General features: G+C 39.7%; 1 long non-coding RNA gene across 5 annotated transcripts; it reads left to right on the forward strand.

Annotated features, from left to right (window-relative positions):
* Positions 1–95,990: 95,990 nt before the first annotated feature.
* On the forward strand, positions 95,991–221,878 carry LOC118249684 (uncharacterized). Of its 5 annotated transcripts, XR_004779180.2 has the most exons (10): positions 95,991–96,291; positions 157,980–158,082; positions 166,209–166,407; positions 169,838–170,667; positions 172,454–172,551; positions 189,104–189,288; positions 189,782–189,829; positions 211,054–211,138; positions 211,817–211,991; positions 221,791–221,878. It is a non-coding gene; the product is annotated as an uncharacterized LOC118249684 (long non-coding RNA). The 5 variants fall into 5 exon arrangements; XR_004779177.2 differs by lacking the exons at positions 189,104–189,288; positions 189,782–189,829; positions 211,054–211,138; positions 211,817–211,991; positions 221,791–221,878 and adding an exon at positions 174,654–177,324; XR_004779179.2 differs by lacking the exons at positions 166,209–166,407; positions 189,104–189,288; positions 189,782–189,829; ... (1 more) ...; positions 211,817–211,991; positions 221,791–221,878 and adding an exon at positions 174,654–177,324.
* The last annotated feature ends 66,480 nt before the right edge of the window (positions 221,879–288,358 follow it).

The raw sequence follows: 288,358 nt of genomic DNA on the forward strand, positions 1-288,358 counted from the left end.
AATTATGCATACAAACTGAAGAAATAATAAACCTTGCATTTAATTTTTATCTGTCAGAGTTTTGAATGTGTTTCAAAGTAACCATAGAGCATGTCATTCATAAGAGAAGTCTAGGACAAGCACAGTGACTGTGCTGTGGAATAACAATTATAGTAGGGTTCAACTTGTAACAACATTAAGAATCATTTATTTATTTATTTATTTATTCATTTTTTTCCCTACATGAATCACAGATTCTTAGGCTGAAAGGCTGAGAGGAGGTACTCTGAGTAATCTACCCTGACCTACTACTAGGTTTAGGACAACCATTGGTATTTTATTTGGACATGACAAAAGCATGAGGGGCTGTATTGAATTTAGACCGAGTTTTGTAAAGAACAATGAGAGATGTAAAATTACAAAAAGAAAATAATGGCGTTACACATCTTACTTTTATATTCTGAATGTTAGAAAGGTATGTTTTCAATGACTGTGGGAGAATTACTGAAGGGCATAAAGAGCTGTACTGTTCCCACAGAGGTCCAAAGAAAAGTGGTGGTTGTGGTGGTAGGAAATGCGGATCAGCTTATAATGATTGCACCTTCTGGTGCCAGGTTCAGAACAGAGCTGGATGGTAAAATTAGTAAGGAAGGTGAGGTATATAAATGTACAGGATGGTCCAGAGGTACTACCTATATTACTTCTAGTTTATGTGAGAGAAACAGATTTTTGTCCTTTTTTTTTTTTCATAATAGTGTATCTTAATGGACAAACCTTGCAGTTTCTTCAGAAATAGCGAACCTTTCATCTCAGTGAGGTTATTGTCTTAACAAAATTAAAAACTGTTTTTTTACGTGGATTGTAGCATTATACTACTAAAAAGCAGAATTTTTGGAAGCAATGTAGCCTCAGCCACAGTTCCTGTGGGATAATACTTCAGGATTTTGTCAATTTCTTTTGGTCAGGAGTGCTGGACTAAGTACATCTTCAGCCCCTGAAATAGGTTGTTATCCTTGCTAACCCTCATAGTGGCTACTGGAGACACCTGAACATCAGTTCTGAGCAGACACAGGTAGCCTGCATATGGGCTGCATGGAGTTACGTGGTATATATAGCATAGCATATGTGGCATAGCAAATGCCAACCTGTCACAAGCCTTAAGGAAAAGGGAATGAGTGAAATCACAAATGTCAATTTGTGGTTGACATTGTGATTGACTAAACAGCTCAGGAACACAAGGGACAATGGACATAAACTGAAATGGATGTAAGAAAAAGACTGGTTGTAAGGAAAATCTTTCTTACGCATGAGGGCAGCCAAACAGTGAAGCAGAGGCACAGAAGTATCATCCAGTCTATGCGCATGGAGGTTTTCAAGAGCGAGCCATCAGCAGCTTGGTCTGCTCCCATGGCTGGCCCTGCTTTAAGAAGGGTGTGGGACTTGTCGACCTTCTAGGATTCCTTCCCACCCCAGTTATACAACGATGGTGAAAGTGGATATTTATGGGGAAACAAGTTCATGGATGTTGCTCAGAAAAAAAAAAAAAATTGGGGGGGGAGGAGAAGCGGAGGAGAAAAAAAGAAAAAAACAAAAGTAAAAGAAGGCTCTCATTTAATTTTGCAGTGCTCTAGAAACTAGCAAGATTGTGGTGTGGAAAATGCAGACGAATAATAGTACAACTGTGTTTCATTGTATATGAAAGACAACCAAAAGAAGGTAAGTAGTTCCCTAAGCAAGAGATCCAAGAAAACCAAAGAGGTATGTATCAAAAATATATTTTCTGAACTTGCATTGGTTAGAATTTCACTAATTCAGTCAGAGTGAACTAATATTGTGAAAAAGTCACCTTGGTCAAGTGGAATAATTAAATGGAAACATTTCTAAAAAGAATAAAATACTTGTTAAAGGATATGACAATCCCAAAGAAAATAAGCAGCTGGTAGTAGACTGAAGTGTGAGCAGCTACTCTGAAGAAAAAATAAATTAAATGCAATACTTTAGTTCAGTTTCAGTAAAGAGATCAACCTCAGTGTCTGGGTTGAACTTATGGTCACTTTGTTCTGTAATATTCATGAAGTGCTAAATCACCCAAGAATCTGAACCCTGTTGTTATAATAACACTAAAAGAAGGAAACTTTAACTAATGTTTTTTAAAATCTGGGAACTCTTTTGAACTTATTTGTTTTGCTATAACAGACACAGTTTTCATAAAATGGAAATTTTCCCTGGTCATATGAGAAGATGGCACAAAATTTGTTCTCTAGATTAAATTTGAGGGGCGTCCTAGAAGCCAGATGGGCACAGGTTATTGTTATACCTGTTGTTGGGATGAGAGCCCAACTGCTGAGGAGAGTGAGGACCTGGAGACAAAGACTTTCCTTGAGTTTTGCAGCACTGATGGAGAACACAAATCTGTGCTGAACGTACACCCATCCTTTCCAAAAGTTCTTATGCTGTTAAGTGAAATGGGAAAAGTCTGCAAATGTCAAAATATTGTGACTCAGTTGGCGATGTCAACCTAAATTTTGACATTTCTGAGGCATTTCTATGAAACCGAAGCCTTCATGAATCATTGGAAAGTGGATTTTTCATCTTAATTCTGCATATAAACAAACATTGAAATGTTTGAATTATCCATGGGATGAAAGCTAATTTTTGTCATCTTTATTCTATAATCAGTTTAGACATTGAATTGGTTTTAATGACTTACATAACTTCCTATGAGATATTTGTAATTTAACACTTGTTTCTTGAGCATGGTGAAATGGATAAATTTCTCTAATCTTAGCTTGACCTACTATGATCTTGTCTAAGACAAGTTCCATTTGCTTTCTTTTCTCCAGGTAAGCATATTAGACCTTGCTTAGTAAGAGCTGTGAAGCACCATTGTGTATTAAGATCAGCGTTTATTTATTTTATTTATTTATTTATTTTTATAGTGGACTTTGATTTATACAACATTAGAAGAAGCACAGTATACAGCAGTGATTAGGATCCTCGAGCTCCCAGTTGACAGTTTGTTGTCCTAGATGATAATCTGCTGTGTGGAACGGGATCTTCTTCCAGTTACCAAAAGTGTGATATTTTTGTACAGAAGCATGCCATTGACTTACCAGTAATTGCTTGTGTCGTGAGACCCTCCAATAAGCCTACCAACAGGTCTGTGTCTGCTTTACCTCCTGTTAAGGCAAATGCATTTAGGTACTTATTTGGAGCCCAATAAAAAAAACAAATTTCTATTTATTGTTCTTGGTTTCAGTCCCTACCCTAAAGTCATTCTTTTCCTTGCAGACAGACCAGTCCTGCTTTCAGGACGGGGGAGGAAACATGAAATGATCTGATTTTGATGAACATGTTCCTACCTATCAGGCTTTGCTCTTTTCATTATTATCATTAAAATCTCAGGGCAGAGCATAGTTTGAAACATTTCCTTTATTAAGTGGAATACATCTCCTTAGACACCTGGCCAGCAATTTCTATGAGGTAGTGTATTCCCAGGCACAGTTCCTTAACATATATAACAGCATTTAGAGACAGTCTTTCTGAGAAATCCATGTCAAATTTTAAAGTCATCTGATACTGGAGAGTTGGTATGTAAAGTCAGTGAACTCTGGAAAGTTAATCAGAGGGTCTTGCTGTGAATAATGGCAAGCCTCAACGTGATCAATAGCTATGTTTGGGGGAAAAAAAAAAAGGAAAAAAAAAAAAAGACCACACAGCTGATGTTAAAATAAGCACTTTTAATTTCCTTGTATCCATTGAGTTTTAAGGAACAATGTGCACTTGTTAACAGATCGGATCTCAGATTTCATGCTGCATGTAGAAGTAACAGCTGATCTTCAGAGTGGATCTCAGAAAATGAATATGGAATAGGAACATTATTCAAAGGGCTTAGGATTTTCATCTCTTTTGTCTCCTGTAGTGGTAGAATATAGATTGTTCTCTATCTTCCCATAGGTGTTATAAACAAAGTATTCAGTTACTCTGCTCTGACCTTCTAAGAAACATTAAAGGTCAGCAGAAAATCCACACCTGTTTTCAGTAGGCCACTCTGGATCTTGCTTCCACTGTGAATATCAGAAGCAAGTGTTTGAAACTATTCTAATGTGGTTCAAGTGTAAAAGAAAAGCATAAAATAAGAATTAGAGCTAGAGGAAGACTTTGATAAATGTTTCTTTCTTTGTAGAAAGTTTTTTTTTTTTTTTTTTTTTTACATTTTAACCTGCTCTTGAAATGAACATATAAACTTTAATGAGAAAAACTATGTTATGGCATGAAGGAAAGAGAAAATAGATCTTGAGAGAAAAATGCGAAAACCTTCTGGGCCTTTTGCAGCATGGGAAAAAATGAAACAGTCTCATCTATTTACAGAATGGCTCTAAGATGGGGAAGAGCTATGGCCTTATCAGCAAGACTATGCCCAAAGTGATGACTAGGAATGCAGTGAGCTGTGTAGGATTTATTTATTTTTATTTATTTATTTATTTATTCTTTATAGGATAGGTACTAATGGTAGAAGTCCGAAAGACATGGGATAACTGACCAAAGTCAGGCTAATTTGCAAAGATCAATGATCTGACAGAACTCATCTATCATGTTGAACATGTGTGCATAGTAATCAATGGTCATCCATCTCTTTCCTGTAGATCGATTAATCTTTTAAATGTTGTAGGCTCACTACCCTAGTAAAGTACTTTTCATAATATCTGCACAAGCTTTTCTTTTTATATAAAACAAAAAGATAAAATGATCTAAAATGTATATGATGTGATTCTCTGAACCCTAAACTGCTTGAGGTGTGAAGTCAGCTGACAGTAATTTTCTCCTCACATTTTGAGGCTAGTATGTTTTAAACGTTTTTACCTGCAGTGATTTTAAATTTTGTTAAATAGCAAAATTTTAGAACTGGGGTTTTGGTTCATGAAGCTGAAAAACTTAATCTTGTTGGATGGCATAAAGAAACAACATTGTCAGACTGACAGAGATTGGTGCAGTATGGAACTCACAGTTAGATCTATATCTTACTAGGGAAGAAACATTATGTGCAATCTGGATATGAAATAGGAAAGAGAGCTATGTTTTTATGTGCACCTCTGAACATTTAACTTGGCAATAAAAATGCCCATCCTCCTAGTAATGTTGCATCTCCATCTTGATCAGATGGACCTAATCAATTATCTTTCAAGAAAGACCTTCAGCTAGGTGGAATAAATGGCCACCTGACACTTTATAAACTATCTTGATAAAAAAAGAACAAGAATTGTCCTTGGAATATCCCCCAGTGTGCAAACTGCTTAGAGAAAAGCAATATCTTGCTGATAACACAACCTATGCATCTTTAATTAAAAAGGCTTTTCAGCAGGAAAAAAAGTAAAAATATTTATATAAATTTTCTTACATAAGGCAAAAAATACCACTTTAGTGTATTTGTTTTATGCATTGCGTAAGAAATGCACCAAAAGCTGTTATCAGCAGGAAAATCTAAAATTGGCTCACTAATTAACTCTCATTAATAATAGTCTCATTTTGATTACTTTCTCTTTGACACACCTTGCTCCGTTCCTGTGCAGCAGATTTTTATGAGAACAACATATTCCTCCTGACCTCCAGTTTCATAAGTACTTACTGTAGAGTGAGTGAAGATGGATGGACTTAGATATACTGTGGGCATAACAGAAGAATCGAAGTCATATGACTTAGTGGGTTACATGTGTCTAGTATTCTTACAGTAATATATTACTAAATTATTATATATTCATTTTGTTAAAAAGAATTCTTCAAGAGGAAAATACAGGCACCTTAGTGAAGGCAGAAGTTAAGTCACAAAATGATGTAGCAGACTGGAAGCAAAGGACTCCATATTGAAAATATGTGAACAGATATTTCTTGTAGTGTATTCTTTTCAGAGGATCTTTTACTGATGAAGAAGGAAGCACTGGATCTTCCTTGAATGTATACTGCCATTTCTTCAGTACTTAAACACGGTTGTGTCCCAGAGTGATTAGTATGGTTGCAAAATGTAGACAATTTGCTGATGGTCTTCATCTAACAAATTCAAATCAAATCACTTTCCTGAACTAAACTCCTCACATAACTGAGAAGTTAATGCATAACACACAGAAAAATTAATATATATATATATATATATATATCTCCACTGCCAAAACTGGTATCTTGCTTAGTATCTCACTGGAAGACTGGCAAAACAAAGAACCCAAATGTTTCAAGTCTTGGTTCTGTTCCATAATAATTTTCACAGAAGATAAGTGTCACTATAAAACTGCCATTCGTGTGGAGTTTGCATTTCATTTTGACTCTGAGGTGTCGATGTGCTGATTAGTTTTCTGATACAGCTTGGTTGTCAACATTTAAAACATTTCTTGGAAGTAAAAAAGATCATTTTGAACAGAAGGCATTCTGTTATACCTATATTTATACATATTTCCCTGCACCCTCAAAACCCAATTTTAAAGTGGCTTATCGGAAGAGCTGTCACCATCACCTTGGAAACTGGTCCATTGACAGCATGTATCAATCAGTCGTCTCACAACTATATAGCTGCCTTCCTTTTTTTTTTCTTTAAAAAAAAAAAAAAAGAAAAACATTTTTGAATAGTGTCATGCTTTCCCTGGAAAGGCAAAAACAAACTAAATTTGTCAAGAACATTTTGGAGAGTGGCAGCTCTCATCAAGCATAATAACTGACTGAATTTTTATTTATTTATTTTTTAATTACAAGTGATGTAGGTCATAAACTTAAAATCAGGGTGCTTCATGGCAGGGAGAAATTCCAGTCTGTGCTCCATAGGCTGTTTGTATTTTGTATGAAACAATCTTTTATGGTTAATCTATCCACCTGGTATCTACTTGTCCTCAAAACGAGGCCATTTTACTGTAACCTTTCTTGCTGGGTGTGAGGGTGGAGAACATTTTTTCAGGAAGAGCTCATAGCTTTAACATGCTCTTGGGAGATATGTAGCTCAGAATCCCTTTAGGCTGAGGAATACAGTGAATGTAGCACTTCTGTGTTTCTGGAATCTGATCTATTTATGTAAAAAAGGTCAAGCCCTGTCCTATGGTAGCTGTGCTTTCAAAGGGGAAAAAAGCAAGCTGTTTCATTTTTGGAATGGAAGGGCTGAAGATCTGTCTTCAGAGAGAGGAGTTTATCTTCTTTTGCACTATGTAGGGCAGGTGGGGCCTGGAAAATCATGGGGTTGAAGACATGTACTTGTTCACATCACTCCTGTTGCACTGGATACCTACCTCTAAAATGCCCAAGGGGAGATTCCTAAGTACCTGTCTCAGCTTTACAATTTATGGTCCTGGACTTTGATCCTTCAAGCTGATCAATTCGCTGCCTGTCATTGCAGACTAAACCCTGTTTTGCAACTGGTCTTTAATCAGTCAATACTTATGAATACAAAAAGCCTGATCTCAGATAGGACTTGCAAGTACAGGCTACAAGTTTTTTTGCTTCTGGATAAGAAAAATGAAGATATTTTCCTATGATAGAAAGATGGCAAGAAGAAAAATGCATAAACACACCATCCTTCTTGCTAAAGTATCCGTATATTTTCTATGAAAATTGTATTGAATGAAAGTGCTTACAGGTCTATCATGAGCAAAGTGCATATTTGGCATATCTTTCAAGGGATACCATCAGCAAAATTTATTTCTGATTTTCTTATTGCTTGTTTTTATAAGCAGCACACAAATCCCTTGCAGAAAGAGGATTAAAGGGAATAAATGTGTTTATCTTTTTTAATTTGCTTTCCTGGCAGAGTTTTGTGTATAGTCAGATTCTATTTCCCTGTGAAGTCAATTACTCTCTCCTTTTTTGTGCTGGTCTTTTACAAAGCAGTGGGGGACAGAGGGGTATTTTAAAATGTGATTGTAAACCCAGAGAAATTGGCAAGGGGACTCAGCAGCAAGAAAAGTGACTTCCATAGCTACTTTTAACTTTTTGTTATAGAATAGGCTGGTTTTCAACTTCATGATGTCTGTGGGCAGGTCCTAGCCCAAGGCAGCTCTCTGTGGTGTCCCTGAAGACTCTGTCTTCATTTCCCATGCAGCTCCTTTAAAAGAAGATTGTACCTATGTAGGAATATTTTCATGACACCAAATAGAGGTGCTATAAACTGCTGGGCACAATCTATTTCCAGGGACTGACAGCCTCTCTTCTGGGCCATGTGATTCTAGTGGCTTTCTTGGCATTAGTCTGGAAAAGAGGAGTCTCAGGGGTGACCTTATCGCACTCTACAGGTACCTTAAAGGAGGCTGTAGCGAGGTGGGGGTTGGTCTATTCTCCCACGTGCCTGGTGACAGGACGAGGGGGAAGGGGCTAAAGTTGCGCCAGGGAAGGTTCAGGTTGGATATTAGGAAGAACTTCTTTACTGAAAGGGTTGTTAGGCATTGGAATGGGCTGCCCAGGGAAGTGGTTGAGTCACCATCCCTGGAGGTCTTTAAGAGGCGTTTAGATGTTGAGCTTAGTGATATGGTTTAGTGCAGGACTTGTTAGTGTTAGGTCATAGGTTGGACTAGATGATCTTGGAGGTCTCTTCCAACCTAGATGATTCTGTGATTTTTTTTTTTTTATTTATTCTGTGAAAATTCCCCTCAATCTCCTTCAGATAATGTAAGCTGCAAAGGTATCAGTGAACTAAGGCAAATTCCCCGTGCTCCAGGATACAGTTCCCACAGTCCTCCTGATAAGGGTGTCGTTCTCAAAGAAGTGGTTAAAACTCCTATGGATTCAACCAACTATGCTATGATTTGGGATGACTGGACAAATGGGATCGGAGTCAGAAGTCACTTGTGGGGCATTGTGCTAAGGGGTCAAGTTCCTTCTCCATAGTTCAAAAAGTCTGTGATATGAACTTTTCCACTCAAAATCAGGAATCCCAGACCACTGACCTTGTGATTTAGTGAGAGTGAAGCCCTGAGCCAGGGTCTTCCAGTTGCCTTAATTGAGGTGACACGGAGGAATCCTCTAAGGGTGCTAGAGGGGAAGGATCTAGTCCTCTCTGGCTGGAAGAGAGAGGCAAGACACATTTGTCCTGCTCAGAGATCCCTGAGATGGAGAAGTTCACAACCACCCTCCCTTTTCTCCCTAATCTGCAGGGCCATGTCCTTCAGAGCCTCATTGGGCCATGCAGCAGAACAAGAACTTGCAGATAGCAAGTTTTCTCTGACTCCAAATCAGACAGTCCCTCTGGATACAGTACTCCTTTAAGAGTTTTACTAAATCTGCACATGAGCTCAATCTGCCCATAGAAGAATTTCCATTTGTGCAGATGGTATCGTTTGGCAGATCATTCTGATGCTGGCAGCATCGTAGGGGTCATATTTGTGCACAGATGGACTGTTCTTCATCTGTTTCTTTATTGTAGTATACCCAAATAGGTTTTCCCACAATTGTACATATTCACATTACATCTCCATTCATTCCTTGTCAGACAACTTATTTAGTGAGAGCACCAAAAAAATTCTCCCTCTTTCTCTTTGTTCACATATCAAATCCTCTTTTATCTGTATCTTCGTTTTGGGGATACAGAGCAAGGACTAAGTAGAGCTATTGAGGATCTCAGTATTTCTGAATCATAAAAAACTGGTGGCATAGAAGTTATCACTGAGATAATATTCAGAGCACTTCTCTGACCCCTCCCCTGTTCAGGGGTGTTCTCATGTACAGTCTATCATAGAAAGATTATTATTTATTTTTAATGGGAAATATTTTTTTCAAATTGCACGTTTGTCACAGCTCTCTTATAAACCAAGAGCACTTACAACCACTATGTGAATGGACATTGGGAAGAATTGCAGAGGCTAGGGAATCAATAATTCAAAACTGGAGATTTTCGACCCAGAGCAACTACAGTAGTAATGACCGAGAGCTGTTATCATTTGACAGCTGCATAGAGAATTATGTTAAATGTACTCATTATTTAGTGGTAAGATATTCACATTGTTTGAAGCTTCTGTTGTCACACTCACTTGTAATCTTAGTGTGGAGGCGATGAACTGTAGAGATATCAGAAATTGCCCTGCACTACTGGTTTACAACATAGCAAAAGGACATTTTGGAAAACTTGAACTGCTTCTTTTTTGCATTACACAAACCCTTGCTTTGTTGATAGAAAACTTTATACTTTCATGCCTTACCTTTTTTTTTTTTTTTTTTTTTTTTTAATGACAGGTCTGTCTTGTGATGAAACTGAGATTTTCTAAATTTTTCAAGTTGATAGTAACTTTGTCATTTTCCTCCTCCTTTGCTAACCTAACCAATGTGGTCCGAACTTCTCTACTCAGGTGTCAGGTACTAACTATATCTTGCACATGTAGAGCAAATATAGGTATTGCTCTATACAGCTGTGAAAGAAGTTTACAGTATGTGTAAATGATGCCAAAACAGCTAGGGAGGTTGGGGAGTCGATTTCTTGACATTTCTCCCCCTCAAAACAGTACTTCTTGAAAGGAAACTGGTTATTTGCAATGTGAACACTACTGGAGAGGCACACAACTGTATCTAAATGAAAAACACTCCTGCCTATTTAAAGATTTCTTTTTAACCTTTTGACTGCTTAGAGAATAAAGGATTTGAACTGGGGAACAGATGAAATATTTTGAATCAAATTAGGAAGAAAGTGTGACTGAAATTCCAGCACCAACTGTTAAGTAACTTCTTGGCTGTGCTGGGTAAGAGGGAGAGTAAAATTGCTGACTCCAGCTAAATAAAGGTTACTTGGGAAATATAAAAAAAAATAATTCCGAACTTTAATTTCATATCCATCTGGTAAGTCTTCGTAATCAGTCCCTAATTATCTACTTGCTAATGCATTTCTGGTTACTCTGACACCTTACAAATTTTTCTATGCATAGATTTCTTGCCCAAGGCTATGGAAAATTATACATGCTGCTATATATGCTTGGATACAGCTGGTTTCTGTATTGGAGTGATTTTTTTTTTTCCATCACAGTTACTAAACGTATCTACACAAATAGCTACACTGAACTTGACTTTTTCAGTAGGAGTCCGGAGCTTAAAAAATAGTTTCAATATGAGTGTTTCTAACAGAATAACTGCTACAGGGAGAAAAATATTGTGGAGAAGGGGGTACACGATGCAATTTTATAATGTAATTCTGTAGTATGTTATCATACAATGACATACCGATGGAGAGATATAGACCAAAAGATAAAATATTTCTTGTGTTGGAGGTTTTGGCTTGTTTTGGGGGCATTTTAGTCTCTTCTTGTTGAACAGGGGACAAATCTTTCCTCCTGATCTTGAAAACCATACTATAGGCTGTTTCACTTGCTGGAAGGTTTGTCCTTTCCTTAGCTCTGACTGATGCAAAGGGGCATTCACTTTGGTCAGTTTACTTGCTCTTTATAGGTTAACAGTTGGACTTGATGATTTTGGAGGTCTTTTTGAACTGAAGTGATTCTATGTATATTTAGGTTTCTCCAAATTAGTCTCTAACAGATGAACTACTTTACTGAAATATTGAAAGGTTTCATCAGTTTGTGAAGCTACACAGGAGAGTTCTCTAAAGACATTCACTACACAGTTGTACAGATTCAAGTCAACAAGCCAGCTGACACCAAGGCTTCTCACAATTTCCCATTATAACAATATGTTATAGAATTAACATAATACTACAATGTAGCATACTGGCATACTAAAATAATAGCATACTAATATATTCTACTGCCAATCAGAAAGTAACAAGAACTCAAGTTATGGATATCCTTTTCTCTGAAGATAAGCAGTAGCCATGCTGAAGATGATGGATGAAGCTCATCATGGATGAGAAGAAACACAGGTTCATGATGTTCTCCATCACAAGAATTATGATGATCAGTTAAAATAAATTCTAACAAACAATTGTTTGTACACCTGGGTTTACAATGCTCAATATTGACCAAAGACAATGTGAAAATTTTTATTCCACTTTGGAAACAGGAAATTTTTATGGTAATCTAGTTTTAACTGAAAGCATAATCCACCCTAGCCAATTGTAGAGATACAGCAGAATACAGAGGAGAACATAAATAAATGGATCAATTCCTGCGCATTTATGAAGAAGCACTTCATATTGTGAGACATGCAGAAGGACTGAGACAATGTAAAGGCTGTGTCCATACCAGCTAACTGTCCTCCGGCTTTGTTATGTGTCCTGATTAGAGAGATACACACCTACTTTGTATTATTTTAATGACAATGGGAATAGTTCTATAGATATGCATATTTTATCTGGTACTCAGCCAAGGCTCTGACTTCATTTTACCAAAGTCCATAGAAAAGATATTTGGGGTAAATGAGAAAAATTAAATCAAATGGCAAGTAAAGGTAGAAGCCTGTTTCAGAGGTGAAGGAAAAAAAAAAGGGGGGGGGGCTCCCATTTGATGAGTTGACCTCTCAAAAATATTTGAATACAACAAGATTAAATGATATAAATGTGAGTCTAGATTGGACAATAATGCATTGCAGACCTAATTCTAAATCTGAGGATGACAGGGGCTGTGTGCAAGGAGCCTGTGGAGACATGGTAAAATGGTTGTCTGTCTCTGGACGTATGTACCAGCCCATTGTAAAAAAGTGAGGTAGCCTGAGTAATGGAAAAGAAATATTGCTGACAATCACTGTCAAGGAACCACTTTGTGCACCCAGGAATTTGGCGTTTCCCATAGAATCACCACCTGCTTTGTCCACAATTGTCAGCCTGGGCAGTGTGCTCAGGAGGCCTCAAGAACAATAATCTGTGTAGTCTAAAAACACCCTGAAAACAGCTTCACAAGTGGGCATTCATGATATTAATTCAGAGAACTAGATACACCATCGTGGGTGTATCTTGTCCATTGTCCAGTATCTTGTCCATACTGATAATATTGCATTTAAGGGGAGAGGTATGGGCTCTGAAACACGATGAAAGAGAAACCTCCCTTTTAACCATTGCAGTGTGAGAGAAAAGCCAGCCAAAGCAAGCAGAAGAGTTCTTTTTGATTGATGCAGTCTTTGTGGGAACAGTTTTCATCATGACAGGGACTGATGTTGCATATAGCACATGCTTCGGAGGTCCCCAAGGACTTGTGAAGCAGGCATGGGCAGGCACCTTGCTCCAGGAAATACAGAGGTGTCCACACTCATGCAAAAGTAGTCAGTCTTGTGCTTAAGTTTTGCATATATGTGCTACTTAGCAAATGGTCCCCAAAAGAATTACAAATGTAATACAAGCTGACTTTATACACACTAAGGTAAAGTCAAGTTAAAGTAAGTGAGAAGCAGACCGGTGCTTTTTTCATGCTATGGATGTCTGAGGTTTTCTAATAAACACCCAAGACAAGAATTGTAATCAGTAGTGGATACTTGTTTCCTGAAGAGGTGGGGGAGAAGAGAAAAAAAAATTCAAAGATAAGGGCAAGTAGCATTATAATGGTGAGATTTCTCAGAATTTCCATTATTATAGTCTGTTTACAGGTTGTAAATATTCCCTTGGGGCTGAGACTGAACATTCAAGGTCATACACAGGAAATGATATTTATCTTCACTAAATTAAAACATTGGTTCGAGAGATTTTTTTATTTTATTTTATTTTTTTTTAATGTAATCACAGGAAAAACCTCTGGAGCACAAGAAGTTCAGATATTTTTGACTTTTTTTTTTTTTTTCTCATCCACATTTTCTTTCTGCTTAATAAACATGGCATATACTGAATATTTCAAAGCCTTGACCTGTTACTCTGCCATTAGTAGTAAAGATATATTGAAAAGCCTTTCACCTATGAATGTACCTTTTCTTGATGCTATTTGCTGTTATTCTGCTTGTCAAGCTCTCTAGTATTTGGTGATCACTTGATTATTTAATGCATAGAGGACAGGGTCAGACTAAAAGTGTCAGGGAGACCCTCACAATGAGTCATGTGGTTCAGAACGGAGTCCCTTTTGTTGTCCAAGCTCCAAAGAGTGTAGATAGGACTGGATGCTATCTCAATCCCAGACTTAATGGTTTATGCCTAAAGGACTATAATGCATAATCAGTCCTTTATATCACTTAGCTCAGATTACAAGATTTCATCCTGCTTAGCAAATTACTTGCAAATTTTCAATAATCTAGATATTAGTCACTTACTGCATATCTGTTGCAGGTAAGAAATCTCTTGACCTCAATGAGTAACTATCAGAGATGTTCCTGCTCAAGGGAAAGATTCTGGCATGCAGTCTACTGCAGTGCAGGAGAGCTAATGGGCTCTGGGCTGATACCTATTTATGGGGTAAGATAATTGACTACTAGTCATATTTGCATACCATCCATATTTGGTTGTTGCACGCTCTGTTAGCCCTTGGATCTAGTTCTGCTAAATCCACCTTGAACCTGGTTCAGCTACCATGCCCAGACACATTCATCATGGTCGCCACTGATGGTTATCACCCAAGGAAGGTTACTGGTGAAAGGTCAGGTCAGGGGATGCCAGAGGGAGTACACTGCCCCACTATGCAAATAGAGTAATTATTTGGTTCACATTAGCATTTCTTTCCCTACACAACAATAAATATATCCTTAAAATTCTGTCTATGTTTTTGAAGATAATGTAGCAATTAAAATACACTTAAAGGCTCCTTATTTGCGTGCAAATTGTCAGGATGAAAGGGAATGTGAGGATATGCAAAATAATAAGCAATTTTCAATTACATACATGTATTTGTTATTAGTATAAATGTCTTCCAACATTTTTTGACTTCAGATAGCATGTCGTTCTTCTTGTGATTGGTATATAATTTCTGATTTAGATTGCTAAGAAGTAGAGAATTTTACAGTCTCAAGTATTTGTTCCCTCTAATTCCAAGTTAAGCGTGAAAGAATTCATCTGTACAGGGCCAGACAAATTGTCTGTGAATAATTTTCTGTTAAATAGCATTCTGGCAAAGAGTTCCTCATTTCCCGGAGTATTTTAACTGGTGTTTACTGGAGCTGATTGAATAGTGTTCATTTACTGTATTGACATACATTGCTGATATGACTGTATATATAATTCAATTAACTATCTCTGTAACATTAGACTAGATCTAGTTCTTGCTCAGAATAACAGACCTGATGTGAATTCACTTATCGAGGAGCTGTCCGTGGTTTGACAAAACACTTTTTCCTTCACTTATTCTGATCAGAATAGACATTAAGTTTTTATTCAAAACAGGTTGATATGGGATTTGTCTCTCTTTCCACCACACATTAAGAAAAAGGATCCTCTTTTTTTTTTTTTTTTTAATTGTTCTTTAAAATCTTGTTCTCGGTAAATTCTAGAGCTTTCTTCTTTGAACTAGGTACAGGAACATTAGTGCTTTACTCAACTCTTCCTCTTCATTGGAAAAATTTTCATTAGTTTCACTGAAGTTATGTCTTTTCTTACCAATTGACTGAATGGCACTTATATTGCTTCTGGAATGTCTGATTAAATTGTATATATGCATTTTTTCTCCAAACTGTATTAAAAAAAAAAAAAAAAAGATTTATGGTGATTTATGGTGTAATTTAAACATAGCCTGCCTTCTTTCTTAAGTACCTGCTTTCTCAATGCTCATTATGCTAGTGTTTTGCTTACATTATTCCAGAAAAGTCTGCATATACATGTTAATGAAGGAAAATATTGCCTACCCTGACCACTGTCCAAAGGGTGCAAAAACATATATTGCAGACCAAATGGATAAGGTGGCTGCGCCACTCAGCATTTCAGCAACATGCAATTTTGCACAAGAAGACATTTTCTTCAATAAATTGTCACCAGTAACTTATTGTGGAATCGGAAGTTTGGAAACAGAAGACAGAATATCCTGCCAGAAGCTGATAAATTAGGTCATGAATCAGAGGGCCATCAGGATCCCAGACACAGCTTAATATGGTTAATATGATTAATATGATTAAGAACAATGCATCAAGTCAATTTCAAAGGCAAAGACTAGACTTAAAGCAGGAGGCTGTGATATGACACTTGCTTTACACTGATGTCATAAGTACGTGTGGTCGAAATGCTATCTCACACAAATTTGTTTGAAGCGTGGTCATTTTTCACTGTATGCACCAAAATGGCATTAGGACAAGAATGAGACAAATGACTGAGAGTAAAAGGGAATTTGAAGAGTCTGGGAAATTATTTTAAAATATTTTATATGTTATATTCTGCTCTCACATTTGACTGTGGCTTAAGGAAGGTCTCTAAAATCCACTAAATTACAGATGTTGCACATGCTGGTAGTGGATTTGAATGAGGATTTTAGAATAGGATAGGGGAGGAGAGGATAAGACAGGATAGGATGAATAGAGTAGCATAGCGTAGCGTAGCGTAGCATAGAATGGAATGGAATGGAATGGAATGGAATGGAATAGTTTGGTTGGAAGGGACCTTCAGAGATCATCTATTCTGACTGCTAGGCTAAACTTCACTTCATGACTAACCAAAAGTTAAAACATATTATTGAAGAAATTGTCCAAATGCCTCTTGAACACTGACAGGCATAGGACATCAACCACCTTACTAGGAAGCCCATTCCAGTATTTGACCACCCTCATGATAACAAATATTTCCCTGTTGTCCAGTCTGAATCTCCACTGGTGCAGCTTTGTGCCTTTCCTGTCATTGGTTACCAGGGAAGAGTCTGACACCTTTCTCTCCATTTTCCCTCTTCAGGAAAGTGTAGAGAGCAATGAGGTTGTCTCTCAGCCTCTTTTTCTCCAGACCAGACAATCCAAGTTTTCTCAGCCTCTCCTCATAGGACATGCCTTCCAGTCCTTTTGCCAGCTTTGTTACCCTCCTCTAGATGCTTTCAAGGACCTTAACGTCCTTTTTATTTTGTAAAGCCCAGAACTGCACAAAATATTCAAGATGAGGCCACACCAACACTAAATACAGTGGGAGAATCACCTCTTTCAACTGGCTGGTTTTTCTGTGTTTAATGCATCCCAAGATGTGGTTTTCTTTCTCATCTGCCAGGGCACACTGCTGGCTCATGTCAAGTCTGTTGTCAACGGGCACCTCTGGGTGCAGGTGCAGATCCCTTTCTGTTGAGCTGCACTCCAGCCACTCATCTCTCAGGCTGTACCTGTGCCCAGCATTATTCCATCCCATATGCAGAACCTGGCATTTACCTTTGTTGAACTTCATGCCATTGATGATTGCCCAATGATCAAATGGGAATCCCTCTGGAAGGCTCTTTTCCCTCCGGGGAGTCAACAGCACCTCCCAGTTTAGTGTCATGAGTCTCCCATGAGGATGAGGGCAACCAGTCCCAAGATTTCCCCAATTACCTAGAGAATATTTCATCTCTGCCATTGTACTGGGTAGATGGTTGACAGTGAACACCCATGGCAACATCTGATTCACTATTCATCTCCTTAATCCAGAGAGCCCAGAGGCTCTCTTCTGCATCATCCCTAATGGCAATGGCTGTACAGTCTAATCTCTCCCTTATGTGCAGTGCTACACATCTGCTTACTGGTAATTATGCTTGAAAACTTACTGGAAATATCCCTGATCTGAGAACCAGGGAGACAGTAAACTCTGTGAAGAGGGTCTGGTCTGCAGATGGGAGCCTCCATTCCCTTCAGGAGGGAGCCACCTATAATTCCAACTTGCCACTGTTTCTTCGCAGTGCTGGTCTTGATGCTGCGCTTGCTACAAGCTAGGTTGATCTGACCTTGGAGGGACAACTTGCAAGGATGCCTCTGCTTCCCTCTTTTCACATCCTTTGTCTGCCACACCCAGAGCCTTTTACCTACTCAGTAATGGAAAATTAGTATCTCTTGAAGACAGTTCAAAGGTGCCATCTTCCCACTGGATCATTGTTAAGCATTGCCTACAAGATTTCTTTACGCTGCAGAGCTGTGGCTTCTCCTGCCTTCAGCAGCTCATTGATTTTTAACATGATGTTATTTCTTCTGCTGTGGCTGTAAGTGAACAGAAATTTAAATGCCCTTAAAGTTTCATTTGTTGTTGTTACAATGACATACTTTTTATTGCTGTAAATGCTTTTTACTTAGCATATGTTCACATTCACTTGAAAGTGACTGTTGACCTACTTGCATGATCATTAAAACATCTATCTTTTATATGGCTTATACAAAACAACCTGGTTTAAAATTAACTGTGATTTGAGTTGTAAGCCCTTCAGGATAGTTATATCTCTGGCATACTTGCCAGTAAGGTGACTTCAGCGGGAGGTGGAGAGGATGAGGTATTCAAACTGCCAGATACAAGCATCCAATTTATGTCTTAGTTAGGAATTTAATCATCTTTGTGCTCATGGTAGAATCACTAGTGAGTGGGAAAGGCTCCTTAAATGGTACTTTTGTTCCTTAAAATTAAGAATCTGCTGAGTTAATATCTAGAGGAGACTATTTTGCTGCAGTGGTAGCCTATGGAGACTAGCCAACTAACACAGGCATGGAAGGTAATTCTTGAATTCAGGAAATGCTATCCTCCCTTTGTGACAGCTGTAAAAATCTATCATAGTGCAAAGGCAAGGGCCCATTAAAGCAGGTACCAGACTTTGGTAACTAAGCTATAACATCATAAATACGAAATACATGGTCTAAAGACTACTCAAGTGTTACCGGAATTTTAAATGGAAAGCCAAAGCAAAGTTAGTATAACTTCTTGTTCTTTTATAATGAAGTAGTTATAGGGACTTCACCTTGAAATTTCTGCTATTATTTCTGTTAAGCTGTAATACATACCTAAAAATTGTCACTATGGAAGAGTGAAGATATATGCAAATGAGATATTAAAGAACAGGAAAAATTTGCTTCAAAATAATATGGCATAATCAGTGTAATGCAATAAATATTAATTTAAATTATGCCAGACCTTCAGGTTTTTGTTTCAAGTCAAAACAAATTTCAAACAAAATTGAATGAAATCGTTCTGAGAAAAAGGCCATACTATTATTTCATCACCCTACTTTGTTGATACACTATAAAGTATTACCTGATCTTCCATATAACTGAAAACATTCAGTTAGTATCTTGATATTTTCGTAATATTTAATATTTCAAATTTTTGACTATGTTAATGAAAATCAGCCCCTTTTGATTAAAAATAGTTCATGCTAAGTCATATTACATATTTTCAAGGAAATTATTTACAAAAGTAATTAATATATCTAAAAATCTTTTAGTGAGCTGTGAATGTAGATCTCTTCTCATTCCTTCAGCTTTTCTCCCCTCTTAAGAATGAAACAGCCATGTTTATTTTATTTTATTAATTATTTTATTTTATTTTATTTTATTTATTTTATTTTATCTTATTTCTTTATTTATTTTTCTACAACAGTTCCTTCTTTGTCTGTTTGCATGGACACTATGCACAGACCTCTCAGCTTAGATCCAGAATAGAAGGAAATGCAACAATTTAGGAGCAAACTTCCAAAGAGACACTACAGGAATTCAAGGTGAAATTAAATGCTCCAGGAAAATCTACTTCAAAGCTCTCATTGAATTTCTCTAGGGCCAAGATTTGCACTTTTGCTTGGATATTTCCTTGGTCTGGTCAACTTTGAAATGGAGCTGAGTTTGTAAAGCTCTTATCTTCTTATCATTTCTAGTAGAGGGTAATTGCTCTATTTTAAAAAGATTCATGGGTTCGGTTAATACATGCTAAAATCTAGTGTCTTGTCCAGGGGTAGTCACAAATAGTTATTCGTGTGAATGCAACTTCACATTATTTGTAGCTATATCAAACTTTGTTGCATAAATATGACCAGTCACAATTTTTGGTCTCTCTTGGAACCTGTGGAAAATTTACTATCCACAGTATTTTTTGTCAAGGAGTTCGGATGGTCTGGTACGTGCTGTGTGAACAACCACATTATATCATTTGTTTCAAACTTGGCTCTCCCTAGCTTTGTAAGAAGTCCTCTTGTTTCTATTGGAAGAGTGGATGAACAGTTAGTCCCTGTAAACACTCTGCCTGCCAGTCATGATTTCATAGATCTCTGTAAACTTAAGTAGTGTTCCGCAGTCTGAAGAGTCCTGAATTAGTTATTCTTCATATAGAAGCCATTAATTATTTTTGATTATATTCATGGTCCTTCTTTGAATGTTTACCAGTTCTTTTACCGCACTTTTGAGAAAAGCAGGGCAGAAAGGATCTTCTCTATTTCTTCTTTATCTTAATAATGCTAAATATATTTTTATTTTATATTTTTTTTTAACCAATGTTAAGCATAGGGGTGATGTTTCTGTAGAACCACCTATTATAATTCCAAAACCTCACTTCTGAGTAGTAACAATCAGCTTGGAACCCATTGTGAAATATGTAAATTTTGTACATTTTTCCATGCACAGCTCTTTCTCTATATATTATTTTTTTCCTACCATTTTACCTCCACCTTCTCCACCTTCACAACAGATCATCATATCTACTGCCTAGGAGAACTTATTACCATCAGCTTACTGCATCATGTCCTTGCTGACCCCGTTTCCTTATGGGTCTCTTATGAGTAAAATGAACTGCACTGGTTCCTCTGGGTTCTCTGTGAAACTCAGGATTGACCTCCCAGTACAATGACAAATGATGTCAGAAAGTAATAGCTTCCTGTTTTACATTTTTAACCACCCACTTCTTCATGCAAGAAGCTCCCATCTTATGACATAGCTACATAAGTAAATACAGAAAGAAAGTTTGTGCATAAGGTAATCACTTCAGGAGAGCTGCAGAACATCTGTGCCCTGCTCAGGGTTAACTGACAAGATAGAGGTTGCTACTCCTGAAATCATAGCAGCCCTTGTTCCAAAGGTCAATAATATCTTAATAATTGATATACTAGTTACTGTTTTTGTCAGTATGCTGAAAAATTTAAATGATAACACTCAGAATAATATATTATTTGTCTCTTGACAGTATTTAGCAATTATAATAACACTGAGTGAAAGATGTTGGACTGGATCTTGGAGGATAAGAAATATTCATTTTTCTTCATATTTTAACAATTTGCAGGTTCATAAGATCAACTTTATACCTGCTTTTGAATGCATTGGTTTTTGATGATTAAGCAGAGGAGAAATGCACAGAAATAACCATCCTCCCCACCTGTTCACCCCCTCCCCCCCCCCTTCCCCACCTCCCCTTAATGGAATAGTCTCCCAAATCAAGTAGCGTTGTGCATACTGTTAAGTAACTGGAGTGTTAGATTACTCTTTGATTTTCTTTAGCAATGAAAAACTGTGCTGCAATCATACAAACACAAAGAGCATCTTCTGTATACTTGTCCCTTCCACCAAATTCACGCAGTTTTAGCGAGAAATTGTTGGTGGTAAAAATCACTTCTGTGCCAAAGAACTCAATGTTGACCCTATGAGTTCAAAAATCCTCCAGATCTTTTGATGTATTTAGTAAGAAATGTATGTATGACTGAGTAACAACAACAACAAAAAAATTACAATCAAATTCTGTCCAGCAACAACATTTTTATTTTGTGTTGTTTGTTTTGTGTTTGTTTTGTTTTTCCCATTATGCATACACAGGCAACAGAACCTAGTGAGTACATCTGCAAAACCGCTAATGCTGAATATTTGAGACAGGGGTCTCCTGCTATATATGTTAACATTCAGAATACCCTATGACCAGAATGGTGATTCTGCTATACAGAAAAATAAAAATAAAAATAAACCAAACAGCTTTTGATCAGGTATTATTAGGCAATGTCAAAGCACACATTTATACTGAAACAAAAAAGTGTGTTTGCAACAGCCCATCTGGGCTACCTTGTCTTCATGGTTGTGTTGGGATTGTTTCACTCATACCTCCCTATGGAAGAGAAGGTCCCTATGGATCAGAGAGACAGTTTCTTCTCCTTCCAACATCTTAATGAAAAAACAGAGTCAGCCACTTCTGCAGATGATTCTCAGATAAACAGGCTGTCTTCAGCAATTCATAATGAAACACTTCTGGCAAAAATAGGGGTTCTATTTTAAAGATATTAACATATTTTTCCATCCTGCTGGCAGATATCGATTATTTTGAGAAAGTACTGAGGATATTCTGCAGGTATCTTAATGCAGGGGACTCATTATTTCATATGATTATATGTGTGTAGAAGCAACTCTCTCAGGGCAAGGGTTTGGATCAAGTAAACTTGAAGAAGGAAATTTTATAAGCAGTAAAATCTGAAGAGATTTGAGATGATCTTTATTGCTTTTCTGCCTGTTTTTTTTCCTCCCCCTCCCCATTACTAATAAATTCAAATCTGAGAAGAGGGATTTAAGTTTTACTACAATAAGAGCTATGTTTCTGAGTAGGTCAGAGAGGATACCTGTTTATATTGTTTATTAAAAAAAAAAAAAAGCCTCAGGAGATGAATAACTCATTTGTCAGCTGATGTATGCTGTTACAGTTCCAGAAAGGAGCTATAATGTCAGCTGTGTACTTGGCCCACTGACCCACTGACTTACAAAGGGTTTGAAAGTCTTACATGGGAAAAAAAAGCAAGCAGTCAATAGAGGAAAGAATAGTACTGTAGCATAAATAATTATTTAAACATTAAAAAAAAAAAAAAAAAGCAGGAAAGAGTTGGCAAACAAAAGTAATTGTGTACTGTTGTAAGGACAATCTCCACTGTTGCCCTTTAATCCCTATGAGCTTTTTCAGAATAGGCCTGTAACAGCATTGGTATAATATGATCTGTTATGCAGGTATCTGAATGTAAGTCCTCACTTGCCAACCTGATGCTGACCATGAAACTATGGAATAGTAAAAACACAAGCCTGGCAGAAAATATTTTGGGTTTTGGCATGTAGAATTGTGTAAGTGGCCCCTGGTGTCCCATGTGAGGAAAGTTCAACTCTTCCCAGTTGAACCAAATTAAGAGGGTAGGGAAGCATCTGGAAGCAATGAAGGAAGTGGAACCAGCAGAAGTCAGTGGGTGGTCCTGTGGAAGGCCTTAGGGAGTGCTGGAGTGCTAGAAGTGTTTTGCCTCCTGGTTGAGACTAAGGAGCAGAGCTGAGGGACTCACCGGCTGACTTTCCTGAACAAGGATGAGAATTTGGATGAAAGAAAAGGCTGAAGGTCAGGCCTCATCTCTCTGAGATCTAGTGAACAAATGGAAATGTAGGCAGTAAATATGTAGGAGTGGTGGTGGAGCGTGTGGCAGGGAAAAGTTGCTGCTGGTAGAAGGGGCTCTGTGTGCTCTTCCTTAACGGGCTGTGTGCTATATGGCCCTGGGTAAGAGCCCTGCAGCTGAGAGGGTGTCAGAGCATTTGAACTAGTTCCAGTATGTCCCATACTACTGCAGGAGAACAGGTTGATCCTGAGAGGAATTTTGTTTGTGGTGGTCTTTAGGCTTTTAATGTAACAATAGCTCTTGGGTGGCAGAGTTGTATTTGTTTGTTTGTTTGTTTGTTTGTTTTCTAGTTTGTATTATGTGAGGGCAGGTGTGAAGTGGATGCTTTGTTGGTTTTCATGAGATAAATGTCTGTTATGTGGTTGTAAAGGGTTGAGTGTTTTGACTGAGTGGTCTTTTCCAGTCCTATATCCCATTTGGGATTCTGAAGGGTTATACATAAATTATGTATATGTATGCAGTATATCTTTTGTGATACTGAAGAAAAAAAAAAAAGATAAAAATCCCAATAAACTATTAATAGACATAGGAATCCTTCCTTGGAAAGAATAGGTGGATCTAAAAATGATACTTAGCTAGCATATGGGGAAGTTATACGTGATAGTTTTAAGGAAACCTTAGCAAATCTTAGGGCCCAGATGTGGGTCTTCTCCTGAAAGAAACAGATCTGGTTACCTGGGGCAATGAGAAGTCTGAGATACTGAATGCCTTTGCCTCAGCCTTTACCAGCAAGGCTGGCCTTCAGGATCCCAAGGTCCCAAAGGCAAGGGTGAATGTCCAGGGTAAGGAAGCTGCTACAGCTGTCCACTTTTTGTGGAAGAAGGTCAGGCCAGGGAATACGTGAGCAAACTAGATATTCACAGATCCGTGGGCCCTGATGGATACACAGATGAGATTGCAAGGCTACTCTCTAGAACCTTTGCTCAATCATGGCAACTGGGAGAGGTGTCCAAAGACTGGAAGAAATGTTGCCCCTATTTTGAAAAAGGGCAAGAAGGAGGATCTGAGGAACTACAGGCCAGTCAGACTCACCTCCCCTGGGAAGGTGATGGAACAGTTAATCTTGAAAACCATTTCAAGGAACACGAAGGAGAATAAAATCATCAGTAGTAGTCAGCATGCGTTCACCAAGGGGAAGTCATGCCTGACCAACCTGATAAGCTTCTATGATGAAATGACCAGCCTGGTGGATGAGGGGGGAGCAATAGATATTGTCTTTCTAGACTTCAGTAAGGCCTTTGACACTGTCCCCCAGAAGATCCTCATAGAGAAGTTGTTGAAGTATGGTCTGAGTGAGCAGGCTATGCAGGAGATCAAGAACTGGCTGAATGGCTGGGCCCAGGTGGAAGTGGTGAGTGGTACAAAGTCTAGCTGGAAGCCAGTAACAAGTGGACTACACCCGGGGTCAATACTGGGTCCAGTCCTGTTCAACACCTTCATGAATGACCTGAATGATGGGGTAGATGCACACTCAGTAAATTCATAGATGACATGAATCTGGGGGAGTGGCTGACTCACCAGAGGGCCTTGCAGCTGTCAGAAGGGACCTTGACAGGTTGGAGAGGTGGGCTGACAAAAATCTCATAAAGTTCAACAAGAAGAAGTGCAGAGTCCTGCACCTGTGGAGGAACAACTTAAGGCAACAGTACATGTTGGAGGCCACCCAGCTAGAAAGCTGTTCTGCAGAACAGGACCTAGGAGTCCTAGTGGACACCAAGTTGAACATGAGTCAGCAATAACAGCAAGGGCAACAAAGGCTAATGACATTCTTGGCTGCATTAGGCAATGTATTACCAGCAGGTGATCCTTCCCCTCTACTCAGCATTGGTGAGGCTGCACCTGAAGTGCTGTGTCCTGTTCTGGGGCCCCCAGTAAAAGAGAGACATGGACATACTGCAAAGAGTCCAAAGTAGGGCCACCAAGATGATGAAGGGACTGGAGCACCTGTCTGCTTAGGAGAGGCTGAGAGACTTGTGACTGTTCAGCCTAGAGAACAGGAGGCTCAGGGATGATCTTATCTATGTCTACCAATACCTGAAGGGAATGTGCAATGAAGACAGAGCCATGCTGTTTCCAGTGGTTCCCAATGCCACAAATGCCAGGACAAGAGGCATAACTGGAGCATAGAAGGCTCTGTCTGAACATCAGGAAGCATTTCTTCACTGTGCCGGTTACAGCACACAGGTGCAGGTTGCCCAGAGAAGTTATGAACTCTCCCTTCTTGGAGATCTTCAAAAGCTAGCTGTACATGGTCCTGGGCAACCTCTCTTAGCTGTCCTTGTTTGAGCATGGGGGCTGGACCAGATGACCTTCAACGGTCCCTTTCAATCTTGATGATTCTGTGATTCTGCAGTTTCAGGACACTTGCCAATTTTACAGTGAAAGCAGTTCCTGTGGCTTCTGTTTTGAATGAGGTATATTGTCTCAGCAAGTTTTCCAGTGTTGTCCTCTCATTTACCTTGTTATTTATATTTACCTAATGACAAGAGGCAAAACAAACAAACAAAAAAACGTGTCCCATATTCCTCTGCTGCTAGGTACTCGATTACTTGCCCTAAACATGCACAGTGTAAACATAGATAATAATTAATATGCTTTATTTTCCATCTCTATCTGCTGAATCTGAAGAACCAAGAGCACTCAGCATCATAGGCAGCTGTCAGAAGCTGCCAAAAGTCTTCCATAGACTTTACTGCAAAGTGGGAATATGTATTGGCCTTGAAAAGTGAGATCAGCTCTTTTAGCTGGTCTCTACCTTCAACTGTTTAAAAGTAAATAAATCAACAAAAAAAAAAAGACATAAAACAAGTACTATAAGAAATAAGTAGAGGAAACAAAACTCCAAGTATGTTCTACCTACCCAAAAGAAAATAAGTTACACAGTAAGCATGTTTGTTTTATGTTGCTAATATTTTCCCAATGACCTTTGCCCACTATGGTCCACTATTACCTGCATTTATGTTAACACATGTTCAGAGCCTGTAGATAAACCTACTAATGCCAGCAGTGCTCTGCAAATATCATTGGATACAGATGTGGCATCAGTTTGGAGGGTCAGGGACTAAAATTGGCAAGAGAAAGACTCTGTATTGCAGGGAAATGAAGAGGAAAAAGGTGAAAGGTCAAAATTTCCAGCAGATTTCATAATTTCTTTTGAAACCTAGCCTAATGAAATGAGGAAATTATGTTGACCTTTCATTTTTAGCGGAGGAGAGACAGGCTGAAGGGAAAAAAATCTTATTGAACTTAGTAGAAATTCCCAGAGTACATTAGGCTGTCCTCTGGCAGAAGGGAAGAGCAATGAATGGTTTAATTTGATATTTATTGTCAAAAGCCTAAGGAGGTTGAATGTAGGTAAATCCTGTCTAGCACTTGAGCACAAATTTTAGCCCTTATTCCTACCAGGCGTGTAAGATGTGAATAACAGTCAGCTTATTAGCTGTTCACTCACTGTCAAAGGATGGTTAGCAAGATGTTGGTCACTGAGCAGCTTGCTGTGCAGGTTTGCCATCCTCTTCACACAACGCAATACTACAAAGAAGCTCTGCAACTCTTCTATCATCAATCTGTTTTATTGTATATATTGCATCAGTGCTTGGGTACTAACAGGTAGAGTTGTTGAGTTACAATAGCACTTGAGTGAGCAGCTTGAAAGGTGACAGAGTGTGTTTTTGTTGTTTTTGTTTTCATTGATCTATCATCTCCTTGGACTGCTGTCTCGCAACACTACAAGCCTGAATTGTCTCATACTTCTCAAGCATGTTAGCTGAGGAATTCAAGCTGTCCTTTACTGCAGCATTTTCTTGCTGTGGTTTTGCCTGCACTGTTTAACTATATGATTTGGAAATGCCTGCTTTTAATAGTCACAGAATGCAAATAAATAATACACATGAAAGTATGTGTGAGTAACTGTGACAAAGTGTTTAATATTCTTCAGCCTGCTGCTGAGGGACAAGCCAGTCAAAATATATCAAAACCAAATACAGCACTGGCAAGATTAAACAGCAGTGGATTTGCACATACAATAAAACTGCTACATTGAATTTAATCCATGTGTAATTGGGAATAGATAAGTCTGGAATTAAATGACTGCACAGAATCTGCCTTCCAGGGAGGGAGGGAGCATCCCAGAGGAGAGAGGTAAGGAGGCTCTGCTGCTGAAATAAGGAGTAGTTCTGTGCTGTTTCATTGTGAGAGACATTAAAAAGGTGATCTAATGTTGATGAACTGCATGTACAGTAAATGGCTTGTCTATTCAAGAACTTCAGATATAAGCTGGTTGTTTTCCTCCCTTGGCTACTGGAGGCACAGTTACAATTGGGCTGGGTGTGAAGAAGCGTTGCTGATGTTTTCAGGCTATTGTTATCTGGCTGAAATACAGTAAAACTGAACTGTAAGGATAAAATAGGAGCTACTTTATTCGTCTGCCCTTTTTCACTCGTATGTTTTTTCCCTTATAAAGCAAAGAAATATGAGTGATCCAAACTCCTCCCTTCCCACTTCAACATTGTAGCATCTCAGCCAGTCCCTATCTTTGTTGGCTTTAGCTCTGTTCCCTGCTAACAGCTCAGCAAAGAAATACAATGTTTGCCTTGCTCTCAGCTTCCTTTCCAAAGGATGGTATTTGTTGGGTTTGGATTTTGCTTCCATGAAGTGCCAGAACATATAGCATTTCATGTTTTAAACACATGAAAAGATATTTCCAGCAAATTTTAAGATTTTCTTCATTCCGTGGGATGCTATTTCTCTTGCGTAGTTTCTCCCTCATAAGAGTATATAATTCTCTTTTAACAATTCCTATTTTTGGCTGCCTCTCTTCATTGCCTCTTGTTAATATCCCCATCACTGTCAGCTTTTGACTCAATGTCTTGTCTCTTCCAAAGCTATATCTGCTGAACTTCCCTTCTCTTTCCCTGCTCTGTGACTTGTGCACTTGTCCTCTCCCTGTGTTCCTCTGTAGTCCTATATAGATGGTCCTCATTCTGTCTCCATGCTTTCTCTTCTGTGAATAACCACACAGTTACCACCAGCACACAGTAGCTCAAGAAAGACATTAAATGAATGTACAGCCAATCTTTTCCACTTTTACTTAATAGACCCAGTAGGCTTGTAAGGATATTCTTAGGTAGTAATGGAAAGATTTAACAAATTCTTTAATATGTTTAACTCAAATCCAGACAGCACACCCTAATTTTCAACCATTATAGAAGCTAGAGGATCAAAGGGCCAACATTTACCTCAATTAGCATGATCCACCTTTATTTGAGAATCAGGTTCTGCATGATTTACATGACTCCACAGCACGTGTCTGGAGTTGGGAAGACTGCACCAACTTTCAGCAGCCAACAAAAGACACAGGAAAATTTGCGATAATTAATTTATTGGAAGAGCAGGGGCCAGGCTTCCTTTCCATCCCCTGGCTGTAATAGGTTCGCCTAGCCTGGTGCAGGTAAGCATGCTGCCACCCTAAATGCAGAAGTGTATGTGCACAGTGCAGGAATTCTCAGTAGCTTAATGCACTTCCCTGTGTGATGCTAATCAATATCAAATCTGACGTAAGGACTCTAAAAACACACTTGTAGGCATTATTGAGATGACCACCCAAAACAGCAATTCTGATAGCACCTAGTCAGCTGCTGCTATGTTGTGTAGGTTCTCTAGACTTTATTTCAATTTGCTTTATGAAGGCTCCCCTGAAGCGTGATGTTGCATCTCTCCAGACCAGAACAAAGTGGTTGTCCTCATGCTGTGACCCCATAAGGATGTAGATTAAAAGTGGTTTCTCTGCCCATATCTCTGTGTGTGTCTGTCTCCCCATATCTGGTAAGATATGTCACTGCCCATGCAGTGACAGAACCAACCTTCTTGCAAATGTACTTGGGGCCACCACTTGCTTTCAAACTGTGGTCAATAGCAGTACAGACTGACCCTTGTTTTTTTCTTTAGTAGCAGAGCTGATGTGAAGATTTCAGGACAGTAATGCTCGACTGGGTGCTCTCCTGACTCCTCAGCACATTTGCCTCTCAAGCTGGACAAATTTGTTGCAAGGACCATGCAAAACAATTGAAGTTCCATTAGAAAAAATAAATAAATAAAATGCTGAAACTGTAAGGCAGAGTTTTTAAAGCTACTCTACTGTCTTGTGGTCAATGTATTTACTAACCTTCTGGGTATGAGAACTACCCAAATCATTTTGCAAACAGGTTGTGCTTTGTAACAGTTAAAATGAACTGTAAACCAAAGCTTCTGTTTCTGGCATTTTATAATTCTTGCTTTATTATTGTTATTATTTCAGATCTGTATAATTTGTACATCTTGGTTTGAGTGATGCTGGCTGTATGTTTTTACCACAGGACTCAAATGAGAAGCTTAATAAATGAATATGGGGTTTACATGGTTCAATTTGTTTCTTGTCTCAGTGTTGTTAACCCTCCCTGCCTTTCAGTCTGAACTTCTTCCTCAATTTTTTTATAACCATTAGTATTGCATGCATCCCTCACTGAGTGTCCCTGACATAGCATGATGGTAATTCAGCTGCTGGCAATTACATGGACACGGTGGGCCAAGGAAAGGTTTGAGCAAAGATCACTTTAAAAAAATAAATAAATACAAATAAAAGATAATTGCAAATGCACGAGCCCTGTGAAAAAAAAATGAGTCAGCTTTCCGCATGAGACTGTCTCCCCCTAATGCTTGTGCCAGGTAGTGTAATAGCGTGGTTTATACATTTCTCATAGTCTCCAGATTGGTGAGGGGCAACGGGGGATTATTGGTTCTGTGGTCTCTGGTTTGATTTTTGCAATGACCATGATATCTACTTATGCAGTGTGGTTCATTGCTCAACATTAAATTCTCTGTTGGCATTTGTGTTCTAGGCATTGCTATTTAATTTGCCCCTTTTTCTTTGTGCTTCTCCCAAGGATGCCAAAAACAATGTTATAGCCTGCTACTGTCCTAAGAGATAGGATAACTTTAATTCTTACCCATGCTCTGAACTGGGCAAAGGACAAATTACAAACTGATGTATGCATGTAGAAGAAATTTACTTCATGGATTATTATTATCTAGATGCTTACAATATACAAAGGCAACTATTTTAGGAAAATAAGTGTTTCTGTGACTTCTAGTCAGTGCAATTTTGGCTTTTAGTGGATTTTTCCCACTAAATATCTGATATGCCTGATATATCTAGATATATCTGATTTGGAAAGACCATGTACTTCTGGGTGGGTTTATTTTATTTGTTTGTTTGTTTGTTTTCTTTGACAGAATGCACTTCTCTCATGATGTAACCTGTGAAAGGTAGGTTACCAAACTAGATAGACTAATGGACTGATCCATCTCAATAGCTCCAGTATTTGATTGCTTAGAGGGTTTTGTTCGTTTGTTTGTTTCCATTATTGCAATTCTAATATTGTAAACAGTATTTAGTTGTCCCTGATCAATCTTTCCTTGCCTGCCAGCATAAATTAGAATTTATAGGAAGTAAATTGTTTGAACTATTGCGAAGCTTTCTCTGCTTCCCTGGGTGAAGGATTCCTAGTGAGTCCACCCAACAGTGGAGGCAGCTGTCAAGTTCTAGGTCTAAAGCTCAATTCCCTCTCCAGCTCCTTTGTGGAACGGTCCTAAAAATAGTATTCATAGGGAAAAAAAAAAAAAGTGTTGATGTGGCTGTAAGAAACTCTATATAGTCATATTTATTTATTTATTTGGTTACTAAAATCAGTCGTTCTGATTCTTTAACTTCTTTTCGAGGAAGAGGTGAATGCATTGGCAGAGATCTATAGACCTATCCAGTGGTCTTAGAATGGGTTGAGACTTTATTGGCAAAGGAGGGCTAGGAACAGTGCAAAGGTGTTTAACATGTGGTGCGTACAATTCATGCTGGGCCAGGATGAGCTAGCTTTTTTTTCTTTTTTTCCCTTTTTTTTTTTTTTAATATTTAAACGTCTAAAGGTGCATGCACAAACCTAATAAAGTATTTCAAGAGCACAAGAACTGTTGGCCTTTACCTACATCTTTAAATCCTCCAATGAGGTGAATCAATTGCTTCCTTCCTAAAAGTAATTTCAGAAAATTAACTATAGCTTTCTGCAATGAAGGATCCAGTGAATCAAGGATGAGAAGTTTGTGTGTGTGTATTGCCTCCCTCATTCCCACCCTTGCACCATTTTGAAAGGGGAGAGATCTTTTTTTTTTCACTTTCTATATTCCAAAATAGAAAATACAACAGTTTAGTGTCCACACTTCTGCAATATAATGCACTACAACTAATAAGGCATTGTATTAATAAGACAATGTAAATCAATGCAATTTTTCTGCTTCCTGTTGATGGGTGCATCGGTCTCATTGGTTTTGTCAGATAAACTCTGCCACTGACTTGTGGGTGGAAGGTATTAAATTCATGGTGCCAAAAAAGATATTTGTTTACTGTCCGTATGGATATGGCTTATACGATGCTTCTGCAAGTAAATGCAAATGTACTTTTAATTTTTCTCTGTAATGTGCATTCATAACTGAAGACTTTTTTAAAACACTTGTCTGTATGGTTTGGAATTATCACATAACAGTAATTACCATGGATGATTGGAAATGTTGAGGAAAAACCTCTTTAGCATATTCCAGACTTCACGTACGTATGCACATCTAAGATGGTGAGTTGTGTAATGCATTTTAATCATATTCTGGTGGTGTCTTTCTATAATGCAAACTATTTCCACTGAAGTCTGAAATAATTCTGGCATGACCCAGAGCCAACATGATAATATATTCTTGGTATCCTTAACATACTGATAACAGTTCAGCTGCTTTAAAGGGTTTTGTCAAGTTATGTTCATTTTCTATAGGTGTTAATATATCTGGTAATTACAGTTCAAATTGTTACTCTTAAACTAAAGCTGAATCTGGGTCAGTGAGAACTCTAAATTGAGCAATTTCACCAACTGTTGCAGAATGCTGTAGCAAACCTTTGAACTAAGCTGTGCTTCGGAGTGTTGAGAGATGCAATTTATTAAGAGTCAGGCAGGCTGTAACTATTTGTCTTCCTCCTGGGAAAAGATGGAAATATGTTTCATTGATATTACTATAACTTTAAAAGCTAGAGTAGGATGATGGCAGGCTTAAAGGATTGGTTTGTCTCCTGTTTACTTACCCTTGTCTATTGAGTCAAATGCTTACCAAGATTTTTCTTGGCCTGCTTTCATGTGGTTTAGCACAAACTCAGTTTTCCTGATTTAAAGTTTTCATAATTTAAAGACATGTAAAGCAGCAGTTCTGTGCTGGGAGAGATGTGCCTCTGACTCCACTGTAAAGAAGCACCAGTAGTCACATTGGGTGTTCTCACACAAATAAATCAGATTGTTTTAGTCTGTGTTGCTAGTTTGAAACAGCAGTGTTTGGTTAGAGAGCTGGTGCCTGGATAAGCTCTTGCAGGAACACTCTTTTGTTGTTGACATTTCAGTTTTGGATCTATAAAAAGATGCACTTGAGTCCCAGAGGCCACTTTTCAGTTTGGAGATATGAGTTGGATAATGAGGTCTCCACAGAAGGGCAGAATGAGAGCTATGCTTTTTATTATTATTATTATTTATTATTATTATTTCTTCTTCACATGGACAATATATATATTGTTTGTTTGTTTTCAGAGCTTCACAGTACCAATATGCAGAATGGCTATAATGCAAGCTTATCTAGTGCACACAGTCTTCCTTTAAACTTTTGTTTCATTAAATGTTGCTTGTAATCCATTTCTGTAATCATATTTAATATGTAGCACGTAAGAATGATAAATACACTTTCCTGTGGCAATCTGTGAAAGGGATTATGCTGAAGACTGGCCAACAGTGCTGCTTTATAGAAACTTTTTGCTATGACAGCTACTTTCATTCAGATGAAAAGATGGGCAATTGAATGCCTTCCAGTTTCATTATCAGTGGCCTGAGAGAAAGACAAATGCTACCCGAAGATCAGCCTTTTAAGGCTGAAGGCTGTTTCTTGAGGCCCTGAATACAAACCAAGTGGAAGAAAGAATGATTTCATTATCCCTTTGTATGTGGGAGGAGAAAGGAGCAGTCAGCATGTGTGAGAGGAGCAATAAGGGGAGGGTGAAGGGAGGGGAGAGAGTGTGTCTGTCAATGCCTAAGACTAAGTTGCATGGCAGCAGTTACAGCAGTTTTGATCTTAGCAAGTAGTAATTGCTGCTGGCAGGTAGAGATGTAGGCAAGGGTCTGCTGAATGCTGTTGTTGAAGCTGAAGTGCAGCTGTTATCCTTGCTAATTCAAGCATCTCTCCTCAATACCCTGGACTACAATGTATACGTACTTGGAAAAACAGTGAATGCATCTAGGAAACCAAGTACAGAAGTAAAACACAACTTTGCCACAAATAATATCACAACTTTTAGAAAAGCACACAGCAAGATTTTGGGTGGGATAGTGGCTGGAAAGATGCTTGGAAGTGGAAGCAAATGGGCTATTTCCTGCTGTCTGCTTTCCTGTTCTGCATGTATTCAGGGCTTTACGTTAACAGATGAGACAGCAGGAAAGGCATTCCTGATTGCACTGCTGATTTCTCCTAATAAAAGCAACCCACAGAACCCTGCAAAATTCTGGGGTCAAGGAGGGGCAAGAGCAATCTGTTTCACTTGCTCACATGTGTTTTGGCACAGACATTTTGGTCAGCATTAACTTTGGTGTCAATGGTATGGGAGTTCCCATGACAAACATGCTCATCTTTAACCCTGAGCAACAGGGTTAATACCAACCCTTCAGAGTTAATTAAGAGGTAATTGCATGGGCCTCAATCATTGCTTAACTCAGTTACGTTAGATGGAAGGGCACTAGAGATTAATCTGGCCTAGTGCCTCATCAAATTCATTAATTTCATTAAATGCAAAAGAACTTTAAGTGTGAGGTTCCAGCTGTGACCCTTTTGCCCTAAAGCAAGGTCTAGAAGCACAGGGTAAGTCCTTAAATACATATCATAAGGCTGTACACACCAGTATGTTGGCTGAGTTAAAGAAAATCACTACCATTCCTACTCGGTGACTACAGAAACTCTTGAAAACTGCTGAACCATACCGTGGTAAGGACCCAGTCCAACAAAGGGATCAGGACTTAAACTCCTGATGATTTCAGTGGGAATGACAAATGCTTGCTCTCCCTCTCTGAATCAGGCCCTTTACTATTCACAGAAGAGTGTATGTACATGGGGTAATATGTCATGCAACATACTCTGCTTAGCCTTAATTACAGTTATGACTGAGAGGGTGCCAAAATGTTTTGTCATTATTCTGTAGATTAATGAAATTGTACTAATGAGATTTGACTCTAACATCTGCTGTAACAGTAAATTTAGAGCTAGACAAAGATTTTATATACCTTAAATTGTTCAGGACTGAAAGTGTGGATAGAGTGACCCTGTGTCAGTCTCTGTAGAGAAGTAAATACCTGGCTGAGGATAACAGGAGAGCTCAGTCAGGATGCAGATTATGAGGTTTTCACATTACTTGCTTTGGTTAGTTCCACCCTGGCATTACCCAACACCTGCACATACCATAAAATACTCTGGTTTCTTTGACTTTCTCAGTAACTGCCTTCCAAACCACAGAATCTGGGTGCGCTTTAGCTACAGTATATACTCTGTGTGAAAGCTGACTCAACTTCTGATGCGGTATACTGTACCAGGCAGCTCTCAAGTGATGCTGCTGCAATTTATCACCATAAACTGTTTCATATTGGAACAAACAATACTCATGAGGCAATCTGGATTCAAATTAATTCAAAAGCACCATAACTGAAAAGTGAGCAGTCTCTTTGTGTTGTTTTTTTAACAAGATTTTATGATATGACTAGACTACAAATAGCTCTATTCATGATAAACTGGCAACTTTGCAAATTGTATATGCTAAAAGCTATTTGTTGTACAAGCTGTTCTGGAGAAAAATCTGAAATGAAATCTTCTCTGTCAGGGGGATGTGAGGCAACTATTGCGTGGGTGCTGCTGTGGGTGTCCTGTTTCAGGAGCCCCATGGCTATGGGGGCAGTGGACGAGGGAGGCGGGGGAAACATCTGGTCCAAAAGCCTTTAATTGCTCAAAGTCAGTCCCTGCAGGGTGCTGTAGGAGAAGAGAGCTGCTCCACTTGGAGACAGTTTACTAGTCTGGTGAGAAAACATTTAAGGCTGAAGGAAAACTAAGAAATAGAATCATGTTTTTTTGATCAAATATTTGCATCTGATTATGCAAAGTTGCCACAATATGCCTTCCCTTTGAAGGCGTAGCAATATCATCTTCCAAAATGCCCTAGAAAAAAACTCCACTTTAAAGTCCATTAAGACAGCTACTATTGTCTTTTGGAGATATGCTGTGTTATCAGCATGAACTCAGGGCATGGTTATGGCTAGGTGTCTTTTCTAAGGATGACTGAGCAACTGAAAGAGATCTAATTTTTTTGTTGTTTTTGTTCACATCAGTAAATACCTCAACAAATGTCACTCCAGTCTTCAAAAAGGGCAAGAAGGAGGACCCGGGTAACTATAGACCGGTCAGCCTCACCTCATGGAACAACTTATCCTTGGCGTTGTCTCTAGGCATATCAAGGATAAAAGGGTCATTAGGGGCAGTCAACATGGCTTCACCAAGGGGAAGTCATGCTTGACCAACCTGATAGCCTTTTATGAGGATATAATCAGGTGGATAGATGATGAAAAGGCAGTGGATGTGGTGTATCTTGATTTCAGTAAAGCCTTTGACACCATCTCCCACAGCATCCTCACAGCTAAACTGGGGAAGTGTGGTCTGGATGATTGGGTAGTGAGATGGACTGTGAACTGGCTGAAGGGAAGAACTCAGAGGATTGTGGTTAATGGGATGGAGTCAAGTTGGAGTCCTGTATCTAGTGGGGTCTCTCAAGGGTCGGTCCTGGGACCAGTGTTGTTCAGTATATTCTTTGATGACTTGGATGAGGGGATAGAGTGCACTGTCAGCAAGTTTGCTGATGACACTAAACTGGGAGGAGTGACTAACACGCCAGAAGGCTGTGCTGCCATCCAGTGGGACCTAGACAGGCTGGAGAGTTAGGCGGGGAGAAACGTAATGAAATATAACGATGGCGAGTGTAGAGTCCTGCATCTGGGCAAGAACAACCCCAGACACCAGTATAAGTTGGGGATTGGCCGGCTGGAGAGCAGTGAAGGGGAGAGGGACCTGGGGGTCCTGTTGGACAGCCAGGTGGCCATGAGCCAGCACTGTGCCCTTGTGACCAAGAAGGCCAATGTCATCCTGGGGTGTAACAGAAGGGGAATGGTTAGTAGGTCGAGAGAGGTTCTCCTCCCCTTCTATTCTGCCCTGGTGAGACCACATCTGGAATATTGCATCCAGTTCTGGGCCCCTCAGTTCAAGAAGGACAGGGAACTTCTTGAGAGAGTCCAGTGCAGAGCCACGAGGATGATTAAGGAAGTGGGGCATCTCCCTTACGAGGAAAGGCTGAAGGAGCTGGGTCTCTTTCGCTTGGAGAAGAGAAGACTGAGGGGTGACCTTATTAATATTTATAAATATGTAAAGGGTGAGTGTCAGGAGGACGGAGCCAGGCTCTTCTCAGTGACGTCTAATGATAGGACAAGGGGCAATGAGTGCAAGCTGGAACATAGGAGGTTCTCCTTAAATATGAGACAATTTTATTTTATCTTTATGGTGAGGGTGACAGAGCACAGGAACAGGCTGCCCAGGGGGGCTGTGCAGTCTCCTTCTCCAGAGACTTTCAAAACCTGCCTGGACTCCTTCCTGTGTGACACGATCTATGTGTTCCTGCTCCGGCAGGGGGATTGGACTAGATGATCTTTCAAGGTCCCTTCCAATCTCCAACATTCTGTGATTCTGTGATTCTGTGTGAAATGTAGCTGACCAATATAATTGGTGGTATGGCATGGAACGAATTGTTAATGTACCTCTCCTGTAGGCATTTCTGGAATATTATTAAATCTGTATTTGGACATGCATATTTCTTGAATATTTGCATAGAGAACTCAAACACTTTATAACATATCTATCTAACATAACATAACCATGACAAAAAATGCTTTCCCAGTGAGAGAGGGAACCTAAATTATCCTTCAAGAATAACTTCTGTAAGACATATAAGGATGTCTACAGTGACTTGTAAATAAAGCTTTAGTAGTACCTACAGGATTATCCCCAGAGCCAAGGAAAGGAATTATCTTTTATCTTTACTGGAAATGAATTATTTTTTATCTTTCTAATTCCTACCTCCAAGTAAAGTTATGCCTCGTACAAAACTGGTACCATTTACTCTGGGCCCTTCTTTTCAAGTTAGTTGTACTTTAATAATAATAGTAATTTTAAGAACATTAGAGATTAAAAGCTTTCTTCAGAGCAGTTAGGAGCTCTTGAAAGGTCTTGAAAATTCGGATCTGAATATACAGTTGTTTTTTTTGTTTGTTTGAAATTTCTATTTTCTATCTACAAAATAACAGGATGTAAGCAAAAATCAGAAAGTAGCTGGAGTCCATCAGGGGTTAAGCACCTGAAGGTGAAGCCTCAAAGTTTCTCAGCTGCCAGCAGAATCCCTAATTACCTAAATCAGGAGGCAGATTGTGTCAACAAAGGTTTGAGGAACATTAAATTCATCTTCTGAGTAACCTTTGAAGTTGGTTGCTCTTGATGGGCATAAACATTACTCAGGGCTGAGGCCTGCAGGAATACACAAAATGGGCTGTTTGGTGTGAGGAGATCAGTGTAACGGCATTTTCCATATGCTTGTTATATCAGCAGGCTCTCAGTAAGATGCCAAGATGGTGTTGGTCTTGTTTTCAAACACTGATCTGGAGAAATTGGTATTGCTGCCATCTCTATCTGGTAGATCAGTGCATGTGTCCAGGATGTAGAATCTGGAGAGTTGGTACTGACAGAACAGGGGTTCAAATCTGTCTCGCATAAGAAGTGGCCTAATTATTGAGACCAACAGTTCACTGAAATGGAGGGACTTTTTTCCCCTGCCATTATGTTCTCCTGTGCACAAAAGCTTTGAGGCTTTCTGAGTTCCTACTCAGATTACTAAAAGATCCAAGGCTTAATGAACTCTTTCACTCAAAGATTGATTCCTGTAAGGAAACCAGCTTCTGGGCAGAGGAACTGAAGTGCGTTTATCTCCCTCCAAGCAAGGCGGTTGTGCTTTCTCTGGCACTGTATCTCTCTGCACGAGAACCTTGAACTGCCCTGTGGGGCATCTTCAGCAGCACAGAAGCCACATGTGGCTGCCAGCAGTGGGAGGTGTGGTTGCTTTCCCTCTGTGGACAGGAAATGATACCTGGGTTTTCCCCTGAAAGAGGAAAGCAATCCACTTTGGTTTTCTTTTAAGGTATACTCCATCTAAGACAGCAGGACTCAGGCAATGGTACCCAAGTGCAAAGAGACACATTAAAGGAATCCCTGAAGAGGCAAAGTGGAGTGCAGAGGAGTTTGAGTTGTTCCTAGCGGTGTGAGGAGAGCTGAAGGTGTAGGATAACTGGCATGGCTAGTGGGCAATTGGACAGTGGGCAAGTGCACAGAGCTACAGTGTCCCAAGTGGTACCTTTTCAATCTGTGTTGTAAGCAGCTGAGAGGATGTGAATGGGTGGTAGTGTATCAATTTCAGAGGAACAGAAGGATGTGGCCCTGCCCAGATTTTTCATGTTCAGCATGAAGCTTGGTTGGATGCATTTGGAAATTTCAATCTAAATTTGTACTTACTGTATGGATTACAATAAAGAAAAAAAGGGTATTCATTAAAGACTGAAATTGAAACAACTTAGCTGGAACTGAGTTCAATCCCTCAACTTGTTTTATTAGTATATGTTGTGCACTTCATCTGCATATAGTATGAATGTAGTTATGATATCTTTGTTAGTCTAACTCCCGAGAACAAAAAAGCGCTTAGACATTAGCTGGCTATCTTCCTGATTTTCAAAGCCAAATGTCTAATTAGAGCACTTCTGTTTCTTACATTTATTTTCAGTTCTAGAGAGTGAAAGGCAAGAAATCTCAGCACAGCTGTGGCTCTTTTATAAACTTCAGCTTATTAGAGCTTTTGGGTCAAACTCTCGGGTGGTGTAGCTACATGGACTTACATTTCTGCTGGTATAACTTCAGATATTTATATAATTCTCTGTACATCTGTCCACATGTGTGTTCCTATATATATACCAAACCCTTAGCTGATATATCACTGTATATAAATCACTCTAGCTCTTTTGGCTTCTGTGGAGCTATACTGATTTCTTACCAGCTGGGTATCCGGTCCACAGCATCTGGTTTTCCTTTTCCCTCTCTTAATAGCACTGATGAATCAGAATTCCATAAGGAGGGTAATACTAAACATAATTAGACAGGATATGCTCAAGAAGAAAATTTAATTTGAAGAGGTTTGAACAGAATTTTTATTGGCCTCAGGTGGGATGCTGGGACTTTATCTTAATGAATCCTTTCTACAGATTCATTTCAAAAACTGCATTATGCTATTATGTGATGGAGTATGCTCTAACAGTGCACTACACATATGTTTATTCATTTGGATTTTAAAGTTCTTCTACAGATTGGTATAATTATTCTGGGCTGCAAAAATGAAATGTAAAGACATAAGCTGAAATTGTAAATATCTACATGCAGAAGTTTATTTAATCTTTGGCATGTATATATGTTTAGGGAAGCCCTGTTAGTAAATCAAATATGGGACTGTGGATTGGAGCTACTCTCAGAACTGACTTGCTGGTTAAGCCATAAGCCTTTTTGTTTGTTTGTTTTTGATTGTGTCCCTCAGTTACTTACAATTAAAATACTAATATTTTATTTAAATACAGCATTTTGTACTGCACCCAGAAGCACCCAGAAGGGGGAGCACCCAGAAGGGGGAGAAGAATTAAGGTGCTGCTGGATCTGTTTCTCTTCTACTATAATTGTATTCAAAATGATGGAGCCTTAACAAGGAAGCATTGGAGCTGTCGTACAGAAGCAAGCCACAAGCTTCCTCTGTCCTGGCACTACAAAATGAGATTTACAAAGTGATAAAGTCATATGGGAATGCCATATCTTCAGTGACCCTAGTATTTGCTTGCTGACTAATTACTTGTAGTTTAGGGGTTGTTGTCCTTGCTCTTTTTTATTATTATTATTATAGTTTCTATGTTAACAATTCTTGAATAAAATTGCGAATCCATGTTCTCTTCTTTATGTGCAGAACACATCCAATCTGGCTGATTGAGATCTTGACAAATCTAGCATTACAGTGAAAAATTACTTTGCATCCATTATGTATTCAGAATATGCAATCATACATCAAAATATAACAATACAAAAAATTGAATGAAGCTTGCAGAGCCCCACTGAACACTGCAAGCGAGCAAAGCACATACCTATACTGCTGCTCCTGGATTTACAGTTTATAAAATAAATAAGAAGTATGCTGTATTTGAGAAATTAATTTTTAGTAGGTCTTCTGAGGAAGATTCACGAAAGGATGTGAAGTTCCAACAGGTAATTGCTGCTAGCCCATCATCAGGCGTCAAGGTTCTGACATGGGAATTAGTCACTTTTCTGCGACATGTTTTATAATAGCTTGGAGCACATTTTTCCATGAATCAGGTGATGAATGAGCACATCACATACTCTGACTCTGTGTTCTCTTTAATCTAATTACCAACTTTCTTTCTAGCTTGGGTCCAACTGCAGTGCAATCTGATCATGACAATGAGAGAGATTCTGTGCTTGTATGGATGGATCTAGTGTTATTAGACAGCAAAAAATAAAATAAATAAATAAATAAATCACCGAATTGCTTCGTTTTGCAAGGTAAAAATTCGAATGCCCATTTGCATCCTTTTCTAAGTGCTTTTCACCTTTGGTGATATGGAAATGTTCACATTTTAAAATGAAGGGAGGAATGAAAATCTAAACTTGATCTCCATTTGAGTGGAAAGAGGAGGAAGGGCATTGCACCTGGAATTAGTGATTAGCTCCTTCTCTCAAGGCCTTTTCCCATCATTATGAGCACTTCCTAAAGTGAGCATATGTCTGACTTTGGTGAGGCAAAGTCAGTGCTAGCCTGAATATCCTACTTTCTTTCTGCTTTTATTATCCTCCAGGACAGTAATGGAAGGAATTTGTTTCAATTAAAACCAAAACTCTTACATGTGCTGTGGCAATAAGAATAATCCATATTCTTCCCATTAGATATCATACTTGCCACACACAGATGACAAAGATTCTGGCCCTGAAACCAGTTTCAGAGTCCTTAATATGTCAAGCAACAGAAATGTCTTTTGTCTGCATTGCATCTCTTACTGAAAAGCATCTACCTGGAAGCTGGAAAGCTTACTGAATTGTACAAAGGTATAAGTAAATTCTAGTCAGGAAATTGACTTCTCATGAGGATGAAAAACTTCTGCACATCATTCTCTCTCTCTCTCTCTTTTTTTTTTTTTCCCCCTCTCCTATTATTATACCAAATGGTTATGGTGTTTACTGTTTAGCATGGAGAGCAGGGTCTATTTTTTGGCTGTGACTCCAGGCACTATGCTGTGGATATTTGCAGCCTTGAACTGCAGGTATATAATATGAGTTTAAGTAACTGTGTCTTGGGGAAGGTGGTTTCTGGAACAAGCAATTTAGGACTGTGACTTTCCTGTGATTATAAAGGGGAAAGGAGCTAGGAACTTGGGAACAATTTATGCCCGCAAACTCAGTTGTACTCATTTTCATTTATACTTTCATCTGTCTTGTTCTTTCTGTAAGAAAATAGAAAGTTTAATGTAAATGGCACCTTCTTTTCTTTCTTTTCATACCCCAATCAATGTTCCTTTTTAATGAACGGATATTTCCCAGTAAAGGAAATCCGTCTCAGATTGCAACCATCTCCAGCAGCAGCTTTTCATGCCAAACTGAGGAAACATACTGTGTTAATCCCTAAGGCTAACTGACCCAGCATTAAAGGAGTTAAACAGCATATTTAGGAAATAGATTTGAATCAGAAGTCATGGATTAAAATAGACTCTATTCTCTGTACAGCTTCTGTCTACAGTACTCCAGACTTTCTTGGTTTCAATAAGTCATATTGGCAAGGGGACTGTAAACAAATGTTAGAAACATAAATAAGGTAGCATCTTACAGAAAGTAGAGATGTCTGTAAATTGTTCCTAATTGGAACAGAACTCTTCTACAAAGCTTTGTTCCCTCCCCACTTTCTAATTAGAGAGTTACATTTGGTTAATGGCACTCTTTTCACCTGAGTAGCATGAGTTGTGTTTAGGAAAGCAGGTACAAAGCCTGCAAAGTCTAGTTAGTCCTAACAGAGGACCAGCGTAGACTTAACCACATGGCAGGACTAAGATGATTTTGTCTTACTGTATTTGTCATGACTGTTTAAGATGCATTATTTGTATTTCCTTTTCTTTCAAATTCTTTTTTTGTTGTTGTTGACAAAGCATAAAGGATTTCTCAGTATGTTTCCATTTAGTGCCCTGAACTACTAAAAACAAACAAACAACAACAAAACACTTTTCCATGCCTCTTAGAAGACACTGGTCTGGTTAGATTATTAAAACAGAAATTGCTTAAAAAAGCCTTTACTAATGTTATTTGTTGTAATTATATTCTGAAATAGGATTCTAAATGGGACTCATGCATGTTTTTTGTTTTGTTTTACTTTGATTTGTTTGTTTGTTTGTTTGATTTCTTGCTTAGGAGGAACAGTTCATCCCTCCTAATGCTCTTATTTATAGACATCAGTATGATTTACTTTCATTGGAAAAAAAATACATATCTGATAATATACTATAAACTTAGTTTCATAGGAGATAACTTACTTTTTTGTTGTTTAAGTAATAAGAGACACAGAACCCCAAACGGAATACGTGGTTATGACATTTTCCTTAGAAAATGGCTGTCCACAGTTGAAAAATTCATTGCAATCCACTGGTTTTGGTTAAAATTTTTATTTGGAAGGCTATATTTTTTTTAGTTGCTATATCAGAGTAACTTACTACAATAGTGTCCTGTTGTAGCTTCTAGCTCAGGCTGCTAAGACTAAAAGAGATGTACTATTTCCAGGCTATGTCTGTCAGACTTGAATTCTTCACAAGGAAAAGCCTTGTTCACCAAGGTGACTAGCCATATCTCTCTGGTGTATATGATAGAAATGCTAAAAACCTTTGAATATACATTTAAACAGAAATGGCATACTTTTTTATGATCAAGTTGCAGGAGGGAGACATTTTTTACTCAGCCCAGATTTTCTCTCAAAAGACAATATTTACTGGCCGATCTGAAAAATGATGAAATCTACTCAAATATAGAAGGAACGAAAGGCATCTTTCATAAGAATAATTATTTGGAATTGATTTATTGGGGAAGCAAACCTCCATGGTTGCAATGACTCTTTAAAAATCTTGTCTTGCATGGAATCAAGATAAGAACATGAAGGAAATATCACACCAGGAAACTTCTGCACTTAATTAGATGTATTCAGTTTAAGGATGGATCCAGCTAATTCTCCCTTTCGTGTGTGCTTTTGCAGGACGTATTGGGGGGCAATTGAGTTATTTCATTTATCTTTCTAAAGTTTGAGTTAGCTACTACAGATTGTCAGCCATCAGCAAATGAGCAGATTGTTTAAAATATTGTTGAAAAGTTGGGTGCAATCCTGTTGCATCTCGTATGCAGATGGGATGCTACTTCTTGTTCAAATAGATAGAAGAAGCAATTAAGTCCCTTTTTGGAGTAAGATACCTGAAACAATAGGAAGCACCACCTAAAACACAAGCTCAGGTGGATGCTGAGTAATGTTGATAACAGAGTTTCATAAAAGGTTTAATGCAAGCAAAGAGTTTTTTCTTGGTTTTGGAATTACCTGTGTATGAACAAAGATGTGACCAGAAACAGAGATGGTGGCAGAGAGGACAGCAAAAAATGTTTTTGCCTGCTGTGGAGAGAAAGTAAGAGAACATAAGCTACATTTAAAAGAATCTTTAATAATGTTTTTAAACTGATTCATGTTTAAACCAGAAAAAGGTAGAATTTGGTACATTTTCTTTACAAAAACAGGCCCTATGCCACACCATTTAAAAACACAACAACAAGAAATGCACTAAAGAATATTCCCCTCATCTTCTTACTTATCACCTCCAAAATCAATATGGTGTTTATAGCATTTCTCCTCCTAATGGAAGCCTGTAAAAGTACAAGCACTTTGTGTGAATGATCAAATGAAACATTTCTCCCTCATATTTATGTGCTATGGGAGTTGAGCACACAAGATGAAGCGAAGGTCCTGAGGGAAGGAGCTCAGAGGGAGCTTTTGCTCAGAAAGGAGTAAAGATGTGACAGCAGGCTTTGCCTTCCTGCCTGGCAGAGTAGTAGCCCCATGGACTGTCATTACTGCAGAATGATTGCCAGTGATGCCTTCTGTCTATGAAGAACTAACTGGCACCCAAAGGTCTGATCTGTTTTCTAATTTGAGGCACCCAGTCTCCTCAGACATGCAGAACATGGTATGTTTGTGTCTCCATTAGTGAATACTACTACTTCAACACTTGCAATTAGTTTCATGGTAGTTCCATGGTTGTTTTTTGTTTGTTTGTTTGTTTGTTGTTTTATTTTTAGTTTCCTAACTGCTGCTGACTACCTTTGGAAGTAGGATATTAGTCCCAGTAGAATAGACGTGATGGCAGTGCAAGAGGATATGAAATCGTCTTGGAAAACAATTGTTTTTAAATGATAAAATGGTTCTCCTCAAGAATGTGTTACTGGCATATGAAGTAACAAACATACTCTTGGAGTTTATGTAATATGACATTTTTTATTTTAAAATAACCCTTTGCATGTGGCCCAGAACTTCTTCCTCAGTAATACAGATGGAATAGTTTTCATTTTGCCTATTCTTTCTTTTTTATCCAGAGGCTCCAGATGCCACCAACCATTCTCACCAACTGTTTTCTTCCAATGGAGAAATTCTTGCAAACATGCCCTGCCTCCTTTTTTTTTTTTTTTTTTTTTTCCTAACATGGAAGTAAAGATTTCTCCCCAAAAGCTCCACCTGCCAATCTTTGAACAATAGCTCCATTTAATGGAAGCCTAGAAGGTTTGGTGGCTGAGACATTAATACCCATCCTCCAAATCTCGAGCACTTGACAATGTCAGCGGAACTAATTAAAGGTCAAGTAGACGCAAACAGTGCACCTTGTAATAAAATATTATTATTTTGTTATTCTTAATAGTATGATTTTTTTTAAGAGTGATAAACCATCCTTTTGAAGATGGCAGTATTGCAGAATTTCACGATGTTTCTGCAAAATGTATTAAAATATTTAACACCTACAAATGTCATATACAAATGCAAAGGAATTGGATGGAAGGAGCAGCTAAATCAGCTTCAGCCTACAAATAGTTTGGGGGGACTTAAGACTGTGTGATGAAATCAGAAAGTTCTCTCAGCTCTGTTTGGTTTCTTACACTGCCACAGATGTCTCCCATACCCCAGATCATGAGATATCTTTGGACCTCAGTTTCCCGTCTGTAAAATGGAATTAGTATTGCTTCCTTAACATGTAAAAAATATTATGAGAATAACCATATGAATAATAACCCCATCCCACAAGAGCTATGGGCAGGAAATGATAAATCCCTGGGATCCTAAAGTCTCCAGACATAAAGAAAAAAAAAAAGGGGGGTAGGATTTAATAGATTTTTGATCTATTAATGCAGCTTCCCAGGGTATCAGTGCAAGGGGGATAAGTATATAGAGGGCAAAGCAAATATAAATGCAAATCATTAGAAAAAAGATACCTCAGAACTCTAGTTCTCAAACCACAAGTCATCTAGTTTTCTGAAGCCTTATCATGTATGATAATTTGTGGTAGTGATCTTATTGCAGTTGGGATTATTAAAAGATATAAAATAAAACATTAGATAAATAATAAATATTATTTATTAGACCAGACAATATAGGTGAAAAGTCCATCAGTCTAATAGGCATATAGTATGCAGTTAAAATACATAAATCTAAATCCTTACATACACAGGTGGATAAGTAATAGTTGCAGAAAAAAATGGTTTAGGTCAAACAAAAAAGGAATTTTTGAATGGCTTTGAGTGAAATGAAAAATATAACTTTAGGTCAATTTAAATGCTTCTTGGGTTGAAACAAAATGTTTCTTTCAGGTTTTAGTAACCTTTTGCTTAATCATATTTCTTAAAATGAATTATCATTTTAAAATGAAAAATCAAGGTTTCTACAAATATGTCATGTTTTTGGCACAAAATATTTTGCTTAAAATGTCAAAGAGAAATGTAACAGCTTAATAGATGTTACCTTTCTCTTGTTATCCCAGAATTGACACATTTTTAAGTAAGATTTGCTGTCTTCATCAAAACTCCATTTAACAAATTTTATATTCAACCCACCTCCTCTCAAAGCCATATTCACAGGAGAGTTGAAACTGCTTAGCACTCCAGACTGTTGAAAAATACATTTAAAAAAAAAAAAAAAGATACTGCCATGCCTTTGGGTTTCTCTATTTGCATATATTGAGTTTGCATCATACTCTTGTATATATGTTGGTGTACTTACTCCTGTTATTGTTGATCTTATGTTACACTGCTAATATTTACCTACTTTTAGATACTGTGCTGAAATTTCCTGTAGGAAAAATATTTATCATTAACAAACTTAATGAAGTCTGTGTTTTGTTCTGATATTTTCCATCTTAAAACCCTGATGTCATAGGTTTCAAGATGAATAAGAGGAAAAGAGACAAATGGACCTAAGGGGGGGAAAAAAAAAATCATGTTCAGAATCAATTCCATTGATTAATATTCCACTGCAAAAATGAAGAGGGAATAAGCTGAAGTCACAGGGAACCTTGAACTTCTTTAATCCAACAAGTTGATGTTTACTTACTGAAACATTCCTTGTTTTAAATATAAATCATAGCAAGATCCTACAGCAAGTACTCCCAGTGTCTCATATCTTGTGGTAGATTTCCTGGGGCCAGTCAAATGCAATATGCTTCCAGATGACTCCCTTTTATCCAGCAGCAAGTCTGAGATTTGTTTAAAATGCTACTGAAATTCAGAGAACAGAGCAAACTTAGGCATTAGAGTCAAGTATGAACTTGGTATACTGTACTTTCCATGAACCTGTACAGCAACAACTGCTAAATCGTTTGTAAATACCAATAAATAAACCCTGGGGCTATGAAGACTGACTTCACCCAGCCACTGGGTCCCAGGCTCTGACATGTGTTGCTTTCCAGGCTGTTTTGAGGTAAGCCATCTCCTTGGCAACCTGCTTTCACAATCTCTTTTGCTCTCTTTTTCTCACCTTGCATATAACATAGCAGCTGAGCATCACTGTCCTGTTTAACTGTGTTTGCTAGAATGCTTTTAGCATGCAAGTTTATGAGTAAGAAATTAAAAGAAAATTAATGCCAAATTAAAAGAAAAAAATGAGGTCAATAACTGTACTCAGCTCTTAACACTTACAATTACCCTATCAAAGGGCTTGATTTAAGGGAATGGAGGAATATGAAATGAGTATTTCAGAGGAAAATGAAATACTCATATCAGTCATTGATTTTCATTACTTCTAATGGTGGTTCCCTTTGCCAACACCAGCCGCATTCTCATATGCCACATTCCGTTGATTTGCATAACAGACCACTACATTACTCTTGTGTGACATTCATGTCAGAGAAGCATTACCAAAAAACAGTTTGATTATACCATGCTATGACTGCTGTAGGTCTAGCTACAATAGGTCATAAATCCTTGGGATCTCTCTTTCTCTCTCTCTCAGAGTTGCAGATTCTAGAAACAGGAAAAGATGTAAATGCTGTCCTTTGTAGGCTGGGGAAGTTTGTGTCCCATGTAGGGCTGGATTAATATCGCAAGCCTCTCTCTCTCTCTTTTTTTATTTTTATTTTTTATTTTATTTTTTATTTTTAAACCAGCTATGCAGTGTTAAAAAAAGAAAAATGGATTTAGCAGTGTCTGTAAGCTTTTATGACGTTTTTCCCCTGCAATTTATGAAAAAAAAAAAAATCTAGCAGAAATGTTTGATAAAACCACTAGCTGTGAAATAGTGTTTCAGAATACTTGTAGGATGAGAGCTACATGGCAAGAATCCTTAACTATGGTGGGTCAGTCATACCTTATGACCTTTATGACCTGTCAGAAGAGTCCAAATCTCAGCAACAATTTAAAAGGAAAGTGTAGATGAATGACTTTAAATAACAAATAAATTGTTCGTAAATGGATTGCAAATAAACGTATGTAGGAAATGGTCTATGTGATAGTTGCACTGAGTGCTTTTATTCCCCTTTATTTTCGGAGGTAGACTTTCTCCCCTTTCTTTAGCTTGTGGTTTTATTTTGTATTTGTGGCTCTTACACTATAAACTGTCACTTAAGTTGACAGACCTTAAGTAGTTTTAGAACAAAACTTCAGAATACACAGGAAATGTAATAAAGGAGGTGCAAAATAACCTGATCTGCTGGGAATATACTGTAGGACTTTAAATTTATCTATTGTCAAAGAAAACAAACAGTAAGTTGTCTTGTCTATTCATTGCACTTAAACTATCCCTTGCTATTAGAAGTGAGGGGCACATTCCTAGGAAACCAGTCATGTTAGGCAAGAAAACTCAACTAGCTGTAGAGAAGGAAAAATTCCCATCCCTCTTGATTTTCTTCATCAGATAGTATGTGACAAAGTAGCTTGACTATGTCAGCAAACTAACCATTTAACGAAATGTGTGTTGTGTTCCTTACATTAATACTTTCCATCCAGTAAATGTTTTCTTTTGTTTTAACTCTCATGGAGTCCTAAGTTGTGCTGACTTTATAATTACCTGAAGAGAATTCACGAAAAAGGTAAGCCTTTATCATTGCTTTATACTTTTTAGCTGTCATCCACTTAAGAGCATCATTTAGAACTACCAGGAAGAGGACCAGAGGTTTGGTGGTTCAATGCCTCTCATCCAAAGCAAGATTAGCTTTGCACTCTCTTTGAATGATGTACACTGGTATCAAGTGGGCACACCACAGTGCTACATGAGTGCTGGCTAGATGACTCTCTGGTTAAAGATGAGTTTCATTAAGAATTCTAGATCACACTGTTTTAGTAGCCTTTATTAGTTATGAAAAATCCTGGTGGCCACTTACATTATCCCACTTGATGTTATACACAAGAAGTACCTTTTGGGTTAAATAAATAAAAACAAATTAAGAACGTGTGCAAGGAAAAACACTAACAAACATGAAAGTAATGAAAAGAGAAAATGAGTAATTGTTCTTTAATATTGTCATAACATAATTCTAGGTTATTGGATATCCAAGCTTTTCTAGTCTGAGACATGACATTTCTTTGTCTTAAACTTCTCAGTTTTGATCTCAGCACTGTTCATCTCCTCTAACTTAAATAAAGACTGATTGTCTAAATTATATCTTATTAGAAAAAGAGGAGACATAAGTTAGAGATGTTTCGGTGGAGCGATAAGGGCCATTATGACAAAGATAATGCAGTCATCAAATACATGTCTCATGTCAAAACAGAGAAATAGCTCAACTTTGGAGAGCACTTCTTCCCACTCACGCCCACACTCACATTCATGCTGTGAAATGAAATGCTTGGAAATACTGGTCTTAATACAGAGAAGCAGCAAGAGGTATGATACTAAAAAACTAAACACCCACTGAAGCAAGAAGGGAATAGAAGATTTGTCCCACTGTGGAAGTACAATGCAGAGGCTGGTTTTCCTCTGCAATGTCTTGAAAAATGGCAGATTTCCTTCCTTCCTTCCTTCCTTCCTTCCTTCCTTCCTTCCTTCCTTCCTTCCTTCCTTCCTTCCTTCCTTCCATTCTATCATTCTTTCATTCTTTCATTCTTTTTCTTTTAATGTAAAACTAGTAGTATGACAAGCAGCCAACTTTTAGTCTTGTTTAGGCTTGTGCTCAGGATTGCATTTTAGTGAATGGGCAATTATCATTACATATAAAATAAGCTGCTCTTTACAGTAAGGGTAGATAAACATCTTTATTGAAAAGACTCGTGAATGTATCTTTGTCTTGAACTATTTGCTTAATTCCACTGATATGACCATATACATAAGGTTTCGGTGAGATTGATGCAATTTAAGTATGCCTCACGAGTAAGGACAGATTTTCAGGTGAGATTATCATTGATTTCCTTTTAAGGTGTGTACCCTCAAATACTGAATTACAAAAAGAATTCTGGTTGGCTGTTTTTTGAATATGGATTTTTTCCCCTCTTAGAAAAGTAGTAAAACATTTCCCACAATCACGTCTACGCTTCTTTGCAGTACCTTCTAGATGCCATACTTCAGAAAGCAAAGCCATCTTACAGTTCAATATTGAACACAGTGGCTTTGTTCTGTCCAGGGATAACTCTTAACCTTGACATATATGTGCTGTGTACACTTTAATAATGGGATTCTGTGTAAGAATATAAGCTTTAAAAAGGTTGTGGTTTTGTTGCTGTTGTTGTTTTTTGTTGTTGTTGTTTTTTGTGTTTTTTTTTTTATTTTGTTTTTTTTTTTTTTGTTTGTTGTTTGTTGTTGTTGTTTGTTTGTTTGTTTTGTTTTCCTTTAAATTATAGATCTGAGGTCAACTTGAAATTACCAAACTACCTTATGTGAAATTTGTGGACTTGCAGATAACTACTTGTCAACAAAAATTTGTACCTCATTTGGATTATTTTTGTCACATTGCAATGCTCCCCCTCCCCCCAACATACACTAACTGTATGACCAAAGAGCTGAAGAATCATACAAGCTGTAACTTCATTCTGCTAACTACAACAGCTGGAAGAGGATACTTCAATTTTTAAAAGCTCCTATAGATTTATATAGACAAGAATGGAAGAGCCATTGACTGTCAGTTCTGACAGCTGTCAAAACTTATCTAATAGCAGCAGCTTTACAGAAATCATATTTGCATCCAAAATGAAGCAAACATTTCATTTGTTTCAGTGTTTTCACCCAAAGTAAATCTCCTGATATGTAATATATCTATGTAAATGTAGAGATATTTAAACTGCATGTAACATAGAAGAGATGCTTTCTTTCTCAGAAGCTCAAACCAATTAGGAAGCATAAAAGAGGTTTGGGAAGGGTAGGATGGTTTCATGTTTCTAACAGCTTCTCTGGAACTTAAGCACCAACTAGAAGTGATACTCCCATGCTGCTCTTTTGACCTGCAGTATTCCTTTGCCTCACTCCAAGCGGGCAGATGTGCTAATTGTTGCTGTCTGATTTTGACCTCCTTCTAGACAAGTCTGAGAGGTGCAGGGCTTCTGGGAAGCAGCTCATTACTCTCCAGACTTGCTAAGATGTTGCATTGGGTCACAACAAAGGGGTTTGACTGGAAGGACACAGCCAATTGTTTCCAAACTCAGGGTAGCTAATTCTGGCTTGATGAGTTTTCTTCCCATTCAGAAACAAACCAAAGCATAATGATTTAAACCTCTTCTCTAAACAGTTCTTACAGTAACACAGGAAACTTCTATTGTGCTAAGGATCCAGCCCCCAAGACTGGCTGCACGGAGGCTTCCACTGTAAGACAACACTTCCACACTTCCATGAGCTCAACTCTGGGAAATTACTTGGATGTTGGACCAAAACTATGGTGTTTCAAGAGTATTGGTCAGGAGGCACAACTGAGACCAGCATACAACCACAAGTGTTTAATATCAGCTCCTAAAGCCATTATTTTGGGATCCAGTCAAAGCTGAGTAGTTGATTCAGTATAAGGAAGTTCACAGTGTGTGTGCAGATATGCATTCATGGATGGAGGACATAGTCATGTTCTCTCAATGAACACAGCTGACACCTTACAGGTCTGGTGATCTGACCACACTGCTTGGCAAATACAGACCTGTCACTGACCTCTGCACTGTTTTACCAGAAACTCTTAGGGTTTCATAGGATGTCAAGAATGTAGACAAAATTCAGGACTGTGGAAAATGGATCACTATTTTCTTTTAAACTGATGCATCTGTGCACTTCATTCCACTTTACACCACTATAAGTAAGGACGAAATGTAACTCAAATAATAATGAGTGCATGTTAGGGCACTTTGGTGCCTCTTCTACTGGCATTTCCTTGAAATAGAGTAATCCAGATAGTGTTCACTGATTGCTTTCTGTTTTTGTAAAGGACTTAGTCTCCCAAGCAATATCAGCAATTGGGATAGCTAGATTGCTGTCTAGAGCCTTTTCCTTCTTGAAGAGTGACTACAGTTTCAAACCACTGTCAAGAAACTGTAAAGCTAGCACCCAACAGCTGACAAAAGTCTTTGAGTAATTAGATCTCAAACACAAACAAAGCAGGGTGTTTTTCTTCACAGATACACCACTACTTTGACATTTTCTCCTCAGTTAAAGTGGATAAAAGTTTACATTTCAGCGATCCAAGTGAAATATAAAAATCAATCCAAACTAAACTGTTAGGATTAGTCTGAAGTTTAAAACCACAGCCATGCCTTCACTTCAGAAAGGACTCTGCAGATGCTCTGGTGCCTGAGTCAAGTGGCAGACCAGAAAGTTGACAGTGGCTAGAGCTGCCCTGGGGACTCAGTCTGCAAGCATGTAGCAGGCCAATGCAGAGAGCAGAGGAGTGAGAAATCTCTTGCAAACCACCCCTGGCTTCTTACATCTTCACATTCAAAATGCACCTTCAGAAAGAGATGCTATGATTTCAGGAAAATTAAGGGATTCAACATGGAAAAGTGGCTCAGCAAGGTGATGATGGAACCGGATGTGATGGTGGAATCAGAAAACCTTTGTTGCTTGGGGTGTAAGCAAGAGAAGATAGTAAAGCAGGGAAGCTATCTGCAGCTTCGGTGAGGAGCTTGAGATATATATGGAGGGACGCTTTGCTCTTTAACTTAAATGGTTTTAAAAGAGGAAGAGAAACTGCAGACCAGATAACATCACATGGAAATTTTTATTCTACTTGAATAAGGTTTTACAATATTTATTAGATGCTGGAATAAAGGGTTTTATAATGGAAGATGCTGAGAAATATTATTAATGATCTGGGGTCCCAGTTTGTTGTTTTGACCAAATTGGTGCCTGCTCTCAGATGTTCTCAATCTATGTGTAACATGAAGGCTTTTTTTTTTACTTCCTGTCCTATTGTCTTCTTTGCCAGACAGCTTGATGAGAATTTCAGTTAATTCCTCCCACAGCTCACATCCTAGGAGAGCTGAGTGTATGCCAGGTGTCTTCAAACAGCAGCATGAGGGCAACACACAGCTGGGCAACTGGGAGACACACTTATGATCTGCAGCCCTACAACCCCTGGGAAAACTGCTCACTGTGTTGGGCAATGGTCATGCTGTGGCCCAAGCTGCTCCCAAATCACCAGTATAACACAGCACTTGCAGCTCTTGAAGTTTTCCTCTCAACAGCATCACCCCGCTGTGCTTTGCACACTTCTAGCTTCTTCAGGACATAAACTAGTGAAAAGTTGCTAGGTATACTAAAGTCCTTTTCTGAACAACACGTCTGGTTGAAAACAGCCAAAAGAGAAGAAAATACTTTTCTTCTTCACCAAACGAATGACAGAGTGTACTCTGTGCATATATTTATTTACACATTCTGTCTCCCACTCCCAATTTCCTCAGGCCAAGTGAGATGATGACTCAGGATAACAAGTCAGCAGAATCTATTTGCTGTTCCTGCCTGGATTGATTTTGGCTAACCTAGCTGAATGCTTTGGGTGAGCGCATGCAATTCCTACATTGCATTATACTGCCTACACTGAGAATGGCTCTGACATTGCTTTTTTCTTCCTCCCTTTTCTGTGAGCATTAAGCAAGTACTTTCTCTCTCCTTCTTTTCCAGACTGGTCTTTAAAAGGGGCAAAGAGCTCCTGGAGCTGTTTCCCCTGGTCCCGAAGAGGGTCATGATTAGAGGTGGCCTTCCTGGCCTGTGAAAAGAGAAGTAGGAAGCAGATTAAGAGGAAATGGTGGGCTTAGTGAGCCTTCGGTGAAGGAGACGGGAGAACTCAGTGTCTGCGGGCTGCTTTGAAAGAAAAAAGAAAAAAAAATGTAGATAAATAATTCTTTACAATGTCAATAGTTTGAGGAAAAAAATAGTTTGCTGGAGTGCCTAGAAAGGTAAAATGAATCAATCCTAAGTTTTCTTACCCGTAAAATACAATGTTGTGGGGTAATAGTACTGTAGTTATTTTATGTTCTGAAGTTTCACGAGGTTTCCATCAAACAGAGTGCATACAGTTCCAGGATTTTTCTGTTTTGGTGTATGTGTGTGTACGTGTGTTCTTTTTATTTGTTTACAAAAAGAAACTGTGTGCCTGAGAAAAATTGTCCATTTTCTACATTGAAAGCAGTGTTGAGTGAGTAAAAAATCATGCTAATTACAGGAGTTTTTATAAATTAGTGTGTGGTGTTTTGTTGTTGCTTGTTTGTTTTTAAGGTTGGGTTTTTCTTGTGTGGCAACTACACCTATAAGGAATATCAATAAAACATGAATATCGTGTAATATAATGATTATGGAAAATGCTAAAATACTAGCAGGAATTGTTCTGATTTACTTTTCTATACACACTTCTGAAAAGTGTCTCTATTCTTCCCATCTCTCTCTCTCTCTCTCCAGTCTAATTATGATCTGGAGCTTCAATTATTCAATCAATGACCCCCCAAAAAAACAAAATAACAACAACAAAAAAGAGTCAGTATAGCCAATATTGATACTATGTCATGTCTGGCAAAAGCCAAAATTAAACAGCAAGTCATTTATCCCATGGTGGCATGAGGATATCAGGTTCAGATAGATTTAATTTATCAATAGGGTCAGGCTGCAATGAATATAAAATCAAATTATACTGAAACAGATGTTGAAGTCCAAGAGAAGAAGGTGTAGATTGATTGGAGAAAGGCAGACCATCAAAGGGGCCTTTGTCTGGGTTTGACTGGGTGAAGCAGCTGACAAGTGGCCATCAGATGCCGCAGCCAGGCAGCTGCATGACGGGACTTTGACAGCTGACTTCATTAGAGCCCCTAGGACATGCACGGGGATGAATTTGTCCTTTAATTGAGCTGGGTGAGGAAATGGCTCCAAGAGGACCGGAGAGAGTGAAAAGGGCTGAAATGAACCTAGCTGCCCCACAGGTGAATTTCACTCTCTTATGTTAATGTATATGTTCTATTTGTATTTATGATATGTGATTATTTATCACCAATCTTAGAAGCTTTCAAATGTAAACAGCCTTATGCCAAAATGCATACAAAATAGAGAAGTCATCAGGAACAAACAATGCTGCCTGAGTATGGCAGAAGGTAAAAATGTGCATCAATCTGGAAGTCCCACAGCCAATGACTCTATGAATTCCCTTCCCCACCATTTTGGGAAGAAATCTTGCTTTTCTGTTTGCATCAACATAATTTCCTGTTAACAGATAAGATAAAGTCTATAAAGCAAATTCTGAGGTTTGTGTGCAGTTTTGCTGTTTACAGCCTCACTGATATTTTCTCTTGGTGTAGCACAGCAGAAACCTTTCTCAGAGCATTCACTATAGAATCATAGAATCATAGAATGGCTCCGGTTGGAAGGGACCTTAAAGATCATCCAGTTCCAACCCACCCACTAGATCAGGTTGCCCAGGGCCCCACCCAACCAGGCCTTGAACACCTCCAGGGATGGGGCATCCACAGCCTCTCTGGGCAACCTGTGCCAGTGCCTCACCACCCTCTGCATGAAGAATTTCCTCCTAACCTCTAATCTAAATCTTCCCTCTTTTAGTTTAAAACCATTCCCCTTTTTTCTGTCATTATCCGTCTGAGCAAAAAGTTGCTTTCCATCTTTTTTTATAAGCCCCCTTTAAGTACTGAAAATCTGCAATATTCTATCTTTGTAGATTATCAAGTCAAAGTGTTAATACAAACTCTTAATCTCCCTCACCTGCCTTTACATCTCACATTGCCAAGAGCCTGTCGGGGGCAGGGGAAAATCCTTCAGTCTGTCCCCAGGCAAAATGCTGACAGAAGGCTGGGCTTCCATGGAAGGAGACAGGAGCTGGTTTGGAATACAGACTGCATATTTGAAGTGTTCATATCAAAGTAACCTTTTGCGATTCTCAAGCTAATTAATATGAAATACAAAAAGGACTACGGTGCAAACCTGTGACTAGTTATCTGAGTCTTCTAGTGTCGGTGACACATAGATACGCACATCAAATGGAGAATAGACTCCTTTATGTTCTCTCAAAGCATAAGTATGTGATCAAAGAAATAACATGCAACGGGGCTGCCCTTAAGCAACGGCCTTAACCTCATGCTTCTCTCCCCCATCACCAGTATCTCCAAAGCACTAAACAAATGTCAAATATAGTTAAAGTAGAACACATACATGCATCTCATTTGGAGATAGGGTAATTACTGGAAAAAAATGCCAGATTTTAAATGTGCTTGTTCAAAAGTTATCTTGATTTACACATATTTGAGCAATACAATAGTGAGTTTTACAAATGATTAGCACTGAACAATGGTTGCCATATGTTAGATTGTGAGACATTAGTGACCAGTTTTAGTAATACGATGCATAGAAGCACTGACTGAGATATCTCAGTCCAGGAAGTCTGTCTGTTGATGTACTGTCTAAACAGCTCTTAACTTGGTTACCAACCCTACAATCTATTGCTGTTCATATAATGTATAATAATAGCAAAATGGTTCAAAACCTGCTTTAAGATCAGGTGTTGTTAAAAAGTACATATCTGCTTTGTATAGCACATTTACAGTGTAAAAAATCAATTCATCCACTAACGCTTTTGCGATTGGTCTGGTCACTTCCTGGAGCTTTCTGTCTTCCAGTCAAGCAATTTGCTCCTGCTGCCTGGGGTAAGTAAACTAGTTCCCAAATTCATTACCTTCCCAGCATGCTTCAGCAGTCTTTTCTGCAGGGCTCTACAAGGCTTTCATTCAAAGGAATGAGCACCCCGAATTAGACCAAGCGATTTTCTTTCCCTTAAGACACAAAAAGGTAGGCAGCCAGTGCCCATGGAAACGCTGCAGGAGCTGGATGACTCCAAAGTCTCCCTTTTTATTTTATAAGCTGCTCAAAAAGAAACTGGGGAGGGGAGGAGGAGGCATGGAGAATGCCATAACTTTATGCTTACAGAGGCTGTTTTTCTCCCCATGGTGGGGTCTTGACTCCCAGAGAGCTGCTCATGGGTTAAGAGCCTATTTGACAGAGAAAGTGGATGTGATCCTGTATTACTTTTCTAGCATCATTTCTAGCTTTATGCTACAAGAGAAGGCACTGAAAAATATTCTCTATGCCGAAACTCGTTATCCGAAGAGCTCTCCCTGGTACGCTGGCCACGCATTGAACAAATTATTGACTAAATTTTAGCCAGAGACCAGGAGTAACCTTCAGAAACCACAGGCCAGGCAAATTTGTTTCAGTTCTTGTTTCTGTGATGATTAAGTAGAGTTTCCTCCATGAGACTACTGAAGTCCAAACTTTATATAAATTGTTTCATGATCTGGTTAGCCTGGTGCCAGCCATGCTTCCCCATGTGAAGCATGTTTATAGCTGGAATAAAGACCTGGAGGATGAGAAAGGAGGAGGGTATATCTACAATCTGTTTTGATGCCTGGAAAACAGGTATTATTATGTATAAAGAAAATTATATCTACTCAGATTTCTCCTATGCTTTTTACTTTCCTTTTCCTCTTATCTACAGACACATTGAGTCTCAACACAGACCCATCTGAGAAAGATTTGGGGAATATGTCTTCTCTTTGGCTTCTTACAGCAGGAGACCTCCCTGCCTTGCAGCGTGTATAAAAGAATTGTGAATAAAACTGAAAGGGAACTCCACAGGACAGCTAAAACTGACAACGCCTAGGTTTGCCAAGAGCTTTTTGAGCAGGGGTAAACATTTCTCCTTAACATACCCATGAGCATTTCTTTAATCTATATCATGGGGGAATTTCAATCAGCCAGCATAGCTGTGCCTTTCAGAGCTGCTGGTTTTTGGTATGTGAAGAGGGAGCCCTTGTGGCTGTGCCAACGCAGCCTCTCTCTTGGTGGGGTCTACCCCTTCTCTGCAGACACAGGAGGCTTCATGCACAGCCATCCTCCTCTCACGGGAAATTTGCTGCTATAGGTAGCATGCTAGTGACTTGGATATAATACAAGCGGACTCCTAGAAGAGGAGTGGCAATAATCTTTCCCTGTGTTTTCCCAGAGAGAGACATATCTGGTGCAAGCTACATCTGATGGATTATTCTGTCTCTGTAGTAATTGTTGATATTTCCTTTTTCTTCTATTTTTTCCCATCCCTTCATGAAGTCTTTTCCTCCTAATCTGCAAATCATGTACCATTATTATTATTATTATTATTATTATTATTATTTTAGCAATATTTGCACTTTTGATTGCTACAGTTTTATGCATTAGACCCAGAGACAATGAGATAAGGAACGCTTTTTTTGAAGAAAATAGTTTTATTGTGTTTCATATTTTCACTTCTGGCAAACAGATACAAGAACTGACATGAGGTGATGAGCAAAATTCCAGTACCATCTCCTTCTAGCACTAATGCATTAAATTCATAATACATTAAGAAGAAGTATTTTGCTATGATTCAGCATAGGTTCCACCAAGAAAGCAGTCAGACCTGATGACTGCTGCAACAGGTGGAAAATTATTTGTCTTTACGGACCCACTCAATAATTACTATCAAAAACCTTTTTGTCCTCCTTTTTGTACTGTTTTGCAGGCTTTTTAATGAGATCTATACATTTTTTTTGTGTACAAGCAATTTAGTAAGATTTTATTATTATTATTATTATTATACAGATGCTTTTAGATAGAAATATGATGCACCTTAAAAGAGCTTATATTTAGCTAACCTGTACCCAGGTCTGGTGTGAGTGTTGAGACAGCCGATTCATTGATTAATAGAGTCACTGTTAAAACCTAATATAATAAACATTTGCTCAATTTTGTCTGATTTAGTAATCCTTTGTAATGGCATACGGAAAATCAATATTCTCTGAGAAATGACATAACTACAACAGATTCATAACGTAGATACATGCAGTAAATTCACAGCAAAATCATTTAGTTTGTTGTATTTTGTCTGGTGGAATGTACCAAAAACTACATAAAGAAAATCAAAGTTGGTAAACTAAGATTACAGATCTCCTGGTCTGAGTTTACACTGCAATGCTAACAAGCAGGTGGTTGCCATTTAAACAACGCAGAACCCCTGAGCCTGAGTCTGCTCTCCCTTTTGCTGGTGTGGATGCCAATGACAGGAAATAGTTACTTTTTTGTTAGCCCAGTATCTTTGAGAAGAAACTCAAGCTGCCTATCTCCAAAATAAAAGATTGAGGAAATTGGATTCTAATTGCATTTTGAAAGTAGATATAGGATCCAGCAAATGATATCAGTGAGGCAAATTAATTCCTAGTGTAATTACATTGACGTCAGTGGAGTTAATCCAAGGATAAATTTGGCCCAATGTCTTCAAGCATTGTTTGCACAGGAGAATTTGAAAAAAACAGCAAAGCCCCTGCACTGAATCAAAAACCACCGTGTGTGCTGGAGTTCCTTCTATTCTAATGGAAAAAATAAAAGAGGGTGGGCAAACTATCATGATTTTTGTATTTGAGAGTGAAAGTATGGAGTTAACACATTCTTTTGTTTACTGAACTGTTACATTCAAGTGTATTTACCCTCCCTTCCTTCCTTCCTTCCTTCCTTCCTTCCTTCCTTCCTTCCTTTCTTTTTCTTTTTCTCTTTCTTTTCTTTCTTTTTCTTTCTTTCTTTCCTTTCTTTCTTTCTTTCTTTCTTTCTCTCTCTCTCCCTCCCTCCCTTCTTCCTTCCTTCCTTCCTTCCCTCCTTCATTTCTTCCTTTCTTCCTTTCTCTCTCTCTCTTTCTCTCTCTTTCTTTATCTCTTTCTTTCTCTCTTTCTTTCTCTCTCTTTCTCTTTCTCTTTCTCTTTCTCTTTCTCTTTCTCTTTCTCTTTCTCTTTCTCTTTCTCTTTCTCTTTCTCTTTCTCTTTCTCTTTCTTTCTCTTTCTCTTTCTTTCTCTTTCTCTCTCTCTCTCTTTCGCTCTCTCTTTCTCTCTCTTTCGTTCTCTTTCTCTTTCTCTCTTCCTTTCTCTCTCTTTCTCTCTCTCTCTTTCCTTCTCTCTTTCTTTCTCTTTCTCTCTCTCTCTTTCTTTCTTTCTCTCTCTTTCGCTCTCTTTCTCTCTCTCTCTCTCTTTCTTTCTCTCTCTTTCGCTCTCTTTCTTTCTCTCTCTCTCTTTCTCTCTTTCTCTCTCTCTTTCTCTTTCCATTTTTTTAATACATAGTTCTTAAAAGCCTGTGATAAAGGGCAATTTTGTTTTCTTGAGGGAAATCCTCTAAGTTTTACCCAATAAAACCAGTGACAGAGTTGGATGCAGAAGACAAAAATTGCCATGCCCTTAGTCCAGATTTCTACTTTCCTCTCGTGGAATAATTGCTGGAGGTGACTTATTGAGACTAAAGGTATGTCCACATCTTAAGAGAAGGTTCAGCGTTCAGGAAACTTCCAGGGTGAGATGTGGCAGATATGCAAGGAATCTGTTCCGTGATAGTCCCCTTGACAACATAACTTGCAACCTTAGATATTGGCAGCACCAGGGGAGCTTGGTGTGATGACTGTAAGAGAAATAGCATGGACGGTGGAGCAGAGTGAAGACACTGCAGTCAGGCTCTGTGATATCTCTGCAAGGATGGGGAACTTGATGGTACTATGGAACTGATAGAATACATGGCCAGCCTTGAGCCAAACTGGTAACAAAATCATGTCCCCTGGGTGAACTCTGCTCATTATAATCTCATTATATTGCCAAAACACACCTCTGTCCCAAAGGCTACCTGCCTCCAAGGTGTGACCATGCCTCGCTGAGCATGCACTCTGAATTTCTTTAAGGATATACCTTTAAAGCAAAAGTGAGAAAATTTTATACCAACGATAACAAAGGAACATATGACTAGAGTTACTCAAACTCCACCTAAAAATAAGAAAATAGTATAAAAATGGCTCAAGAGAGGAAGAATGTTAGGGAAGATACCATTGCAGACAAGTCAGGCTGACTTCTGGGATCAGTTGACAGGCTGAACCTCTCTTCCCCCCCATACAGACATCTATTGGGTGAGACTCAAACTCTTGGTTATACCGAGTGCTTTCCCGGGAAACCTAACATTCTCTATAGAGTTGTTTAATAAGTTAGCACATGTGTAGTTGGTTGTGTTTGTCATAATCCTGGTATTTGCACATGCTGTGCAGACAGTGTATTTATCACCAGCAATCCAAAAGAACCAGTACTTCTGTTGCTTCAATAAACTACACCAGTCATTAATCTACTAGACTGAAGGTGTATTGTGCTATTTGTATGTCCATGACCGTGGTAATTCAATATATTGAATGTGACCGGACTTACAGTGCCGAACAGGGCATCACTCAGAACCTAAGGCCAGCCGCCCCCAGCCCCTCTGACATCTGAGGACAAGCTGGAACACAAGGGGGTTTAGGTCCTGCCAAACTTCTTTACCCTTTAATGTAACACCTCTCTGCATTAACTATTTGAAGAATATACTGCCTGAAAAGACTAATCAGAGAGTTTCAAAAAGTGGCTGGCAGGTCTCAGTGGTTACACTTGCGTTATATATCAAGCATGAGCTTGGACCATATTGAACCAATATCACCAACTACACTGATATGAAGGCAATTTTTGGAGCAAGCCAGTGGTGAAAAACTGCCTCTACCCTTCACTTTAGAGACGGCCCAGGTGCCTTCATCTGTTTGTCCAGCTGCTTCCTTTTTTTCCCACTGCCTTTTCAGTAAAGCCCTGTGGCTTTTGTTGAGTGGACCATGTGTCTTGAAGGCTTTCCTTGTTCCTGTCTGCAACGGCAGTATGAGTTTGCAAGGTTGTGCAGCTTTATTAGAGGCAATTTAGAAGCTCAAGGACTGTAGCGAGCTTTAAACTTCTCAGCCTGGCCAGTTCAGGTACAACAGAGAAATGTTTTACATTTGCAAGTTTAACTTTGTCAAGACTGTGTGCTCTAGTACAGTTTACAAAGGTACTGCATCTTGGGTAGCAATTTCAGAAAAAAAGAACTTCCTAAAATGGAGCAAATCTTTAGTTACTCACTACGGTTTTATTACCCATATATAATTACTGTGATAATATAAGCCTGCTGTGTAAACAGCATGCCACCTCTACGTGTAGCCCGTGATTTATATGTCTCATCATCCACTGAAGATAAAGCAGGGAATAGTTCAGCCAAAAAGATAGCCAGCTGACCTATTAGCTAGTAAAACACATCTTTTCTTTGGTTGATGTGCTGTTTGGCTCAAAAAGAAGAATAAATATACTGATAAAAAAAGTCTATCACATAAATTTCTTCAAGTTGGTGTAAGTGAATGCAATGCCAGAGCTGGCAGTTCCTAAATTAAATTCACCTTTCAGTGATAGAGTCAGTAGATTAGTGACTAGACCTTCAACTTCTGAGTTCTAAGTTAAACGATTGTAGTCATACAAAAAGAGGTTTGGAAGGCTTTCTTTTCACTTGCTAATTTATCCTTGTGAAGTATAAGGAGTTTCGTTTGGTTTCTTTCCAGCGAGGTAAGTGTCCTAATGTGCTAAATATTTATTAGGGAGTAGAATTTTTATATCAAAGTTGGAAGGCAGGCGGTTAAAGTAAAAACCTTGCAGGCTTTCCATGCTAATATATCAACAATGGGATCTTTATGTTTTGCCTGTTCAAAATTTCTTAAAAGTTTTCTTCATCAAACTGCAGCACCTGCAGTAACCAGAGGCAGCTCTCTCGCTCACTTTCCTCATCTATAGCCAAGGTTCTTAAGGTGCTGAATGCCCTGTTTCCATCACCCTCACTTGGTTTCTAGGCTCGCTGCTCTCAGATAAATTAACAGGTATTTGACAGACACACTGACATAACAAAATATATGTCCTGTGTATAAAATCAGAAAAATGAAAAAAAGTGTGTGCTTTAGCCTTACTGAAATATAAATGTCAGCTGAGCTTTGGAGGGCAAAGGGCTTTTTGGTGCTGAACTCTTTTTGAGATCTCCCAATAGGTTTATAATTTATAAACCCATTTTGTAGTATATGGGAAGAATATATTACTATGTAATAAACTCACAGGCATAGGACAATGTAAACGGGTAAAATGTTGTGCATAGATCACAGACTGAGCATGTTAACACATAGTTAACAGTCACCCATGTCTATTTAACTTGAATGGCAAAATGATGCAAGTGAGGCAGTAAAGCATGGAGTATCTATGTAAGTACAGTCACAGGGGCTGCCTCTTTTAGCTGACTCCTGCTTGAGTATATGAAAAGCAATTAGCTTGTTAAGATGCTGCTCCTACTGCTACCATAGAGCACACAAATCCTTTCCATTCATGTAAACTTGCTAATCAGTTTTTTTGTTATGACTAGCAAAGGGAAGGGAAAGGGAAGGGAGGGGAAGGGGAAGGGGAAGGGGAAGGGGAAGGCGAGGCAGGGCAAGGCAAGGCAAGGCAAGGAAAAGAAAGGCAAGGCAAGGCAAGGCAAGGAAAGGAAAGGAAAGGAAAAAAGGCAGCTGAGTCTTGCCATGGGTATCTACAGGGGAGGAGGGGTCTCAGTAAAAGACTCATCAGTTTCAGCTTAGTTCAGTAGACATCTGTGCAGCAGAGGACCTCGTGATGATCCTGGCAGCAGCTCTTTTCATTTGGGTTTGGCTTTTTGTGATGAATGCTTTTTGTACTGAGATCCCGTACCAGCCTGTCTCAGCACTTTCTGAGCCAGAGCTTTTTCTTTTTGTAAGCTCAAGGGATTTTTTTTTATCATTTATTTTTATTTTTTTACAGGCCACTGGGTCTGACTGGAGCTGTACTCAGAATTACAGAAACCAGCAACCACCTGTCACCAGGACATTGTGCATGGAAGGGGGGGGAGGGAGGGTTGGCTGGGGGATTGGGGCATGGGGAGATGGAGGGAGCCAGCTGATTATAGGGGGATTTCTGAGAAGCAGGACTCTTGTCTTATCCATTTGTGAACATGGAAAATGTTAACAGTGGTTGCAAGCTTTGGAGGGATGGGGAAAAAGGAAATAGAGAAACTGGAAAGGGTAGAATTAGGAAAGAGAGATCCTTTACATAAATGTCTGAAAATACATCTTTTCAGATTCCTTTACCACTGGTACATGTGATCCCCTTTTAGCTCAGACAGAATCTACATGCACTGGAGTGTTTCTTGTATTAGTATAATTTGGCAACAAATTAAGAACTCTCTCTTCTCATTCAGTGAAGACTGTATTGCCTACTCCAGTACTAAGATGAGTGTTAGGGAAAAAATATATGTATATATCATGTAGCCACATACATCTCCTTATTCAGTCACATCAATTGCACCTTGGATTTTATGGTGATGCAGATTCAGATGTGTCCTCATACAGAGGACTTAGGGTTACTTTCTGACTTGTGGGGTGCCCCTCCGTTCTCACTCTGTTCCCTCAGACAGCATTTATGATGGCTTCTCGGTCTATCTAAAATACTACTTTGAATGGTGCAAGCAATCTTAACAAACCAGAGCTTAGTAAAAATGTCAAAACATTTCTGTGGAGACTAACTGTTTCCCAGTTATTGATGCCCCATCCCTGTGAGTGTTTAAGGCCAGGTTGGATGGGGCTTTGAGCAATCTGGTCTAGTGGTAGGTGTCCCTGCCCATGGCAGGAGGTTTGGAACTAGATCATCTTTAAGGTCCTTTCCAACCCAAGCCATGCTATGATTCCATGAAATGTATTTCTTCTGAGGAAAAAAAAATGTATCAAGGATAAAAATTCTATCATCCCCAAGGTCTTACTGGGTAGAATAATGTTCTTTTTATAAAGTAAAAAGAGCATTATGCTCCCATGACACAACAGAAGTGTGTAATAACAATAGTTAGACAAAGCCCTAAAGATTTTCCCCTGAAACAAATTTCCACTAATACTAAAGGAGGTTTTATGTATCTGAAATTTAGTCATCTTAACTAATGGATGGTAATCTATTTTGGCTCTGCGTATATCTAATGGAGATGGTGTTATTCCAAAGGCTAAAGCTGAGATCAGGCACCTTGGAACAACACAAATTGCCCTCTGGAGAAGATAATTGTTCCTTTCAGGTGTGCTGGGTTCTCTAAAAATGAGATCAAGATAGGTGTTTGACTTTGATTATTGAACTTAGGTAAAGTGAATACCAACCTAAAACCACTGCTTTTGTCCCAGTGATATTAAAAGAAAGGTATGTCAGAATATTAGACTGACATTTACTGTGTAACATCATTTTACCTTATCCTCTGTATCACGTAAAACTTGCTGATGTACTTTTCACACAGTGCTATAATGCTGAGGCTTTCTCAGAAGTTATTTCGAAGGGGCCACTGCCAGACTCAATGAGTAGAGCAGAAGGTAGGAGGCTTAGCCAGAGCAACTCTGTTACTTGCCAAAGGTATGTGTCCTAACAGTTCTCATCTTGGTCTCACTCCTGATAAATTCAGTGAGAAAGCTGAGACTTTTTGACCTTAAAATGGAGGCATTAGCAAGAATATAAAATGTGATGTGATTAATTTGCTTCTCTGAAACTCAATAATCTTGGGAGGGGTAAAAATGAAAGGGAATTCTCTACTTAGCAAAAAGTTCTCTTGCTCTCTGGGTCGTCCTCCTTCAGCTTTCCTTGTTTCATTCTCCATCTCAATACAAGACCTTAAGACAGGTCTTGTATTATAGGTTACAGAAATAAATTCAGACTACAAAATACGAGTGTGGTGGAGAGTGCTCCTAAATCAGGATAGTAGCAAATCTCTCAGCTACTCACAAGGATACAGACTGATACTAATGAAGAATTGGGCCAGTCCACACTTATTCACTGTGAAAATATGTATGGTATATATAATTAATGTACACCCTTATTACTCTTTCATGAAAATATAAAAGGCATAATGCATTTTTAATAGAAAGGGTTACATGTGTCTTCACTGGTGACTTTCAGATGCAAATGACTAGTTCTTGCTTTCACCAATGAGATGCAACTGCTGTAGTTGTTATAAGGCTGCAATATTATTTTAGTTTTTCTTCTAGCTGGATCTCCAGTAACATTATGCTCTGGTCTTGTCAGTGACCTGTCTCTGCTTTTAAATTACAGTTTTTAATTTACTACAGGTGTGACTGTGCCATAAACCACAGATACATACATAGGTTACCTGGTTCTGTTGAACTACATTTTTCTGATGGTTTTGGAAACTCGCTTGCCTGAGAACCCAGGAGGGATCGGGATTTTAGCTTTTTTTCCCTGCAGAAACAAGAACCTAACTTTGCAAGAGGTAACATAACAAAAGGAGCACAGTACTATTAACATTTTGGGAAAACGAACACACCACTTACAGCTTACTTAATTTAGAACAACTTTGTTTTTGAGAGGTGATCTTCTCCATACCCCAAGTCTTCTTCCAGTAGCTTTTTAATGCCACTGAAAGGCATTAATATGGGCTGTACTAGGCTACACACTTACTAGTGGTTACCCTTGGTTTCCATTAAAATACAGGGGAAGCATTATTCAAGGTGCAAGAAAGAATTTTACTAAATTCATCTGAAATGCCCCACTGATTTTACTTAATTTTAATCATTGAACTGTATCTTCCTGGGCATTAAGCTCTTAACAAATAATGAAATCCTTCAAACTATCCCTAAAACAAGGAGGTGTTCACTTACTCAGAAATCTTAGTCACTGGTGAGTTAAAACAAGGGGAAAGGGGAGATGTAAATGAACCCAGAATAGCTGATACTGGAAGCTCCTATTCATTGCTGGCGCGTGGCAGTGACTAACTTATAGAGACACTGGAGGAAAGAGACTTCATCCTTCTTAAGATATTCTTAAGGTATTCTTTAAAGTATTTGTTTCTGTTTAAAAAACAATTGGAATGATTGGAATACCTAAAGTTCCATAAATAAATTCACTGAATGATAGCAATTTCATTTGGATTATTTGCTGGTAATTAATTGTTAAAATTGTCCTCAAACTGTATGAAGAAGTGATATGACAGTCATGTAAAATTTTACCTCCTGAATGATCTTGTTAGTCTGAAGGTTTCAAACTATATTTTGAGTCTCTACTAATTTCTCAGATATTCTGAAAAACCTCTTTCATGTTCCCCCTTTCTCTTTATACATGTGTTACACCTGCCCATTTTTCAAGGATAGCTGAAATTATTTCAGCATCTTAGGGAAATATAAAATACTTCAGGTGAAGAGTAACTATTAAAATTTAAAAAGATTATCTTCCTGCCATTAAAGATGTAAAGTTAGGGTAACCTATCAAATGAAGATCTTTGAACCTGTCTGAGATTCTCTTGGTCATTCTTCACTGTTAAGACTGTTAGCATGATGTAACCTTGTGAGATATACCTCTTCTCTGACATACTGTTAGGCTCCTATGTGCCATGGTTTCCTTACAGGGCAGTATTCCAATTTTTAATCCTCGAGTTTCTGCCTGCAGTAGGAGAACGTTTAGATAGTCCTTCAAAGACAGGTTGAAAAGCAGAATACAATCAGAAGACCATAGAGACATGTCAGAAGACCATAAAGCACATGTGAATCAGGCTTCATGCCACTGCATTTTTGGTACAGAGAGTAACTGGTCTATGTGTAGTCTGGCTCAGGGGAATTTATGAGCAGGGAACAGTATTTTAGCTGCACGCTATTGCAAGACTCTTCTTGCAGCAGCATTTGTTTGCCTGTTTCTTCTTTTGTGAACAGTAACCAAGTGCACAATGCATGTGCATAACACAAAATGTGGTGCGGGAAACTGTGCTCTCTCTTTATTTTTTTTTCTCTATTGATTTGGTACATGTATGCCTAGAGAATTCCTCTGTAGCTGAAGACATGGCTCTACTCAAGTCAATGCAGGCGTTGAAGTAGCTGAGATTATGGACTGTAGAAACAGAGGTCTTGGCTGACATACTGAATTGTCAACATTTCTTCAAAGCTGTTCCCATTTCACGCATGAAGACTTCGCATCCTTAGAGCTCTTGTAAAGTAATGTTTATGGACACATAGTTAAATGCATAATCAAATGGCTCTTAAGAAACCCAGGAAAGAATTATTCTCTCTGCTTCTTTCTGCTTCCTATTCCCATCAGTTTAGATTCATCTCCCTCCCTCTCTCACCCTCCCTGGGGAAGCAAGCCATAAGGTGGCTGTGCGATGTGCTCTGCATTTCAGCTGCAGCAGCACAGCGTGCTGGTTAGCCTTCAGGCCACTGAGGCCACTTGCTCCTGCCCCCCCAGCAGCTCTAGACCTTGTTGTTCACCCAGCTAGGCATTTGCTGATCCTCTCCAGTGCCACATTGGTCCTGCTCCTGTGGCACTTGCGGAGACTCCTTCATGCTCTTGTTTCATCTTCTGCTGCTGAATGTAAATTTAAATTCTAGCTGGGGTGGGGGGGTGGGGGGGTGGGGAGCATCATCCAGGAATTCATAACAAAAACACAAGGGGAAAAAAAGAGTCTCCATTGAAGTTAATAATCAGCAGGGTCCAAATTACCTCTTATTAGCATCTATTTTACAAAAGAGGCAGGGTGTAATTTCACGATAGATTCAGATTTGGAGGGGGACTATAATCAGCCTCCTGAAGAGCTCTGCCTGAAGTACAGGGCTGCTTATTTCTTTTCCAAATTGCACCTCTCTCTTTCCCCACTCTCACACCAACCCTCCCCCCCCAGCCTCTTTCTTGATCTCTCTGAATAATGCAATCGCTTTGAATGGCCCAGACAGGCCTGCAGATTAGGGAGCCTGTTTGTGGTGCGGGGGGCCAGCTGAATAGGCACAGGAGGCCCGCTCCCCAGGAGAACAAGGCTCTGGGAACTAGGCCAACTGTGAAGAGCATGTGCTGGGAGGGACTGAATAGGCGAGCAGCCGGCCAGCCCATATGTCAGGCTGTGCCACAAAGACTCCTCTGCACATCTACCATGACAAACAGGATTACTGAAGACAATTAATCTGGCACGCTTTATCAAAATCAAGCGCTGACCCCCAACCTTTCCCCCCAGCGTGCAGCAGATGCCACGCTCCAATTCAATGGAGCTCAAGTGTTCCTTTTTTCACTGCTGAAAGGCATCCAAAGCCTGAATAAGGCCCGGCATGGACTAATTGCAAACACTGTCTGATGGTGACAGTCCTAATCAAATGAGATGAGCTCACCTTTTCTGTAACTTCTAATAGGAAGGCTGGCAGTACCCCCTGTCAGCTGCTTGGAAGAAAGAGAAGCGCATGGGTTTGGGTGGCCACCACACCTCGCTCCCCCTGCCCGATGGAGGAAAGAAGGGTCAGCCACACGCAGGCCGTGGCTGGAGTCCCTGGGGGATGGAGGAGGGACGGCATCTGCGTATAGCTGAGCTTGCAGCCCCCTCTATGAAGGTGCAGGTTGCTGCTTGGCAGCTGCAAAAGAGGCGACGAAAGCTGAGTGCTGACGCTTGTTGCCATGCTGGGGATCCATGCTGAATAAGTACCTGGGGCTGAGTCCCCAGCTGATGTCTGTGGAGGTGCAAACACCCCCTTGGCATCTGACCCAGCCTGTGGGAAGGGCCTGTCAGCTCTGCAGCGAAGGTCAGAAACTTAAACTCATTAGGACCGGTCATTTCTTCTTGTCTCCCTCCTGCTTTCTTGATTTACTTTACATTTCAACGTGTAGGAGTTTCAAAAGGCCTACCCAGCTGACATTAATAGAAAATGAAAAGTACAGTTCAATAAGAGATTGAGGAAAAGCAGGGGAAAGCTAACAGTTTTTTATCTTATTGCTTTTGTATTTACCTTGCTGCTGTTCAAACAAGTACTCAGGTACTTGCTGCTCAACCCAGTAGGCATGGGCCTTCAAGTTACAGCTTACAGCAATGTGCATGTATTTCTGTATTTGCATCCTCTTGTCATTTAGAACGGATGGAGTGAAGCATTGCAAGGCATAGATGAATGTTTCTTTTAAGTAGATGTTGTTTATTTGTTTGTTTTGAGTTTTCAAGCAAAAGTTTTATTCAGTTCAGTACCAATTTTGGAAGAATCTCCTCTATTTTATTAAATTGAGAAATATAATAAAAGTATATTAAAATTGAGAAATATAATAAAAATACATTATAAAATATAATAAAATTAATAATAAAAATAGTGAGCTTTACAGCATAGACCACATCCTGCAGGATATTATCTTATTTTGTAAAATTTGCACAAATGAAATTATTAAAAGAGTTTATTTGGGAAATACTGAAAGAGCTTCTCATAATGTTTTAATATGATTAAATTTTGCAATCAGAGAAAAAAAAAATCTCTTTTTTCCTACCACAGACACATAAAAAATGAAGTTTAAAATATTCTGTGTAATTTAATTTTCCTCAAGTTCTTTTCTGTTCAAATGGACAGCATTTTGTCCTGGGTAGCATTTGCTGTTCCTTGTCATGTTTCCTCATAGAAAATTCATGTCTATCTATTATCTCTCTACCTACTTCCATGGCTTTCGACTGTATAACAATTTGAATAAGTATATCTTTCTTCGTAACGTAAGGGAAGCAAGGGACTGATACACCCTATCTGTAGAGAAGGCACTGAAAGACAAGGTGTTAATAACTATGTTGATGTCTGAAAACAACTTGTTAGGGCTAGGAGCCACCTGGGTCACAATCTGATGCTCTGCCCACAAAATCTCTGTCCCTCTGCACGTGCAATATGCACTGGGAGCTCCAGGAAAGGTTCACGCATGCACGCTCATAGCTCAGCTCAGTGTTAAGCAGTTGCAACTACTTGTTGTGAAGCCACAGTGACTTAGATTTACATTTTCCCTGAGAATCAATTCTCATCACAGTGTGTGCTAATTAAAAAAAGACCAGACTTGAAATTATAACTTTGTGGGCTGACACCTGCAAAAGCCATCAGTGTAAGAAGGGAGCTTTCAATGAGGGAGCACTCTCCTGCCTCTAGCTGGAATGGGCAAGAGGTTCTTATTAGCAGAGCATTGCTAATGATGCCCCTCAAATCTGTTAATGTTTCTTCTTCCTGTGTATCAAGAATGGGATGTTTAAATGCTAGTTACAGATGGAGGAGCAGCTGATTTTGATATTACAACATTTACACTCCAGCAACATATTCCAGCATCTGAGAAATGCACTACTAAAAGTGGATCCAAGTGGGAAATCAGAAAACAGAGCTAATATTGCTCAAGGCACCCAGCAAAAACAGCTGCAGATCATGTAGCAGCTCATTGCTGTGATTCTTTGACATCCCATAGTCCAACACCTTCCAGAAATCAAAGGCCAGGTTGTGTTTTTATTCAGAGCACTAAGGTTGATTTCTAAGAAGTCTCTTGTAATGAAGTGATATACAGAGTTAGGAGAGCTAAACTGTAGCTAATGGCTGCTGTGTCAGCAAGAAAAACCTCATGCAAGAAAGGTGACGGAATGAGCTACAAAACCTACTTTAAGAAAAAAAAAAGAGAGAGAGAGAAAGAACACAACAAATAACACAGAAAACACATTTCACTGCAGGATAAAGCAGCGGCAGCAGAATGAAGTGACAAGATATTGATCTGAACTACCTGGAAAACAGGGAAGATGTTTGCATCTCCACGCTGCGAGGGAGGAGCTGCCCGCCAAAGGGTTTGATGCTGCCATCCAAACGTGAGCCCCTCTGCACACGCTTGTGGTGTGACAGGGGGGATACATCTCCACAGCAGCCAGGGGCTGGGATCTGCGCTCAGAGTGAATGCAAAGCCCTGGTGACACCTCTTGCTACAACTTACCATGATCACCGGTAAGGCAAAGAGTGATTTATATCATTATTAGATTAGGAAAGAGAAAGGTTGTGATCCTTTTGACTGCAGCTAATTAAAATGTTTCCCTAAAAGCCAGAGGTGCTTCTTACACGATTTTTGCACTGTTTTTCAGACCAGTGCGGTATGTCTCAATAACATACCCCATTGCTAGAAGTACCAAGACAGAAAGAGTTTAGAAAGTGGAGCTGATATAATAGCTCTGACTGGCAGACCTCATTCTTAGTGACATTGGTCTGAATTTCTTCCACTCATTAGCAGAAGAAGAAACATGCTCTTTACAGAAAGATTTGTGTCTAACTACATGTTTAAAATCTCATCTGGTTATAGGTTGAGTATCTATAGGTTCCTCTAAAACACACTATACGTGTAATTAAAGCATAATGCAAAAATGACTGAGTCTGATTTCCAGCCTGTGCTTGTAGGTATTGACAAAAGAAAGGGTCTCCTCTTCTCCACTGGCCCCCAAGTCAGTGTACCATTGGATCAGAATAACAGAAGTCCCTACCTTTTCCACTCCTCATACCAGGACCTTTTTGAAGGTTAAGTAAATATGCCTCAATTCTTTTCCTCTTTCCTTTTTTTTTTTTTTTTTTTTTTTGAGTTCTCTGGAGCTGATATCAGGTCTCCTGCCAGGTTCATACTGAATGCTTTCTTCTAGGCCTGAATATGGAGTCTAATTCAGATGTCTCATATACAGGAATATCATTCTGTGCTGTAGTGCCGTAAAACCTTGTGTTTTGCTGTGGTATGCTTCCAGTGTGGCTCACAGCAGTACCACCAATACACCAATACACCAATACCAAAACACCATGAAATCTTTTTATGTCTCACTTTTGATGTTGTTAATATCTTGCTATATAGGAAAATAAAGCCCAAGTGAATTGAAGAAAGCATAAGTTTCATCCGGTGCAAAAGTGAAAATAATTACAACATCACAGAATAATGTTTATGGTAGAGGAAAGAAAGTATACAGTTGCTGGAGGAATTAAATGTGCATGTATGAATGTGTAAAGAAACTCTGGTAGAGTTCAGAGCAATGGGCTTTGTTTCACTCACACAAAATATTTTTCTTCCACAAGAAGCACTTTTCAACATGAAATGAGGCTGGACTCTTGGCTTAAATATCAAAGCGACTGGCATCTACCTAAACAAAACAGATAACTCAGGCCAGCAATCTCCAACTTGTTTTGATTTAATGACTCATAAATATAGAGGTGTAGATCCTGTCTGAGTAATTTAAGCCAACTGACATGAGGTTTGCTTTCTTATTTGGATTTTACAAAACCCTCAGAAGCGGTTTATAGAACACTACATATCCACAGACCAGTTTCTGGTTTAGACCATTGTCCCCAGCACATGGCTTTCAGGCAGCATGCTGTTTGTGGCACCTCTTAACGTTATTCTTGGCTGTGGCATACCAACCAGAGAGAATACAGTTCAGTATTGCTAGTATCACATTACTTGCTCAAGCGTTCTTTGTGGTTTTCTTTTTTTTTTTGCCTCTAAGCTACTAATCACTAGTAGCTCCTGGTTAAGGTACTTTTCAGTGCTCAGTTGGAAATAACAGGGTGTTTTTGGTTCAGCTGGAGTTTCAGAAAATAAAAATAGCATTGGGGTTTAATGCTGAGTTCAGTTTAACATAAAAGGCGACATTTTCTTTCTGAGGTTCTAACAATATTTTATAACCGAGGTTGCAGCAAATAATTGTGGAGCTGCAAATCAAAACACTAGGTTTAGAATATGTCAAAAATACACTGATGATTTACTGGTTGTTTTAATTCCTTTTTGTGCAGCCAAAATGATTTGCTGAAATTTACAGGAGTTTGCAAAATGTCTTAGTTGACGCAAGTCCTTATCTCTTTAATGAATACATTTCAGCCAGAAAAGTTTACTTAACTGCAAACAGTTGATTACACAACTAAGAAGAAGGATCTTCCTGTCAGCAAGGCTTGAGGCTCAGATTTGAGAATGATCTCAGGAGGGTCTTGGTGTTGCACCCAGAGATGACTTCTGGTCTACAGGAGTAGAGTGGTGAAAATTGTATTGTGCACCACTGAGCATCAGGCTGCAAACAATGAGAATGCTGCTTTCTTGAAAGGGGGCCATGTGAGCTCTATTACTGCAGCAGTCACAAAGCTATTGATTTCATATCTTCTGAAGTGACTCAGTGAGCAGGACACAGGTCTTCCAGAGACGATCATGGGATTCTCAGTATGGCTTTTACTCACTGGCATGGTTTTGAAGTGCCTGCCTCGAAGAGGTTATACAAAACATTTCTGACAATAATACGGCCCATAGCTGTATTTCTGAAGCCCTAAGATCTCAATGACAATTGATGAAAACAGAATGCAATCTACACCTATGGTAATTATCTGCCTGTCAGTGTGCTCTGAAATGCCTTTGGGAGTAAATACAGAACCATTTTAAAATTCACAATAAAACTCATTCCAACTTTCTACAGTTTGAACAATAGGAGGTTTTCCTTTTTTTTTTTTTCTTTTTTCTTTTTTTTTTCCTGCCTTTTGAATCCTTAAATTGCTACAACACGAAGTGAACATTGAGATAAACTGCTGTTCAGATAATTCACTGTCAAAAATATTGAGCATACTTTTGTTGGATGGCAGTAGTAATGGTCTTTTCAAGTGCCACTGAACGAAAGCTGAGCCTATCAAGATTTTTTGGCAGGCACTGCGTTTAACTTGTCATGTTATATATTGCGGCAATGCAGTTGAGGATCAGTATAAATCAACTTACAAGTCTGAAGGAAATGGGGGCATGTGCTTCTGCAGCCCATTAGCAGCACAAGCGTCTAACAGAAGGTGGCAGCATTTTATCATCTTTCAGTCTGCCTAAAAGGGAATGAACTCAATCTGCATGTCCAGAAAGCTGCTCTCTAAGTTCAGGCTGGATGTACACATTGTAGTCTTGAATTTATAGGTTTGATGAATATATGTGGTTATGGAGAGGCAGAAAGGTGAAGTTTTGATAACTCTTCTGTTTTGAAAAAGAGAATGTGGGAAACAGGAGAAGTAGGTACTAGAGGGAAGGAAAGTAAAAAATAAATTGGAAAATTTTTCTGTCCAAAGGGTCAGAAACAGCCCTCCCCCAGCTAGACAGCAGTTCTATGGCAGCTTCATTATAAACAGTGAGGAAGAAAATATTCAATCCCTAGTGAATGATTGGGCTTTGATTTCATACCAATTTCACAGAGATAACTCTCTTGCTTCCAGGCCCATCACACCCTTTATTGCCAGCTCTCATGATCACATCACAAGCTTTTGTGAATTTATTGTTTTTTCTTGAAATCCCCAGCTTTTGAAACTGAGCAACTGCCTAAGAACCCCACTTCACCTCTGCCACCCCCAAAAATAGTAAGTTTTAAATCCTTGTGTCTACTGGGAAAAGTCAAAAAACAGGACCAATATGCTCTCACAATGTTCAAAAACCTAAAGGCAGAGTGGGAAGAATAATAGAATTTATTAAAAACAAACAAACAAACAAACAAAAACTCATAAGGTTAAATTGAAGTCATATATTGGAGTGGCCTGATTGATAATGGTATATTGCTGATAGGAAGTCTGAATGCAACATTGAGACACTGAGAACCAAGGCAAGTCATGGTGCAGTCTGACAGGGGTGTAATTAAGTACCTGGCTTAGTGCATAACCATGAGCACAAAACAGTGTTGTTCACTTCAGTGAGGTTACTTGCTGATTTACAGGTCAAGTTGTTTGCCAAACTGAGCTCCTAACTTGTTTAAGAAATAATCCAATGCCCAGTGCAGTTTGATGGTAAGATTCCCAAAATCAGGACAACTGTGTTCTTAAACAGCTTTTTTCTTTTTTTTTTCTTTTTTTTTTTTTTTTTAACATTAAACTGTTTCAACTACCACGTGATTCACCTTTTAAGGTAGATATGGACAGCACTAAGGAATACAGTACTAACAGCCACCACAGGGATTCCACATCCTGACAGTAATTAACACCATAATGCACCAAAAAAAGATACTTTTTTTTTTTTCCCCAATCTTTCCATTTCAATAGGTTTGTCTAGGAAATCATTTAAAATTTGGTATATGTCTCTCTGCGCTTTCAAAATGGAGTATATCTAATTTCCACTTTTGTGTATGGAAAAGTAATGCTAATTTTGTGAGACTTCCCACTGTATTCACCTTGGAAGCTTGACTAAAGTGCAATTAAAGAAGTGGGCAGATTACCAGATGGCAAGCAACCACGGGCAGAGTTAATCTAGAAGAGATATGAAACCTCGCAGCAACTGAGATTTTGAGGGTTTAGCACAGCTAACTCTGGGCACAGGCAGACAGTCACACAGTCAAAAATGGCATTCAGTAAGTTGATCCCCAGAAGGATTAAATGCCTATTTGGGAGTTCTGGTGAGCTGACAGAAGAAGTGAGAATATAGGATCATGACACCTTTTGTTCTTGGATACAGCAAGAATATTGTCAGACCACAATTTTAAATTTCATGCTGAACACTGAATTACTGTATTTAGTAGACAGCCAAAAACACACCAGGCAGGAATAGAGCTGATTTAATTTTGTTTGGCTTCTCAATGTGTCTTCCTGGAGTTCCTATATGATGCATTGTGGGTTAAACAGGAAATCAGCTCAGAGAACCAGCTGACCATTTCAACCTTGTGGAAGCATTTGTCCTTGCCTACTTCCCAGAACAATTCAAAGAATGCCTTGTTTCTGGCAAACAAAACAGAAGTGAAAATATGTGGAGAACAATTTGTGGATAGAATGATTTAGTAGGGTGACATCAATTGCTCGAATGAAAGACCTTTGAGCAAGAATCAATACAGATATTGGCACAACTAAAGACAGAAAGTTCTGATTAATTTGTATGTTCTCCTGTAGACAGACCTCTGACTGAGTGCCTGAATTTGTTACATGAATCTATTAGCTAATCATCTGTTAGAATGATTCTCTCAAAATTAATCTAGCCTAAGTTTGACATAAATGATCTAGAATGACAATTATAAAAATCACTTCACAAAAGAATGACCTTTAACAGAAAAAAAGGCAAATTTAAGCTAAATTGAATCAAATGACACACAGGCAATCAAGGAGGGATATCTTTCTTTCTTCATGTTAGTGTAATAAAATGTCTGCAATGCCACAGTTCTGTCAGGCTTACAAATGCCACATTTCATATTTTTGTCAAGGTTTTTTTATTATTTTTGCTGTTATTCCATGCATAAGGAATAAAACTCCACGTATGACTTCTAATATCATCATTAAGATCTTTATTAAAGTTCATTCTATCATAGCAGATGCATTTTAATTGCCACTTCTTTTAGCTCAGCTCTGCAGCACAGTTTATATTGCTTTAGATTCAACTCCCTCTTACTAATGGCAAGTTCTGTCAGTCCACTAAAACATAACATATGAAAAGTATCATTAAGGTATGTGAATTAGATGGAAACAAAAATGGAACTCAATGGAAGCAAATATATTTCATCAGGCTTTGGAAAGATGGTGGATTTTATGCCATCTGTGTGAGGCAAGGCTAATCACCTTAAGGTTAAGATATCTAGTGATCTCAGGATAGACATTTTCCCGAAAAAAGACTGCGTGAACACCTTCAGGATTTTGTCCAACATGAAAAGTAGTTACCTCAATATATGACTGACATTTCTCTCCAAATGTAGATATTGGGGACCTGGCCTGTGTTGGGATCAATTCTCACTTCAGTTGGCTGTGGGCAGCAATTGCTCTAGCTGCCGACACGTGCTAGTTCATGGAGCAGGAAGACAAGCTACAATTTGCATTGGATGTGACAACTCTGGTTTCAAGCAGAAGTAAGTTATTTCCATGGTTAGCATGGTCCTCTCTGCTTTCTGATAAGTTTGCACAATTTTTGCCAGGTATCTATGATGCCAAGGAAAATTCCTGTAGGATAAAATGCTTCAGATAATGCCCACTCAGGTGTCCAGAGTGAGTCTTTATTTTTATTTTCATTTTCCAAATACTTTGAACTTTCCTTGGGAGCTCTGAGGACTTCACTTATTTTCCTAACTTTACCACTTCTCTTGGGCAGGCTATTTGATTTTCATGGTCCAGCTCATTTTAAATGAGGTGTGACTTGGGTAGACCTTCCTGACAGAATACACAGACAACCATTTCTCAGTCACTGAAGGAAGAGCAATAAGAATTCATCCTTGTCTTTGAGCATAGGTGTTTTAGCTCCCACATACTCTGTTGACATAAAATAGGAAGATTGTTCCATGCTACTTGCATTATAATATGATTTATTTAGCTTCAATTCAAAAAACAACTATTTAAACATTTTAGGCTCATGTCAAAAAATGGAGATCCTAAGACTTGCATAGTAAGTTAGAGTGTGAAAATCTTGGTTTTGATAACCTAGAGGAGGCAAAAGCAAAGGCAACACCTTAGTGTGAACAAAGCCATCCATGTGCTAATCAAATTCATGCTCAGTGTATGAATAATGTTGCAGCAAGGACAAATATTTGGGAAAAATTTAGTATATGTCTGAAATTTTGATTCAAATGCATGCTAAATATTGTAGTTTGTTGCTAGTCAATGCTGGGAAAAATATAGTTCTGTATCAGGAGGTACAGAAGACAAAATACCCCTAGGGAGTGCTTCTCAAACCTGCATGATTTCTGTTTGCTTTTGTTTTAATGTATGCATTTAATGCCTACAGATTTATAAGAGGATGATTACTCTTGGATTTAAATACATAGTGGTTGTTAGAGGACCTGTGCAAAAGCGGCAGCACACAGCCTACTTAATGAGCACAGTAACATACCAAATAACTTGTTTATGGCCTTGAAGTTGAAACTTGTCATTCCGAAGGCAGTGGCAAAACAGTCTGGAGAATGTGGAAAGCAGCACTTGAAAGCAAACACTACACTGTTGCTTTGTCTTTTCTTTTTCAAGGTGTATTAAGGTGAAACGAATTGGTCTTGGCTTCCAATGTTCCTAGGTTTGGCCTATCACATGAGGAGAGATCTCGAGAGGTGCAAAAGGGTTCTAGAGCTGCTCCTTCTCCAGCTGTGCCACAGAATTTCAGAAGAGATTGTTTAAAGGCTCTTTTTGAATATAATTGTAGGTGGTAACTTTAACAAAGCCCATTCAAATCAATGCATTTGATAGAGACTTTCATTGCCCTTCATCTGTGGATAGAAATGTGACTGATGTCCACCAGGACAGCGTATCACCTAAACCCTTTTCTTGTTCTCCAAGTATTTATTGGTAAATCTAATTTTGAAGCTATTTTTTGCATGCCTAATCTTGTAAGTCTATTAATATTCAGCCTAATGTGTTCTGTATAAGCAAACAAATCCATTTTTCAGAAGGGCATGAGTAAATCTATAAACTGAAGATGACTTTCTAATGTGGGCAGTAAGACTATTTAAGTTTTCCCAAAAGTTTCTCTGCTACTTTGCCTGGTTTTCACACAAATGAAACTATTTTGACAGAGCTATGATAGTAATTAGTGAGGATAAGTAAAGTATAGTCAACACGTACTTATGCCATATTCTTCTGTGGAATCAACAAGAAGAGGGAAAAGGTTTAGAGAGAAAGTAGAAAGTTTAACTTCCTTAGATAGCATGGCTTAGTGTATAAAGTACAAGTACCTTCATTCTACATTCAGCTTCGTCATGTCATGTCATGTCTACATGTTGGTCCTTGCTTGGTCATGTCAAATATTTGTGCCTTAGTTCCACCTATGCAGGTAATATAAGAATAAGCCTCTTTATTTCCATGGCAAACTACAGCTAAATAATAAAGTTACCTTAAGTAAGATGAGTTTCCCATATTGTAGCCCCATCTGCATAGCAAATGTGAAATAAGACATCAGGCAGGTTTCAGGTACAAGTATGGTTTTGGTAGCTTGGGGTGTTATCTGAATGAAAATTACTAGATATGGCTGTTGGCAAATTTGCAAAGCTTTCTGACCACTGTGCCAATAGAAGTCAAGGAACATGGCCATTCTCAGCCAAACAGCAGCCCCCCTGTGAAGAGCACTGTAAGCTTGAGTACATTGTTTCGTTTGCATACATTGAGACAACTGGCAGCTGTGCTATGGTACAGGAGGCATCAGTGCAAGCTGGAAGAAAGATGATGAAATATGGGGGACTAAGAAGCCAGCAGTTTCTTTACAGAAGTTGGAGTCTGTCTGTAATAATACTGGTGTGATTTGCTCAATTTTATTTTTAGAAGCTCATGCTTAATTAGTTCAGTATTTTCCACAAGGATGATGTAGAACTGCATAAATCTGATTTATTTTTTTTCCTGTCTTTTGACAATGCATCCATACACTCATTACGATTTTGTAGGCGTAGCTTTTATTTCCCATATAGATGAGTGGGCTACTCACTGTTCTTTTCCCAAGTCTGTTTGCTATGTTTTTTCCAGGTAATATGTCATTATGTACTGGGAGATTATTAGCAATAACTGGGTGAAGCGGGCAGCACACATGTGGTTAAATACACAGATATTCCCCTTTCTTACCACAAAAAAAATAAAATAAAATAAAATAAAATAAAGTGTCTGTTACAAGTAAATTGTAAGGAAACATGATATATGCACGTAGTATGTATATACACTATATATATACACACTGTAGTACTCTATACTATCTATCTATATACGTATACATATGTCTATATTAATTCAGGCAGCTTGGCAGAGCAAGGACCCTAGAGCAGTTTCTGGCTTGAAAGCTGCCAGCTGAAATAAAAACTAAATGCAAAGCACAGTGCCTCACAAAAATACCCAGGTGGGATCGACTATACCTCATCTAAACTCTTTGTTTATATACACTTTGTGAATGATCCTGTGAAACTCTAAGCAGCTGTACAAAAGTACCTGGTGACACACTTGGTTAACTGGTTTGTTTGTCTCATCACAGGATTTGAGTGAGCTGTAAGAGACAGTGAGGCTCTTAATTCTGCCATAGCAAAGGCACATGCAGAATGGCTCAGGATCATGTTCCAAGTTTGTCTGGATGTCATTTGAGAAGGGACGTACTGTGGATGAATGCAACTGCTAGTATAGAGACTACAGCCTCCTGGAAAGGAAGAAAAAGGAGATTTAGTGTTGTTTAAGTAGCAGTGTTTGGGGGAGTGCCTGGGGACTCCTGGAGGATAGGCTTTGTGCCAAGCTTGAAAGAGCCTTACAGAGGTAAGTTGAGAATCCATAGTTCCAGAAAACAGTGACTGAAGATAGCCTTGTAAACAGAAAGCAGTGGGTAAGTTGCCATTATCAACTTATAACTGGAAAAACACCAGGGCCAATATTCAGGTTAGGCACTTGGGTCAGGAAGAGTGATATGTCAGTTATTTCCTGCTTGAAAAACGCCAAAATAGCTGGAAAAGTGGGATAAATATTGGGAAGTTGTGGTCTTTTTGAGACAGAGATGCAAGGTACAACCTGCCACCACTGCTGCCTGCTTCTGGGCTCTGGTTCTGTCTCATCTGAGTCATTTGCAGGGCTGTATATATTTCTTCTAAGTTATCTTTGTCCTTAATTTCTCAGAAGTATATTTTTATAATCTGGAAAGAGTGAAAGATTTATGGATGACAGCTCCTTCACAAAAATTATGCTTTATTTACAAACAGACTAGAAATGGTTTTAAACAGACCACCTATCCCACAACAGACACATGTTGCTCAGTACTTTTTAATAGCAGCAAATCAAAATCTTAAGAATGGACATTCAAGGGGTTCCTTGTGGAAGAAATTAGCAGCTGTCAGAAAGCAGTTTATCCTTCTGAAAGGTGTGATGCAGTTTAAAATTATGTTGCAGACATAGAAAAGAGATTTGCTGAAGGAAGACCCAAATCATCACATGAAATATCTTACTAAACAAGGGCCTGGACTTTTAAGGACTTTGCAAACTTTTCCTTTTCTTTGAGATCTTTTTCTTTTTATCAACTTTGAGAACACCTTCAGTTCCTTTCACACATGCAGATGAGTCTGAGGGAAAGGGCTGCAGGTACACTGGCCAACATCTTCCATTATGTCCTCCAGGTGAGAAAGAGAGAGAGAGCACAACTACATGTTAAGGTTTTCATTTGCATGTTCCTTCTACACATTTTGTTAATACAACATGAAGTGCTGTAACTCCAGGGTGTCTAAAGCACAGTGCACATAAATGGATTAGATGTTAAGGTGCTTCATATCAACAGCATTCATACAATGAAAACCTGCATCTACAAGGATGAAAGCTGTTAGTGTTGAGGTTTTCCTATCTGGACTTAGGAAATATGTTCTTATTAGTGTTTTGTGTCTGAATGGGCTAGATCTTAGATGCTGGAAATACTAACACAAATATTAGAAATAGCGTTTCATTTTACTGGTTTCTCCAGAACTGATGCCTTAGGGCTCCATTAGTGCCCCTCTGTCTTCCTCTACTTTCCCAGTACTTTCCTGTACTTTTCAAAGCTATGCACCACTTGTTGTTTTGCCTTTGCATACTGAGCAGTGAGGCTGATCTGATGGCATGCCTGGCTTTGTGGTTCTGCTGTGTTCATTCCTATCCATGTGGTCTTTCTGTGTCAGACTCTATTCTTCACGATAGTATCGAACCCACCAATTCAGCAGATATTGCGCAGCTCTGATTTCAGCACAACAGGCTAAATGAGATTTCTTTTTTTTTTCTTTTTGTTTTTCTTCAGTTGTCTCCTTCTTCATCAACAGCAACAGAAGGGAATTCTTCTCTGTGTTTTGTTGTTGCATACCTGACAGTTTCTTTACCCTTGATTAATTGGAGCAAAAGTCTCAAGTTACTATGGAATAAACAGTTACCATTTGTCAGCTGAGCTCTTGTAATAGGCTCTATACATACTTCACAATGACTTGAGCTAATGTATTTTACCTTGCAACATGGCAGATGAACAGCATGGGTTGGACAATTTTGTCAGGTCTGTTGACAGGCCAAAGCTTGTTAAGCTGCTATAACTGAGTTATAACTCAGTCACGTGGCAGAGCGCTAAATTCCAGTGCGAGTGTCCAGAGATATGTGGTTAGCAGTGGGTAACTGCTCAAAGAAAGGCTCTCTTTGCCTGTGTTTGGTGATGTTATAGTTCTGGCAGAGGCCTCAGAGTCTCTGATGGACACCTTGAAGCAGCAGTTCCATTTTTTTTTCAGCCCAGCCAGCGTATGTGCTGCATTAGCTTGTAAAGTAAAGCTGTGATGTTCCAATTCTTCCCATAAAGTTAGCATAATAAGGGTCTTGAATTATTTTATTGTTGTTATTTTTAACCAGGTTGGGGAGGGGATGAAGGCTGACAGTAAGGAAGGAAGGTAACAAAAGTAGAAGCAGTAATCAAAGATCTGCTCAGAATTAAATAGGTTCTAGTCATGTACATACATCTGAGCTCTATTTAATGACTTGAAATACTACATAATTATACACCTGCCAATTCTTTTCTTTCTTGTTAAAGACTCACCCACTTTTTTTTGTCTGCAAAAAGTTCATTTAAATCTGTCTCTCCTGTGCAATAGGAAAAATAACAGTTCATTCAACAGTATAATAAAAATCCTAGAATGTTTTCAAATTTCCCTCTTTTGTGTGCTTTGAGATTGACAACTATATAATTAAGGATAACAAAGAGAGAAGGGATTTAACAAGATTTAGCACAACTTGCACAACTTGGAGTAGCAGTGGGAAAGAAAGTCAAGGGCAGATGCTAAATGAATCCGTGGAATTACTCATCAGAGGTGTGGAGACTTGGTCTGAAGCAGTATTTTAATAATGGAAACAATCACACAGCTGCCTGCATGAAGTACGCTAAGGCCTGTAGACCTGTGCTGCTTGCTGAGGTCAAAAAAGTGACAGAAGAATCTATCACCCAGAGTTCTGAACCCTCATTTGTAGGACAGAAATCCCTCCTGGAATGCCAGCAGAAAGCTCCAAAGCATGTCTACTTCCAGGGGTATTTCAACAGTGTCTTCTCTGGCTTTGCCTTTCCCTATCCACAGCATGTGGATAGAACATACATGACAGAAACATACTCTACCATGTTCAAGTATAGTGTGCTGTACACAGTGCTTGACATCCTTTCAAAGGTACAGTTTCAGAAAAACCCAGTGGAAACCTTATCCTGTGAACTTTGCTTTAGAGAAGTAAGGTAAAATAAAGACAAGCTCTGCTTTTTCAAATAAGTTTTTAGTCTTCCTAAGACTATCCATTCTCCTCCAAATCTATTCTTCAATTTGTATCATTTTCTCTCTGTGTCTGTGCTTTATATAAAGTTTCTCAGATTTTTTTTCATGTACAAAAATCTATTTTTTCTTGATAACTTTATCAAAACTTTTACACTTATGCAACTCTTTCAATCACACTGTGCATATTTCATATATATGTATCTATCATTATCATTGTTAAAGAGAGCTTGAAAAGCCCTCCTGACAAAGATATTAAACCTTTCATATTGGTGAAGAAGATAGGAAGTTTTCTGTGACACAGAACAAGATTCTCACATGTTCATTACAAGCTTAGCTCAGATATTTTGAAAAGCTATACAGTATCCAAGCAGGCAATCAAACAATTCAGAGCTGTTTTCAAAAGTTCATCCAATTGTCTGAAAATAAAAAGATTAATTTTTTTTTCTGGCAAAGAATATAAATAAGTAGACAAGAGTAAAAATTTCAACTCCATATCAAAATTTCCTTCACAAGGAGGGAGGAGAAAACAAAACAAACATGTTTTCTGAACAACCTTAGTATTCACTTGCAAAGATATTCTGACTATTGTGTGCTTATTGAAATAGAAAAGTGGTGAACTCCAACAAAAATACCCTTCCTGTTTCTTTGTGGGAGCTCAGAAAGTGCTGCTTCACTATCTGAAAGTCCCATTGAGTAAATCCATTTAGTCAAGTCGTGTCTCGACATATTTCCATTGCTTTAAATACCATTTGAGCATAACTCAGTTTCTAATGAAGTTGAAATACAATAGAAAAGCACAGATGAAAACACATGATATATCTACATCACTGTTGAAATGTCTGAAGCTCTACAAGAAAGTGGAAATGCTGAGTCTTTAGTTGCATATCCATGAATATCACACAGAATAAGCAATTTTTATTTCTTATTTCATTTTCATTGTCAGACACTGGCTCTCAGAATAATTTCTTTTAAACTTAGGTGCAAAGACGACCTACAGAGCTGCATGGTATTTTCCTTATTTCTTTCCATCCCTTAGCACTGCTGCCCTGCTAACTTTATACTATTATACCTTGCAAAGTGCTTTCTATGTACATCAGAGTTGAACACCTATTTAATCCTATTTACAACTGCTGCTTTAAAAATTCCTCTGCATATAACAGATACGTGTGTGCTGCCAGGAAGAAAGGGCTATAGGCACAGAATTGTCATCCCACCTTGTCCGTGAGAGTTCCCATGTGGTATGACAGCATGGCTTCTTGCCAATGCCTAGCCAATGTTATAAAGTGTGTTGCTCTCTCTCTGTCTATAGGATATTTTACTCTTGCCACTTTTGCCATCCTTCCCAGGACTTACATAATTATGGGACAGATCTGCTCCCTGGTGGTTCCCCCAGCTCTGAAGCTGCAGCTGCTTTGGTCTCATCAAAGCAGCTGTGCCCGTGGTATAGCTTCATTCCTCACCTATCAAAGACACTGCACTGAGGTGGTTGGAGGAGTAGCTGGCTCCATTGGCTTTGCACCAGAAACGTTTAATCCAAGCGGCAGTAAATGGATTTGGGTTTTGCTTTTTCCACAATGATCCTGTTGCTGTGCTTGTTACATATGACTGATGTAGGCAGACGTCTCCCAGGAGGAGCTGGCTTTATCATTTAAACAATTTGGCTTCTTGACAATGACCTTCTAAAATTAGCAGTATTCAACCATGCTTTATTAAGTTCATTATCCTGTAGCATCCCAGATGAAAAATAAAAATAACTTTAAAAGTGAACTAATGAATTCCTTAACATAATTAATATTTCAGTTGAGCCTAGCCAAAAATATTTCTAATGCCTAAAATTTCCATGTATCAAAAAATATAAAATAAAATACAAAGGCAAAACAATCCATGTAGCCACAGCTGCAAAGCATAGAACTAATCAATTCTGTCTACAAGGACAGCTTCAGGACATTATTTGGCCTTGGTTTGTGAAGAAATAGATATGTGGAAAATATAAGGAATTGCCTGCAGGAAGGTCTCACCTGTGGTGAATAAGTATCAGCCCCATTGCTTTTTCACCAAGACTTTGGCTGCAAAGTCTCTTAGGAACATTTGATAAAGTTGTTATGACAGACTCTTCAGCACCCTGAAAATGCTTCCTTTAGGAGAAAAAGAAGTGGTACTAGAACAAGATGTCTGCTACTTCTCTAAAGCTAAGGTCTTTGTATACTTTGAAATGCCAAATTTGCTCTAAATTAAATGCATATTACTTTATTCAGTTCGGGCTATGAATTGTAGTCCAGCTGCTTGTGTAATCCAAAATATCATTATTTTATACACAGTTATATTGTTGCAAAGGAATGCATGGTTGCTGCCAGGTCTGACTGCTGGTAGTTATAACTGAGATGGTAGAATTGACCCTCAGTTGTAACTGATCATTGATCTCAATCAAACAGCATGTCTAGACAAAATTCTCATTGACTCTTCCCATCGAAAATCTGCAGGATTCACTTCAGATCTGAACAGTTATCTGTATCAGCCATTATAATTACAACTTTATTATCTTTGTGGAGAAGTGGGTAACTAGCTTTTCTTGGCAGAGCAAAGGAAACATAATCTGTAGCTTTACAGGCTATGAGTGCATGTATTCTCCAAAGAAAGCTCCAGGTACCAAGAGGGACTCATGAAGAATACCAGTACAAACCTAATTATCACAGAAAAAAAAGAGACCTCAGTCTCAGTACCTCAGGGCATGTTCCTGAATGCCAGTGAACTGTCTGGTTCCTGCTGTATTTGAGCCCCTGAACAAAAACTGTGGCCCCATAAGGAAGCAGTGGCATATTCTTAGTGATTCTGCAGGGGCCAGGACAGCGTCCCACAGGCTGAATTACAGTGAGCTTGGCAACAAGACTGAATTCTGAAGAGCTTTTAATCGTACTACTGTCATGCCAATAGTACTGTGATATGTAACAATAAGGAGCATGAGGTAAAACAAGTCGAGCAAAGTGTGAAAAAGGAATGCAAAAAAAACTCCACCATACTCACAAACACACAATAATCATTGTCCAAGCTCGTAAGCCAAACACTCCACATGGCAAAACAGTCTTTTTTTTTTTTTTTTTTGTAACTAACTTTGTCAAATTTACGCTTTGTGGGCTGAAATTCTCTATGTTCAGTGGCTCCAAAAGGCTATTATTATCACTTCTTGTTATTATTATTGTTCTAAAAACAATAAGTTCAGGCATTTCCCAGAACAAGGCTAGGGTAAAATCTATTGTGTTGCCTGCTTTGCCCATGAGACTATTAGCAACTGTTCCTTTAACAATTATTATAGTATGGAGCAGGGTTTTGAGCTCATCTGCCTTTTCACACCTCCACGTAAAGCCATTCTACATCTCCCAATGTCTTTAGAAATTATATAAATTGGAAATTGGATAAATTTTTTCAGTGGATAAAATCAAAACAGCCTTTTCTGAATACTTACTGCAAAATAAATCTTCTGAATTTTCCAACCACACTAATTATAGTCCAAGGGCAGTTGGGGGTGGCTGGGATCCTTCTTGTGACTGTAATGCTGGATACTGGAGTGGACAGAAGCTGGGAAGCAGAAGTGGGTGAAGGAAAGGTGCAGCAAGGAAGAACATCTAGGATTTGAATCTGTGGGATATACGTCTCCTGGGACAAGAGATGGGAACTGAAGCCATTGGCTAAGGGACAAGTAACTGACAGGAGATGCAGAAGATCTGAGAGAGTCTTGGACTATGAAGTAGGAAAAGTACACAGAGACAAAGTGGGGAAAGGAAAGTGCAGAAAACACCATAAAGTTTCAGAGGGAGAAGAGTAGAGCTAGGAATGAAAATTATATGGTCTGAAAGGGATTGGGAAATAGTGCTGGAAAGGAAGGGGAAAAGGAAGGAAAAGCAACCTGATGAGCAAGGACCATGGGACTGAGATGCAGACGGGGGTCCTGGCCAAGTCGCAGAGGACTGGAGCAGGGATGAGAAGGCAGGGATTGGGAAAACCATTACTAAGACAATGACAGAGCAGGAGAGAGAGTGTGTGGGAGGGACAGACTCTACCAGCTGTGTAGGAATGGGTGGGAGCCAGAAGAGGGAAGGGCTGGTTGGAAGGGTCAGTGATTCTGTAACATGCTTCCCTCCACAGCCCTTGGGGGAAGCAAATGCAGCATTTTTCATTCAAGATGTAGCCTTTTTTTTTTTTTTTTTTCAGATGATACATATATATACACATATATTTGCCTCCCAGAGAATAGAATTTCTGAAGTGTTATCATCATCTGGTGCTTCACTTGCCCACCTGGCAGAAAAGCTTATATCTGGCGTTTTCAAAATTCACTTGAACCTGTCATTTACCAAATTTTGCAACCTGATATTTTTAAATGTTGCTTTTATGCATGTATATATATGTGTGTGTGCATGTTCCTAGTTATAAACACATATACATGTCAGAGCATATATCATCAATAGTGTTGTGCATCAGCAAAAACATACTGCTTTGTATCTATATCTTATTTGTACATAGATTTAATTTAGAATGAAGTAAGCTCCACGAAATTTTCTGGTGGAGATAATTTACAGGACATGGGATTTTTCTGTAAGGAGTGGTAAGTGTATTAATTATGATACAGATAGAGAATTTAGTTGCTTATATTGTCATTTGTTAATCATTAGTCTCCAAATACACTGAGCTATCTTGACTTGGCAATCATCAGATCTGTTATTAGACTGTGAAAATGTTCTTGCAGCTTGGGAAGTTCATGTAGTTATTTTTTTTGTAAACTGGGAGATGGATTTCTATATTTATACACTTTTGAGAAATCAATATTTTAGCAGGAACTGGTGGTCTTTTAAAATATATGCTTATGCTACAAATAACACCAGAAAACAACACCAGAAAAAAGAAAAAAAAAAGGCTTTCTTTAGCTATTGTGGTAAACAGATTAAAAGTGATTGTGGGAAGGGTGAGTTTTATTACTGTTTGCAAATCCAAAATCCTGATTGAAATTATCATCTAGGTTATTGCTTTCTGGATATTCCCGTAGTTCTTTTACCAGGATCTTGGCCAACATAGTAGGTCAGACATTAGTCGTTCATTTTCCAGTACCATTGGCTTCAGCAAGATTTATTTTAACAGGAGCTTCACTACCATTTTCTTTCCAGCCATGGAAATATCCCCCTCCTAGTGACAACTTATCCACACTGAGCAGTGAAAAGCTGAGATTCCAAAAGGAAATTAGTTGGGCAAGAATCCACGAGACAGGTGGTGGGATGAAGCTGGGTAATGAATTTGGACATTGCTAAACCTAAAACTGAATAGGATGATCCCACCTCAGGAAGAGGGATGTATTTATGACATCACAGACTGGCAGTAGCCTTTATGAACAACATGCATATTTGAAGGAGGTGTATTGCCACTCTGCAAGAACACTGTTACCAATGTTCCTTTCCTTCCCAAGCTATACTAAACACTGATGATTTTTCAGCAGTGTGTTATTTTACAGTCGACTGAAATGGGGGAGTAAATATTTAAGTAAGATTTGTTGCCTCTATGTGGCTTCTGGCTATATTGCCAGGAAGTGCAGATTGTGTTTGCAGTGTTTTTTTTTGTTTTTTTTTTTTTTTTTTTAGACTATGCCTGTAGGAGCTGAGCTGAACTCTTTCCACATACACTAATAAAAAGCCATTAGGCACTGCATATTAGAATCACAGAATCACAGAATTGTAGGGGTTGGAAGGGACCTCTAGAGATCTTTGGGTCTGACACCCCTGCCAAAGCAAGTTCCCTAGAGCAGGTTGCCCAGGTAGGTGTCTAGACAGGCCTTGAATGTCTCCAGAGAAGGAAACTCCACAACCTCCCTGGGCAGCCTGTCCCAGTGCTCCGTCACTCTCACATTGAAGAAGTTCTTTTGCATGTTGGTGCAGAACTTCCTGTGATCCATTTTCTGGCCATTGCCCCTCGTCCTGTCCCACAAACCACTGAAAAGAGGTTGCCCAAATCCCTCTGTCTCCCATACCTCAGGTATTTATAAATATTGATAAGATCCCCCCCTCAATCTTCTTTTCTCCAGGCTGAACAGACCCAGGTCTCTCAGCCTTTCTCCATAGGGAAGATGCTCCAGGCCTGTATCACCTTTGTGGCCCTCCGCTGGACTCTTTCCAGGAGACCCCTGTCTTTTTTGTACTGCAGAGCCCAGAACTAGACACAGTACTCCAGGTGAGGCCTGACCAGGGCAGAGTAGAGGGGAAGGAAATAATTAGGAATGCTCTTTGAATAAAGCATATTAAAAGAAATAACTTAAAATATAATATAATGTGTAGATAGCAGTAGTGCCTCAGCTGTATTTTGCATCTTTTTCTTATTACTAATAGTTTGTGAAAATATCAGTTCTTACATTTATTTGAAATTATTTACAATCAGAACAGATATCTGTGAATTGAATCATATTCTTTTTCTGAATATCTGAGCTTAAAATTCTAATTCCCTAGCTTAGTGATGACTTGATGTACAAGCTAGTTCCTGGACAGAATAAGTGCCATTCCTAGATTCAAAGCATATGGTACAAATTCTCATGTGAACAAATACAGAACTGAATTTCTTTGACCAGTTACCAATATTTGTTTAAAAAGAATAATCTTCATGGAGTTTCTTGCCACAAAGCACATTCACTGCAACAGGGGTGTATGGCCTGGGACTGATCCATTCTCCCCCTTTATGGCATCAGATTTTCTATAATATGCAAATATGAAGCAGACCGGGAGTCACTGTACTACAATATTGGTGGAAAATAAACACAAACTAAGTGAATTCATTAGAAACATTAAACAAACATTTGCACAAAATCTTCTGCAGTATTTGCCTACCTCTTATTCAAACCACTGACATAGAAGGAAATGCTCTAAGCCAAATGGGTCTTGAAACCATTTACTCCATTGTTCTTGTACTAATAACATTGTGGATTTATTACTTTCAGAGCATTTTATTGTTGTTTGTGCACTACCTGGGGCTTTTTGAATTCATTATGGTTGCCATTCTATATTCCTATCTGAGAAATGCTCATCTTCTTTTCTGGTAATCTTGCCATGTTTCCCATAATATTTCCCTGTATCCTATATTCCATACTTGGTATTAGAAATGAATGATATAATAATAAACGGTAAACCTTATTGTCATTCATTTATGTGAATAACGACTATTCTGCATTTGGAAGTGCACAAAAAATGCTAATAACCACTTGTAAAAATCAGACATTGGGTGCAGTTAGTCTTCTTTGTCAAAGAAGACATCCTCATTTGCATTTGTATCTTCCTTCTTTGCTGCCTGCACAAAGGCAAGTGCAGATGCTTTGAATACTGCAACTTGCAGCCCTAAGGGAGGGTTGGAGTGTTTTGGCACTCCAGATTTCATTGCACAGTGGGAACATTTCTCCTGTCAGAGCCCCATGTAAGTAATGGTTTCTAAAGCAAGGAGGGCACCCTGGGCTCATAAAGAGTGGACAGTTGATGATTAGGACAGCATTCTTCAGCTTTGTCTGCTTTTCTAGACCATGGTGCCACCCCTTGGCCTTACTTGAGCCTGATGCCAGTAGCTTGCAGAGCAACATGGCTGAAGGAGAGGCATTTTTCCAGAAAATGCTGGGATGAGCTTAAGCCAACCTGAAAGTATTACAGGGCCAGGTACAGGCTCCTCTGTTGATGCAGTCTGGCTGACAGACCCCCAGTAGGATGCTTTGGGCCAGACCATCCATCTGTGGGACCAGAGAAGGAATAAAGAGACGTGTTTCCCTGATTCCTTTATCTAAGTGTCCAGGCATCCATAACTAAAATATCAGCTAAGACACCACTTTTGAGGAACAGGGATTTTACTGAGAATATTTATTCATTTCTCTGTCTCTGTCCACCCATCTTCTTTGCCAAATCACAAAAATAAAATAAAATAAAATAAAATAAAATAAAATAAAATATAAAATAAAATCAGCAACAATTTCTCTGGAGAAATAACCTGCGGCACTTTGCTGAGAGCAGAATTGAAGGCATAGGAAAGGAACAAGGAGAGAGATCATCCTTTACTTTAGCAGGGTCTTATGCAGAGTTTCAGCTGAGATGATATAGACATGGATTTTATTTATTTATTTATTTATTTCCCTCCAAAGAAAGTATTGAGGCATTTCTGAGACCTAGCATTTATTTTGTTTCTAGAAAACACCCGGTTAAGGAGCCACTTATTTTCTACAGACTTGCATAAAGCTTTCCGTAACGGGTAGAAGTGGATATGTATCTTGGGACACATTAGACACTCATTCATTTGGACTCATTTTGTGAATAAGAAAGGAATGGTATTTGCAGGAGGGAGAATTAGAAAGAGAATGTCTTTTACATCAGAAGGAAATTACTTTTCAGACAGATTTAGTCTTGGACATCCTGCCTCTGGCCTGCAACTGGAAATAGTCTGAAACTGTGTCTTTTTACTTAGTACAGGTTCAGTAACATCAATGGATATAAAATATGCATTGAAGGACAGTTTGTAATGATAGCCTAGGTATTATGTATCTCAGTAACATCCAAGTACAAGACACTTTCTTTGACTCCCACTTCAAGTGCTTATATGGAGAGGTGATAAAAGAAAAAAAAAGAAGTGCACTTATGAAGTTTTATCTGTAGTCTAAGTGTCTAGTGCACAGGCAAGTTGGCTTAGCATAGCTGTCCTTGATTCAAAGGACAACATATTACAGAACGGCTGAGAAAGGAAGAGAGCTCTGAAGATCACCTGGTCTGACCCTGCTGCACACAGGTTGCTCAGGACTGTGTCCAGCTGAGCTTTGAATCTCCAAGGACTGAGACTCCACGTGTCTAAGAGATGTCTTTCAGTGTTTGACCATCTTCACAGTAAAAAAAAAAAAAAAAAAAAAAAAAAAAAAAAGCCTTTTTCTTATATTTAATTGTAACATTTAATGTCATTATGGTTAATGGAATATTGCCTCTTGTCCTGTCACTGGAAACATAGAATCGTAGAATCATAGAATATCCCGAGTTGGAAGGGACCCATAAGGATCATCAAGTCCAACTCCTGGCACCGCATAGGTCTGCCCAAAAGTTTAGACCATGTGACTAAGTGCACAGTCCAATCTCTTCTTAAATTCAGACAGGCTTGGTGCAGTGACTACTTCACCGGGGAGCCTGTTCCAGTGTGCAACCACCCCCTCGGTGAAGAACCTCTTCCCTATGTCCAGCCTAAACTTCCCGTGCCTCAGCTTAACACTGTTCCCACGGGTCTTGTTACTGGTGATAACGGAGAATAGGTCACCTGCCTCTCCACTTCCCCTCGTGAGGAAGTTGTAGACTGCGATGAGGTCCCCCCTCAGCCTCCTCTTCTCCAGGCTGAACAGGCCAAGTGACCTCAGCCGCTCCTCATATGTCTTCCCCTCTAGGCCCTTCACCATCTTTGTCACCCTCCTCTGGACACTCTCCAACAGTTTAATGTCCTTCACACATCATCAAACATCATCTTCTTTAGTCTACCCCTTCCCTTAGGTATTTATACATTTTGATAAAATTCCCTTTTGAACCTTCTCTTCTACAGGCTGAACAGCTTCAGCTCCCTCAGCCTCTCATCTATGTCAGATGTCAGGTGCTCCAGTTCCTTCATTATCTTTGGTTTGTTGTTATTGTTGCTGGATCTACTCCAGTATGTCCATGTCTCTCTTGTACTGGTGAGCCCAGAACAAGACCTAGCACTCCAGGTGTGTCTCACCAGGGCTGAGCAGAGGTAAAGGATGACCTCCCTCAACCTGTTGGTGATGCAATACCTAATGCATGCTAGGATGCTTTTGATGGTGTGCGTCTAAAAGCTGAGGGAAGTAATATACAAACTCATCATATTAATGCTATCTGATAGCATTTGGGGCACATCTCTGGACTATGCTAAAGCGCTTCTACACAGGGCACTTCTGTTATCTAGTGCAGTTCCATGAGAATTGTTGCTACTTTGGGCCTTAACATCAGAAAAGATTAAGTTTCTGTTCCAGGGGAATATGTGTATAAGAACCTTATAGGCAGGACTGTTTGCTTTTATCAGGAAAAGCTCTGCAGAATGTGGTTTTGGGGAATGCCAGAGCACCTAGGGAGCTAAGGTGTTCATGAGGTACTCTGTGGTAGACACTCTAGAATATGTTACAGCAGCAGGTACCTGGTGGCATCATTCACAGCAAGAGAAATCCCTGCCCATGTGTCTGCACATGGGAATAGGATGGGTAAGGCACTACTCCAGAGGGGAATTCTCCAGAAAGTTATTTTTCCAGTCACCTCTAATGAGTTTTCATCAGTGTGTGTACTACAATGATGTTGTCTGGCAAAACCTAAGCTCTCATCAGCTGTCTCCATGACTTCAGGCCTGCATGCAGCCTGCGTGACCTCCTTAGCAAGGCACCCTGCTGCTTGTCAGGGCAAAACCCTCTGCCAAAATTCCTTCCACCAAGTCTCATACCCTATATCTGCCTCTTTTTTTTTTTTTTTTCTTCCTTGTGCTCCCTATCCCAAAACCTGACTTGCATTGCTGGAAGAGTTCATCTTCCAGAGTAGGATCTGTGTCTTTCCACCAGAAGTTTAATTTACTGTTCTGGCAAGCTGAGAGCACGTGCACACAAGGGCTTAGGAAGAGCAAGCAAATTCTCCCACAGTCTGCCACAAATTAATTGATAGAGCAGTACACAGAGTAATGCAGCATGATGAACCAGCAGTCAATCTGCTGAAACCCACCCTCGTGTAAGACTAATCCAGCAGTAGGACTTTGCACTAGGCCTTCTTTACATGGCCCACATAAATCCACAGTGAAAGTCTACTTACAGGTAATGCTCTCTGTTTGGTTTTGGTGACTGACATCTGGTCTGAGCACCTGGGTTGCCTGTAGCTAAATATGAGCCTTTCCTGAGCAAAATTCAACCCGTTCCTGCATGCTCCCTATTCTACTTTGCCTGTGTGCTTCAGGGAGGAGATGTCATGAGTCTGTGCTGGGTTGTTCTGCCATCATTCCAGCAGAGCAGTCCCTTCATTGATGGGGACAGTGGCGGTCAGTCATCAACTAAGTATTTCTGCCAGCCTCCTCATTACCAGATGGACAGCTTTCAGCCTGAGCTAGTGTACAAGGTTAGCCTTTAACATATGCCACTATTCCTGCAAGCAAGTAAAGAATTAAGCCTGTACTTGCAGTGTTGCAATAAAATTTTGACTAAGGGAATGGTCTGGCTTGCTCGGTGAATCTTGCTCCAAATAGTTTCTGTGTATTGATTAGCTGGGGTTGGCTCAGATGACCTGGATGGATTTTAAAAGCCTCTTGACAGCACATGGTCCATGAAGGAAGAGCATAGAAATAGTGAAAGACCAACAAACTGCCTCTTTAAACAGCTTAGAGCTAGCAAGGCTTGACAATCTTCTTAAATCCTTTTTTTTTTTTTTTTTTTTCCCTTGAAGGACAGCCCTGGAGTCTGGGTTCATTGAAAGGTAGAAGCCACTCTAACCACAAACCTCTGAGCTGCTCTAGCCTGTGCTAGGATGACCGACCCCACCTTCCCTCCCTCCTTCATCCCCTTCCTACCCATCTGGGATAGAATAAAACTCCATTCAGGGGGGATTTTCAACTGTGACTTTAAACAAACCAGCACTACCAAGGATGAGGTACTGTCCCAGCATGTTTTACCTCCTGGGTCAGCTGAGTAGAACGCAGTTTACAGGATGTGGCTTGTTTAGTGATTTAAAATTGGACATCCTGTTTTCTTTGCATGGATGTCAGCCTGTGGTAGCACTTAAAAGCAGAGATTTCTCAAGAGTCCTTGGCCAAACTGTCTTCTTTCCCCTGTGCCCATGCACTTCATTGGTTTTGGTGGAACTGTGCCAAGTTACATTGGTTGAGAATCAGGCACAGTCTTTCCAGAGAGGAAAAGAGAACTGAAAATGGCAGTCCTGCTCAAATTAAGTTAAATTCAGTCTCTCTCTCTCTCTCTCTCTCTCTCTCTCTCTCTCTCTCTCACCCACTGAAATTGCATACAAGAAGTTCCTTTCAAACCATCTGGTAGGGAATAAGAAACACCCAGACCCATTCATTGCCTCTGCTATGAGATTTCCCTGCTCAGGTAAGTACAACGTGCATGTTTACCCTTCTGCCACCTATACCAGGACTGTGCCTGGCAAACAAATATGTCTGTGGTAGTCCTCTTCTGTCACTGTTTTGTACCAGTGTCTTCACATCGTTCTTTGGTTTTGTGTGTCAGATGCTGCAGGTAGTTATCAGGTAACTTCTGTATGGCAGAAACATTGAAAAAGCCTGGGAACACTTGGTTTACATTATCTGCCAATAACAAACTTACCGCATAAGGACAAAGATCTTCAAAAAGCCAGTGAAACTGTCAAAAAAACATGCAGTTTGGGAGAGAGTGTTATATCCTGAAAATCTGCATTTGAGAGGGTGTGGAGAGACTATCTTTGCCTAGAAAACTGTTGAGCAGAATGAAAACCTCATTTGTATGCTTGAGAGGTACAGTATCATTGGATGGTATTTTGTGTGAACAAGCTGGTAGTTCATACCACCACTGACTGTTCATACTAGTTTGTCAATGTGATCTGTGGCTCATACAATAAAAGATAATTTAATAGGCTTGCTAAAAATCCATTACTAAATGAAGTATTTAACATACTAGCAGTCGCATCATGTCTGCCTTCAGTCCTGGATAAAGGTACTCAAAAACTGTAATGTAACTTTGCAGGGCTAACTCCTAGTAATATAACATATATAATACATGTCATCTATTTAATTCTTACAGAAAAGTTTTGAAAACCTATGTCACAGAACTAGTGCCTGTTTCTTTCTTTTCAGCTCACACTCACACCTTTCCCTTATTTTTCCCTTTTACCCATATTTTTTCCCTTCCCTTCCCTTCCCTTCCCTTCCCTTCCCTTCCCTTCCCTTCCCTTCCCTTCCCTTCCCTTCCCTTCCCTTCCCTTCCCTTCCCTTCCCTTCCCTTCCCTTCCCTTCCCTTCCCTTCCCTTCCCTTCCCTTCCCTTCCCTTCCCTTCCCTTCCCTTCCCTTCCCTTCCCTTCCCTTCCCTTCCCTTCCCTTCCCTTCCCTTCCCTTCCCTTCCCTTCCCTTCCCTTCCCTTCCCTTCCCTTCCCTTCCCTTCCCTTCCCTTCCCTTCCCTTCCCTCCCTCCCCTCCCCTCCCCTCCCCTCCCCTCCCCTCCCCTCCCCTCCCCTCCCCTTTCCCTTTTCTTTCCCTTCCCTTTCCGTTTTCTTTCCCTTCCCTTTCCGTTTTCTTTCCCTTTCCTTTTCTTTTTCTTTTCTTCTTTTCTTTATTTAATTTTTTTTCTTACTGCTTTTGCTTTCCCACTCTAACCACATCTTCGTTTCACTGTCTTCTGCAGAGAAGTTTCTCTTTAGCCTCTGCACAGAGCTGGCAGTGGGACAGCGTAATGCAATGAGCTGTCTGGGGTAGAAAATGTCCGACTGCAAGGATCAAAATTCTTCTTCAAAGAGACAGAAAGTCAATGTTGTGTAATGTCTGAGTTCCTCGTGACCTCCACAGCAGAGAAATGGCAAGAAAGATGAGCTCGTGACTATGAGGCTAGTCTGGGGATCTGGTGACTGGTTTCAGTCTCTGCTGCAAGCTACCTCCTTGAGTGTCAGCAAGTCCCTTAAAGCTTGCTGGATTTTTGGGCATCTATGCAGATGTGAGACTTTTCACATGGGTTTTAAGAATTCTGAAAACCTGTCAAGGAATTATCTGCCTTCTTTAGAACCAAAATACTCTTCAAGAGTTGGATGTTTTCTTCTCCTAGTGCCTCCATGCCTATTGGTAAAATAGGACTGATAGTGGTTTCTTGCCTTGTAGATGAGACAAAAACTCTGTTGGTGGTGGAGCTGTACAGACAGTGCTGCACTATATGGGTGCTATAAGGAGAGAAAATGTGCTATATTTGGATCTAGGGCATGGAGATGCTCATAAGCAGCTTATTTAAAGCCCATTCTCATGAGCCCCCTCTGAAATAAATGAATGGCACTTGTATATGAAAATTAGTGTTATGTATATTTGTTTAAAATGAGTAGGTTCATTTTTGGTGATGAGAAAAGAATATATATTAAAATACCCAGGCACAAACACATTTTAATATTTTTCTTGGCACCAGTGGGCTCTTTTTCAGTTGATTTTGTCAGCCACATTTCCTTTCTGAACAGAGGTTACATACAACAATTGGATGAACAATTGTAGAAAACTCTCACGGGGGCATTCTTGAAGCCAAGCCTGCATGAGATCATGTTATAAGTGTGGCTTGGCTGTGCTTTTATTCAGTAGGTGATCTCATTCATTTAAAGTACTAATCATTTTAACAGTGAATAACTGCAGCTATCCAAAAGTATAGCAAAAAGTGATCTTGCAAGATTTCCTGTGAGTTTTGCACAGAAACATCCATTTCTGTGCTAGCTGATTGGACACAAACTATGTACTGCTGGTGAGACAAAGGAATAAAGTAAGCTTAATACAAGCAAATAAGATTATTGACTACAGCAATGGTTTTACCAAGTTCATTGTTTTTTATTTAAATGTGCCTTTTATAGGCTGCTTATAGATTGTTTGCTTTTGGGAAAGAGACCATGTAAACATCTGCATTTCTACAGTTTCTGTCTCACTGGGGTTCTTGCTGGGGCCCCTGGATACTATCATGGTATAAATATGAAATACAATTTAACAGATTAAATATCCTGGGACAGGTTAGCCCATGATTACCCCTGAAATGCCTACAGAGCATTTCCTCCAGTGTTCTTCAATTATGAAAAAATCCCTGGCTGGACCAATTACTCGCAAGTTCAAGAGGCAGTACAGGCTCCTGGCTAGAAACTTACTTAGGCACAATCAGCTGAAAACTTTGAACTGTCTCTCAGAACAAAAAATAAAAATATTTACAGCCAGAAATAACAAGGCTGGGAAGTTAAATTAGAAGCAGGGACCAAAAAAGGCTTTGCCTAATTCTGTTTTCAATCAGTGACTGCAGCAGTCATCAGGAGCAGGCACTGCTGTGGGTTTGAGAATAATGCTTTTATTTTTAGTAGACAGAAGTAGTTGGCTTGACCCAATTGCTGACAACCAGTCTCCCCTAAACACCCCACAAAGAGCCAGATTCTGAAGTCCTCCTGTGGTTTTTATCCAAGACCATACTCTCTGCAATCAAAACTTGAGCAGACACAGCCTCACTTCTTGGCCTACACCTATTGCAAACTCTTTTGGTCTAATAAAACGACCATAGAAAAATAAATCTCTGTGCCTAGGTTTCATTTTCAAGTGTCAAACTCCTCTGCACTGTTGGCCTGATTTTTCTGCGGTGTGGTGGGAGTGGGATACAAATTAGAAGCCTCTGCACTGTTAGCTTCTTGCATCTCTTGGGCTCAAGTTTCAATGAAGTAAGAGATTGCCAGTCTTGAACTTGTACAGCAGAGACAACGTATTGTATATGAGCTTGATCCTGCCAGAGGTTGAGCAGCTTGGGAATATACAAGGTCCCCTTTAGTGAAAGAAGTGAAACTAGATGTTACTCAGGCCCTTGGAAGAAGAGACCATGTTATCTTCCTTTGGGCAGCCTTCCCAGTCTGGCTTTTCTGGTTCTCAGGACCAAGGTCTCCAGAAAACCACTGCAATGTAAATGTTTAAATATACAATTTTAAAAAACAACAGGCAAGTTAACAACTGAAAGGTGAAGCAGTCTCAGAGGAGAGAGGCTACCAACTGCACGCACACATCAATTTTAGTACAGTAGACAGAAAACCAGCAGAAGAAAAGTTGAAATTGCTGCTCTCCATCAAGAAGAGAGAATCAAGAAAAATGGTAACGGCTTTTAGGGTCATTCAGAAAACACATTATTTACATAGGGGTGAAACAGCAGGAAAAGTGGAGGGTCATTTAAATTTATTCCAACAAAAGTGACAAACCTAACATTTTTTGGGGGGGGGAAATATTCCCTATAATTTTTTTTTATTTTTTTTTTACCGGTGTTATTTTTAACATACAAAACTTGTAAATACCACATTTTCATTACATTCTTTTCCAGCAAGCTGTTTATTCCAGGAAAACCTTTTTTTTTTTTTTTTTTATCTGAAGAGGATGCGTAAGATATTACTGCTATTCTTTTCTTGCAGGACCATCACTTATGCTCAGCCCAGGGTCCTGAAGGAAGATTAGATAGTTTAATTTCTGTCCCTAGTAGGATTGAGACTTCAATAAGAGAGAAAGAGAGCAACAAGCAAGGGCTGAACTTGTCTGGAACAGAAACTAAATTACTGATAACTGAAAATACAGTCCTCTCCCCACAATGGAAGGCAGATATCTGAACAAGAAAGCACAGTTAGGGAGAAACATACTATAGTGACAAAATGATGCAGGTTGTTTCTAGTGCCTGGATCTTCCCTGAGCGGGATACTGATAAGCAACTCAGATCACAATTACCTGTTTTCCATTGTGTACTTGTCCAGCAGGTAGAGAGGGAAGAAGGGTTTGAATAAAGCTGGACGCATACAACTTGGCGAGTATTTCAGCTGCTACTCTTTTAGACTGAAGGGCTTGTCCTTATTTCAGAGCCTTCCTCCTCTGTGGCTAGCAGAGAACCAGTGTTATAGTTCAGTAATATAGGGATATGCCTAACATATATCTAACGTCATGTGCTGTCATAGGCAGAAAGGTCAGCTCAAAGAAGAGAATGGACAATTCAACTTGTGAGTCCCAGAAGTGTAGACTCTCTTCATCAGCTGTAGATTTGATGCTGTTTTTGTCTGTGAGCCTTGCCTCCCCACCTCATGGGCTGGGCAACTGTATCAAATGCTGATTCTGCTGAGGGGTCTCTGTCCAAATACAAGTGGCAGGATTCAGCCCTTGAGTAATAGCCACAGCACTGAGAACAGATGATCTTGTGATTTAGGGCACCAGACTGGAATTTGGAAAGCTTGAGTTGATCAGCTTCTGTTTCCCAACCTTTTGTTGTTTTTGGTGGTGGTGGTGGTGGTGGTGGTGGTGGTGGTTTGTTTTTTGTTTGTTTGTTTTCCTATGTTATGTCATCTTGGCATGCCTCAGGTCCCCCTTTGCTTAGATGTATCCATACAGAGGCTATTTCTTACTAGGGAGACTGGCACTCTCTGGTGTCAATGAATAATATGTGTCATGTGAATAATCTCTGTCATGTGGTGCTTAATGTCTCCAAGTAATTTAGTGGAAATTATTGCTTTTTGTTTTGTTTTGTTTTGTTTGTTTTTCTTAAATTATGACTTCTTATCAAACACGGAATGGATCATTCCAATTTTTGCTAATTGCTGTGTATTCTTTTAATAATTTGCATCTAAGCTTCATTAGGTGACTCAGTGATATCTATCCTGAACAACAGTAAGGAAAACCTGAGGTTTATAAAAAAAATAGAAGAATTTTCAGGCCAACTTTAATCTGAACCAATTTAGTTACTCTTTCTATTGGACTGAATTAGTTGATTTCAAGAATGTTATTCTCAGCTTTATCCTAGTGATATCCTTCCTTGCTGATCTGAGTGATCTTCTGCAATAACTATACATCTTTTTCTAGATACAAGGAAAAGCTTTGTGCACTCTCAGAAACAGATTTCAATATTTAAGATGCTTTTCCTGAGCACCCCACAGATTACGTTCATGGCATTTTGAATCACATCTGTATTCCTCTGACATACTTCAATGGATTTAGAAGGCTGAGTGTAATGGAACTATACTGGGCTGTAGCTAAAGGAGTTTAATAGCTGGAACAAGTATTAGGGGACCTTTTAAAGGGACGGCTATTACTGTAGGCATTATTGCAAACAATTCCAGCATGAGTTCCTATGCACGTGTCTTTTCAAAGAAATGACTAACCATCAAACGCTGGTTTTGTTTTTCTGCACTCCCCATTAATTTCTCATGCTAAATGCAAATATCAAACAGCAACTTTATCTGCTTGCCACAGCAGTAGCCAGAAGAGTTTTTATTTCACTGCCACCCTCTGCAGGAATCTGACTTGCACCTATGTCTGTGATGGAAGGAGTTTGGCCCCATTCAACAAAGCCGGCTTTTAAAATCCTAGGCAGCACATGAATATGCCATTAAATGTGGGCTCCACTGAGACAACCTCCCCCTGGATCCCAGAACTGCTGTCTGCTTTGGAGTTCAGAACAGGCACCACTGCTTCCCTGTTGAACCCCAGACCAGAAGTCCTCTGGAGGAAGAGCTGACATTTGGGGTCAGGGCTGCACTCACAGGCAAAGGGCTCCTGTTTGGCAGCTGCTTCGGGCAGACATGCTGCTGCTCCAGTAATGTGCACATTGCATGTGCTGTATGCCTCCAAAGAACATCCCAAATAGGAGTGTGCACCATTGGACCAGGAGAGATGGAAAGGGAATGGAGATCTGCCACGTTGAAGTTTTGCTTTGGAAATGTGACCCTGACTAGGTTCTGTCACTGCCAGCCCCAGAGGATAATGCACAATGTTTACATCTCTATAGTGTAAAATGAATGACATTGTTAGCATTTGGAAATTGCATTTAGAATGTGTCGGTGAATCAAGGGAAATAGGCAGATACAACAGAGGTATGCATGCTCTGAGTACTGCACAGTATGCTCACATAATTCCTCTAAATGCCTTCTAAAATATTAGCACTACAGAAAGAAGAATAATTAAGTAAGTTATTAATAACTCAGGGAGACTCCTTGTCTCAAATGTATTTTTATCTTATAAATGTAAGGTCAAAGCTTAAGAGAGAAAAGACTTATTAAAAATGAATGCTACAGAGAACCCCTGTCCCTTGCCAGTACTCCAGTTGTGTTTGAAAGGTACTACTTATTTTCTTTAATAACAGACATTAAAAAGGAACATAATTACATAAAAACCTATGGAAATACATAGAATATTAGGGCTTAACTTGAACAATTGCCATCACTTTCAGTGAGCTTTCCATCATGAAAAAGGTGATTCCCATAAAACACATTTGCATTTATTATTATTTTTTTTTAAGATAGAGAGCAAAATTCTGATTCCACTACTAGTAGCTTCAATTATCCAGCCAATACAGAAAAAAAAAGATTATTTTTTTTAATAACCATGTGTCCTTTTAAGGATGTCACACAAAGCAGGGAAGCAAGGAAACAAGAACTGAATTCCTCAGACACCCTTATTTTAAATGTTTTAGCTTAAATGAATGCTATCGATGATTTTTTCAGCCTTTTAAATTTTGAATTTTGTTTATTGCTCTCTGTGGCTTTGAACTGACCTTTAGTGTCTAGAAAGTAAAATTTGATTTGTTTCTTTTTACTTTGCGTTCACTAGTCCCTTTTTATCTCCCTGCTAAGATAAAACACACCTAACTCCAGGCACTTAGCTAAGGTACCAAGTTCAGAGTACAGTTGGTCTACTTGCCTTCTACTGCCCTATTTTACCCAGATAGGCACTTTCTGAGGATGAATTCAAACCACTTAATACTTCAGTGCCCTCTGGAAGTGTCCTGTGTCTCTATCTTGACAACACAGGCTACCTAGGGTGATATTGTGCCTAGGCTGCACGCCTCATTTATGTGCCTAAAATTAGATAGAATTAATCTAGACCTAAGAGTCTTTATAGTTTAATTTGCTATTCCACTATGTATTGGTTGTTTGCAAGGAAGTTTTTTTTTTTTTTTTGAAAAGGGAATGTATGAAATGTGCATATCTGTTTATATATAATACAACTGAAGGAGATTTCTGTGCAGAAATAGAATAGAAATAGAAAGGGCAAATGTCCCCCTGAGCCTGCCACAGCACAGCAGAATGACTAGAGGGTCTGCTGAGATCCCCCTTGATAGGCCAGCATACTGTTTACTTCCTTCAATAACATCTTTTTGCCCTATAGCATCTTCTCACCTTCATTCATTTCTTCTTTGTAAAGGGTAAAGCACTTGCCAGCTACCCAAGGTAATAAAAAACATTATTTTTTATTATATATATATATTTATTTATTTCTCTAATAACAAAATTACCAAAAATCCTGTGAAAATCCAAGATTGGAGAAACTTTTTTTTTTTTTTTTTTTTTAAAGTAGCTTAAGTTCCTGAAAGCGTTCATCTGCCAAACTTCATGCTGTGGTCTGAAATCACTTATCTAGAAAAAGTGAATTTATTTACTAATCTGTGTTCCCTTCCTTGTAAAAAAATATGGATCACCTAGACAATTCTGCCTCTACATTTTTAGTGATATTGGCAGAGTTTCTTAGGAGATGTTGCTATTAATGAATCTTAGCTCTAGGAAGATTGCATCCCCTGTGGCCCTTGCTTCAGGAGAATATGAGGGGAAAATTATATCCCATTGCCTTCCACCTCCAAAGAGGAAGGTTTCATCTAGACCAAGAGGTTAGTGCACTGTGAATGCTTGAGGTTCTGCCCCTTGGCTGTTGACACGGCATCTGGTGGGGAACCCATGAACCCTCCTCACAGGTTACCTCCTGCAGTAGCCTAGTCATGGGGTGCTGATGCAAACCCTGGATTCATGTTGATATCAGAACAAGCTATGGTTGCACTGAATGTCTAAACACAGAAGCTACTGAGTCTACTAGATGTAATCAGAGAGAAGGTGAATGATGATAATATTAGTTATGAAAGCAAAACTGCACACTTAAACTGCAATAAGAACGGTCTTGTAAACTAAGCAGCCCATTTATCCTGAAATTTGCAGAGGAGAAACAGCTAGTTCTTTCTGTATGGAAATTCTTGGAGAACAGCACAATAATTTAACAGTCAGAACTCTCTTGGCACCTGTATTACTGTTTTTGGACATCTTAGATATGTTGTACATCTGTACAGCAAATACAAAACTTCTGAATATAGGTCTACTTTTCTTGGCCACTGTAACAGAACCCTGTGAGGTGGACCCTCCAAAGAAAATCTATTGGCATATGTACATTGAAAGATAAATTCTTTAAAAGTTTACTTAACACTTTCAATGTGTTCTAATATATTATTAGAATGATGAGAACAGACTAGAAATCTAGATAGATTAAATTAGATAGCTAAGCACTTGTTCAAAATAATAATTTATTTTATTTGTTAATGAGCAGTTAATAATTCATTCATACTGAACATAATTTCAGATGTGATTATATAGCATAGATTTCTAAATCACATATTTAGAGATGACTTGGCAATTAGCAACCTAAATATAGTTTAAATATGATAGCACTTGTTTCCTTCATGTCTGTTCACTTTGCAAGCTGAATGCTCTGTATGTCTTACTCCAGCTTGGATTATTGTACTTTATTTAAATCAGAGTGGGCCCAGCATTAAAATTTCAGATGCCAAAGATCTCAAAGGCTGAAAATTTTCATGCTCTGAAATGCAATCAACTATGCAGTTGAGATTCCTTTCTAGCTGTTCTATGTGTACTCCAGGGTGGGGGTTTTGTATACTCTAAGTGTTGGCCTTGCTCTGTTCCTGCTGGAGCACTATAATTTCTCTGAGAATTTTTCAGAAATCTCAACCTCAATTTACCTTAAAGTCCATCCAATGTGTTGGGGAAGTCGTCTTCTGAAACTATATAAACATCGTTCAGATTCTGTATGGGTTGAAAAATGTGGAGGTGTTCTCAAAAACCATATATTACATTCTGTCTGGTACTTTTGTGGAGGAGAACTCTGACATAATATGTAACAGTTAATAGCAGGGTATATTCACATCTAGACAATTTTCGCAGCAATGGTTGTTAAGGTTTAAGTTGTTTGGACTATGTTCTTTTATGCTTATTATTCTCTTCTTATGAGCAGCTCACAACATATTAGCCTCATATATTTTTGGAAAAGTTAAACCACCAGCTAGACTAGAGTACATCTGATGGGCTGGATTAAGAAAATCCCCAGCGTATTTTTGCTGCTCTCTTTGGAGCAACATAAAATGGAATTTAACCCATTGAGACATTTATCCTGCATTTGCAGTAGCAATATTATCCTTTTAGTGAATCAATAATGAAAATATATGCTACTCATACATGAGTTACCTCCATAGAGGCATTTGCCACATAAATCTTTACATTAAGATGTCTTAGAAATGTAGCCTGTATCAATAATTTATTCTTCACTGTATGAACCAGACCATCAAGTCATTTTATTTCAACGCACTATCACATTATCAACATTTTCCACAAAAGTTGTCTTTGTTGACAAGTGAGACTGTTACCTGGCCTCCTTGTTGTATCATTACTTATCATCGTGGCATTGATGAGAGGTGTTGTTTGATCCTAGAGCAAAACAACCTTTAATTTCAGACAGCAGTACTCAGAAGGAACACTTAACATGACGTTTCACTACATCAGATAAATTGATTGAACATATGAGTCAGTATGGGATACATAAAGGCATATCTTGTACTTTATAGATTTAAGGAGTTCCCCAATCTGCTTATTCAGGCCTGAAACTGTAGTAATTTGTTCACTGTTTATAGAGACTTTTTTCTTTATATTAAGAATATAAACTAAAAAATTTTACTTTTGTGTGTGTGTGTGTGTGTGATTCTGTTACAATAGGAGATAATATCTCAACATCTTGATGTAAATTGCTTATTTCTGTGTTAGTGTTTTTCATCTGAAATAGTGAAGGGGTGTGAGGGTGGGGAGCATGCAACATGCCATAACCCATGTGTTCTTCAAATGTTGTGTAAACCTTTAGCATTACCATGCCCTTGTGGTTTAAGTTAATGGCTCAAAATGGTCAGCTGATTAGAAATGTGCCCATGTTTACAATGTTACTAGGTCTGCTTCTCAGAGATCTCTTGATACCTTCCTATGTTACGTGGTAGTGTCTCAAAAATGTGATATGGTCTAATTTCCACTTCTCTCGTGGTCCCTAGGTAAAAATTCTCTATTCAATTTCTAAGTATCAGGACTCAGGTTCTCTGCAGTTTTCTAAGGAGTTGCATTGCATGACCTACATGATGACGTCTATTACTAAGCCTTGAGGCGTAAGGAAGCACCACCACTATGTCTGCTTTAACACTGAAAACAGGATGTTTTACAATGCTATGAACAACTCCACTGCCATTAAAGAATGTCTTTTAGCACATATGCATGTCTTGTGGTATTGATAGATATAAAAATTGATAAAATATTGATATTGACAGGTGATGCCAATAGATATTGAAGTCAGTATTGAAACCAATGGGTATGGACACCTAAAAATGCCTATTGATATGGATAGGTAACAATACATATTGATACCATTACCAATTGATGTGAAAATCTATAGGAAGTGTTAACTATTGATGGCTATCAATATAAAAAAGTATCAATATCAGACATTGATCCTTACTGATATCAAAAATGATATCAAAACTGATAGGTATTAGACACCTACTGATGCTTATAGATATAGATAGCTATCAGTATCAATAATTATTGCTCCCTTTTGATATTGATAAATATCGGTGCATGCTGATACGTATTGATGAAAATAGGTGTCAGCGAAAGATGTAGATGCCTACTGATGCATATTGATATTCAAAGTATTGGTATCAGTATTCATACTGATATCAATGTTTCTTTGCACACTGATAACAATAGGTCTTGATATAAATATGTGTCAATATCTATATCAATAGTTGTCAATAAGTATCCATACTGATTGATAGCAATGTCTGTCAATAATGATAGATAAAAAGCCCGTTGATGCTTAATGATAATGACAAGGTATCCCAGCATATTGATATTGATATGCATTGATATTGAAAGGCTTTGATGCATAACGATAATTTTTGAAATGAATTGGTATTAATGCCTATCGATATCAAATGACATTGATTATGGTCATGGCAGTATTGATTATAAGCTAGTATAAATTCCTATTGATATTAATTGGTATCAGGATTAACAAATATTGATGCCTTCATTACCAAAAAGTATTGAAACCAGTAAGTATTGTAAGGCCTATTCATATCAATCAATATGCATACCTGTCAAGAGGTCTGTTAAACATAAATTATCATAGAATCATAGAACATCTTGGGCTGGAATGGACCTTAAAGATCATCCAGTTACAACCCCCCTGCCATGGGCAGGGATGGCACCCACTAGATCAGGTTGCTCAGGGCATCATCCAACCTGGTCTTGAACACACCCAGGGATGGGGCATCCACAGCCTCTCTGGGCAACCTGTGCCAGTGCCTCACCACCCTCTGAGTGAAGAATTTCCTCCTAACATCTAATCTAAATGTTCCCTCTTTTAGTTTAAAACCATTCCCGCTTCTCCTATCATTATCTGCCCGAGCAAAAAGTTGTTCTCCATCTTTTTTATGAGCCCTCTGTAAGTACTGAAAAGCTGCAATGAGGTCTCCCCAGAGCCTTCTCTTCTGCAGGCTGAACAGTCCCAGTTCTCTCATCCTTTCTTTATAGGAGAGGTGCTCCAGCCCTATGATCAACTCTGGGGCCCTCCTCTGGACCCACTCTCACAACTCCACTTTCTTCTTGTGCTGGGAGCTCCAGACCTGGATACAGTACTCCAATTGGAGCCTCACAAGGGCAGAGCAGAGAGGGACAATCACCTCCCTCGACCTCCTGTCTTCTCCTCTGCTGATGCAGCCCAGGATGCAGTTTGCCGTCTGGACTGCAAGCGTGCACTGCTGGCTCATGTTGAGCTTTTCATCCGCTAGAAACCCCAAGTCCTTCTCTGCAGGGCTGCTCTCAGTGAGTTCTTCTCCCAGTCTGTACTCATGTCTGGAATTGCCCCAACCCAGGTGCAGCACCTTGCACGTTGACTTACTGAACGTCGTGACTCATGGGGGCCCACTTCTCAAGCTTGTCCAGGTCCCTTTGGATGACATCCCTTCCTTATTGTCAAAAGTTTTTTAATAGATGTTGACACCAACTCTTGTCAGTAACATCAATACCTATCAATAGATACCAATATTCATAGGTAATACTAGATATCAAGTCAGTAGGTGTTGATGCCAGTTGATATTGATATGCAGATCAATAAGATCAATGCTCATCAATATCTATAAAATGAATCTGCATCTTTTCAATAAATATCTGTATCAATAAATATTGATGTCTATCAATACAGATTGATACTGATACCAATTTCAAGATAAGACTATATAGATATCAACATATATACACATCTATATTGATATGAACATATGTCTAAGTATCTATAAATGTGAAGTTACTTTGATATCACTATAGATATAAATACTGATAGATATAGTTATATATCAGTGCATATCTATGTTCATATAGAGTTCTTTATTGATATATATAAGCCAGAGCATATAGTACTTCCTTTCAATTCTTTTAGGTAGAGCTGACACAGGGGACAGAATGAAGCAATTCTTCTTTCCAATAACCAGCATATGAGTTGCATAAAAAGCAGTGTGACCTCCGAGCAAGTATAAAGGATATTACTTTGCATCAGCCTTTGTGGTATTTGAATTCCTGATGGTATGTCTTGTCCTTCATGAGTGTGGGAAAAATCATAGACATTTAGACATTTATGTTTCTGAGAGCCATCTTGGGTTGTGGGAAGGAAAGATAAAATCAATCACAAAAAGACCAAGCCTTTTTTTTTTTTTTTCTGTCCTCAAGAGTACAATACAAGGGAGACTCCATTGTCAAGTCATGCATTGCTCTATATGGATGCACATGGACTCAGCCAAGATCTTTTACGATATCTTGTTTGTTGTAAGTGCTTTATTTTCATAGTTTCATGATAGAACAGGTTGTTCAAATATTTAAAAGTGAGTGATTTCTAATTTTACAAAATAAATTAACGTCTTAAGAGTATAAAATGGCCCTAAGATCTTATGGAAATCAAATAGATCTGTGAGCGCATGACACTCTCACAAATATGAACTTAAAAGTAGACCTAAGGGACTTGCTGTTTTGATCTGAGTCTGGAAAAAAAAAAAAAAAAAGAAGGGGGGGAGAATAAGGAAAAGAGTCATCTAGATTATTGTGTACATACAAAAGGCCTAATCCTTAAAATCCTTAGGCCATAAACCAGGCACACACCCAATGACGCCAATGTGTTTGGCTTACAGAGGAAACAAAGCAACGTTTTATTACATGCTAAGTGAGATTCTTTGCTTGCCCAGAATGAAGGAAAAGTGCAAACAGGTGCCAGCTCAGCAGGAATGGAAACTCAAGAATAGTAGCAGCTTTTTCTTAGGCTCATACATAGCCTCGAAGACTAATTTTCTGTCATTACCTTAGTAAAGAATTATCTACTACTCAATCCACCTATGGCTGAATTAGAAGCTATCTTCAGAAGTTTTTGACTGTGAAGCTGCCTAACATCATCTCCCCATTTTTTGCTTTTCTGCTGTGCACAAGCAGTCAAGAAAGTAACCCCCCCTTGGTCAAGGAAGCAGGGGCCCCACTCTCCTCTGGCTCACGGGGGAAGGAAAGAGTCATTATTGACACATGCAAGTGATTTGAGAAGAGACTGTCTACCCTGATAGAATAAGACTTAGTTGTCTTGTGAACCAGGAAATGTCAGATTTTCTGAAAGGTTAATCGGAGGCTTTAGAAACACATTAAATCTAATCTTACAGTGTGAATGCTGATGACTTTATGTCAAGATCCTAGAAATAAGAAAGGGCAAGAAAAAATACTTAGGGGAAAGTAAGTTTTGACTTCGGAGACAGGAGACTGCTTCATTGTAACATATTGATGAATTTCTCCTTCCATATAAAGCTGGCAATCTGCCTGGTACCATATGCTAAAATAAGACATTTGACATTTGAACTGAAAGCAATGCTCATTTTTTTTATACTTACTGAAGTTCAGTTAAGTGAATGACCTGGTCCACTCTGGAAGTGAACAAAACTAATTTATTTCAGAGTTATCTACTCTAAATGGGCTGCATAAAACTCCAGTCACTGCAGGGACTGGCAGGGGACTGTATAATGTTGTTAATATAACCTTTCCACTTCAGTCAGAATCATCCACGCCTCTTCTGGTTAAGCTGGAGAATCATTAAAAAGGGAATTCATAAATAAACACACTTTACATGCAACCTTTCCCCCTGCTATTTTATAATCTTATAGGCATTAAGAGATGCAGAAGCATAGGACATATGGGAACAAGTAATACGAGTTTTGTTAATCAGGTTTAGGTGAATAATTTACACAGTTTTCTGCCATAGCTTTTTAAGCAATATATTTCTGATGTATATTCAGGTTTGGATTTTCCTTTTAAGTCATTAGTCTTTCATTTGTGACTTTCTTTCACTGCCTTGTTGCTTTGAGGAGATTTGCCTTTGCTAGTTAGCAGGTTTTTACAACGTGGGCACAATTGGTTAATCCTATAATAGAAACCTGCTGTGTGGAGAGTGCTATTTTTACTGTACATACTGTATCTTGTAGCATAAGCCAGTTTTAGAATGAGATACAGCTGCCATTAAATCTATACCTCTCAAGGAGGCCTGTGAATAGCTGCTCCTTATGTATGGACATGTCCTGCAGTTCTATTATCCTGGCACAGGCTCTAAGTAATGCCGATCTTCAGCAAATCAATATCCTTAGCTCTTCTTTTTCCTTCTTTTTCTACACTCACTTGATTTGCTCTTCCTGAAAAGAAACAGAGTCTGTGTCCACATTGACCTGTGGGTGTGGATTAGCATCGCAGAATCATAGAATCATAGAATATTCTAAGCTGGAAGGGACCCACAAGGATCAAGTCCAAATCCTGGCTCCATACACGACCGCCCCAAAAAATCAGACCATGTGTCTGAGAGTATTGTCCAAATGTTTCTTGAACTCCGGCAGGCTCGGCGCTGTGACCGCTGCCCTGGACAGCCTGTCCCAGCGCCCAACCACCCTCTCAGTGAAGAACCTTTCCCTAACAGCTACCCTGACCCTCCCCTGTGCCAGCTCCATGCTGTTCCCTCAGGTCCTATCACTGGTCACCAGAGAGCAGAGCTCAGCGCCCGCCCCTCTACTCCCCCTCCTGAGGGAGTTGCAGGCTGCCATGAGGCCTCCCCTCAGCCTCCTCTTCTTGAGGCTGAACAAACCAAGTGACTTCAGCTGTTCCTCATATGTCTTGCCCTCTAGATCATTCACCATCTTTGTAGCTCTCCTTTGGACACCCTCCAAGAGTTTTATGCACTTCCTATACTGTGACACCCACACCTGTATGCAGTATTTGAGGTGAGGCCACACCCCTGCTGTGTAGAGTGGGACAATCCCTTCCCTTTACCAGCTAGCAATACTATGCCTGGTGCAGCTCAGGATATGGTTGGCCATTTTGGCTGCCAGGGCATGCTGCTGGCTCATATTCAGCTTGCTGTTACCAGAACACACAGATCCCTTTCTATGGGGCTACTCCCCAGCCTCTCCAAGATGTGCCAAACCAAGATGCTGTCTGGGACACACCTTACCTGCACATCCTTCCAGGGAAACTAGAATGCAAAGGGAGAGAAAAGGTGCAGGGCAGAGTGGCCCATCCTGCTACTCTCCAGAGGAATTTGGGTTAAAATTAGACACTGTGACTGACAACAATGTATTAGGGTTTTCACCAATGTCTGTGCCACAGTCTCCCCCTACACAGCCCATAGATGTGTCCTGATTCTCACTTATTCCTTTTCAGCAGCTCCTGGCCTGAGGGATACACTAGGAACATGCTGTGTGCACGCATGGGCATGAAACACTTGGGTGGGGATGAGGGAACAAGTGCGAATCAGGGGTGCTTGTTCGGAGTAAAATGCACCAGCAGATCTTTGCCAAATGAGAAGGTTTCTACTTTGCATTTTCAGAGCCTCTCAGATCTTAGCCCCTCCTCCTAGGTGGTAAGGAAACATTCCTACTATTCTTCTCCCAAAACAATATAATTGCAATCAGATTAAACCAAACATGAGAAAATGTGTTTCTGTACTAGATTTATAAATGTCTGGTCTGTTCCCACATCAGCTTAAGGAACGTTAGGCTTTAGTCCATATGTTACTTATAAAATTAAGTAGGCAAAAAAAAAAAAAAAACAACAGTGGTCTTGAGCAAGAGCTACATTTGTTAATATATCCTGAAAAATGCACATTTTTTACAGACTGGACATTTATATCAAAGCATAATCTCTCAGCAGCAAGAATCCAAGTAGCATTCATCTAAAAACAAAAACAAACAAACAAACAAAAAACAAAAACACACACACACACACAAAAAAAAAAACAAACTGGCACATCTGTGCATTTGTCAAGTCATAAAGAGATCCTTAAGGGGGCTGTCAAAATTTCCATGAATCATCCCAACCTGCATGCACCTCAACCTGAACCCTCTGGGAGAAGGCTAAGGTGACTGCCGCTGATTTACTGAGGCAGGCAGCTCAGAGTCTCTGACAGGTTATAAGTAAATCATGGTGTCTGTGTGAGAAAAAGGATAAAGCACAGTTGTTTTCAAATGCTTGTTCATGCACCCCTTCTAAGAGATCTGCAAAAAGTAATGAATAGGGGTGTAGTCATTCCTACTGGAAACATCTTCCAGTGTTTCCAAGTACAGAAAAATTGAAAACCCATTCAGCTGTGGCAGACACAGGGGGATGTGCTCAGACCATCTATCATCAGTTCCCCAAAAAAGACCAGAAAGTTCCTATACATACACACGAAGAGGTCACATTTTATTTGAATTAAAAACTAAAAACCTGGGCAATTCAAATGGAGGAAACCCAAAGCAAGTGTCAAGGACTGAAACCTGATTACATCTTCTAAGACTTGTCCCTGATGTTCTCCTAAGGTACTGTGCTGCATCCTTTGGTAGCTGCCTCCAGGCTTATTTGGAGGTAAGGCAGCCACCTTGCTAGCTGCAGCAAAAGTTGGCCAGCCCCTGCCCCAAGGCTGATTCCCCTGATTCAATTTGCTGGATTTGATTGCCTCAATATAGGCCCACATGTGTTGCTGTAGATATGTTTTGGTGTGCATTAACATAAGGGATGTGCATTGCTGAGCCCATGGTCATCTTGCAATGCTTTGCCTGGCTGTGGGTAAAATGGGTTTTGTTGCTGCTTGCTTTTGTCAAAGTGAGCATGGCATTACACTGAAAGGAACAGAAGGGTCTGGAGGCCTGAGCTTGCTCCTCAGTTTTGCAATGTCTTCATTAACACAACAGGTATGGGGGGAGCAAGAGCTTAAACAGGGAAGCACAAGAGCTGTAAGCAAAAGCAAAAAAGCCCAGCCAAGTAGACTGTAGGAAAACAAGGATACTAATCACTCACATTTATCTTTCTTATTAGAGCTGTGCTTGAGCCATGAAGCTCACATATCCAGTCTTCCTATAATTCAAAAGCTATTTGGAACTACGTATGCATCTTGATTTGAAGAACAATGTGCATATCTATGTCTCATGGATACATAAAAACATATGCATTTAATATAAAAATAAACAAAATTATCATCCAGCAGTAGACACTGAAACCTCTAGATGCTCTGTGCTTCGTGTCTTATTTATTCAGTACTTCATAGTTGCATGGTATATCTCGATGCATTTTGTACTATAGTACATTCTCTGCATTAACAAAAATATTCCTTCTTTTTACTCGGGGTCATGGAGTCATATTCAAATCTGTCTACAGAAAAGACTATAATTAAATTCAAAGATGTCATTGAATCGAATATACCCAACAGTTAATGCTACCCCCCAATGAGTATATATGTTTATGTATATTTATGTATGCCTTGTATGTCTCTCCAGATATATGTATGCATATGTTTGTGTATGTATGGCAATCACTATGTATGTACCAAACATTCTCCAACATTTGTAAGTCAGAATACAACATAACATTTATGATCTTAAAAGTGTATTCAGTAGATAAAGTAATAAAAACCTTATAATAGTGACAGCTTTCCAAAGATATAGCAGATGTCTGAGACATTAGAAATATGGATAGATGATAGCGAACATTAAAATTCTTAGTTATACTGAGGACTCCCTAAGCCTAATTTAAAACCCATTATTTTACCATAAAATCATATTTTTGGCAAGGGGTCTTTTAAAATCTTATTCTTTAAAAACAATAATTATGCAATAAAAACTGAGGAGGCTTTCACCACTAGAATTATGTCTGCATTTTTTATTTTGATATATGTGGGGGTTTTCCCAAAAAGAAATGTGTTTGCCAACTGACATCTCTCAAATCTCTCCATGTGTAATCTGTGGCCATGGAATATTTTTTCAAGCAGTTGGAGGAAAATGAATATAATTATTTAAAAATTTAAAAGAAGTCAGTTAGCAAGCTGACCTGGATCTGTTCTTGTAATCTGAGCTAAGCCACTCTTAACTGTGCTTTTTTCTCCATTCTTTTTGTATCCTGTTTCTCAACACCTCCTATCATTCTGAGTCATTATTTCAATGTTAAAGACTGTTTTAGACAGCATCCCTACTCAGAGAATTATTAAATGCTGTAAAGGGAAATGAGGTGACACTATTTCACAGTAGCTTAAATTGGCTTTCTGATATCATTGATTTCATTGATAGATTTTGGTTCAGCCCCCTTTCCACTCCCCACCCACCCTCCCACCCCCATTTTAACAAAGGATTTTATCTTTTGTTTTGGGGGGGCGGAATGGGAAAACACTAAGGGGGAGGTGAGGGGGGGTAAACACATTCTCTCTCCCTGATTTTTTCTGTTATTACTCTCTAGTATCCCCTTTCTGTACAATATTCCTTGAAAGCAAACACTTTACTCAAAGCAGCTGTCTAAGGAAGTTACTTTTACTTTTCATTGCAGGGTGGCCTATTGAAAATGATTAACTTGACTGTGATGGAAAAAGAAAAACAATCTGGAAACATCTGGCAAATTGAAAGCATTGCCTAACATTTTCTTCCCTGTAGGATTTAGTTCAGAAACATTATACTTAATGGGTACCCATTTACTTAAAGCACTAAAAGTTTTGATGTAGGCTTTTTTTTTTTTTTTTTCCTTAAGTTGTACCTTTGTAACAGTTTAGCCTATACTCCTTTCCATCCATAGGAAAAGATGCATAAATTCAAGGTGGCCATGGTGCTGTGTTGAAAAGGTGTTTAATGTTTCCGGTTGGCTTGTTGTGTCTTGTCTGCACATATATGAGGCTTGAGATACGTGGAAATGCATTTCCTGTATTCCAAGTGGCTAGCGTGACAGCTGAAAAGTAACTTAGGGATACAAACAAATAGAAGTCATCAAAATAATTTTTAAAAGTTAAAGAAACTCTAATACAGTTTTTAGAGGATTTCATTTGGTTTGTGAGCTAAGGAATGAAAACATTTTTGTGAAATTCTGTGTATGAAAAGCCATTCTTACTTTCTACTGTGTTAAAATAAAAGGGAAAAACATGGCATTCCCTTTACAAGTGTATTTTTTATTTAGGTATTTTGGCAAGTAATCTGTGGAGACACTGCATTCTGCAAAAAAATACACATTTCATATTCATTATTTATTTCATAGCATTTCTAAAGTAAGTGACATGAAACTATCATTGTGCTGAAAGAAAACAGAGAAAAAGGAAGCAATATATTAAGAAAAATAACTGTAAACAAACTTACTTTCTCTTATAGTTAAATATCAGTTTTGTCTCCTTATAGTTAAATATCAATTTTGTCTCCTTTATGGAGACTTCTAAAATTCCATACAAGATCATATAAAAAGTTTTGTATGAACAACTGTTTCTGTACATCTATAATTCTGTGAAGAAAAAAAAAATCTGCAATGAGGTCTCCACAGAGCCTTCTCTTCTTCAGGCTGAACATCCCCAACTTACACCTATTGCCCCTTGTCCTATCATTGGATGTCACTGAGAAGAGCCTGGCTCCATCCTCCTGACACCCTCATGGCTCTGCACTGGACTCTCTCATGCAGTTCTCTGTCCTTCTGGAACTGAGGGGCCCAGAATTGGATGCAATATTCCAGATGTGGTCTCACCAGGGCAGAGTAGAGGGGGAGGAGAACCTCTCTCGACCTACTAACCACTCCCCTTCTAATATACCCCAGGATCAAGCAGGTCCCATTGACCATAACTCTCTGGCTTCTTCCCTTCAGCCAGTTCACAGTCCATCTCACTACCCGATTGTCCAGACCGCACTTCCTCAGTTTAACTGAGAGGATGCTGTGGGAGACGGTGTCAAAGGCTTGAAATCAAGATAGACCATGTCCACTGCTTTACCATCATCTATCCACTTGGTTATGTCTTCATAAAAGGCTATCACGTTGGTCAAGCACAACTTCCCCTTGGTGAAGCCACGATGACTGCCCCTAATGACCCTCTTATCCTTGATATGCCTAGAGACAATGCCAACGATAAGTTGTTCCATCACCTTACCAGGGATGGAGGTGAGGCTGACCGGTCCATAGTTACCTGGGTCCTCCTTCTTGCCCTTTTTGAAGACCATTTGATTTCCTCCTGTCTTCAGGCACCTCTCCCATTCCTCACAACTTACCAGAGATGATGGGAAGTGGCCTAGCAATAACTTCCACTAGCTCCCTCAGCACCCACAGGTGCATCCCATCAGGACCTATGGATTTATGGGTGTCCAGTTTGCTTAATCAGTCCTTAACCCAGTCCTCATCCACCGAGGCAAACTCCTCCTTTATTCCGACTTCCACTGGGGCCTCAAGGGTACGGGGCTCCTCAGGACAGCCCCTGACATTATAGACTGAGACAAAAAAGGCATTAAGTAACTCTACCTTCTCTTTATCTTCTGTCACCAAGGCACCCACCTCATTCATCAGTGGGCCTACACTGCCTGTAGTGTTAGTTTTATCTGCAACATATTTGAAGAAGCCCTTTCTGTTGTCCTTGACCCCTCCTGCAAGGTTTAATTCTAACGAGGCCTTAGCTTTCCTAGTTCTCTGACAACAGTCTTATATTCCTCCCAAGTGGCCAGCCCCTCCTTCCATGATCTGTAGACTCTCCTCTTCCACTTGAATTTGCCCAGCAGTTCCCTGTTTAACCATGCAGGTCTCTTGACTCTCTTTCTTGACTTCCTATCTGTTGGGATGTTCTGATCTTGAGCTTGGAAGAAGTCCTTGAATGCTAACCAACTATCTTGGGCCCCTTTACCTTCAAGTACCCTGTCCCATAGGATTTTCCCTGGCAATTGCTTGAAAAGGCCAAAGTTGGCCCTACTGAAGTCCAGGGTTGCAATTCTGCTTGGTATTCTGTTCCTGTCACATGAGATCCTGAACTCCACCATCTCATGGTCACAGCAGCCAAGGCTACCCTCAGCCTTCACTGCTTCAAGCAGCCCCTCCTTGTTAGTGAGGACAAGATCCAGCAGCACTACCCTCTTAGTTGGCTCATCCACCATTTGCATCAGGAAGTTATCATCAATGCACTGGAGGAATCTCCTGGACTGCGGATGTCTGGCTTTACCCAGGGAACTATAGGCCTGTCAGTTTGACCTCAGTGCCAGGAAAGCTCATGGAGCAGATTATCTCGAGGGTCATCACGCGGCACTTGCAGGGCAAGCAGGCGATCAGGCCCAGTCAGCATGGGTTTATGAAAGGCAGGTCCTGCCTGACGAACCTGATCTCCTTCTATGACAAAGTGACACGCTTGGTGGATGAGGGAAGGGCTGTGGATGTGGTTTACCTTGACCTCAGTAAGGCTTTTGACACCGTTCCCCACAACATTCTCCTCAAGAAACTGGCTGCTCGGGGCTTGGACTGGCGTACGCTTCGCTGGGTTAGAAACTGGCTGGATAGCCGGGCCCAGAGAGTTGTGGTGAATGGAGTCAAATCTGGTTGGAGGCTGGTCACAAGTGGTGTCCCCCAGGGCTCGGTACTGGGGCCGGTCCTCTTTAATATCTTTATCGATGATCTGGATGAGGGCGTCCAGTGCACCCTCAGTAAGTTTGCAGATGACACCAAGCTAAGTGCGTGTGTCGATCTGCTCGAGGGCAGGAAGGCTCTGCAGGAGGATCTGGATAGGCTGGAGCGATGGGCTGAGGTCAACTGTATGAAGTTCAACAACGCCAAGTGCCGGGTCCTGCACCTGTGGCGCAACAACCCCAAGCAGAGCTACAGGCTGGGAGATGAGTGGTTGGAAAGCTGCCTGGCCGAGAAGGACCTGGGAGTATTGGTTGATAGTCGGCTGAATATGAGCCAGCAGTGTGCTCAGGTGGCCAAGAAGGCCAACAGCATCCTGGCCTGTATAAGAAGCAGTGTGGCCAGCAGGTCTAGGGAAGTGATTGTCCCCCTGTACTCGGCTCTGGTGAGGCCGCACCTTGAGTACTGTGTTCAGTTTTGGGCCCCTCGCTACAGGAAGGACATGGACGTGCTCGAGCGAGTCCAGAGAAGGGCGACCAAGCTGGTGAGGGGTCTGGAGAACAAGTCTTACCAGGAGCAGCTGAGGGAGCTGGGCTTGTTCAGCCTGGAGAAGAGGAGGCTCAGGGGCGACCTTATCGCTCTCTACAGTTACCTTAAAGGAGGCTGTAGAGAGGTGGGGGTTGGTCTGTTCTCCCACGTGCCTGGTGACAGGACAAGGGGGAATGGGCGAAAGTTGCGACAGGGGAGTTTTAGGTTGGATGTTAGGAAGTACTTCTTTACCGAAAGGGTTATTAAGCATTGGAACGGGCTGCCCAGGGAGGTGGTGGAGTCACCATCCCTGGAGGTCTTTAAAAGACGTTTAGATGTAGAGCTTAGCGATATGGTTTAGTGGAGTACTTAGTGTTAGGTCGGAGGTTGGACTCGATGATCTTGAGGTCTCTTCCAACCTAGAAATCTGTGTCTGTGTCTGTGTGTCTGTGTCTGGCTGAGTAGACCTTCCAGCAAATATCAGGGTAGTTGAAATCCCCCATGCTAACCAGGGTTTTTTCTTGTTTTCCCTTTCTTTTCTCTTTCTTTTTCTTTCTCTCTTTTCTTTTTTTCTTTTCTCTTTATTTTTTTCTTTCTTTTTTTTCTTTTCTCTTTTCTTTTTTCTTTTCTTTTTTCTTTTCTTTTCTTTTCTTTTCTTTTCTTTTCTTTTCTTTTCTTTTCTTTTCTTTTCTTTTCTTTTCTTTTTCTTTTCTATTTTTTTTCTTTTTCTTTTTTCTTTTCTCTTTATTTTTTCTTTTCTTTTTTCTATTTCTCTTTTTCTTTTTCCTTCCTTTCTTTCTCCTTTCTTTTTCTTTTTCTTTTTCTTTTTCTTTTTCTTTTTCTTTTTCTTTTTCTTTTTCTTCGTTTTCTTTTTTATCTTTTTCTTTTGCTATTCTTTTTCTTTTTTCTTTATTTTCTTTTGATTTCTTTTTACTCTTTGTTTTGTATCTTTTTATTCTTTCTTTCTTTCTTTCTTTCTCTTTCTTTCTTTTCTTTCTTTTGCTTCTTTCTTTTTGTATTTTTTATCCTTCCTTCCTTCCTTCCTTCCTTCCTTGTGTTGACTGCCTCTTCCTACATGACCTCATAAGCGGGCCTTCCACCACATCCTCGCCTTCCTCTCCTTCAAGATCCAGTGCCTCAAACCTATTGGGGGGGGGGGGGGGGGGTGCACCTGGGGAAGCAAGAGGGGTTGCCTGCGATGCTGAAGTGGTACTCACTTCCAACCCTCCTCCTCTTTTTGGTTGCCTCCCTCTGCCCAACAGCGATAGGGCAGGGGCTCCACCACCTCTGGCGTGCATCACCCTGGTACCCTGGCACACCAGGGAGTTACTCCACCAGGAGATCTCCTGCTCACAAGCCCTGATGCTCCTTAGTCTCTCCACCTCCTCCTTGAGCTCAGCCACCACGGCGAGCAGACCTTCCCTCTGAGAACAGGCAGTCTCCCCGCTACCCTCCCCCAGCAGCGGTGTCTTTTGGCAGGCCTTGCGTCTGGGTCGCCACAGCCATTTTGAAGTGACCTCTCTGCCTAATGGACACCACGGTATCACACAGACTGCCAGTACTTGGAGCGGAACCCCTCGCCCTCCCACACCAGCTGCATGCCGCTTGGCACGCGCGGCTGGCCCCTCCCTGCCCTCCCGGAGGCTGTTCCTAGGCAGAGGGCGGGGACGTAGCCGCCATTGCCCTGGCAATGCCCACTCCCCGTCAGCCTCTCTCGGGAGAGCCGACGTGTGCGGCCTGGTCGTGCTGCTGTCCCGGGCTGTCCCTGGCAAGGCCAGGGCCCGAAATCCCCCTGTAACTCGTGGTCGGGCGCTGTGGCCGCGCCGGCTTGTTGTGTTTAGATAAACATCACCAAGTTGAAGAGATACACACTTTGCTGAACTTTGCCCTTCAGGTCTCTGTATTTTACTTGTCATTCAAACTGTAACGTGCTTTTCACCCTCTTACGGGTAATAGCATGGTCCTTCCTGTTTATCTTATTTGTGCCCAGCATCATGGTTACAGATAACTAGGCAAAAAAAAAGCATGGAATACGTGAATCACAGAATATGTGAATTAAAATAGACCCTATGAAGAATTTATGACAGGATATATTAGAGAGCAGTCCATTTCAAAGTATTCAGGTCAAGTGACTGATGAGTACTAGGGATGTAGCTGGAAGGGAAGCATTTTAAGCCATCATCTCTCCATTATTTAAATGCTGACATCTTTCTTGGTGCTGCAGAGAAGGTCCTTGCTTCAGGCAACTGATATCCTTGGATTATGCCAACAGGTTCCTCACACTTTGTATCAAATTACTAAAACTCTCTCGAAGTATAGCTCACAAAATATTTTTTATATAGATAGCTGTTTTTTATGTATATGTAATATGAGAATATGGAGACCCCATCTAGAAGCGAACAGTGGCCATTTAAATACAGATATGTTAAAGATCCATGTAAAGTAGTACTTCTGAACTGGCTAAATTTCATTCCCCATTTACGGATGGGTCCAATGCCCACGTCAGTATGGCACGAGGAGTATAGATCATGTTGTATGGCATCATTGCTACAGAATCAGACTTTAGTAGCATTTTTTAGATTTCTGGAAGCATAACCCAATCATAGGAATAGTCCTTTGCTTTTGTGTTCTTGGAGTGTAACAACATCAGATTTCAGTTTTTCTTTCATGAACTGGATATGTAGTACGAGGTATACTCAATTTTAATCTAGAAATACATAAACCAATATAAAAGATTTTTTCTTTGGGTAAACCACAGCAGTTTTAAGAAAAAAATGAAACCTTCACAGCACTGACTTGATAGTCTTTTTAAACCCTCTGCTTATTTGTAATCTATACTGGTGTGCAAAGGGTAAGCAACATTTCTTTTCCAATGTTTTCCCTGTCTCAAATGGCACTGCAATTTAGACAATAACATGCAGAGCACATGATTAATGAAGCTGTGCACTGAGGACAGGACAGCTGTGGGATCACAAAGAGCTGCTTTGTGTGCATGTTACTGCATGTTCAAGAAACTCCACAAATTGATAATTTGTTAAATTAATTGACTTTCTCTGTGTAATGTTAATGTAACCTTCAGTTAGAAGAGTGCACAGATTTTTACCAAAGCAAAAAGGCAAGTAGTCAATTCCCCAGAGGGTAACTTAGGTGTGCAGCTTACCACTTTGTCTTCTGCTAAAGATATTAATATTAAAACATAACTCATCTTAAGAAAAAAAAGAAAAAAAAAAGAAAAAAAAAGTGTCCTTTCAATTCTTAGGCCACTTACAATAGAGCAGAATACAGAAAAATGTGCAACGTAAGGGTAACAGCAATAGTGATATCTGTTTTGTAAGGACATACACATAAATCAGAAATTATCCAGACAAGACTGTTTTCTCTAATTCAGTTCACTGAGAGGCAAGCCCCATTCCTTGCACCCTCAAAAAAAATTATATATATATATATATAATCAATGTTAATTCTGTGAATTATTGTAGAAAATTTGAGTTGGGCCTTTAACTTTGGTAGTATCTCTATGCCACTGAACTAAGAATGGATAACCCATCATAGGCTTGAGCATAACTGACTAGATTTTGATCCTTAGCACTAACCACATACAAGTGGAGAACCTGTCCTTCAATAAAGGCAAAGAACTTTCCACACAAAAGATATGGGCAAGTGACGTAAGGCTGACAAAGTGCCACAGCTGCACGGACACCACCTTTTTCACGCCAGCAGGAAGGACATTAACTTTAGACTGAGAAGAGAAAGAGATGAATCTCTCTAATGGGGCAAAACAGGGAAACTATTCCAAAGTGAGCCAGGAAAGAAGGTAGTGCAACCTGTCTTAGTCTTTCCTATTCCTCTCTTCCAAAACACTCCAGGGTCAGAGCTCTTATCTTGTTGGCACAATGGGAGCTTTATGTGAGTGCATATACACTGACCTAAAGCCATATGAAATGGGCAAATATGCTCTTGTATTTGAATGAGAGAATGAAACTATGTCTTTCAGCTGTTCTATTGACTGCTCATCTTTGATAACTGAGACCCTTGTGACATATATATGTTGTTAAATTCAACCAGAAGTGCATTTTAATAAAGTCATGAAAAGAATAAAGTAACAAACAGTGGTGGTTTAATGCATACTGCACTAGCTTTCAGAATTTCTTTGCTTGAGGATTGTGGATGGAGTCAGAAATATTGCACTTGGTCTCATAAATAGAATCATTAGTCTCTGAGTACCTTAGAGCACTTCTGTTATCACAGACTGACAGTTACCTAACTCTCTTTTTTGCACATTTGCTCAGGGAGTTACACAACTGCACTTTAATGTTTTATTTATCATAGTTAATTAATGTAACAGCAGAATTTAGGAGAACAGGGATTGGTATCATTTGCTTTTGAAAGATGATACAAGCATGCTTTTAAAAGATGATACATCCCCCATGCTAGTTACTTGCTGGGGGAAGAATCAATGAAAAGTAATTTTCCTTCCAGTAGACACAGTCCTTTTCTTGCATGCAGTGAGTAACATGTTTTAGGAAGGAAAATATTCCAATGGTGAGCTGTAAAAACTACAGAGATTAGCCCCTGCTCCAATCCAGCAACGCCATGGGCACATTGTTAGATCTGCCTGTACGGGTGCCATGGTGTGAGGCTAGTCCTGCATAAAATGATGAGGTGCAAACATGCTGACATGTTGCACGCCCTGTAAATAGCACAGCTAAGAAGATACACAGTGAGTCTTAAAATTCCCAATGGGTAGAATCTGTTAATTGTATGTCGGCCTATTAGATAGAATAAGATAAAAAGTGTAGCAGCTTGGGTTGTACAGCCTTGGCCAGGCTCCATCTGAGAGGGATTTCTTTAGCAGATAACCTAATCTGAGTTTTGGTGGATGTCTTGATCTTTTCAAAGACAGTAGATGCATAAAAATATTAGGAGTCTTGGGGAATTGATAAAAAGCATTCAGCTGACCAAGACTCATTCCATTTTACTAAGGCATAACTTCACGGTGTGTAATTATTATCATGCCTGACCGTGACACCATGTCTTAGCAACCATTGAAGGCCCACAGTTCAAGATCCTACACACAACCATATGAGGTCATCATAAAATACATCTGGTTTCCATAAGGATCTCAATATTTAGTAAGCTCTTTACACTGTGTACTGAAGCATATGTATGATATAATAAAATCTGGAAACTGCTAGAGTGGAAAAATCATAAGGCAAAACTGATACACTGTACACTGAAAAAAAAAAAAAAGTACATTACCTAATAAAAACATATACTTCACATAAAAAGTAGCAGAACATACTGAATTACTTATATAGGTGCCACATATTTGGCATATTGTATTCTGCAAGCTACTGTGTACCCGATTATGAAATGTCTGTCAAATCACTCAATATACAAGTAACACAGAGGCAAATAAATATGCAACATAGCTGGCTTACTTTATTGTTTAACAAAGCTTGTATGCAGTGGAGTTTTAGCTTGAATGTAAGTGGCATTTAATGGTCAGTTGTCATTCTACCTCTACCTCCTTTTTCTCTTCCAGTGAAAGATATTGCAGGATACTTGACAACCTTTCAGACTCTTGCTGTTTTTCACCTCAGAGTATTGGTAATACTTTAAGAATTAAAAATTGCCATAAATAAGATCAAATTGGAGGTAATTATTTGTTACTGTTGCACAAAGAGCTCACCAAGACATTTCCTTCATAACTGAAACAAATTTATAGATTTCAGGGTGCCCAAGGAAAGACAAAGCCTTTTGCTTCATTCTATAAACAGAGCCAAGCAGATGAAACTAAAGAAATAATAATACCAGAAAGTCAGCAGTTTTAAAAATAACCGAGATAATTAGACAACTAAACTAAGTTACAAAGAGGACTGGTGGTTAGATTGTGTCCAAATTAGATCCTACTAAATTGCCTCCTGATGAGTAGCTAGGGTCAATAACTACTTCTGGACATCTTGGTCAAACATTTTGTGGGCAAATCAGAAAATGCCAGGACAAAACTGTAATTGTCCATGACTCAACTAACATAATGAGAAGTGACTGAGGGCAATACATTTTACTGATGTTGAAACAGTGTCCTGAATTGTTTTGGAAAGAGAGTAAAATAATTTTTCAAAGTTATTTAATAGCATCTTCTGCATCAGCACTGTAATGACAGCAATTGCAGGGAAGGAAAAAAAAAAAAAAAAGGAACTTCCTTGAAAAATAAGCACTCATTGAAAACCTATCATGGCGTCAACTCATGGAGACCTAGTTCATAACAAAGAAAAAAAATTCAAATGAAATGTGTATGTTCAGATACCATATGATAGAACTGTATGGTTCCTGCCTCATTTTTATTTATTTCTCCCATATTAAATCACCTAATTGTATAATGATTTTTAGATATGTAAGATTTATCTCTTTTCTCAATAAACAAAGACTTTATATAATGGTGCTTTCACATACAAAAGAGCTACTTCTCTTTTTATTCAATAAAATACTGACTTTTTTGCATAAATTAGAAATAGGATTATTGTCATTTAAACATAATGGGGTGGCTAAGAGGGCTAAGAGCTATTTGAACATTTTATCTTGGTTTGATATGCTTTCATTGTTGACTAATACAATGTGTTGGTTGTTTTTTTTGTTGTTTGTGGGTTTTTTTATGTATGGTGGGAAAAGTAGTTTTCAGAGGCAGAAGCAGGATGAACACTGTATTTCAGAGCTTTTTGTTAGAGATCAACACATATGTTTGGGCAACTGGTGAAGGTGCAGAATACCTGGGATGGGCTGAAATCAGAATGACAGACCATGGATGGCATGAGTAAGCTGAATGAAACACCGCATTTTGGTGAAAGCTGGTAAAGCTCAAGATGTAATGATTGTATTCAAATATGTCATATCCTGCAGAATACAATGTAGAGAGTTCAGGAAAATGTTATTAATATTTCAGTGCACATCTTTTTATATGAAATATACATTTTGTGTATGCAAAGTACATTTTCAGGAGCTGACTGAATTCTGAGGCTGAGATATAAGTATCTCAGCACTGAGCCTGAATATTTCATTACATCATAAATATCATATGTTTCAGTATATAATGGAAGACAGATAACTAAATATTTGATTTTATGCCAGCCATAATGAACCCTCATATAAAGAAGTGTTTTCATCATCATGACCCAATTACAAGTGTGCTGAAAAATTTGACAACAATTTCAGGATCCAGTAAAACATGTGGCTATATTACTGCTGGACGTTATAGCAATGTGGCAATAGTTCTATTACAATGAATGCCCAGCTATTATTATCATCAAAAATGCCCTGCTGTTTCCAAAGTAACAGACAGTGGTTCTCTGAAAGCTTTCCAGGTTGAGATTTACTTAGCATGTCTAGATCTCCTTCCACCTCAGATTACTAAACTGGATATTCTGAGCACTGCTGGCTTCCAAATTGATTCATTTCCTCTCTTTACATGAGAAAAAAATATTTTATCTTCTGCTAGCAATCAGCTTTGTAAGTCACCAAATATCTTGAGACACCATGGTGTTCACGGGCTATTGCTCATTCCTACTCAAAACATAGCTAGCCTTGTATTTATGGCACTCCAGGAAATGAAGTCTTTGTAAGTCCAAGTAGTTTTGGACCGTTAAGTTCACATGGCTACTCATATTTTGTTAATGTGTAGAGGTATTTATGTCCAGAGCATTAGTCTCGCTATAGTAGAAATAATGACAATGGTTTAGAATTGTTTGGTTTATTTACCATCTGATACAGTGATTTCATCAGTGCAGTATTAAGTGAATCAATCCTCTCCTAGTTCTTTGCTTACAGTGCAGGGTTAGACAAGTGAAACTACTATTTCATGCATTTTATCTGTGGTATAGCCTGTTTGGTGTTTGCTACAAGGCTCAGGACAATGGTACTGTAGGAGAAGTGAGAGACAAAATACTTCTACCTAAATCACTGGGGAACACCTAATGATGCTCTGATGATGCAAAAACTTAGAGTCACAACCATGTTCTGGAGTGCATTGGGCAGAACATTGCTAGCTGGTCAAGGGAAGGGATTGTCTCACTCTAATTTGTGCTGAGGTGGCCTCACCTCGAGTACTGCATATAGTTTTGGGTACGACAGTGTAGGAAGGGCATAAAACTGTTGGAGGGTGTCCAAAGGAGAGCTACAAAGATGGTGAAGTGTCTAGAGAGAAAGATGTATGTAGATGTGAAAGGTCTGGAGGAGCAGCTGAAGTCCCTTTGTTTGTTCAGCCTAGAGAAAAGGAGACTGAGGAGAGACCTCATGACAGCCTCCAGACTCCTCCCAAGTTGGGGTTGAGGGGCAGGTGTGTAACTCTTCTCTCTGGTGACAATGACAGGACCTGAAGGGACAGCATGGAGCTGCAACAGGGGAGGTTAAGGTTGGATATTAGGAAAAGGTTCTTCACTGAGAGGGTGGATGGGCACTGGAACAGGCTGCCCAGGGCAGCGCTCATGGCACCAAGCCTGCCAAAGTTCAAGAGACATTTGGACAACACTCTCAGAAATATGGTGTGATTTTTGTGTGGTCCTGTGTGGAGCCACGATTTGGACTCAGTGGTCCTTGTGGGTCCCTTTGAAATCAGTATGATTCTATGATTCTGTGATTCTATGGTCTTTCTTCAGTAACTTGGGCCAAAGAGATACTGTTCTTGTTATGTCCTTATGTCCCACTTGAAAGCCAGCTAAGCTTCAGTATTTGTAGTATCCATGCTTGTCTCTCTGGTTCCCTTTCTCCCTTTTCTCCCCCTTTTCTGCTTCTTTATTCCTTCCTTCCTCCTTGACGACACACATCTTCCCCTGATTGCTCTGATCATAGTCTTGTTAAACTCATTTCTTTTCTGTCCCCTTACAGCTCCAAAATGAGGAATAACACCCTGATTTGGCAAGGCACTAGAGCAACCTTAACACTTCAGAGGAAGAGCTCCCATTTTGCAGACTGATACATGCTTTGGCACAGGCCTTGCTATAGTATGTCCCATGGGAAAGTCCTATCCAGCAGCTGGAAAATCCTACACTGGAGTTCAATTTCTCAGTTGGTTGGGAAAAGTTGCAAGTTCTTTCTGAAATTTTATATTAGGCAAAAATGTTGAACTGTTAGATCATACGAAATGGGTACAGCTAAGAGCAAAAAGCAGCAAAACCACTAAATTCCTGAACGTGTGCTTCATGCAAGTCCAGAGGTTGCCTGGATAGGACAAATTCTCATCTCAATAGCACAAGGTTATTACAAACCCGGGCTCATAAATTAAGCTGCATTTATTGTCTTTTAAACTAGAAGTGGTGTATTAAAAGAGCTTCTGTGGGTCAGGATTTCCTCTTGTGCATTAGTTTCCACATCTGTAAGGGCCAAATATGTGCTTAAATCTGAGAGGAGTTTTCAGCATCCTTCCTGAATGAGAGAAGCTTTCCTGAATAGGCAGGCACATGCAGGGAAATTAATGTCTGCATACCTACTTGTTGTGAGTCTGATTTGATGAGTGTTTATGGAGTGCAGTTACACTTCCTTCACATAAATGCAAAGCAAAATTGTTTGTGGTATGCTTTTAGAGGCATGAAGTTCAATCCTCTCTCAGGAAAGTTAGTAAATTTCGTAGAAGTTTTTTCTGGAGAAAAGACTACAGTATGAGTCCATGTCTGCCAAAGTTACACTACAGGTGATATCATGCTCTATGCACACTTCAGCAAGGGCATATTTCATCTGTGCTGCCTCACTGTCCTCCATGAATCTTTTAAATGGGTAAACTTAGAGATAGGCTTAGGTAGGTCCAAGTATTTTTGTCTAGCTTCATTAATTGGTACTTTAGAGCTGAAAAACATGAGCCAGTAAATAGAACATGACATAAAACACAAGAAAACCATAGCAAAAGAACTTGTGCAAAGTTCTTCAATGGAACAGAGTGCACCCTCAGCAAGTCTGCTGATGACAAAGTTGTGAGGAGTGGCTGATACCCTAGAGGGCTGTGCTGCCATTCAGAGGGACCTTGGCAGGCTGGAGGGTTGGGCCAAGAGGAACCTCTTGAAGTTCAACAAGGGGAAGTGCAGGGTCCTGCACCTAGGGAGGAATAACCCCAAGCACCAGTACAGGCTGGGGGCTGTCCTGCTGGAGAGCAGCTCTGCAGAGAGGGACCTGGGAGTCCTGGTGGACAGCAAGCTGACCGCAAGTCAGCAATGTGCCCTTGTGGCCAAGAAGGCCAACAGTATCCTGGGCTGCATTCGGAAGTATTGCCAGCAGGTCAAGGGAGGTGATCCTCCCCCTCTACACAGCCCTAGTGAGGCCACACCTGGAGTACTGTGTCCAGGTCTGGGCTCCCCAGTACCAGAGGGATATGGAACTACTGGAGTGAGTCCAGACGAGGGCTACGAAGTTGATGAGAGGACTGGAGCACCTGTTGTATGAGGACAAGCTGAGAGAACTGGGCCTGTTTAGCCTGGAAAAGAGAAGACTGAGGGGAGACCTCATCAATGTGTATAAATACCTGAGGGGAGCGTATTGAGAGGGTGGAGCCAGTCTCTTTTCAGTTGTGCCCAGCGACAGGATGAGAGGCAACGGGCACAAACTGAAGCACAGGAGGTTCTGGCTGAGTATGAGGAGGCACTTCTTTAGTGTGAGGGTGACAGAACACTGGAACAGGTTGCCCAGAGAGGTTGTGGAGTCTCCTTCTCTGGAGATACTCAAAACCCACCTGGATGCCATCCTGCACAATGTGCTCTAGGTGATCCTGCTGGACAGGGGGGTTGAACTAAATGATCTTCAGAGGTCCCTTCCAACCTCGGCCATTCTGTGATTCTGTGATACGAGAAGGATAAAGAATAATTGAAACATTGGTCCAAAAAGGAAAAAGAGGCCACAGCAAATACAGTCCTGACTGAAGGGGACAGAAATATATTATGAGGAGACACAAACACTTGTCTCATCTGCTACTGTGCATGGGGATGAAAGGAAGGCAAAAGACTCTATGTCAGCTGCCAGTAATCCCACACTTAGAGAGAGGTAATATGCAGTATTGGCTGTACGTTATGTCTTATTGTTGTGGTTTAGCCCGGCTGGCAGCCAAACACCACACAGCCATTCGCTCACCCTCCCCCCTCCCTCTCCGGGATGGGGGAGAGAAACGGGAAAGTGAAGCCTGTGAGTTGAGATAAAGACAGTTTATTAAGACAGGAAAAATAATAATAATAATAATAATAATAATAATAGTATTAATAGTAATAATGTGTACGAAATAAGTGATGCACAATGCAATTGCTCACCACCCATTGACTGATGCCCAGCCTATCCCCGAGCAGCCGGCCCCCCACCCCGGCTAGCCACCCCTATATATATTATTCAGCATGACATCAGATGGTATGGAATACCACTTTGGCCAGTTTGGGTCAGCTGTCCTGGGTCTGTCCCCTCCCAGCTCCTGCTGCATCCCTAGCCTGCTCGCTAGCAGGACAGAGCGAGAAGCTGAAAAGTCCTTGGCTTGGTGTAAGCACTGCTCTACAACAATTAAAACATCAGCATGTTATCAGCGCTCTTCTCATTCTAATCCAAAACATAGCACCCTGCCAGCTACTAAGAGGAAAATTAACTCTGTCCTACCTGAAACCAGGACACTTATTTAACAACAAAAAGAAAATAAAAAAATCAAAATAAAAAATAAATGAGGGGACACTGCAGCCAAATAACTTTTAAAAATTATTTGTGTTCTGTACACAAAGGTTTGAAAGCAGAGCCATGTCCCTTGACTGGAATTAGCAGAACATAACTTTGTGTTAAATGGTCTTGCTTGAACTAGACTCGCTGTTACTTTGGTCTTTCAGTACAAAGCTATGTATGCTGATTACAAAACTCACTGTAGATCCCAACAATGTGTTTTCATTGTCGTCGACATTGTGTCGACACATTTCAAGTGTCGTCACGAGGCACTTGAAGGGCAACCAGGCGATCAGGCCCAGTCAGCATGGGTTTATGAAAGGTACGTCCTGCTTGACAAACCTGATCTCCTTCTATGACCAAGTGACGTGCCTGGTGGATGAGGGGAAGGCTGTGGATGTGATCTACCTTGACTTCAGTAAGGCTTTTGACACTGTTTCCCACAACATTCTCCTCAAGAAACTGGCTGCTCGTGGCTTGGACTGGCGTACGCTTCGTTGGGTTAAAAACTGGCTGGATGGCCGGGCCCAAAGAGTTGTGGTGAATGGAGTCAAATCCAGCTGGAGGCTGGTTACTAGTGGAGTCCCCCAGGGCTCAGTGCTGGGGCCGGTCCTCTTTAATATCTTTATTGATAAATTATCTGGATGAGGGGATCGAGTGCACCCTCAGTAAGTTTGCAGATGACACCAAGTTAGGTGCGTGTGTTGATCTGCCCGAGGGAAGGAAGGCTCTGCAGGGGGATCTGGATAGGCTGGACCGATGGGCTGAGGTCAACTGTATGAAGTTCAACAACGCCAAGTGCCGGGTCCTGCACCTGGGGCGTAACAACCCCAAGCAGCGCTACAGGCTGGGAGATGAGTGGTTGGAAAGCTGCCTGGCCGAGAAGGACCTGGGAATACTGGTTGATAGGCAGCTGAATATGAGCCAGCAGTGAGCTCAGGTGGCCAAGAAGACCAACAGCATCCTGGCTTGTATAAGAAGCAGCGTGGCCAGCAGGTCTAGGGAGGTGATTGTCCCCCTGTACTCGGCTCTGGTGAGGCCGCACCTTGAGTACTGTGTTCAGTTTTGGGCCCCTCGCTACAAGAAGGACATAGAGGTGCTCGAGAGAGTCCAGAGAAGGGCGACAAGGCTGGTGAGGGGTCTGGAGAACAAGTCTTACGAGGAGCGGCTGAGGGAGCTGGGGTTGTTTAGCCTGGAGAAGAGGAGGCTCAGGGGAGACCTCATCGCTCTCAATAGGTACCTTAAAGGACGCTGTAGAGAGGTGGGGGTTGGTTTATTCTCCCATATGCCTGGTGACAGGACGAGGGGGAATGGGCTCAGGTTGCGCCAGGGGAGGTTTAGGTTGGATATTAGGAAGAACTTCTTTACAGAAAGGGTTGTTAGGCATTGGAATGGGCTGCCCAGGGAAGTGGTTGAGTCACCATCCCTGGAGGTCTTTAAAAGACGTTTAGATGTAGTCCTTAGTGATATGGTTTAGTGGAGGTTTTGTTAGTGTTAGGACAGAGGTTGAACTGGGTGATCTTGGAGGTCTCTTCCAACCTAGACGATTCTGTGATTCTGTGATTCATGTAGACAATTAAAATACTAAGCAGAAATTTGTGGTTTTGTAATTTTCCCGTGGAAGCCACTGTTAAAGGAAATGTAACCAGACACTAGTTCAACATCATGGCTAACCAGACTATTTAACCTTTCTCTGTGAATAGATCCACAAACCCTAGCCTGGTCTGGCCCTTCACTTCTTTACAGAAAGGGAGAAAGATAGACCCTGCTACCTGGGACATAGGTTGAAATTGTCACACAGAAGGATGAGCATAAGCTTCTGTCTCATCTATATTTGGGCAGCTGACTATGGCCTTAAAAGATGAGGTCAGGTTAAAAATAAATACATAACTTTTTTTTTTTTTTTAAAAAAAAAAGGAAGACAGAGCTAGCAGGGGCTTAGCACAATTTCCCAACGTACTTTATATTTATTTGTGTCTGAGTATGAATACACAAGGCTAACTTCAGTTCCTGTTTTTTGCCCTAATCTACATAGACCATCATTTATCCCCTGACCTGCCCTGCCCTGCCCTGCCCCCTCCACTCCCTCCTCTTTTTTAACAGATGGAAATATCATTTTCCACAGCTAATTTTTTCCAGGTGGAATGTCTCCAGACTACAGAAGTGAATTTCTCACAATCATCTGTGGACAGAATTAAAACCAGAACTTTAAATGACTTGGAATTTACTGTCAGAAAATTCCATTTAGGTGAGTAGCAGGCAATAGCAAACCTGCAATGGAGTGCCTTTGGGTTTTCATTTTTCATTTCTGTTTTTGTTAGAAAGCTCAGTGAGAAACTGTAGAAACAGTGGCCCTACTCCAGCCTTACCCCTTTTGTGTATGAAGTTAGGCAGTGATTATAGCACAGGGAAGAGGCTACAGCCCCCAAAGTTCAGCTATCTATTGAAAATCATTTTCAAACTTCAATCATGTTCAGTAGCAAAGTTGCTTAGGCGCAGCCTCACAATTAGTTCTGCCAGCTACAGACACCTGCAGAGTCAACAGAAGATTACTGCTAATGCAAATAATCCATCCCATGGCATGGAGTACATCACAGAGATTTAGTTACCACCGTTGGTGGGGAAACTAGAGATCTGCGGCCAGAAATGTCACACAGATGGGCCTGTTTGAAAATCCGCTGCATCCTGGGCTTTCAAACCTTAAAAACAGATGAAGTGATTCCAGCGTGACCCCTGCTGTGATATAATGGATCCTGTCTGTGCATGCAGTGTTTGTCATGATTTACCGCTTGCAATTCCTGGCTTGTGTAACAGACGGCAATTCTGAAAATGAATTACTATTGATTAGACATCCTGCACTATTGAGTTCAAGGCAATTTTATGAATTTATTTATTTGAATAAAAGCTTTTAATGACCCCACTAATTCTAAATGGCCCTAGCAAAACAGTAATTCTTCCTTCTTTTCCTCCTGTTTGCAGATGGCAGATACATACTTCTCGGCCCTATTGACACCAGTTCAGGCTTGTCATCGCCCTTACATATGCAGTGCTTCCCGTTCAAAAATTAAAAAACGGGTGTCGGGAGGGGCCGGAGAGGCGGGGACGGGTGGCACGACAGCGTGCAGGGGGAGCTCTTGCTTTTCTTTGCATCCCAGCGGCGGCGGCAGGTGGAAGGGAGCCAGGGGCCCATGGAGCCAGCTCTCCCTCGGCGGAGCGCAGCAGCAGTGGGCTGCAAACACGGCACTGCCGGCCATACAGCCGGGCAGGAACCGCAGCCTGGCCCCTGGATTACCCCAACCTCCCTGCTGCCAAAACCAACATTCTGCAGAGAGAGGAAAACACGAGGCGCTGCTCGGCCAGAGATGGCACGGTGCGGGAATGAGCGAGACGCCTAACAGGCAGCCTGAGGTTTGGGGTGGCCTGTGTTTTAAAGTTTAAATATTGCCAGTGTCTCGCTAGGCATATCTGTTTACTGTGAAATAAACAATGAGGCAAGATGTAACCTGGCGCTGAGCCGCGCTCTGACGGAAACTCATGACAAAATGCTCGTTGGAGTCAAGCTCTCCCTGCTCTCCTTAAAAGCCTAGGAGAATTCTGCGGAGGTGTTTCCAGTGCATGTATATTAATGGTATTTCAACAGGAATTTTCACTGAATACCCTAATGCGTGAGAATAGTGTGCACATCTGAAAAATCAACAGCCCACTTCCCCCCTTCAGAGGAAATGGATTAAGCAGCATTTTCTGTAGTACAATGGACTCGAATGAAGGAATAACATGGCTTTTGATATATGATAGTTGTAGGAGAGTGACACAAAAATAGGCCAAAGAAAGTCCTCAAAGGTGCCTATATAGAACATTTTCAAGGCCTGGAAATAGCTTGTATACAGAACATCCTCTTTTCATTCAGCCAAAAAAAAAAAGTGCTTACACTGCATAAAGGACAAGGGGTAGGAATTATGAGTTGCTTCCTGCAATTATTTCCAAACATAATCAATGCAGTGCTAAGGTACCAGGGTATCGGTTCTGCAAATATCCTTTGACTATGCTAGCTATGGCATAATAAAATTTTAAAAGAGAAAGAGAGAGTGAGAAAGGAAAAAAAGAAGGGGGCAGGGGGAAGGGAAGAAGGAGCTCAAGAGGGACTGCTCTATTACAAGCAGAAAAACAGGTTCCTAAAAGATGGATCTGGGTTCAGGCAGGCACTTAAAGCCTTTGAACAAGCTCTGCAGGGAATTAAATTCTCTACCTTACTGTAAAAACATGTAGCAATAAAATGGGCTGTTTATGACACAGACTATCTATGGTTTTAATTGAAATTTGTCAGAAACATGTACCTCCATGAATGGATGCTGAATTTAAGTGCTTTGAGTGAAAAAAAGCAAGCAAGAGAGTACAACATTCAGTCTTCCAACAGTCTATGAAAATGTAGGCATTTTCACTTAATTATTAGGTGAGTATTCTATATCCTAGAGACAGATTGTTTCCACAAGAATTGGAGTAAGTTTTGACTGTAAGAATGGCCTTGCATATGGGCTTCTGCAATGGCACCCTTAATTCCTGAATAAGCATAAACAAGGCAAGAGACAAAACAGTGGCTGCTCTGGTACCATAATATGTTGTTTTTCTCTTTGTGATGGTGGGTGCTGTCACTACCACAAGGTGATAGTCCAGTCCCTCCTGCTTCCTTCCCCTAATGCCCCTTCCCATTCCCTCCCCTTTTTCCCAGCATTCAGAGTTTGGCATTCAAATTAAAGGTTTGCTTTGAAGATATAACCTAAAATGGGAAGTTGATAACTATTTTCCTCCCAGTGCTTTAGTGATGATGAATTGCTGATCATGAAAGGAAATGACTTTTTTTTTTTTTCATTTACATGCAAGCAGTAAAAGTCAAGGCTCCACACTGCAAATATGTGGAAATTCATCCACTGACTGTGTGTGCTACAGCAAATCCTATGGAGATAAGGAGCTAAAGCAGCAGGGGTGCAGCAACATAACCTCCAAAGCTAAACATGCAATTTAATCGGCAGCAAATTTAACAAAGGGCACAGGGATATTTAACAGGGATGTGAAATATTCCAGCTACTAAGAAATAGTAAATTGCTGTGATGGCCAGACGTTTAGTGCTGCATTTTGAAATATGGAATAGCTCCATATTGGAATATGGAATGTATATGTGGGAAGAAATAGGTATTTGTCCAAGAATTGGTTTAACTTTTATATATATATACATATATATATACATGAAGCAATAATACATATATTAAAGCACAGGGATGTTCTGAGGGATGGAGATTGCTGCTGTTGTTTCAAACGGAATTAAGAAAAAGAATACTGGGGTGGATGTGTGTGTGTATTTGTAATTGGTGCTGAATGTGCAAGGTAATCATCCTGTTCTTCATAAATGACGGTGTTTAACCATAAGCAAATTAGACCATGTCAATCTTTTAGAAGGCAATTAAAGCAATAGATTTTCCATGGCCTGCTTTCCCACTCATGGGGACTGATTCAACTCACATATATCTCTCTTGGGCACAAGCATATCTCTTGTTTTCAGCACAGCTAAAGATGACTTACCACTGTCAGTGGTAACTGGGTCAAGCCTGCAATACAAGGCAGAAATGTTCTTCAAAAGGAAAACAAACAAACAAAAAAAATCAGTTCTAAACAGTTACCAGTCCTTATTAAATCAATAGTTCCAGTAAAGAACTGATTCTGTAAGATTCCTAACATCTAATGATGGAGAGACAGGAAGGTATTTAGGTTTGTTGAGTGTTTGCAGTAATAGCAGTTGATTGGCCTTTTTTTCCCTGGATATTCAGTTAGACAAATTAAGAGACTGCACCTACATTGCAAACTGGCCATTTTCTTTCCTTTTCTGCAGTTCATTTGTATCCAATCAGGCTGCATCAGGATTCATTGCATTTAATGGGAAATGCACTCTTCTGGATCAGATACCTGTTTTCAATTTGGAGACCATCTGATTTCAATGGCAGAGGTGACAGGAATAAAGAGGAAAGGAGAAGCAAGTGCCTGTAGTATAGATTTCTGCAATGCTAACAGATCTGCCTGTTTCTGAATCATTAGGATCTTCCAGGACTCTCCAGGTTAGAATTTAGTTACATTTTGCAAATTATGATAGTGAAAGAAGAAATGAAAAATTAACTATGTCTTTTTTTTTAATTATCTATTTACTTTCTCTAAGAATAATGGGTTTTCCACATAAAAGTGCCCTTGCCACAGCGTCTCCCCAGAGTCACAGCCTTCTAAGGAGCCCATTACTTCACAATGACTGTCTGCAGAAGCATTCCTGACATACAGCTTATGTCAGCATCAGTCTCACTGCTGGTTAGAGTGGGATCAAGTTCAGGCTCATTATCACCTACTGAATCCTTCAAGCACCAGCTTGAGTGTTCGACTGGGGGAGGAACAATGGACAAGTTTGCCATGTGGACTTCTTTTAATTAAAAAAGTGCTGCCTCTGAAAACATTTCTTTTTTCAAAATCATGTCATCAAGACAGCACATTTTCCATACAAAGCTTTGATGGAATTCATATTAGGAAGAACACCTGCACAGATTTATTTGTGGCAGAAATGCTGGCATTCTATTTTCCTAACAAGCAGAAAGAAAGTATGATATCACAGCATTAATACTGCAGACCTTTGCTTCAGTTCAGACAAAAGCAGTCTGCCTAGATTTATTTGACCTGTTTGAATTCTGGAATAAGTTAGACCTATGCGTGTTACCATTTTTGACTTGCTTACAGGCATTTGGAAAACATCAGTTCCTATGTAAAACAGTAAGGAAAATTTAGGGTCAGCTTTGTCTCCCATGTATCTCTGCATTGCACACATCTGCCATGTTTACCTTGAAGGGCTGTCAGAATTCACATTTCAAGAAGAGAACCAGGAGGGCAGGAAGGAAAATATTATCTTGGATGTGAAAGAATAAGCCTAGACATCCAAGAGAGACTCCTTGTCAGCCTCTAATAAAATTTTGAATCCTTCCCCAGTTTGCAGTACACCCTGAGAAAATACTTTATCAGACTTGGATGACCGTGGCATGTAATCAAGCTGAATGCTAGACAAACCAAGGGGACAGTTCTACTTTGCCAAAAGAGATCATGCATATTCAAGGGGCTTTCCAAATGGTGTAAACCTTCTCCTTCCCACCGACAAGGGGGGCTACCAACAAGCAGCCCACCCAGTTGCCGAGGCGATCGGCTCCGGGGCAGACGCGTTCTGCGGCGGAGCGGAGGATCGAGACAGGCAGGGCTTTTTTTTCGGCATCGAGGCCACTCGAAGCAGCCGAGGGAGTCGCCAGGACCCGGCAGCCCTCGCGAGGGAGGCTGACGAGGCGTAGGAGGAGCCAGCAGCGCCCCCTCCCCGGTCGTTCAAAAGCAGCTCCTAGGGAGTGCAGTCGACCGGGAGCGCGGGCGACCAGGGCACGGCGCGTCAGAAAGGCGGGGCGCGGCAGTTTACGCGGCAGTGCGCGCAGGCAGGGCGAGCAGGCAGGGCCCCTCACGGCTCTTTTGCAGCGGTCTTTCCCTTCGGTACTTGTAACCTGCCTGCGAGGAACCTGGCCATGGCATCAACCAGGCAGAAAACCATGGCCTCTGCATCTCTTGCGGCCTCCCCAGCCACAGTCACTGGTGTGGCCACTCAGACGGAGGGCTCGGGGAAACACACAGCCATCCAGGTCTTGGGCTGCAGGATGTGCCCGAGTCTTCTGTTGGTATCCGACAGCAGCAGAAAGGGGTATGCCTGTGGGAGGTGTGCCCAGATTGAAGAGCTCAGCCAGGTAGCGGAGATTCGGGAGGAGGTGAGCAGGCTCAGGAGCATCAGGGAGTCAGAGAGGGAAATTGACTGGTGGAGGTGTACTCTACCCTATCTGAGACAGACTGATGAGCCTACCATAGCACAAATGTCTCCTGCTACGCAGAAGACAAAAGTTCCCTCATCCCGCAAGGCAGTAGGAGACCTAGGCCAAGGGGGAGAATGGAGGCAGGTTCCTGTTCGGGGTGGTAGGCGAGCCCTGTCCCTGCCCACCTCACCTTCCCATCTACCCTTATATAACAGATATGAGGGTCTAGAACACGACAGTCAGAACAACGAAGTAGACAAAAGCCTGTCCCAGTTGGAGAGGATGCCTAAGGCAAGGCAACCTATCCCCCACATTGCTACATCAGCTGTCAAAAAAGAAATAAAGGTTATTGTCATGGAGGACTCCATTTTGAAAGGGACAGAGGACCCAGTATGCTGACTGGACCCAACCCACAGTGAAGTCTGTAGCCTTCCTGGGGCTCGGGTGAGAGACTTCGCTAAGAAAGTCAAGCGCCTGGTACAGCCCACCAACTACTACCCGCTACTGGTCTTTCAGGCTGGTAATGACGAGGTAGCAACAAGAAGTCCGAGAGCGATCAGAATGGACTTCAGGGCTTTGGGGCAACTACTTAAAGGATCAGGGGCACAGGTTATGTTTACCTCTGTCCTTCCGATAGGGGGGATCGAAGCTGACAAACAGACTCATCACATTAACACGTGGCTTCGGGACTGGTGCAACCGGCAGAATTTCGGGTTTTTTGATCACGGGAAGGTCTACGCGACACCGGGCCTGCTGGCACCAGATGGGATGTGCCTCTCTCAGAGAGGGGTGAGGATTTTTGCTCAGGAGTTGGCAGGGCTGATAGATAGGGCTTTAAACTAGAGTCAAAGGGGAAAGGGGATAAAACCAGGCATGCCGGTGATGAGCTAAGGGATGGTGCACTAGAATCAGAGGGACTGTGTGCTAGTGAGGCCCTTCGGTCACCTACACAAGGTGCTGTGTGTAGGGAGGCGCATTTGAAGTACTTCTACACAAACGCACACAGTATGAGGAATAAAATGGATGAGCTAGAAGTCTTGGCCCAGTCCCACAGCTACGACATCATCTGCATAAGCGAAACCTGGTGGGATGAGTCCTGTGGCTGGTGTGTTGCAATAGATGGTTACAGGCTCTTCAAGAGGAACAGGCAGGGTAGGCGAGGTGGCGGGGTGGCGATGTATGTGAAGCATGGGCTGGACTGTGTGGAACTTCAAGTTGGCGATGGCAAAGTTGAGATCCTCTGGGTAAGGATTAAGGGACGAACAAATAAAGGGGATGTCGTTGTGGGAGTCTATTACAGACCACCTGGCCAGGATGACAACACCGATGAATTATTCTTTGCAGAACTAAGAGATGCCTCGAGATCAACTCCCCTTGTTCTAATGGGGGATTTCAACTTGCCAGACGTCAACTGGGATCACCACATGGCTGACACGAGCAAGTCCAGGAGGTTCATAAAGCACCTAGATGATAACTTCTTGGTGCAGGTGCTAAGAGAGCCAACTAGGAAAGGTGCCCTCCTAGATCTGTTGCTGGAGAACAGAGAGGGTCTTGTGGGAGACGTGGCAATTGGCGGCCATCTTGGTCATAGTGACCATGAAGTGGTTGAGTTTAGAATTTATGGTGACAGAAGGAAAACTGTCACCAAAACTTCAGCCCTGGATATGGGGAAAGCAGACTTCAGGCTGCTCAGGGAACTAGTCAGCAAGGTCCCCTGGGAAACTGCTTTTGAAGGCATAGGCGTCCGTCAGTGCTGGTCAATCTTTAAGCACTGCCTCCTAAAAGCACAAGATCAGGCAATTCCAAAATATTGGAAGTCAGGCAAGCGGGGCAGGAGGCTGGCCTGGCTGACCAGGGATCTTCTACTGGAGCTTAGGTGAAAAAAGAACGTGTACGGCTGCTGGAAGGAGGGTCAGGTGACAAGGAAGGAATACAGGGATGCTGTTTGTGTTTGTAGGAAGAAAATTCGTGTGGCCAAAGCCCAACTAGAGTTGAAGCTGGCCATGTTTGTGGGAGACAATAAAAAAGTTTTTTTTTAGATATGTGAACAGAAAAAGGAGAACCAAAGAAAACATAGGTCCGCTACTAGATGGGGAGGGTCTCCTCACAGACAATGACATAGGCAAAGCAGAGACGTTTAACGCCTTCTTTGCCTCTGTCTTCAACACTGATGATGGGCTTCGGGACCCAGCGTACCCTGAGCTGGAGGACCATGATGGTTGGAATGACAAACTCCCAACCGACCCTGAATGTGTGCGGGAATTGCTGCTCCACCTGGATCCATACAAGTCCATGGGTCCGGATGGGATCCATCCCAGGGTGCTTAAAGAGCTGGCTGACGTAATCGCGGGACCTCTCTCAATTATTTTTCAATGATCTTGGGAATCTGGAGAGGTCCCATTGGACTGGAAGCTGGCAAATGTTGTCCCAATTTTCAAGAAGGGTAAGAAAGAAGACCCTAGCAATTACAGGCCTGTCAGTCTCACGTCAGTGCCTGGTAAAATTATGGAGAGGATGATCCTTGAAGTTATTGAAGTGCACCTGGGGGACAATGCAGTCATTGGTCCCAGCCAACATGGGTTCATGAGGGGTAGGTCCTGCCTAACAAATTTGATTTCCTTTTATGATAAGATCACCCATCTAGTCGATCAAGGGAAACCAGCTGATGTGATCTTTTTGGACTTCAGCAAAGCTTTTGACACGGTTTCCCATAGGATCCTACTGGACAAAATGTCCAGCATAGAGCTAAACAAAAACATCATACGATGGGTGAGCAATTGGCTGACGGGGAGGGCTCAAAGGGTTGTGGTAAATGGGGCCACATCTGGCTGGCGGATGGTCACTAGTGGGGTCCCTCAAGGCTCCATTTTAGGGCCCGTCCTCTTCAATGTTTTTGTAAATGATTTGGATTTAGGACTAGAAGGTGTTCTGAGCAAATTTGCCGACGACACTAAACTTGGAGGAGTTGTGGACTCGGATGGGGGTGGAAAGGCCTTGCAGAGAGATCTGGACAGATTGGAGAGCTGGGCGATCACCAACCACATGAAGTTTAACAAAAGCAAGTGCCAGGTCCTGCACCTGGGACAGGGCAACCCTGGCTATACGTACAGACTGGGCGATGAGACGCTGGAGAGCAGCCCTGCAGAGAGGGATCTGGGGGTTGTGGTTGACAGCAAGTTGAATATGAGCCAGCAGTGTGCCCTGGCAGCCAGGAGGGCCAACCGTATCCTGGGATGCATCAAGCACGGCATTGCTAGTCAGTCGAGGGAAGTGGTTGTCCCGCTCTACTCTGCGCTGGTGCGGCCTCACCTCGAGTACTGTGTGCAGTTCTGGGCACCACAGTACAAAAAGGACATTAAACTGCTGGAGAGTGTCCAGAGGAGGGTGATGAAGACGGTGAAGGGCCTAGAGGGGAAGACATATGAGGAGTGGCTGAGGTCACTTGGCCTGTTCAGCCTGGAGAAGAGGAGGCTGAGGGGGGACCTCATCGCAGTCTACAACTTCCTCACGAGGGGGAGTGGAGAGGCAGGTGACCTATTCTCCGTTATCACCAGTAACAAGACCCGTGGGAACGGTGTTAAGCTGAGGCACGGGAAGTTTAGGCTGGACATAGGGAAGAGGTTCTTCACCAAGAGGGTGGTTGCACACTGGAACAGGCTCCCCAGTGAAGTAGTCACTGCACCAAGCCTGTCTGAATTTAAGAAGTGATTGGACTGTGCACTTAGTCACATGGTCTAAACTTTTGGGCAGACCTGTGCGGTGCCAGGAGTTGGACTTGATGATCCTTATGGGTCCCTTCCAGCTCGGGATGTTCTATGATTCTATGATTCTATATTCCCTGAATCCAGTACTTTAGTTCGTCTCATCAGGAGATGAGGAAGTAACAGACACTCTCAAAGCGCTGCAACCTGAACCCTGAGAAGTGGCCTCTGCCCTTCCTCAGCCTGTGAAAGAAAATGCTCAACAGCTGGTGCCACTCCTGACTGCAGCTGCCAATGTGATATGTGAACAGAGGGCCTTCCTTTCTCTGGCCATCTGTTAGTTCAGTGATGAGGAAATCTACCTTGTAGACCTCGTTTCTGGCCAGCTGGCACCCAGTCTTGTAGCTCAGAGTTTACAAAGAAGATAACAAAAGCCAGCTTCAGAGCTGCTTAAGCTGGCTTCATAGAAGTGGTCCTGTCAAGACAGAGATGGATGGACAATTTAGAAATAAAGTTGTATTTAATTAGAAAGCACCCTTTAACTAAACCTGAGATGTTCTATGAAAGGAAACCAAGTTTGACCAAACTTTGGTTGAATGGTCAGTGGACTTGTAAGGAACTACACGTGGTGGGTTGCCTGAGTCCAGATTCTCAGCCCTACCTAAATATGTTTTCTGGACTTTGTCACCTAAAAACCAGAGGAGCCACCTGGGTCCAGTGGATCCTGGATTCCCTGGTGAGCCTGTAAATCCTACAAGGCTATGGCTGCTGCTGAGGTTCATTCACCTGCAGACATTCTGCCATCAAGTCTTCCAACGAGTGTTTGGCAGGAGCCCTGGGGCTCACCTCCCCATCAGGCCCACCCTGTGCCTGGTGCAGTGCCAGACACCCTGTGTCCTGCCTCGGTGACGGCAGTGCCTCTGCTCCTGACACACGGAAAGTGACCAGCATGCTTGTCAGCTATTCCACTGCTCTGCAGACACCAGTTCCTGTCAGTAATATTTTCTTTCATCTCAGCTTGACTGGGAGAGCCTGCCATCTGGCAGGTGGTGACCTACCCTCAGTCATTTATGTCTTCCTTGTTTCTTGGCTGGGCAGCAGCAATGTGATACACCTTGGAAACAAGAACCAGCAGCAAACACTACAGCGTATCTCCTTAGCAGCACAGGCGACCTCAAGCATATCAGGCCTTCACCTCAGCTCTCTGCCCTGGCTGCTTTGGTGATTTTAAATCCAACCCAAGGTCTTGGCCAGATGGTCCCTAGCACAGGCCCTCAGTAGTCTGCTGGCATCTCGGTGCTGAAAGCAGTGGGCAGTGACTTATCTTCTTTCTCCAAGGAGCTGTCTCCAGTGGGGAGGAAGCTTGCCTCTGGGATACTGTGAGGCCAGGCAGAGGCTGGAGCCAGTGTGGCTGGGAGGAGAGCAAACCTGGCCTTTGCCCAGGGAGGCAGGTTTCTATCGGCAGCAAACCGACCGTGGCCACGCTGCCTGTTCCCCCCGTACCAGACCCATGGGAAACTGGAGTTAATGCCAGAGGGGTGAGGCCAAAACCAGCAGTGGTTGTTTTCTCCTTGCTCTCGCCTGGCAGCGGCAGGGCAAGCAATGCCAGCCCTCTGTGGCCTGCCTTGGTCAGCTTCCCATCTCTGCTTCTCTTGCCTTCCCTTCCCGTAGCAGGAGCAGCCTGGCTCTGACGCCACTTCCCCAGCAGAGCAAAATTAGATGTTGCATGTACTCTGTGAAGGCTTGAGTCAGCCCTGCCTGGAACAAACCCCCTGGGAAACCACAGGCCTTCGCTAACCTCATGGCCACAGCAGGCAGTGCAGGATGTGCTTTCACCTTTGCCTGTCTCCTCTAACACAAATACCTGGCAAAATGTGCGTTTGCAAAAATCATACGAAAACAACAGTCCGTCTCTGGAGGGAAAGTAAAGATACAAACAGCCAGTGACAAATGTGAGCTGTGTTGCTAGGGGCTTTCTAGGGGCTTTTCTGGATGGCACTGGCAAAAGGCGGGGGCTGGGGGGGGGGGATTGTCATGGTACAAAAACCTATGTAAAAGAGGATTAATCAGTTCACCGGAAAGTGCATAGAGAAAGTAGGACGTAAACAGAGTTACAGTCTCAAAAACGTCCAGTTCAGCAGCATTTGTGAGCTGACATAGGTGAGAGAAGTGGAGAAGAAGGGCTTTTTTGTTAAGACACAGGGATCAGAGACTAAGGAGATCTTGATCTGAAGCACAGCTCCAGCGGGCCTTCCTGATTCTGCCTCAAGTTTCATACATTTCCTTAGGCAAAACATTTAATCTCTCTGTACTTGAATTCCTCATTTGTAAAACGAGGGTAATACTTCCTTCCTCTGTCTTGTGTTATTAGTCAACCAGAGCCACAGCCGTAAAAGAACTTAGCTACCTAAAGTGAAATTTAAGTGACTGAATTAAAATATGGATCCTCAGCTTGCTCTCTCAGCTGCTGCCTAGAGCAGGAGACATCTGAATTCTGTATGTATACATTCTGTATACATGAAGAAATCCCATACACCTCTACGTTATCACCTAATATTAAACCTTTGAGGCACTTTAGTTCCTTTGCAGATTCAGCCTTCACCTCTTCTGGGGGTATCATGTGGGGATCTATCATAGTGACCCTTTTAGAAGTTATCAGTTAGGAGACAGAAATATTTGTCTTCCAGGAAACCACAGGTGAGTTGCAAACTTTTTAAAGAGCAGGCAGTTTGTCTGATAAGAAGAGATGTCAAAGTGAGAGGGTTTAGTGGAATTTAGTGATGAGTGAAGGGTGCTTTATAACAGGGACTGTGTGATCCCTTTGAAAGATTTTGAAAGATCAGGAGCATACTTATCATGTTTGACAGCATCACCCCCAATGTGTCATTAAAGATATTGATGATTATATAGCTGTAACTCAAGTGTTGTGCTTAAATAGCTAACTTCAGGAAGACACGTCAGATCATTAACACAAACAAGTTAAATTATCTATTTTATATCTAGTTTTGCAACCTGCACATAGGAGTCAAGGCAAATATCTGATGTTCCTTGCTTAAAAGAAGAGTTACTATGTCTAATAATCAAAGCAGAGCTGCTCACCAAGAGCATAAAAACTTAACGGCATTTGCGAGAAAATTATGTCACATTCAAATCAATGTTGATAATTTGGGTGGCATTTATAAAAGGTAAAGCCATTCATATTAACACAGTCTATTGTCAGTGATGAGGACTATGAGATTTTGAATCCCCCATACGGAAAGACATTTGCCAAAGCAGAGTTTTGTTAGAATTCATTTACTTTTGTGACTTTTTTGTTTTTTTCATTTGGACTTAAATAGCAACATATCAATGCCTTTTTTTGTGTAAAAAATCAGGATAATTCAGGCATCTACTGGTGTTATTCACATGCTTTTTCTTGTAATGTTCACAATATCAGCACTGTCCATGTGCATGAATGCAGGGGTGAACTTTTTTAAACTAGCAGAAGAAAAAACAACAACAACAACAAAACATTTTCTATGAAGTGAGTGAGCTTTGTTAAATTAGCAGAAGAAAAAACAACAAGAAAACAACAAAAACATTTTATATGAAGTAAGATAGGAAAAGTCTATAAAAACACAATTCTCAACAAGTCTTCAAGTTCTGATGACAATATACCTTAGCAAATTAAGATAATTACCTAATAATGCTACTAGATAAAGGACAACTACTTTTGAAAAGGTATGGGATGGGAGAAGGTACAAAAATCTTTAGTGGAAAGCTAAACATAACATTTACCTTTTAAAAAATCAAAGATCTTTCCAAATACTTTGCAGCTGTTAAAAAAAAAAAAAAAAAAGGAAGGGAAGGAAAACAGAAAAATCAGTTTTACTAGAGAAGCTTTATTGCTTTCTTTGGATAGATATGAATTTGTTTTAGTGCTCTATAATGCATTTCCTGAAATATTTTTCTAAAACATAATTGAGATATTCTTAAGCAGAAAAATGCAATGTATATCAGAAATTATAAAAGACAATAGGTAAAGAATAATGACAAATAATTAAGCAGTGAATTGTTAATATCCTGCACAACACTGCTGGATGTAGAGAAAGCCCCTATCCATGAAAAATATTTGCTACGATTGCAATTTACAAATCTGAAGGAGAATTAAAGGCAGAAAAAATAGTATGCATTATGATCCTTTAGAAACCTGAAAACAGAAAAGAAAATTAGACTGAATTATGAAATATGTCATCTGATGAACAGTAGGAAATATAATTCCAAACAGCAGTAGAAGGGCTGGGGCATGGTGCTAATGGCAGAGACTCGCTGGTGAGCATGAGCACTGAAATTACTAGTCCATTTCACATTCAAGCTGACGTGATAAAAGAAACCCACCCCCAACAGTCAATGTGTTGCAGAGGCAGGGGAAATACTGTATGCATCAAGGTAGTGTAAGAACTATCATCTGGAATATTGCATCACTGCAGCAGATATACTGTGTACAGGAAAGGTGCCCACAGGGGATCAATGTAATTCAGGAAGGGCCATAAGCTTAAAAAAAGTCACCATAAAACTCAGTCTGTCTAAATAATGACAAAGACAGGATATTGTAACATTCTATTAACATATGGGAAATAGAGATTAATTTTTAGTGTAACTAATAGTCATTTAGCATAGCATAATACATATAAGCCTGGGTAAATGAAATGCAATTAGGAATAAAATTTTAAGAGGAATTACAAGAAAAAAACTTCTTGACAGTGAAATATATTTGACTGTGGAGTGGTCTCCCTAGGGAAATAATGAAAGCGCTGTCACTTGGGACTTCTAAAATTACACCGAATAAAAGAAAAACCCACAACAGAGTATCTAGAAGAGAAAGCAGTCCTGGAATTGGCCTCAGGGAGTCAAACTGAATGACTTAATTGGTCTTCTGAATCTCTAATTTCTGTAGGACAGACCATGCCCTGTGTGTTTTCTACACAAGAGAAAAGCAGGCTCAGGCAGTCAGTCTGTACTTGGGATATTTAGTTTCCAGCTGTTGATGCTGAGGTGAGAAGAGGGCTGAGCTCCTCAGCCAGGCCCCGGTTGCTCCATTCTCCCGTGCACCCCCTCATCCTCTCCCTCACTTTCCCTGTCACATCCTCATAGCTTGCTAAGCAGCAGCAGTGTGGCCCAGATTAATTTATTTCAGTGTGTTGCAGTCTCTCATCTAGGGCACTGGTGTCAGGAAAAAATATCTTGCCAAGAGCCACTTCTGCTCCATGTTCTTAAATTTAAAGAATTATCCTGTATACAAACATTTTATATGGAAAAATAATAAGTGGTCATGAGTCTTGGGTTCTACCTTCCCATCTAATTGATCAGATGCTCCTTCTTTTTGTCTGAGCCCAACAGCTGATTTTCTTTTTGCTGTCTCTTGGTGTGACATTTCTTATTCTTTGATCATCCAGAGAGAAGTTCGTCTCATGTTTCACATTTCTACATTCCATTTTTTTTCTCAACAGAAACAGCAAAACCAAAAAAGGAAATAAGAAAAACAGTCACTTAAGCCAATAAAGCTGTAACCGTGGAAAAGTTTTTGTAGTGTAAAACCAGTAACCTCAATTCTCTCGTATAACATGACAGTTTTCTATGATGTACCACCATGGTAAGGGAAATGTGATTAGAGACTTAACGTGGAAGAAAAGAAAGTGTGACTGGAGCACAAAATACTCTTGATACTATGTACGTATATAAGGCTTTGTTAAATTCAGTCAATCTTAATGTAGTCATAAAATCAAGCAGTCTTAAGCTGTGCAGAATTTGTACTAGGGCCATAGACAGGGAAGTGGGATGACAGCCAGATGCAACTTTTGTCTCAGTTCATTTTGTATGCAACTGTGATTCAGCAACCTAATAACGGATAGCAAATTTTAAGCATGTGAACATCCCTATCAAAACCATTCTGCCTCAGCAAGTGTTTAATTAGTCTTCATTTACAGAAGTGAGACCAGCAGATCACCATAATCTGGCCATGATGAAAAGTGATAACAGTTCTTGTAAATGAGAAAGGATGTCCACTACTCAGATGAATGTGTTTTCGTTTTTGTTTTTGTTTTGTTTTTCTTTCTGACTGAGGGCCATCATATGAAACCAGCTATCAGATGCACAATGACTGTGGCTCTGTGCTGTCTGCCTGAGCTCTCCTGTTTCACACAACAGGAGCTGACCCTTCTAACCAGTCTCTCCAACTGGAAGTCACATTCTTGTCCTGTTCACTGTTCTTCCTGCCCTTTTTGGTATCTCTTTAAGGTTTCTTTTTGCTCAGCTCTTTCAGGTCTTATTTTGAGTCATCCCAGTTCCTTTCACTGAATGTAATGCTGAAGTGCTTAACACCTATCAGGAGCAAGGTGCTGAGGTGCTGCAGGACAGAATCGCAGAATCACAGAATCGTCTAGGTTGGAAGAGACCTCCAAGATCAGCCGGTCCAACCTCTTACCTAATACTAACAAGTCCTCCACTAAACCGTATCACTAAGCTCAACATCTAAACATCTTTTAAAGACCTCCAGGGATGGTGACTCAACCACTTCCCTGGGCAGCCCATTCCAAAGCCTAACAACCCTTTCTGTAAAGAAGTTCTTCCTAATATCCAACCTAAACCTCCCCTGGCACAACTTTAGCCCATTCCCCCTTGTCCTGTCAACAGGCACGTGGGAGAATAAACCAACCCCCACCTCGCTACAGCCTCCCTTAAGGTACCTATAGAGAGCGATGAGGTCACCCCTGAGCCTCCTCTTCTCCAGGCTAAACAATCCCAGCTCCCTCAGCCGCTCCTCGTAAGACTTGTTCTCCAGACCCCTCACCAGCCTCGTCACCCTTCTCTGGACTCTCTCGAGCACCTCGACGTCCTTCTTGTAGCAAGGGGCCCAAAACTGAACACAGTACTTGAGGTGCGGCCTCACCAGAGCCAAGTACAGGGGGACAATCACTTCCCTAGACCTGCTGGCCACACTGCTGCTTATACAGGCCAGGATGCTGTTGGCCTTCTTGGCCACCTGAGCTCACTGCTGGCTCATATTCAGCTGCCTATCAACCAGTATTCCCAGGTCCTTCTCGGCCAGGCAGCTTTCCAACCACTCATCTCCCAGCCTGTAGCGCTGCTTGGGGTTGTTGCGCCCCAGGTGCAGGACCCGGCACTTGGCGTTGTTGAACTTCATACAGTTGACCTCAGCCCATCGGTCCAGCCTATCCAGATCCCCCTGCAGAGCCTTCCTTCCCTCGGGCAGATCAACACACGCACCTAACTTGGTGTCATCTGCAAACTTACTGAGGGTGCACTCGATCCCCTCATCCAGATCATCGATAAAGATATTAAAGAGGACCGGCCCCAGTACTGAGCCATGGGGGACGCCACTAGTGACCGGCCTCCAGCTGGATTTGACTCCATTCACCACAACTCTTTGGGCCCGGCTATCCAGCCAGTTTTTAACCCAACGAAGCGTACGCCAGTCCAAGCCCCGAGCAGCCAGTTTTTTGAGGAGAATGTTGTGGGAAACGGTGTCAAAAGCCTAACTGTTAAGCTAAGGACTAACTATTAAGCTCTTAGAGCTAAACTTGGGGATCTACTACCAATAAGGGCATGGACCTTTTTGCCTCAGCCTGCCCCTGGTTTGGAAATGCCTCTGATTTTGTGCATCTTATATCAGGCATTTATCTATTATATACCAGTGATTGGTTATCTTGGTGGAATAGGCTCTGCTGTTGTTGTCTAATAGTGGTTGAAATCAATGGGTGTCCTTTCCTCAGTTTCAATGGTGTTCTGCTGAAGTCCCATGTTATCAAACCTACTATAAATTCTGGAATTGATGCTTGCAGTCAGGACACCCGCTTCAAAATTCTCTTTATTTATTTCAAATATGTTTTTCATGTTTTTTTTTTTTTTTTTAATATTCAGTTTACTTTTTTCCCTTTCTGACCCTTCTCTGAAGTCCTTGAACTTACTGCTGAGCTATGGATAGCAATGTTACCCAGCTTTTTATAATAATAATGAAATTGTTATATTTTATTTTAAGGTGTATAATCCTGTGAAAAGGAGGCAATTGCTGCTCACCCTATTGTACTCACACCTTGGAATGACTGAGCTGGGAAGAGAGAAGAAGGCCCTGGCATTTATATTGTATTGCCAGTGACTTCAGTGAGCATATTCATGTGCTTAGAGCTACATAAAAGCTTTACCACTTCCCTTGATCTGAAGCAATCTCCCTTCCTCCTTCACTCTCTCCTAAAGTCCAGACCAGAAATGCTCCCCCCAGATCATTTGCTGAAGCTAGACTGAAAAAAAATAATAAAGGCATAAATGAGCACTTGAAAGGTTCTGTGGAGTATTAGCAGAGCTTCTATGGACTATGATAATGGCTTCACCAGTTCGGGGTGGAGAGAGACCCACATGCAAAGAAGAGGCTTGGGCTTCGTGTTTCATTAAAGAAAGGTTTCAGTCTTTTTCCTTACAAAAAACAGCTTTGAAAATGGAAAACACCACAAACTGATCATTATGGTTGAAAGCACCATCATTAAAAAATCTCTCTTCATTCACAGGCTCCTGACAGCTGGTCGCTGGTTTCTGAATAAACACAGCCAGTGCCACGTTGATTTTGGGGAAGACACATTTCTCTAGCCTCTGGGGCCACTGTAGGCCCCCCAGGCTACCTACCAGCTGGCCACCTCCAAGAGAAGCAGCCCCTGGCCCCCTCCGTCTGTATAACCTCTGCCCGGGGACAATACCCCATTGAGGGGTTTAGGATGCCGTGAATACCCACCAGCCAGCTTTGTCCCTTTCCGCTTCTCTGCCCCACTCTCCCCTTTCTGACCTCTCCCAACCTCTCAGTTTTCTCTAACAGAATATTTCCCAGTCTGAGAGTCTTTTGCCACAGTGGGTCCTCTTGTCCTACCATCACGCCTCACTGAGCCTGCTGTCCTCGGAGCAGCCTTGCCTCATAAAGTCTGAGCAGGGAGATGCTGAACTTTATTTAGTGTAACACAAAATAATACCAGCAGCTTCCCAGCCACACAGGCAGTAGCGGCACTCCAACACTTAATAGGCTTAAAACCAGAAAGGAGGCCCATCTCCTGTAACCCACCTGTTTCTGGGTTAGATTTATGGACACCTACGTTTCCTTTCAGTGTGTCATTGGCTTGTATCCAAAGCAATTTTTGATTCTTCCATCAGCTGTGTAACCCTCTATATTCCCTGCTGGGCCAGACTGTGTGTCACTGTTATTCCAAGGATTCTGCAGATGCTCCAATTGACAACAAAGTAAATATTGCAAACTCTTCACAGAGAAAAAGTGAAAGGGAAAGAGAAAGAGGAGAGGGAGTGAAACTGGAAAGAAAATCAGCATTGGACTGATTACATATTGCTTGCTAATAAGCACAGAGGCTGGAAGTCAGGAAGGGGAGGGAGAGAGGGAGGAAAACAGGGAAAATAAGAAGCGGGAGGGAAACCAGTCCTACAGGCAACACCAAATGGAGCTCATAAGCAAACATCTGCTTTGAGATGTCTAAAGAGAGAGCAAGGCTTTGTGTAGTTTGAAAAAAAAGAGGCTGTCATATGTATTTAATGTTTTAGACACACTGCGTCTATGAAAAGTTACTGAGCATTTATTCCTTTATTGAAATAGAGCTCAAGACAGAAGTTCAAACTGCTGAAGTTTTACTTCTATTAAAAAAAAAAAGTGACAAAGGCTTCAGTTTCTCTATAGTTTGTTTGTTTGTTTGTTTGTTTTTTAAAAAAGTATTCACAATCATTCAGGAGTAAAAGCATATTTCCCAGGGTGTAAAATATATTTACGTAAAATATATTTTTTATATAATATATATTATATAAAATATAATATATAAAAATATATTTTTATAAAAAATATAAAAAATATATTTTTTATAATATATATTTTTAATATATATAAAATTTATGTAAAATATCTACGTAGCAAGAGTCACTATCTTGCGGGTTTACTGCTATTGTGAAACAACTGTCAAGGTGAAATATCAATGACATTAATATGACACCATTAGCATGCAGAATAAAAACAGAGAGGCAGGTTTATACTGTAAGGTTACAACAATTCATACCTTACATTAAAGGACTGTGGAATATTGCAAGTTGGAAATGCAGAAATCCTACACTGGGTGCTACAAGCTGCTGTGCAAATTCTGCTCTCATGCTGCTTTTGTGCCTTATAAAATTACTCTCTTAAATGATTCCTCTTTTCTTTTCTTCTTTTCTTTTCTTCTTTTCTTTTCTTTTCTTTTCTTTTCTTTTCTTTTCTTTTCTTTTCTTTTCTTTTCTTTTCTTTTCTTTTCTTTTCTTTTCTTTTCTTTTCTCTCCTCTTCTCTCCTCTTCTCTCCTCTTCTCTTTCTCTTTCTCTTTCTCTTTCTCTTTCTCTTTCTCTTTCTCTTTCTCTTTCTTCTTTTTCTTTTTCTTTTTCTTTTTCTTTTTCTTTTTCTTTTTCTTTTTCTTTTTCTTTTTCTTTTTCTTTTTCTTTTTCTTTTTCTTTTTCTTCCATAATAACTGTATAGACATTGGTGATTTACAGTTGTTCTGGTTAGTATTCATATTACAAAATTAAATCAGATTTCCTCACAGCACATTCTTCATTTTAAAAGTTCCTTCCCATTTAAAATTTCTTTAGATATGAGATGAACTGTGATTAAAATGAAATATTGCATTATTTATCTGGCTTTTTATAATGGCAGGAGCGTGATAGCTGTTCTCAGTGTCACCCCAAATTTCTTTCATTGTAGCAGGCTCTGAGCAAACCCATAGTACTTTGCAATCTTTGGCCTGGGTGGAAGGATGGAAGAAAGGAGACATTTCTAGTTACCTGTCTACAGGTAACTAGAAAGATATATGTTTTCTCTCCTAACCTCTTCTGTGATGAGTTTCCCAGTTTTTGTGGAAATCACTAAGGAACTCAAACTCCTTCCTGAGTCTGTGTTGAGTCCTCCATATCCATTGTTACTTACAAACAAGCAAGGAAGGGTACAAGGTTTGAGAGGGCCTGCTGAAACCAACTACAGACCACTGGCTGAGCTGACTTAGCACACAAATACCTTAAAAAAACTTAGGCGCTCTTTCCATAGTGGAGAGGTTTCCCCCTGAAAATGCAGTTTTTTTAACTGCTGAAAGTTTTCATGGCTTTGAATCATTCACAGCTGCTTTTTCCCTGATCCCAAAGCATCACTCGTGTGAAGCACTGCTGATTTTCACCAGCTTTGCATTGCTGACACCCATCCCACTGCCTCATGGGGAAAAAGGACTTCTGCAGGCATACAACTGCGACTCATCAGCTTCCACGAGCCCAGTTTCTTTCCACATTGGATTTCATCCTAGGTGCAGCACACATTGTACATCCAGTTTAAAAATTGGGGATGGGGGTAGGGGTGCAGTTAGCCACATCACTGAGGCAGAAGGAAGAAATGGAAATGAGAACTTCTTCTGAACTGCTGGCTCCTGCATGCTGCTTCGTTGCTCCCTGCCAAGAAAAGCCCTGCATTTACAGACATTTAGAGCTGGGGAGGGTGTTTGGCAGGGCCTCCACAACATTGGTCTTCCAGCCACCAGCAATTCAAAGGAAGCAGAATCATTTCTCAAAGACCGCTCCTGCTGCTTGACCTCTGATAAAGCACTTAATGCCTGGCAAGTATATCCTACTTTGGAAGTGTCACTGCTGGATGCTTTCTGCAAGGAAAGGAGCGCAGGCTTTCTTTAGCCATTGGGCAGAAGTTTGCTGTTGCAACCATCTCAGCCAGGGGGCAGGGACAACTGCAGCCACAGTCAGACCTATGCTCGCACTGGGCTCAGCTACTCGAGCTGGCACATTAGAGAGTTTAAAGGGGAGATTTTCTGAGGTGCAGCATTCACCAAGTGGAGACATAAGCCTTGAAAGCCTTAAAAATAAAACAAAGTCCTTGGCTGCCTCAGGAATCCAATGACACCTCACAAATGAAAGGAAAATATTCCTGTAATCATTTCAGCTGGTCTTCAGGAAGACAAACAAACAAACAAAAGCCAACAACAAGGAGAAGAGGCAAAAATAATATCTCAGTGGCAAACGACCGAAATGGGACCACAGAAAAATTGCTAATTCTGGACTTGCTTCTCTTTGCTGCCATCGTACAACAGTTACTCATACAGGTCTGAGGCTTGCCCTAGCTTATGATACATCTGTGTTTAATTATACCTAAGAAGGAGACTTGGGTTAATTTGGTAGACACAGAGTATTTTTTATTTCAACTCTGCAGGCTTGTGAGAACATGCGAGAGGGACAGATGGAAGAGGGAGTACATAAATGCAGATTGTGGTTGTCTGGAGATGGGACTCTGGAAGTTATGCCTTTCTGACAGGGTTTCCATCCTGCCTGTTTCCGTAATAACTGAGCAAGTGCAGCAGAGGGGAAGGCTTTGCAGCTGATAATGTAGCAAAAGCAGTGCTTGCCGTACCTCAAACATCTGCATGCCAGCCAGCCAGGTGGGAAAGGTGACAGTGCTTGAACAGCAGGACTCATATCGAAGTGGAGCCATCCAGACCTGCTCAGGACATCATGCTGAAGGCAGAGTAGTGAAAAATGCCAACCAGTGACCGTCAGTGTCTAGCCAATACCATGTCACCCCTTGTTAGTGCCAGGACTGAAGCTGAACCACAGAGTTTTATCTTCTGCAATTGTAAAAAGGAGGTGATGTTAGAAGTATCATGAAGCTTAATGAATGTTTGTAAAGCACTTCCTATCTTTAAGAGAAAAATCCTGTGTAAAACTCAGTTATCAAATGTCAGGCTGCCCGTGTCAGTCAAGCATGCACCACCTTTCTTCTGCTATTCTGCAGCATCACATCCTCCTGTGTATTAGCTGACAGTGGCATGAAATTTTTCTGGCTTCATGTATTGCCTGCTGTATAGGTGTCTTAGGGGAAGAAGAATCCCTTATGCTGTATGGCATATGATTTGGATGACCTGGCACACCTTGGGATGTATGCGTCATGAAAAGCCCTGTTTTCACCCATTACAATTCCCGATTGTACTCCCTTGCATGCTGTTTAACTGAGAGGTTGCTGAACACCAGTACAACTGCCTTGCCATCCATCTAGTACACAGTAGAGCCCCAAATCCTTACAGAGGATTGTACAGAGACAGGGGGAAGTCATCTTCTACAACACTGACTCTTACTGAAACAGTGGAGAATCCACTCAACTGTCTCTGCATGGAAGTAGCTCCTGAAACAACTTCCAAGTGCCAGTAGCAGGTACCAGAGGTGAAGGCATCATTGCTTCATGCATTCCTTGCCCCTAGGATGGTCACCTGGCACAAACCTCTTTCATGCAAGCCATGCAGATGTTCTCAACAGAAGTAATTTGGATGGTGCACTATGTGTATGGGTTGCAACTGACCAGAGACTACATCAGTAATACTTGGCAGAGAATTTTGTAGCATCCTAGGCCATCTAGTACGTCACAGTCCTAAGGAAGGGCTGAAAAATCTGTTTTATTCTTGATCAGTGTTTGTCTGATGTGTCCTTAAAGTTCTCCAGTGCTGGCAACTTTGCAATTGCCCCTGAGGGCAAAATAGCCCAGTGGCTCTACTGCTATATTTTAACCTCTTTGCTGAGTTTTTCTTGCTGTAATTTAATCTTGCTTCTTGTACTCCTGCCTTTCCCACTCTTTGCAGCAGCCTTTTACCTGTTTAGAGGCTGTTTTCATGCTATTCCTCCAATTTTTACACTGCATAACTCCAACTTGCTCAACTTTTCTTCACACATCATGTTTTCTAGACTATCACTTAATTTGCGTTCTGCTCAGTTGACCCACACCTTTCCCGAAGAAGCACAGCTCTCAGCCAAGGGTGTTGCAGAGCTGAGAGTAAGAAGGACTGTTTTGTGTATTCTGTAGGCAAGACTTCACTGCTTGCCTTATGATTATTTTTTCTTTTTTCACAACATCTCAGCACAATCTGGTTAGAGACATGACAAACCCAGATGCCTTGTTCAGAACAGCTACATAGTCAGCTGCTTCTCACCCTGTATTTGAATATCTGGCTATTCCTGTCTGAGGGTGGGATCCTCGACACAGGAAATCATGGCCCAGGACACTTGCCAAAGCAAAGCTGGATGCACGCTATACTCATTTGTATATCATTTTCTAGAATGGGTTGTTTCAAAGACACATTTAATTCTGAGCTCTGGGAATGTTCCAAAGGCTTGGCTGGGTTTGGCTTCTGTGTCAAAGTGATCTTTTTTATCTTGTTTTCTAGCAGGAACTACCCTAGGTGGTGTTTTTGAGAGGGCTGGTTCTCTATGATGTAATATTGAAACACAGGCACTTCTTTTGTACTTGGTTCTGTTAACGAAACTGCTTAGCTTTTACCAGTAGGATCAAAGAAAATAAAAATATCTGTTGAATGACAGATTGCTGCTCCTTCTGAGTAGGCACAGATCCCTTTCTACAGCATCTTCCAGTTGCTAATATTTCTGGATTTGGTGACCAAAGGAAGAGATAAAAAAAATATTTTGTGGAAGTAACATTGCAATAGTTTCATTCACAATTTGTATATTTTGCTTTTAATAAGAAAAGTGATTGCCTTGGGAGAATAGAAAAGATGCTGTATGTATAAAGGTTACTACAGCAGAAAAATGGAAATTAAAAGAATGAAATGGCTCTACTACTTTTTTCACTTTTTGTTGCCTGTAGCTGCTCTGTTTTATTAGTGGGGGGGGGGGGGGGGGGGGAAGGAAAAAAAAAAAAAGGTATCAGTAGCTTTTCAGTGAGACATTTTCTTACCATGGCTTTGATAACACAGGAACAGGATAAGGGGAAACTCTGACTTTTTGACAGAGAGCAGGGTTGTCATAAAAGCATGAAAAAATAATATTCATATGACTTATTGACTCAACCTTCCAGCACTGAGACAGATCCTCTCTTTTCTCTCTGGTCCAAAGCCTATTTCCCAGAGCATTAAATATATCATAAAAGGCAGTAATGACTCCTCTGACTCAGAGGAAAGAAGACCAAGTTGATGCCGGCCATAACGAAGCACTTGGTGGAACACCATTCTCTGTTTCGTATTAGGGTGGCAAAGAGCATTAAGATTGTTTGGGGTGGGGGGATCTGGGACCAATCACATGCCAATCGTTCTTTCTTAAAGTGGTAAAAAGAGGTAGCTTTCTCCTTGCTATCAGGATTTTTCTCTCCAGCAGACATTTCCCTTGACAGCTGTAATGGGATTTTCACTCACTCTACAAGTAGTGAGCATATTTTTCTACAATAAGTCCTTTTCTTCTTCACAGACAGTGGAGGTGGGAAGAAAAAGAGCATTACATCCTTGGTGTTCTTCCTGTGTGGATTCTTCTTTTTTCCATGGCCTGTACTAAATCTGTAGTTATTTCCCACGTGAGTAATACCTGGATAAGTTATGGCTTACATAGGCTCAACACTTGAAATGAAAAGCAGATTGCCGTGCAGATTTTAATTATCCTCCAATATTTCATGATATATATTCCATCTTCATGGGTTACTATTGTTATATATTTCATAGTTATGATTTCCATAGTATCAAACTTCTCGTTATCTGCCAGTGCTATCCAGATATAAATGCCAAAACACTCCAGCAGCCAGTCTGTCCTTTTCCAGACTTATAGTTCTGTTTTCTGTGGATATTCAGCACTTAATGGTGCTGAATAAAACTGAACTGCCATAATGCTCTCTAAAAAACCCCAGCTAGACTATTGACAGTGTAACTTTCATTTAATTCCTTGATTCAACATCCATTTCTAGATGTTTCCTGAGCAATGCAATAAACACAAAATGCAGAGCTCAAATTGAATATTTAAAAGTCAATCAGGCTTGAAATTTAATTTTATCTAATTGGTTTGCTACATTCACACACAACTGAGTGACATTTAGAAAAACCCGACCATCCTATATAATTTCATGTTTACTCCAATCACAAGACGGATTTTTTTTAACTTCTTTTAATCTCATTTTAATGCTTTAGTTAACTGACTACCCCCTCTGCTACAGGGTTAGCATAGTGTTTTGGAATCCATCTATTTTCTACTGATATACAGTGCCATCAAAGCAATCCCATGTCTTAGTTAGATTCCAATGCTGGACACTTAAAAGAAAATCATATATACTTTCATGGATCACATTCTTCTAGCATTTGCATTTTGGGGGTGGGACAAAGGGTTAGTAATTCTCTGACACTTATGGATAAGAGTTGAGTAAGGAATTACATACAAGACAGTGTTAAATTCCATTGCTCCTATAGAAAACCAAGGTCTGGTTCATCATGTTCTTTAATTCTCGTTATAGTTTCCTTGTTAATTAATTAATTATATATACACACTGGGAGATGTGTCAGTCCCATTTATAGCTCTCTGTCAAGCTGGTGGGTAGCATTATTGTAAATTGCCAATATTCTCTTCTGAAAAAGGAATTATGACACAATGTAAGTCAGTGATGCAGCCTTGTGCAAAATAACGGTACAGTAACAAAACAAAGCAAAACTAGGAAGGTTTCTGAAAAGCACAAAGGGTGGCAGAGATCATACAGGGTAAGTTTGCAAAGAAACTTCTCTTGACCGTAAGAAAGAGACGACTGTGATACACAAGTTTAAAAATAAATGTAGTATTGAATGATATAGATGAGCAACTCCCAATACAACTCTCATAACAAAAACTTCCCAAGGACCTTCAGGGTTAGCAACCTGAAATTCCTGGAATATGCAGTGGAACCTATTGCTACAGCAACCTTACCTACAAGGCACACTGGAGTGTCACGGCAGGGCAGCTCCAGCTGAGCACGCTACCCCAGCAGACAGTGCAGAGACTGAGTTTTCTTGATCCCTCGTTCCTTCATATTAACAGCTAAACAAATGAGATGAATTCCTGGTGAAAACATACCTAGATCACAATCTCTGCTGAACATAAATATTATATTTTAGCACATAACATCAGAGCAGATATTTAGTTTGTCCTTAAATGTAGTGTGAGATATAATCTCACCTTGATATGTGAAACTTTATACATTTAATTCTCAATATAATAAGCCACAAACACAGCCTGCAAGCTGCATAAGTTATATTTCATATAAGATGAAGATGGACAGTAACTATTTCTAAAAGAAATAATTTATGGATAGCAAAGTGATTGCATAAGAATACAGCTAAGCTAGTTAGAGCTTCCCAGAAAATACAGTACGTTCATAAAATTTGTATAATATTTACACTCAGAACTTTAAAATTAATTTCAGTATTGACTAAAACACGCCTGGCCAACGTGTGCTGACCAGGACACACAGCAGTTCCAATTCCTGTGTGTCAATCCAGACAGCAGTTCAGATTTTTATTGTTGTCTTCTGTTTCTGGAAAGTGTATGCTTTCATTTTTCTAAAGTTGAGGATTTTTAAACCATATGATTGCCAAGACAACCCTCAGAATGGGAAGAGAGACTCTGTTGTTTGACAGAGTCAGCAGGCAGTCAGGAGCAATACTTTCTGGAGAAGTGTGAACAACTTCAATTGTCTCAGAAGAGCATTGGCTCTGACATCCAATCATGACAATTTAAATATCACTGTTAACTGTTTCAAGCTAAGTAACTTGAGCGGAAACATCCAACTTTGTCTTTAATTTAGTGTTGATGCTTATAATAAAGATTAGAGATAGCAAATACCCATGGCATCATCTTTTACATTTCCTGAAAGACCAACCTATGTGTTTTTCTAATGCATTTACATCTCAAATGTTGCCACATCTAGTTTTAATTCAAAGCTTTCTCTTCCACACACTCTCCCACCAGCACCACTCCTTGTCAAAAGAAAGAAACAAACAAAACACCCACCCTAAGTCTGCTGGAGGATTGCAGAAGTACCGTCACCCTTTCAAATTCATGCTGGGGCAGTAGTTGCAGTCTGAGTTTGAGGCACAGGCTGTGCCTCCCGTTTTTGGGACAGATCCAGCCCACCCAGGATGGGGCTTAGGGACTGGAGAGGCTGTAGTCAAGCAAAGGAAGAGGAATGATGTGACCCTAAACACAGATGGCTCTTGTCTGGGTGCTTTGCGTGATTATCTTAAGCAGCATAGAGGAAAAGCCCAGCCAGACCCCCTATGTAGCAATGTCCAGAAGGCATTTCCTCCACCTCCCCTCGCTGCCGTAATGCAGCTCTGGCTGTTTGCTGCATGGTATGTATCAAATATCCAGTCAAGGTACAGCAGCATTTGATGTACTTTGAAATGCAGTCCAGAGTCAGTCTTTTAGAAACCTGATATGCTTTTAAACTCCTCAGGTCTCCCATTAGTAAACTCAAGAGATATAAGTAATGACTTCCCTTAATCAATTAACTTGTCTGGAGAATGTTTAAGTCTACACCTGCACTGTGTGTTGAACCGCTGATCCACTAGCTTGTTTTAAATTGTCTTTTAGTTGTTTAAAAAAAAAATGTTTTTGGTGTGATTGGGTGCCAGATCCTGGGGGTTAAATAGTTTTCTTGACACTGCTTCTATGTTATCTCACATCTGCATATCTGGTTGTCTAACACCTAATAAAGTAAAACCTTTGCTTCACCTTCTAATGTATAATTCGAAATGTCAGTCGATTATGTTTCTTTCTGTTTGAGCATCTGCGCTTAGGTGGATATTGCTCTTTGGCTTATTGACTTCATACCACAAGTCTAGCCTGAAAGAATAGAAGCACAGTTTCCAGACAGACATTTTATACTGCCTCTAAGAAATAAGGACTCACATTTAATTTGGACATGGATAATTTAGAAGTAAAGGTAATTCTGAGAAAATATAAGAGCAGCTTAGTTTTTTAGTGAAACGGCATTGGGGCATGCCATGTATTTATGCATTTTTTTTTTCATTAATACTTCTCAGTAAAAAATCCTGGTTCTGAAGTAATTGCCATGACAGAAACCAGTAAGAATATGTTTATTATATCTGGAGTTTCTTCTATGACTTTTTGGGGCACTATTTGTAGTTCCTGTGTGCATTTTCCCAGAGAGAGTGAACTACACAGCCTTCCATGGAAGGACCTTGTCTTTTTGCCTGTTGAAAGAGCTGTGATCTGCAGCCAGTCTCAGCTAACCTGACAAAATCAAAGCTGTTCAGTGGCAGAAGTCTCCACTGTGCTCTTAATCTGGAAAGGGTGTTCAAAAGGCAGCGCAAATGGGGATACTTCCAATGAAAGCAAGGAACCTGCTGAAGAGAAGCAACGCCCTGCCCAAATGCTGTCAACAAAATGCAGGACCACATGCAGCTACTTCTTTTGGAAAGAGCAATGTCAAAAGCATCCTGACTATTCTGCAGTGTGGTAAGAGACGCCACATGGATTGCAAACTCTAGCTAAGCTCCCAGCCTAAGATTTGAGAAAATTATGTACAAAACTTGCACATACTAAGAAATGAATTAGGAGCTTAAAATGTTTATTCAATTTTCTCCTGTGTTATAAGGACAAAAACCTTTCTTCCTTATTTCTTTAATTTACACAACAAGTCCAAATGCAAGGTGCTGCACCTGGGTCAGGGCAATCCCAGACATGAGTACAGAGTGGGAAAAGAAATCATTGAGAGCAGCGTGCTTGGGTCTGCTCTTGGGGGGTCTTGAGGACTTGGGGGTTCTGGTGGATGAAAAGCTTGACACAGGAAAGACAGAGAAGAGGAATGACAATTTTAGTAGTGGGAATAAACTTCATTTTCATTGGATTGGATTAATTTTTTTAAAAAGAATGTCTAGATAAAGCAGGATTGATTTAATCATCAGGCAATGATCAAGTAAAATACTAATTAACTAAGGACACATGGAAGGTTCTATGAGCCCTGAAATTGCTATACTTTTTTCTTAAATGAGTCAAAAAGCATATATATTTGCTTAAGTGATTGAATCTGACTAGGTCTAGGATGAGAATAGCTGCTTAGATCCTACAAGCATTTCCATCCTATAGATACAAATGCCCTTCTTCAGGGAGATCAATGAACTATAGTGATGACTGCAGCGTTGGAGCGTCTTCTCTGTTAACTAGACTTCCCTTTACATTTCAACCTGAATAAAGTGAAAGCACAATTTTTCCTCCAATAGACAGCCTCTTAATTGGGCTTAATTGCCTGTTGTATTAATTTGACTATAGATCCTAATTACTCAAAGATTTATTTTCAGTTATGACCTCAGGTTATTAAAACTTATACAATCAGCAATGTGTTTGCTGTACACATATTGTCCAACTTACTCTTCTAGATAGAATCCATAAAAAATACACAGGATAGGTTTATTCCTCTAAGCCGCAGCATGGTTCATCAACTTTGAATGCAAAAATATCCTTAGGCAAGAAATCTTCAAGGTATTGTATTTTACTTCCAAAATTAATATCAAGTTACTTCACAGAATGTTAAAACCATTCATGACACAGCTATCACTCAGCTATTTGATGGGTTATAGATCTGGGAAGCTAACTCAATGCTTTGCAACTGATTCCTCAAAGTTTAATGTATTTTTTTCTCTTCCTTAAAATAAAATAAATAATAAAATAAAAATAAAATAAAATAAAATACTGGCATTCAGATTCATTTAATTTTGATACACAAAAAAATCAAGGGAAAATTTAGGAAAAACCTGGGCAGAAAAAAAGCACATGAGAGGAAAAAAAAGAAAATCATATATCTGAGTTCAAAATGATGGAAGCTTTCAAAGACCAAAGTATTAGATTTTTTTTTTCTCCATACTGAATGCAAGAAGAAAAAAGAGTCAAGACATTTGAAACCCATCAAAACCAGAGTACCATTTTGTTACAAAAAGAAAGAAAATCCATCCACATAGCAACTGTTGGTATACCATCTCAGGTATCCTCAGGGCAATTTGTAATAACATGGATATTTCAGGAGCACACAAGATTTATGGTGAGCTCTAGGATGCACTCTTGATGACCTACACTGTGCATTACTCCCATTTAACATGTCCCAAGTATGCCAATGTATTTCTCACAATGTAGTAAGACCCTTGCTGCTGTCCTTCCAACACATGCATGATGGAATGAAGATTTTCTTGTCATGAAGTCCTGTGATCTCCACAGTGAATTCTGAATGGATCAATAGCAAAGCTGAATGTGCTGTGCATCCTGAATGCTGCTCTGGTATGCCTAAAGATTAACTACAGTATGGTCCTCACCAAGAAAGCAGTGAGCTTGTGCAGTCTGCTAAGCAATCTCCCTGTGGGTTTCTGGCATGAAAACTTTCTGAGGTCTGACGGATTTGTAAGGTATAACTAACTACACAGTTGATACTTGAGAGCACAGAGTTTTCACTGAATGTTTGAGAAGAACAATTTAAAAGGGGTGAGGTAGGCATTTGGGTCTGGAACAAGATGGACGTTGACAGTTGAAGCAGGCCTGCCCTCTGGAGCTTCCCAACGGTTAGGATCTTCCTGTGGCATAGCATAAGTATGTTCTTGCTGTTACTCCACAAGAAAATGATATTTTAGGATTACAGAATGAGAAAGAAGGTCAAAAAGGAAGGGGCACTTTAAGAAACCAGTTTATCCGGATGCCTGCTGAGTTTCTTCCTTTGTTGTGCTCTGCTCTTCCAGCTTTAAGCAATGTCTGGAGGAAGGGGGGAGTGGTGAGGGATAAAGGGGCTGACAAGAGAAGTAGTTTAAAGGTGATGATTGATGAGAGCAAAAGTAAAAGGAGATACCAGAAAGTTTAGATATGGCTTGAATACAGTTGTGTAATATATAACTCCACCCTTTTGAATTTTGAGTTTAATATACTGCAGCACTGAATTATTTCTTTCATGCTGTACTGAAATCCTGGTATGTTTTTCTGTTACCTAATCCGTCCCTTCTGTCTCCACTTTCACCCTCATATATAATCTGCTAGCTGAACTACCATTCACGTAATTCTGTGAAGCACATTGTGACTGGGGATTCCTTAATAAATTGCAAGAGATCTGCTTTACTCTAATTATAGTCCAAGCAGCCACTGGTTAACAACACATAAGAGCTTCACAGCTTCTAGCCAGTCTTTACATGGTGGAAGCCCAACCCCTACTGACTCAGTCCTCTACAGTATACTATACGTAGTGCAACAGAGTACTGATAATTATGGATGATAATAACAACCTCCTGGGCAGAATACTTAAACTAACAACTTTATTGCAATTCCATTTTGGCTCACGTAAATTTGAGTGCATTAAGAGAAGGTGGTCCTTACCAGTCAAAAAAAAAAAAAAAAAAAAAAAAAGAGGTGATGCAACTATCTGCTATCTGTGGGAATGACTTGAGATTCAAACAGTAGATTGTCACATCTCCAGGGCAAGTTCCATAACATTTCCATCCCCTACACATAGGCCTTCAGTTTCTTCATTGCATTGCATGCTTTCAGAGGCAAAGCATGTATAGGGGTTGTTAAAAACAGAAACAGAACCTACATGCAGTGCCAGCCAACTAGAGGTAAAACAGCATCCATGACTGCAACATAAACCTATGTCTGAAAGGAAATACTTGTTCCATTTTCCCTGTATCTGCAATAATCCAGGATAATAGCATAGGAAAGACGTTTCAATATTTGATAAGAAGCACATGATGTTAGCAGTGGGTATTATGGCTCAGTAGTTTGTGTTATCCCTAGTCCACTCCTCTATGAAGACATTACTTCTAATTAGGTTAGGTACAGATTCATTCCTTGGATTAAGCTATAATTCAAAGCACACTTGTGCTCTCAGACACTTAGTTTGTATGATCAATGACTTTTTTGCATGTCTGATGTAGTCCCATTGATTAATATTTTGGCTCACATGCATATTGTATCACACTGACTCTTAACGTTTTGCAGTAATGGTGGAAAGCAACACAACAGATGTAATACAATTCAATAAACAAAGCAAGAGGAATAACTTTCTGATCAATAAGCTAATCCATTTGGTGAGATAGAAGGGATCAGTTTGCAGGCTTGATTTATTTTTCCCTTAGGCAATGCATGAATGCCCTCACAATTATGAATCTCGTGTGTCTGACTTACCAGAAATCTCTGGTGTAAATGTGTACATGTAAGTCATGTAGTACAGCTGATTGATGCTTGATGTTTTTCCATGATGCTCACTGTAGGAAAGCTCTGCGAGATGTAAAGAGCCTGTACATGAAGTAGTTTCCCAAATGCTAGAAGTGCCCTCTTTTTTTTTTTTTTCCTGCAGAGGCTTCACAGTGGACCACAGATACAGGGAAAATGGAACAAGTACTTCCTTTCAGACATAGGTTCATGCTGCAATGGTGGACCAGGCCCAGTCAGCATGATGCTGCCAATCAGTCTGTGCTTGGGGAGACCTGAGCTGCAAGACAGACAACATATCAGATATTGTTCACTAACACAACTGTCAGGCTCTTCTGACCAAAGGTAAAATAAATCTGGAAAGTCCAGCATGCAAGTAGTAGTCAGAGCTACTCAACTAAAATCTAGTGGTTCCAAGCACAATATCAGGCTGAAAAGGGTCAAAAAGAGGTTTACTCACCTTAACACCTTTTTCTGTTCCAGAGATCCCTTTCAAAAGCATCATACTTAGCCTTGTCTCTCAGAGACATTCACCTGCATAGCCAGATGACTTCACCCTTGCCCAGAGTACTAGATGCTTCTCTGCACGATAACTGAAACAGTCCCTGGCTGCCCTTAGCCCTGGTAATATCTCCAGTCCCTGTTCTTCCAGGGTACTCCTGTCCTTGAGAACTAGGGGAAGGTGAGTAGTTTTTAATATAGTTATGGAACTGTAGCTCAATCTGTATGTCAATGGCACTTATTATGCTTACTTTCTATGAGGGAAGTGGTGTGTATAGCAAGAGAAAGTCAGAACACCTCCTATTGTTCACAACAAAGATTTGAGAAATTCATAATGTCAAAAGGGGGGTGGGGTCCTATAATGTGTTTTTTAATGAGCTTCTGAGATTATACCTGATGGCAGAAGTGATCAACACCAGAGACAGAACTCACTCCAAGTTTTCACTCATGTTTGTTGGCCAAGTATAATGAAGAGCCCGGAGGATCTCCTGTTAGCACAACACTAGTTTTATGGCTATCAGGTGGGAATCTCAGTCTGATTGTTCGTCTGAGAGAATTGCAGTTCCTCATTTCAAATTTCAAAAGGATGGGCAGCAATTTGTCTCAGCACCTTTGTTCTTTCTTCTTCACAGCCACATGCTAAAACCAGGATGCTTTACTGTCAGCTGTTAGTACTTGACATAACATTCTTCAACCCACCTTTTCCTCTTCTGCTGTCTTTTGCTTTGTCTGAGACTGCAATCTGACATAAACCAAGATAGCTGAGTGCCTCAAAGAAAAGTCAGAAGTCACTGTCATGAGACACAGCTTGACTGCATGTTAGCAAATACTCAAGCAGTTTACAAATCTCCTAAGTCTGATCCTCTTTATGTTTTCTGATGTTTTAACAAGTCAAGATTTAAAAATCTATCATGAAAATCTGGTAATGCCTTTTCAAATGGGTTGGATTGCCTTTAGGATCCTAAGCATAAACTTTCATCTCTTCTGTCCTGTAAGTTGCAGCGACCCTTCCTAATACCCAGATGTTCCCCCTCAGATACCTTTCTTCTCTAGCTCATCACTTTCTGATACATTCACCTTTCAGGAGGCTTTTTTTTTTTTTTTAGTCTTGATCTCTGCCTGTAGCTGATTTTTCTTTTCTCTACTTGGTTAAAAAAAATATTAAAAATGTAGTTAAGAAAAATGTATTTTCCCTATAGAGAAAAAAAATCCAGGTTACATTTTAATAATTACAGAATCCTAAGGAATAAGAAATATTCAATGTGGAAATAACTCAGAGGAAAAGGTGCTTTTGAATCTCCCTCGAAGGGTCACAATGTGACTCACATGCATACATGCTTTTGCCCCAGGCTGCCAGCCATTTTCCTCTTTTGCAGCCCATAATTGCTTTTCATGCTTCTGGATGCCTCCTTGCTCACTGGGCTTGTGCAGTTTCTCTTTCCTCCAAGCCCTCCACAAATGAAGGTGCTTTCCACTGCTGTTCTCTTCACAGACATATATAGTTAACCCTGCCTCTCAGAGTACAAAGAAACTCAAGTTAGAAAATTCAGTCAGTATTTCATCTAAAGGGGAAAAATGCCATATAGAGTAGAAACTGTTGTTATTTCCCTTATTAAAAGACTAAATTAAAAAAAAAAAATTATGAGTCAGAGGCCTTAGAGTTAGAAAACTTTATTTGAATATTTCCCCTTCTCTTGCACAGTCACATTGTACTTTAATGTTTGACATATTCCTATTTACAAATAATTCTGTACCATACACTTTTTTAAAAAGCTCATTTTGATAATATCACAGATAGGTGATAGACAGACAGATGGACACACATGTAATATACAAACAGCAAGATTTAGATCTTCTGGCAGGACATGTTTCTAATTCAAAACAAAGAACAACACTACTGGGTTGCTTTCTATGACTGGCCTGGTCTATTCATGCTTCAGGCTAAGTTTTATGATACAGTAAACCCTGACCATTAGAAATCTTTTCTTTAAAATGTGCGGGGTTGGTGACACCCCTAGAAACATCCAAAGAGATGAAGGGAGCAAGGGTAGCACTGTCCAACTTTGGCACCAGGACATCTGGCAAATGTAGCCTCACCTCAATATTAGACCTAGAGAAGGCTTTTTAGTTAATTAAGTAATTGCTTTCTACAATTTCCTGAGGAAAGGAAATGGAGAAGGATGTGCTGATCCTTTCTTTCTGGTTATCAGTGATAATACATGAGGGAATGGCACAAAACTGTACCAGGGAAGGTTCAGACTAAATATTAGGAAAAATGTCTTTATCACGTGGGTTGTCAAACACTGGAATAGGCTTTCTAGAGGGGTGATTGGTGTCCCATATTTGTCAATGTTCAAAAGGCGTTTGGATAATGCTCATTATAATATGCTTTAACTTTTGCTTAGCCCTGAAATGGTCAGGCAGCTGGACCTGATATCATTGTAGGTCTCTTCCAACTGAACTATTCTGTTCTGTTCTGTTCTGTTCTGTTCTGTTCTATTCTATTCTATAGTATTTAAACTTAATGTGGCAGCATTAAAGTGGAAGTTTAGGACTGGTGAATGCTATCATCAGTTGCACAGTCTGTTTTCCCAGAGAAAACATATTCCCACAGAAAAGACTCATAATAAAGACAATGGGTGATGAAGGTAATAAAAAATTTACAGATACAACAGAAGAAAATAATTACATGTGGCATTGTTATATACTTAGATAAAAGAGTTAATGATAGCTTGGGATGTTTCTGCTATTGATTCTACAATTTCTGCTGTAGCAAAAATATATCATAGCAATAATATAGTCATAGAACTGTTGAATTGACTTCATATGAGCACTAATGAAACTAATCAATCTTTCTATTGATAATATGTAATTGTACATAACCATATAACTAACCTTGCAACAAGGCTCCTTAGAGAGAAATATGTGCAGGACAGGTACAGTTTTCAGCTCCAAATTCTGAGTGTTCTTGGTAGCAATACTCAGCATTGCAGTTATTTGGGTTCCACATTGAATAGTAATCGCTGGATTGAGCATGTTGAACTAGAACTGCTTGTTAGTCTATCTGGGGAAGTCAGTTTTGATAACAGCCATTATTCAAAAAAAAAAAAAGCAAACAAAAAAAAAAGCAAACAAACAAACAAAACCAACACAAAATGTGGCAAACTTTTCTGGTTGTGGTTCTCACAGGTGTATTTGCACAGGAGACAGAAGCATCAAGAGCTGTGTGCAATTTTTCATAACCTACCTCTCCACTGTCTTCCTCTTTGAAGAACTTATCACTGTTTTTACTGGGGTTTTTAACAAGGTGCTGTTAATAGTAAAACAGCTCCTGTGGCTTTGTATCCTTTGTGGGAAACCACAATGGCATAACCAAGGCGCTTGTTGTGGCCGTGACCTAGCTATGGCCAGAAACCCCTTGCAATCCATAACCTCCACTTTTCAGTTTTCAACTGACATCAGATGTTGGTTAGAGCCATTGATTATCTGGCTTACCATCTATCATCTACCTCTTCACCTGTTTTTACACGAATGGCTTGGGAAATAGCTCAGTTCCCATAAGCATTTTAATGGAAACATACCACATCACTAAACTTCTTTTATTTCCTCAGGTGGTCCTGGTTGTTTCCCTCCTTTCCACTGGCATCAGCAAGCAGAAGACAGCTAGTGTGTTTTCTCAACAAAGGCCACAAGTATGGGTACTTCAGACTGTTTGCAGGACTGAAGCCTGTAAAAACAAGCATAATTTGTTTTAAGGAGCCAGAACTCTGCTTTGATGAGATTTGTTCTGCACCACCCTGTATGGCCAAGTGCTACACATTACCTGCTTAGGACAGACCCCTTTACAAAAGCATGATAGAAGTGTATGAAGGAAGCCAACATACAAGGATAATGAATGTAGTAGTCCTACAGCAATGATGGAATCATAACGAGTCCATCTTGGCATACCTGTTCTTTAGCTATTTACAGATAACAGACATATAAAAAGCACACCGTACTGATTTCCCTTTTGCTGAAAAGGTGTAAGGCACAATCCCCTTGTCTGTGGAGTGAGAAAACTTCCAGGGCCATGACACTGCATTCAGGCTTGAGAGGTGTGCTGCAAGCCCTGCTGAAGTGGGGGATGAAATTGTTGTTCAAAGCAAATGTCATTTGGAGGCCAGGAAAGATCCATGGAGAAATGAAAAAGAAGAGAAGGAAGAAAATGCAGCCATACTATTGAGGTTTCAGTATGGAAACCACTAGCTGGATCACACTGAGGGGAACTGAATGCTGGAGGGAAGGCATGGATGGGAATATTCATTTGGTGACCCAGTCTGACCATTTGGAGCAGATACACATGGCCAGTCAAAATGGCATGGAATGAAATAGAGAGCAGAAATCCTTTTCATAGAGGAGGTTTGCAGCCCTGCCCCGTTTCCCTTCCTGGTGTTTGCTGTGGGTAAGTGCATATTAAGTGACAGTGAAGCAGCTCAGTCCAATTTTAAATGGATGCTGTGAAGTGGGCTTTTGACAACTTATTAAAAATTTAAGTATAATTCCAAACCCTTGGGGTACTTGATTTTATAGCAAACATTTCTCTGTGTGAATAGCGATACATGATGTCTGTCAGCAAGCCAGCTACAATAGCCCCAGGCTGATTTTCCAAAAATAAAATAGCAGTCTATATCTGTCAGGACTGTGCTGGTGCCATGTTGTACATGGGCACTTCTTTAACTTCATAATTCACACAGCTGAAACGTGTCTAAGAGTTGGCTCGAGTGGTCTTACAATCTGAATGACACTCTGTTCTCTTCCTCAGTGTGGCATAAACAGAGTAGCTACGGGTAATAGGCTTTCAAAACACAGGTTATGTCAGAAAAGTGTGATTAACCAGTGTTAAAGAGGTAGATTAAAAAGAAGAAAGAAGAAGAAGAAGAAGAAGAAGAAGAAGAAGAAGAAGAAGAAGAAGAAGACAACGATGACGACGACGGAGGTCCATTCATTTTAAACTGAAAATACAGTTATGCAATTTTGTTGTTGTTGTTTTAAGGGAAGCAACATAAAAGAAATAATGTGCTTCAACAGATCACAGACCTTGATTGTAACAAAGACCTAAAGTTGACTGAGCTCATAAATGAGTTGGTATTTGACAGCTGGCACAAATATAGCCCCTCTGGGTTTTGTTTTCTCCATTTATAAAACATGCAGTAATGTGCATCCCACAACTGCGATTTGGTTTGCAACCACAGTTTTGTGTCTGCAAGCACCTATACAAAATCTGTGTAAAGTACAAATACATTTACTGAAAAGGAGGTTAATTATTTAGTTTTGTTTTAATATAGACTAGAATCAATTGCACTGGAATGTTTTAGCAAAAAAGACATACTACTCTGGAGAATCTAACAGATTGGGAGGCTAACAAGGCAACTGTATGGAAGCCCTTAAATTGACTGACTTGCAATGACAAGTCATGCCTTCTCCTTCCACAAAGGGATAGGTAGCCAAACTCTCTTTGGAGACAGTAGCTTTTACAAAGCAGGATAACATTATCAGTTAAGACTGGCAGTTGGAACAAGACTTCAGATGCAGATAAATATGGGATTAGCATGGGAACCAGGTGGCAATGTTCTTGACTGTTCTGCAGTACTAGCATATGCACTGCTTTTCTCAGTAATAAATGAGTAGTGACCATGAGAAGTGTTTGCAAAATCAGCTTTCCTGACACTATGTTGTTATTTGTGTAAGCTTTTATTTTCTGCCCCACCCCCACCCCCCAAATCAATAAATAGATCTTGTCGAATTCATACATGTGTATGCAGTATTTGAATAGTTAATAATGTGAATATCTCTCTGTACTTGTTTCAACACACACATTTGTGCATATCTATATATATGCACTTGACTTCCAGTTCTGGTAAGACCGATAGCTGGACTGAGGGAACTTTGAAAAAGAGAAAGAGCAGAACTAAGTAGTGCTTACTTTGCTAGTGCTTTCTGTTTTGTCAATTTGGAGACCTATACTCAAGACTCCTAATCAGTCATATAGTATATGTATAGTACTTATAACTGTGAGTATTAAAAGAACATTACAGGGAGCACTGAATTTATACTTTCTTTTCTCTATTGCAAAGTTAATGAATTGTGACAAATTTACAGAGCTATTGTATTTCAAACATGGGAAATGATATTGTATAGTCCCATTTGACTGAAAAACTGATTCTTTAATACTCTGTTTTTCCTTACAGAATGGAGATCCGAAAGGATGCCACTGTCTCCATTTCAGTTAAGAGGACATGAAAAACCAAAAGATGAGGCCATGGAATGCAGTCACTTTTTAGAGATGGTAAAGTAACAGTTCAATTTGTCATTGCATTAATGCAGCTGACCACTAAGGAAAATGGATCCTCTGTTTACTGTGGTCACATTCTGAAATGAATTCTCTCACTGTGTCATACTATTAATAAGATTTATACATTCTGTGAAAAGCAGGGCAATTGTATCATATGATCTCATGTATAAACTGATCAAATTTAAAGCAATACAATTTACAAGTTTTGCCTGTGTTTGGGGTAATATTCTGTTCTGTAGGTTCAATTATTTTTTCTTTTTTCTTTTCCTTTCCTTTTTTTTTTTCAGTTTCAACTCTGAATTCATTTATAGACAGTGTGTATTTACTTGTTTTTGTGCCACTGCCACAGGTTTTTCCTCAGCTCTCATTTTGCTAGTCCAAAACATCCAAACAGGTTAGGCTTTCTATCAATTGCTACAATTCTTTCAGCTCTTTTCTGCATCTATTCCTCTTCCATTTCAGTACATCTTTCCTCATCATGTAGGATCAAAATTGTACACTGTCTCATATGGAATCTTCTCATACTGTCTAGAAGTACATGAAAAGTACTCTGGGAAATACTTACAGTTGAATAGCACTTGCTTTTCTAAAGAAAAGTAGCTTTTGGTCTCAACAGAACCTTACATTATTGATCCTAAGCTGCTGGGTCTTTGTTACTTGTACTTTAAGTTAGGTCTGAAAGTCAGCAAGACTATATAAATGACATATATTTATATAATAACATATATATATATATATATAACAATAATATAACAATATAGATTACTATAATTGCAAATAGATGTATTGGATGAAAAAGAAGTACAAAACTATCTAAAATGTCAGACAGAAGAAAAAAAAATACATGAAAGTGGGCAAGAAATGTTACATTTGTTAGGAGTGCTGTGTATTGTTAGGGGAATACTTACTGCTACATCACATAGAAATGATATATGTTATTGCACTGTTTATGAGTGTAATTATCATATCTATTGTGTCCGTTATCTATCTTGCTCTCCATCAGAAGGGGTGTTTTTAGCTTCAGTCCCATCTTATGTAGGTTGTATTTGCTTTACTAAAGAGGACTGTATTGCTCCTCAATGATGCATGTTGGAGGCACTTTGCAAACACCTTCAAAAGGTATTAAAGACATGGCAGCAAAAGAAAATAATTTAGTTACATGGAATGGGCAGAAAACAGTTTTTTCTCCCTTCTCTCTTGCTACTGAATTAAACAATAGAGTTTGTCATTATGTCATTGGCTTCATTGTGGAAAAGTCATGATTCATCCATATGCTTAAGTCAGTTTAAGCACAAGCATAGTAACCTGTACTGAGAAAAAATAATTCCCACTCCTATCTTGTGCTGTTTTCTTGAAAGTATGTGCTGAGCAGAAAGGGATAAGTGTATTATGGAAATGGAATGGAAGAAATACATTAATGGATACAGTACTTCACTGTTTTCACCCCTCTTTGTCCCAGTCTTAACTAATATGCATGACACAAGAATACAGGACTAGGAGGAACCTCCTGGTCACAAAGTTGAATGTCAAAATACCTCAGTATCACTGTAAAGCCTCTTTCATCAGCAGCTCACAAACAAGTTTCTTCAGACAGAATTCCTATTTTACGTATTGGCTGCGTTACTCTGCCCTCACTGCAGTTGTGCTTTGCAGTATCACACCATCACTGATATGAAAATACTATGTACAATACCAAAATACCATACAGCATAATAATGACATGAAAGATCCAAGATATTTTTTTCTAGTATAAAATACTCATTCTCTGAAGATTGACTAACTGCACTTACTTCATTCCTAGTAAAAATTTCCCAAGAGACTCTAGACTTCTAGTGAAGATTTTATACAAGGGTGTATCTATAGATCAGGACTATATTTGTGTAGTTTAAAATACATCTGTTTATTCTCTTCAATAAGGTCCTGTCATTTGACTTAAGCTACTTCATTTAAAATAATTTCTTCTACCTCAAAAATGCAGGCCTTCACTCTTTTGCACTGCTATTATGTAATTCTCACTTTCTATCAAATATTTCAAGGCATAATAATAGCAACATTAAAACTGTACTTTTTTTTTTTTTTTTTTTTTATATATATAGACATTTCTATGGAGTATATCACCAGGCTCTACTTGCTGAAGTTGGAACAGATGTCCAAGAATGGTACAAAGACAGAAACCTTGTTTACAAGTGAATTGCTCATTGGGAGAAAAAAAAAAAATCAGACAGTCACATCTTTTGTAATGTGTACCTTTTCATGTGTGTACAAAAGCGCAAGTTTGTGTTGTTTCCAAAGCCCCTACACTGGAATTAAGAGAGTTCTTTGGCTACATTCAGAGAGATGCAATGTGTTTTCCATGGCCTTGAACTACAAGAAAATCTGACACTGCGTTGCAAGGCTGTCAGGCACTTGCTGGTGACAGCTCATATGATGAGATAAAATTGAGAAGCAGATATGATACCAATCCTTTTCTTAGCCAAATAAGGAAAGAAAAAAGAGAAACAATGGTGTCTGTAAAGCAAACCTTAGTGGAATCATATCAGGAATTTACCATGAGACTGTACTGAACTCCCAAGATGACCAGTCATATTTTTGGGCATAGTTGACATAGAGTTGACATAGTTGGACATAGAGAAAATAGAGAGAAAAGCCAAGGGTGTGGAAAAGAAAAAGGAGGAAGACAGAAGTTGTTAAAATACTAAGACTGAAAGCTCCTCTGGTATTTCATCTGCACATTTCCCTGCTCCCTTTAAGCTGATAATTAGCCAGAATGACATGGAAACCTCTAAAACCATGGCATTGATTCTAGCTGATTCCAGATTTCAATGGGAAAAATGTATTGTAATATTGTTTCCAAGGAGAAAGTACCCTGTAATACAGTCATATATACATATATATATGATGCATACACATGCGTCTTATGTGCCAGAAATATCCATTGAAAATATTACAAAAGGGGCAAATGAGAACTGATTTCTGGTCTACAGTGGACAGTTTGAAGCTGAAAATTGTCCAGTACATCTAAAGCAATTTTTCTATTCAGGACTGGAGTGAGGATGTTTCAAAGCTGGTTAGCATATCCAGTCAACAACATCCAACTCTACCGGGTTCTGTCTGGTAACTCTAATACAGGAATCAAAATACTCCAATTATGCTTATGCTTGACACTGTGGGCTCCTTGGCAATGTCCTTTTAATTAGAAAATTTGGGAAAAGATCTAAAGCAACTAGGTTAAACTAAAAGTGCAAAAATGAGATGTACTGATACAGACAGGTTAAGGGTTAGACGAAACAACATAACCATCATCCACAACAAATGCTTTCAGTGTTTCAGAGGTTGTGCAAGGAATATGTATGTTCATTTCCACTTCCCTGTATTTAATCATTTCACCTACCTGCTGTTATTCTCAAAGCAAGGATAAACATTAGTGTGACAACACAGGACACTTCCACACTGATACTCAAAGGTTTCAGAGGCTCTCACTATTTTTCTAGGGATGGTAGAAATACATACTTACCTCAGGACTGTTGTATCGGCAGAGCAACCTTCAGATTCAACACTTGAGTATGTTCTGTGACTACCAGGGTAACTCAACCAACTGAGTTTGAGATGCAGATAGCCAAAGATGCCTAAGTCAAGGAATGAAATCCTGGCTTCACTGGAGTCAGTGCAGACTAAGGCTTTGATCTCAATGTGAATTTAACAATATTTTTTAGAAATGTCAGGCATAGCTTCTGAGCCTAATTGATGGAAACATTTTTATGAATGTCAAATTTTAAAATGTCATTTTTACCTCAAGCACATGACTTGCTTCTATATGGATTCTTTTTTACAACACAATAAATGACACATAGCACTTTGATTTTTATACACACCATTCTGAAAATGGGATCCTAATACCTGGAATTGCTGCTGGGATGTGGAACAACATTGACAACCTCCAGCTTTGTGTCTGAACAGCTATATCATTGACAATACTGAGCTATGTAACAGCAATTTCAAATACTTAACTGGGTGTTAATTATGGCATATGTACCAGTGCCCACTGTACCCCTTCATACTATTCACTGAGCTAGAGGTGATACTTCTCATTTTAGGAAAAAAAAATGCTTTTCTATGATTAATGCTTCAGATTAAGTACCCAACATTTCTGCAGTGCATATACAACAGCTTAAGGAAACCAAACTAAAATCAGCTCTTCAACTGCATCTACAATACCTTCCATTATTCCCACAGAGCTCCCACAGAAACAGCTGCAAGTCAAGGACTCAGAATGCGAAGCAATATAAATTCTTCATTCTTCCTCTAGCCTCCATCAGGCGCTTTGCTATCAAACAATGAAAAAGTCAGAATGTAAATGATGCTAGAAAACATATATATAAAATGTACATACATACGTATACACAGACACGCTGTATGCATTAGTCCAGGTGCATACAGCAGTACTGAACTGCAGCTCTCTATATACACTTCACAGAAACAGAGACCCCGTTATGAGCTACTGCCTCTATTTCTTTTTCCATACACTCAGGCTATTGTAACATCTTCTCTCCCAGCAGTGCTTCCTTTTTCTTGACCTTTTACCCTCTCTGCTTCAGCTTTTCTATGAATGGCAATGAAACAAAAGTAGAGAAAAATCAACAGAAAAGTAATTAACAAGAAGGAGATTGTTGCAGCTCCTCAGAGGTATCCTTAGAGAGTGACTGTCTGAGATCATCAATGCAACAGAGGATACCAGAGTCAGGGATAAACAGGAATGGGCAGAACTGGAAGGACAAAATAACAAAAAACAAACAAAACAAAACAAAACAAAAAAACAGATAAGGTAGACATTCGTTATTTCCGGGCCTCATTTTGTTAGAAGAAATAGACTTGTAGAATCATAGATTTGTTTGGGTTGGAAGCAACCTTAAAGATGTCAAATTCCAACCTCTCTGCTGTGGGCATGGATATCTCAGAGCCCCATCCAACTTGGCATCCACAACTTCTCTGGGCAACCTCTTCCAGTGCTTCACCATCCTCTGAGCAAAGAATTTCTTCCTTAATTATGCAGTTTAGGCTGGTGCTATGCTTTTAAACTATAGTTGTAGGCTGTATGGTTATAACCATACTTCAGCTCCTTGAAATTTTAATTTCTGTTTGGACAGTATCAAAGAGTGATATTGGAAGGTTAGTCTGTTAATGCCCAGTTATTCAATACTACATTGACAAATTAAATGGGGAGATGCTGTAGATATTTAGACTCTTGATTGTTAAACTGCTATCAAGCCTTACCTACTTCATCTAGCTGTACCTTGAGTAATATAAAAGGTAATACAGATCAAGGAATTTCAAATGTATGCCCCAAGCCTTCACATACAGTACAACAGTAAAACCCAATAATGAACTTGTTCCTTAGGCATTATTAATAGGATTTGGATAATCACAGCAAAAGCCCTTAGTGCTGAAATTATATTCTTTTTGTTGACAACACGTTACCTAACAGGACTATGTGAATCTGAAAAGAAGATACACTGATTGACGTGAATATTACAGTATTAAAAAAATGACTTCAGTGAGGTGCCCCTGTAAGTTAATATTGTTTTAATTTATTCCCCCCTCAATTGTCTCAAGGAATATTTTCAAATGAAAATCATATGCTCATGCCTTCTAGCTGGAGTTAAGTACTAAGATAGCAGGTTTTAAAATGTCCGTTGTGGGGATTAAAAGACCTCCTACCAGGAAACCATGTCTGGTGCACATTTCATAAGGGGGCCACAGCGAGGTTCTACTCTGAGACTGCTTATTCTCACTTACTCTCTTCATCACAAAATCCATCAATGACATTTTACATGTCATTTGCCTCTGGAAGCTGTCCTTCCTCAGCCTATGGCCAGGAGGTGAAATTATATATTCCATAAAATTACTGAATATTACATTCCTAGTTCCATCATCTATTAATATGACTGCTCCTGAGGAAAGACAGACCAACTTAGGTAAAAAAAGAGTGCGGCAGCCGGAAGGGAACAGTTAATTATTAACTAGGAAGTTTGAAAGAGGAATGTCTCACAGAGGAGGCTGTCCCTTGGCAGTTTAACATTCCTTGGCTGTCCAACATGCACTTTCCCCTGCCCTGCTTGGGCTTTTCCTTATGTGCAACCTGCGCATGCAACGAGATGGAAGGAAAAACATATTCTGCTTTTTCCCCTTGTTCCTGGTTTCTGTATTCTGCCAATTAGCACACAGTCTTAGGAAAGGATAAGAGCAAAGCAGATCTGAGTAGAAGTCACTTTCAACGTACAGTTTTACTGGTGCTGGACTACAGTGTCTTGAGCAGTTATTGGCAACACACTACAAGCTTTTATTTCCCTGCTTGCTGCCCCCATGGTACTAAACCCCCTTGCCAGCCACATAAGGCAGGTGCCAACTGCTGGTAGGTAACCAAAGAAAAACAGAGGTTGCAAGATTCCTTGGGCCATTATATGACTATTTTCCTAACCTTTGCTGGAGCTCTGTGCCCTCTCAATCCTAGTGTTACATGGTGGGAATAGAGGCCGGGGGGGCTGGTTCCTTATTTCTATGATTTGTAAAAAGGTAAATGTTCATATCAGGTTTATCACTGAGAGGAAGAGTAAAAAGGGTTTTAAAGGCACTTTGCATGTAAGTACTCATGAAACAATACTGTTATTCTCATGCAGCAGGCAGTAAGCAACAGAAAGAGACAAAATGACTTAGCAATGCAAAATAAGCTCCAGGCATCTGGTAATTGTACATTTTTCTTTTAAAACCCCTCACAACACTGAATTGCACTGGGTCAATCTGACCTGTTCTTGACTGTTTTTGTAGTGGTAGGAAATCTTTGTGACTCACAGTTTCAATTAGAACAACATTTTAGATTGTTCAGGTATGGAGCGGGGCGGGGGGGGGGGGGGGGGAGGGGGGAAGAAGAGAAGAAAAAAACAACCTCAAGCCTAAGAAAAAGAACAACAACAACAACAACAACTCTTTATTTGCACCCACTTTGTACCCAAAAGGGCTCTTGTTTTCACGAATTATACTGAAGTTAGAATGTTTTCAAAGTATTTATACAAAAGGTGTGTTTTCATTATACAATCCCCAAAACAAACTTATTTAGTTACTTTATTTGTCACCTATTTTTCTACCTTTCTTTGTAAGACATATATAATTACGGGTCTGTGGAAGCATGTGATTCAGAGAAACACAAAATAACTGAGATTGGAAAGGACCTCAGGAGGTCATCCGGTCCAACCCCCCTGCCCAGGCAGGGTCACCTAGAGCTGGTTGCCCAGGACAGTTTCTGAGTACCTCCAGGGAGGCAAACTCCACCACCTCTCTAGGAAACCTGTGCTAGTGCTCAGTCATCCTCAATACAATTAAACAATATAACATGGCAAAATGTTTGAAATAAATATACTGTCAGTTCCACATCAGGATAACCAGGACTCTATAACGAAAGTGATGTCTCAGAATGAAGTAGATGGCTCTGCCTCAGCTTCTCAGAGTTTTTGCCAAGTGATTCCTCATATGACATCTAAAAATCTGTACTCTGTACCTGGAACTCCTGTAGAAAGGGCGGAGAGAGCCAGGCACTTCTGAATCAAAAAAACAAGCATGCAGTCAACAGGAATAGGCATCCTTTCTGGCTCTAGCAGAGGCCTGTAGAGCTAGGCACCCCTAGAAATGAACTACGCATCTGCCACCAGGAAGGCAAAAGGTGACATTGGCCTCCAGGTGTTGCTCTGCTCTACCAAAATTGGATCCCAGGGCACTGTGACAAGGAGGCCCTTTAGAGGTCCTGAGCATGCCTAATACCTAGAGATTGGAATTTGCCAGGAGGCCTTGTGTTAGCACAGCCCTTTTGCTGGTGAAATGATGTATAGAATCATAGAATCATAGAATATTCTGAGTTGGAAGGGACCTATAAGGATCATTGAGTCCAATTCCTGGCACCACACAGGTCTACCCAAAAATTCAGACCATATAACTAAGAGCGTAGTCCAAGTGCTTTTTAAACTCTGACAGGCTTGGCACCGTGACTACGTCCCTGGGGAGCCTGTTCTAGTGCATGACAGCCCTCTCAGGGAAGAACCTCTTCCTGCTATCCAGCCTGAAATGTATGTAGCACTGTCATGGGAGCTACCTTGCAAGGGGCTCAAGATTCACAGGCAGCTGAAGTCACAGGTTGACCATTCCTGTCTGATGATTAACATCAGCATCACTGTGCTGAAATGAGCACATCCTGGATGAGGTTTATTAGCCATGCACTAACTTCTGCATGGCTTCGAGGTCAAACATGGACTGTGACCACCAGCTGGGAGTACCACCAAAGCATCCTGGTTCTACCACCAAGTCTGCTCTCATCATCTGTCATCTTTGGGAACATTCTGTATGTAATGTTTGGTCAAAATCAAGGATCTGAATCTTGCACCCTTCTTCAGGCTAAGTAATATGTATTCTTTGTTCTTATGACTTAAGTGCGCAGTCCCATGCATTAAGTAAATGCTTTAGGATTCATCTGAAAGAATTTTGTTGAGAAGTGTATGTAGAATAACTGATGCCTATAGACAAATTTTATCTATCTATAAAATTTCTTGTAGTTAACAATACAAACAAACAAACAAACAAACAAACAAAACTTACCTCCCCACACTAGTTCTACTGCTTGCAGTTAAGCGTAATTCATAAATATCAAGGGATTGTCCAATTGTATTATATGTTTCAATTGTTAGAAAAAGAAAAAAGTATTATTTTTCTGCCACACATTATATTTCATAATGGTTTACATGTTGGAAAGAATAATGAAAAAATAATCTTTCTTTGGCTTATCAGAGGGAGAGAGCTAATACCTGCCAGCAAATCCCATTATGATTATTATATATGACTTTAGATTGGATTCATTCATATATTGCACAGATATTACTAATAAGACTTCAGGCAACCATATGTGAGTTTTTGCAAATTATGATCAACCTCAATGCAGTGGCCACCAGGTAATGGATTAATAAGATGATGGTATTAAATTAATTCATTTCTCCTTATCTGCTGCTGCTCCTGATGTAACCTTTCTGGATTTCAATAAAGCTTTTGATACTGTCTCTCACAGCATCCTTCTGGAAAAAATGACCAGAATACAGTTAAAAGCATAATAAGATGGGTGAACAATTGGCTGATGGAACAGGCTCCCCAGGGGAGTGGTCACAGCAGCAAGCCCGTTGGAGTTCAAGAAGCATTTGGACAGACATGTGATCTGATTTTTTATTTTTATTTATTTATTTATTTGGATGGTCCTCTGGGGTCTCAGGAGTTGGACTCAATGATCCTTGTGGGTCCCTTCCAACTCGGATATTCTATGATTCTATGACTTACAGAGCAGGTGTGATTCTACCAGTCTGCACACACAGTTCTGAAAGACTCAGCCTTTCACAGAAAAATGGAAGGAGCAGCAGCAGGCTTGATTTATCAGGAATAACTTTTTGTTAATGCTCTTTCACCTCTGGCACCTAGGCAGACTAAATCTGCTGGTGCTTTTGACCCCACACATTTCGTGCAGCCTGGGGTAGAATGATGATAAATTTACTGAAATAGGATAGATTTCCTGTAAATTGAAATTAAGTGAGGCCTTGAAAGAAAAGCCTTCAAAGGATTAAAAACGTGTGCATTTGTTCAAAGCAAGCAAACAGTGATTCACTCAACTGTGTTCTGCAGATATGTACATATATTGGTTTCAGTGGAACTCTAAGTGTGTAAGTCAGTGCAAAATTTGCCTTACCTTTATCCAACATTAAGTCAGTCCTGGTGGCATTTGTCCAAAAATCAGTGTAAATTCAGATACAATTAAAATATCGGAATTAATTTGACTGCTTTTTAAAAACAACTGGAAAGGTTATTTCCAGTTATTTCCAGTTATTTCCAGTTATTTCCAGCATGAAAAACATGCTGGAAAGGTTATTTAAAAATAAGTTATTTAAAAATAAAAGGGATAACCCCTAGTCTAGTCAGGATATATTGCCTTTTTTTTTTTTTCCTCTCTTTTTACTGTATTATAGCCAATAAAATCTTTGGCTTGGAAAAATGAGAAAGGGTGGGAAAGAATTCCATTTTGACCTTTAACTGAACAGATCATCTGATTGAATCTCCATATCACGAAAAAATGAAGGCAAGAGTGTGTGTGAGCAAGAGAGTTTCCTTTCACTAGGCCAGGCCTCAGTAGGGATACAGTTCACAGAATCACAGAATCACAGAATCACAGAATCGTCTAGGTTGGAAGAGACCTCCAAGATCACCCGGTCCAACCTCTGTCCTAACACTAACAAAACCTCCACTAAACCATATCACTAAGGACTACATCTAAACGTCTTTTAAAGACCTCCAGGGATGGCGACTCAACCACTTCCCTGGGCAGCCCATTCCAATGCCTAACAACCCTTTCCGTAAAGAAGTTCTTCCTAATATCCAACCTAAACCTCCCCTGGCGCAACTTTAGCCCATTCCCCCTCGTCCTGCCACCAGGCATATGGGAGAATAAACCAACCCCCACCTCTCTACAGCGTCCTTTAAGGTACCTATTGAGAGCGATGAGGTCTCCCCTGAGCCTCCTCTTCTCCAGGCTAAACAACCCCAGTTCCCTCAGCCACTCCTTGTAAGACTTGTTCTCCAGACCCCTCACCAGCTTGGTCGCCCTTCTCTGGACTCTCTCGAGCACCTCCATGTCCTTCTTGTAGCGAGGGGCCCAAAACTGAACACAGTACTCGAGGTGTGGCCTCACCAGAGCCGAGTACAGGAGGACAATCACTTCCCTAGACCTGCTGGCCACACTGCTTCTTATACAGGCCAGGATGCTGTTGGTCTTCTTGGCCACCTGAGCACACTGCTGGCTCATATTCAGCTGCCTATCAACCAGTATTCCCAGGTCCTTCTCGGCCAGGCAGCTTTCCAACCACTCATCTCCCAGCCTGTAGTGCTGCTTGGGGTTGTTACGCCCCAGGTGCAGGACCCAGCACTTGGCGTTGTTGAACTTCATACAGTTGACCTCAGCCCATCGGTCCAGCCTATCCAGATCCTCCTGCAGAGCCTTCCTTCCCTCGAGCAGATCGACACACGCACCTAACTTGGTGTCATCTGCAAACTTACTGAGGGTGCACTCGATCCCCTCGTCCAGGTCATCGATAAAGATATTAAAGAGGACCGGCCCCAGCACTGAGCCCTGGGGGACTCCACTAGTGACCAGCCTCCAACCAGATTTGACTCCATTCACCACAACCCTTTGGGCCCGGCCAGTTTTTATCCAGCCGGTTTTTAACCCAACGAAGCGTACACCAGTCCAAGCCACGAGCAGCCAGTTTCTTGAGGAGAATATTGTGGGAAACGGTGTCAAAAGCCTTACTGAAGTCAAGGTAGATCACATCCACAGCCTTCCCCTCATCCACCAGGCGCGTCACTTTGTCATAGAAGGAGATCAGGTTCGTCAAGCAGGACCTACCTTTCATAAACCCATGCTGACTGGGCCTGATCGCCTGGTTGCCCTTCAAGTGCCGCGTGATGACACTCAAGATAATCTGCTCCATGAGCTTCTTTGGCACTGAGGTCAAACTAACAGGCCTATAGTTCCCCGGGTCTACCCTCCGGCCCTTCTTGTAGGTGGGCGTCACATTTGCTAGCCGCCAGTCAACTGGGACCTCCCCTGATAGCCAGGACTGCTGATAAATGATGGAAAGCGGCTTGGCCAGCTCCTCCGCCAGTTCTCTCAGTACCCTCGGGTGGATCCCATCCGGCCCCATTGACTTGCGTACATCCAAGTGCTGTAGCAGGTCGCCAACCATTTCCTCGTGGATAGTGAGGGCCACATCCTGCTCCTCATCCCCTTCCACCAGCTCAGGGTACCGGGTATCCAGAGAACAACTGGTCTTGCCGCTAAAGACTGAGGCAAAGAAGGCATTGAGCACCTCAGCCTTTTCCTCATCTTTTGTAACTAAGTTTCCCCCCGCATCCAGTAAAGGATGGAGATTCTCCTTAGTCCTCCTTTTTGTGTTGATGTATTTGTAAAAACGTTTTTTGTTATCTTTAACGGCAGTAGCCAGATTGAGCTCCAGATGAGCTTTGGCCTTTCTAATTTTATCCCTGCACAGCCTTGCAACATCCTTATAGTCCTCTTGAGTAGCCCGCCCTCCTTTCCAAAGATTATAAACCCTCCTTTTTCTCCTAAGCTCGAGCCACAACTCTCTGTTCAGCCAGGCTGGTCTAGTTCCGCGCCGGCTCGTCTTTGGGCACGTGGGAAGACCGCTCCTGAGCCATTAAGATTTCCTTCTTGAAGAGTGCCCAGTCTTCCTGGACTCCTCTGCCCTTCAGAACCTCCTCCCCAGGGACTCTGCCAACCAATGTCCTGAACAGCTCAAAGTCAGCCCTCCGGAAGTCCAAGACAGCAGTTTTACTGGTCCCCTTCCTGACTTCGCCAAGAATAGAGAACTGAACCATTTCGTGGTCACTCTGCCCAAGACAGCTCTCGACCACCACATCTCCCACCAGTCCGTCACTGTTTGTGAACAGAAGGTCTAGCGGGGCACCTCCCCGGTAGGCTCTCTAACCAGCTGTGTCAGGAAGCTATCTTCCACACTCTCCAGAAACCTCCTTGACTGCTTTCTCTGGGCTGTGTTGTGCTTCCAGGATATGTCTGGGAAGTTGAAGTCCCCCACAAGAACAAGCGCTGGCGATTTCGCGGCTTCTGCCAGCTGCCTGTAGAACTCCTCATGTATCTCCTCATCCTGGTTCGGTGGTCTATAACAGACCCCCACCAGGATGCTTTCCTTGTTGGCCTTTGCTCTGATCCTAACCCAAAGAGACTCAACCTTATCATTCCCAGCCTCAAGTTCCTCAACATCAAAACACTCTCTAATATAGACAGCCACACCACCATTTCCTATCATCTCAGTTGTTTACACAGTGTGTTTATAAAACTACTGCAATTCCCCACTTATTATTGTGGTCTTCCCATTACCAGCTAAAAGGGTACTGAGGACTCACTTAGGGGAGTAGTGATCACTAAACAATGTGAAATCTCCATCTGTTCAGTACCAGCAGCAGCTTTTCTTTAGGTAAAGAGTAGTATCACAAGATCTGTTGAATGGGAAGTGCTTTCCATCTTGACTTACTATGAAGATAAGTGTTGTCAAGGAACACTGTCACCAAGAAATTGAATTACAGTCATCACGAAGAACCAAAGCCATGCTACTGTCAGTGAGATCACTGATGGCACGATATAATGCAGCACACAATGAAAGTTTGAAAAACAGGGTAGATCTGCCATTATAGGAAGATTTATCTTATCTGGACAGTTTTTCTTATATCACTTTTTACAAGAATACTTCAAAACAAACAAACAGAAAAACAAAACAACAAACAAACAAACAAAAACAGGAAAAACAGATAAAGAAATTCTTAAAGAAGCCCACAAGAAAAAACCATCCTGAAAATAGTTGTCTTTTGTGGGGGAATTGAAGGTATGAATTAGAATGGGCATCTCCAAAAGACACAGCAGCCAAATCCTTTCTAATGGAAGTCCATTTCTGAGCCCTTGAAGTGCACAAAAGACACCTCTATTTTGATTTCTGAAGCACTACCACTTTGAATAGTACTTAGCAAGAATTCAGACACACTGTAAGCAGTGTGACACCTAGAAAGCAGGTATAATGTAAAACTGTTTCATTAAAAAACATGTCACATCAGGATCCAAACAGAAAGTATTTTTTTCTGGAATGACCAAAAATTAATGTGCATGATCTGTTTTTCCATTGTCTTCTCTAAAGGATGTAGCCCAACTGGACCATAAAATTGGGCACCAAAAGGATATTTGAACACACACTTTGCTCAGGTCAGTGTGAAGTTAGCTGTTATCCATTCCTAATTTTCAGGAAGCAACACTGCAGAGAATTCCACCTTTACAGTTTTTTGAATGGAAATAATTTCTTCCTTTATGCCTCCCTTTGGATGATGTACTCAGATGGATCATGACTTTATTTATATGTAATTGAAATTATATGTATATTCAGATGGTATTAAAATCAGAAAGAACAGATACTGTTTTCAGAAAATTACTTACACTAGATGTTAAAACCATTTTCATCTTTTTAGCATACACATTTCCTGTCTTTCTGAAAATATTTAAATTATGCTTTCATAGGACAAATCACCCAATTGTCCTTCCAATGAAACAGAAACATGTTTCTCTTGCAAATACGTAAATAAATAAAAATAATTGAAATGGCATACACTCAGATAATTATTTCTTTTTGCTTTTTTCCATCTCTTCTTCCTCATTATTCTATCAGGTTAATGTTTTCCATCTGAAACTTTGATGAAATTGAAAAAAGAAACTGTGAGTTTAGCCCATCTTTACCTGACTTGTGACCTTGTGACCCATTGTTTATAATCCTTTATTTATAAATAATTATATATGTATATATATAAAAAAAAAAGGTTTTCCCATTGCTTTTATTCGACTTCTATGGGCAGCCATGACCTCTGTCCCCTGCCTCTAAAATAAATGTTTGCTCCAAAATTTGCTAACCATCTAGTATTTTGTTTGCGCTCTATTCAGGAGCTTGCATAAATATTCAAAATATACAGAGAAAGAAGGGAGCAACATGCCTGATATTCTACTTTACATTACTGGGATTCCTTGCAGGACTGAAACAAACTCTTAGCCGTGGTTGTTTCACACGGTTTTACAGACCACTACTGGCAAGCCATGTGAATCCTGGAGGCTGAATCTTTTCTCCTTTCATCTGCCCTCCTTCGTTATATGGATTTCCCTTATTACGTGCCACCTACCTACACAGTGCTCTGCCTGTCAGCATAGCTTGCACTGCTGACTGTGTGCCAGCCCACTTTCCTTCTGGTTCCTTTTTCTCACTGCTCGTTTGCCATCCCCCAGCCTATCTCCAGCATCTACCTGCTCCCCTTACTCTGCACACTAGCTCTTTTCTAATATTGGCCTGCTTATTGCAACTCCCCAACTAACTACTCTTTCCCAGTCCTTATATATGAAAGGGTAATATACGTAAAAATCTTTCAACTTGCCAGCTCAGCAGTGTTATGCCTGAGAACATGCCTGCCTCTTATGCAGTGAGAATACCTATTCCATTGCTTATCAGATTAATGAGCATTTAGATAATAAGACTTTCTCCAGGAGGCCAGCTTCAGTGTGTGCAGGAATGCTAATCACAAGGTGGGGAGATAACAACTCAGTACTTAGAGCAACCGAGCAGGTACTGAAGACGAAGCCTACCCACTTGAGCCAACTGCCTTCACATCTCAGTGCTGCTGGGGGCCCACAAGTCACAGCACGTAAGAAAGTAATTACCTGCAAAGAAACAAAGCCTACACAGTCACACACTCTGTTTCTACTCATAAGCATTTAACCGTTACCTTGGCGTTGGTTTTTAATGATGGATTATCCCTTTTCACATGCTATCAGCTATCAGCCAGGACTCAGGTTGACAGTCCTTCAAAGTGGGGATAACATAGTTTTAAATCCACATAATATAATGTATTTGCAGGCACTATGAGTGCAGAAACAGAAGAGTAGTTTTTTTTTTGTTTGTTTGTGTTTTTTTTTTTCATGACAGGAAAGAGCTCACTGAAGTTTGCAGGAATCTCTTTGTTATTTCTAAAAGCCCTTCACATCACGCCTGTGAGATCTTCCACCATAAGTCTCCCTCTGTTCTCCCATTAGCAACACCTCCTAGTCCAAAAGAGTACCAAAGCCACAACCTGCAAAGGATACAAAGGGATTTAGGTACATAAATGCACCTGAAAGTTGATGGCACTTTCCTAATGCTTTCAAACTACTTCTCAAATTCTCTGTTCAACTGCTAACTGCTCTCTAAGTTTTTTTTGTTTGTTTGTTTTTCCTGTTGTTGGTGTTTTTTTGTTTGTTTGTTTTGTTTTTATTTTAGTTATATATACTTGCTTTTGTTTCCCTTTTGGGCTATGAATCAAAAAGACTTGATTTTCTATTCATATAGCACCTTGCAGAAAAGAGATTCAGCCTAAACCTAAAAATTTAGCCACAAATCAACATTGAATTTATATACTATTATAAAAAATAATAGTGAGCAATTGTCCATCACTAATATTTATAACCATTAGCTTTATCACATTTTGAATACAGAAAACCTTTCAGTATTAGTTAAAACTATTACATTTTTCTTTTTCTCAGCCAAAAGTACCTGATCTCCTCTCTAGACACTTCTTCTTAGAAAGCAATTGGCAATTTGTAATACTTACTAAATTTAAAAAGTTAATTGCTATCTAACTGAAGTAGCTTATTATACAAGTACTGGGACTATGCATATCTGCCAGTTGAATACACCAAAGCATTCCATTTAAGCAATTTAAATTAAAATATCATTTTATGCGTTGTTTTGATTGTGATTGCATATTGAGATTTTAAATAATTTTGATTTAATTTCAAGGGAGATGGATTCATTTTGTATATTATCAAATTGTAATCATTTTTGTGTGATTAACATTTAATTTATGTCTCTGCTCTTAGCACTTTCCTTTGCTACAGCTGTAGTTGTATTACACTTTTTAAAAAGCTGAGTGTTCCATGCAAAGCACTGTGGAGATGGAGTAGCAAAAAGCATGATGAAAATAAATGAGACCTGGAGCTCCAGAAGCAACCCTCTAGTAGGATATCTCGTTTCGTCATACAGCCAAAGAAACGTCTCTGTAATGGTAAGAAGGCTTTGTAATAGAGACAATTAAAAATGTGGGAGTAATAGAATCCCTTGCTAACCAAGCCCAAGACTACCAGAAGACAGCTCTAGATTAGTTCTCAGCCCAAACCTTGTATGTTCAGGAGACAGTAATACAGACAGAATGGATGTCGCACTATACTTTCTGCAGCACAGATGGGTGCTTTCTCCTTTGCTATTCTTCAGTGTCTACTTCAGGACTCACACCCATCTTGAGAAATAATGAGACAGAACATGATACACTGCAAATATATTATTCATTACTAGAAGTAGGCATTTATTTTTTGTTTTGGCAGATGCTCTTTTTGGAGCGGGAAAGGGCATATGAAATCAACGAGTTATCAAAATAGTGAATACTTTGGCCTGACTTTGGTAAATGGCTGTAGCCAAATTTGAAAAAGCAGAAAAAAATGTCAGAAGCATGAAGACAAAACATTTTGACATTTCTGAACCAAACCATTCTCATTTTTCAGCGAAGTTCACCGGGGGACAGATTTCCAAGTCTTCAAGGAGCATTTGAGGTGAATTACCTGGAAATAGTCCAGTTCAAATAACTTGGAGTGCTTATGGGAGGATGTTAGAAAATATATGTCTCTGAATATGCTTTCAAAGTTAAAGGACTACTCTACATTTCTTGAGCACCTGGCTGTCAGAAAACTGGTGAAGAACAAGTACTGACTAAGAATTTAGCTTTTGACTTATGCTGAATTGCACCCAGGCAAATATTTCATAATGTAGACAGTAACACTTGTGGTCAGTACCTCTTTAAACTGAAGTGTCCTAGGTGATTGCACACTTCCCCATATCTTTTCTGAAGGAAATTCCGTTAGCAGCAATCTGATTGAGCTCATCAGAAACATGTGCCAAGCAGGAATTTACATCCTGTCTTTGTCTCAGGAGTTGATTTGAGTTTACAGATTTGTTTTCCTTGCTGAGGTTTATAAATGAATCTGTAGATGGTTTGTCAGTGTGTATTGTTTATTATTTTTTTTCCCGTTGTCAGCTCTGTGCTTTGGAAGGCTGCTGTGAAATATTCCTACTAATAGTTCTTTTGAGCCTTTGGTTAATATACTCCAAACCAACACACACACACACAATAGAAAAAAAATCTACGAAGTAACAGCACTGATACGACAGTTGAAGGTAGTTTGAAAATGACAGTCTTTGTAGTGAGCAGTACAAGCAGGAACAAGGGTAAACCCTTTAGACAACAGTCTAAAGGGTAGACTGTTTTTTAAAAAAACTTCACATGCAAGTCACAGCCACCATATTTAAAGGATATTCATTCATGAAATTAAAATGGGATACTCTTTTGTGTGTTTTCATGTATGTATATATTTTTAATGATGGAAACTATCTAGAGCAAGTTATAGAAGAGTTAGCTTTAAGGATGTTATTTGAGAAGATTTTTACATTTTGAATACCAAAGTCAGAATATCAAGGACTATCCTGGTAAGTTTACCAAGAATAAGATGAGATTGGTCTGCTATGAAATTAGATATTTTAACTGAGTATCTCTCAAGTGCACAAGGTTAAACTAACTGTCACTTATATAGTTTTGAACAGACCTTCTCTCCTAGGAGAAGAGTAGAGAGCTTAGGTAGTCAGGGGTCCCTTCCCACTCAGGGTGAGAAACACTGCTGGAACAGGCTGCAATAACCACTGCTGGAGGATCTACTGAAGGTGACCCATTAATCAATCATCTCAATCCCAACTTCTCCCTTTAATTGCCTGACCAGCTGATGGACCTTTCTAATCACAGTGGAGACACATGTTTCTACTCAGGGCACTGCCCCAGACAAAGAAAAGCTTAGGACAGCTAAAGATCCATTCTCTCTCCTAAATGTTTATGGATAGTTTCAGGTTGTGTTGTGTCTTGGTCCATTATTTATTTATTTATTTATTTATTTATTTAATTATAGCTCTGATTTCTTATTTTCATGGTGAAAGTAGCAGAATGCTGCATATACAGAGTTGAAAATATCTAGACTTTATTTCTTTTTTTCAGAGTATAGGGCATACCAGATAAGCTTTTTGTTATTAAATTTTAACTAGAGAAGAACTGAGACTAAAAACTTGTATCTGAACCTCTCTGAATCTTAGGGAGAAAGAATCTCTTCATTTTCATATTTGGATACATGTTTTCTCTGCCAGTTTTCACAGATATACATCTGCCAAATTTGCCATGTCTATATGAGATCTATATTTACACCCTACTTCTTTCTCTGTGACAAGCTCAGCTTCTTCAGATTTTTTTTTAAACCAAAATATTAGATTAAAATGTCCTTCAGAAGGCTGTGCAATTTTTATCAAAGAAGAATGAAAGAACTTCAGAACTCTATTACAAAAACAGGCTTCCCTCAGTCCAAACTGCAGAATCTCAAATGAATAAACAGGGAAGCAGGTGAAATCTTGTTTAAGGTTAATAAGCATTTATAAACACAACTTCTGCCTTATCAACCTCAAGCTTTGATTTGCACCTACAGACAAATCTGAAGGATAAGATTCTTCAGCCTTCTCTGCTTTTAAACAAATTTTACTTTAAAAAGCCTCTTTAGTGATCCTAACCAGCTAACATCTTTGCAATTGAATTTGGAACACTTTGCAGTAAAATTCCAATTGCTTAAATGGCCATGCATTGAAAACAAAAGGTTAGTGTAGCTCATTTTGGTGAACAAGCCCCATTTGAGACTTTTGAGTTTGTCCAAACTTAGACACCTCAATCTACATAGGCTGGAAAAAGGAAAATCCACTACTGGAAAACAAAGCTAATGATCTTCAGTCTGCACAAAAAGGTACAAATGGAATTGATTGCAAAGGGCCACATCCTGAACATCCACAGTGTTGCTAAATGGGCTGAAGATGCTGGCACTTTGCAGCTCTGAGAATTTGGATCTAACAGAAAATTTACTGCTTCTCATTTAGCCATAAAAGGTATTGCCATACCAGTGCTCACTGGTTTTGCTGTCCCTCTTACAGTGAGGATCTTAGCCTAAGTCCAGATTTTCTAGATGGCTCCATATTCAAAATGGACAGGTGAACCTAGAGAGCATTTGCGTTTTCTACAGCATCTAGCATTTTTTGTATCTACAGAAATTATATCCCTGAAACTTCTTAATTAAAAACAAAACAAGCAAAAAAAAAAAAACCCACAACTTTATTTTAACTGAACTAAGAATCTTCATTCCTCCACCTTGCTTACTTTAGTGCTGAAACTTTGGTTTTAACACAAACTTTGCAACCTCTAAGGCTGTTACTCCCAACAAGGTTTAGTGTTTTGTGTGACGAGCTTTTGCCTTAATTTTGATGTCCTTTATCAGGCTGCCTGAACTAGCTCAACAGATAGGAGACCTGAAAGAAAAGTAGGTATGTAAAAGTCATCCTTATTCATTCTGAGGATCACCTAAAAGTCTCTGAAGAAACTGCAGTTAGATGGGTACTCAGAAAAGAGCTGGTAGTACAGGTAGCTGGCTCAGTACAGCAAGTAACTCAGCAGAAAATGTTCTACATCTTCCATGAAAGATAACAGAAAAATCCCACAGGATCATCCATGATTTTATTTTATTTTAGGAGAAGGTAGTGTTATATTACCAGCCATTCCTGAGCAATGATATTCAGCTCATAGTTGTATATTAATCTTAATACCACTCTCACCTCTGCCATTTTTTTTTTTTTTTTTTTTACTAAGGCAGTGACATTAACCATAGACATTAAAGCCTTATATAAAGGACTTTTCTTGACTTACTGTGAGGAGAGCTGCTGAAGGAATTACCCTCTGAATATAGTTATTACAATCCCAACCCCCAAAGCTTTTGAAGCTAATACAGATTTTTTGCTCTCGTTACACATATTAAATTTTCCAGAAATTCCTCTAACACAAATATGCATGTGTGCATATATACATACACACACTTTACTATCTTGGCAAGGAAGCAAGGACAAAGTAGACTTAATAGCAAATTATTTTGATAAAAGAAAAAAAAATCCATAAAAGGCTTAAAAGCTATCTTCTGTTGCATTCTTTTCCCCTTCTTGAAATGTTACCATTGTAGAGAAGCACAAGAACAGCAGCTTTGGGAAACAAAGCCTTTCCTACAACCATAGAACAGGAGCAGAGCAGGTAGGTAATCAACATATCAGTCATCCCCTTTTATCCTTGTGCGATGAGTTCAGTATCCTATGACTTCCCTAACATTCTGCCAGCTAGATTAGCTAAAGCAGTGATGGAATTAATGTAACACACCCATAACACACCCATCTATCCCTTAGAAATTAGGATGAAAAGTAAACATGCCCATTTCGGGTAGGCCAAAGAGCAGTTATTAGATTATTGTCACCTTCAGCCTCTGCAAACCAAGACCAAAAGGGGTAAAAAATCTGATGACAAGCCCCTTCGCTCAACCAGTGCTTCAAGGGAAAAGCCAACAAGAAGCTTGGGCCTAATAAACTGACTGTAATTAGCTACTGGGCTGGGAAACGTCAGTACCTGAAAGGACTGAGGAATAGAAGGGGAGAAGGAGAAATGAAACAAGAAGTCTGTCTGTGAGACATCCTGTCTGAATATCTCCTAAAGGTAATTTTTAGGACATTTCCCAGCTGGTGAGTCTGTAATTGGAGGAAGGGCTAATCACCATGGTGGTAGCCTCAAGCTGGCAGACCCAGGTGACCATGCTAGGCAGAAGAAGGCCTTACCCTCCAAGGGGAAGGTCAGCCTCCAGGGTGGGGTGGGTGGTGCAAGGAAAAACATCAGGTGACTAGGTGAGGTGGTCACGTATGCTCACCCCTGCCCCACCGCCCCACCTCTGACCATGCCACCTGCACCCGTTGTCCAGCATGGTCCCTGCTAACCTGAGGTAAAAAAATAAAAATAATAATAATAAAAAATCAAGTTTCCCAATTTGCAAAACACTTATAACAATGAGCTGTTGCTGCACCTGCTTCCTTAGCATTGAGTGAGCAGTGGAGCACATCTCCCACTGCAAAGGCACGGCTGGCCTGTGATGATTAACTGCCAGGGAACACAATGGTCAACATCTGAACTCTACGTGTGCCAAGTAGCATGTTTTCCCTGTTTATCTTGCATAGCGCGTTTTTTTAGCACGGCTTTTTACAAAGGCCATGCCTACTCTAAATTCCCAGACAGTGAGTCAGCTGCAGTCCTGGGTGAACCTGTGCAGCCATGTGATGCGGGGTGAGGAAACTTCACCCTGTGGAGGGGTCAGGCGAGCCTGCCACAGCAGCACGTTCTGGTTTTGAAAAAACAAACCTGTTTCCTACCACCACTCTCTAGTGCCAATCAGCAAGTAAACAACTTGTGGAGGATTGCATTCAAGTGCTTGCTGTGCCTCTGCTGTTCTCTGCTCAGCTTCGTAGTCTGAGGGATGTAGCAGCAGAGCGTCTGCTTTTCACAAATGCTCAGAAGTTTATCCTCATAGTACAGAAGCATGCTTACCCATTTTTTTATTATTTATTTATTTATTTATTTTATGAAGGCTGAAGAATCTATATACATTACAGGGCTCTTGTCTTAATTCTTCAGCCACCCAAGCACTCAGACTGAAGTACTGGGTATGGATGTGCTGTCTCCAACAAAACCCAACACAAATGGGCCTTCAAGGTCATGAGAAGCCAGTTGGAAACCAGAGCAGCCCCTGAGGCTAGGGAAATTCCAGCACAGTAGAAAGAATCAGCTAAACAAGAAAAAGTCAAGCACTGCCAGCCATTATATGAAACACAGAGAGTGAGCTACAAGCCTGATCACATCCTACAGCATTTGCCATCTCAGTGAGCACCTTGTTAGAAGTGAAAAGTATTAAGGTTAGTATAGTTTGCACCACCTTTCCATTTCTGTAGCATATAGCAATGATATATGCAATTTATTTTTGTGAAGACATTATGGATAATATTCCGTAAGGACGTCACAGCATGATAGGAAGTGGGAAGGGTTATCATGAAAAGGGAATTTATTATCACTGCTAAATTTGACCTCAAACTGCCTAGAATAACACTTGTAAACTGCAAGGTGGATCAGAAAGTGAGCATGTTTGTCTTTTCCCTCATGCTGTAGAGCGCTTTCTGTCTATCCTTCATCATGGGTGTACATTATCTTCAAACCACTGCAGTGTCATGAATCTAACTGCAGGCAATATCAAGTAAGGGCAAACTTAAATAGCAGTGCTATCTCATTATCTGTGACACCACTGCTTCAGTGCCATGCTTCCAGCCAGCCTCTGAAGTCCGTCCCAGGTTTGCTCCATGCTACTCTCCTCAGTGTTCTTCTACCTTGTTCTCTGGCAGCTGAGTTTTAATTCTCAGAGCTTGCTCTGTTTTGCAAGTTGCTGGGGTGGGGGGCATAGGGGGAATAGGAAACAGGTCCAAGATGGAGATATGATGGGCAAGAGGGCTAGGTAGAGGGCTAGAGGATGGTCTAGGAGAAAGGTAACATAAAGGGATCCACTTCTTCAGGACATCCATATACTGCATACTCCCACCATTGCATGGCAATCTTCCAGTGACATCTCGCCTTTTACCTGCACAATCAGATTAACTCATGCAGATAAAATATGATTGAAGAAAAACCTCATCAGCGCCCAGAAGGTCCACTTTGACCTTCTCTGAACTGAGGAAACTGTCCCTGGTTTGTGGCTTTGGGCCTGCTGTTGGTTCACCTTGTCTGAGAGAATCTCTTCCCTGAGACTGGCCAAACATCGTGCTGGCCTCCATGCCAACACCAACCAGAAGAGTAGCTTGGCTTACCACCATGCAGATCCAGTGACCCCACTGAAGCAGGACTACCCAAATATTTATTTGGTAATTTCACCAGTGAAACAGGGCAAGACCACCCTGGTGTCTTCATGGATCTGACCCTGCCTTGAATCCCACTAAAACCAAGGTGACAGACGGAGAAATACTCCTCCCCTAACTTTGGTGGATCTTGAAGTAATGTACTGTTTAAATTCCTGTTTATTGATTTACCCTCCTTGTAATTCTGTATGGGTTTTATTATTTCTATTTATAAAAGAGCCAAAAAATAATGAAAGTTTTGTCTTTAAGCTGAAAGAAGTTTTGTTTGTTTCCTTTACCATGAAGCACCTCTTGCCACCATCTCACAGGCAGGGTAAGCCTGGACTCTGCTGAAATGCGTGAGCTGCAGGCTGGGAATGATAGAGATTTTCCCCACAATGCCCACAAAGTTTCTGTGACTGATTATGTTGTAGCTTGTTTTTAACAAATGTCAAAATGTAAAAAATCAAGCTGTCAGTCCACATACTAAGCCCTTCTTTGCAAAACAGAGGACCTTTATGAGGAAGCCAGAATTCACAGTACAGTATCATAGGTGTCCAGTGAGTTGTATGATGGGCATACTGATTACCCCAAGGTTTCCTTTAGGGAAAATCATCTTGGAAGTCATAATCCTCATTTTCAATGCTTGTTCATCCCAGAAGTTTTTCATTTTATAAATGAACATATGGTTTAATTTGAAGTCATGGTATGGAGCCTAGCTTGTTGAATGACCATTTTTAGAAAGCATTGGTAGCATATATGGGATAATGGAGTTTTGTTTTGGTTAAAGGTTTTGTGGGGAGATTATTTATTTATTTATTTATTTGACAACTACAGAAATGCAAAATGGTGTATTAGAACACCTCAGTCATGTCATCATTTATATTGTCATGGACTGTCACAATGATTGGTGTTCAGAAAGAATGTGATGAAATGTTTATGTGGAAAACAAATCATTGTTTTGTCTTTTTTATTGACACTTTGCATGGTATAGCTTAAGCTCTTTCTGTGGGAGAGAGAGTGTGGATTGTTTTGCTTTTAGCTCTCTAGCTCTTACAGTTGGTCTGATCCTGCTGAAACCTTTGGGTATTTTACCACCCTTGTGAACAGGCCTGGAGCCAATATGTCTACAAATGTAACAACAGAAGCCACAAGCCTACTATGAGCTTTGAGTAGGAAGAATTCCATCTCCATATATGAGACCTTGCTCAGCTTCAAAACACGTCAGCATTAAGCCAGATTTTGTGCAGACCAGCTAAGTAAGAGCAAAGCTCCTTTAATTGTGAGGTACTGCTTTAATATTACAGTGTCAGCTGCTGTTTTTCAGAGCTCGTGAAGCACATTTGGACTGTTCTCTTTGCTAAATGGTCGTACAGTGGTATGAAGTTGTAGCTCCACCTCCTCAACTCAAAACAAGTTTCTTCATTCTCCCCTGTGGATATAAGGGTTAAGGGCCAGCAGAGCTCTGGGTCTACACTGGACTTGAAGATAATATAAAACAGTAAAAATATTGCAATAAAAACGGTAACAGCATTTCCTCACATGCCAGTCTGATTCCAAACTTGATATGCTCCATTTTAAAGAAAGGCAAGGGGGTATTTTGAAAAATAGCTGAAATGTAATGGCATTGACCCCAGAGAGGGCTCTCATCCGAGTATGACACAAAAAGCCAAACTATTTTCCTAGTGTTTGTTCTTCACCCATCTCATCTTCTTAACCATGACAACAAACCCATTCATCAGAGCAAGCAGGATCAGCCTATCAGCCTTTGGAGGTGGGTATTCCTTTACAGTGCTTGGCTGGAGGGGGTGATACTTGCTCTAAAGGCTCTTTATCACAGAGGACTCTAAGGTAGTCCCTGGGGTGTGAGAAAACAGGAGCTGTAATTGAGCACAGAGGAACAATAAAAACTGCATGAAGCTTCTGTCTTCTTTCACAGCCAGGGGGGGAAAAATAAAATACGTGCTTGGTTTTCACATGCCTTCCACCTCCTGGATTTCCCTCAGTAGTCCCCAAGGCAAAGGAGAAGGAAGGTTGTATTTCAAATGGAGGTTAAGAGATGCCTTGGAGCATATTTAAATTTTGTTACTTGTCTTTGTGAAGACCTGTGCATTGTAACATGTAACAGGCCATGGGCATCCCATTGTACTCTCTCTTCCCCCCTCTCTTCCCCTTCCTACATTAAGGGGATATGAATTCAGAAACATGCCATTTTATCTCTGAAAAAATAAATAGGGGTTGAAATGATGCCTTCATCAAGCACAGAGAGGTCAGACTAGCCAGAGAGTTAATGTACACTTATGTAAAATTTAAAATAATGGCTTTCTAAAACCCACTTGTCAAAAGATAGATGCCTACAGCTAAGAAGTCGTCAAAGCTTCGACTCCAACACTGATGTATGCTGGTGTGAACAGTGGGACAACAGTGGCAAAAGCAAGCTGGCAATGAGGACAAGCCATATCACAGCCATTTTTCTGCAGATTTGTTCCTCCAGCTGGACTGACTCCTTAGCCAAAGCAGCCTTCTTTGGCAAAACAACTGTACATGCAAATTAGGCAGTATTTCTTCACAACAGTTTCCTAATCTAACTCAAAGCTAACATTTTTTGTGGTATTGTTTCTCTCTGGTCATCTTGTCATACACTTGTTCTTTATGTCCAAGTAAGTTTTGGTTTCCTTGCTTCTTCCATCTTTCTTAGAAGCAGGTAAAAGCTGTGCACGCATATTTTCCTTTATATATCAGCCTGAAGACAAAAAGTACAGCTAGGAATTTCATACAATTTTGTTTATTAAAAGTGACAGTTGATCATTATCTAGAGACACCTAGGGAACTATCAATAGCCACACTGGGTAAACCAAAGAGTTAGGTAGTTCATTGCCCTCTTTCCAACAGTGCCCATGAACAGTTGTATACAAAAGATAAGAAGAGAGCAAGCATATATGTTGTTCCCCTTGATTGCTCTCTCATCTACCAAACATTTTCAGTTGAGATGTCCTTAGCTGTCTGGAGTTTCTTTGTATTTGATAAACCTCAATAGAGTTCTGCTTCATGAACTTGTCCATTTTCACCTTCCTTTTAAATATTTAGCATTCGTAACATCCTTTGGATACAGGTTATATAGATCTTCTGTGTTGAGTGGAACACCTCCTGTGCCTTAATTGGAACTCGATTCCTCCCAGTTTCCTCTACTGTCACTTAATTCTTATGTGTTCTTTTAACACTCAATAAGCAAAAGCTAAAAAGCAGAATGAACAAGGCAAGTTTTGAGTTTGTGATATGTTCTGAAGAAACTCACACCAACTCAGCAGCAATGTAGACTGAGGTATGTAGTCTTCAGCTAGAAATAGTGATGAGAGGAAAAATACCAGCCATGCCTAAAACTGATGACATGAGTCATCATCTGCCAAAAATTCAATAGCTACAATTCACTCACCAAAATCTTCTAATCAAATGACAATATATCAAGGAACCTAAAGGAGGATTAATGTTGTAAGACTCCAAGAACATCTTTTTGTTTATTGGATTAAATATGGCAAGTAATAAAGAAAAGCTTTGTTTTGGAGATATTTCTAATATCATACAGAGTTTTGCATAACATTTAGGAACACCATGAAGAACTGTAAATCATTCTGTAACATGTATTCACAAGTTTATGGGTTATAGTGTTCCTTTTTTTAAGTATCCGAGTATCAAAAACCAGACAACTGTCATTTTTCTTGGTGATGTCTGAGTTACAAAATTTCCAGAGTGCACTCCTGCCAAATCATTGGACTAAGCATGAACAAGGGATAAACCAAAGATAAACTCTCCAGTATACTGTGAAATTGGGCTGTAGATGTTTTTTACCACCAAAACAGTAAATTTGATATGAACTGATCTGAGTTCATAGTGGGGACAGATTAAGCCTGCTCAACAGTCAGGTTCACGAGAGTGTGGGACTGAGATGTCCTAAATAGAAAGTATTCAGGTGGCCATGGAAACATCTGGTGCTCCCTACCTCTCACAAGAAGAGTGATCTACATATATACATGAGCTGCATTTCCTTTTTAATGAACTAAACAGTCAGCAAAGACAGGAACTGAAATTCCACTTCAAATCACTCAAAGTTACACTCAATCTGCCTATTATGTTACAGATCTCTCCCACATTTATGATTCAATTTAGGAGATAATGTCAATGAAATTGAGCGTTGTGGCTGGATAACAGGTGCTGAAAGCAAAATGCAAAAGAGAAGAGATATTTTCAGAGAAAGAAACTATTTTTTTAATGATAAAAGTTTGGTTCTATTACTGGTATTACTATCGTACAAACTGAGATGTTATCATTTGTGCAAGGGAATACATTTCTTCTTTCCATGACAAGCCGAAAGAAGAAATTTGCATTCATACATCATTATATTCAATTGAAAATCTTCATTCTTCTTAGCCAAAAGATGGAGCAAGTCAGTGAGGGCTTAGTCTGTGTTTCAGCTCCCCAGATATCTTTATAATTATCCTGTTCCACCTCCTTGTATAATTACCTTAACATAAGTTATAAAGATCAAAATCTTTAACTAGAGTCTACCCAAACCAGGCAACCATTCAGTCCTGCAGAATTATTCAATTCAGGATCTGGCTAAGACTTGCTGGCTAACACTGAGTATATATAGTAAACTTCCTACAAAGATTTGAAGGAAAGGTTAAAAACCAAGCATTGGGGTTTTAAAATTCAGCAATCAATATTTAGAAAAAGAAAAAAGTACATAGGACTGGAAAACTTAATTCAGGACGTTTATGCATATGCTTTACACAATAAGTTTGTGTTTTGTTTTTTATTATAACAACTTGATATCACATTATTATTTGCCATCTCTGCTCCTTTCCCTCTGTCTCCATTTCTTATCTGTTTTCCCTTTTAGTTTTTCCCCTAGTCTAATTTATGATTCCATCTTTGCTACATTTCTTTTTTTCTAAATCTTATTGTTCATTGAAGCAGACATAAGAAAAGTCTCTGGGGTCTCAGTTCTCATGTCAACCAGGAAAATGGCAGAGCCACATTAGCTTCTGCTTCCCTGTCTCAAATGTACTCAGTCACTTTGTTGCTATTTAAAATAAATAAATAAATCCATCCATCAGTTAGGAATTTTAAGAGAATGCAAGATGCCTAGTGTTTCCTGCAGTTGAATCTGACAGCCAGACTTTAACAAGTCTTGGGGAATCAACATTCCTTCCTTCCTTCCTTCCTTCCTTCCTTCCTTCCTTCCTTCCTTCCTTCCTTCCTTCCTCCCTCCCTCCCTCCCTCCCTCTTTCCTTCCCTCTTTCCCTCCTTCCTTCCATGCCACAAAAACACACCTTATAATTAGCTGTTCTCCAGTTGCCATCCTTTGACTTCTTGCTCATTATGCAAAACCATGACTACCATGACATGGTGAAACAGGGGTTGTCAGCAACTTTACATGAGGTTTCTGGCTCACTTTCTGGTATCAAAGTAGCATGGTCTAGAATATGACTTGGTTCTCTTTGCCCATCAGGATTCCTCCCGTTCTTTTAACTTTCTTTCCCTACCTTGCTGGTGACATCTTGTTTTAGAAGAGGGTGAACAATATGAATTCAATAGGTTGTGGGTCCTAATGTCAGCACATTGCAGACACTGGAAGAATACTGTGACTTCTAGACAGCCCTTGTTAGGATGGGCACCAAAGGTTTAAGGAGTAGGTGATATCCCAAGACCAGCCAGTATTTCTTGCCATGTAGATGCTGCCAGATATGCTAGAGATATCCTAATGTTCTGTACAGTTGACACAGAGTAATCACTCCAAACTTGAGTCTCTATGGATGGTTCAGCACTTGAGAGGGCCTTAAAATCAGGAGAAGAATCTTGAGGCTCAAAAATGTAACAGGCGTTGCTGAGCACAGCTGCTAACCATTAGGCCTCCACTCCCTATCAAATTATAGACACATGTTTTTCCAGTATGTTGGGAATCAGCTATTGTAATAGCTTTGCTCTCCCACAATATCCAGCCTCCTCTGCTGGCTGCTGTCTAGTTTGAGCATGTGCATTAGGTTTCATCAGCAGAAACCAATGTCTAAATTGGACACTTCACACAGGTAGTCATTAAAATATTTACAGGCATGCCACAAAGTGAATTAATTAACTGTAACATTAATGGAGTTAATCATAGATAATATGGGTATCCTGAAACAGCATCTATTGCTTTCAAATTACTCCTGCAATGGGAGATTTCTTTCTGCTGTGACCTTTCCTTCACATTAGACACCATCATATCTCAAAGGCCATGTAGATGTTCGGTTTTCTTCTCAGCCAAACAATTAAACAGAAGCACTACATGCTTGATAGCAGTTACAGATTCACCAAAAGGCAAAAGAAAGACTTCAGCTGTTTACATCTTTTTATTTGTGTTAGGTTTACTTGGCCTCATTAGGATGTTTATTATTTGTTCTCTGTGAATATTCAAATTAAAAGGCTACAGAACAAATTGTTTACTACCAAAAAAAAATACAGTCTTTCTGGACATAATAATAAATAATAGTATTAATAATAATAGTAGTAGTAGCAGTAGTCGTCATCATCAATATTATGAAGGTTATATCATATTTTGGAAAAATACACTTGAGTGTTGCTCAGTATCCAGCAGGGGTTATAGACAGACTGATAAACTTGCATTAAAAAGAAAAATATCTTAAAATACATTAACAAGTAAGTTGATGGAAAGGGATATAGAGTTTGATGTTTTCATCAATTTTTGTGTAAGAAGTCAGCTATAATACATATACTTAATTTGTGGATATATCCATGGGTTCTCACATGCTGTGCACAGGAAAAAAAAAAAAAAAAGATTAAAATATGTATATGCTTTTTCACCCATCAATGGGGATTACATGTGATTCATTTACCCAATGTGTTTACATTCTTTGAATGTCTTTGTTATATAATTGAATGTGGATATAAAATAGTTTAAACATCAAAGAAAATATTCTGAAACAAATAAAAAAAAAGTATAATTTACTAAAGAACGCCAAAAGGAAGTTGCAATCTGTCATACTTTGAAAATTATTAATAAAAAAGTGTCCTTGGAGATTGCAAGCACCCTTGGCAGTGAAGGGCTTGATGATTTTGTATTTTCTTTAGTACAATGAAAGCAAATGATTTCTATGGGGAATACACTTAATTCAGTGCTGCAGATTCCATTACCTAAACCAACAGTGCTTTTTAATGCAGTGAAGTCAAGATATTCATATAGGAATTAATTTTTTTTTCATAAAGTTTTCCACAAAGAAACAAAACAATTGGAAATGTATAATTCATGTGTTCCACAAGAAAAGGTACACAATTTATTTACTTGTAGTAGTAAAAAATAATGTATACTGAAAAGTAGCCTTTGTAATATTAAATCAAATTTGATTTTTTTTTTTTTCAAATTCAGTGATTAAAAATTGGTGTGAATTAGAGACATAAGGTTCAGGAAAGAAAGCAACTGAAACTATAAACAAACAAACAAACAACAACAAAAAAAACCTACTGAGGTCTGCTAAAGAAAAAGCAGAAAACTGAAGGATGAGGTTTAGATGGTTTGATATAAAGCATTTTGTCAATGAAAACAGTGAGTTCATCTTTAGAAATATGTAAAATGATATTACTTCTCCAATTCAACTAATTGATTACTTCTATAATTTCTAAATATTGCAAAGAGAGGCATTGTATTTTAAAACCAGCTGAATTTTAATTGTTCTATATTATAGATTAATATACTGAAGTTAGTAAATTTATTATTGTTTCTTAATATTGTATTGTGTTAGCTGCGCAGTGAATAATAGAAAAATGAATCTGAAAGGGAACTCTGATGATCATCTAGTCCACCCCTTTACTCCAAGCATGGCTGTCTTCAAAGTTAGAGTGGGTTTCTCAGGTTTTTAATTAAATTAAACTTTAATTTGAATAAACAATTTAGCAGAAAATGCTCATTTCCTCTCCATTTTTTGTTCTAAAAGAAAGTGAAAAATTCTGATTTTATCCCATATAGGTAAGGAATCCAAGAAAGCTATATTTCTGGTGCAGCTTACAAATGGTTTACTTGAAAATATCAAGTGCACAAAAACTGGTGAGTTATCTTTTTAGTATCTATCATAAATTCAATCAGCAAGATTAAAATTGAGTAAGATGTGTATGCAAAGCATGTATCTACTACAAATAAGCAATGAACTGAATGTTCTTTCATCTGCTGCAGCAGGCCAAAATTACACTGCTCACCACTCAAGAATTTAACTTAATGGTTGTGAGTTTGTTTGTTTGTTTGTTTGGTTATTATTATTTTACTTTTAAAGCTGCTATGTTATTGTTAAACCCTAATGTTTTTTCTATTACTTGGGTAGCCAGGATATGTGATTTTATCCATTGTGTCAATGTTATTAATTCTCTGTAACAATAAACCATGACTATCTGTAGCATGCATGCTTCACGTTGAAATTCATATGCTTACAGTAGTTAATAATAGATGATTTTATCTGCCTTTCTTCATTTTTTTTTCAAACATCTCCTCTTGAAAATTTCAAGTGTCTCCTACTCAGTAACAAGTCATTCCTTGAATGCTGTCTGTTTTCTTATCATACATAGTATAAAGAATAGTCTGTCCTGTCCCCTTTTTTTCTAATTACAGTAATTATTACTTGAAATCTCTATTCACCTGTTTTGGATAAAACACCTAAAATGATGGAATCTCTTAAATTTAATTACCATCCATGTTAATAAAACAGACCAAGATGGTGTTTAGCTATTTACACTAACTTGATCCGTTCTGCTAAATACAGGTTGGAGGTATACATCTTCCTGCATGCATTTAGAAAAATATTGACCCAACCAAGATCCTTGCTTCAGTTTCTTGAAGGACAGCTTTGCTATATTCTCACTTCAGTGACTACACAAACCATTCAGCCTGGCCTGAAACAAGGAAGTTCCTTAATAGTGGTACTACAATACTGAATTTGAAAGATGTGGCCTCAGAATTGCTTTGAATTCTGTTTCAGGAAACATTCCATTTGTTTCAGGAAGGACAACCAGATCTCCATCTGTGATTTCGTGGGCAAAAGTGGGTCGCAACAGCTCTACATTTTTCTTGTGCTACCAAGGCTTGTGCGGTGGAAACAAAATGTTCATTCTCATTAAGTACAGTGCATATCAAACACATCAAGCCTACTGGGCAGATGATCAGTTTAGTAAGACAATTTGCACACAAGGTTTAGCACAGTGCAACATGCAAACATTTGCCAGCTGAAAAACACAGCAGAGTAGTCAGTCCACTTTAACTTAAAGGAACTAACATGAAGCCGCGAAAGTCATCAAGGAAAGAAAGTGATTTGTACTGCATATTACTGGCCTGTTGTTATCGGCCATCTTTTGTGAAGACACTTGCAAATATTCCCACTGCTTTCAATTATGGATGACGACTAGTTCATCTCCTTCTACAAAAAGAACATGAGCATAGTTTCACTACCTAAGCCAATAATGATAGCTGTTCGATGATGTATGTGTTCCTTCCACTATCTACAGGAAAACATATCTGCCTGAGTGAGGGTGCCATTCTTAGTAGCAAAACTTTGTTATTCTTTCTCTTTTTTCTCTCTCATTTTTTTTCCCCCTGATGAATATGTTTGAATTTTCAGCAAAGAGAAAACGTACAGTACAATGTTTCTTGCAATCCTCCCAAAGGACTGCCACAGGGAACCCAAAGGTTTAAAAGGAATTACACAGATAGCCTTCACTATTCTGCAAAATATCTTTACTGGCAAACATTGAATGTCACTATGCACTCCAGCAATAGCATAATACAGTATTAATTGATTCACTTCCATGAACAGGGAAAAGCTATATTCTGAATTATATTCCTCATTGTAAATTTTGGGAAGATTTATGTTCCTTTCTCAATAGTTTATCCAAAACAGCTGATCATGACTATACAATGATAAAAACCTAGGGACTAAAAATATTTTAACTGCAGTTAATACTCCAGTTTAATAATTCAGTAATGTCGTCAGCTACCCCATGTATTAACTATGCCATGGTTTCTTCTCCTTATAAGGGTTTAAAACATGGCACAATAAGAATTCAGCCTGTCAGGCTCCTTTATTCTAACTTCTTGGGAGGTAAGGGTGGCTGCTTAGTAAAACACCATATCCATGAATGTAGGTAGAATTTTACATCTCTGCCACCATGTGAATCCTTCCAATGGACTCTCTAGAAACAAGGCCCCAAAATCAGGGAAGGGAAGGGAAGGGAGTGGTTATCTTTTCCACACAGTGCAGCTCCTCCTGATGGTGCCATTGGTACACGATGGCCTCTGTCACTCCTTAGTCTGCTGGGCTCTGTGATCTGCAGGCAGGGATTTGTGTATCGGTAAAGTACAGGAGAAAACAACACCTCTCAACTATGACATAAATAGGAAGGCTTATTCCTGTAGGGAAAAAAAATACATATATGTATATATAGATAGATACATTTTGCTGGAGCTAGAATAAAAATGCATGGGAAGGATGAAAGTGTATATATATATATGTATATATATATATAAGTATATATAAGTATCTATATATATATAAGATTATATATATATATATATAATCTTCCAATACTAAAAAGTCATTCCTTTCATTCTTCAGCACTTAACTAAAAGTGAACATGCTATTTGTCTTCTGAGGCTTCTTTTTGCTACAAGTAGGATTTTTTGAATTTGTTCTGATGTTCAAGTTCACTTGACAATTAAATTATTCATTGTGTTAGATCAGGTATATTTAGATCCTTAATCTGTGGGCAAATCATGAAGTGCAGGACCTCTATCTGTTCACCAGTTTACCTGCATCTGTTCAGTTGTGATTGCTTGTATCCACATATCCACAAAGCCATGGCATGTCACTTTGCCTCTGTGCTTTCACTTGCTCAGCACATCCTCTCCTGATACCTACATTTATATTCAGTAGTAATTCATTCTGCAACTTGTACTGCTGACAGGGTAAACGGTTCTGTAGTGATATTCTCTCTGATGTGCTGAATACTTAACAAGGCAGAGAAGAAGTCATTAATATATTAAACCTAACAACATGACAATTAATGGGGAACATGGCTCTCTAGATGTGTTTCAAGCATGCATATGAAATACGAACATAAATTCTATCTAAATATGCCGTTTGGCAGAAGAATCATTCTTGTGCTCTCAGGTTGAACATGAACTCAACTACTTTGCTGGAGCAGGACAGAAGCTTGCACCTTATTCAGTAGATTTTCACCCACAACTATTTTTTGTTGCTTGACTTCCAAGTAAGTCATTTAGACCAAAGACTTCCCTCTAATCCTTCTTCCCTTCCTGCTTGCTTAGCTAGGGCTCAATTTTTTAAGCTGTTGCAACTGCTGCTATGTCAAACAATGTGTTTTGGCTTAGTTTGACATTATTTAGAGATGACAGAATTCTCTTCAGCAAGTTAGGAGAAACCTAAAAAAGCCATGCTGAAAACTATTTTTTTTCCAGCTAGGTATTTTACATCAGGTTTAAGTTAGACACAGACATCCAAAAAAATAAAATCAAAAAAAAAATCTACTTACTTTCCCAGTTATCTAGCATTTCTTGAACTGTGTCTGTCCTGATGGGGGATAGCAAGAAGAAAGGAATCACAGGCCCAAAGTGGCTGTGTGTTTTCTCTTAAGTGGCACATACTATATTATGAATTTAAACCTAAATTTCTTTCACTGCATTTTAACCATAGTTAGATTATTTTGAATTTGCCATGATTATTAATGTGTATCTGCTCATTATTATGATAAAACTGACAAGTTTAATGTTGCCAAACTGTAGTTACCAGATCATGCCTCTCATAAAATACTTTTTTTGGAGGTGTTGAAGACAGACAGACGCATTTATACAAAAAGTCCATGCAAGTTTCAGGTGTACATAGGTCTCAGCTTAGATTAATGCATCATGTGATCATGTATCATGCATCAGTAACAGGAACATAAACAGGGTAGCAGGTGGTGAAATATAGAACAAGCCCAGTTGTAGGGAGCCTGACCGAGGGAAATCTGGTTTATCTGAGATCTATTTTATCTCTTTTACAAGACTGCTAACATGGCTCAATACCTAGAAATTCAGCCATGCCCTTCTGCTTCCTACAACAAGGAAGACCAGACACAGACCACAGTGTTGAAAAGTAGTTCAGGAATGTTCTTTGCAACAAAAGCACAATCTTGCTTAAGAGTGTCTGTAATCCTCTACCCAACCCAAAACCACAAGGGGACAAATAAGTCTCGCCCTTTCTAAAGCCATAATGAAGAACTGTATTAATAAGGCAATTAAAAAAAAAAAAAAAAAAGAAAGAAAGAAAGTTTGTCAGAAGTCAACTGCCTGTTTTTCTCTAGGAACTTTTTGTTTGTTTGTTTGTTTTCTCAATGTCTGACGATTCCACTCTCTACACTAAAACACTCAGAGGGTCTGGCAGTCACTTGGTCCCATGGGGTAGCCCTGCTCTCCTTGTGGGAGGTCTGGTGAGGATGATGCCCACCCGGGGCATAAAGTATGCAGTCTCTGTCCACTCCACCCATGCACAGTGCTGCAACAGGCAGCCCAGAGTGCTTATTTAATACCTCCCAATTTGTGTGTAATTTCTTTCAGTTTCTACAGAAACAGAATAACATTGTCCTTGGAGAAATAAGAAAGCATCAGGCTGAAGCATGACCTTTACTTCCATACAGTCATTTTATTGTGGCTATATATTAATGAGTTGCAGGATCAGAAAGAGCAGGAGACGTGGAGCTCATATTCTCATATTATTGGTTAGTTATTTACTATAAATCAAATTTGGTAGATTAATTCACTTGCTGGGAAATTTCTTGGTACAAAGGTGTGTGTGTGTGTGCATGTGCGCACACATATGCTTGTGTACGTGTGTTGAACAGCTTCCTGTAAGAAGTGTTGTTTAAGAGTGCGTTTGCTGGAGTGATTGGTGTTCACACAGTTCCAAAGCAGATGCAAGATATCCATATGCTCTGTGTGCTCTTTTATGTCTTAAACCACATTTACTGTGAAAATATGTGCAATATGTAATTACGATATTTATCTATCTCTACTGGGTCTTGGATTTTTACTTGATTTACTTTTTTGTGAGCCTTCTGGTAAAAGATTCATTACCATTTACTGGGTTAGTAAAGTTTCTATTCTCCAGTCCTCTTATCATTTTCTATCATGTTTTTGAATCAATTATTTTTACTCATTAATATCCAGCTTTGTAAAAACAACTTTGGATAACCAGTACATTGAAATTCAATAACCATTAGAGGACAAACGACACAAAATACTTGTCCTCTGTTCTTTGAAGAGTTTTCTCATCATCCTAAACAAACATTTTAGAATCAAGTCCTCTGTATCTAGACTGTCCAACAGCTAAATACAGATGCATCCATCTACCTCTCTGTCTGTCTGTCTATCTATTTACCTAGCTAAATATCTTATGTTTTGCTTACTGATACAATTTTCCTGGAGAGTTTATTTTCTCAGGAGAAATTTACAATAACTGAAAGGGACTACAGAGTTGAATATGCTGTTATCCAAAACTCTTCCCAAAAAGGGTAGACTTTGGGAAGCTTTCTTTAAATGTTCAGATCCTTGGTACTTCACACTGTGTGGAAAAAAAAAAAAAAAAAGTGAAAAATGAACAAGTCATGGATTTTCAGTGCTCTAATGACTTATACTAATGTATTCCTTCATCTAAATACAGATTTCTGTTTAAAATTCAGTATGCAGGGGTATTATGAATTCTAGTTTAATAGATTCCAAATAATTGCCCTTTAGAAATGATGAATAGCTGTTTAAAGCTACTGATAAGAATATACTATTTCTCCCCTAACAATGGGCCTTCCACATTAACTGTATCATATAAGCCCTAAATTAGTTTATTAATTTTTTTTTATTGATATGCAAAATGCAAGCTGATGGCAGATGGCAAATAACCCCTCACTCCAACACCAAACCCTCCAAAAAAAGCCTTGTCTCTGCTACTGTTCCTCTAGTGGGACAAAAAAGAGAGATAAGAAGATAGCTTTTATATTGAAGGCAGACACTGAAATGCAGATGATGCCACCCTCTCTTGTACTTGGTTGTCAGATTTTCTGGCATAAAAAGAATAAGATATAAGGTTGAATTAATGAACAGATTTTGCACAACTACAATTTAAGATGCTTTCTCTGCACTGTTTATGCTGTCTGACTGCCCTTTAAAACAACCATTCTGGGCTTATTCTTTCATTTAAAAGATGAGCATCCAGAACTACTGAAATTAAAAATGCATTATTCATATATTCAACATAGGAATGGTCTGACAAAAAATTCACTTAACAGAGCTGATGGCTTCTTCACAACACATGAAACCCTTTGAAAGAACCAAGCAAAACAGATTAAATGCATCTGCAGTTGAATTTGCAGTTATGCATACAACGTGATTTTGAAAGTTTCTGAGGTTGTATGTGTTCTGTGTACTAAACACACCTGCTATACTTATATGCAGCACTTGGGGAAAGATATGCAGAAAAGTGAATCTATTAGAAAACTAACACTAACAGATTTTTTAATTATTTTTTATTTTTATTTTTTGTGAAGTATTATCTCATACAAATATATTGGACACCGACATCAGTTGTTTTATCAAATAATGTGGTAAAGCTGAAGTAATAAAAGACTGCTAATATATCTTCTTCACTAGGAAGTGGCTGGGTTCTACCTAGCTTTTAGATTACACTTGCTGGGTGAATAATGCATATATAGAAAAAAATTAAGTTGGTACTCCCTGTTATGTGCATACTGTGTAATGTAACATTCTTGTACTAGTCCTCGTTTGCTCTCTCTGTCACTGTATGTGACTGCATGTAAGTTTAACTGTATGTATATAAAGTTACATACAGAGACTTCATCTCATCTAAATGTTTGCTTCTAGGAAAATGTTTGCCAAGATCCTGATTTGCTAGAGCTAACAGCAAAAAGAAAACATCTTCATTCATTCCTGACGGTTGAAAGTTACTGTAAGAATTGTTCCACTTTTCTCATTTTTATCTTTCCTACCTACCAGCAAATTAGAATTGCTTTCTGATTAATTTTTGCTTGGCAAAGTTAGCAATACCACATGAGGTCCTAAAAGAAAGTGGGTTAAAGCAGTTTTATGTTTTAACCGTAGTAATGTCTGTAATGCTTGGCTCTGGTCCCCTTTAGCATTTTTTTTTTTTCTCCTCTCAATAGGAGCAGGGCAGTTATCCCCCTCTCAGGGCCTTTTCTTTCTCCCTCTGGGGTAGGCTGCCTTCTCCACACACACCACTGGTACCCAGAAAAGAATGGTTCTTCTGTTTGTCTGGCTGCCTGCATATTGCATCCATTGCTCCATTCAGCCTGTCTTTTCAGGTCTGCTAGCTGCTGTACAACTTAGCTTTTGTGCTCTACTGCCAGGGGTTTTCTGAAGCCAGACGCTTTCTGAAAAGAGGGTATATTTGCATAAACAATACCATGTCAGGAGGTCTGCTGGAAACAAAATCAAAATTCAACTGAGCAAATCTTCCTGAACAACTCATTTCTTGCAACCAACACCTCCTATCATTACCATCTGTGTACTAAACTATGGCTGGAAATGCATGCAGCTCTTTCTTTTCATTTGCTCTTGTGTACAGATTCCTCATATCAGCTGAAGTTTATTTTGGTTTTGAATTTAGGTGGAATAGAGACCCTTAAAAGAATATGGAACGAGAAAAATATGGTTATATTAAATAAGCAACAGAAGGCCAGCCATGCATCAGCTAGCTTGCAACCCAGATTGGATTTATATTGATGGCTCATCAAAATGCACATCAGAAACAAGATCTACTCATCAGCTTGCTGAGATTTCAGGTCAGTGATGGCAGGGCAGCTTTATCGCAACAGAGCAGGGAGAGAAAGGCTTATTTACTATTGTGTCTGATAGCCGAAGGAAGCATTCTGGAAATATGTGTGCTTAAAACAAATCTCCAGTGTCTTAAAATGTTGGATATTCTGAGTGCATGTCTATGTGTATGCACATAAACACAAATATAAAGAGGTCATGCATATGTAAACATGAGTGAATTCATATATATTTCTGTGAACAAGCAAACATGCACATGGTCTGTGCCATATCTTCTGTGCGCATTCACTGTATATTACCCATGGGAATAAAAAATAATTAGGCTAACCCTGCAAAAAGGAAAACAGGCAAACCAAGAGTAGTCACATGGTAAAAATAGAAGAAAATAAAAAATGAAAGAAAATAGTTTCATAAACCACTGCTCAAATCTCACAATCATTTGTTTTTATTTATTTACATGTATATATATGTATATATTTAATTTAATTCAAATATCTAGCTGGGTAATGCATCTCTCACTATTCCATTAAATTGCAATCTTAATTTTGTTTACTTTCTCAGGTGCTTTGGATACAATTACATAAAAATATTCGAATGTGTCTCCTCTGCCACATTAGGTCTGTGCATACAGCATCTTCTGTTTGACACTGCCTATTAAGCCACACTCCCCAGTCAGAAAATGGTGCTTATGAATACATTAAGCATACAGAAATACCATGAATAAAAGGTTCTCCTTCCATCCCACTGCTTTGATCATGGTACATTTTCCAAGCCCTGACACCACATGGGCTGGGACAAGACAGATTTCCTCCAGGTGTTAACTCCGTATACTGGTTAAAGCAAGGTGCACAGGGGATTATGAGAGACCTCTTTTATAGATCTGGTTTGTTCCCACATAAAACCCAGCACAGCGGGGCACTTTGAACAGGTGTCACATCATGTCTTGTTACCTACATACAGGGGTCCTATCAAATGTCTTCCATGAGTCAGTGATTCGTGAGTCAGTCCTCTTTTCTGTAATGGGACTGCAGTCACAGTGCATCTCACCTCAAGAATGTGCCAGAATGAACAGGAAGATGAGGGAAATCTGTACACCTGTCACAACTTTAGGTGAGCTTCCAGGTATCAAAAGAGCATGCGTGGTCCTGTCAGGGTGACTGTCACCTGCCTCCTGCCTCCATCAACTTATGGGATGCAAGAAAAGGGCTTCCTTAGCTGAAGATTTTCTTTCACACACTGTAAATGATCAGTATAGTCAAACACTGGGGAGAGGGGTGCCATTTCTTCCTGAGAACAGACTCCAAATCCCATTATGCTTCTGTTTGAAAAATCTGCCAGATCTGTGAATCCTGGAAAGAAATATATTCATTTCTTCATGTAATTTTCAAGTAATTTAAAAGATGTGGAGCTTTGTTATTCTTGCCTCCAATATAAAGGGGTCTATTTCGTATAATGAAGGTCAGTAAAGACTGAAAAGAACTGGGCCTAGCAAACCTCTTTAAAAGATTTCAATTTCGGGGAATCATCCCCTTATGAAATTTGCAATGTGCTGCAAGAAAAAATTGCTACGAGAACAACATACATGGAAATGCAGCCACTGAGGTTTAATAGGTGTGCAAGAGATAGGAATACCCACTACATAACTCCTGTAAATATGGCTTTATTCTTCTACTTCATTGCCTGTAATAAGTCTTTCATTGTTCTGAAATTAAATGCACAGCCAGTGCTCCTTATTCAAACCACCCCTGATATTGGTTTACATAAATGGCTATAACAAGCAAATGAAAAAACAATGAAAAAATAAACAGAATTTGGTGCTTTACCAATAAAATACAAAATACCTGCTACAACAGTGCCATAAAAATGTGAGTTATGCACCATAGGACTTCCAGGATGAGTGCCCAGCACGCAAGTACTGTTCAGTTATGCCACAGTAAAAGAATATATTTATTATATTTATTACGAATATATTTTCCTACAGCATTGCTGGTGATGGTGGTGATGAAGTGTTTAAAAAATGAAGCAAATAACACTTTTCTCGGCATTAGGACTCCACTAGTTAATCCATCAGAACTGGGATTTGACAAGACTTGATTTATATAATAAATGTTTGATTAATTTATACGTTCCTGCAATATAACAACAGGAATTTGGAAGTTCAAGATTTAATATCAAGGCTTCCCTTGAAATACACAGGGGGGAAAATGCACTTAGATCTCTCATTTATTTTCCAATTAACTGTTCTTTATCTGTGCATTAATATTACAGATGTCTCAAGAATAATTAAAACAGATAAGCAATTTATAAAAATCTTCACATTTCATGCTAATTACCATAATGTAATGTTACATTTCTATTAGCAGCTTTTGTTCCCTCCCCCCATCTTTACTTTTAGCAACCCTAGGGCCTTAGCCAGTCAGCATGTTATAAATCTTTGTTAAAATACGACATGAAGCTGAGAAGCTTGGAACCAAGCAAATTGGACAGTGATGGAGTTCCCCTTTCTTTACCTTCATTTCCCAACAGCCAGCTTGTCGTCAAATATGAAAACAATGATATTTTTTTCACAACTTCTTGCTGTGAAGGGAAAGGGGCTCCCAAGACAGAGAGTTGTGACTATGTGTTTTAAGGAAATGAATACAGCCAGGCCATGAGAAAGGAGGAGGAGAGCAATTTGATCCAGCATCCTGTCAGGGGCATAAATCATGGACCTAGGAAGGAACTACAGTATCAACACACCCACTACCTCCATATCATGCAACTACATTCACAAGTAGTTAAGTCTCATCTGAAAATGAATTGGTTTGTTTGTTCCCACTCTTCATATGGAAGATTATTACAGGAAATTAAAGGTAACCATTCTGATAGGAATTTCTACTCATGTTTGATGTTCAAGCCATCTAGTCAGAGAACAGAAGCAATGCCATGTGGCGTTACACAAGCTCTCCCACACCTCAGTTCTAGCCATCAGTGAAACCAAACACATGGTCAAACTAAACATCATGGCTATTGTCAGCTGCTTGGAGAAAGAAATAAAAACAGGTCCAAAATCTTGATCTTGCAAACACTTTACATTAATACAGAGGTTTCCTATGCTGAAATGTGAGACTTCACATCAGGAAAATTATTTATGTGCTCAAGTGTTTAAATGAACAGGACAAATTTGTCCAATAAATTATCTAGAATGAACAGCATGATCAGCTCCACTTGCAGAAATACAAATGGCCAACACATTAGCATGTGCACATACAGAGGCACACAAATGTGTATACCCTATCTACTTTGGTACTGCAGGGAAAAGTCAAGCATTCAAGTGTGCTTCTACTTGCATCTCTCAGCTGCCTTTTCCATGCAGCATTTAAGTAATAATTGGTGTCATAATACAGGTAATGTACCTCCCTATGTTTCAAAAATACACTCATCTAAGCTTTCAGAAGTAATAATGTAGTTTAGGTTTCATTTTGTTTTTATTCCTGAAATAGACTGTGATATAAGTCAGTGAAAATGAGATATTAAATAAAACCTTGCTCCAGTGCCAAGTCCTGAAACCCTTCTTTAAGGAGAAGAGTACATATATGCATCTCCACAGACACTACCCAGTCTATTGATTCAAAACTACAACACTTTTTTTTTATATATATATATATATAACTTAATTTACCTTTATTTATTGCAACATTGATTGCATTCAGACTGTATTAGATAATATACTGGATAAGATACCTTTTTAAAACCTCTTACTGAGATCCTATTGGGACTGGCAAGTAATTGAAAACACTTAATGGAATATCTCAGGGCATATTGCCAGAAAATGAACAAGAGAATCACATTTCATTTTAAAATGCCATGGAAAAATCACCTAAAATGATCATAGCTGTGGTTTAGCATAGAAAAGGGTGGGTGTTATAATTTACATAGACTTTCTGTCTGAAATTATTTTCTCTCTTTGTTGCATTTGACAACTCACCCACTGTCTTTTCAGAAATGTGTGATGTTCCTGTTAATTAGATAGTGAGGGGCGACAAGAAATAGGTTTTTAGAAGATTGCTGACTTCACTGGGTGTGTTTTCATTCTCAGGGCCCAAAACCCAGTTGGTTTGCTCCCTCAGGAAGAAGTATCAGTGCTTACAAGTTCTGCCTTGACGTATTCTGTGATGGTAAAAAGCCATATTGTAACTCTTCTAGTTGAGCTTAGTGTGCACTGTGCTCAATTCAGTTAGGCCATAATAACATTTAGGACTTAGAAGGCTAAAAACTGTGAAGTTATGAGGTTTCTGATGACAATACAGCATAGTCCAGCAAGGACAATTTTCAAGCTGGAGGTTTTGCTGTGAATTTTCCAGGTGCTTGCACAGCCCCAAACAAAATGAGACATCCTCCTTTGGCTGTTATAAGTAAACTGAGGAACACAGAGTTTGAGTAGGCTTTCCTTCACTCATGCAATAGACTACCTAGAAAGCAAGGAACAGCATCCAGCCTCCCTGTCCACAGCATCCTATAAACTACAGAAGGCGGTCTCCTGAATGCAGCTGATATCCATATGCATTCACAAGGCAGATTTACCATTGAAGCTCTCCTTTAACAATTGGATCTTTTGTACAAGGAAAAAGGTTTCTACCAAAAATGTCATATTCGGGAGAAGCACTAAAAGGTGTCTTAAACTGGGACAAGAAATTCTCTAGGTTAAATGAATAAAAGGTAGTAAATTCATTTCAGACTTAACTTTTCAAAACATGACTGCTTGTACACTCAAAGGCAAATACAGAGTATTTTGCTGATTCAGGCTTGGCCAACCACATACCACGAGCTTGTCTTCATCTATGCCAAGAATTACAAGGGAATGTAGAAATGTTTTGTTGTATCCGTACAACTTTAAGATCCTGTATAAAGCCTGTGTACACAGACCCTTTTACACTAATTTTGTGGACTAATATTGTTTAATCGCTACTAACTTTTTAGCTCTAATTAATGTTAAAATTATGATGCCACAAAGATATGTTACCCAGCTCCATTGCATTCTAACACTAGGCAGAGAATCTACCTGGAGCAAGTGATTTTGTTTACTTTAGCCTCTTCTGCTTTTGCAGTCTCCTTTGCAGGCTACATTGCAGAGATAAACAGCATTGGATTTTTTCTGTCCTTGCAATAGACAAGAAATAGGTCCTTTTTATGGTCTGGCATGAAAAATCATGTCTAAATCCAAATAAAAAAAGCTTGAATTCAAAAATCCTCCAGACATTGTGTTTTGACATCCAGCTCAACATTAAAATGCAGTTGAGACCCATTTATAACAAACTGTTCTCAGAGGAACCTCTTAGTGACAGTCAACAAACATCTCAAAAGGTATAGATCATCCCTTGTCTATAATCCTGGACCTGAACCCGAATTTACATGAGCACAAAAATGTCAGTGCACATTATCACCATAAGTCAATGTATATTTGCCTGCAGGTTCAAGAACCACAATAGTAAATAGACACTTCACAAATGTGCAGCAGTAGTAATAAAATATAGCAAATACTCTGAGATGCTCATCGTTTCCACTTGCCACTATCTATGAGAGTCTGTACTGCTATCAGCTAATATTCCCTGCAGGCAGATTTTTACTAGTGGGTGCTTGGAAATGATGAGGTTCCCTAGAGCTGTACTCTGCTCTTTTCTGTTCAATGTTCTTTTCGGTTCTTTTAAGTCCATTGGATAGACGAGTTAAAATCTGGAAATTGAAAGCAGAGAGGAAGTCACAGTCACCAAAACTGAGATGGCTTATCAGCTTGATTCCTGTTTTGCAAAGGTCAGCTCCAAGCATACCCTGATGCTGAGAGAGCTGGCCTTCAGCATCCAAATGTGGAATGAGCCTGTGGCAAGCAGAAATCTCCATGTCAGAATGGAGATCAGAAATTAACACACTAATTTCAGTCTTGAGAGAATATATTGATTGTGTGGGTTGCCTGCATTTATGGGTTTGCCATAGGGTATGTAGGGGATTCACCAGCTCCTTGAGCAGCACTGGCCTATTTTCTCAAAATCAAATCATGGCCTTCTTACCTAATAAAAGCAAACCAATATCAGTCACACCACCATTAATAATTAATACCTCTTTCAGAATATGTCCAAATCGCTAAATAAAACAATTGTCTAGATAATATCATATCTGCCTCTTGCAAATCCCATGCCTGAATTGCAGTCTTACCAAATGTTCCTGCCATTGCCTCCTGAGGCAAAGTGATCAAGATTGAACAATGCACAGCATATGCTCACATCTGGGACATCACAAAAGCAGGTTTTGAACCAGGGCATATCACAGAGATGCTTAAAGCAGCTGTGATAAATATCTTCCTTATGACTATGATTTAAAGCCTGGGTTTATACTGTTTGACCTCATCTGCCTTTGACAAAGTCACAGATATCAGTGATTTATTTACATTTATAGTGCCAAACTGGACTGGATATTGCCTTGAAGGACACACTTCATATATCCCCTGGTATCTAAGGTTATGAACGCAGGCAAGGTACAAAAATAAGTAATGAATCAGGGTGGTTGAATGTGCCATGCGATTTCACGTACCCATCATGGGGGAGGGGGTTTGCATGCAGTGTTGCTTGCCAATAGAAACATATTGTTTAACAGTCACCTCCAGGCAGTAAAGCTGGTTGCCAGTTCAAGTGCCAGGTAATTTTATGGGATAATTATTAACCTTACTGAAGTTATTAGAGAGTAGTTACTAGGAGACTTGTGAAGTGTGAGTTATTGCTATCTGTCTGAGTGGGAAGGATAGCTAATCCCCTCAAAGCTGAGCTGATTATCCCCCTTTTTAGATATTAGAAAAAAAACTCATCAGAAAGGATCAAATTATGTATATTTTTTTTACAGTTATGAGAGAGCATTTACAAGATTTCTCCCCCGTTTCTCCACCACCCACCTACTATCCTTCATTCCCATGTTTACTTTCCAATAATACATTAGGAAAACACAGCTCTGTCTCAGCCTTCACTGGTACTGCCTTCTTCACGGTGCACCACAAGCAATGAAGCAGTGATGTGAATTTCGTTATATAATGAAAATGGAAAATGTTCCATGGAAAATGTTTCTAAACATGATAGTGGAGTTAATACCATGTGTAAAGACAGTCAGCCCAGCTATTTCAAGGCCCCACAGTCTCCCCACTTCCTCCATCTTCCTCCAAGTAAAATTAGTTGTGCTGAGGATATAGGCACATTTTATTTTACCTTCTCATCAAACCACTGGTGAACTACCACTGCAAGACATTGTGCTTATCTTCCTCTCCTTCCTACCGCTCTCACTCAGTATTGTCCCTAATGCTGAGCCTTCAGTGATTCTCCCAAAGCCGGATGCCACTATGGAGCATTACAAGGTCACATCCTGTGAAAGAAAGGGTGACCAAGCAAGCTCTTTTGCATTAACAATGCCAGCTTGCCTAAACAAAGAACCAAATGTATATACTACTGAAAAGAAATGGATGTTAACAAGAAAGAAAGAAAATGAAGAAAATGTAGCCCAACTTTTAGATGGTCTCTTCAGTCTCCTTGAAAAGGTAGATGACATAGCATATCACCACAGCACTCTTTCACATGGTATTCCTCACCATTGCAGTATCAGCCCATCCTTAACACAGATCCATGTGTTTGCCCATCCTTTCTCCCTGACTGTCTGGAACCGCCATTTGTGGAGAACATGCAGAATTTGACTTTCTGCAAGTATGCAGAGATATTAATGTCTCTGTTCAAAACCCCAGATGATGATGCTCCCACACATTAAGCTATCACCACATACCTGCATCCATACATACTGGTGTTAACTGTGCAGATGGAGAGATGGTCTCCCGATGTCAGTTACTGTCATTTCCAATCCACAGCTGGCAAATATCTAGAGAAAGCAGTAAATTTCAAAAGTCTGTCCTTTTCTGATTTGTCACCAATCTCATGGCTGCTTCCTCTCCTCCCTTCCACATCTCTTTGAAATACCATGTTTCTATTGGCATACTTTGAAGGGACATTCCCTTGATTATCTTGCCCTTTCTTCTCCTGTCCCCAGAGACTTGTAACTGTTTTATATATATATATACACACATATATATATAATTTTTTTTTATCTGAGGGGGAAAAATGCAATGCTGTTACACGTTAGTGCACACAGACTTGAATTCCTCATGCTGTTGGTTTTCTCTCCACACACCTTATTTCTTGATATCAAATTAGAAAATACTTTCCTCAAGAAAGTCAAAAGTCAAAAAAAAAAAGTCAAAGTCAAAAGTTTGCTATTTCTATTGCACCAAAAGGGGTAAATCTATGTGGCAGCAGATTCCCACCACAAAGCAACTCCTGTTTCAAATGGCCATGACTGATAGAGTGACTCTATTCTTGTTTGGATTTTTCTGAGTGTGGTATTAGATTAAATGTGAAATTTGTATTTCTTATACTGTCTCACTTTGCCTAAACACACTCTATTATTTCATGCCAATAATAGACACCTTAGTTTTTCCAGAAACTAAGAGGCAGGGACAATTGTACCGATACATTCTCTTTTATGGAGAATCTCGTATCTTTGCTTTATTCCCTAACTTTATCTTAAAGCTCCCAAAATACTTATCATCTTTTCTTCTTTTATATTCTATATTATAAAGAAAATAAGACAAAAGAAGCCTTTTGTTACCTATTTGCCTTTTCTTATAGAGGTCCTGGTGATAGAATTCTTAAACTAAAAGAAGTCTGGGATAGTATCATTTAGAGAGGGTTTTAAATTACTCTTTATTTTGATGGGCTTCCTTAGTTTGTTAAACACCTTAGTCTTCTATCATTCAAATGTAGAAAATAAATTTGTAAATGATTGGCATTAGTTTAGATAGAAGGATTTTATTTTTTTTTTCAATTATATTTTTATTTATTTATTTATTTATTTATTGACTAAGGTCTTTTAGCCTGTTCACTCTTTGGAGTGAAGATTTATGTTCACACAGTGCTCAGTGCACTGCAGCTCTGAGTTCAGGTGAAATGTCTAATTAATTTCAAAGTAAGTACCGCCCAAAGGTAGAATTTGAACCATCACGTTTTATCCCAAAGATATTTCTTGGCTACCTGGTAAAAGGTAAGAGATTTGCCCCATCTTGAATCTTGGGGGACCCAACCATCTGTGTTTTTGCATCTGTAAGGGAAAAAAAATAAAAGTACTGTGATGACTGAGGGGAAGGGTAGGGAAGGTCAGTCTAGAGAGGAAAAAGGGGTGAGAACAATTGCTCTCCAGATCTGTACTTCTGAAACAGTTCTGTCAATGGGCTGATGTTCCCTTATCACCCAGGGAGACTCCTTTACTCTTAAAGGTCTGATCCACAGCAAAAACATTTTTTTTTTTCAGTTGCTTAGCAAAGTATCCTGAAAATATGTTACACTGAACTAAAACTGCCTGATACTCAGTTTTTGTAAACCTTGCTGTTAGAAAAGGAGGTCCCCAGGGATATTTATTTTATTTCATTTATATAATGCATCCCAGGATCAACTTTTGTATGCATTTACAACAAATTACAAAAATTATTTCATTGTGACATGTTAGCTATACCAATGTTGGCATAAAGTTACAAAGACGCTCATCAAATATATAAAGCCAGTCTCCACTTCCTTCTTATCTCACCCCAAATAACACCCTCAGAAAAGTATTCAAATATGTCTATAACTATTCTCTCAAATGTGAGAGAATGTGTACCATGTCTCCTTCCAATAAAGTAAATGGCAACTTCATGTGCTTTTGTATCCTTTCCTTCACATATATTTCCTTTTCTGTTTTAATATGTTACAGAGCCACAGAAACCTGTCTTTGACTCCAGGGAAAAGTTTTTAAATCACCACAGTCAATGGCACAGCAGTGTCCTGTTGAGTGACCATACATCCACATTTCTGAGGATGAATCCAAACTATTACCCAGAATTAGTGGAGTGAGTAGAAACTTGAGAACGTGAAAAAGTGAAATAAATCTTTTTTTGTGGTCTTGTTCCTTTATATATAGATTGTTCTGATTGGAGGACTGTACTCAGCTGGGGAGTTGGAAGACAAAGTCCCAAGATCTGCACTCAGTCAGAGTTTGTTAGGGTCAATGGGATCTTGCATGAGTAAATATGGAGTTTCAGAGTATTTAGGATCTAAGCCTATAAATCATTCATCTCTGTTCACATGTTGGCTCACTGACGTCTTAAATGTTGTTATTACTAAGTCTTAAATGAAACTCTGACTCCTCTTGCATTCAATGTTAAGGAAGAGTTCTTTCATTGGAAAAAATACATTCCCATATGTGTTTATTTGAAGGAAATGCAACAGGTTTTGGATTTTCAGTTTCCTTTATTTCTTTTCTGGAGATGTAAATGTGCTCTGGAACCCCTGCCATGGCCTCTTTCTTTCTTCCTCTTTTTCTCTCTTTCTTTCTCTCTTTTCTCTCTTTTCTCTCTCTTCTCTTTCTTTCTTTCTTTCTCTCTCTCTCTCTTTCTCTCTCTTTCTCTCTTTCTCTCTCTCTCTCTCTCTTTCTCTCTCTCTTTCTCTCTCTCTTTCTCTCTTTCTCTCTTATTGCTAGAGTCGGGGCTTGGGTTCATCAGTCCTTAGCATTAAGAAAAAAACCTCAAACTATTTACTTTCTTCTGTTGCATGTATCTAAGTATGGCACTGTCCTTTTCCTATGAAAACCTTTGCTAAGAGACTGTTAATTTAACCTTGTGTCATTATATCTTTCATGCAAATCCATGATGTGGAAGGGTCTTTGCCATCTGCTTCCATCAGGAAGGTTATCTGTGTCCAGACAATGAGTGATAGGCTTTATAGAGTAGCTAATAGATAGACAGGGCTTTGGAGAGCTTGCATTTAATCCTCTTCAGATGTGGATGGATATTTTCCTGCAGTCTGGGATGAAGTTCAGGGTTGTATTTCAAAAGAATTTGTCCTGGAGTGTAAATGGGACAGTTTGGGTTAACCGTAAACTCCAAGAGGGTTTGAGGGATTAAACATGGGACTAAATAATACTAGAATCAGAGAGATAGCATTTTGATATAGGATATGTTTAGCTACTTTTGTTTTGTTGTTGTTGTTTTTTTTTTAATACAAATTAAAATTCTTCAGCAAAGTCAAAAAATTACTCATACACTTTTAATGATGATGGTTTCCATAAAGAAAAACTTATAAAAACACAAGCGATAGAGGAAGTGTTCCTATATGCACATGAAACTTTTATCACTGACAATTTAAAATACATAAGATTCAAAAATACTTTTTTTTTTTTCTAAATATATATAATCTATTAGCTGTTCACTATTTGTTTATTTTGACACAACTCTGTTCTCCAAAAAAGAGAAAAAGGCAAACAAACATACTCCTGCTCCCCATTGCATTCAGGTTCTCATGCAAGAGCACAATGCAGCAATATTTGGGTCTCAAACAGTAGAAAGCAACATTGTTCTGAAAACCTGCCTCTGTGGAAACTTTTTTAAAAACAGTCAGATATTTCTGCTCAGAGGTTCTCCAGCAGTGTTGCTGGTGTTCCAACAGTACCCAGTGTAAGGAGCACAGTCCCTTCTGCAAGATGGTAAGTGCCCTCAGGATCAATGGTTTCAGAGGAACTGAAAATGCTTATATCTGACAGGAGGTGCTCGCCATCAAGGCACTAGTTTCTTTCTCCCGCTGCTCTGAGTGCAAGTCTTGATAACTTCCCCCACCTCAACCTGCAGGCCCATGTTCTTCACTTCTGCCTGGCTCCAAGGATGCCTTGCAAACTGAGTTTGGTTTCTTCAGGTAGTGCAACTGGGAGGTGATACATGTGACTGCCTTTCATAAGAACTGGTTCCTCAAGGAACAAGTTCGGGACTGATTTAATTTTATTATTTACTGATAAAAAAGTAGAAGTGTGAATGAAAGTTAGCCATTGGTGCAGACAAAAAACACTCAATATGGAACACTGAAGGAAAGAAGGCAGAAAGATCTTGATGATCTTGCAGATTAAAAAGGTTGAAATACTCATATAAAATCACGCATCTTGGCTTCTAATAAAAAATACCTGTTATGAGATGGAATTGGCTGAAGAAATGAGAGAGGACAGAGACATGTCCATATTAGTCACATACAGTATGGTTAGTGCTAGCACTATCATATGGTTATAAGAAAGATATTTATGGCCCATTGAGGTACATAGCAACTATCTCTTGCAGAGGAAAAGAAAGCATTCATGACCTTATGAGAAGTCTCTGATAGCATCCAGACAGGAACATTGTACACTGTGTTCTGACAATCCACGCTTAAAAGCAATAAAATTGGTAAGAGAGGAGATCCATGCAACAGATCAGGAGAATGGAAGCACTGTCACAGAAGGAAGTGACTTAGGTCTGCTTAGCCTATCTAAATGAAAACTTAAAAGAAATAAGACTGCCCAAGATAAATGTACACAGCTGGAGGAAAACTACTGACATTATCAAGCAGTCCTGGCAGCAGAACAAACAGGTAGAATGGAACCATGGATACAGCCATGCTGGGAAGCAGAAGGTTTCTAACCACCAGTGTCTGGAGATGCAGATCCTTCTTAAAACAAAGAGCTACTTCATTTTAAATTTCTGCCACGATACCAAAGAGAAGACTTCTACTAGTACAACAAAACATCTACATATTTGTTTTTCCCACCTGGAATTGAACTGTTCTCCTGAACAGTCTTCTATGATATTGACTTCCTCCGACCCCAGTCCCTGGTGTAGAGCTTTGCTCTTGCTCTCTTGCTACTCTTTTGCTACTCTCTCCCTCTTTCAGAGATTTGTCTCACCAAACCTCCAGACATGTTTGTTAGCCTGATTCAACTGTGAGAGACAATTGTGCACAGTACTGGGGAAGGAATTTAAAGTCCTGCTTTGGAGGTGAGATTTACTCGTTGACTAAGAGAGGTTTGTCATTGCATACTTCAGTGACTGCTAAAGATGAAAGGCTACATAGAGGACAGTTTAATTTCCTGTCTCTTCAGTTATTTACCTGTTGATAAAGCTTGTTCCAATGCAAAGTACATTTTACACAGCAGGCAGGAATTAAGTTCACCAATATAGCCAAAAAAAAGCTGCTGACCAGCCACTGAGCTTGTCAGTGTGCTTTGTACCAGTCTGGCATGCAGACACCTCAGGCTTTCCATTAACAGACCCATAAACCACCTGAGCCTTTTCCAAAATGACATGGCTCTGAATGGTACTGCCTTTCATGCAGCAAATGTCAAACTAGTAAATAACTGTTGGTAACCAGCATGGATTCAGGTGCGCAATCCTGCATAGAGGAGTAATCCTTCCAATAGAGGTTTTAGACCACCTTTCCTGAAATGGTTTGCTGGAAGAGCTCCTTGAATATTCTGCAGCAATGTAGAGCAAACTGAAGGTTGTTTTAATTTGACCTGGCAGCCAATGTTGTCAAGATGCCATGTGAGCATATCATACTGCTAAGGGATTTATGGGATATGCTCTTCAATGTCTGTCAGTCTTGCACAGAGGAAGAGTAAGTGCCCTCTCTTTTTAACACCACAGGCTCCCTGGAGAAAGCTGATGCTAGACTGAGCAGCTGTGGGACTGGCTGAGGTATAGGTTTTGCCTAGGCTAGGGTCTCGAAGTCAGAGCCTCTGAAAAGACAGGGCTTTTTCTTCTGTTTCACAGACAGCCAGAAAACGGAATGCTTTCTGGTCTGAAATGTTTTACAGCTATCAGTGTCTGGTTTTCATAACTTTTGCTTGTTATTGTTACCTCACAGAGAGTAGCAGGCAAGTTGGGAAAAAAAAGAAAAATTATTTACCTAAGAAGTTCTTATTTGACAAATGAAAAACTAGAAATCACATAAAAATGAGAACAATGGATGTGGAAAAAATAGTTACTTGTAACTTAGAAAAAAAACACCCAAATTAGTGGTCTGCAATATGATCAGAAGTAAAGGAGAGAGAACCTACAGCATGAATACAGGTATCCAGCATATCTGATCTGCAGAAGAAAGTCTTATGCTCCTGTCCCTGTGTGAGCTATAGTTTAGACTCCAAAGATCAAAGATTGCAAAAGGTGTAGGATCTACTACACTTTAATCTATTAAAAACAACTGTCCATAACCAACAGACAAACTATAACTCCTCAGACTATAATTTATCAGCTACTTAAATAGAAAGAGATTGATCATAAAAGGCCCCACAAATCCTATCCCACTGCTAGTAGTCAATAGCATCTTAACATGCTGAAGAGTTTGTGTTGTCCAGAACACTATGGTATGATTTACTGAGTAGGATTGATCATGTTTCTGGTAGCACAAATGTCTGAAGTTTTGATCTGGGCTATTTTTCACTATGATGGACTAATTTCTCAGCTGCCACATCAAGGCATGAGAGACCTCCTTCCCGGGAAGAAGAAAGGACAGCGCTTATGCGGGCATGTTTATAAGGGCAGCTGTCTTATTTCTAACCATACACACAATTCCTCTTTTCTCTAAGTCCTTCCAGACTGTATTCTCCGAAAGAAAGCTCCCAGTTATCAGTCAAAGAACAAGCAGTGTATTCACAGTTCCTGCTGAAATAACAAGCACAGACATCTGTTTAACTGGTTGTGGTGGTAAAATTATTAATATATAAGACTTGAGGTGGCTAATAAATTTATCCTAACTAAAAGAACATTCATTTCAACTAAGAGCTAACAGTCTGATTGTTCCAACTCCCCACTTCTGAGCTAACACCGGATGTGACAATCCTACAAGCTCTACCATCTACAACCCATCTCCCAATATTGTCACATTATTTATTGTTCAATTCCTTTTTAGAATTGTGGCAGTTAGAAAACTATTTGAGGAGTACCCTCCCAGGGGTGATACCTGGCTTTGTTAACATTGAAGTGATTGCTTCTCCTCACTTCTTTCTGTTTCCTGAGACAGTACATAAGTGGGGTCTCTTCCATCACTTGGCAGAGAGAACAGGGGAGCAGAAGGGGGAAATGCTGTCCAAATGTTCTCTTGGTATGATCATAGTTAATAAAGTTTCTGTCTGACCTGTCCTAAATTGTACTCACATTATTACACAATTGGGGTCCCCAGATCTCCCCCATGGTGAATGGAGACAGATCATTTGATCCCGCTACTGACTGACAGGTCTTGCTAAAAGCTAAATTCTGATCAGTCCATCATGGAAGTGATAAGAGCAGGAAAAAGATGAAAGCCTGTATGCTTTCCTCTCTGTCGGATCATTGTAGAGTTCAGGGATTCACTTGTGTTCCTTTGCATATAGGAAGTGAGAGGGGGGAGAAAAAGAGCAGAACCAAAATCTGTTGCAAATTCCACTTGTCATCTATGCCAAAGTGAGGTCCAAGTCTTTATCTACTGGTCATTTCTGAAGCAAATTTTGCTCTTGTACTTTTCTCAAACTGTTCTGTCAGTTTAGTTTCAACAAGCGAGGATCTTTGCCAGGTTCAGACTGGATATAGAAGGGAAAGATCACCATTCAACACTGTGTCATGGCCATGATCCCACACATCAGGACATGTCCTTTACCAAAGTGCTTGAGACTTCTACACCCATTTCCACAGCTTTGGTTCCATATGGTCCTGCGATGGCTACTGGGGAAGTTGGTGTCTCCACACACACCTGAGTTCAACTTCTTTGAGAAATGTCTCTGTGGTGAAACTAGCTGCCACTGGTGATGGCTCTGGTGGAATATATTGTCATTTGGGTAACATGGGCCATGTTTCTGAGATGCCAGCACAATGTTAGAGTGGTTTGCCAGAGATATTAGGAGCTGCAAAATTTTCCCAGACTCTGAATGCATTGCTGTGTAAAAATGAGCTTGCTTTCTCTTTTCATCTTACAATTTCCATACTTTTATTATGATCAAACTTATTTTATATTGTGGATTATATGCTATCATGGCAGACTAAATGCAGATATTACTATTTTATTTATATATATATATATATATTTTTTTTTTTCCCTGAGTGGTGATTTGGACCCACTTCCAGTTCATCCTGATTATCCTGACAAAATAATGGAGCTTGTAGTGAAATATTTTCTTTCCTTTCAAATTCTTACCAGCAGTGTTAAAAAGCTGAGCATATTTTGCTCAAAAGACCTTCATTCATGAACAGCAGAGGATATGCAGGAGTAATAAAAACTATGTCACCCATCTTTTCTCTGACCTCAGTCTGATACAGACCTTCACTACCATGAGGATATTTTATTACAAACACAATTCCTAAAACTGGAATATGGAGTTTCTCCCCACCACTGAAAAAAAAAAAAAAAAAAAAAACCAACTCCTCCCAGTTTGGACCTGAGACTCTTTCTGCAGGCAGAACTTTCCTTGGATGCTCACTGGATGTCATACTGCTAACAAAGCTTAGAGGTCTCACAAAGAGCATCTTCCTGTTTCTTCTACTCACAAGACAGGAGATCTCATGCAATGACCGTGAAATGAGTGAGAAATCTCACTGAATAACACCGCAATATTTTCTTCTTGCTGGAGTGAGATAGTGTGCTTTAATAAGCTGTTTGAAAACTAACAAGTCTCATTTGAAATAAGTGAAAGCTGACAGGTTTGGTCCTGCACATCCTGCACATTCTTTTGTAAAAACAAACAAACAAACAAAAACTTCTGTCTTGCATATATGCTGTAGACTGTTACCTCTTAGCTGTAATGGTAGATGGGATTTGTAAGGAAAACTACACTTGCAAAGGAAAAAGAAAAAAAAAATCATACATTCAAAGAATTACATTTCAGACTGTGGAAGGATAAGAAAATAAATTTCACTAAGCATTACTAATAACACAGAAAATTATCATCAGAATCTCATGTATTAGGTATAATTTTCTAAGTCACAAAAGCAGGCTGTGAGTCTTCAGGGCACTCCAGGTCTCCATAAACTATGTGTTATGGACTGAGGTAGAACATTCACCCAAATATTTGGCCAATCTACCTCTATATTCCATTTTGTCTTCACTGACAACTCATGATTTGCACACTGGAAAGGGAGGGCTTACTGAAGTAAAGGGGGAAGTAAGGTAGAAGCAGCAGTGATGAGCCTAAATTGTAGTGAGAAATTTTGGCTAGTCCTCCAGGAAAAAATCTAATCCTCAAGTGCTGTGTTGCAGAAGCCAGCTTTTAACGTAAGAATGAAAAACAGTCGTTCAAATATAATAAATCTCAGGCCATTTTGCCTGTGTACAGTAGATGGTTCATCTTTATTACTGGGAAAAATAAAAGCTAATGATTAAAAAAAAAAATTGCAACTAAAGCACTCATAATTTTCCTTTCTTCTTCAGAAAAATCCAAACAACCATGTATACACACGGAACACTGGTTGATATTTTCTTCTCACCCGTATTTATTGCTAACTTTTACTGACAGTGAATTAACTCTTACTCTTTAAGTGACTGTCACTGACTGAAACAGACTTACAGGAGGGAGTGAAGTGCCACTTAAGTACACCGTAGGGGCATCAGCACCTGGCCCAGGAAACCACATTAATTTTAAATATATTTTTTAAAAATAGAACAATGCTTAGGCATTGCAGCTTTTGATTGTTAAATTGCTGTGACAAAACTTTGCCAACTGACCTGTACCTACACAAAACAGAACTAGAGATGTTTGCATCCTATGCAGAGTGATTACAGAATAAGCTTTGTATGCATGCATGTACATGTACATACATTCAAACACAATTTGGCTTTTTGAAGTAGAACTGGTTTGAGCAAGACAGTCCAGAAACAATTACCATTAATCTGAAATAAAGGTTTCAGTACTGTGGCTCTGATATCTGCTCAGAGTTTCCTACAAAACAGTACTGCCTAACTGGAAGTGGGGCTGTTTGATTCCTTTGGAGTGAGAAAACATTCAGCTGCTCTCCTGGTAAATGGCTGACTGATGAAGAAGCTGGCAAGCAGATGTGAAAGGTGTTTGGCAGTGACCAGCCTTTTGAGAGATAAGGTAGTTAATGGAGAGAATGATCCTGAGCCTGCAACAAGTGAAAACATTTCCTTGTTTACCCATCTGTGGTACTTGCCCTGCAAATGGTCCAGGCTCATCTGCTCCTTGATGCTCCCCCCAAAATCAGTGGCACACACAACAAAACATAACGATGAAAGATAGACCACTGTGAAGGGTCTCCTCAGCTCCTCCAGATCCACATCTCAGAGTCAATAAGCACATAGAGTTGCATTTGTTAGGGTGTGCCTAGTGGCTGCACTTCATTGGCTATACTTTTCCACCAACAGAACAGCAGGAAAATAAAATGTTGAAGATACCAGAAATTCAGGCAGGAAGACAGAGGACCTGTTCTGCTTCTGAGGAGCCCAAGACCACCAGAGCCCAAGAACACCCAAACAGATGCAGCGACTTATTTTAGGGACTGGAGCCAAATTAAATGTTTTTAATTTAAAAAATAAATATATGAATATCATAAATATCTGTTTTTAGTAAAAGACTGCAGTAGATTGCTTTTCTGACTAATTCCCTTGAAAAGAGTGAGTGGTAGGAGTGAAAGAGTTACCACTATTCGCACTGAAATCATCTTTTCCTAAACTGAGCAGAGACATGCTTTTCAGGATACTTCACCTTGTTTGCAAAAAGAACCAGGAGTGTTTGTGTTACAGGTGAACAAATTTTCCTTTTGAAGTCATGACTGGAAGAAGATTAATCCACAAAGCTGACTTGGCATGGATCTGTAAAGAAAGAATTTTCGTGCCAGTTATTGCACTGAGATGTACCAAGGTAAAATACTAATTTTTAATTTTTATTTTATTTTATTTTATTTTATTTTATTCTTGTAGAGTTGCTTCTTGTTGCTTCTCTGTTTGGATAGGTACTCAGTTATATCCGCCTTTACAGAAACCGAGCCTTAGTTATTTTTCTGTTCACCATGAAAAGACTAAAGTAGTTTAGATTGCAGCAGTACTCACACGCACCAGCTAGATCCAATGCAGCCTCTGTGTTTCATACTTGCTAGCACCAAACAGCAACCATTCCATTTTGCAGCTCCCACAGCAGGTAATGCTATTGAGCCTGATACTTTCCTATAATAAATTACTGAGATGATCTTCTACAGAATATAGGACATTTCTACTGTTTATGCAAAATGAGATTTTGGAAAGTATTGATCACTGAATTAATACTGCGTGACAAGGGAGGTTTGCTTAACTCATCAGAAACCTTTGTTTGCTTCTCTCTCCTCGTTTCACGTCTGAGTCACAGGATCACAAGATCACAAACCCATTCAGGATGGAAGGGACCTCCAGAGTCTCTAATCTAACCCTCTGCCAAAATCAGGGTCAGCTGCAAGATCAGGCTCAGGGCTTTATCCAGGTGGGTCTTTAAAGTCTCCACAGTCACAGAATCACAGAACGGCCAAGGTTGGAAGGGACCTCTGAAGACCATCTAGCCCAACCCCACTGCCAAGCAGGGTCACTTAGAGCATGTTGCACAGGATGGGTTTTGAATATCTCCAGAGAAGGAAACTCCACAATCTGGACAATCCTCTGGGCAACCTGTGCCAGTGCTCTGTCACCCTCATAATAAAGAAGTGCCCTCTCATATTCATCTGGAACCTCCTGTGCTTCAGTTTGTGCCCGTTGCTTCTCGTCCTCTCGCTGGGCACAACTGAAAAGAGACTGGCTCCATCTTCTCGGCACTCTCCCCTCAGATATTTATACACATTGATGAGGTCTCCCCTCAGTCTTCTCTTTTCCAGGCTAAACAGGCCCAGTGCTCCCAGCCTGTCCTTGTACGACAGGAAAGGTACTCCAAAGATGGAGACCGCACAGTTTCCCCAGACTACTGTTCCACTTCCTACTTATCTGTCTTCATGGGGAAGTAATTTCTTCTTATACCCAATCTAAACCTCTCTTGTTTTAACTTATGTCTATTACTTCTTGTCCTCTCACTGTGCACCACTAAAGAGACTGGCTCCTTCTTCTTGAGTCCTGCTGAGGAAGTCAAGTATACCAGTAAGTATACTTACTTGTATACATTACCAGCTTTAGAATCTAGAATTTTAGAAGAATGGACTTCATTTCTGAATGTAGAGCGTTATATATAAAGTAACAGAGCCACAGGAAAAATGACCAGTTCTGACAGAATATAGGCACACAATTCCTCAATAGATTCAAAAAGTATAGAACAGTCTCTTGACTAGTAATACAGAAAATTCTAATTAAAAGAACAATTGTCTGTGTAGGTTCTCAGAAACAAATAACTACAGAAATTCTCCAAATATGCGATTCTTACATAGTCAACCTTCATCCATCCACACACTCCCATACTAAATCATAGCTCCATGTTACAAATTCTAAAACGATGCTATTATAAAGAAGAGTACATCGTCATTTTCTCTAACATCTTCCAAAAACAAGCATGAACTAGATGGGTATACAGCAGATGGAAAGTTTTCATACATTTAAAAGATTTTTATAAGGCAGATGTTGGTCAATTGTTCAACTGAAAAGAGGCACTGGTTTTATTTGCATGAAAGATACTAGCAAAATAATTCCAGTTATGAGGAGAGTGAGAAGAGGACCACGTGGAGCCCCTTCAGTAGAATCTTTTAAGAACAGGTTAGCATTTGTTGGAGGCAAAGTGTATTCCTTGAGATACTTCTTCAAGAATTAGATAAAAAGTTTGATGTCCACCACTATTCTGTTTTCTTGGTACCCACATTTTTCTCATTGATCCAGCATTCTTTCTCCTCACAGGGTTAGTTCCAGGGCTTGTATGAATTTACAAATCAGGTGTAAATTGAAAAATGTTGACCAACTGCTGGAGATAAGCCACAGAAAATTATGGAGGTGGTGGAAGGACAAGAAGGAGAGCGAACAAGTGAGGAAGACAAAGACCTGAAGGTTGGAGATATGAAGACCAAGACAGAAGTCACTCCATTCTTGAATTTTCTGAGGAAGGTGACAGACGGCACTGTGGAGTAGCACAAATGCTTCCCAAGTTATAAGACTTCATTCCTGTTGCCAGCTGACTCACAACTTCACAGAGGAGCTATGGATGGGACAGAACCCAAGAGGAAAACTAACAGCCTTGGTCTGAAGAATGTTTTCATGAGCAAAGGCTTTTCACCTTTGAGAGGTAAGTTACACATCACAGATGAGTAACTGAGAAACAGAACTGCAAGCTCCTGAGTGTCAAGAACAGCTCCGACCCATTTGGGAACCCAGTAAAAAAAGGATTCCTCGTTAACTATGAATTTGTAGATTAGCTTTTGGCCAGAAGGATACATGAAAGAGGAGCCTGGTTCTGCTACAGCTCTTTCCCCATAAAACCTGAACTTGTGCTCCAGTGTTAGGATATGTTGAGGTTGGCAGGACAGAATCTGATTTGCAAATTAGAGCAGAATCTGTCAAAGTAACGGTATTAGCTACAGACCTATGCTTACGCATCTGTACTTGCATTACATGGGAGAAATAGTTAAGGGTAAGATTTCCTGTCTCCTGCAGAACTTCAAGGGAAAGATCAGAAATCATTTGCATAGCTGCAACAGGCTTTTAAGACTGTTGAGTGATTGAATGAAGAAAGAAAACAAATATATTCACCATGAAACAAGATAATTTGAATCCAGAGCACTTTTTCAACCATCTACAGAATATTTAATTGGTATTAAATTGGAGCTTGTACAGTGTAAGCAGAACCCTTCAATTCTACCATGGCAGCTTAACCGCAGAAAGAGGAAAAAAGAAACACAAATATCCTTATAAAGTTGAAACGTATGGGTTTGGATTAAATAAAAACCAAAAAGTGACAAATATTTTAGATCAAAAGTTTGGTCTAGTTTCATTTTCATGTCCTCCATAACTCTGCCCTTTCAGATTTTTTGGCAGAAAGTGACTGCAGAAGTATCAAAATATCTTGTATATTCCTATCCTTGCAGTATTTCTGGCCCAACCAAAACCAGGATGCTTCTGCTTTCCCTGACCACTGACTGACTGAAAACTATTCTTTCAGGATTGCTATTTAAGAGGTGTGACTCTCAAATCCAGACAAGAAGTGTTTGTTTACTTCCTCTGCCAACCCTCCCTCTGAGGGTTTGCTGTCGTTTTTCCAGGGGCACATATGCTCAGAGTGGGATAGTGCTTCATCACCTTCCCTGACCCATACATGAGGCAGCTATTTTATTGCAGCGCTGAGCAAAAGGCTTCCTCCCACCTCTTTTTCTGCAGCTGCACACATTACACATCCCCTAATGTGGGGAAGAGCTGCAGACATGGATCAAAGCTGCTAATAGAATCATGGAATAAACGAGGCTTAATAGGCTAACTGCTTCAAATGTGATTAAAGTTACAAGAAACCAATCCTTCTCCTTAACCAGGCCTGGCAGTTTCAGGTTAAAAACTGATTTTGCGAGGTTAGATGCTCTTCTCCCACATTAGTCTAGTTTCTGTATTTTTTTCCATTTCCACAAGCTGTAATTTACACATTTCCTGACAGAACCCTGCCAAGCCATCAAACAGACAAGCTGGCAACTTTAGGGATTGAGCAGCAGTTTTAAGCCGAAGAGAAGAAGCCAGCTAACTACTTAGCTTCCTTCCCCCTCCCAGCCGGTCTCTGCTATAGTTTTGTGGGTCCTGATTTTTTGTTCACCTTGTAGAACCAGTAATTTATCAAATTCACCTCTCCCTGTCACTTGCAGCCCTGTATATCATATTGACTTAAAATTAAGAAGATGCATGAAACTTGTTCCCTCATAGCACTTACTGCATGTTTATCTTCAAAGATATACACATATTAAGGAAAGAAAAAAAAATCCTTTTTTTTTTTTCACTCCAGTTAAACACTATTGTGACAGAGGGTGACCTGAATGAGAGATAAATTATCTACAGTAGTGATTGATCGGGTGTATGTTCATGATTTTTTCATCTCTGTAAAATATGGCATGTAATTTTTATGCGTTTGTAATCAGCCAGCAACAAATTCAGGACAGCAGAAGACTCCATGCTACCTGGAGTATTACAAACTTAAATTACTGAAGAAATGGAGAATAGACAATATTTAGGAGTCATGCAATGCCTGTTGGATTTTTAAAGCATCCATCATTTTTTGCAACAGTGATGTTAAGACCATTTTCAAGTCCCATATCATTTGGTAAGGGACAGCATCTCTAAAAGGAACAGTTAATAATCAGAAGGGACCTACACGGAGATCTGTGTAATCAAGAATGCCGCACAGACTGTGCACAGGAATTGAGCATTAACTGGCAGTCACTATGCCAGATCTAAGGGACACTAAATACAATTAACAGGTGGCAGGTTTAAAACAAACAAAAGGAAGTACCTTTTTTTAACCCATTACACTATGGAAATTCATTGCCACAGGATGTGGTGGGTGCCAAAAGCTTGCACAGCTCCAAAAATTTATTAGACCAGATAATGCAAGAAAAATTAACCAAGAACTATTGAGCACAACAGCATCGTCTCTGCTCCAGGAAGTCCCTGAGCCACAGACCACTGGAGGTGGGGGAAAGCATACCAGGAAAGCATTGCTATATGCTTGCCTGTCCTTCTGACCTTCCTGACATGTCTGTTCTTAGCCACCATCAGAGACAGGATACTGCTCCCTGGGGCCCTTTGGTCTGAGCGAGAAAGCTGTTCTTGCACGTTTATATGAACTGGCAGCCAACATGCCAGATCTGGCCAGTAAAGCAGATCTGCCTGGCCTGCTCTCCTTTCCCAAAGGAGCCCAGAAGCAGCTGCTCAAGTGCCACCCAAATGTCTCGGCTACACTTGCTCATAACCCGGTGCAAAGAAGTGAAATGTGGCTACTGGGAGCTGCAGCCTTCACCATGACTCTCCACACCCATGCAGCAGCAGATGTTGGGCTCTCCTACAGTCCTCTGCTCCCTCAGGGAAGCAGAGAGCACCTCAGGGAGATGCTCAAGGCAGGGCCAAGGCAGTGTTTATCAAGTGTGAGAAGGGAGAGTGACTGTGGATGGCCCTGCCTGAGCACTTAGCCCTGTGAGAGAGGGTGAGGTGTCCTGCTCATGGTGTGGAGGATGTACAGCCTAAGTGGTGAGCAGCAGAGCATTTTCAGCCTCACCTACCTATTGAAATATGTAAAAAAAAAAAAAAAAAAAAAAAAGACCTAAGCCACCTGAGTTCTGTTTCTGCTTTCCTAGTATACATCGACTGAAGGCAATAGGAGCTTTGCTGTTAGCTGCCAGGGACATAGGATCAGCCAAAAATGCAAGCCTGGCAGTTTTTCCCCTGTTTATCTTATTTTTTCCCCTCCATATGTTCCAGGGTGGAATTACATGGCAAATATATAACATGTTGAATTAATGCATTAAAAAGAAACCCTCTGCCCCAGCACCTGGAGCTAGGTAACTGATTTCCTTATTCAGCACATATTATATGATCGGAGATCTTTGAATGGCAGAAGCCAGAAATACCCCATAAAACACAAAGTATATCTGAACTCATTTGATTTTGTAAGGTGGTGTTAATATTCAAGAAGCCTAAGAAGCATGAGTTCATCATCAAGCATTCCAAAGACTGATCAATGTTCATTTACCAATGCATGTATAATGTATGTACCTCAGTTATAAGTTCATGGCTTATGCGCCTGTAAAGATATCTGTGGAAATTTAAACAAGAAGCTGTCATCCCATCAGCCTTAAAAAGCTGAGACAGCAGAGAAAGGTGCCTTGCTAATGGAGCTCTAGTTCTATTTTTGCTTTCTGCCTAATAATTTTCCTTCTGCTTTTTAGTTATTTCAGCTACTTTGCTATTTAAAAATAATGATAACACAGTGGAATAAAATACTTCATTTCTAGAGATCCTTTGAGAAAACCAAATCACAACCTCCCTTCTAGTCCCCCTATAGAATGTATTGCCTTAAAAAAAAAAAAAAAGTTTTCCTGCTCTGTTTACTGAGTTAAATGTCTTTATGTGAGAAGAAGAAATTAAGAAATTGTTAATAACTTCATGATATGTAACATAAATTTGAGACACTGACAAAACCGTAACATCTTTCCAGCAAATACTGTGCTATCTCCTCCAGAAAATATTCCTCTTATTTTCTTTTCAGTATCTGATGAATAAGGTTCCTGATTTCTGTCCCTGAAGAGGGCAACAAAGAGCTTTGCTGCTGGTCAGACGGTTTGATTTGCACCCTGATGAAATCCTGTAAACCAGCTATACCATTCTTTTGCTATCCAGCATTTGCCAGGCCTCAGCATCCAGCCTGGATCACACTAGCAGCTCCCAGCTGACTGACCACCTCTGAACGTGGCTGCTACTTGGCTGCCTTTCACCAGCTGGCCAGCTGCTCTCCACATCAAAGGCTCAATTCTTCCAACTTATTGGCCCATGTGTCTCAAGGAAACATATAAACCCTTCAGAAAAAGGGAATGTAGACAGGAACTGTAGATCTGCAGTCATTCAAAATATCATATGATGTTTAAAGCTTTTTTTTTTCTTTTTTTTTTTTTCTCTAATGCAGTTGTTGGAATACTGGGTTTTCAAAATCTTGAATCAATAAGTTTTTCTTTAGAAAAATATATAAACATTGGCTTAGTAAAAGTGCAGGATAATACATAAAATAGTTATGCATAGAAACCATTTTCAATGTCTATGCTTTGCTTTTTTTTTCAGAAGCTATTAAAAAGTCCAAAATGTTTGAACATGCAGTAGTACGAGCTGCATTCTGCTACATACATATTTATTATTATCCATATCTATCCTCCTGTATCTATAAAGCCAACTACTACTTCATCTACATGCCTATATGTATATCTGCATACGTGTGTGCAACAGAGTGGGGAAGAACAGCATTCACTCTGCTAGTTTCCAAGTCTCCAGCGTGCCATGTGTATCATGCCTGTGGGCTGCAGCTCCATGCCCGTGGGCTGGCAGTTCCAGTTCTGTATCTCGTCATTATCATGAACCCCCAACAGCACAGAGAAACAGTCAGGCAGCAGAAGGAGCTGAATGAGTCCACATCTCAGCTGCATGAACCAGGGCTATAAGCCACCAGGTAAAGGATTGCATGGGCAGTTTTGAGAGACATTGAGGAAAATACAGCAAAGCCTTAAATAGCAGGTGAAATAACAATCTAACAGTATTTTCTATTGGGTGTGAGAGTTGTATTCCATGGCTACAGTCAGCCCTATTCATCTGGATACCATGTCTACACAAATGCATGTACAGACACCTACAAATATGCACTCCTGCATTGCCAAAGTACCTAGCAGCCCTACCAAATTACTTGAGGTTTTGTTTTCACTCCATAGGCAAGATAAGGAAGAGGCTGAGTTGCTCATTCAGGATGCACATGAATGCTAACACTAAATTCACCTGCCTCCATTCCCGCTGTGTGTTTCAATGGTTGGAGGCTGAACGGAATAACAACACGAAGCAACAGTGCAAGCCAGCCTCTCACTGCAATGGCTTGTTATGGAGGAGCAAGCTGAAGAGCCCTTGCCGAACAAGTCCCCATTGCATCTGCCACAAAGCCTTTGCACAGATCTTATAGCTGAGAAGGTCTAACGAGATAAGTGCAGAAAAGTATGTGGGATGAAGCAACCCCTATTAACAGAACAGCTTCTAGAATTGGGGGAAAACAAAACAAAATAAAAACAACCAAAGCAAACAGGAAGACTTCTGGGCACACCGGTCTTTTTCCAGGTCCAAAGCAGTCTGGAATAGCTCACCCTGCATTTGCACAGGAAGGAAGGGTTTGCTTCCCACAGGCTTAGCACACCGTGGGTACAAATGCTTCTAAACATATGCAAGTCCAGGGCCTAAAACATGTTTAGAAACTTCAGGGTCTGGGAAAAATAAAAAAAAAATCCTGGAAACACATACAGAAAAAGTTAGTGTTAGAAGGTTTTTTTCCATGGGTCTGGTAGGAAAAAAACTGGGTAGAGAAGGGGGTGTGAGGGGTGGGGGAGGAAGAGAAGGCTTTCATGTGAAATACTCTGCCTCAGAATGAGCAATGAAAGAATGTTTAAAGTAATGTTTACAAAGATACTGGATTTTTTCCCTAAATGGCCAGTTTTTCTGGCCATCTCCTTACACCCCTTCCCCCCTCCATACTTTCCAACAAAAATATTTGCTTTCCAAATTTGCAACATTTCCAAAATTTTTACATCTCTAGCAAGGTTAGAGCTGAGATAGGATTGGGGCAAAGATCTGTGCCAGTAAGGGAGGATAAAATAAGGCAGATGTTGTAAAGTAAGAATTATAAAACAACAAAAAAACTGAGGCTGGTACAGGCTTCGGACCCTGACCAGGTTTGAGGAACGGTGTTTATTCCTAGAAACCCACATTGTGGTTATGATTTGGGCCTCCAGGGATCAAAACTCCTGAATTGTTCTTGGTGGAGATGAGGCACAAGCCCATGGAGAGGGCTGACATAGCCAAGAACCACATGACTTAGTTTTCATCTGGGTTTTTAATGGTCAGTGCTCCAACATTTACAGGTAGGTGCTATACCAGCAGGGTCCTTTGGATGCATTTTCCAGAAAGGGCTGCTGGCCTAGGTACAAGGGAGGTTGCAGAGGAGAGACATGAGAATTGAGGCTGTGGTCTACACCTGCGTCTGTTTCCCTTCAGCTTTCTGGCCAGCAGAACTGATGGTCCAGGGATGCTGCTAGACCTTGCCCAGAACACCTTTATTCTTTTTCGTCTTTGCTCCTAGAAGTTAGTTTTTTTTCTGTCTGTATCACAGAGCTAGAACTCCACTTACATACTCACTACTTAGGTTTTTGTTAAAAGCTACATACACCTGGGTTCTGGTTTGTGTAAGAGTCAGTACCACTTTGGCTTTCTATTGGCAAAGCTTAATTTTTACTTCTTGTCTTAGAACTTTGCCAAAAGGTGACAAATAGACTCAGTAACACTGGTATGTAAGGAAGCACTATCTTCACTATTTGATACAGCCATTACTATTCAAAATGTATTTGTATGCATGTATCTTATAAATGCACCAATACATATTAAGTTACAATGTTTATTTAGCTAGCTAAATGAACAGGCTTTTGTATTCTTAAATAAATATACAATAAATACACACTAAAAACAAATATTTCAAATTTCCCCAAATTTCTGGTTTTCCTTTCCTCTTTCTGGCATTTCTCATTTCCTGAAAAAATTATCCATAAGCATTCTGTCTTTTTTACAGCGACATTTGCACAGCTCAGATTAACCTGTGATAGCTATCTGTATGCTCACAGCAAATGTAAAGTAACTTGCTTTGCAACACTGCCAATGAAAAAAATATATATTTTTATTAAATCAGCTTGTACTCATCATAGTTTCAAAGCACTGACAGAAGTAACTATTTTGGCTCAGAATAAGAGCCCACTTCCACCACCCAGCTTCTTTCAGCCATGGAGCCAAATTTGTTAGGGGTCTACTTCTCCAACCTAAATAATGAGAAGGCTAATTACCATTCATAGCCAGGTGTGATTCAGAAAAGCCTTTCCTAATGTTACTCCCTCTAAGGGCCCAGCTGACTTCAAGAATGCGGTTTTGAGAACTCAATTAAGAGTATGTTTCACCTGTTTTAGTAGTGAGGCTAGACCTTGGGAAATGTCGTATCTAAATTCATGCTTTCTTACACCATTTCTAAATTATTTATACAGTGTAACGATGTTGTTGTTTATTAGATTCACATAGATGATAACCACAGCTGAAAGCTGAAGGCAGGAGAGGTTGCCACAGAATAAATGTATTGAGAGTAGGAGGTAATCGGCAGCAGTGCTCTTTGCAGAAACATTTATCTGCAGTTTCTTTTACATTTCCTCCTCTACAGGCAAGGTTATACAGCCTCCCTACTTATGGCAGTGCACAAGTCTCTCTTCACTTTGTACCATGTACTTTTCATGAATATCGACTTCTTGTATCTTCCCATACCTACAGGTCTGTAGCCCCACGGTAGTTAGGAGGATTTGACAACTGAAGTTAAACTCTGTAAGCTCGTATGCATCCTTAGAAATCCACTTTGGGGAGCTACACCTCTTCATCAAGCTGAACTATGCCTCAGTTGCACCCTGGAGTAATTCAGTCAGGACTAAGAATAGCTCCTTGGTGCACACCTAGCACAGATTTCAGTGCTCACAAGTTTCATCACCATTTGTGCAGGTACCGCATCCACACACTGGATTTTCTGCTCCTAACACCCACATAAGCATGTCTCAGCCTTCACCAGGTCTCCTGTGCTCTCCATTACAGCTCAGGAGAGGAGAATTTGTTTCATAAATTTGTTCTAATTCAAAGTTAATTTCTTGGTGAATGTTTCTGTGATGATTCTTTCATATGAATCCTTCCAAACTGAAATTTCCCAGTGTGAGAACTCACATAATATATATATTTTTTTTATCCCGTTCACCCTCAGCAAATTTCAGCTGAGTTCTAACCCAAATGCAGACATTAACATTTCTAACAGGGAATTTTGTTTCTGCATTTATAATTCACAGTTCTCAACTGGAATAGTTATATAAATCACACAGTTTTGCACTTGTTCGAGTGAAATTTTCATGTTACACCCAGATATGGGTTTCAAAATTTCTTCTCTGCTGGCTTATTAATTTGGCCACCAATAGAGGGAAGGAAACAATGCTACTTAATTAACAAATGTGTATTTAGCTGAAAAAAATAAACTTTCAAAATGTGAATATCCTAAATATAACAATTGGCTATTTACACAACAAATACACTGTTTCTTTAAACTATTTTAACTGGAAGTTTTAAAATACATGCCATAGGCAAGACTTATTGATTATCCAGAATAGCTGTGTCAGCAGAAGCAGAGAAATACGAGTAAGGCTAGAGAAATATGCACCAATCCCTCTATCTCTGCAGAGCTTGGCAGCAAGTTGCAGCTCTGGCTCCATCCAAATGTGCTTTTGTCAAACACAGCTTATGTATTTCTACCTAATCCACAGGCTTTTTGTGCTCTCACTAAACTAAACCAACCTCACAAATATACTTCTGCCCTACATGAAGCAGTTCTGAAATAGGACAGGAGCCATCAGGAATGGCGTTCTGATGGATTTTTAGGCAGGGATCATTTTGGCAAAAGATTTCTAGCAGCATGGTGCAGGTTTAAATTCCCCTGGATATCTGCCCTGGGCTTGCTGGAGTTGTGCCTAAATACCTAACTGCATCCAGGTACAAAGAAGAGCAAGTTTGCTTTCTCTGGCCCAGAGGACTTGTGCTGGGGAGGGGGCAGCAGGGAGCTGGCAAACCCTGAGGCAGGTTTCAGAAGCGGGGTCCTCTCCAGGGCTTGCCCTGCCAGGCTCAGGTGCAGACATATTTCTTGGCTGTGGGTTTAATTTCACTCTTTGTCCATGGGAGAGGTAAAAGATGCATGGTGCTTTTGTTAGCCTGCCAGTCTGCTTCATTTCCTTGCACTGCCCTCATCCAGAAGCTGTAGTCTATCAACAATTTACATCACTATCAATTCCTAGGCTAGGGAAAACAGTGGAAAATCAGGCCTTTTGTTGAAATAGTCAGGTGGTATGCATAATGCACATGAAGTGTTTTGAAACTGCTTTTGGCTGCTGGCTTGCAGAAAGATGTACGGGCTGCTCCCTTATTCCAGCACCCAGCAGTGAACTGCACTTAGTGCTGACCAGGATTTATGGATGGTATTTATTTTAATAATGCAAGGTGAAACCATTTTTTATTTTTTCAGAGAGAGTGAATGTATCTGAGTGGAAAAAAAATAAAAATCTATTTTTCATGGAAAAAAAAAAGAGAAAGAGAGAAGATCTTAGAAAAAGAGATCAATGTAAATAAAGTGAAAACCATTCAAGAATGAGATGTTGGTAAACACTGGAGTCATCAACAAAATGACCAGCTTAGATGTCTAGGACTTGAGCACCTCCTCAGCACAGGTCTTCATCATGACAGGCTATGCTGTCGTTCTCAGTGAGTGTTACACTCAGAGGAAGGGGGTTACTGCACCTATACTCAAGGGAAATTAACCATCCAGGAAAACAAACACAACTTCATAGCATATTCAAACTTCTTTCCCTTTCAGCAAACACAGTCCTGTAATAATGACAAACCAAACTTGCGCCATGAACAGGAGTCACTTATTTTCTGAGGGAGAAAAACACTTTTTTTTTCCCTTTTCTTCCCCCTCCCCTCTAACCCCCTGTGTGCTCTACTCTAATGAAAGGTCAGAGGTTAGGACTTTATTTTCCTCCAGACCATGAATGCTAAATAACTCTAGCAGGAACTGTTCAATGACCCCTGTGTGTTGTTAAACCACTGAAAAACGAAAACAAATGTTAGTCTGGGGTCTGAGTCAGGCTCTTTTTGCCAATCTATGCTTATGGAGCACATTAGGGCCACTTACGAAATCAGGCTGAACCGTGATCTCTGACCTTGCTCCCTTTTCAAATGGCCTTGCTTCATCTGCTGGCAGCTCGGAGCTGCCTCTGGTCTCGGGGAGCAGGGGCTCTCCACTAATTCTCCCGCGGTGCCTACTGCTGTTCATGTGCAAGTTACATAAGCCAGAGCAATCGCTAGCACACATCAATGGCAATGCTCCAATTTGAAAGTAGATGGCTGGAGTAGGTGTTATTAGTACCCTGTGTCAAGCTGTGATTGCTCACATATGGCTACAGGCTGAATGGGACTTTTGATTCAGGGCAAAGAAAGAAAGAGTTGGTGGTAAGAGAAGATGAAGCAGGCTTGATCTCACCACTTTCTGAATTGAAATGGATAGCTAAGAAATAATACAGTTAAAATAAAATCAAGTTGGACATCATCAGGATACTTTTATTACGTATATATATATCAATATATCAGCTTCTGGATTCCCAGGTGGTCCTGAACTTAAACCTAAAATCCTAGTCCAGTGACATTAAATCCACATATGCAATAGCAAAATAGTTTCAGCAAAAGGCTTTTGAAGATGAACACATTCTTCTTGGTAGTATGACAGAGCAAGCAAGAGAAATTTTTTCTCTATAAAGTAATATTAAACAACCGTAGCATTCCTGCATTTAATCTCATCATTCTGAGACAGACATTTTTCATTTCTATTTTCCCCTTTAACCTACATTTTTCCCTATTAATTGTCTTTAATGCAAATGAAAAACAAAGCTTTAAGTCTACACTATTGAGACTTGAGGATTGACATTGGTCTACAAATGTGAGCTGTGTGGAGACTGATATGAAAATTTGCCACTTTTTTTTCTTTTTTTTTTTTTTTCTGAAATAGAGTCTCCTGGTGTAAAAAGCATATATGCCACATTAGTTTCTATCTGAATATTTTATCTTGTTTCTTATTGCAGAACAGCCTAAAAAGCATATATTGTGCACATACTATATTGTGCAAGGGAAAAAAGAAGAGATGAGATATGATAGATTCTATCAAAACTTGCAGAGAGAAATGAACAATTAAATAAATTTTTCTTTTTGAAACAGTCAATTCTCCAAACAGAAGAAAAGCCAATGAGTGCCTCATTCAGGATGGGCTGAGCACACTTCCAATCTTACAGGTACATAAAATCCTGAAATGCTAATGCATTGTAATTCCCTGCTTGTGCACTTAAAAGTATGTGCAATTTTCTCTGCTTCAGCAGGGCTCTTCATGTGAAAGGCTGAGCACTAGGGGTCAGAAATCACTAGATGTTCTCTTTTATAAAGCAGCAATTGTTCACAAATTTTCTGCATACTTTGAATACAATTTGTTTCAACTGGTTTTAAAGAACATGATTTGCTATTTGTTCTTGGGGACATCACCTACCATTGTATTTGCAACAACACAACAACAACAACAACAAAACTAATATTGGCTTAATGCAGTATTTGTTTTCTTTGTTGTTTCAGGTTTCAGGGTAAGTCTAAGTAAATTGATAATGTCGACATGAGTGGTGAACAATGTTATTCAGAATAACAAAAATCATACTGTGGTTATTTATGATTTTTATGTCATTTATATAGTTCTGACCTATGCTGACTGAGTTATTCAGACAGTCAGGTCTTTTATCCTGTGATAGATACTTATGCTTGCTGGTATTACGAAGTCAGCATTTACTACAGGTTCCTAAAGTATTGTCGGCTGACACTTGAGTAAAAGCACTACAAGCTTCTTAATGGTGACAACCATAAGAGGGTAGATTAGCTGTAGATGTATATTTGCCTTTAAGCTATGAACACTGGCAAGGCTAAGGAAAAAAAAAAAAAAAAGGTGATGTGGGTGAATGGAGTGAACAGAGAAATCAGTCTACAGGACCTGTAGATTACCAACATTGCTGGAAACAAAACCATTTCAATTTAAGGATGTGAAAATTAATTTAAACGTGTCTTCTCTTGAGTTTCCCAACTCAAGAGTTGGAAATACATATATATATATATATATATATATATCCACTATACCCACTCATGTTTGGAAACCCATAAGCAATTTTCATCAGCTATATATTGACAGTGCCTTGTGCACACAGCCTTACTCATGAAAATTCCCTCCCCTCCTGACAGCCTAAATCTTGAGCTCCAGGACCTGATCAGCCTGACAGCAGGCAAATGCATGCAAGATGCATCATTTATTGTGTAAAATCCTATATATTGAACTATTCATCTTAAATTGTTTTGCCTTAAGCCATGAGATGGGCTAAGTGATTAACTGATGTAATTTTGAAAGGGGAATGGGGGTGTCAGGTGGTATTTTATACAACAGTCCATGAGAAAAACTTCTCTATTGAGTTCTTCCTGTTTGTTAAAAAACGTTTCATTTTAACTTCATATTAATTTTGAGGTTGTTTTGCATATCTCCTCTTCATCTTTCCTTTTCTTTACTTTTGCATATTTATAAAGAAAGACGTTTTGTACTGACATAGTCTTGTTCGTGTCATCTTCAAAGTCATCTGTAAGTTTTGAGACTGGGTAACAAATATTAATGTAATCTGTGTACATTATCTATATAATTTATGTAATATTTATATAACTTATATAAGTATTTCTGTAATTATGCATGATGATACATACATTATAATGGTAAAAAGCAGCATTACCGTTGCAACATAATATCAAACCATACAAAAATATCGGCACTTTTAAAATTTTATTTTTTTTCCAAAGTGATCTTCCTGAGTGTGGTGTTTTTGAATGGAAGGACAGTGCAAGGGGAGAGATGAGTGTGAAAGGAGAACTTTTCTTCTGCACAAAATTGGTTGGCTTTAATTATTACGGTGGCTCTTTCCTTACGTATGGATAAAAAACCTTGAATACTTAAAATATTGATCCTGTGAGATTCTTTGTTCTCTTTGGTCTGATCTGAACAGAATTTGGTATTCTTTCCTTGGATAGGACTCTGGCAGCCTTTTCTTGAACAGACACTATGTAAACGCTGCATTGCTCAGTCTCGCTTTTTCAGAGCCAGGTTTTTAATTTGGGTCTAGATGTCCTTTTCAAGTGGGCTACTAACTGGAAGGACTCATGCAGATTGCCTCTCATGTAGTATCCTCCCCTGGCTTTCCCGGGGAAGCAACATGCAGACACAGGAAATCCTATAAAGTTGGTACACAACAATACAGGAGCCAAACCCAGAAAACAAGGTGTTCCAGTGAAGCAAGAAGAAAGTGCTGGGAGCAAGGCCCTGTTTCTTGCTGCCCACCCTCAGGTCCATTGACTGACCAGTACAAACAAACTTCTTTCCAAAATTACCTGACAAAACTGAGAAGATGGAACTATATGCACCCTGCTCCCTAGGACCCATGCAGCTTTTGAGCAAGAGCAGACAGGGGTGCTGTCTCAGCTGGAAAGATTTACCTTTCAGTGCTGTGAGCACAAGTGAGTGCATTTCACTTTACACCTATCACAGCATAAATATTCTGCATCTTTGCTCAGAATATAACAGAAGATATAGGTCCAGGTTGAAAGTGAAGGTGGTTATGGAGAAGACTACATTGGTTTAAAGGAAACAGATAATCAGAAACAGTTTTCAGAAAAAAATAGCACAAGAAGAAATTATGAAAAGGAAGAAAATATCTATTGTCTCTTCTGCCTTTTAAAAATACATATCTTCCATACTGAATATCAACTGTGAGATGTTGGAAAATTATTAATCCTACATCAGCACCAGCATTTGTCTTCAGAAAGATTTCAGAAAGTTTGCTGAATGAGCTAGGTCTGAAATTTATGTAAGCTATTTGGGGCAGGAGCTATCTTTTATGTATTTGTACAATATCTAGCAGAAGGTATTTGTACACGTCTAACCAGATAAATGGAGTTACTAGGTTGTGTCACCAAAAAATGCAAATAACAATAGCAACAACAACAATAAATCTCTCTGAACAGAAATTTAGCTCTGAATCACAAGTGTTTTAGTTGTTTTTTTGTTTTTGTTTTTTTTAATCAGTTATTACATGCACATCCACCCATACAAATGAGATATGCTGGATATTACTGCTCTTTCTGTTTCTACAGAACTACAGAAAAAGTGCACAGCATGCTGGAGCACTGAGGAGTAAAACAAACAAGAAGGATGGGTCACCTGTGGCAGCATGAGACAAGGACCTGCTGAGCCCTCCGGTGCAACTCAGACAAACAAATAAATGTCCAGCCATTTGTATCTCTGCCTATCACAAGCCATTTCCAGGAGTTCACCCAGCTGGAATAAAGCTCAGTAAAAACATTTTCCAAAGAATTACAGAATTTATGAACAAATAAATACAAGTGTAGGTTAATTACTTATTCACACCTGTGAAATATGTGTGTGTGTGTGTATCTATATACACATATATGTAGGAATGTATATATCTGTGTGTATAAAATCCTAGAATCATCACAGAATCACAGAACAGTTTGGGCTGGAAGGGACCCCTAAGGATCACCTAGCTGCATCCCCCCTGCCACGGGCAGGGACACCTCCCACCAGACCAGGATGCCCAAGGCCCCATCCAGCCTGGCCTTGAACACCTCCAGGGATGGGGCATCCTCAGCTTCTCTGGGCAGCCTGTGCCAGTGCCTCACCTCCTTCTGAGTAAATAATTTCTTCTGAAAATTTAACCTAAATCTACCATCTTTTAGTTTAAAAATATTATCCTTTGTCCCTGACAAGGAGTCCCCCCCTCCCCAGCTTTCTTGAAGGCCACCTTTAGGCACGGGAAAGCCAATATAAGGTCTCTCTGGAGCCTTCTCTTCTCTAGACTGAATTACCCCAACTCTCTCAGCATCTCTTCATATTTGAAATACATGCAAATGTGCGTGTGTGTATATACATTCACTGAAGGACTGTAAAATGTAAGAGATCATATTATAGAATATGTGGTAAAGAAGAAAAGGTAGAAATCCAAAATCACTATCAGTAGAGGATCCAAATGCTAAGAAACAAGGTATATAAATATCAGAGAAGGTACTTTAGCTATTTTAGAGATGTTTATCATTTTCAGATTAACCTCCAGAAACATTACAGAAACATTTTCTGATTTGTGTTCCTGAAGCATAATTTAAACACTTCAACACAAGACACCTAGCTCACCGGAGGAAAAAAAAAAATCATATGCAAAAATTTCAGTCCATATCTAGTTTATTCTTCCTTTCAACTTTTTTATTTTCTCCAATTTACAAGCATGAGGTCTCTGAAGAAAGAGAGAGAGGGGAAAAAAGCCAACACCTCCCATATATGCCTCCAACTCTGTCATCATTTTCTGACATTATTGCAAATACTGTTTGTCACAGGCAGTCCTTGAACCTCCATAAAATGAAACAGACTATGGAAACTGTGTCACCAACATCTATAGATGAATGGAGACCAAAGTTAGCTATATTTTTTTTCCAAAATGAATAGATACACTGAGAATTACACTAAGAATTTATCAAAAAAAAAAAGAAAAAAAAGAGCAGGGCCTACAGGCCATCTCCACCTCATCTTATCTCCCAGTCCTCACATTAACACTGATTACTATTAATTTAATTCCCAGCTGAGATCACAGGTAATATTACCATATTACCTATACTAAAATTGTCTTCAATTTGAAGACACTGCACTCCCATGAAGTGGGAAAACATGATTGTTTTTATAGACCCAGTGAGTGGCAGAGCTGGGAGTAAAACCTACATTTGCGAGCTCCTACCCCTGTGACCTAAAACCATTTTGTACTGGCATTCATCTGATTCACTAGTCTACCCAGACCGTAGAAATCCTGCCTTAATTACACACTAAATGGAACAATGACAATTCTCTGTGCTTGCTTTTTGGATTGCAATAAATGATGGGTGCCCTCTTAAGGCAAATGCAGTTGTGTGAGCTGACACAATGAATAGACACAAGTCTCTTTGGGTGAATGGTGTTCATATTTGCCTGGTTAACTGGCTAGTCACGCAGACTGATGCGATAATTTCATGACCACAGAGCTGACAAAAACTGTCTGGTAGGATGGTTTCATGTTTTCCAGGCTCTTATCTCAGAGAACAAGAGCTGGGGCCAGCAACCCAAGTTTGTTTTGTGGCTGAATAACCAGTGAGTGCTTCAAAAACTATAAAGCTGCCCACAAATGTAGTTGCTTGGGTGTAAATGGAAAAACAATTCCAAATGAAAGAAGAAATTATAGAAAGCAAAGCTTGAAAAAAATGACATACCCATTGTAACAGGGTTCATTTCAAAATGGGATAAAACGACATTTTTTCACATAGTTTTCTCACTGTGACATTATGATAAAGTTTCTCTGCAATGCTTCTGTCTTGGCAGATGTTCAGCAGTTCTCCTTCTCTTCTTCTTTCTCTGTCAGCAGCGTCTGGCTGCAGCATTTCCACCTCTGCAGCTGTTTCTCAGCTGTTCACGCAGATGAGTGGACTTGGGGTGACACACAGCCTCCAGGAAATGGGACAAGACAGGGAAATATAGGCTAGGAAAATATGTTATGAGGGGCTTAGAAGTCATTTCCAATCCTACCGAAAGGATAAGACTGGGTGTGGCAGCTGCTAGAAGATGGAAAGAAAATGCAGCTGCATCCATGTGGTGAGAAGGCCAGGGGACCAGCAGAAGATGCCCAAGGAAGGAAGTTGTGTCCTCCATCAAACTGCAGGAAGCTGTAGATGGGTTTCAGGGTGAGGGCAGTGCAATCACTAGTGCCAACACATAGGTGGTATGGAGTGAGAGATTCCTCTGGAGGCTCTGTGCCAGGTGCCAGTGGCAGCACAAAGGGCTCAGTGTTGTGCATATCTGCCCCTTGTGACTTACATCAGAGGATGTGGTGGGCCAGCAAGGTAATGAGAACATCAAAGGCAGCCTCTGTGCTTCTGTACAGTGTTTTCTCTCTTTCTGTGAAATAACTGTTCATAATCCTTTCAAAAAAAAAATAATAATAACAATAATCCCAACTGTGGACGGGGACCAGCTACAAAGCAAAACACCTGCATGTCACCCACACACAGCCTTGCCATTATGTGCAGGAGTAGTGCCTCTGCCACAGCGCATACCGAGAGTTTGGCTCCAGGTAAAACTGGATAGACAGATTAGCTCGCTAGAAAAACACAGGATTCTGTGAGACTGTATTTGTCCCACCTCTGAATGGCCTTCATCTCTCGCTGCTCATGCTCTTCTCTACCTCCCTCCATCCTCTGAACCCCACACAACTGTCATAGAGATGAACACTAGTAAAGTGGTAATGCTGATGAATGCTTCACATGTTCTCAGCCTGGGAGGATCATGTTTCTTCAATGCGTGGCAAGGGCTTCACAGATCACTCCTTATCTCACAAACAGCTGTCAGTGCTCCATAAAGGCACAGGCAGAATATTGTTGCCACTGATGATGGTAATGTCCACTTGGATGCTGAGGATGGTAAAACTCTTCAATTACCAATTCAGCTTTTTGAGAGATTTCTAACAAGTGAAACCAACACAACTTCCTTCTGAGCAGGATAACTCAGAACACTGAAAACAGACCAGAGAGGCACATAGGTAAGACTTCACCTAACCAGAAGAAGTATGTATATTAGAAAAAACAGCTGAAGAAAGCTGCTTTCAATAATCCGGAATCCAACAAGGAGTCTCCCTGAGGGCCAGGAGCTAAAGCACAGAGCCAGAGTCCCTCCTTTTCCCAGCCCTGCATTCAACTGCCTTACCACCTCCAGGAGCCACCTCAGTTTCCGTCTCCCTGCTCCCCTGGGAGCCAGAGCCGTGCCAAGAAAAACAGGGAGGAACCATGGCCCCTAATGTTCGCCCCCAGCAGCTCCCTCTGTGTCACTGAAGAAGAGAATATGTCCTGCCTGAATTGTTAGCCCTCTCCAAGACTCCCACCTAACAGGGCACTTGTGCACTGCCTCCTATTCAGGCTAGTGGCTAAATATCACTCTTTGGCCTTCTGCCTGTTTTTAAAGCTTTAGTTTTGCTCAGCTGTGGTGGGATTGCTGGGGTAGCAGTGGGATGCTGACCTGGAAAGAATGAAAATGGTAGAATATGCTTGCCAAGCATATTCCAAAGACGAACTTTGGGAAACCATGCTTTGTTTTTATGTCTATACATTAAATTAATCTCTCCAGTAAGCCAGGTTTGCTCAAGAATGTGATTTTGAGAAGGAGTGGCAATTAAAATTCCTTATGTACTTTCCACCCTTAGACCTGAGACCAATGCATCTTAAAAAATAAAAGCAAACCACAAACACATGTGCACACTGCGAACATCTGATCACCTGACTTTAATCAATGGATATTTATTTATCCAGACCCTCTTTTTCAAAAGTGTTCACTGCCACAAGTGATCCCTCTGATCTCTTTATGGGCACGCCTACCAGACAGACAGGCAGATGGACAGACAGAGGGGGTGGGGGGGAACCTAGTCCTACTCCAATGATTACCACGACATTTCTCTTATTCCAAGCAAGTCTTATGGATCCTTCCTAAAAGCCTCCACCAGCTATTTGAAGGAGAGTCATTACTGGAGGGGGAGAGAAAAGAAACCTTCATGGCTTTTAACACAATGGTTGGAAAGCCAAGTATAAATCTTTTCTTCAGTTGTTGTGTCCTATCTATTCCCTTTATTCGCTTTTCATGGTCTTAGGCTGTCTATATTCAAAATAACACTTTGAATAGGGCCCCCTTCAGTCAAAAATTTAAATCAGACATAGCATCCCAGAGCCCTCCATTTTTTTCCTGAGAGCAGATGTCCACCTGACTTGAGGCTTAAGGTGTGATTTTTTTTCAAGGTGCTGCCTGCTGAATCTCAGCAAGATTCAGCCATCTAACCCTCGTAGGCTCCCTTGGAAATCCCACCTCTGTCAGATAACAGCATAATATTTTAGTGGAAGAATGAAGTTAGCATTCACATGGCTGTCTGATCCAAAGTTTTGTTATTAGAAGACAGACTTAATGAACATGGGGACTGAACTGCAGAATAATTAACCATGGAACATTCTCAGTCTGTTAACCCAAATGATTATGCACAATTACAGAGGCATGAAAGTGAGGTTGGAGAAGAGATGAGAAGCTAAAAGCTAGCTGCTAGTATATGAGTTATTTTGTTCTGATACTTAAAATGAAAGACATGAATATCTTCCTGGACCTCAGTGGGGAATGGAAGGAGAACCATAAAAAAAAAAAAAAAAAAAAAGGAAGTAAAGCCATGCAAAAAGGAGGGCACAGATATTTTATTTTAGTTTAGTTTGCTTTATTTTATTTTTAGTTTTTACATTTAAGAAGACACTCAAATTCTACTTTGAAAAATATAGCACTTTTAGCTCTTGTGAACTGGTTTCTTCAATGCAGTTTGAAGAGGGCAGCTACAAGGTGAAAAAGTAAATAAGATGGGAAAGATGCAGTCCTGTCTAAATATAACTCTAAATATATAATAAATCTCCAGGCTCGGTTATAGTTTTCAGTTTTATTTAGAGAATTAGAAACGTGAGTTTAAGGAAACTTGTTTGTATGTAAGAGGTATAAATATGCTTGTAAAATAAACATATCCTTTAATCTACCTGGGATCACACTGAAAGCTATATATGTGTGTATACATGTACATATGTATGTGTAGAAGTGTGGGGGGGTATTCAGACAGTATCGGAGCAGTATCAGGGCTTTCTTCCACCTTACAATGGACCCACCTCTGGGAGGGAAGGTAGCAACCGTTTAGCAGTGAACTTACTGATATGAGCACCTTACAAATCACAGCCACTCAGTATACATCGAAATAATGCAGTAAAGTCAACGTAAAGAACAAGATGCAATTACAGTGGAAACCAGGTTCCCCTAAATGTAAAAATTACCTTGGAATATAAATAAAAACAAATAGCATTTTGTTTGTTTGTTTTGGTTTGTTTTGGTTTTCAGTATGAACTCCATGCTTAAATGTTGGTTGAGTAGGGATCCAGAAGCACCACTTTCCTCTGAAACACTAACAGCCTTTTCTTCAGCATTTGTGTCTCGAGTACTATCCTAACCCAATACAACTAAAATAGGAAGGTGTAATAAGCTGATATTTTTTATATATGTTTTATTTATTTATTTATTTATTTTTAATGTGGCCTAGCAGAGTAAAATAAAAGAGCTTTGGCTTAGTAGAAATCTGAGATTATCAGGCTTTAGCTGCATGCGAGCAAATTTAGCAGTGAAGAACGACTTGGTCCAGTCTGGGTCAGGGCTGAGGAAATCACATTTTGGGGAAGAGGTGAACCTCACTTTGCAGACTCTGAAGATTCCAGCTCAGATTAGATGGGTGGCTGCTAGCCAGAGAAAGAAGACATTTTTCCTGTTTTTTTTTTTTTTTTTTTTTAACATATTCAAAAGCCATGCTTTAAGGGAGTTTTGGTACTGTTGATTGTGATTGCTATTAATCAGTCAGATACTCAAGAAAAAGATACATCTTCCTATTCACCTGTAAACAAAACAAAACAAAAAAAATTGACAGCTTGGTCATAGAAATGAATCTGTTCTGGCTTGAAAGAATATTGAGGAAATAAATATTGTATTATTGTCCTCATTAATGTCAGCTTAAGACACATATGGACAAAGTTTTCAGGTGTATTTTAGGACACTCAGTGTGAATCTGGGGTTTCAAAGGTGGTCTGAATTTCAAGAATAATTACTAGCCACTCTATAAAAATCACTCTATAAAAATCCCCTTTCTCATCTCTTGCATGAGATATCCAGGACCTCCAGTCTCTTCTAAAAGCCTTAACTTTTCAAAACCTATGTCTAGAGAAAAAAGGCCCAGAAATTTATTATTTTGTGCCCCAGGTAAGTATTTGTGGCCAAGTGTGAAAGGTGAAAGGGTGACTGAATTTCAGGCCCACAACCTCTGAAGGGCCAGAGCTCTAAGCCACTAAAACAGTGGCTGAAATAACAAATTTGCAGAGTCCTATTGACGAGAAACCTGGATGTCAGATGGGGAAAAAATTGATTCTCATGGGAAAAAAGTCTGGTAAACATGTTTCACATCAAGCGTGGTCCACCCACAGAGACAAATCCAGTTTGCAGCCCTCTGTTATTTTTTTCCTTATTTAGTAAGAAACATGTATAAATGTAATCTTTTTCATTTTCTTGTGGCTGAAACCTCACTTATGGGCTTCCAAAATGACACCACTGAAGAGCACAGCCTAACCTCAATGTTTGGTGAAAAAACACAGGAAAGGCAGCACCTCCCTTGAGGAACAGAGCAGAAGCAGTGAGCAGTATTTCCAAACAAGTGGACAAACAAAAATATATAAAGCAGCCACTACAAAGTTAGTGCACCTCTTCTAAATTCTTCTGGATATTTAAGGTGAATCACAGCCAAGCCAGAGGCTCATGCAACTACAGGGAAACAGTCCAGATGTTTAGTCCATTTCCTTGTGGCATTTCATGATGCAAAGGGCAATAGCTCTTGCTCTAAGCTCTTATGTGTTTGCATATTGTTCCACACAAAATGGGCATTGATAGCAAAGTTCCAGTTGCATTTTGTTTTGTTATTGGTACTTTAAGGTACAATAAGTGCCTCAAGATGCTTGGGATGGGAGAAGAGGTTTTTCTTTGAGGACAGGTGACAGGGTGAAGCAGAAGAATTGCTTCTTCTTTCCTCTTAATTCACTTTGCTCAAAGGATCTAGGGTTTGTAGTGAGTACCTATGCTGGAAGAAACATGGTTGTCAAGTGTTTACCACCATCATCCAGCATGAGACAGATTCCTAGCAAGTTATCAGAGGCTGACAACAGGATACTCGTAACTTATTCCTATTCTAAAGCCGAATAACTTCTATAGAACTCATGGGCAATGTGCAAGAAATGCCCATATGCAAAATGATGTTGCCAGAGAAATCAAATCCCTTTACCAAAGCTGTATTTATCTTACAATCTTTTTTTTTTTTTTTTTTTTGATAGAAAGGTCATTTTAATTAGTAAGCAGGGGCAGAGAGTTATTGTTGGTAGGCACAGCCCCATATTGATGGTTCCTCTATACGTCAGTGTGTGAGCATTAACAGTGCTCAGATAATCTTGCTGGCAAGCAAAGAAACAACTATCATGTTACTTGAAAGAACTGAAGCTATATTGTGTAGCAGTCATTAGTCTCCTTGAATCTGCTCATAATGATGAATGCATCATTCTGCCTGCCTGCAACTTGTATAACAAACAGCACAGCCAAGTCTTTTCCAGTTCTGTTATTCTGACATTTTCTTAAACAGACATAATTTACAATTTTAAGCAACACAACAGTGCCTTGGTGTGTAAGGGCCAGCACACAAACAAGACTCCTTTCACAAAAATTATTAAAAAACAAACAAACAAACAAAAAAACAGTCTCGTGCTCTCTGAGGTCACTATGGCTTAAAACTTGAGGGAGGGGAGGGCAGGAGGAGAGAGGGACACATGTGGAAACTAGAGCCTTTCTGTGACATATCTTTGGCTTTTAAATATGCATAATGCTCCCAGAGCAGAAAGCCCAAGTGCAAGTATTGTTAAAAGCACTGCTTAGTGTCCACTGTGCACAAGCAACTACCTGTGTCAATGTTATCCTGTTAAAGCATTTCAGGAAGTAGATTTGGGGTCTGAGCATCCATGTTATTTTGATCCTTTATTTATATTTGCAGCTTGCCTGAGTTTCCCTGGTTGCAAGACCCCATGGGAAACACCATGAGCACCCAGATCTCACACCAGCCACCAAAGTGTCCTCCACACACCACATTGTTGGGCACCTCTGCCTACAGCATTGTTCACCTGCCAACATGTATCCCACCAGCCTGCACAGGATGCCCTGCACCACTCACATTCCCAGACAGGATTCACTTTCCTTTGTAGGATGGACTCAGCTAGGAGGCAGGCTCTGCATACCCACCATCTGTGAGGTGTACATTGGAACAGGAAAGCACAAGGTGGTGCTAATGGACTGACTGGTGAAGTCCTGACATGGTGAAATGCTAGGTGTAAATATGAATTTTTGACCTGAGCCTGATTCTCCTTCAGCTGAGGTCAGTGACTTATATTCCACTGGTTTCAAGGTACATGCTCATACATTAAATTCTGGTTTTCTTCTTTAAGAAGCCACTGGGAAGTTTTCATCCTTATGATCAGTGGTCTCCTACCATGTTCTTTCCTCTTACAGCTTTAGCAAGAGCAGATCTACAGTTCTCTAGTTACAGCAATACTATGGTTTTACATGACTACATCATTATGATCTACCAATTGATGCCACAAATAAATAAACCACCCCGTGTAAAACTGCCTCAGAAAAAAATAAAATAAAATAAAAAAATCCTTCTTTCTCTAACATTTGCGAACTCTGTCTGGGCAGATGACATGACATCTAGGAACAAAAATTCTTTACTAAAAGTGTTGTTTCCCTATTTTGTCTGCCTCTAGGATTGCAGCAGGAAGGAACAGTGTCTTGTTGACTGCAGCAGCCTATGAAGAGTACCTGATTGCTATTTTAACTTCATAATGGACTCACAAAAGCAGGTGACACACCAGCTGTAACATTGGTAATGTCAAATAAGTTAGCAGAACTACTCTGTGGGGGCAAATCTTCTACATGGACTCCCATGGTAGCTAAAGGGAGAAGCACTGCCACAATAGAGCCTGGAGGGCAAGGAGAAGTGAATTAAACACTGTCCTAAGCATCTGAACTCTGTTCATGATTCAGACTTTCTGTGTCACAATCAAAGTTTGTTTAAGTTTTGGAGCTTTTTTGTTATTGACCTTTAATGGAACTTGGGTCACAGAAATACTCAAAACCCAGCATTAATGGAGGAAAAAAAGAATGTGTTTACATTCTAGGCTCCAAATGAGATCATAAATGTCCTAAGCAGTGTGACAAAGGCTACTGTCAGGGTATATTTTATGAGTGAGCAGAAGCAGGAAGCACTGTGAATCATGTGACAGCCCATACCTTGACATTTCCACAAAATTTCCCAAATGTCAATAGTTCAAGTAGTTCAGCTAATGACTGAAAAAGAATGCAAATTTTAGGGTTTTTATATGAAACAAAATCAAGCTGTGAATCTTTCCCAAATTATCTTAGGCTAGGGTAGACCCCCTGTGTAAAATTCAGCCTTTTGGTCATACTTAGATTTTGCTGAAGAAGAAAGTTTGATAATATTTTCTTTACTCCCTTTTTCCCCATCTTCTGAAACTTCAACCTATGTCAGCAAAATAACATGATCCACAGGGGAAATTGTCATGTTTTTCCATTGTCTATAGACTAAATTTGAAAGCAAATCCAAAATTAAAATTTGGCAGAATATGAATTGAAGTTGGTATTAACTAGAAACTTCAGCACAAAGTATGTTTGCCTGATCAAAGCAATATTCTATATCCTGTGGAAGCTTTTGAAGAATATTTAGAAATAAAACAAGTGGGAAAAATCTCTCTCTGCCAAATTTTAGGCTGTTTTTTAAACACATCAAGGCAAAGCCATAAAGCAGCCAATTGCCTGTATCTTCTGCCAAGAGCAGCATTCCCTCTCTCTTTCTCTCATTTTCCCCTCCTCCTCCTCCAAAATGAATGAGATCAAGATCAAGAAAATAGTGTCAAGCCCCTGAAGCACTTTTCAAGTTTTCAGGAATACTGCATTCACATGAGTACATGCACACACGTATATCAGGCTTGATCTGCCCAAGTCCCTCTATATGCTTCTCCACCACACCACCAGGACTGTGGAGGTATTTAGTGGCATAGAGAGGTGACCAAGGGAAGCAGACATTTTGGTAGCCAATAGAAAGTTAAAAAGAAGTGGGGTTGCGAGATAAGAGGGGAGTGAGTGGTTAGCATTTGGTCTGGATGCCAAAAATGTCTCCCTACATCTCTGTGCTAATATTAGGATTATTTTTTTGGCAGAGGTCATTTTGTTTTCTTTCCCAAGCTGATCCTGATCCCCTCTTGTGCAGGTATTGAGCCTGTGCTGAGCCAAAAGCATCAAAAGAAACAAGGCCATCAGTTTAAGATTTGCTGTGCTCTATGCAAGATAGATAATGTGAGGAAGCAGGAGAAAACAGGAGCAGAGAGGAAAACAAACATTAATGGTGACAACCTGGGTAAGGACCTTTGACTTTTGTAGTACTTTTAGTTGAGGGTGAAAATGACAGGGATGGAGAGAAAAAAAAAAAAAAAAAGAAGAAAAAAAAAAAAAAGCTTTAATTCCAGGATTCCAGTGTGCCTGTAATATACAAATATGCAAATAACTCTGTGTATCTGATAAGCCTAAAGCTGTCTGAAGACATTAAAACAGCCTTAGTTCTAGAATGCTTCATTAGAGGCAGCTATGGTCAAATCCTTCTACTCTCTCTCTCACTCTTCCTTCTTATATTAAACTATATTACACATATCATTAAAGACCTTTTAAAGACCGTTTATAGCTGTCACTAGGTTACGTCATCTCAAGCCTTCTGCCCATCACATGCTGAATCAGCAGCCCTCCAAACAGTGCTGTGTGTGACAGGCACCAATGCCCATTGGCAGCAAGGCAATTTTAGTTTCTCAATAGCTTGAAACATGCCTTTCTAATAGTTAAACTTTTCCTCTTAGGCAAAATTACTCCCTAGGACTCCCCTCATTTCTCAGACCCTTCCCTTCCTAATTATTCCTTTATTTTATAGAAAATAAAGCTCTGCACCCTGAGACGTTTCTGCATCTCTCTTGCAATTGTGAGTCCCTGCAATGCAAATGAGTCCTGCTTGGATCCTTCCAAGCACATATTCTTGAAATTTTCTGGCATGGGCAATCAAGCCAAAAGGCCAATGAGGCAGTACAGGTACAAATAAATATAGAAGCTGAAACTGTGCATATCAGTCAAGCATGCTGTGATTTAGATTATAAACTTAAGAGGAGCTATTCAGTCTTAAATTAACATTCCAGTAGCTTTTATTTCCACTTTCTATTTCCATTCTTTATTTATTTCCTGCTCACAACTTGCTTTCCCTCAATATCCATTCTCAAGTCATATGAACATTTAATTCATTTCACTTTTTTTTTTTTTTAGTTCATTGCATTGTTCTGACGTTTATTTTTGCATGTTGCTCCCCCCATAAGCCTGTTACTTTTATCATATATCTTCTGCTGCTGCTCAAAACTCCTGATGGTATTTCATATACTTTTTCCTCTCTGTAATGCCTCTTTTCTGCCAGTCTCCATTTTCTTGCATCTGAATCAGTCACAGTCATTTGTCCCTTTTTGGGTCTAGATCCTGAAACCCATTTTAAATTAAAAAAACGGTTAAGTACGTGTTTAACCCTGTAGTGTTAACACTGAAGTACATGTTTAATGCTTTGGCATGAAGTGCAAGGTAAGCATTGACCTCAAGTTTATCAAAGTTCAGCTTCTCTGCCAAACAGGTGCATATTATAGATATATATATGTATGCATACATATATATTTGTATATGCATAGATATATATATATAAGATAAATGTCTTGGTTTAAAACTGAACAGCATTCCAGAAGGAAAACCACCAGCACATACACGGTATTTGGCAAATTATGACCTTTGTCTCAGGTACCTAAGACATATATTATATTTATCACCATCACTCATCTCAGTGTCTGTCAAATAAGATCCTGCACAAAGCACATCCCCTCTTCATCTGTGACACAAGAGGGGTTTCTTTCCAAACTGCTCATTCCTCTGTTTTGGGGGTGCAAAGGTTTCAGGGCACCTTGATATCTGCAGGGGAAAGCGGGCACTGTGGTAAGAGGACCCCTGACAGAGGAGCTGATGGACAGGCCACTGAGGCAGAATATCCTGAAATTGCTCTGGCACAGAAGCACAAGAGTGCTTTCCAGATCTTGTTGTATCTAGAAGAAAGCTGCAAGCTCAGATGATTTGAAGCTCTGGGAAGTGGCTGAGCTGACTTGCGTTTGCATGAGCTCAATAGAGCCTCTTGCTGGAATCCTTCAGAGAACCTGCAGAGAAGGACAGCATGGCCACAGTCCCATGGCACACAGATAGAGTGCTCCTTCAGATTGCATAGAGAGCACCTTTACAGCAGGGGGAAGTTCAGAAGAGCTTTCAAAGGGTTCCCACCCACTGCTACTCACAGTGTGTAGTGAAATATAGGTGTACCTTCAAATACTCATCTTTCCTTTAAACTCAGATTGAAGCTTTCTCGTAGGTTGTGCACGCACACATGCCTTTAAAAGGGCTTAATTCCATCTTGAACCAGGAAAATAGGCTAAAGAATAGTATTACTTTCAGGGATGGGATAGATATGGCTTTCAAACAACTCAAGAATTTGGGCAGAGGAGCTTGCATCTGTTTGTTCCATCAATGCCTTTCAGAAGCAGGGCTTAACCCATATGCTCCTTCTGCCTTTCCACCTGGATGAGTTACGTAGCTCCACGCTGTTCTTTGTTTTTGCTGAACCTATTCTCAGGTGCTCTATTTTCCCCTCACAGTGTATTGGGAGCATGAACTGTGAATTCTGCTGGGAACAGATCACCTGAAAAGCTGAGCTTTCCAAAGCCTATATCCATTCAGGGATTCAGTCATTGAACACATTTAGATATGTCAAGGGTACCAAACATGTTTAGATACTTTGCTGAACAGAGATTATATTAACATTAATAAGGACTACTTCCACAAGAAAGTAACTGTAAAACTGGGAGCCTTTTTGTTTTGATTTACTTCAGGCTCAGAGCCCATTCTCAGAGCAAGTCTTTGGGTGAGGAAATGGAAAGGCAGTTACTTCCAATGTACTGGACAAATTTGCTAGAGGAGAGAAACTGGTTGATGCATTGCCCAATGCCAATGTTATACAATTATAAAAATATACTGCCTCCCCCGTAATTCTGTAAATATAAAATGAAGCAACTTAGCTACCATTAATTAGCTATTTTTTAGTTTTATGGCCATCGAACATTGTGTGCTGATTTGCATACATTAGCATGCAATTTACATGCTAACTTCAAGGTATTCAGTTTTATTGCCATTACCTTTTGTGGCCTATTTCTCTAATGACTGTAATGGAATACAAGAGATTTCTCATTGTGTTTACCCTGTTACCTTATACATGAGCTTCAGAATAATGTGTCATGCTGAGAAGTGGGAATTTTCATGCAAAAGGTTTTGCTTTCAAGTCTGAGCCACTTCATGACCACCCACACTGCTGAATTTTCTAATGCTGCCTATGCTTCCTTGGCCATTGTTCTTTTTCAGTCACGTAAGGACACACAATATTTTAAAAGTCAGGTACAAGTGTAAAAATTTTCTCCATTGCCTGTACTAAAAAAAAAGAAAGTCAGGCACAAGAATTAATGGGTCCTACTCTATCTATCAGCACCTAAAGGCACAGAGAGAGAAAAATAATCTGCAGCTGGGAAAAGCTGAGCAAGGTCAAAGGGCAGTGCCTGCATCTGCATTCACTGAGAGGCAGAGAGAAAAAATAAAGGGTCTCTTTTTGTTGCAGCTCAGCACTATTTTAGAAAGTGCAGATACTAACTTAATTACCACAGTTCCCTTTTGCAGTAGAGCACTGCAGCAGGTTATAAATCAATACTTAAGGTCACATTGCTAAAAGCACTGAAAAAGTCTTTTCTCTCACTATAGCATGTTGTTTGCTGCTTCTGTATCAGTCATGAGACTTCAATATCAGATAGGGAACAATGATTACAAAAGAAATCAGAATTACAAAAAAGCAAGGTGTAAAGCGAGCAAGTCCAAATCATGGCAAATATCATGACTACGTCAAGCCTGTCCCTTCTAAGCTTGTAGACAGAAGCAACAGAAGCTGCCCAGGAGTATAAAATATGTTTCACACCATGATGAATTCTTGACCGGAGAGCCGTGTTGATGGAAGAAAGGATTTGAAAAAAAAAATAATAATTTACAGTTAAAAAATGTAGTGCATACATGACATCCTATTTCAATAAATTGCCAATTAAACATGCATTCAGAATATTACCATATTTATTTAAATTTGATCATTTGACTTAGCTCGTCACAGTCTTGATGTAGGTACAACCCAGACTTTAAGAAACAGTTACAAAGGTATATATAGGTAAGTGCCTAGGGACAAATCATTGTGCCAAAACTCCAGAAAGTAAAACAAATAAAACATAGGCTTTCAGAAAAGATCTGCAATACCTTGAAAGTAAAATTTAAAGACAGAAGTAAAAAAAAATAAAAATGAAAAAAAAATAATATTTTCTACCTGACATATAAAATTAAACTGTTTTGATAATGATTGGTGTTGTTGCATGATACAAGTAGCATGAAGGTAGAAAAGCCAGATTAGGCTTGATTGTTACTGCCATCTGAAATTTGTAGCATTGTATACACTGCATTTCTGCCACTGAGGAATTCTTGTTTTTATGCAAAGAGGTGTTGTGCTGATCATTAACCACACTTCCTTAAGCAGTGCCACCAAAAATACTAAACCTGCATAAATTACTTACTGAACCTAAACTTTTTTTTTTTCCTTTCCATAAACTGTTATGTGCAGAAGTGATGTAGAGAAGGCCAGTAAAGTGATATGCATAGAACAAAAGCAAAAGAATCGCTTCCTTGTACCAAGCAGATTTTGCTTAAGTGATGCAGTGAGCATTTAAGTGCTTAAGTTAAGGCAGTACTGCTTATCCTGAAATTCATGAATATTGTAATTTTCATACTTACTACACATGATACTCTTCCACTATATTGTATTGTTTCAGATTAAAACAACAACAACAAATCCTGTAATTATTTCCATATTACTTGCATACTTTTTTCTAAATGCAGCCTCGTATAAGTACACTTCATTTATATTCACCATAGCATAGTTAGATCTACATATGCTATCAGGTCCCAAAACAGCACTTAAAAAGGGAATACAGATATCTGAAAACGCTCTTAATTAATAACACTGAACACACATACACATACATATATTTCTATGTTTGATATTTATAATACTAGCTTGATTCACTAATGAAATAAAGGAGGCAATACAGTAATTTCTGAATATCTACCTCATCTATATTCTTTCCATGCCTTGATAATCACAAAGTATGAACTTAAAAGTGATTCTGTTTACAGGTGTAACAGATGCATATAAAGGTCGGTGGATTTTGATGACTAGAACAAACAGCAAAAATAGATTTGTATTTGTGCCTGTCTCTTGTGTATTTTCAGCGTAACCTTGGTCAACTCAGAGAAAATCTGCTACTTCATTAGGTGATCCAGAAAATGGAATGAGGTTATTAATCTACATTATAATAATGAAGACTATTCTGTTCTCATACTCTGAGACAGTTACTGAAATTAAGGCACCTTAATTTTGTACATGCTTTTCCAGGGGAATTTCTGCATGGGAATGCAGAATGTGTGAAAAGGGCTGTTAAAACAGCACCAGATAAACTATTCACAGGGAACTTGAATCACCAGAATATTTATTGATTCTAAACAGTTCAGAAATTGTGCAACATATTCTTGAGCACCACCTACTGGTACTAGAAATGGTCAAAAATGTCCATAAAGACATCAACAAATATGACAGTCTTCAACAAGTTGAACTTGTACATATAAGTAGATGTTCTCAGCATTGTTTCATTTGATGTTGTTCTGTTCATTTGGTATTTTGTGATTAGCTTTAGTTTTCTCTTGGTGGGTGGAATACTCAGATGTCTAAAAAATGGAAATTTGGCCAAAAATGAAAATCTTGGCCCAAATGAAAAATAGAATTATATGTCTCCCAACATATATAGTTTGCTTACTTTTTGTCTCAGGCTTATCGGTTAGTAGGCCTCTTTGACAAGCCTCCATCTCCCATATTCCATTCTTTCCTTTCTTTTGAGTCAAATTGCAGGAGGTGTACCTTAAGCAAAAAGCCTTGTGCTAAAAAGGAATGAGCCATCAGAAGTAATATCATGTAATAGTTTGGAAGATAGGTAGATAGACCATCAGATATTTTTAATCTTTGTGGAAACATTGACTGTTTAGGAAGAAGATGAATGTGTAGATATCACCCTGATGTTAACCAGATGCAGTCAGACTATGACATCACCCACATCTAAGGGTTGGGAAGCCCAAACTGTTTGGACAAACCTAAAAGTCGGACTGTGGTGCAGCAGCATTTATAGCCACAGTCTACTCTTTAACCACAGATGTTTCACCACAGCAGGCAGTTTCACCAAACAAAGCAGAGCACAGCTTTTCTGGCATGGATGCATCCACAGTAAGAGTGTTTCAACAGTTTCACATACCTGTCAGGCGTGCACAGAACAGGCATAGCTGGAGGGAATGTGGAAGGCAAAAAGAGTCCTTATCAAATCTGGAAGTAAAACTTGTTTACCAGCTCTCCTGTGGCAAGCAAGACTGGAAAGAAACTTAAGAAAGCAGGAAAGAACTGTGTGTTGTTGCAGGTATATTTCTTAAGAGAAGCTTTCCCTTTTCTCTTGTTAACTGACAATGCCAGTAAAAGGCAAGTCAGGCTGATTTTTAGTCAGTGATGCCTGCGGATATTCTGGTTTTCTGCTTTTAACAAGGGTCAGCCAATGGGCCTCTTCTGGCAATGTTAGGCACAGGACTCTCATATTTTTACAATACACCTTCACAGTACTTGGGTTATATGGATTAATTCCCACCAACACCTTTCCATGGAGAATCCTCTGGATTCCCCAGTGGCAGAGTTGAATCTATCCAGTAAAATTAAATATCCAGTAAATATCCAGACCAAAACCAAACAACAAAAATGAAAACAGCAAGATGAGCTGGAATAAGAGTAGGAAAATGGTTACAGTGTCTATTTACTGAAGGTATAAATTAGCTTCAGTTCAAGTACTATGAAACTGAAGGACTCAAAACATACAAAATATTTTTATTTCTTTGCGTAACAAAAACTGTGAATGTCAAGTAGTGGCTCTACCTCTCCAGCACAGTGGATCTGGTCCTTTATAGCTGAGAGAAACTAGTGGAAACATCTACATAAAAATTAGAAGCATTTCCAAATTGGAAAAAAAAAATGACTGTCATACTCCAAACTTTCTCTTGTACTCTTTATATCGACATAACCACTCCTTGCAACCAAAAGACAACCAGAACTTGACTCTCCCTTTTCTACATTTTATTTTTTTTAAGGACACACACAAAAAAAGAATCAAAATAAAAATTAATTAAATTAAATAATTAAATAATAATAAATATAAATAAATATTTATTCATAAATTTATTTATTATTAAATTAATTATCAATTAATGAAATATTTTTTTGTTTTCCTTCTACATATGTCATGTAAAGGACTGAGATAAAAAGTATTGTGTATGTTTAATAATCTACCAGCAATATTTCTTTCATATATTTATAATATATATGTGTATATGTTTATAATATACATGTTTTTTTCTATAAGATCTCAAACTCTGCCTGGAAGAAACATTTTGAAACATGATGAAGCCATCTAAACATTTCCTGCAATCATAGCGAATTTAGGCAGGTTTACTGCAGCAATATTCAGGCTTGGGAACAAGCTTTTGATTCTGCTGACAAAGTTTAAATCTCTCTACCTAACATATACCACCAGTTTCTCCAAGCCACAAGGAACAATTTCCAAGACCAAATCTCCATAGCAATCCGTCTGGCTTATCGGTCTAAAGAAATTTTGGCCCATGCCATTGCTCATGAGGGCTGGAGAAAATGTGCTAACTGCCAAAAGTCTGGTGACACATGACTACCAGATAAGCATCCCAAAGCTATGACTCTGTGATGCCTCACACTTTGAGACTTTGTGTGAAGACCAAGCTCTAGTGACCCTGTGGGGAATGCCTGCAACCAGAGGAAGGGCAATTGCTCATGATTATCCAGAGTACATGGGTATAAATAGCTGGTGTTTCTGTTCAGATGCCAAATTGAGGTAAAGACTGGAGAAAGAAGAGTCCAGTTCAGCGTGAATGAAGATGTGTTGCTGTAGTGTAATATAATGTCCTCATTAAAAGTCACTAAAACACAAAAAGATCAGGTTTTAGGCTTCGTTGCTTTTTAATCTTTCCTTTTCTAGTTTGAATACAAAATGAAATATTTCACTGATGAAGTTACAGGTTCAAGTCATAAAAATACTGAATACAGTGACTGTTTTTTACCCCGCTCCTCAGTGATGAAGATCGTGATGTGGGAAAGGAAGACCAGATTACACTTTCTTCCTTGGCTTTTCACAAAAGCCTTTGGAGCAGGTAAATCTGTTCTGCAGCATGCTCAATGATGTTGTCTTCTCATACTTCAACACTTCGTATCCCTCTATATCTCTCATTCCTAGTCTGCTCTGTGTGCCCAACTAGCTTCTCATCCTGCTTTCAACCATCCCATTAGCAGAAAAGCATGGAATAGAGTCTTTTTTCCTCATGTTTTTGCACAAATTCACAAGAAAAATACCATAATCTGACTCTATGTAATTAGGAGTTAAATACTTCTGTAATAAAGCTATAAAAGTTTTTGCTTACCTAGTTTCCAAAAGAGGGAATGGAGAGATGAAGGACATTTCCACGAGTAATGACAGAAGTGGGAAAAGTTTTAAAGAATATTCTACTATACTTCTGATACAGTAATGTGCTTTCACAACAGCAAGCATGATTCATCTACTTTATGCACCTCCAACTAGTTTTAAAATTATCCCTTCCTTTTCTTTTTTAAATTTAATGATCTTCTTCATTTCATTATCAAGACAAGGTATCATCACAGGTTTTTTGTTTGTTTCAGTTTGCTTTTTTTCCTGAGCATGTACACCATACCATTTCCAGTAACACAGGTCTCTTTACAAGATTTTATTTCAAAAAGGAACTGTGTGCTTCATTAAAGACAAAACAACAAACTCACATACAGTAACACACACACACACACATACACCCACAAAGCAATAGATGAGAGGAAGTCTTCTGTGACAGCACCCTTTTCCACTGCCTGGGTGATTAGAGAGTCCAATGCTTTTTATCAAAGACAAACTCCTTCTCACCCTTCAAGCTTTAAATAAATACTTGTGCTAATTGCAGATAGCAGCAAAATACAGCACCAAGTGTTTCAAAACTGGCATAGATGTGAAAGGGAATAAACAAGCTATCACAGATTAAACGTTGTGGAGTGCTGTTTTTCTGTCACTGTCAAAATGTATAATAAAGAATCCCATGCTATTTTACTGTTTCTATCCTTGTAATGCATGCCGGATACCTCTAATTTATGACAAGAGCCATTGCTTCATGAGTTGCACTTCCTTTTAAACTGATGCTGAACTCGTTAGTGGGGTAAATGTGACAGGTTGATAGTGGTTTCTTATCTGCAGGTTAAACATTGTCAGAATAATTCATGGCCAGGCAACTGTTAGAACTGTAATGTTTTTATAATTAGATCTGGAGTGGACTGTTCACTAAGGATTTGAGCTCCAGCAAACAAGCCCCTCTCCCTCAGTCTGAAGTTAACTGTCTTCATATCCATCAGATTTCAATGAGGAAATGTTCTGAAACTTGATCTGCTGACCCTGAAGGAAATGTCAAAGAGGTCTCCAGCACTGACACTTCCACCACTGTAAAAAGCCAAGGAAGGATGATTGCATTTCCAAACAACCACCGTTCAGAAATAATGAGTCAAGCTCAAAAAATTGGAAAAATTACTTTAAAATCATGACAGTTTTTTTGGGGGTACAACATTATTGATATTTTTGTCCTCTAAACTTTAAATAATTAAGATATATTATTTTGAACCTTTTCAGCTATCAATCAGTACCAGAATCTCGATTTTTAGCTCCTTCAGCAAAGGCTATGCTTGCTTTGAAATCATATGATTCAAAGAGCTGGAGACATTAAAAAACATACTATGAGACTCATAAAACAATCACAGTTCACTCTACAAAGGTTACAATCTAAATGAGGACTTTCTAACAAAAACTGAATTGCTTGAATTGCTCTATTGGGCTATTATCAGCTTACAGCAACTGAGAGTGTAGTTTTGTCTCTAAATACTGCATATACTCTGACAACTGTGTGAGTACCTATAATTGGGTATTTTGAGGCATTCCTCAAGAACCAGTCAGAGGTAGTAGAGGTAGATTTCAACTCTAGAAATGAGTAAGAAGGCGTAAATGTGTATTCAAGTTTTCACAGTCTGCATTATAATACTCTCTGTATTTGGTGAATTGTATCACACATTGGTTTAACCCAAAATTTCACCGTTGGAATGTGCAAATATTTCCGAGGGAATATTTTGTCACAAATGAGTCCCATGTCAATAAGATCAACTGCTGTTCTTAACACTGGCCTTTTGTGTCCGACCTTTCATTGCCATACAAATTTTGTGCTTATTTTATTATTTTTGTCCATTCACAGAACATAGAAGGCTCTGAGGCCATGCTTTCAAGGAGTGGCACCCCTAGCTTCTGTCTCAAAATATAGTTTAAGGCCTAAATAGAGGTGGTCCACAGCAAGGAACCTGCCTGTTTTATACCCTTTCTTTCAATGGATGAGTTGGGTTTTTTCTTTCCGAATTAAAAAAAAAAAAAAACTATTATAAAGAGAGAAAAAAAAAAGGGGGGGTTGTTTTATTTGTTTGTTGTTTTAATAAATAAGTAAGCAAACCTATTTTCTCCAGGAATATGGGCCTGGCAAAGAGCAAAGTCAGGACATGAACTTCAGAAGAGTGAAATTCCAGCTATTTAAAGATATAGTGGATGACATCCCCTGGGAAACTGTCCTTAAGGACAGAGGAACTGATCAGAGCTGGCAACTCTTTAAGAACACTCATTTCAGAGTGCAAGAGCTCTCCATCCCCATGTGTAAGAAATCAAGAAAGAAGGAAACCAAGATGACTGTGCAAGGACCTGCTGGTCAAACTGAGGTGTGAGAAGGAAATGCACAGGCAGTGGAAGCAGGGACACATGGCCTGGGAAGAATACAGGGGTGCTGTCCAGATATGCAGGGATGAAAGCAGGAAAGCCAAGATGTGGATAGAACTAAGCTTGGTAAGGGGTGGAAAAAAATAACAAGAAGGGGTTCTCTGCATACATTGGCCAGAAAAGAAAGGCCAAGGAGAGTGTACCCCTTCTGATAAATGAAAATGGAGAATTGGTAACAACAGACATATAAAAGACTGAGGTACTCAGTATATCCTGCACGACATCCTGATTTCCAAATTGAAGAGAGAAAGATATAAGGATGGACCATTCAGTGGATAAGGAATTGGCTGTAAGTCTGCACCCAGAGAGAGTGGTGGTCAATGGCTCTATGTCCAGGTGGAGGCTGGTGATGACTGCTGTCCCTCAAGGGTCTCTCCTGGGTCTGGTGCTGTTTAATATCTTTAACAATGACATAGACAGTGGGATTGATTGCACCCTCAGCAAGTTTGCAGATGACACCAAGCTGAGTGGTGCAGTCAATGCAACAGAAGGAAGGGATGACATCCAGAGGGACCTGGACAAGCTACATAAGTGGGCCCATGTGAATCTAATGAGGTTCAAAAAGACCAAGTGCAAGGTGTTGCACCTGGGTAGGGGAAATTCCAGATATGAGTACAGACTGGGAGAACTAGAATCACAGAATCACAGAATATCCCGAGTTGGAAGGGACCCATAAGGATCATCAAGTCCAACTCCTGGCACCGCACAGGTCTGCCCAAAAATTCAGACCATGTGACTAAGTGCACAGTCCAATCGCTTCTTAAATTCAGACAGGCTTGGTGCAGTGACTACTTCACTGGGGAGCCTGTTCCAGTGTGCAATCACGCTCTCGGTGAAGAACCTCTTCCTGATGTCCAGCCTAAACTTCCCGTGCCTCAGCTTAACACTGTTCCTGTGGGTCCTGTCACTGGTGATAATGAAGAATAGGTCACCTGCCTCTCCACTCCCCCTTGCAAGGAAGTTGTAGACTGCGATGAGGTCCCCCCTCAGCCTCCTCCAGACTGAAAAGGCCCAGTGGCCTCAGCCACTCCTCATATGTCTTCCCCTCTAGACCCTTCACCATCTTCGTCGCCCTCCTCTGGACACTCTCCAACAGTTTAATGTCCTTTTTGTACTGTGGTGCCCAGAACTGCACACAGTACTCGAGGTGAGGCCGCACCAGCGCAGAGTAGAGAGGGAACTCACTGAGAGCAGCCCTGCGGAGAGAAACTTGGGGGTTCTGGTGGACAAAAGACTCAACATGAACCAGCAGTGTGGTGTGCACTTACAGCCCAGAAGGCCAACTGCATCCTGGGCTGCAACAACAGAGTGGAAAGCAGGGGAGGGAGGTGATTGTCACTCTTTGCTCTGCCCTTGTGAGGCCCCACGTGGAGTGCTGCGTCCAGGTCCCCAGCACAAGAAGGATGTGGAGCTGTTAGAGTGGGTCCAGAGGAGGGCCACAGAGATGGAGCACCTCTCTTTTGAAGAAAAACTGATTGAGCTGGCAATGTTCAGTATGAAGAAGAGAAGGCTCTGGGGAGAAGTCATTGCAACTTTTCAGTACTTAAAATGGGCTTATAAAAAAGACGGAGAGTGACTTTTTACTTGGGCAGACGGTGATAGGACAAAGACGAATGGTTTTAAAGGAAAAGAGGGGAGATATAGATAAGATGTTAGGAGGAAATTCTTTCCTTAGAGAGTGGTGGGGCACTGGCACAGGTTGCCCAGAGAAGTTGTGGATGCCCCATCCCTGGAAGCGATCAAGACCAGGTTGGATGGGACCCTAGGCAACCTGATCTAGTGGGTGGCATCCCTTCCCATGGTGGGGGGGGTTGAATTAGGTGATCTTTAAGGTCCCTTCCAACCCAATCATTCTATGATTCTATTAAACACACATGTATTTTGAGTAATGTATGACCACTTATTTTAAGAATAATATCCATGGAAGAGCTACGATTGTTATACATCTAGAAATCCCAAATGGCAAAATATAATTAAAGTAAGAACTGTTGAGCAAATAAACCTGTTAAATACACAGTATTACCAGGCAAAATGGCTGTGCATTTATCAATTTGTCACTGTAATTACACTGACTGCTTCTTTTCATGCATATATTAATATCTTACTAACATTATGGAAACTGAAATATAAATTACAAAGCACAGACTCAAAGGTAGGTTTTAACCAGACAAAGTACAGTGGTAGCAAGTGTTACATACTTTAAACAAAAAAAAAAATGAATCTGATTGCTCGTTTTACAATTGAATCTGATTGCTTGTTTTACTGGGACAGTCATTTGAGACTGAGAAATATAGACACTGAGAAACCCAATATCCCTGAAATAGTAATTAATGAAGTGCTGGCTTGGAAAGCCTAGCTAGAGTGGGTTTCAGATAACGCAGGTCAAGATACTCAGCCTGGGATTCTGGAAGTAGCTGAAGTGTGAAACTCACAGGAGATATTCAGTTTATCTTGAGAAAAGAAAGGAGAGGAAAAACTATGTCATTTCTGTTTTCTGTGTAAATAAAGACTACTATTTTAAGGTTGTTTGGATTATTTCAGGACGCTTGCTTCATCTTCAATTGGCTGGATATGCTTTTGAGTGGGTGTGCTAACAATATTCACATTAAAAAAAAAAAAAAAAAGGTCAGGAAATTCATTCCCATTGGATGAACTTTTCTGAACCTGGAAATGAGCAAAGAGACTTGGAAGTGACTTTTGACCATTTGGCTGAATGATGCCAAAGCCACCTTCTTTAACAAATTGCAATTCTTATGATGTATACAGCATTGCCTGTGTTTTGAGGCTGGAAGCTGTTAAATACTGTGTTTGGGCCTATACTGTCTTTGGGCATGAAAAATCACTGAGAATGTGAGTTTCAGTTGAAGAAACTTTAGGAAACATTCTCACACAATATGTCACCCTGAGGGCCCACTTACAGAGGGCTTATTAAATGTGTTTTTGACTAATAGCTGCTACAACCATATTGCAGGTGTGAGTAATACATGTTACACAGGCATCTCAGAAGAAAATGTCTGTTACTGTTCCAAAATATCAACTGCATTACCAAATCTATGACACAAAGTCAAGCCTGTGAATATTTAGCTGACCTCTGTTGTGTATATTCAACCACTCAATTGCATCATATTTTTTCATGTTCTTTCTCACCTAGAGTACAGGAAAGAAACCACCCCAGAATGGGAATTAATATTGTACCTACAGTGCCTCATGCACTAACACCTGAGCACAGGACAACATGTAAATATTGTTCCACTTACAGAAATATCAATTTTGTCATGATGTCCAGCATTTTAATATTTTTGCTGTTCCCAAGTATTAATGGCTTGATCTGCCAAACTCCTGCGTTAGAAGAGAACACAGTATTTTCCCCGTTTAATAACTGAAGAGTGTAGGCACACAGGGGTTCAAGGAAATGTTTCTCCATTCCTGATTTATAATACCTAAGGTCTATTTTTTTCATATTGCTCCACTTTTTATAATATTACATGCCTTGATGGCTTCAAAAAATAAAATAAAATTCAGCTGTAATACCTCATCACTTTGCAGTGTTACCACTGGATACCTGAAACTGAGACTGCAGAAAAATGGGACACAGATAAACAGCCACTGAAACATATGTTTATTTCCATCTGGAAAATCTCCCAGAATTGTGTAAGCTGTATGCTACCAGGAAGGGTAAAACTGTATTTTAATGGCGAGTATTGCACAACCTATGTAACAAAGTCTTGCTATCTCTTTACGCAGTCTTTTTCTCACTCACTTCACACTTTCCAAATTCTGCTGTCAGTGAGGCACTAGTATTCTGGTAAAATTTGTATTCACTAGTCAACTTTTACTTGTTCCTGGAGTAGGTTTTTTCTGCCCTATTGAGCGACACAGAAGTAATACAAGAATACACACATAAGCAACATGAACCTTCATAACGACCCAAATGCAAATTGCATTGACAACTTCAGGGTTCACATCCCTAGCTCCTGATCACATGATCTTGCAACCTAAATTAAAATCAAGCAAAAATACAAGAACATTATGTCCCTAGTTAAAAATAAATACATAAAACTGCATCAGGTGGAACCGTAATGGGACCACAATTTTTGACTCCATCTCATTATCTTCTACTGATAAAACAGAGGAACCAAAAGCAATGGGAAGCAGGAAGCTGTTATCTTCTTCACTAATCTGCCCTTAGCAATGGGCGAGGACAAAGTTTGACAGTATGTTTTATAACTATTTGCTTCACAACTTGGAGTAACATTGCAATTCAGGAACATGATGTGCTATTCCAAAGCCACTGAAGTACAGAGTAGAACACTTCCTGCTTTTCTCTCCTATGGCCCTCCGTATTCCTATATCCCTAATATATATAGTATCCGTAGTCATCCTCATAGATCTGAGTCCAGTCTCTCTCCCATCCTGCTCCATTATTTTCTCCCTTCTCCTTTAGCCTTGAACACAGAAGGGCAAGTGCAGATGACTTAGAACCTAAGGCATACCGTATTTCTGCCAAACTTGTTGAAATTGTAGTTTTTTAGACTGAACATGTAATCAAATTTGGACAAATCTTCACATTTTAAGCCACTTCTTCAAAGCATAGAGGTGCCCCGTTTCCTTCACTTTAGACTTTTTTTTTTTTGAAAAAGATAATTTACTTTGGCCATTATTAGGCTTCTATGGATTTTTTTTTTGGGGGGGGTTGAGCAATAGTTGTCTGCAAACCAAATATTCTTGTGTTGTTACACCACAGAGAATGTCATTATTTCAGGAATGCCTTTCTTGGGACCATCAGTGACACCTAGATAATCAGGAAGTTCTGTACTAATGAAGAAAACAGGATGCAAAATCAACAATTTTCTTGCTAAGTTACCTAGGTGTTTTTAACAATAGTGTTTTGTTTAGCAAAATATGAAATTCAGAGACTTTTTTTTTTTTTTTTTTAGTGGGTGGTTTATTTTTGTTTTGTTCTGCTTTGGTTTGGTTTTGGCAAAGGGGGAGGTCAGTTACTGTTTCTGAAATAGGCTTTCCTTTTTTACACTTCATATTGTTTTACTTCAGGAGTACTCTCACCGAAAGTTGCAAAGGAAGATGCTTCATTAGAAATAATATTAAAATCAAACCCTTAATACTTGTAGACAATTATTCATATATACTGGTATATACATGGGATCTTTACTAATCCACAGCTTACCAGAGGTTTGCCTACTATACAAATTTGATGAGAATAAAATTTTTGAATAAAGCAAGAACTTCCAGATTTGATCTATGTGACTGTAGGTTGGAAAAAAAAAAAAAAAAAAGCCCTTGTCCTTTCAAGTTCAGATCTGAGATTAGTTTGTAGACCATTCTGAAAAGTTTATTAATTTCTGCTAAAATCATAATAATAAAATCCCATTTTGTAACAAAAACAACAACAAAAACCACCACCAACAACAACAAACACACAACATCTCTTGCCTCATATTTCAAGTAACATATAAGCAGGTTTTCAGCTGGTATAAGTTACAAATACATGAAATCCAAAAAAGCTTCATCTGGCCTCTTAGTAGCTCTTGTATTATATGTGCAGATCTCTGCCAAAAAAAAAAAAAAAAAGAACTAGCTTTGTTAAATTGTTTTCTTAGATGGATATGCTGTAACCTCCCAAATAACTAAACTAGAAATGAAAGTTTTTTCCTTTGTCCAACAGCTGTTTAGCCCTTAGCCTGAGACAGGGTACTAAGGAAGTCCAGTTATGGTAGCAGTTGCTATTACAGAAATTGTTCCTTAACTCATGATAATTACCCAGCAGCTTCCTAGTTCTGGCCCAGGAGTGATTATGTTAGGTGCTAGTGAATCACTCCTTTTGCCATTCCCGCAGCCGGCTGGCAGATGCAGTGCCATGCCCTGGATTATGGTGCAGCATGGGAAAACACCACGTGCAGAGCTGTCAAAGTGACGTGTGAGCGTGGTACAGCAGAACCCAATTAGAAGGAAGAGTGAAGAACTGCCAGAGAAGAATTGGTGAGCCTGTGGTTGTCATGTAGAAAATGAAGAAAGAGGCAGATGCCCAGCCTATCCCCGAGCAGCCGGTACCCCTCCCATCCCCCAGTCAGCCACCCCACATTAATTGTCCAGCATGGTACAGAATACCCCTTAGGCCAGTTGGGGTCAGCTGTCCTGCTTCTGTCCCCTCCCACCTCCTGCTGCACCCCCAGCCTTCTCGCTGAAGCTGAAAAGTACTTGACTCAGTGTAAGCACTGCTCTGCAACAATTAAAACAAGTAGGAGACATTTCTTTTCAGAAAGAGCAGTCAGGCATTGGAACGGGTTGCCCAAGGAAGTGGTGGCATCACTGTCCCTGGGGGTGTTCAAGGAAAGGCTGGACCTGGTGCGTAGGGACATGGTTTAGTGGGTGGGAGGGTGATGGTTGGACCAGATGATCTTGAAGGTCTTTTCCAACCTTAATGATTCTGTGTTACACTGATCAGAGGCCAGAGCCTGAGCTGGAAAACATCATGTGGAACGTGTGGAACAAGGTAGATAAGGTTGCAATTTGCTAGGTCCTACATTTTTGCCACCTAACCTTACCCATAAAAGTGGCCTTGAAGAAAGCTGGAGAGGGACTCTATCAGGGAGTGTAGCCATGGAACCAGGAACAATGGCTTTGAACAAATGGAGGGGAGATTTAGATTAGATGTGATGTGAGGAAGAAATTCTTCACTCTGAGCACAAAGCATACATGGGAATTAGGGCTGAAGATGCACCTTGCTTCTGTTCTTTTCCATAAAGAATAGAATGAAATTATCTGAAAAGCAGTGTTAAAAATAAACCCAGGGAACAGGATGGGAGGTGCAGGACAGTCCCCATGGCCGAGGGGCAGCCTTTTTCTCTGGCAAGCCAAATGGCCCGGGGGAGCCAGCCCCAGAAAAGGGGCCCTCAGCCCCCCCAACCCTCCTCCTTGTCCACGTGAAGGCATCTTTCAGGCCGCTCCCAACACAGCCGCCTTTGGCCACGTGTGGGCCACTCCATCACAGAGGCTTGCTGAGGTCACAGTGGCCACCACTGCCCCGCCTTTGCTGTGGGCCCTATAAAACAGGACCCCTGCAGCTGGCCCACCATTCGCTGAGCTTCTAGGCCCTCTGACAGCCAGCTTGTGCGGCAGGAAGAAGACTAGAAGCAGCAAGGCGAGCGGCAGGCCTCCTTGGTGTGTGAGGACAGCAATGCAGGCCGGTGAAGCACCAAGAAGGAATGCACCTGACCAGAAGGAGATGTGTCATGGGCGGAGGGATAGCGCCGGTGGCACAAGAGGCACTAGTGCCCAAGAGATCTCTGATGCCCAGCCCACAGACACATACAGGCAGTACCATCAGCACCGCAACGATGTGGGGAACAGGCTGGCCCCTCAAACACCCAGCGACAGGGAGCCTGGGCCTTACCATAGGAGCAAAGGTGATGTGGGGCGAAGGCGGGAGCATCAGACAGACAGCCGCGGGGAGCAGAGGCATGCCCATAGTCCAGAGCACAGTGTGGGACCCAGTAATGGCGGTAAACCAGAGGGCAGCGTCGGACCCATGCATGAAAATCAAGCCGACAGTGGCATGGGACCGAGGCGTAGAACTGGACGAGCCTCTGTTTCGGCACCCTGGCCTGAAAACATTCCAGACGGAAGGCATCCCGTTTGGGCAGTCCCAGGCAAGGATTGGCTTAGCCTTCTGCCCAACACTGTGGAGCCCATGGAGCTGGATCCACCAGATGTGGAGGAACAGATGGAAGTGGATCCACCTCTTCCAGAACAGAGCTGGGGCTACCACGGCATGTCTTTGTGCTCTGCCATCCAAGAGCACCAACAGCGTCACAGGAGTGCCTGGCGAGCCCCCTACTTGTTGCTCAGGCTCCATCGCAAGCATTAGCTTGGAGCCACCAAACACCACGGACATCCCGCAGGCTTACCTGCAAGATGTCCCGGCAATAAACAACTCTTGCCGATTCTCACGGGTTGTGTGAGTGAGTGTTTCATTTTTTTTTTTTTTTTTTTTGGGCCGGGTGGGAGAATGAGCTGAAGTTGCACCGGGGAGGTTTAGGTTGGATATTAGGAAAAACTTCTTTACTGAAAGGGTTGTTAGGCTTTGGAATGGGCTGCCCAGGGAAGTGGTTGAGTCACCATCCCTGGAGGTCTCTGAAAGACATTTAGATGTTGAGCTTAGTGATATGGTTTAGTGGAGGACTTGTTAGTGTTAGGTCAGAGGTTGGACTAGGTGATCTTGGAGGTCTCTTCCAACCTAGGTGATTCTGTGATTCTGTGATTCTGTGATTTACACCACAATACTTAGGAACAGCTTTGTGGCTTAGTGCAGTAATGATCTGTAGAAAATACAAAGAAAAACAATTTTATTTTAAAGGTGCTCAAAAATGAATTTAAGGGAATAATCTTCAGCAGAAATGACATAGTAAGAGAATACCATAGACCACTGGAATAACAACCACACTGTCGAAACATAGCCAAAGGACCACAGTTTGAAAAGAATTAGAGTATCATTATCAATGACATGAAGAAAAAAAGAACAGCTTAACTACTGCCTGTCATTACATGCACCTTGCTCAGCACCCAGCGGAAATAGTATTCAGGCAGCTGCCTGTGGATATACCTAATATTACATGTTAATGTAAAAGTTAAGACTGCCAAGATAGTACTTCTTTGTTATTGTTGTTTCTTCCTTTTTCATTTGAACAGAAACACCAGATACTACATTACACTTTTTTTTTTTTTTAATATGGTGTGTACTATGATCACAAAATGAATACAAAATGTTCGTCTCCATGACTGACAACTACTCTATGCTCTATGACATAGTTAAAGAGGGAACACATCCAGCAGGATTCAACGTATTGAACAGGACTTAAAGTTGTTACTAAAAAGACTCAGAGCTTTCTTTTGGTTAACCTCATCCAAATCTTTCCACCTCCCTGTAGATCAGATTTCTCACCTCTAGAATGAATAAAATGGATGGATGTCCACTTGGATAGTACAGGAAAGCAATTTAATACCTATCTGTCACAAGGGAAGTCTTGTTCAGTAGATTAGGGGCAAAGGCATTTGAAATAACAGATCTGGGTTTTAGCCCTGATTTTACAGTAAATCCACCAGGTAAAAGTGGTAACTGCTTTTTATATTTTCACCTCTTCACTCTCCCTCACCCATCTTGTATTGGCTACTACTGAGTTTACTGTCCCTTACTGGGCAATTTCATCTGTTTCTTTTCTCATGCCTAGTACAGGGGAGTAGTTTAATAGTAACACTGAGAAGCAAAAGGAAGGAACATCTGTCACTTACATTTTTTTAAAAAAAAAGAAGAAAGAATGATATCATATAACTAGAAAATAATTGTTTTCATTAATGTACTAAATACATCAGACTATAGCCCTACAAATCCTGAAAGAAACAGTAAAAGAAACATGGTGTAAAGTTGAAATGATGTCAACTTGATAGGCTACCATGGCTCAAGGAGAATTACAGTCTGTCATTCAAAAAGTCTAATACACAGTGGTTAAATGTTAGAAAATATTTATGAGACAAACAGCGGTATTCATAGTTCAAATGAAGAGACTGTTCTAAGGCATGACATAAAATGTCATCTGTTGAAAAATTTCAAGTACAAAGCAATCTAAGATAGAATTCTTTGTTTCTCAGGTATGGCAGTCTCTATCGTTTTCCTCTGTACGTGGATTAAAATGATGACAGATAAAGATCCATTGTCAAAGAAAATGAAGGATCACATTTAGATACGTAATTAGTTGGTTCTGGGCCAACAAAATATGTCCCCGTCCCCCCCCCCCCCCCCCCCCCAAAAAAAAAAGGAGGCTGAAACAGACTCAAAGACGTAGCCATGACATTTTATCAAGCATTGGAAACTCAAAGTAGCAGCACATTTCTATCAGTAAAGATCACAATTGTGGTGAGGTGCTGAGGTGCTGACTCGTTCCCCTAGTTTTCAGTAAATACCTTCTGTACCATACAGCTTTAAGCTATAACAGGTGCATAAACTTATCTTCTTCATTAAATACTGTCTAGTTCATATGCATACAGATTTTCAAGATCTCCTGTGCTAGGAAATAGGTAAGTCCTGTTGCAGTGTTAAAGATTTGCCTTGAAATTCTAACCCTATTGAAATAAATGGGATTTATTCCACAGATTTCAGTAGGGCTTAGATTTCACCTCTGGATGAGAGAATAACCACTTGATACTTCATTTGGATCCTAACCATTCCCTCAAGTCGAATAGGATATGATGTATTTCCATGATACTCCTCAAAGCCACTGTTTTTGATTCAATGTGGTGACAGATGCCAGCCATACTGGAATCTTTTCATATTAACTCTGAGTGAGACATTAGCTACTGCCCGGAGAATAAACTTTCCATTTCTATTCATGGAGTGCATTAGGGAATGTTTCAGACATGTTTTGCAGGACAACCCCTTTTGTTTTGCTAATAGGGCTCATGTACACACTTCCAGTGGGAAAACATCTGTTTTACAAATCTGTCCTCCTAGATATAGCTGGATTCAAGCTACAGACTTTGGAACCACATCCAAATATTCCCAAAGTTCAGCAATATTTGGTCAGGGGGTGAGGCAAGGGGGAGGGGGAGAAGGAGGAGTGTGTAAACACTGAAATCATTGCAAAGAAATAGGCTACATTCAAGATTTAGGCTTCCTGAACGTTCAAGGACACTTTGGGATTTCCCCTTAGGTCCAGCTCTTCTTCTCAGTTATGAACATAGTCATCTTGAACTTGTTTTGGGCAGGCAAGCAACACCTGTCCAGGGTGACATAATATAAACACACATCAATCAAGGGAACTGCACTCAAAAAAGACTGAAGTGAGATCAAAAGTGACTCACTAAATGCCTTTAGTTCATCTGCCAAAGAAACTAACAAACTTCTGCCTCACTGCACAGCTCAGGCAGACAGCGCAACAATATCCATAACAAATCCAAGGTTTCATTTTTTATTTTAGAACAGAGTATGTCAACAAGCATCCAAGGGTTGTCAGGTTTCGCATATGCTTACTATTGTTTTAATATTGGACTTAGTTTTAAATTGAATAATAAATGGGAGATAATAATCTTGGGGGATTTTTTTTTTAAAATACAGTTTTTGTTTTCACTACTTAAAAAATAACTGTTATCCAACAGAAACAATCAAGAAATAATGCAAGGAAACTGCAAGAATTTGGACCAAAGGACCTCCATGAACTCTTAAAGTGATGAATTAAAGTCTTCTAAAATATCTGCTGCTCGATAGAATTTATCAGTTCAAAGTTTCAAATGTCTGCTCCTGGAAAACATATGACATATGACAGATGTTGCTGTTCATTATCTCATATACAATATGTGAGTATGCAAGAGAAAGAAAAGGAAGGAGACAAAGGCAGCGAAAAGTATTCTGAAGCTATTTATGTTCCTCCTGGACACAATATTGAGATTTGGCAGTGGAGGGCCCGCACTGAAAGTCACAGCTTCAGGTACCTAAATAATTCAAACAAAAACTAAGCAAATGAACTGTCCAAACAGATTCAAAAGCCAAAAATACCACCCTGAAATAACAAATAACCATAGCTGATTACTGTCTACACTCACTGAGCTCCCTAATCAATAGCCTAAGAATTAAATAATGCTTTAAATCTTCATTAGGATAGACACCAATTACCAATTATCAAAATAATGCAAATTATAGCATTAAACATTATATCTATCTGTAACACTTGACACAAGAGAAACCACTAAAAGGGAAGCTCAAAGACCACTGAAGTTGATGAAGCCATAGTTATACAGATCTGTTTCCAACTGAAGCAGTCTCTCTCCTACCTCCTCCTACTGCTGTTGTCTTTCACTTCTTCCCCCATGCCACATGTGCTAGCACAGCTATGTAACTGTATGGTGAACTGGAGCTAGGGAAAAATTCTGAGAAAACTTTTTTTTTTTTTTTTTTGCCGCCTACTTCTTTACTCACAGTGAGTAAGAGTGTAGGCAGATGATAGAAATGAGCAGGTGCTACCTAGAAGGACACCAAACACCAAATGGCAGCCAAAAGGTATTTCTATAGACGAAGTAAGCTTTGGGCTAGGTCTTGTCTCTGTTAACAAAGTATATGCTACACAGTTACTGCCTTTCTCCCCACTTAAAGGAGAGAGCCTAGTCCAGATCCCTTCTCCCTGCCAGCAGTAAGTGATGCCAGCAACGACCATCCCAGTATATTCTGTGTTTTTTCCTCCATGAATCTCATACCAACTTATATTATTTTCTGGATGACATAAAACCCCATTAGTTGTCCAAATATTCTGCATGATTTTTATGCCATATGTGACATGTAAAACGTTGTTCTGTAAAGCTGTAAGAGAGAGACACCTTGTACATTGCACAAATGAACATTCTGTATAAAAAAGCTGTTCACCATTGTCACATCACCCTTTTTCAGGAAAGAGCAAAATGCTGCCATTCTAAAATACCCAGGGTGTTCTCAAAATTGCGCCTGGTGCAGAACATGCTTTTCTCTGAGACGGGTGGCAGCCAAGTGCCTCAGAGGCAAGCTACAGGAGTAGATGGGACACTTTAATTTTCCATAATTCCCCTGCTCTAACAAACTGATCAAAGGAATCTAGTTTTCTTCTAAGTTTTACAGCAGGACTTCAGTGCAATACTTTGGCACGTCTCAGGCTGTGGCACAACAAGGCAAGTGTGTGAAGCAGGTGGCTCACTTCACTCATCATGAGTCCATGACAGATGAGAAGGGAGGCTGCTCTTGAGAGATCTCTTGTAGCCTGGCAGCAGTTCAGTCCACTTCAGTGCTTCTTGTAAAGATCTGGCAGGATCTAAGCACTTCAAAAGTAAATAAATAAATAAATAAATAAATAAATAAATAAATAAAATTGTTGCCCTTAAAAAAATAAATAAAAAATCCTTCTGTGTGGACTTTGCCCTATAGCTCAAGAGACTCTGATAGCTATAACCAGGAGTCACTTCTGGTCACTTCTGGTGGAGTTCATTCTGAGCCAAAGTTGTTCACATACACTCTAGAAGAAAGCACACAGTAAGCACGATTTTAAAGGACCATCAGGTAGATTTGTGGATGTTTTGCTTAGAAACAAAGCTAACATCATGTATTTATCTTCCCTTGAGATGACACGGGGCACTGACGTCCCAGAGAAGCCAAGGGTCACTAAAAATTTGGCATATAGCACCGTCTTCACAAGACTTTACTAACAACATGATAGAGGCATTCTGAGCATTCCTGTCTACCACTTTGGGGTAGACATCTTTATGTACCAGACAAGATGGATCCTTTTACATCCCAATATTTAACTACCTTTCTACTATTGAGAGAAGATGCAAGGAACAGAATAGTAGAAGACTGGGCCTGCTCTGACAATATAAAGGTTCTATTGATGACTTTGGGCTGGTAAGAAGAAAAGCTTTCAGACCTCTGTAACTTTTGCAATCTTAAAAAATAAAAAGGTCAGTAACATATTCAACAGTGTGTCTATATAAAACAGGGGGCCCACAATCAAAACAATTAAAACTAATCAGCATTTATGCTGGCAACAAAGAAGCTAAAGATTTAATGGATACACTGAAGAGAGAACCTTCAAACCTAGGGCACTATACCCCTTTATTAAGCAGTATACACTAGACTATGGAAAAAGGAGGGAGTCTGCCAGTGCAAGACTTGTTCATTATGTCACAGAAGTTATTATGGAAAAACATAAGAGTTTTTGATCTGTTCTTCAAAGAGTATGAAAAGGACTTTTCTGATGGTGACAAAAAGCTTTCAGCTCCAACAGCATTGCATACTATATCAGCACTCAAAATAAAACATTTTCCTTCCCTTTAAAGATTCCTGAGCTAAGGCAAACTAGTCTGTCTTCAAACTGGAATGAAGAGGAGAAAAATGGCTCTACCTCAATTTGCAGGTCCAAAACTGAAAAACAATTAACTTTAAAAAATAAAAATAAAAAAAAATAAAAAAAATGCATGGCTAATATTCGGGGTGGGGGGAGGGGAAAAATCTCTTTTTTCATGATTTAGGTATTTAGGTTTCATTTGAAAGGCACCAAAATTAATACAATCTTCCATAAATGACAAACTCCCTGAAACTTGCAGTTGTTGAATGAGGCTGATGTCCCTTGAGATTTACAACTGAAAATTATGAAATTTCCCAGCAATCACAGGGGAAATTAGAAGTTTCCCAAATCTGTTAATGAAAATGGTAATCTTGATATTGGCAGTGCTTGCAGGGCACTTGTTTCTCAGCCATGTCTACAAGTTATCTCTATATTAGGATTTAGTTCAGACCAATAGAAGGAGATTGCAGAAACACTCAGTGCTGAGAACACAAAGTATACATATTTGAAATGTTTTTTTCTTGAATACTTACACCTCTTGTGGATTGAACTCCCACCAGTGATTGAAGGAGGTTATATGTACTCATTGAATACATTGTTTGGTTTAGTTTAATTTGACATAATGGCTATGGAAACTCACTTCTAGCAGGTATGCTTCAGGCAGACAAAAATGTTCATGCAGATACCCCTCAGACAAAGAGGAGGAGGAAGAATTTTGACTAGAGAGGGAGGATAAAAAAGTAGGGTATCCTAACTGTGTGCTTTTACTCAGATGGGCAGCTCTGCCTTTTCTTTGAACTGAAAAGTTTTTCAGGATGTTCGGAGGGGCTGGGGAAGAGCAAGAGAGAAGGGAGAGTAAATTGCATTTGGACTTTTGTTGATTCTGCAATGTCCGTTGAAGAATGTGCCTTTGTGGCACAGCTCATCTGGCACTCTCAAAGATCGTGGACTTACTCATCAACACAACCCTGAAGTCTGCATAATATGATAGAATCATAGAGTCATAGAATAATTTAGGTTGGAAAAGACCCTTAAGATCATTACGTCTAACCATCCACCTAACACTACAAAGTCCACTACTAAACTGTGTCCCTAAGTGCCACATCCACACATCTCTTAAATACCTCCAGGGATGGTGACTCCACCACTTCCCTGAGCAGATGGTTCCAATGCCTAGCCACCCTTTCCATGAAGACATTCTTCCTAATATCCAATTTGAACATCCTCTGGTGCAACTTAAGGCCATTTCCTTTTCCTTGCATTCTATCATTTGGCACCTGAGACTGATGTCCTCCTTGCTACAATCTCCTTTCAGGCAGTTTTGGAGAGTAATGAAGTCTCCCTTCAAGATCCTCTTCTTCAGACTAAACAGCCCCAGTTCCCTCAGCTGCTCCTCATAAGTCTTGCTTTCTAGTCCCTTCACCAGCTTTATTGCTCTTCTCTGAATGAGTTCCAGCAACTCAATATCCTTCTTGTAGTGAAGGGCCCAAAACTGAACACAGTACTCAAGATCACCATTGCCAAGCACAGAAAGCAATAACTTCCCTAGTCCTGCAGACCACACTATTTCTGACACAAGCCAGGATGCCATTGGCCTTCTTGACCACTGGTGGTTCATGTTCAGCTGGCTATCAATCAGCATCCCCCAGTCCTTCCATCCAGGCATATTGCACAGCTCATGCCCACAGCCTGTGTGTTTAGAAAAAAGATTTTTTTATGGCACTCTGGGTAACCTAGGAATGTGAAGAGGTTCACCTTCCCTGCAGCATTTCAGTCTTTCCATGCCCATCCAAGTGAATCTCAAAGGTGCACAGTCCTGCTGTTTGCACACAGTAGGCAAACTCCATTAATACTGAAATCAAGGGAAGGACAGGCTTCACTGGTTTATTTGAGCCTGATCTTCCCTTATCATAAGGGAAGTTTTGCAAAGCTGAAAGTAAGAGGCTATTTTTATATACACTCAAACATATGATTCGTCTCATTCATAGAGAAATAGAACTACAAAAAATTAGTATGGCAACTGAGGCTGTCAGTGTTTTCTGGGTGTTAGCTGGGAGTCCTGACAAGCAAAACAAATCATCTTATCTCATCCAGAGTAGGAATAACAATGTAAAATAAGCACATGAACAAATACAGATGAGGCTAACTATTTGGGTCCAATCCAAAATTCAAATAAACCAAGGCAAGATTTTCATGGACGGACATATTTTGCCTTTCTTCTCCTGCCTCAGTGGAAAACAAACAATGTAATTAATGATTGATGGAGAATTTATGACTTGATTATGAATCAGTCTGTCTGACTTTCTCTCCTGAATCATTTCTTACTGTAAACTAAAATCTTTGTAGATAATTGCCATTCATGAATTCTCTAGTAATACAGTTTTTGAGGTTGATACCCTACCCCGATTACTTGCTGTCTGACAGAGAAGATAGACCGTTTTTTCCAGATCATGAATATTTGTGGAAATTATGTTAATCAGTACCTGGACTGCTTTGTAAAAATTGAATATTGGTTTAATATAAAAAGTCAATCAAGGAACACAAGCACAATAACAATATCTGACTTAATTGCACAGCAAATTTTCTCAGAAAACAGAATTCTGACTGTTATCTTTCTCTGATACACACAGTAGGGCTGGCTGGAAAAAAATCAGCAAAATGTTTTTCTATCCTGGATCGTAAGGTTACCTAAAATGACATATTTTGTCTTTGAGAAAGATTTCTTTAAAATAATAATAATAATAATAAAAATTTAAGCATTTGATAAGGTCAGAATGTTCCAATTCAACCTGTTCAGAATGGCATGTTTCATTTTTCTCTCTTGAAAATATTTATTGATATTTTCTATATTACAAAGCAAAACAACAAAGCAACGTTTTGGTTTATATTCTTTTAGCAATTAAACCCCAAATTATTTTTAGAAATTTAAATAAAATTGCTCTTACTTTTGTTTTTATCCTGTTCCAAAACAAAGTAAACTTGAAAAGCACAACAAATTGAAAAATTCAGCTACCACTGAGGTTTCTTGATTCCTCTTATCAACTCAGTATGCTTTTTGCACTCTGTCAAATATTTAGTAAAGATTCTTTCAAGAGATTACCCACACACAAGTTTCAGTGATGACCACTGTGCTTTTGCACTCTGGATGCTCATGTTCTTCCTCCTGCTACATCTCATCCACAGCTTGCAGATGGACTTCTCAGATGGGAAAGCAAGCTCTGGCCATCTTTAGGGTTCCCAAATCACTGAATTCTTATTACGTCGTAGAAATATGTTCCACATTCTGCCTATTAAAATACAAATGTATTTTTTTATTAATTTAACTCCAGTCTTACAATTCCATCTTATTCTGCATTTTCTGTCAGATGTTTAACATGTGGTTGCAAGAACACAGATGTTTTTGGACTTTCATCTTTCCACAGCCACTGTCATACATTTTGTTTTTCCTGTCACACCTCACAGCTTCCCAGACAGGCAAGGCCCAAACTAGAGTGGAAATGCTACATTTCTTCTTCACATAAGATTATGCAGAGCCCATACAGGGAGTATCAACAGATCCTTCCCTGCTGTGCAACTGTGACAAACATATAGACAGCTTTCTAAACAAACTGAGACAGTAAGAAAGGCATTTTCAGCATTTCTATAACTTGCAGGACTCTGCTGACCACAGGACTTCATTAGGAGACATACATTTGTAGGCTAGAGTGGGCATTGTATTCTGGCAATCTATATACTACCAGCAAAAATTTCAAAGATGAGAGCTACAAATATTAGAAATGCTGTGTAGCAGGGCAGGACTTTACATCACTAAGCCATTTAAGGGGCAAGACTTCCCATGGCAACAGCAGTGAGAGAGAAGGACAATCCAGTGTACCAAATGCTCAGATGGGAGCTCATACTAATAGTTAAGCTGTGACCACACAACTGGATGTGACCAGGTAACACTGGCAACCGCACAGGTATCAGCTCAGCCTGTTCTTGTTGTAAGACTGCGTAACTCACCTTATACGTCTTTCATTAGGGTTTTAATGACCCACAACTCATGTATCAGAATCCTAAACCGTGTTTCATCCTCCTCTCATCCAATGTTTCCTTTGTGACCTTTGGCAAGCTATTTCATTTTTGCTTTATCACAGATCCCCATCTATAAAAAGGGGCCAGCACATTCTTGTTATGTAAGAAAGTTCTCTGAAGATACATACTCAACACAGTGCAAGGCCACAGCACTAACAGCTGGACAAACGAGGCAAGAAACGTAGCTAAATATGAGGCAGCTAAAATGGTTTGCTAAATGTTCTGCTGCACATTAAACCATGATTGTTCTTCAGGGCGGATGCACTAAGAATTAATAAACAGTGGATACCCTTGTCAGAATTTCAATAATTGATATCACTTCATAGTTTACAGTTGGACAAACTCAGGAAAAAGAAAGTCAAGTACACACATTCATGCATTTATTTGTACATGCAAGTTCAGGTGCATGTGAACAGCTCATTTTTATTTGCAGGTGCAAAATTATTTTTGTGTTGAAGCTTACAAGTCAGGAAATTTTGCACATTCAACAAGAGTGGAAAAAAGTTTTGATTTCATGTTAAATATTTCATGAAACAAAGACCAGATGTTTGCCTTAGCTCCTGTTTTCACTCTGCCTTACTATCCCAGCTGGAGTTATTAATTATACCTTTTATTTTCCTACTGCAGCTCTTAACTCCAAAAGATTAAATGGCTTGATTAGCACTGTTTAGCTTTTCCTAGGTGGCTTATCGAATGTCACATTTAACATTCCAGCACTTCACAGATGAACCTGAATTCTTGAAGCTTTGAAGAAATATGATTTTTTTTCCCCAGAGAGCTAGAGAAGGGCATTTGTTACATATTTGTGAACAAATCATATTATTGGACATTTCTATTTATTCTTTAGCACATTCTCAAAAACACGTAGACTGTCCCAGGCTGTATATTATTTATAAATGTTGGTAGTTAGTCCTTTTGTAAATGCCTCATGGATTTTTTTATTTTATTTTATTTTTTTCAGAAAAACAGTAACTGGAAGGGGTGTAGAGATTTGCGGAAACCTTGGAGTCAACAGATTATTCCCACATGATTTTTCTAACTCTTCCGCGTTCTTGGAGGTATACAGAAAAGAATGCAATGAAGCACACAGTTATTCAGTGGAGAAAAAGCACTCAATTTCTCATCCTGGTGTAGTTTATATGACTGTACCTATGCTTATGGAATAGAATCAATAATGTACCATAAGAGACCTTTAATGCTCCTCCATTAGTG

This window comes from Cygnus atratus, chromosome 2, assembly GCF_013377495.2.
Source record: "Cygnus atratus isolate AKBS03 ecotype Queensland, Australia chromosome 2, CAtr_DNAZoo_HiC_assembly, whole genome shotgun sequence".
Classification (NCBI taxonomy): Eukaryota; Metazoa; Chordata; class Aves; order Anseriformes; family Anatidae; genus Cygnus; species Cygnus atratus.